Below are 288358 nucleotides of genomic sequence, written 5' to 3' on the forward strand. Positions count from 1 at the left end.
AATTATGAGATGCGAACTTAAAGGTGTGTTCTTCTATATTACGTTTTAACACACAATCTAAACTATACCACGTAATACATAATATACTTAACGTATGTATATTTTTTAAATAAAACAGACTTCATAATCCAACGGAATGAGATTGCAGTATGACTGTGCAGAGAGTTGATCGTAAAAAACAATGAGATCTGCCACCTTTATTGGTAGTTTTACTATGTGTAATGTTATGCTTAGCGTGTAATGTTTGCAGTATAAAAACTTACATATCTACACATACTCATACTATTTTTTATGTAGAAACTAGAGTTAGGAAATAATATAAACTAGTTACCACACTCAGAGTCATTTAATGGTTACTTAACCCAGTCCTTAGTAATTGTTTTCGATTCCAAATTGTTACTAAGGAAAGTTTAAGTAATCATTAAAGGTCTCTGAGTGTGGCAGTAAGTGTGGGAGAGCCATGCTACGGCACGAATGGGCCAGCTCAACCGGAGTGATACCACGGCCTCACAGAAAACAGACGTGAAATAACACTTGCGTTGTATTTCGTTGTGAGTTAGGTTACCGGAGGCCCAATTATCCTCCCTCCCCAATCTTTTCAATCCCCGATTCTCCAACAACTCTTAAATTCCTAACCCCCAAAAGGCCGGCAACGCACTTGAAACGCTTCAGGTGTTTCAGGTGTCAATGTGCGGCGGCGATTGTCTACCATCAGATGACCCGTATAATCGTTTACCAGTTTATACTATAAAAATACACAATGGAACTTACTTACCCGGAGTAAGTTGAATTATGTGATAATTATTGCAAGGAGATTATTTTTATTTTCCCATTAAAATTAAATGAAACATTTGCTATTTAAAATCCTTAGTTTTAACCGTTGCAAAAACAAATTACCTTTCCATATTTCACTGCATTATATCAAGTTTTATACCAGAAAAGAAGAGAAAATAATATCTGCACAACTGCGCACTGAAAAACGGAGTTCCCTTTGTGAATTTAATAAAAAATTTAATACCGGCGAAGGTACTTAAAATCGTCTTTTAGAAAACTACAATTTTATTAGTGTGCATACTTTGTATTTTGCGTTTTAATATTACACCAACTTGACAATGCGTAAAATTCTCAAGACCAAACCATAAATATCAAAAATTAATTTTGTTGGTAACTACCATCGATATTTAGAATTTAATATCATAAGTTTTAATTAAATATATATATGGACAATTATGATCTTCAATTATGCCGGTTGTTGTATACTTATGTCATGTTTTTTTGGGTATAAGTCGATAAACGAGCAGACAAATCTAAGAGGTATGTCAGAATAGTAGTAGCAATTGGCTTTTCATAGTCTCTGCCTACCCCTATAGAAGACAGGGGGTATGTTATGTATGTAAAACATTTTAACCAATTCAAAAATTTTCTTTTCTTCACCCATATCTGTACCTATATCTACGTAGTACTATATCTGTGCATGATAATGCGAAACGATTAGCACTAATGATAACCGTTGAGCTAAACTTTTCCATTCAAACTAGCGAAGCTGCAATCTGGTGTAATTGCACCGAGATTGTACGTACTAGGTAGGTTAGTACCGACCTACGTACCTACCTACATAATGTTAATATATTCTGTATAATTTTAATAGAAAATACAAGTAGAGTAAAGTAAAGCTAACGGTATTTTTTAACCGCTTTAAAAAAGGCTTTGTTTGACTTGTATTTATTTTGGCTGCACCGATTTTAATGTGGTTTTCAGGATAGTATTTTTTAGAATTAGGAGATTTTACGGATGTCACCAGGCTTAAGAAAATGCAGGCGGTAAAGAAAAATGTGTTTTTTAATGTTATTAATTTAGTAAAAGGGTAGACAATTTAGTGTGTCAATTTGGAAACGAGCGTAATGTTTTTTTTTTTCATATTTTTAACGATATCTGCAGAGTGTAGATATAGATTTTGAAAAGTTCAACCCAAACAAAAATTTTGGTAACTTTGGTATACGTTTTTTTTTTAATTAAGTTATTGGTGGCGCAAACTATTCAATACTAAAACTAGATAGAATACATCTAACTAGAATAAAACAACTTATTTACTAGTTAAGTCTATAAACCTCAAGAAGTGTGGACATAGAAGCCATTAAACGTAATTGAAACTTCAATGTCATAACATTTTAACATCAGCTTGTCACCGATGTTATTAGAAATAATAAGTTTTTAGTCCAAGCCTCGCCCTTCTGCGATCGACTGAGGGTGTTATCTATTGTAGGTGTAACAAGAATCTACGTCTTTAAAACTGCTAGACTATCAGAGAAATAATCAGTATATAGGTTTATAATAGACTTTACAAAAACATATAGCTACATAAAGTTAAAGAATTTTGTACGTTTGTCCCCAATTATCTCGCGATTGGGGGAACCGATTTTGATGCGGTTTTTAGAAAAATGTTTTTTTTACACCGAGGATCAGGTTTGAGTATGTTAATCGACATGAAAAAAGGAAGTTAAAACCGGTTTTTTTTAATTTAATATATTGAAAATAACTAATCATTAAATTAGCGTTTTGTAATTCTGTTGTTAAAGAATTTAAAATGTTGAAAAGCACAGTGGCTTCATTTGTAGTTAATTATACAACTCGTTGTACCTACCTAGTAGAGATAATGAAAGAAAAAACGCTACTCGTAAAATGTTGTGAAAATTAAGAAATACACTTGAATACTATTGACTTTATTGAGTACTATTAGTATCCTATGTATTATTCCAGACAATAATCTACCCTTGTTCCAAATTTCATCGCCATTCCTTTAGCAAACATATGTACATACATACAAACACATAAACATATACTAGTAAGATTGTTCATCAGTATTACATCGCACTTGAATATAATCATCAGGTATATCAGATATCTTGTCAATATATCTAACGCCATCCTCACAAGTTTTTGCATTCCACCATTTTGTAAATTTTTCATACATACTTGTTTTTTTTACTAAGTGATCATCATTTAGAGCTTTACATAGGACGCAATAAGGGTCAGTTTCGGGTGATTCAACCGGATGATGGTAGGAGTAGTGATTGGTCCATTTAAAGTAGTCGTGGTAGATATTCGGATCATGAATTGCTGCTACTATTTTTTTTACCAGAGTATTGATTCCAAGGGTTCTAACGTTCAAGTATGCACCGTCTGGTACGAATCTGAAAATGAAGGAAATTGAAGTTTTATGAAATAATTTCATTTAGTTAACCAAAATCTATGAGAACATTAGTACGTGACAGTTCATTCCTGGATCATTCATTTCCGCAGCTGCGGACTACCGAGCGGGTTTACCGGGGCTCCGGCTCGAAAAGCAGGAGTAGGAACGGGGTGGTTTTTAGTCAGTCAGTCTTTATGTCCTAACCCCAAAATAATGTTTCGGGTGTCCATGGGCGGCGGCGATTGCTTACCATCAGGATCACCTGATACTGCATATGGATCACCATATGCTTGTTTACCGGCTCATACCATAAAAAATGGAGGAAGGTGGCACGGCTTCTTATCTTTGTTAACTTAATTCATTTTATGTTATCTTACCTCGTATAGTTAGCACCCCCATACACTATAGGAACAGTATGAAACCGCAGCGGATGCAATAACTTCTCCGTCACATAATCCTCACTAAGAGAGTTCTCGAAGGACAAGTAGAAGTAGTATTTGTTCCTCAATAAACGTAGACAGTGCAGTTCATCATCATACGAACAATTCATGCCACTCCCCCATATGCAAGGGCCATAGATGTGAAGATCCAAATTTTTTTTTTTTAGAGTTCCTTGCAATAGCAAAGCAATATCGCTCCTTTTGTTTCGCGCGTCACAATTCGACACGAACCATGCAACTGCATACTTTTTCTTTTTTAAAACATTTATAAGTCGTTTATCTATAGGCTCCATTTCTTCTGGTTTTAACCAATGCATGATGTCTTTCGGCCCAATTATTTCACCTTCTTTGTTTTTAATTATCATGTACCCGTTATATAAATCGGAGTTTAGTTTCGGTGTCATAGTCCAGTTGAATACTCCGTTATATCGTTCGGAATATAAAGGGTAGGATACAGGTGATTCTAAAGTATAGAAAATATACTTTTGATGTCGTGATCTGGTTCTCGGTTTTTGAAACTTTACGAATATTTCTTTACCTTCAAATAGGATCGCATCGAAGTATGAAATGCTTGGGAGTAATGATTCTACGACTGTTATGTAGCAATTGTTTACTGGACAATCATTTTCCAAAAATATTGTTTTACCATTGTCTGTATTACGCCAGTAATTCCCATATAAGAGAATATATTTCGTTTTGCTCCGTCTCTCAAACAACAACAGCAACTGAAGTATAATGAAATACAATGTTAAGCACACTAATGCACACATGAGGTACTTTGTTTTTATGAACATTTTAGATACGTTTGCGATTGAATAAATACCATTGCTATTAAAAGAATATAGTAGGTACTATTAATAAGAAACAATAATCGTAAATCGCAATAATTAAATTACTAAGTAATTGTTAACATTAAATAAAATAAGGTACTGTTTACGATAGACGAACTGTAATTGAAGTGTTTTCTTATGTATATTATAAGGATTGAATCAGTGGCGTAGTATTCCACTAGCGTTTAATAAAAACTAATTTTAAACCGTAAAAAACAATCAAATGTGGGAGCCATGTTTCGACACAAATGGGCCGGCTCAACCAGAGTGATACCACGACCTCACAGAAAACCGACGTGAAACAACGCTTGATTTGTGTTTCGTTGTGTGACTGAAGGAGGTCCGATTATCCCCTTACCAATCTTCCAATCCCCGATTCCCCAATAACCCTTAAATTCCTAACCCTCAAAAAGTCGGCAACGCACTTGTAACGCCACTGGTTTTTCGGGTGGCGGCTATTGCTTACCATCAAGTGATCCCTCTGCTCATTTACCGATTTATACCATAAAAAAAAACATTCTGGGACAATCAAAGTCTATATTGGCTCTGTAACTCTTAATGTACTAATCAATATTGTTGTATGCATAGCTACTGCTTGTGGTATGTCAGTTTGTCTATCAAAGCAAGCACTTCGACACATGTTTAGTTAAACAGATTTGCATACAAAGCGACGTCACACAATCTACTCGAGCTGTGCCACTAAATTGGTGGTTTTAGTGTATGTTTTGCTATTACGGAGAAGTTGAAATAGTCAAGAAGACTATGACCTGTAGTTATAGTAAGAATTTTTTTTAGTTTGGAGTTGTCCGCAGCTTTTTTTGTTACATCGTCAGGCCATTTATCCATGCAGGGGTAGGCAGTAGTGCACCTGCACATTACTCTCCTCCTTCTGCGAAGCAGTCATGCTAGCTCAGGAGGAGGCGGGGCGCGTGAGAGAACGAACCTCCTCACGCCCCAGCCGTCGCGAGAGACACTCCGGGCGTCGGGGATCGCGCGACGATCTCCGGCCACCGTAAGTGCGGGCCTGCGGACGGCGAGCAAGGGTAGTTCGCCGCCCGACCAGAACCAGACCCGTGCGTGCGGCGCGTCGCGTTCCGCGCGCGCCTCAAAGAGCCATCAGACCACCACAGATGGGGCCCAGTAGGGCTGATGCCTAATCCGGAGCTGCGGACAACCTAGCGGGTTTACCGGGGCTCCGGCTCGAAAGGCAGGAGAAGGAACGGGGTGGTTTTTAGTCAGTAAGAGTCTGACACTCCCTCTCGCCTCGCCCAAGGCGAGAAAAGTCATTGGATGATTTTCCCCCCTGAAAAAAAAAAAAAAAAAAAAAAAAACCTGCACATTACGCCACGTAATGCTATTGTACAATGTACACCCACTTTTAACCATTTGTGTTAAGTCCTACGTAGTAGGAGTTGAACCTATTGCCAACTTACTTCCAGACCTCGTGATACTTCTGAGAAATTTTTGTTAAGCCGACAAAAGCCCAGTAATACTTTGCCCAACCCGAGAATCGAACCCCCAACGACCACTCGACCAACCACGCAGCAGTAATGTAATAAATTAGAAACTAAAATGTTCCATATTTATCTTTTCAACTTTCGAATACACAATTCAATTACCAAGGCAAAAAGACTATGTAAGATTGAAATATTTATTCAAAATTAAATCTACAAGCCTAGTTTAAATCCGGAACTATTCAGAATCCAGAACATGGCAGAGCTAAAGTTTGTAGTTTCAGAGGTTAGCTGGACAAGAGCCAGCGTTTGGTCCAGATTGAACGCGGACATCGATACATAGCCGGCGAAATGTGAAACTTTGTTTATTGTATTGGGTTTAAATAAATTGGAATATATTTGTTTAAGAAACCAGATTGCTTCGCTAAGTAAGTAACTATGACTAATGCTTTTATTATAACTTTCGTGAGACACTACTAAATTAATTATTATGATCGGCTTACTCACGTAAATGTTTAGTAGCAGCGCGACAATCGCCGCGTCATGTGTCGCGGAATGCTGCTCATGAATATGAGCCTCTAGCATGGCTTGAAACTAGTCGAGTTCCTCGTCAAACATTTACGTGAGTAAGTCGATCATAATAATTAATTTATGACTAATGCAGAAACACAATTAATCGTTCTTTAAAAAATAATATGTAATGTATCAGAGAGTGTTGCTGTCTAGAAGACGTAATTACAGCCTCCTTATATTTGCCTGTCAAGCTCTACGGGGTAATTCCGACTGCCCGGAAATAGTGGCGCGGGTGGTAAGACTGTCTGTCCCTGATGTGCCTAGGTACCAACTAAGGCCCCGCAATCACTGCTTACTGGCCGTACCCAGCGCCCGCACGGTATCTCATGCGCATTCGCCACTTGTTCGTGCTCTCACTCTGCTAAATGATCTTCTGGCATCATCACCTGAGTGTGATATATTTGCATCAAACTGGAAGACTGTTTGTAAACAATGCATGCAGTTGTGTGAGAGTATCTAGTAACTTCATTTATTTTGAATTATGTTTTTAAATTTTTTATTGTATAGTTTGGCCTTAACTGGTATATTTTAGTTTTTAAGTTATCTTTTTTTTTCCTTTACTGTTTGTTCTTTTTGTATTATTTTTATCTGTACTATTTGTCTTTTATGGTTTTATTATTATTATTTTTTTTGCCGAATTTAATTTGTTACAATAATATGAAATGTATAACGCTTTGGTGTAATAACTGTAATGTTATACTATTTTACTTTAAATAAATAAATAAATAAATAAATAAATAGACTCGTGTTACTATTGAAATATTTGAAAAGCCGAAAATAGCCGAGCCATACTTTTCTCGACCTGGTAATCGCACCCGTGACTTAATACAAAGAGCGTTTTCTTACAGTCAACCATTGGGTGGTGCAGTAAAGTAAAAAACAGGAGTTAATTACAACAGATAATTACATAAATATCATTTTATTATATTAATATGTGACAATAGTACACCTCTATCTCTTTAGGGAACAAAACATATAACGTAATGTTTAGTTAGCGACTATAATCTAAACTCAGGTACAGGTACGCAATCCAATCGATACAAATGCGTGCTTTATACGTGGTTGAGACACTAAACAATGTTTTATTACGACTACGTTTTATGTCCCGATTGTAGTGGTTTATCCAAGTATTACTTGTATACTCGAACGTGTGTGGTTTTATAGTGCCATTAGTTATTGCTCGCGGTCTGCGTCCGATACTTTAATCAAAATCTATTCGAGTACAATTTACAACAATCATTTTAATCGATTGTTGTTGAAAATGTTTGAGTATGATTATTTTTTTTATTGTGTAGTACCTTATCAATATCTTTTCGTAAGGTACTATGATTTTCTCCTGTGTCGTGGGTGCGTTACAAACATACAAGTTCACATACACATGACACCCAGACCTGAAACAACAAAGAGTTTCTTTCCGTTTTTCATTACCATTCTGTGTTTAGAAGCAAAAATATATTTTTTTAAATATCAGTTTGTTTCAGTATGCACTCTGTGAACGAAATGAAGTCACAAAACAAAATTACAAGCAAAAGTAACAATTCTCTAAAAAAAATCTCTAAAATTAAATAACAATACATTTAATACTCTAAAAACCACTTTGATCTTACATTTTTACAGTTTTCAAACGAAGATTTGCTCACACAGGCACATTCTTATATACGAAATGGGCTTTAACCCTAAGAATTCAGCCACAAATTTGTATTCATCATGTGTGGGCCGACCAGCGGGTCTGGCAGCAGATTGGGTCTATTATGCCCCACACAATATCCATCGTTCTTCAGTGAAATTCAATGTTAGGAAGGTTAAAGAAGGATTTTATGAAAGGTATACCAGACATTTTGGTTGGAATGTAGGTCTTGGGGACGTGTGTGATGTTTGTGTGCTAGTTTTAAGCATTTTATCGATTAAGCACTCGATTTTTTACTTTGATAACTTTTGATAGGTTATAGTGTGGTCACTTTTCACTACTGTTATAGGGAATCATATGATAAGGGTTATTATTATCAACAGAATATAAGTGGCCACTGCTAACCAAAGACCTCTTCTCACATGGAAAAGGTTTGAGCGTCACCACGCTGACATTTGAAACCTACCAACGGCAAGTACCAATTTGACAATAATTTCCGAGTTAAATGCACTTTCTTAAGATATAAGATACCACTGAAAAACGGTGAAGGAAAACATCATGAGGAAACCTGGACTTATAATTATATGTTTGAAATTGCCAATCTTCATTCGACAAGCCATTGTGATTAATATACTCAAATCTTCTATGTGTGAGAAGATGCCTTTGGTCAGCAGTGGCCACTCATAGGCTGTTGATGATGATGATATGATGATGGATAACTTTATTAGCCACATTTGCAATCACTCGACTCGCAAAATACAGTCAAGTATTCACATCCAAATTAGTATTAATTATTTACTTATCAACTATAGTACAAACTTCGGATCAGTTTCAAAGCCCAGAAGGATACTCTTCCAATTAACACCAAAACTTAATAGTGTTGTTGGAACTTTGAACACTGCACTACAAAACTAGGCTATGGCAGTTGCAGGAACAATGCTGTGCATACTCCGTGCTTACAAACTAAGTTCTTTAACTTATACTTGTATTGTTTCGTATCATTTTGTTGTGTGGTGCTTGTAGTGTTTGTTATTACGTAGTTTTGATACTTGAAGATGTAGTTAGATATATAAATGTGTACGAATGTCAATGTAGTTGATTCGTTCGCTTGTTTAGTTTTGAGTCTCAAATAATAGGGAATCCAGAGCTGTGGATAACGTAAAAGGTTGCCATGGCTCCGGCTCAAAGCAGGATAAGAAACGGTGTAGTTTTTGTTCAGTAAGAGTCTAACACTTCCTTTTGGGAGCAAATAGGGAATAGAAAAATTTCCTCGTGCGGGCCCTTCGATTGTGAAATGAACTCCCTGCTGAGGTTTTCTCAATAGGCTGTGGCCGGAATTGGGCCATGACCTTGGGAGTCATATGCATGTGAACTTGTATGTTTGTAAATGCACACATGACACAGGAGTAAATCCTGGTGTGGGGGAATGTTAAAAAAAAACATCTAACACAAAGCACTTTCTTTCACATTTGAGCTTAGCAGAAACACAAACACTTTCCCAAATTCTTTTCATTTTCTGACCCATCGTTAAAGATAATTTTGAGTGTGACCCACACAAGGGTACCCGTTGCCAAGGGTCCAAATGGGCAGTCCAATGTGAATCTCTTGTGTCAAAAATGCTAAGAATGCGTCCTTAATTTATCAAGCTTCCACCTTATTTCAAGACGTATGATATTTTCATTTAATTTTAATTTTATGTTTTTTAATTACAATTTCGTGGCAAAATTGTCATTGTGTAATTGTCGTAAAATGTGTATGGACGAAAGAGAAACTGAGTTATGTAGTTTGTTTGGTGAAATGTGACAGTGAAACTGCTAAACAGAATACGATGAACGTTGTAGTGAGAGTATTCAGTTTTTGTGGGAAAAAAAATAATAATAACACTAAAGCGGTGGTATTAAACACCTGCCGAATCGTCAGGAAGGTTTTATCCATAGCGCATCTTCCTTGCACAGCCACATAGCTTAGTATCTGTGGAAACGGTCACATAGTTTCAGATAGATAGCACAACTCTGGTGGAAAAGCACTCATAATCGTAAAAATAAGAAAAAAATAACTGACAGAAAATTCTGACCGTATTCTCTCTCAGCGATTCGCAAAAATCGTCCAGAAATTTAATCTTTCCGTACGAGATGTACGAAATGATTTATTACAATAGCTTAGTCGTCATTTTTATTCGAAATTTAGTCGTTCTCGTTCTATTTTCTAAAAACCATTGTTTTTGCCAAGTTCTGTGTAGTGGGGAAATTGATGAATGTTGTAAATTATTATTATAACGGGGATTATATTGCTGTTGTTTGGCGTATAAATTAGAATTAGATTGTTAGTTGATGGGTATTTTATTTTGGGTTGAAATATAATAAATTAAATTCTTTAAACTGAAATTATTACAATTGAGATAAGTCGGTAAACGAGCAGACCGATTACCTGATGGTAAGCAATTGCTGCCGCCCATGGACAACCCAAACACCAGTGGCGTTACAAGTGCGTTGCCGGCCTTTTGGGGTTTAGGAATTTAAGGGTTGTCGGGGAATCGGGGTTTGGGATGACTGGAAAGGAGGGTATTTAAGCATCCGGTAACCGCACTTACACAACGAAACACAGCGCAAGCGTTGTTTCACGTCGGTTTTCAGTGAGGCCTATTATTACTCCTGTCGACCGTCTGACCATTCATGCCGAACCATGGCTCTCTCATACTTCATGTACTGTTACTTCAGTGCCTGGTAATTCAAGTACTATACTTTGGGCTCAAATTCAAGACATGTTATCCATTCAGTCTTTGTTTACTCTGTTATTTCATTTCCCATTCATATCCATATAATGAAATATATATGTACTAGGTATCCTTTGTTAAATTGGCTTAACCCTTTACCAAAACCTAAAACAAAAAACTGGAACACAATACATAAATATCCAAAGGCAATTTCAATATTGAACAACAAATAGGCAAGATTCTTTTATTTGTCCAAAAAAGAACTATTATCGAATGAAAAAATAAATGTTAGCAAATGAAAAAGAAAGGTTTTATATAAACTAATAACCCTTCCTAGTCTGTAGGTAAATTGAAACGATCTTTTAAAGCAGGGGTTCCCAACCTTTTGTTGGTCAAGGACTAGTTTTATATCATTCTAATTAGGTAGACACTACGAAGAGTCGTATAATTTGTTCACATAAAAAGTGACCTGACTAATGAAATTAGTTGTTTCTTTTAACATAGTTGTTTAGTTTTAACTGTAGTATTTATTGCGCAGAAGTGTTCTCCTGTGTATTTTAACTAATTTTTTACTTAAGTTGCAATTTATGCGCTTATGTGTGTGTAGTCAAAACTTGCAACAAAATTTTGAAGCAGATATCTACTATCTACCTATTGAGCTGTAATTTTGTATACAACTATACACGTTTAATTAGCATGACGATATATGTTAGGCTATATAAAAGCGTTTTAATAATATAAATTTATTTTTAATTTTGGGAACCATATTTCGTCTTCTGCGGCCCACCGGTTGGCAACCACTGTTTTAAAGCAACAAGCAACAAATCCATTCGGCAGTTATTAAAAATTCCAAAAGAGAAAAGGATTGCGTAGAAATTCAACACTCGGCCTCGTTATGAAAACTCCTTTGTTTTTGTAAATTTTATATCCGAAATAAGTTTTTGTGAGGTCGACATTGAAATAATATACCCTTTAGAAGTTTGTAAGGTTGGTACAGACGGGCGACTTGTTGGAGCTATTGTGAAGCATAGGATTTTTGTGCAACGTTTGCGCTGATATTTGGTGCACGAGCGGGGTTGCCGAAGACCCAATTCTTAATTATTATGATCGGCTTACTCACGTAAATGTTTGATGAGGAACTCGACTAGTTTCAAGCCATGCACAAATTCATATTCAAGAGCAGCATTCCACGACAATCGCCGCGTCATCATTTACGTGAGTAAGCCGATCATAGTAATTAATTTAGTATGTCTCACAAAAGTTACAATAAGACCCAATTCTTCTCGAAGACGATCGGTAATGCACTTGTACATAACTCCTTTGGTGTAGTTAAAGTCCATGGGTAGGTCCAAGCTATTGGTGCATTGATAAACACATCTACATCACACCCAGAAGTCTAACAACGTGGATAACAAAAAAGTCTCTAGTTAGACTTGTGACTAATAAATTGAAAATATGGTTATAATATATGTAACATTTAGTGAATAACGTAATTAATATCACATAATATGAAGCACTAAAATCATTCTGTACTATCTGGCAATTATACATTTGACATACTCATACGAAAATACTTTCCCAACTTATAATTGATTTCAGAGAACATTTTCAGCGATTCAGGTAACATTATCAGCCGTTTTGAAAGTTGTTAGAAATTATTTCAGTCCATATAGACTTTGCTGAAGGCTGAAGCTGAAATTTTGTATAATTAGTATGTACTTCATATGTGTATAAAATATCAAGGTTTTAATGTTTGTAGACTATCTAAAAGTAATATCTTCAGTATGGTAAGTTTTGATTCTGATATAATTGTATCAATATAAAACTAGCACTAGCGGAAAAGTAACTTATATCACTCATTAGCCTCCCAACGCGACTCAAACCAGTATCTCAAGTGTGGAAGAGCCATGCTTCGGCACAAATGGCCCGGTTCGACCAGAGTGATACCATGACCTCATAGACAACCGACGTGAAATAACGCTTGCGTTGTGTTTTTTATTCCCAATCTTCCCAATCCCCAACAGCCGAAAAAACCGGTAACGCAATTTCCTCTGGTGTTTGCCACAACGCCTCTGGTGTTTCGATTACCCATAGGCGGCTGCGGTTGCTTACCATCAGGTGATCTGTTTATCGCCTTATAGGTACCACTACAAAAAACGAAAAACACGTAAAATCTTATATCTGCTGTCAAAGTAAACTGGTATATAAACATAGCTATGTCTACATAATATGACGAAGTTAGTTTCATCCAAAAATCTAACTTAGCCTCACTTTCATTGAGAAATGGGTTACTGGTTTCTTTGTGTGATTAATAAATCAATTCACGTATATGTATATATGTACATAGTTATATCAGAAAAGGGTCACCATTTGATTTAGTTCACTTCTCAATACTTTCGGCTATACAACTGAAAGTAATTTGTTAATGCCATTAATTCTTTTACCGCCATTGTATTGAGTGTGGAGGGCTTTGGGTCCATGTTTGAAGTACTTATTGGTATAGAGATTGTTGGGTGAGGTCGTTAGCTTGATTGGTGAAACGGGCAAAGTGTTATTGTGTTATTTGGTTTTGCTAGTCGATATTACAGACTTTTAAAAAAATCTCCCAATATCATGTGGTCCGGAATTGAGTTCAGTGTTTGGTATTATCTTTACTCCTGTTAAAAGGGACATACAACATAGCTATCATAAAGTGGGTGCACAATTATACATTTAATAATTTGTTGTGCAGCTCTGCCTAACTTTTCAGGAAATAAAAGGCGTTATATTAGTTTTTAATAACAAACTCTGTATTAAGCCTAAATCGTAAACATTTAATAAAAAATCATCAACTCAAAAATAACATAAAGTTTTGTTTCATTTCTCAAAATATTCGCATAAACTACCTCTGTTTTAATTCCACAATCGTACAACCCTAACCGACAAAACGAATGATTTAAACAGGCTATTAATAATCGATACTAACTTATTTTCCCTACCAATAATTCTCCCAGTATTTCATCACTTCATCGTAAAACGAGAATAAATAACTCGATACATTATTATCAATACATCCGTTGAATCTTGAATTCAAGTTTACCCGATGTTTCAACCCAATGTGATGGAAAACAAACTTAATTTTCCAATCCTATCATTGGAATATAACTCTTTTATTTAAGTACATAAGAGTGTTATGAAATGTAAGGTTATGTTGGTGAAGGAATAGACTCGAGAACGTGTGACCTTTATGTGTAAGTGCGTGGAAAATCGCCATCTTAGCTTCTTATATATTTTGGCATGTATGTCGAGTGAATTTGCAAAAAAAACACTATCTTCCCAAGGCTTAATATCTTGTTTCTATATACTAGATGCCAGAGGTCACTGACCTGAATAACTTTAGTTCAAATGTGGTAGCGTTTCTTAATAATTTTCTGTCTTCGATTTTGTAGTTTATCCATGTATTGGTTGTACTAGACAAATTATTTGCCAAGCATGGAATTTAAAAAAATATGATAACAATTGTATTATGTACTATACCTATTACCTACCTGTACATATAATGAATAAATGAATTTGAATAAGTTATTTGTACCTAACATAAGGTTTATTTTTCCTTACAGAAGAACCCTTATACTTTAAAATGCGATAATATGGTCTTTGATATTTCTTACTGAAATATGTCTACAAGAAAGCAAGATAATATAAAAAAATATAACAGAAATAAGTTCTTAAAAAGATTTGTAAACACACACTCAAATTCAGAAATGTAAAAACGCCACAACACTTTATGTCTTTAAAATTCACAAAATGGCGGCTTCCCAAACGTGTACAGATAAAGACGTGCTCGACTCTTTTGAATTTAGTCGAGGCAAGGCCAGGCGAGGCGAGACTATAAACTTTTACCAAAGAAAATTATAAGTACTAATGTTTTGTTCACACTTTTTTTAAGGGGGGGAAATCATCCATTGATCCCGCTTTGGGCGAGGCGAGAGGGAGTGTCAGACTCTTACTGACTAAAAACCATCTCGTTCCTACTATTATTCTTCCTGCTATTAGAGCCGGAGCCCCGGCAAACCAGCCAAGTAGTCCGCAGCTCTAGAACAGGCATCAGCTCTACTGGGCCCCACAATTTCGTTCATATTACCCTACTAATTCAGTCGAGTAGCGAATATCTAGTAGCTCTTACTCATTTCAATTTTCAGACAAAAGCGAGAGAGATCTACTAAATACTCGCCACTCATCTAAATTACTAGCGTAGTCTGAACAAAGCACAAGCGTGGGCGTTGTCGTGGGCACAGTTACTCTTCGTAATATTCGAAACATCTCTTAAATATTTTATCCAAAATAAAAATGCTAACTAAGGACACCTGAGCCTATGTTTAGCTTATTAAAGGTATGAAAAGTGCTGTAGGAGTTACAATTTAACCTTCACTCCTTTTAGAGACGAAAGATTAATGCATGTTCTTTTTGAATTTGTGGGATCTGATTATGATCCTAGATAGGTGGTGTCTAGCAGCGGATGCCAAATATGGCTCTTTCTATCAATGATGTATGGGTATAAAACTGAACTGTTCGATATTTGACTAATAGAAGGTTCGATTGTCAAGTTGGTATTTGGTTTTGATTAGTCTGCGGACAACGTACCAGGTTACCAGGGATCCGGCTCCAAAGCAGGAGTGGTTTTTAGTCAGTAAAAGTCTGACACTCCCTCTCACTTCACCCAAAGCGGGAGAAATTAGAAGTGATTAATTAATAATGGATATATAATATTGCATGGCTTAAGAACCAACTGTTATCTAATTTAAATAATGTATTATGTATTTGAAATAGAAAATTCATTTTGAAATTAAAGACATCACATCGCTTTGTAATCGAGCTTGGAAATAGTACTAGATAAGTTTCCAATACTATACGTATATCAATTAGTCTCTCAGGTAGAATGACATGACCAAGTTCCACAATACAAAAAGTAGCAAGCATACAAAGTTCTACACAATATCAGCCATTGGCGTACTTCCAGAGATAACAGAGTGCCGGACAATGCTCATACATAAATTACAGTTTCTGCGAATGCATGCCGGGAACGCTGCCATATCACATACTAGGACAAAAATAATGGTGAGTTTTCATAGATTTTTCTCGTTTTAATTTCTATTATGTAGTATTTTTGGATGGATTTATTGTCGTTTAGCTTTGGCTGGTAAAAGTTTCAAAGTAATTTATTTGAAAGTAAATACTTTAAATCGATGTTGGTGTTTTAATATTTCACTCTGTATTTAGCCAAGTAATGTTTGTTGTGTGATTCTTTGTTAAGCAACGTCACGCCTTATATCCCCGGAGGGGTAGGCAGAGGTGCTCCGGCACATTACGGCACTGCTGTGCAATGTACACACACTTTTCACAGGGGTTTTTAATAGGGGGTAAACCTATTGCCATATACTGAGCACAATTCCAGACTCCTCGCTACTACTGTAAAATAGTTGTAACACCAAAGCAATACTGTGCTCGACTCGAGAATCGATCTACCTATCAAATTAACCTCAACACTGTTCAAAGTCATTCACATGAAAACGTTATTTAAAAAGGTTCATTCCTTTTGCGCCCCGTTGACAATCTCCACACTAAAATATGAATGCTCATTGGTATTCTGAAGCCCCTCCACCCGCCACTTTAACGCAGTTTATCTGACTACTATAATATTTCCGTTACCCTCGATTCGCTTCCACTAAAAAGTTGTAAAAGGAAAAAATATCTGCACTTTATTACTCGTAATTTTCAACCTTACGGACCGTTGATAAGGTTCTAAACGGTTTTGAATACGATTTACTTTGGGGATGGTATCCATTTCCTTTAGAAAATCTCTTTGTGTTTATTTGTGAATGGAAGTGTGTAATCAAAGTTTATTTGGTGTACTTCTAGGTATCTTAATGTTGTAATTTCTGGGTTTTTTAGATTTTTTCCTCTTTTATCTTTGACTACTTTTCGGTATCACTAACTTTTATGATTGTTTATTTCATTTTGGTTTTCTAAGCCATGTAAGGTTTAAAATAAAACTGTTACGGTATAAAATTGTTATATTATACTCTCCTTTATTTTTACCCTTTAATAAACGTAATTTTTAGTTAATTGGTTGCTTTAGAGTATAGAATTCTATGTCAAAGAACATAGTACAAATCATACTTAAATAATTTTTCAAACTCGATCGCACAAAAGAAATAATATTCTTAAAAGGCAACATTATACTATTGTATCCTGAACTACACACACCATCTCCGCTGATCCTGTAAGTAACAGAACAAAAATATACAAACTCACACTGACATAACACTAACTTTAGTAGATAAGCACTTATGATGAAAAATTTCAACCATGTTTACAAGTTCCGCGATTGCTTTCAGCTCACAAGGGGACTAAAGTAGGAGGAAAAGGGGTGGGGAGAAACTTAGCCTGTTTATATTAACTGCATATTGTACGACAAATCAAGTAGACATAACATTTTATATGGCATACTTATAGAATCCAACTTTCGTAGTAATTTCGTAGCAATCCGTAGCAATTTCGTAGCATCGTAGAGGGCTCGTAGCCGGCGTTAGTTGTTGAAAAATTGTAAAAGTTAGTTGGAAATGAACGATCGTTGTTATATTTTAAAAGTTGAGCCGTAATGCTACTTTTGTTTGGCTTTTTTATTTACTTTGTACGAGTTTCAACGAGCTCATGTGTTATTGTTGTGATTTCATCTCGAATATTTTGGTCATGCATTTTATAGTATGTACATACCACTACACCAGTGTGTATTATTTGCCGTGGAGGGAATGGAAAAATATGACTTTATATATAACAATAAATACATTAAATGAATTAGAAATATTTCATCATGATTCAGTATTATTTTATACAGTTTTGGACGAGAAAGTAAATTCCAAAATTTGTTTTTTAAATTCTTAACATAAATTTCTAAAATGACCCTTTATGTACCTATATATCTAGTGTCAAGAGCAAAATTTAATCAAAGTCCACATAACTGACCCAAGTGGAGAGCAGTTAGTTCATAATCCGACTGGAGACAACTTGGTGACGTCACGGGAACTTAATCTGACGTTAGATGGTCCATCTTAAGTTAGAAGGCTCTAAGGAGTATCTTAAAATAACACTGTGAAGGATTTTAGCGGTTATAAATAAATATATATTTTTATTAAAATTGTGATATTTTTAGTTAGTTTGGTATTTTGTACTAGCTTTTGCCAGCAGCTTCGCCCACTTTTCCGTAGGACAAAAGGTATCTTATCATCTAAGTCAGCTCATATCTTGTCTGTATACCAAATTTCATCTAAATCCGTACAGTATGCATCCATATAATATGTCCATGATTGATGGACAAACAAAAACCCTATAATTAATGCAATGCATTTATTTCTAAAAATAAATATCTATAAATTGTTGACTTTCATCAAATCTGACCATAAAAAGAAGTAATGTACACTTCTGCCTACCCCTACAGGGATAAAAAGGAGCATAAACGTATATTGTCTTATCTTACAATTTATATTTCCTTCAATTACCTTTACGTTACGTTATAATCTTCCCTACAACGATAACAAATGACAGGCTTGACCAACTTCCATACAAACTCCAACTAGGTCAAGAACGAGGCCTTATAATTGTAAGCCATTATGAACTGAAAATATTAAAATGAGGCGAAGTATTCCTTTAAAATACCCCTGCATTAAGCCTTCAAGTTCCTTGGTGCTGTCATGGTTCTCAACCTGTGGTTCATACACCATCAGCAGTAGTCCACAGAAACAAGATATGATCCGCAAAACGAAAGCAAAAATAATATACTAGACACCCTTCTGTCGAATTAAACTTATATAGAAAGAGATAACGGAGAGGAGCAATGAAATTAAATAATCCATGTCACTATTCTATTGAAAACGAACCCCATGAAATCTTAGTGTGACGATATGAAAAAAATACAGAGAAATATAGCAAGAATCGCATACCTCATATTATCGTAGTACCAGCGAACCCGAACTAACACATCTGCAAGATAATCATAATATGTCACAGTTTTTTTTTTATATTGGGCGGGTAAAATAGCTTTAAATTACCCGAAAATATTTGAAAACAAAAACATTATCTACACATTTAAAATATTGAATCTTCTTTTTCAATGCAACATACATAGTCTCCATAATAATAGTGGCCTCTAATTCAACAAGAATAATATAAAAGTAGGTATTGACTAAGAAAAGGTTGGGAACATTATGCTTTGAAAATTTTTTTGAAAAAGATTGGGAACTCGTGTCGTAAGGAAATGAGAAAAATCACAAATACTTATAAGGCTTACGGTGTCGACGCTCATTCACGTTGGTAATCTGGTACTCGTCAAATACTCGACTCGAATTGAGGATAAAGACGCTTACATTTGAACGAGATGTAAAAATGAATGAGTGATGCTAAGGATTAATTTAGGTGATTTTTTCTTATATTATTTGGATATTGATTTGGTGATATCTTAATGTTTTAAGAAGTGTTGTTGGTTTGTTTGTAATAATTTTGTTGTAAAATGGTTTCATATTGATTGGGGAGATACTATTATTTTGACTGCACGGTTGGCGCAGTAGCTGGGCAACTTGCTCTCATGCAACGTGTAGCGGGATCGATGCTGCTGCCAAACAACTCAAATTTGAAGAATTATTAACAGTTTGTAATATTTTTATTAAAATTGTTGTTAAAATGTGGTTTCATAAAAAAATATATAAGATAGATAAAATCACTTTGCTATTGCTTTACCTGATAATATGGAATTGTATGCACAATTTGATTATTTCAGCTAATCACACTAATAATATAAATGTGAAAGTTTGTTTGTTTGGATGTTTGTACGCCAATCATGCTGAAACTACGGAACGGATTTTGACGAAATTCAGTATACAGACAGGGAATGAGCTGACTTGGATGATATGATACTTTTTATCTTACAGAAACGCAGGCAAAACCCCTAACAGAAGCTAGTAATAAATAAAGAACACTAATTTCACCTGCATTTTCATAAATAAATAAATTTTACCTTCAAAGCAAAGTAACACCTATGTCTTAAATAAAAAGTTTTATAATATCAACGATAATAAGAAGTGTTTCACAAAACTTAGTCGCAAGTGTATAAGCATGAGTTCGTGGCAAGTTCGCGAACGTATTACGCAACTAGTTGCAAGTTGCATGTTGCGACTTGTGATTGGAGAGTTTGCAACTTTGATAAATTAGAGAGAACTTATGTACCATCATATTTGAGGCGTCGTAATTTGTTGAAAACTATTGCTTTGAGATATTCAGTGGATGGTATATTACTCGACTTGTAATTTACTTGATCAATTTGACCTTAACACATAAATAAATTGTATCTCCGAAGGGGTTGGCAGAGATGCAAATTATGGCATGTTATACTACTGAATAATGTAGGTACACCCACTTTTTACAATTTATGTTATAAGTCCCATGTAATAGAGGGTGAGTCTATTGCGATATACCAGACACATTTCTAGACTCTGTGCTACTACTGAGAAATATTCGAAACACCAAAAAGGTTCGGCAATACTTTGCTCAACTCGAGAATTGAACCAGAGATCCCTTCCGGCTGACAATCAGGTAGACAATCTTTGATCTGAGCAGATTGACTAAATTACTTTACAAAGTGCCCACGACAGGCAACGTTTTTAAAAAAGAGAAAATAAATATTCTGTACTCAAATGACTCACTACGACCTAATATACATATATACGTAATCAACATATGTATACACACATATTGATTACGTACACACACATACACAGAAACAAACGTAACTCGCCTATCTGAGACAAGCAGGTGTGGCTTATAATATCATTGAACAAGACAATTCATAACTATATGTAAATACATTCGAACAGTTTCTTGTACAAATCTATGAATAGTTTAGAATAGGTTATGAACACATGTGTTGGTATAAACGGAATAAAATGTTCTTCTCGATTTAGTGGACGAGTGATGGGATATGTTGGGAGAATTTTAAGTAGATACCGTTCGGGATGTATTTTGTAGTAGGATAAGGGGTAGTTGGATAAGGACTGTCTTGTTGGTCGAGCAGTTGGAAGAGGTCCGAGTGTCAAGTTATGTGTTCCTAGCTCTTTTTGGCCGCGACCACGTCTGTGTAGAATAATGACTTTTGACTGAATTTGGGATTTTGATCTTTTTTCGTCGCGTCGTTTCACGTATCATTCTATATAAACAACATAATTATCTAAGTTAAACTTGTTTCCACTAGTGCTAAGCTAGGTGAACCAATAAATATGATTGGTGGAAGTCAAACGCATTAACAGGAACATAGCATAGCACATCTCTGGGGGCAAAGCACACTAATATCAAAATGAAAACGCAGTAGATCAACATAATGTTAGTCAAGTTCACAAGAAGATATAAGCGACAATTTACAAATAATCGCCTAAAATGACATATTAATTTGACCATCATTCAACATTTCCTTACTGAAACGAGGTCACGGTTTAATAAACAAAACTTAATATTTAAACAGATCTAACTAAACACGGTTTTTTTTCGCGTAAAAATAAGAGCGAAACTTTTCTAATTTTGTGCCCCAAAACCTCCGCCCATTGGCTGATTAAATAAACAAAAAGTTGCCTTTTTATGTACCTTTAATCTTTGCATTGGAAGTCTTTGGAACTATGTCGGCATTTTGGTATTTTGACCTGCGTTATATGGACAAAGGATTGAGTAACTAAGTCACAAAAATGTGTTTTTGTTGTCATTTTGACAATATTTATTAGTCACTAGCTTCTGGTAGCGGCTTCGCCCGCGTTCTCATGGGATAAAAAGTATCCTATCACCCAAGCTAGCTCATACCCATCAAAATCCGTATCGCCGCTGCCCATGGACACCCGAAACACCAGAGGTGTTACAAGTGCATTGCTGACATTTTGGGGGTTAAAAATTTAAGATTTGTTGAGGAATCAGAGATTGGGAATAGGGAAACACGATGTAAGCGTTATTACACGTTTTCTGTGAAGCCATGGTATCACTCCGGTCGAGCCGGCCTATTAGTGGCGTAGCTCTCCCACACTTAACTCAAAATTTCAAACCATTTTGCAATAGTAATGAAATGAAATATAATATTTCTGAGTCAACCACAATAATATGAAATTACGCAGTCTAATAATATTATCCTATTTTATACGCTACAAAGGAACTACAACTTTAGCAATTGAGTAGCAAGATATCAAATCAAATGAGCATGTATGTAGATTTCCCTTGACACTGAAGTTCCTTCAACTCAGAAAACACTAGTATATACCTTTCGTTCCTCTCAATTTGATGCTCATATGTTGTAAAAGTTCATTGACTTCTGCTATGTTAAAATTGTTTGTATAGGTCGACTAACTTTTATCCGCGGCTTTAATCGCCCTTTTAATCTACAGCGAAAGACAAGTTATTATATTTTCAAGACAAAAAGCCTGTCTTTTGTGGTACTCTGAAACATATGCGTACAAAATTTACACTTATACATAGTTTGAACTATAATCCATGTTATAGTTTAAAATATTGTATAAGTATTGTCATTAATACAGAATTTTTTATATTTGGTGCGTCGATGTTTGGCCCATACGCCTGGTTATAAGCGATGATACGGCCTAGGATGGAGTACTTCTGCCCATATTCACTCGGGCTTTGAACTAAAGACTCCCAGTCTCAGACCTTTCAGAAAACACAGACTCTGGCAAATAATTTAATTCAAGAGGCAATCGATTTATTCGTATTATCGAAGTAAATTCGTATAACATTTACAAAGTGAATTTTGCCATATATAAATTAATACAAAATTAACCTTTTATTCTGGACTTGCTTTCAGATCCGCCCACGTGGGGTAAAAGTCAAAATTCATTACATTGCATTAATTAATGTTTACACAGGTGTAGTATCTTTGATTTAAAAATAGCACCTATTTCACTTTTAAAATAAAGAGAAAAGACGTATATTTATCTAAAACACTTTTATTTTAGGTATCTGTTACAATCTATTTAAAAACGTCTACAGTTTCTCAAAAAACACTTTATAAATAACCTATTGTTAGACATTTTCCTTAGTGTTGAGTAAATACCACTATTTCGAGCTGCTTTCCACACGACTCCGTGGCGCAACGGTAGCGCGTCTGACTCCAGATCAGAAGGTTGCGTGTTCAAATCACGTCGGGGTCAGAAATGTCTTTTTGTTCATTTCACAACTGTAATACTTTTTTATTTTTTGTAATTATTTTTATCAATTTATTTTCAGGAAAATATTAAGAATACAAATTATTTTACAGGTTTTTATTATTTCGCATTACATTTTTATTTGACGAATATAACTGTAACTGAAACTTTCAGCCGTGCCCAACAGCAATTAAAACTGAAAATAAAATAAATACTACATCGAAATATTTTCTACAAGTAAATATCTCACACTAATATCACTTTTATAATAAACTAGCAACCCGCCCTAGCTTCACATGGGTGCAATGGTGATTTATTATGCATGTACATATTACACATACATATAAACCATTCTCTTGAATCACTCTATCTATTAAAAAAACCCGCATAAAAATTCGTTGCGTAGTTTTAAAGATTTAAGCATACAAAGGGACATAGGGACAGAGAAAGCGACTTTGTTTTATACTATGTATCTCTTTCTACTCTTTATACTATAATGTATGTTTCTATGTACCTCTTTCTTTTAATAAAACCTATATGATTGCAATTTTCATACATATCAGTGACCATTGAGTGTTAGTCAAAGTCATAGAAAGTCCTATACAAAACGTTAATATCCCCTTAAACAGAGTTTGTGGAGTGTTAAGCAAATATATCGAGAGCAATGTTATTTAGTTGTGGTGTATCGGTGTGTGAGAGGACACACATCTTCGGACATAATTATATGGGTAAAGGGGAGGCCATCTTGATAATGAAATTGATTTCAGTATGTATGTGTACTAAGATTGCAAATAGTGCGTCGTATTTATTGTGTGTATGACTTAAAATAATTGTTGTTTATTGACTGATTTATACGAATAGGTATACACATTAAGTATTATATTTAAAAGCTTTTTAACCGACTTAAAAAAAAGTAGGTTCGTAGTTTGACCTGTACGTATGTATGGATGTCTGTCTATCATTATCTCGGTACATAAAACATCCATCACTCGGATTTTCTACTGTATCGTGGGTGCGTTTACAAACATACCAGTTACATACTCATGACACTCAAATCCGAAACAACTATTTGTGGATCACCCAAAGAGTTGCTCCGTGTGGGAATCGAACCCGCTACACGTTACACGGCAGCCGGTTGCCTAGCCACCGCGCTTACCGTGCAGTCAAACTACAGGTACAATGTAATTTTTTAATAAATCAGAATTTTCTACGTCTATTATTAGGTATATCGCGGGTACAAATCCAGTCTCCATACAACAGAAGTTTTCACTAAAGAACTGCGAAGCTCAAGTATTATAAGTATACTTACATGGAAGTTGTAAAGAGTGTTTTGGGAGCCATATACTTAACACAACTCTAACACTTTCAAACCGCAATCACTTGTGACAAGGAAAACTTTGTATGGTACCTAATCATAGGCATATTTCACCAACAGTTGGCTTAAGACGTTTTCACCTTTTTTATTTATTTCTTAAGGCATATAGGTAAACGATTGTCGCCACTCATTGACATCGGTAAACATTATAGGAGTTAAAAGTGCGTTTCAAGCGTTTTAAAAATAGAACAAGCTGTTGTTTATTTTATTGAAAAGGAGCACTGTCATTCTGAAATTATCATGAAAGTAGTTTGATGATCTTTAGCATACCTTAAAGCACTACTATGGTAGGGTATACTATGGTGATTATGATGGTATAAATAAAAATGTAGGGAAAAAAATAGTAGTACTAGTACAAGCAGTACAAGTTAACTTTTTGGCTTTATTTGTTACGCTTTCACGCCTAAGCAGAGAGATAGATCGAGACTAGAGACAGTTTGCGCCAACAATCCACATAATTTAGCCACAATATCTAGTCACCAATAACTCAGTACATGACTTCAATATAGCATCTACCATCTTTCTAAAGACTGACAAGCCAATACTAACATGAATAAACAATGTAGCACATCAGAACAGCGACTGGCACAAATGCCGACATAATATCCTAAGTACGCATAACCAATCTTGTGGGCCGAGTGAGGAACACGCGGCGCGCAATACGAATACAAATAGGATGGACAGGGGCCCTGGAACGGTGGAGTTATGGTCAATGGATGAGGTAAAATTGGTTACAGATTGTGATGTTCCTATAGGTATAAATATGTGGTAAAATTTCTTAACGACAATGCCATAATCCATATGAAATAAATTGATGGAATGTTTAGAAATTAAATGGATGAAAATTGGTCAAGACTGAAAGAGATGGCAGAAACTGAAGGAGGTCTACACCCTTTCTTTTAAGGGGGGAAAATCCATCCTATCTTTCTCTCGCCTTAGGCAAGGAAAGAGGGAGTGTCAAACTCTTACTGACTAAAAATGACTCCAGTTCCTACTCCTGCTTTTCAAGCCGGAGCCCGCATTTCATTTGGTGGGCCTACATCCTAACAGTAGAAAAAGGCTAAAGAAGAATGCCATTATAAGCGTTTCATAATAATTACATTGTTCGGTAGGTTTTGTTCAGATTAAGAAAATCTAAAAGGTGCAGCCATGTTGTGGATGTTTGATTTCTGTCTGTTTGTGATAAACTCAAAAACTTCTGAACATTATTTTATTTATTTAGCACACTTCTTAAAGAAGATTTGAATTATTTTGAATATCGTAAACGAAACTCTGGTCAAAAAGCTAGTCCACAGTAAATTGAAAATGTTATACAAAAACTAGTACATTTGTCATCCTATACTCAAACTACCCAAGCAACAATATCATGAATCAAAAACTAACACTGAACATGAATAGAAAAATGTACAGAATACGCCATTAATAAATCAGAAGAGAAAAACACTGTACAAAAAGGCACATCCATTGAAAATTACAAGAGCATCCGTGTCATCGATTCATGACTTATGTCCGCTTCCATAGTCCACTCAATTATTCATGAGCTCTATTCTAACGGCGATAGAACATCTTTTTTATATCACTATTATATATTTTTACATATTCCCTTAAGGAAAGTGTAATTCTATAAGAGGATAATCCCACTGTTTTGTGTTGTGCTTAGATTTTTTCCCCGGTTTTCGGTATGATGGGTGACCTTTCTGCGCTTTTGATTTTCATTTTATGCGAGGGTTGCGATTTTGGATCTCGGTTTTCGGCTTAAAGGAACAGTATTTTATTATTATTATACTGCTTTGTTGGTGTAGTGGTCTATGAGTGTAATATGAGCCAAATGTTCTTGAAGCTTATTGACAACCGATTGACGAAACATCACTATTAACATTTTTGGTGTGAAACAACGCTTGCGTTGTGTTTTGTTGTGTGAGTGAGGTTACCGGAGGCCCAATCCCCGATTCCGCAACAACCCTCAAATTCCTAACCCCCAAAAGGCCGGCAACGCACTTGTAACGCTTATGATGTTTCAGGTGTTCATGGGCGGCGGCGATTGCGTACAATCAGGTGATCCGTCTGCTCGCTTACCAGCCTATACCATAAAAAAATATAAGGCATTGAATGTACAATAACAGTTCAGAAAATAAAAAAGAGGTTAGTAATGTTTTATTTTTAGTTGGTTGTTTTAATGTAAAGCGAACAAAAGGCAAGTTTTTTTTTGTGTTAGAGGCCTGTTAGGTTAGGTTAGCCTTACATCTTTAATACGAGTTTGCTTTACGTTTAATGTAATCGAAACGACAGCGCGTTCAGTGTTCTGATTGGCTGGCTCGAATAAACCAACTAATCAGAACGCCGAATGCGCTCTCGTTTTCGAGTTCTCGTTTATTTTTTCTGGTCGATGACTTTAAATGTATAGCAAACTCACACTAATGGTACTGTTATGCTTTATTACAACGTGACAGTTGAACCTAAACTAAAGTGTATCTACTGAGAATTTTGAAACACAAAATTTCGCAGAACTTGTCCTACATTCATACAAAAACAGTTGAACGAAAAGCTTTTAGTTTGTTCACGTCGATAACATCTTTCGATTTCAATATTAGGGTTTTTCATTAAAATAAGTACCCTTTGATTTTCCCCAAATGGCATGGTAAACGGTAAATTTTGCTAAGTGCTCAATTATTGGACAAAAAATATTATTATATGGGAATATTTCCCATGAGTAATGTGTTGAGTGGTACGTTTAGTTATTAAGCGAAGCACTATGTTTTTTGGAAACGTTTTACAATTATTGATGGGGTAAATTAAATAACAATGCTATTTTGAGTCATGTATGTGTTAAATGTATTATGAAAGTTTAGTAGCCATTTTCAAAATCAGTGAACAGTAATTACTGGTTAAATATATCATTGGCGTGAATCAGATCTCGGGTTCGTTAGATTGACTGGAAAGATCATAATTCTAAGCTTATAATAGAAAGAAGATAACACATGTTGTATAAATAAAATAAAAAAAGCAGTAAAAACACAATGAGGCTATAATAAGTAATTAGGTATTATAAATTATTGTAACAAAATGATAAAACCATCTTAATGATGAAAACCAATAATAACAACGAGATAAATAGCATAACATAATAATGGTCCTAAGAACAATTAAAACAAATTGCATTATTGTTTAAAAAAATCCATTAAAAATCATACAAAGCAGTGAACGCAGCATTAAAAGCACAAACACAAACAAACAGATTACACAATAAGGAGATTATTCCATAAAACTACATAATTATTTCATTTCAAACAGGATTTGCAAGAGAATTCTTTAAGCTGATTAACATATTGCAATTTTAATTGCATACCGTCATTTCAGCCTGAAAAAAATAATTCCATCGTATTTTCAGGAGCAAGTCTTGTGGGATATGTTTTAATAACACTTCAGAGCTAAGAGCTTTCCATATAATTGCTGAAAAGTTTTTCAGCGTATACTATTATATCTGTGTAGTATTTTTTTTTTTAATTTGATTTTTCAGAAGAACTTGACTGAAAGTGGGGTAAAGGGTGGTAGGATTATTATGACTGTTTTTGGGAATTGTTGGTTTAATTTGATTTTAATGTAATTATGATTTCGTTTGAAAAGTGTATTGTATGTTCAAAAGTAATGGTTATCTTTTAAATTAATTATACAAAATATTATTAGCATTATAATTTGACAGTTTGGTTGGTGCGGTAGCTGGGTAATCCCCGATTCCCACTCAGAGATATTCTTTGTCTGATCCAAAAATTGTTGTTTTGGGTCTGGGTGTTACGTGTATGTGAACTTATATGTTTGTAAATGCATCCACGACACAGGAGAAAATCTTACTGCAGAGAAAGGTTTTGTAAAAATACATTGTATCAAATATAGTCTTTGATTAAATAAATTCTTGAGCAGGTCTGGTACATTTTTAGGTTAAAATCATTTGCTCATTGGAATAGGTTGCTTGTACATAAAAAAAAAACGTGATCCATAGTTGCTTGCCAGCTACAATCAAAACAGAAGAGATAAAAAAACAAACAAACAAAATCAGTACCGCACATAAATAGTGGAACAAAATTACTACACTTCCTTCCTGGATCAAATACCATCAATATTTTTCTACAACATTCTAAATTCTGGTGGAAAATATTTCACGTTCATTCCACTTGGCGCATGTGCCATTAAGTCCTTACTGCCTGTCATACGAACCAAGGCCGGTAGTTAGCCTAAAAACGTTGACAGACTATAAATTATAGGGACAGTAGATTTTGTTCATGACCTCCTCTTACTATTGAGTGGATAGTTGAACTAGTAATTGGTAAAATAATTGCTTTTGTAATTGTTATTAAAAGGTCGTGAAGTAGAAAAGGTAAGAATTAGTATTTACTTTTAAATTTTTCAAATCGTCTCTATTGTGCTTCATTAACTATCACGGTTTACTCACGTAAATTAATGGAGAAAAGCTCTACCAGTTTCGAGTCACAGAGGGACTCTTCATCATGAGCAGCGTACGCAGACGTGGCGATGTTGTGCAGTCGGTGCAGTCTACTTATTATATACTCAATACACCAGACAAATCTTAACTTATCATGTAAAACTGGTTTGACTTAATGGTACGAGAGCTAGCAACGTCGAAAAAACAAGCATTTCAAGAAAGCCAAATAAGATAAAATAAATAAAAAATAAATAGATAAGTTAAAATTATTAGCAAAACAAAAGAAAAGGTTAAAATTGTAATAAGCATTGATGAAGGAAAAAAACTTAGAATTCATTAGTTTTGATCTTGTAATAACGCAGTAGATTGCTGATCATAAATCAGTAAAACAAAATCAAGCAAAACGCATTGAAATCTATTTTCACTTTAAACTCTCTCAATACATCATCATATAAAACACACTACAATCAGTGCAACTAGTCGAAACGACGAACAAAACAGAAAATTAATTCGTGTTAATTTTCCTGTAACTACAAAGTGTTTGGATTGCAACGCGAAAGTTAAATTAGAAATACGTACTGTGTTACATAGATAGTAGAGTGCAAATTTAAATGGTAACGATCTGGTTTGAGCGCTTTACAAGTTGATTACAAGATATTATTCATTTGGGTCGTTTTTTTAAGGGTGAAGAATCATCGAATGACTTCTCTTGTTTTGGACGCGGTACCCGCTAGGTAGTCCACAACTTCGGGTCATTTGGGAATTAACTTGTAGGTGCACTGTTTAAGTTAAACGTGTTGAGGATCGATCAAATTATGTGTCAGATATAATATTAGCAGAGTTGTATTTTGGGTACATACACTATTGGAACAAAACTTTGACTTTTTGACTTTTGAAGTTGATTTGACTTTGACTTTAGAAGTGACATATGTATTGTAATCTTCCCTCATCACACTGAATCACACAGTTTACCATTCTGGTAACAACTGAAAAGCCTTATTCAATAAAAAACACTTATAAACAACAATTCCATTACCAAAACAGCCCTAACAAATGATACCAAAAAGATTACTACAAACCTTATACAAAATCAACGAAATAATTTTAAATTCTATTAAAATGAGATCGCCTCTTAAATTACAAAACCTGTCTTTATGACGTATAAAATTTGAGATTACACCTAATGAAATAACGTTGCTACCACCGAATTATATTTGATACGGACAAGCTACTTTTTTTTTTTTTTTTTTTTTTAGGGGGAAAATCATCCAATGACTTCTCTCGCCAGGGCAAAGCGAGAGGGAGTGTCAGACTCTTACTGACTAAAAACCACCCCGTTCCTACTCCTGCTTGTCGAGCCGGAGCCCCGGTAAACCCGCTAGGTTGTCCGCAGCTCCGGATTAAGCATCAGCCCTACTGGGCCCCATCTGTGGTGGTCTGATGGCTCTTTGAGGCGCGCGCGGAACGCAACGCGCCGCACGCACGGGTCTGGTTCTGGTCGGGCGGCGAGCTACCCTTGCTCGCCGTCCGCAGACCCGCACTTACGGTGGCCGGAGATCGTCACGCGATCCCCGACGCCCGGAGTGTCTTTCGCGTCGGCTGGGGCGTGAGGAAGTTCGTTCCCTCACGCGTCCCGCCTCCTCCTTAACTAGCATAACTGCTTCGCAGAAGGAGGAGACGGCATCCCAGTCCCCCTCGCTCCGCACCATGGCCTGAACCAAAGCCGGACGCGAGAGGTCGCCGTCGCCGATCACTTCCCTGAGGGCACGGCGGTGTTCAGCCCACGCAGGGCAGACCGCAACCGTGTGTTCCACCGTGTCCTCCGGGCGGTCTTCGCAGTGATGAAACCCGGGCGTTTCCTCCCGCCCAATCAAAAACAGGAACCTACCGAAACTCCCATGTCCGGTAAGCACCTGCGTTAGGCGGTAGGTGAGGACGCCATGGCGCCTCTCTAGCCACTCCTCAAAGAGGGGACTTACCGCTGCAATGACAGCGAGCCCAGCCCTCGGTTGCGACAGTCGTTGCTGCCAATCCGCCATGAGATCGCGCCGGAGCTCGTCCCGCCACGCACTAATCTGGCGCGGCAGCGGAGTTTCGCCCCGGCGACGCGCGTCGGCGCGCAGACTATAGACGCGCGCGAGCACTTTCGCCTCCAAATCCCACGGCGGTAATCCGGCAAGGAGGTTCGCCGCCTCCCCGGAGATCGTGCGATATCCACGGATCACCCGGATGGCCATGACCCTCTGGGACGTGAGCAGCGTCCGAGTTGGCCGCCGCATCAAGTTCGGCGCCCACACTGGGGCGCCGTAGAGGGCCATGGACCGCACGATCCCCGCATACAACCTCCGGCAGGAGGCATTTGGCCCTCCGAGGTTGGGCAGGAGCCGCTTAAGCGCAGCCCCCGTCCGTTCCAACTTAGGAGCCAAACGTCGGAAGTGTTCCACGAAGTTCCATCGACTGTCGAGGACGAGTCCCAGGTACTTCATTGTCGTCTCGACGCCGATGGTAACCCCTCCTGCCGTTATTTGGGACCCACCTGGAGGTGGCGCGTTCCCGCGGCCATGAAAGCACATGGCCTCGGACTTGTGGAGCGCCACCTCGAGTCCCAATTGCCGGATCCTTGCAACGACTATCGCAACCGCTCTACGGACAAGCTACTTGGAACAACAATTTTGCTTTAAAGAATTTGAATAATTACTATAGATATGGTAAATAGGGTTTTTTTGTGAATCTAAGAATGGGATTTTTGTTATTTTTATGAGTTAATGCTTTTATGCTGTTGGAAATTATTTTTAAGGTGGTTTTTTATTTAATAGGTACACGACGGTATGTTATCTGAAGTAATAAAAAGGAAAAAAAGTAAAATTAAATGAAGACATAGGTATCGCTCAACGGTCTCAAAAATATTTGTCACCACAAATATTATTATTAATGTGAAAGTTTGTTTGTTTGGTTATTTATCCGTCAATCACGCTCAAATTTCTGAACTGATTTTGATGAAATTTTGTACATGGACGAGGTATGAGTTGACTTGGGGAATATAATACTTTATGTCACACGAGAACGTGGGCAAAGCTGCTGGTATAAGATAGTTTTTTATAAAAGACAGATAAACGATATTCAAAAACAACTTTAAATTGAGTGTCATTTCAATATTTGGGCGTAATATATTGACTTTAGTTTGAGCCATATTAACAAACCAACTTTAGAATTCGCATCTCTACTTAAGAAGGTTCCCTTAGAACAGGTTCATTACGATGTTACAGGAGTATTACAGGTTCATTTAAATGATTTTGTTCCACTTTCCACTAAGTATGTTAATGAGACACATACAAAAGGGAAGATGTATATTTTCATTGGTGATATACATCACCAATTTCCAGACTCTATTCTAGTACTTAGGTATTTGAATAAAGGTAATCTGTCTCCAGACTAAAAGGCTAATTAAATTATATAAAAAGGTATAAATGTAGCCCGTCTACTTTATATTTATGTATCAAAGGAAAGGCACACTTAATTTATGCTATCATAAACAATTTATTCATGAGTATCTTTAGTCTTGTCTCTGCCTTCTTTGGATAATGCCGTAATAAAAATATTATTACATTAGTTCACTCAGGGTTGACGAAAAATGTTTTTTCTTTATCTGCATTATTTTTGCCATTTTTAAGTGATTATTTGGGCTCATAATTTTAGTATTTTGTACCTCATCGCCATGAATTTCTTAAGCGAAATGAAATGAAAAAGCATTTATTCATAAGAATCAATTTCCATACATATATTTTTCTGTGGATACTTACAGTATGGAATAACTGAAGAAAAGAAGAGAGATCTGAGCATGCTACTTATGATGGAGAGTCTCTCTGTGACTTGAAACTAGTAGAGCTATTCTCCATTAATAATACGTGAGTAATTTTTAGTTAATAACCGAAGAAGTAGAGAGTACAGACTAATAAGTTTGATTCGAATTAGTCTAGGGCTATGAACAATCTATTTAGGAAATTAATCAAAAAACTAACAACATCATTTTAAGTGATAGTAGAATTAATGTAGTGCATACTTGTCATGAGGATTCATATTAGAATCATTGGGGCTACATTAGGTATTGTTCTGTAAAATATTTCATATCCTATCGGCTCTTAGCCTAGACACATATGAACAAAGTTACTGCATGTGTCAAAACCATCTCGCAGCCCTAGTGCAAGCTCTTAGATAGTTAAGCTATCAAAGGATGATAGGTAAGCTAAAGTGCTACGGGACTGAATCCAGCCTCTTTGGGATGTCAGGCTATAAAACCGTTGACTTTATAACTCGTATGAATATCTGTAATAGTTTATGTACCATTGTATAAGTGCTTAGATTGTCTCGTAGATGCAAAATTTTCAGTCATAATAGAATTGAGTCTCTATAGGCTCTTTCTTGTTGCCGTATTTAGAGTCATTTTATGGTTATTTAACTCAAAACTTGTTATCTGAACATTTTTTTACAAATGTTGTCTGTCTGTTTGTTCTTGCTAATCACTGAAATGGCTGGGACGATTTTGATGTGTTTATTATTTGCAGGTAGGTGATGTATTATGGCATTATTTAGGCTACTTTTATTTTAGAAAGAAATTAAGTCATTAAACTTATATTGTATGCTGATGAATTTGTTTTGGAATTTTTTTTTATCACTAAATTCGTAATCCACGCGATTGTAGCTGCAGGCATTTGCTAGTTCGTCATAGAAAAATCTACAGATAGTATATTATTGGTAGAATTCCAACTAACCATATCACTCTATAAAGAAACTGCTATAATTATAAAGAATGGATTCCAAAAACCATTTACTAGAAAAAAAAAAACAATAAATACAGAAATGTCTCCGCACCACACAACCCTAGTCAGTGTTCACATCCATCGTTATTATCAAAAACAATGTGGTCATGTATCTTTGAAGTATTTCCAAAGTTGTATCGCTGTTTTCATTAATGTAATGGCCAGCTCTTATAATACTCCTTTCTGTTATTTTTGTCAATGAAGTTTGAATCTTATTCTAAAACGATAAAGTTGAGAATCGAATAAAAATATTTGAAGGGAAGGGGTACGTTGATATGCTGTCGTGTCTACATCATACGTGCCGCTTAGTGGTAATTGCTCTGCCCGTCGCCTTTTGCCAAGTTGCAGTACACGCGATTTTCAACCTTATGCTAAGAGAATAGCTCAAGATGAGTTTTAAAATTCATTACCATGGAAATGGGCTGAAATTAGTAGTGCAATCAAAAACTTTTGCACTACCCATTACTCGTCGTTATTTTTAATGAAATTTGAAAATTTTATATTTTTGCTGTCTTGACGATATTACTTGTACATTGAGAATTCAGAATGAGATATTGTTTTGTTTTGTTTTCTTTGACAAGATAATTATAATTTTACATTTGCAGCTGGTAACTTTACAGCTGAATTAAATTAAGTCATGCATTTAATTTTCAGTCTTGTTAAATTGTCTCATAGAGAAGGTTGCTTACTTTTAAAACCAATCTCAACGTCAATGCAATTTCAATCTAATAATATCTCAATATTTATTTAGTGACAAAACTATACAATCACAATCGTAGCTGTTAAAATAGCATTCAGAGTATAGAATATAAAGTCAAACTCAATACTATTTAGTTCATTTAATATCCACACAATACGGATGCAATGGGCGCTAGTGTTGCAACTCAAGAGTACAAGATTACACAAAATCTATGTCAATCAATCGGAATTGTGTTCAAAAGTAAGCCCCCAGATCTTTCTAGGCATAAGACAAGCAGGAGTAGGAACTGGGTGGTTTTTAGTTAGTAACACCCCTCTCGCCTCACCCAAGGCGGGAAAAGTCATGAAGCACGATTTTCTCCCCTAAAAGAGGCATAATAAATGTTGTACAAAAATCTTCATTTGTCTAACCTTATCTCATGTTACTTAGGGTCGGCACAATTTGTCTTGCCCTTCCATTCTCCTTATCAGACCTCATCACATCATGTACTCTCGTTTTCTCATAATTTTATCACAGAATCCATCCATATTTTTTTCGAAGTTGTCTTAAATTTGCAAGTTAAATATAAATTTAAAAAATTGGTAATGTCATTGTTACTTAATTATTTTTAAAGGACCGTTTGGGAACCGGGTATATCAATACGTGCCATTGAAAGACGGGCAGTAGAATTTAATAAAATTTTCGAACTAGAATGCGATTCCTAGTCCGCCTACCATGCTTGGCGATTATGGTGAGCCCCTGATAAAATGGCGACCTTCTGCAGTAGCTGACGATGAAATTATTTTATGTTTTAACAAGTATTTTAGCTTAGTATCTTAGCTTCATAAACCACACATTTTAAAAAGTACTTAACAGCTACAAACTCAATGTTAAACAACATAACTGAACGATGTATTCAAGAGCTACGTATCTCGTAAATTGCTTTAATAAATCTGAAATATTATGCTAAACAGGCGAAGATCTATGATATTATTACGTGAAATTGGTGTAGGTTGCGAGGCTGAATGCTAGACCAACATTACGGAAGCTACATACGATTACCTAGAAGGAGAGGCGGTATATTTGAGGTGGTTTGTTCTATTTTGATACCTAATATTAATGTATTCAAGGATCATATTAATGTTATATTTATGAATCGATATAGATTTAAAAATATATAAAATAAGGTCGTATAATGGACTTCTGTGCAACTAACTTGCTTAATTTAACTAAAAAAACACGTTTTACTCACGTAGATACAAGGAGAAAAGTTCTACTAGTTTCGAGTAACAGAGGGACTCTTTATTATAAACAGTGTGCGTAAACGCGGTGAGTTTGCGCAGCATAGTTAATTTAGTATGTCTCAAAAATATAACTAACTTGCTGGTTGAGTGATACACGTAAATATGCATATGTGCACTACACCTGTTTTTCACTAATTATATTATGAACTAGCTTTTGCCCGCGACTTCGTTCGCGTGGAATAGTGACTTCCGGCAAATTTTTGGTTTTAACCACATAGTTCCCGATCTCGCGGGATCTCTTCAAAAATGAGATGTGGAAGATATTCCAGGGAACTCTTCAAAAATCAACATAATGAGCTCTGCGTTTGAATTTAATAGATGTATACTCACTTAGGGCATTGAAAAAATTGTTTAAAAACTAACTTAAACTAACTTAAAACTAAAGAAAGCTACGAATTACGAATTTATAACAATTAAAAAAGAAACTATATTACAACCTATCCTCTATGCTATAATAACCAAGCTTAAACTAAATAATTTAAAAGAAACGACTTAAATCTAATCTAATTAATTTATAAATTAGACTTACAATTTTATTAAAAAAACTAACTACAGTAACTACTAATAATCGATATCAAACTAAACCTACGTTAAATAGTTTAACCAGAAAACCAGGAAAACCCAACAAATTAACTTATTAATTGACAAATACAACGAAACCAATTTAGAATATACGAAACAGCAGGACAAATAATCATACGACTGATAATACACTTTTTCTACGATAGTACCGAAGCGCTCGGCCGATACCCAACCAAATGAATGTAACGAAACCATAGCGCGATCTATTTCGATCCCAACGCCATCTATCGAGGATAAAGACAACTTGGATTATTTATTTATACTCCGTTCGGGCATTTTCTTTGTACTAAAATTTTAATTATATTGATATTATTATTTTTTTCTTACCTTTTTACTATTTATTTACTTCTTTTCGATGAATTAAAACAATAACATGAACCGAAGTCGTGTAACGATCGACATAGAATTATCTATACTCCGTTAGAGCATTTTCTTTGTACTAAATGTTTTATTATATTGATATTATTTTTTTTATACCTTTTTACTATTTATTTACTTTTTTTCGATGAATTAAAACAATAACATGAACCGAAGTCGTGTAACGATCGACATAGAATTATTTATAAATAATTTATTTCTTATTTTTATTTTTTGATTTTTGAAATAAAAATATATCTATGTCCTTTCTAAGGTTCTAAACTATATCTGTACCAAATTTCAACCAAATCCGTCAAATAGTTGCGGAGATTAATGGTATAAGCATAGAATGTTCGACGTGATTCTTTAATTTGACATAACTTTTTTATTTATGAACCGATTGACATGAAACAAACACTAAATGTAAATTTAAGCATCCCACAATATATTCGTGAAAACCGCATCCAACTCGGATCAGCCGTTTCTGAGATTAGCGCGCACAGACGAACAGACAAACAGACAAGCAGACAAAAAAAAAGTTAATTACATTTTTGGGTTCGACATCGACATAACAATAACCCCTGCTATTTTTTTTATTTTTATTTTCAATGTACAGACAGCACTTTTCTACGATTTTATTATATGTATAGATATAGATATTTCTCTCATAGTAATAGAGATGTCCTATACTTTTCTAAACAGTCGGTAACATTAACAATATAATACCAACGTTTTAACCCAATAATTTCCCCGCGATACCTCCTCTACTGAATCTACATACATGCATCACCAACAAAGGCTCGCAGCCAAGGCAACTGACGTCACAACTGCTATTACTGCACGGTACCCACAATATGCCTTTAATAAATAACTGCCCGCCGGAACGACCCACACCCAGCTGTTTATGGATCTTACATAATTAAGCCTATTAGGAACAAACTGGACGACCTACGGTCTAGATTTAATTGGGTCTGGATTAAGTTTGCCTGTGTTTATTGCTGAAAGTGGACATTAAAAAAGGTGCGGTCGTTTGGATATAGACTTACGGTACGTACTTTGTCGATTTGTAGAGATTAACGGAATTGTTCATTTGTTTCTTGCTTCTAATTATCCAACTGTTTAACAGTCTCTAATCACGATCATTGTAAAATTAAAACCCTGTTATATGCAAATGTATGTTGTTATATTGTTCGTTACATATATATTTTAATATAATAGCGGCTCGGACGTGGTTTAACGTGGTGTTTTATACGTAAGTGGACTAACCAACACAAAAATATTTTTTTAAATCAAACTAATAGTTCCAGAAATAAGCACGTTGAAACAAACAAACTCTTCTGCTTTGATATTACAGCTTTGAAAATTTTTAATTAATAATAGTTGAGGCTAACATACTAGAAACTTCAGATTTTATACTATGCACTTACAATTAATTTCGCAATAAAAAATCTATTGAGATTTCGTCCTGACTACCGAATCCAAAACTTCATCATCCTTGTTCATCAGCACCACTCACAATCTTATACTAACCAAACTTAGCTTCTAAAACTATTTACACAAAATCTACATTTCATTGAAATTATCAGGTACCTATCTAGGTCTCAGTCGTTAATTAGGAACACTAGCTAAACAGTCTTAGCAATGGTCTAATTTAGCTTTAGAGGTGTCTGTAATTGGACCTGGGTATTGAATTTAACTGTTACAGTTTACAATTGAACTCGTAAAAGAGAAATAGTCTTTGGGGAAAGTCTATTTGGTTTAAATGTTAGGTTTATTGAAGTGTTAGTTCAGTATGTCGTTTTTACTATGTGAACAAGATTTTGGATTCGATTGTCGAGTCAGGGTTTTGCTTAACGTAGCCTCACACTAGAAATGTCGCCTTTGTCATGGGTGTGTATACGAAAATAAACCTTATACTCAGTCCTGAATCAACAATTTTGTCTGACTACATCTATGACGCAATCGCAACTTGTCAAAAAGACGTGTTATAAAATAAAAATTAGTACATAGTCATCTTTTAACCTATCACACCTTCAATTTTCTTTTCGACCTCCATTATTTTAAGTTAGGTGGGTCCCTAATACCTTCTTCTAAGTCTGAATAATCATCATCATCATCTTCAGCCGAGAGACGTCCACTGCTGAACAAAGGCCTTCCCCTTGGACCTCCACGTAGAACGACAAGCCACCATCTGCATCCACTGGCTCCCCGCCACTATGACGATATCGTCGGTCCACCTAGTGGGAGGTCTGCCCACGCTGCGTCTTCCGGTCCGCGGTCGCCACTCAGTCACAGGCTGATTTCTGGGATTTATTTATTTATTTATTCCTTTTCCATACAGATTACATTTTAATATACTATATCCTCAGTGTAGTGCCGCGTCAGTTTAGCTCTTGAGTCCCGAGCTGTACCGACGATGGGTTGCCGTGTTGAGGTGTATAACTGTCCGTAAAACCTCTCGAGCTCTCCGAGGATCTCGAACTTCGACGAGATGACGCTGCCATCCTCGGTCTTCAGCCTCGTCATTTGGCTTTGCCCAACAGACGAATTCTTTGCGAACACTTTTGAGCCCTTGTTTCGGTCAATTAAGTCTCTGACTCTTGCGGCGTTATACGCCCGCAGGTCACGTCACATGTATTTTGAGATTCGTCTATTGAGCTTGCCGTATTCAGACATATCGACTGAAGACTGCAGCCTCATCTCGCTACGATCCTTAAGAAGTTTTAAGGTTTCGTCGGAGAGCTTTTGGGGCCTGTTTCGGCGGGGGGTCTTGAAGAACCCTACTGCTCGGACAGTTTCCACCAACCCATTATTTATCTCGTCCACGTTTCCACAATCGGCTTTTTTTTTACATTTAATGGGTCGACGTTTGACCGCTATCTCACCTGATGGTAAGTGATGATGCGGCCTACGGTGGAGCACGTCTGCCCATAAGCAACCTATTCACTCGGGCCTTGAAGACACTCAGGTTATACCCATCAGGAAACACAGACTCCGGCAAGGAGTTCCACTCCCTAGCAGTTCGCACAAGGAAGCTTGAAGCGAAGCGCTTCGTGCGAGTGGGTGGGATATCTACCATGAAGCGGTGACGCCTCGCCGATTGTCTTGTGGTTCGATGATGAAAAAGGACTAGGGGGAATCAAGTTGTGCAATTCCCCCGCACACTCTCCGAAATGTATCCAGTAAAAAACGGAAAGGCTTGCGACCTTCCGCCTGTGTTCAAGGCTTTGAAGCCGGGCCTCCACAAGCGCATCATCATTGATGAGCTTCTTGGCGCGCCTTTCAATGTGTTCGAGCGCATCTAGCTGGCATTTAGCCGAGCCGTCCCAAAGGTGAGAACAGTACTCCATACATGCGGCTAGACACTGGAAGCGCTTTTGCAGTTGGAGTTGGAATTGCTCGGGGTTTTGGATCTGGGCACGTCCAGGGCGGAGCGTGGACTTCACCAGGCGTGACCGCTCTAGTTTTACAATACGGTGATTGCTACCGGTTTTCACCTTCGCTATCACTACACGTCTTTCGGTCGCCATGATGAAGTTGATATCATTTTTGGTAAAACCATCAGGGCTTATCCATGTCCACTTCTTGGCCGGCCGCTTCTGGAAGAAGGAGTTCATGAAATAGAGTCTCTCCCTCTCCATAAAGTCGACCAGCCGCTGGCCCCGATGGTTTCGCTGCCCATACCCAAATGGCCCTATTCTCAACTCATCGCTATTCCGTGTGCCCACCTTTGCGTTAAAATCCCCCATCACAACGGTGAAGTGTGTTTCGGAGGAGTGTATGGCTTTTGTACCGTCGTACAGAGCCTCTACTTCGTCGTCACAATGTGTCGAGGTGGGCGCATATACCTGTATGACCTTCAGCGAATACCGGTTAGATATTCTGAGTATAAGGTACGCTACCCTGTTCGACACACGTTGTTGACGAGAGACTTGCGGACGAGAAATTCGACACCACCCTAGGATTTACGGTCTCCTTCCCGAAAGAAGAGCAAGTTGCCGGAATCTAGGATTATCGTATCCTGACCCTCTCTTCGGATTTCAGATAGTCCCAAGATATCCCACCGCATTTTGCTCAATTCTTCCTCCAGGGCGACAATCTTCTCATCAGTCCGCAGTGAGCGGATGTTGTGCGTTGACAGGGCCAAAGTTCGTCGGAGGTGGTAGCGCTTTCTCTGCTGCTCTGAGGATTCTTAGCACCCCCCTGCTCCGCCGTTACCTGATCCGCTACCTAGATCAGAAATAGTGGAGCTGCCGAGGACTGGGGGCCGTGAAATTTAAATTAAATTAAATTAAAAAAAATAAAAATTCTTTATTTGAAACAAGAAAAACATACAAAAACAAACAAGTTGAAACGATGATAACAGCAATAGTATTAAACTGTGTCGCAGTTATCAGCGCCCCTTTCCAGGTAAGAAAATAAATTGTACCAGTAACAAAAACCAAAGATGCGGAATTTTTTTTTAGTCTAATTAACAATTTAAAAAGAATCTAATGTAAGTATATTAAGTCTTTGTGTGATTAGATGAGTGGTTGTGTGTATGTGTACTTGTATAATTTGTGTATGTAACACATTCATCTGAATGTGTGTCTGTGTGTATTATGTGTATGTTAGTGTATATGTAAGGATGTGTGTGAGTTACAATTCCACTAGTTCTTCTGTTTCGTTATAATTTAATTGTTTTAGCCACATATTTAATTTGATTTTGAGTTTATTTCTAGTTAATGAATAGATATTTATTTCCTTATTTATTCTATTATATATTTTGCAGCTAATGTGTTTAAAGTGTCGGCGTGCCGCTTCAGTTCTGCGAACTGCTATGCCACATACCCTATCAGACCGGCGTTTTGTACTGAAGATACTAGGATCATAGGCAAGCTGGCAATGTTTACGAAGTATGGCTTGAAGTACAAATAATTGTCTTACAGTGAGAACCTGACATAGAGAATACAGAGCCTTTGTTGGGTATCGTATCGGTTTCTTCGCCAGAACCTTAAGTATAGCACGCTGTCCGCGTTCAACTCGTAGCATGGTCGTTTTATGAGTTCCTCCCCATACAACAAGGCAATAACCTAACACCGACTGAGCCAGCGAGAAGTATATTTTAATTAAGCTGTCAAAATCATCTACGGATCTAAGTTTCTTAAAAATATAAATAAGCTTCCTCAGTCGTGTAACTGTGGCATCAATTTGCTGTTTCCATTTAAGATGACTATCCACTAAAATACCCAAGTATTTAACAGTCTGAGTACTATCAAGTTTAGGATAGTCACAGCTTGTGTTTGACGTAGAGGTAGAACAAGTGTGGGCGCGGATCACAAAAGGAGTTGCTGGCTGACTAGAGCTATTTGGAGAAAATACAATGAATTTCGTTTTACTAGTATTTGGGTTAAGAGATTTTTGGTTAACCATTTCGTTACAGAATTTAGGGCCAGTTCTGAGTTTGTTTGAACCCCACTCCAATCAACACCGTGAATTATTAGAGCTGTGTCATCTGCATAAGTAATAATTTTGCAGTTCGGTATGTTTAACTGACACAGCTCATTCACATATATGAGGAATAGGGTTGGGCCCAGTACACTGCCCTGTGGTACTCCAAAAGTAAGAGATTCTTCGCCACTTATGAAGTTTCCTATCTTAAGGGACTGTTTGCGGCCCGTCAGGTAGCTACAAAACAAATCATATGCAGTACCGCGAATGCCTATGTTATTTAGCTTTGAAAGAAGCATGGGGACAGAGACAGTGTCAAAAGCCTTAGAGAGATCTAAAAATATACCAATAGTTTTATGTTTCTTTTCGAAATTGTCTACAATTGTGTCGGTAAGTTCCAAGACAGCATCATCTGTAGATTTACCACGTCTAAAGCCGAACTGATTTGGTGCTAAGATCTGAAATTTGTCGAGGTATTTAGTAAGTCTAATATTAACTACTTTTTCAAAAATTTTTGAAAGTGTGGAGAGTATTGAGATTGGTCTATAGTTTGAGACACTGTCTCTGTCTCCAGCTTTGTAGATAGGATGAACAACCGCAGTTTTAAAAACAATAGGAAAGGTGCCTGTAGACAGGCATAAGTTAAAAATATGGACAAGGATTGGTATAATTGTATGTCTCGTAGCTTTCACAATAGCAGAAGTAATACCATCAAGACCAGCAGAACTTTTCTCTTTGAGACCCAGAATAATGTTTTCTAGCTCAGTATTGTCAACTTCCAGCAACGTCATTGAATGCAGAGGTGGAGAGTGGGAAGAAATGGGATGCTTATTTGAGGCAAGGTTCTTGTAGAAGTCTGTTTGTTGAATTTTATCCGCTAATAGTCTGCCTATATTGGAAAAATAGTTATTCGCGCTATCCACCGATTTAGAGGGATTTTCACAGCAATTTAATAGTTCCGAAGCCGTTGTGCTGCTCTGATTAAGGTTTGCGATTTGTTTTATAAGCCGCCACGTGTCTTTAGGATCACTCCTAACCCTCTGAAACTCAGCGCGTTCATATTCCCGTCTAACTTTTTTAAAAGGTTGTTACAAAAGTTGCGATAACGGTGGAAAACCAACTTATATGATTCGTTATCCGGGTTTTTTTTAAACGCACGATACAATTTGTCACGGTGTCGTATACATCTCAGAAGGCCAGGAGTAATCCACGGCTTAATAATACGTTTTTTACTAGGTATGATTGAGACATGGGAGTGAGATTTTATGACAGAGGACATAGTTGACACGAAGTATTTCGCAGCTGAGTCCGGATCTTGAGATTCTAAAATTGACGCAAAATTTGTTTTTTAATACATTCGACAACCGCGGGGAAATCTATCTTATTAATAGTCTGTTTATGAGCATTCGTTTTAATATTTAGGTTACAGTAAATAACAATTGGTTAATGGTCCGTAATGAGTGAGTCAAGCACAAGAGTGGTGGCAGTGGTATGGGAGCGAAGGATCACATGATCCAGGCAGTTTGAAAGTCTCGTTGGAAAGATATGAGCAGGGAGCATTGCATGAGAAGCCAAAAGTGTCAGGTATTCATCAGCATAGGAATCAGTGCAATTGGGTATAATATTTATATTAAGATCGCCAATTACGGCTACTGTTTTGTATTGTGACAGGCTTGATAACAAAAGATCGAGCCCATTTAAAAACTGTGTCAAATCTCTTTTAGACGGGGACCGATATACGGCGACAAAGGCCGAGTGACCATTTAGCTTGAGTACTAAACAGTTAGCATCGTTAAGTATGGGTTGGTCAACAATAACATTTAAACAGTCGCTTATGTAGACAACCACACCATCATTTTGACTTTTAAATGATGAAGAGTAAGAGGTGAAGCCTTTTATAGAGGGAATTATTTGACATTTACTTAACCAGCATTCACTTAAAACTAGAATATCAGGCAAGTGTGTTAGTCTACTCAAGTATACTAATAGGTTATTGAAATTACAATTTAGACTACGTATATTAGTATGAAAAACTTTAAAATCATGCAATGCACTATTAAAAAATCTTCCACTTATTTCCGGTGAGCACATGTAGCAGTTAGATACAGAAACATTTTCGACTTCGCTTGTTATAGAAGTTAAGTCATCCATTCCACAGAATATTAAAAAACAACAGGGGAAAGAAAAATGGGACATAAGTTACATTATTTACGAAAGCAATAAACGGCTTTCTAGTGTCTTTTATGAAATATCGCTTATAAAGTGTGTTAGAATACGCGAACAACTTAACTGACTGAGTATTTGTAACATAAAGGTAGTGGATTGTATGAGTAGGATAAAGTGGATGATGTGTGAAATGGCTGTAGAGTGTGAAGTGTGTATTTTGAGTGGCAACAAAGAATAATTTGAATGAATTTTTACAATGAATAAAAAATCTAGGGTAATCATGCAAGAAATATAGAAAAAATGATATAAGAGCTAGATATTCAGCGACGTCTTTTGCTATCATAATGACTAGTCACGCTGTTTTCGTAATCCTTGCTAAGTCTGACTCGTTCTTCACCTGTAAGTGGGGACTACCAGGTCTTTCGCGAACAAAAATCCTCCCATGTGAGACCCAGCAGAATTCAAACTGGTTGGTTTTAGCTGCATCCCTAGCTAGGAAGAAGAGTCTTTTATTCTTGGCTGACAAATTTTCTGATATATAGATACGATTTGCAGGGCCACTTATTTTAAGGTGTTCAGTTGTCAGTTTGAAGTTATTTTTAATATGGTTACAAAATTTTTGCAGAAAATCTTCCTTAAGCAACACTGAGGTAAAATCTACTATAATTGGCTTGACTGCTGGGTCCTTTGATTTTATCCGAAATACATCTTTGACGTCTCTCGGCTGAATTGTAAGGTTCAGTAATTTACCAGTTTCTATGATAGTATTCAACAGTAAGGACTTCGTTTCAGATTTACAACATGGAATATTACGTATCTCAACACAAGTAGATCGTGCGCTTTGCTCCATACTGTCAAGCTTTCTTTCAAGTTCATTTATATATTTCAAATTTCCTTCACGTTCCGTTTCTAGAACCTTTACTTCTAATTTCAGATCCTCATGTTGTTTAGATAGGAATTCCAAGGAATCACGTATGTCATTTACAACGGAAAACAATTTATCATATTTCTCGTCCTGTTGTAGCTTAAATTCGTGAAACATTTTCCGCATCTCAGACATAAAATGGGTTAAGTTGGTATTTCTAAAAGTAATATTTGGCAAGGATTCTGGTGAATGAGTATCACTGCTTAAGTTAGGTTCAGATGAACTAAGTGGTGTAGCTAGCGCCTGCTCGTTTGAGACAGGCAATGTTGCAGCAGACGTCTTAGACGTTGTCGACTGAGGCGGCGGAGAACGGTTGATCGGCATATTCGAAAAAAGTACTAGGCTGCCAGTAGATTGAAGAGGCAAAGTGCAACTTAATGCGGCAGGGGTCAGCTTATTCTGGTGGCAATCGACAGAATTGAACAAAACTGCTTTCCGTCTGATATAAGTTGACCTCCGGTAAAAAAATATAAGGGGATCCTTCACTCACAACTTGCTTGTGTTTTATCCCTTGCAGCACACAAACGAAGCCGAATCGTGTCACACGTAGTCAGTTAAGTAAGCTTCTGGTAAATATGCGCTCCTAATATTTGCACTGAATTTAAGTGAATGAATTTATGTTTTTACAAATAAAAATAAGGTGTAAATTACTAAAAATGCGTCTGAACTGCTCAGAGGTCCGGAGGGAAGGGGAATTATGTTGTCGCTCATAGTGGTGACATTGACATTTACTTTGACATTGACTTTGACATTTACTTTGACTTTGACTTTGACATTGACATTTACTTTGACATTGACAATGACTTTGACATTTACTTTGACTTTGACATTAACATTTACTTTGACATTGACATTGACATTTACTTTGACTTTGACATTGACATTTACTTTGGCTTTGACATGGACATTTGCTTTGACATTGACATTTACTTTGACTTTGACATTTACTTTGGCTTTGACATTGACATTTACTTTGGCTTTGACATTGACATTTGCTTTGACATTGACATTGACATTTACTTTGACATTGACATTTGCTTTGACTTTGACATTTGTTTTCACTTTGACATTTTCTTTGACATTGACAATGACTTTGACATTTACTTTGACTTTGACATTGACATTTACTTTGACATTGACAATGACTTTGACATTTACTTTGACTTTGACATTAACATTTACTTTGACATTGACATTGACATTTACTTTGACTTTGACATTGACTTTTCCTTTGGCTTTGACATGGACATTTGCTTTGACATTGACATTTACTTTGACTTTGACATTGACATTTAGACATTGACATTTACTTTGGCTTTGACATTGACATTTGCTTTGACATTGACATTGACATTTACTTTGACATTGACATTTGCTTTGACTTTGACATTTGTTTTCACTTTGACATTTTCTTTGACATTGACAATGACTTTGACATTTACTTTGACTTTGACTTTGACATTTACTTTGACATTTACTTTGACATTTACTTTGACTTTGACATTGACATTTACTTTGGCTTTGACATTGACATTTGCTTTGACTTTGACATTGACATTGACATTTACTTTGACTTTGACATTGACATTTACTTTGGCTTTGACATTGACATTTGCTTTGACTTTGACATTTTCTTTGACATTGACATTGACATTTGCTTTGACTTTGACATTGACATTTGTTTTGAATTTGACATTGACATTTACTTTGACTTTGACATTTGCTTTGACATTGACATTGACATTTGCTTTGACATTGACATTGACATTTACTTTGACTTTGACATTGACATTTACTTTGGCTTTGACATTGACATTTGCTATGACTTTGACATTGACATTGACATTTACTTTGACTTTGACATTGACATTTACTTTGACATTGACATTTGCTTTGACTTTGACATTTTCTTTGACATTGACATTGACATTTGATTTGACTTTGACATTGACATTTGCTTTGAATTTGACATTGACATTTACTTTGACATTTGATTTGACATTGACATTTGCTTTGACTTTGACATTGACATTTGCTTTGACTTTGACATTGACATTGACATTGACATTTGCTTTGACATTGACATTGACATTTACTTTGGCTTTGACATTGACATTTGCTTTGACTTTGACATTGACATTGACATTTGCTTTGACTTTGACATGGACTTTTACTTTGACTTTGACGTTGACATTGACATTTGCTTTGACTTTGACATTGACATATACTTTGACTTTGACATTTTCTTTGACTTTGACATTGACTTTGACATTGACATTAACTTTGACATTGACATTTACTTTGACATTGACTTTGACATTTATTTTGTCATTGACAGTAGGAGTAAAAACCCGTGCCATAATCCCCACGCTTGGCAGGCGGCTTGGGGATCGCAGTTAGGTCACCGATAAATTTTGAAAATGCTGCTGCCCATTCCTCGGTGGCTGGTCGCAGTTTTAGGACGTACCCGGGTCCAATAATACTATGTTGAAAACCGCATCAAAATCGGTTCAACCAAACGCGAGATAATCGCGCACAAACACACATACATACAGATCAAACTGAGAACCTCTTTTTTCTCTGAAGTTGGTTAAAACTTTATAGATTACTAAGACGAAGCAGGAATAACGTAGCAATTTTCTCAAGAAAATTTTGTGCACGGAAAATGTAACCCAATCATGTAGAGGTAGCAACATTCTTCTACTACGTGCTAACATCTCCAGGGTGTGTTAAAGTGCATCGAAACAGGGTGTAGTCACTTATGTTGATGGCACGGTTTATATTGGATTACGCTATAAATGTTGCAGTTTAATGGTGTGATGTGGAATTTTTTATATTTGTGTTTGTTTGTGTGTAATGATTTGTTTGAACTTTAAAATAAAAGGTTTCAACTGGAAATAAAAAAATGACTTACTCGTGGTTCGAGTGGGTTTAATTCTCGGATCGGGCAAAGTATTACTGGTATTTTTTTTCGGTTTTTCTAAAATAACTCAGTAGTAGCACGGAGTCTGGAATTGTGTCCGGTATATGGCAATAGGCTTACCCCCTATTACATGGGACTTATAACATAAATGATGAAAAGTGGTTATACATTGTATAGCGGCATATATTGTGCCGTAATGTGCGCCTCTGGCTACCCCTTCGGGGATAAAAGGCGTAACGATATCGACACGTCCTAAGTATAAGTAAGTAACTGAAAAAGTTAAATTTTACAGGAGAGCGAATTTAAGTTTGCAAAAATTATAAATTGTCATATCTTTGTCATTTTAAGGACCTATGGTTTGAAATTTGGTAACTGAGTTTAAAATTAAGTACAGTTTATGTTTACAAGGAAATTTTGTTTGTAAAGGTTTATGGTTTTGTTTTATAACACATAGATAATTTTACTCCGGTCTTAGAATGTATCAAAATACTCTAACTGCCACATCCACACTTTTTCAATGGAATATTTATCGAATATTTTACGCGATATCCATGGAATAAGTAGTTAAGTGCCTAGATACATTTTACAATTAAAATTGAATCCAGTGTATAAATGTGTAACTACGTAGATACACACTTATGCACCGGGAATGGCTAAAATTCCATAATAATTATCATTAGGACTTACCCTGTCTAGGTGACGAATAAATCTCATTTGGTGGTGACATGGTGAGATTCTGTCGCCTTTTAATTTCATTTTGCTTTAACGATACTAAGAATTTATAGCGTTCACTATATTAATAAAATATAACGCACCGCTCGCGCGTGCCGCTCGCTGTTACCGCGAAGAACTGAGCGAGCGGCAGATGCCCGCACCCCGCGTCTCGATGCCCCCGCGTACTACTATTTAACTGGAAGTTACATATTTGTACGTTGTATTTATTTCCTAGCTAATTCAGATAAATACTTATGCGTCTGAAAAAAAACCATGTTCGGCTGTTACAATTTTTTTGATATTTTTTTATTGGATAGATACAGGTACGTTGAAGCTAAAAATGCAATAAAAACCATTTCGTGTATCTGGCAGATACATACTTATACTTAGCGGGTGTCGATATACATATAGGTAATGAGTTTATTACTCTTGAGAATACGAAACCATACAATTGTAGTTTGTTTGCCCCATAGTTAAAATAAATAGCATCTTGCATAATGCATACTATTACATACTTGCATACTATGATTGCATGGTTGGCACAGTAGCTGGGCAACTGGCTGCCATGCAACGTGTAGCGCATTCAATTCTCGTACGAAGCAACTCGTTGTTTGATCCACAAATTGTTGTTTCGGGTCTGGGTTTCATTTGCATGTAAAAGTATACGTATTACGTATGTAGTCCGGGGCAACGTTAAAAAAAATCTTTTCTCTACACAATAGTCGATTTTCAAAAACTATGAAAGCAAACAAACCGGTGACAAAGTATAAAATATAATATCGTTCCCGTATTCAAGGGATCAATGTGACTTTATATTAAATTTTGAAATATCGCTGACGTCGCACCAGTGCTGACATTACGTAATCCGGCTAGAAACAGGTGTTTTAATATTGTCACATGGAGAGCTGACGGGGCGTCTCATATACATAGATATACTAGCGATAGCTTTTATTTAGGACTTTCCTTAGGGATAAGTTTCTACATTACCTACATGATATATTATTTTTAAGTACTTAAACTGTTGTCACATGTTTTTTCATAGATAGGTGGTTTACCATCAGAATATCTGATCTCTGATATATATAACCGCAACACCAGAGGCGTTAACGATGCAGTAATGAGCCTTTTTTTTTAAGGAGGCAAAATCATCCAACCACTTCTCCCGCCTTGGATTAAAACCACCCCGTTCCTACTCCTGCTTTTCGAACCGGAGCCCCGGTTTTATTTAGGACTTAGGGATAAGTTTCCACATTACCTACGTGACACATTATAAGTACCTAATTTCCGACACAGGATTCAGATATTTTTTCATCAGACAAATTGCCTGACTTCTAATCTATATAAATAAATATTTGCAACACCAAAGGCGTTAAGAATGTGGTGATGAGCCTTTTGGGGGGGGGGGACACAATCATCAAATGACTTCTCCCGCTTTGGGTGAGGCGAGAGGAGTGTCCAACTGTTACTAACTAAAAACCACCCCGTTCCTAGGCCTATTTTTCGAGCCAGAGCCTTGGTAAACCCGTTAGGTAGTCCGCAGCTCCAAATCAGGCATCAGCTCTACTGAGCCCCATCTGTGGTGGTCTGATGGTTCATTGAGGCGCGTGCGGAATGCGACGCACCGTAGCCTATTGACGTATTTTTTGAGTTCAGAACTGTATTGTATTTTTTAAAGTATAAATGCCTAAATTCACATGCCAGTTACAGCCATCATTGAGAGGCGTAACTCAAATAAACAAAAAGAAAATTAAAGTAATAAACAAATTTTCTTTTACATTTATCACGTTACTTGCTATGTTATTTAATATTGTACTCTTGTCTACAGTCTAAACAGTAATGGGATATTTTTTTTTAATTTAATGTGCCTATTTTACAGTCTAGTCTAGGTCAACAGTGAAACTTGAGCTGACTAATTACTTAGAAACTCGTCTCGACTTTTAAATACGGTGTTATGAAATAAGAAAATTGAGGACAGGCTTTTATTAGGCACTATCTTTGTGGTTCAGTAGTTACAAGGGTAATACTTTTATTTTTTTTACTTAGCCCTTCAATAGAGTTTTGTCCTGTGTCTTGGATGCGTTTACAAGCATACAAGTTCACATGCACATGACACTCAAACCGTGAAACTCACACGAAACAACAATTTGTGGATCACACAAAAATATGGTCCGTGCGGAAATCAAACCCGCTACACGTTGCACGGCAGCTAGTTGCCCGGCTACAGCGCCAACCGTGCGTGCTTAAACACGCACGAGTTTAGGTGTCGGGGTTGATTATATTATTGAGTTAGTTTTTGTTTAACGAGATTGACTTGCAATGTATCAAAAAGTTAGTTTATTAGGCACATCTAGATCAATAATTATGGGGCATTTTGAAAAAGATTACATTCAGAGTATTGAGCTGCAGAAGGACATGGTGGGACGAACTTGACACCTTTGATAAGGATTGGCCGCGGAAAGCTTTGCACAGAGAGACGTGGAAGGAGTTTTTGATGGAGTGAAAATTTAATAAAAAAAAATCTGAGTATTGTAGTATGGAAAATACGCTCCGTGATTTCTGTCTACCCCTTTTGGGCCAAAGCCATTTATTCACGTGTATCTATCTATTTTGGGTATCCAGCCCCGCAAAAACCCCAGGTGCAATATTTTACTATCACAAAATTACCAGATAACTTGCCTTCCTTATCTTTACCTGCAGTTTTTCCACTACTTACAATTTACGACAATGTAACTCGTAAGTTTGACGAGTCATAAATCCTAAATCGTAACTCTATATGTACAAAATACAAAAGTAATAGAATGTTATCGGTTTCGATCTGCAACATCAACAAACATCCGCCACAGGGTCTATGTTTCATTTTACGTCAGCCATCAAAATTGTGACGTTATCGCGTAACTGTATTTCGTGGTGGTTGTTTTACTATTTTATCTTCTGTGGTATTGCCAGGATCCAAGGGCTGTATCGCAAACTGATTGCTTAGCAACAAGTAATCTGAGTCATTGAATTTCCATAAAAAATAATGTTACATAACATAATGAACGATTATTATATTATTTGCTGTTAAATCTAATTTTCTGTCCTGGAGTGACGATGTAGCCTATGCAAACGTGGTGCCAACTAAGTTCGCAAACTAAAAGTTTTACACTTAGTCATAGTTGCAGTTATTAGCCCATATGACAAGGACAGTAGACGTAAAAAGTGGAAAAACAGTTCTAATATTTGAAAACCTTCAAGAAAAGAGCGTATTCCTTCTTAAAAGGCCTGCAATTGCAACGCACCTGTGACTCTTCTGGTGTTACAGGTCTCCTTGGGTCCTCCTGCGCTTATCGCTTACCATCAGGTGACCCGTCTGCTCGTTCGCCCCCTATTCCATAAAAAAAACAATGATGGATTTGTTCGTTATAATACAACTGGCACACAACCGATGTCAACAAGTTTACAAAGCAATCGTTATTCAACGGTTGTACGTTTTGTTTACATGGTACATCAAGGTATTCGAAGGAACGAGTGAGGCGACCGCTCACAAACACTGGTGCTGCTGTGAGCTGGCTTTTTTACGGCGTGACGGAAATAAAGCCACGAAACACTTCCGCGGCTGATGGTGCGAGTTGTGAGAGACAGAGACTTTATATTGCGTTAATAAATAAATAAATGTTGTTTTTGTTTGAATATAATTATGCAATAGGTTGCAGGGAACTGCTGGATGCAGGTCGCTTCCAACCGGTCTCTCTGGATGTAATTGGAGGCCTATGTTCAGTAGAGGACGTCTTGTGGCTGATATGATGATGATGACACTTATGTATATTATACACTTGTGTTCGGCTTCTGAGGAGAAGTTCTAAATAATTCTATTAGCTATAGAAGATATTTCACACACTAATGAATTTTCGTATTTTTGGTAAACTGACGCATAAATGAGAAAACTGATTGATTTGCGGCTTTGACAGCTAACGTAGTTACGTTAGCTGTCAAAGCCGCAAATGAAGAAGAAGTAGCCGTGTAGTTACACGGCTACATCTTCTGCTGCGGCACCTTGCCGCAGGGCTGATGCCTGATCTAGAGTTGCGGACTACCTAATGGGTTTGCCGGGGCCCCGCCTCGAAAAGCAGGAGTAAAAACGGGGTGGTTTTTAGTTAGTATGACTCTGACTAATAAATGTGTTCATCATCACACGCACCGCAAATATCAGGTGTAAAATCAAATTACATTTATGTCACAAAGCTTCTAACTTACACCAAACATATCTCCGCATCACCATTGTCGCTGGAATCACGAGAGATTTCCGCAGCCCCGTATTAGGAGATTGCCGGCGCGACCCAGTTATCTAGACCCGAAAATTATTACTAAACCTAGGTCAAAGTACGCGTTTGACACTTCAAGGTCATTGAGAGGCCCTTTGTTAAATCTTTTTTGACCTCTCAAAGATCAGGTTTTTTGTAGTCTTTGTTTTACAAAGGAATTAGGAGGAGCGGATGTCTGGGAGTTGTGTAAAAGGGAGTGTTTTTGATGGTTTGTTTCGTATTGCCGTGAAAATTTTAAAGGTAGATAGATAGAAGTACATATTAGCTATGATAATCAAATTCTATAGTAGGTAATGGCTATGATAAGCAAATTTTAAAATCAGACAATGATGGTATTTCTAAGACTTATCTGACAGAAGGGTTGTTTGTTGGTCAACAGCAACTTCGTCCACGAAGCTAATGAAAATTTTTAACTCTTTTCACGTTACAAATAAGGTTTGCAATGTAATAGCGAGTACCAATACGATCCAAATAAAGGGCATACAGTGTGTTTGTTTGTTGTTGTGTGTTGTTAAGTGTTAACAAGCACAGATCCGGCACGGCGTTGTTTAGAAATGTGGCTACCGCTAGCTGCCAGCGTGCTTACGGCGCGTCGCCCGCGAGGTGCAAGCACGCGATGTGACGTTGTTTTGCTTGCTCCTGCACGCCTCCTCCAGTGTACGGATAGTACGCTTAAAGCGCATTTCAATAAAAAACGAAAAGAAATAAAAATCTATCCACCCCTCCTCACTGAACTACAATAAATAAAAATATGAAGTAGTAACAGAACAAAGAGAGAAATTAATAAATATTACATTCATTAATATCACTGATAAATTACTTTAGCTTTTTAGTTTCATAACATCGTAAAAGAAATGACCGTCTCAAACGATATGAAAGACAATGAATTATTTAGTTTTCTCATTTAATTATTACTTACTACTATAAAACTAACTAGCAAGACAAAGTCTAAGGCAGTTGTCCCACCAACGGCGAGTGAACGACTAACTATCGGCTATTTTCTCGCTCAAGAAACGTACAATAGATATACTTTCCGTGTAAACAAAAGAGATGCATATACAAATAGTTGATCGCTGACTGTTCACACTGCCGGCGAGTGCTCGCTTCACTAGTTTGTCGCTGAGCGACAAGAGCTATGAAAGATAACACTCGCTCGGCGACACTCGCCAAGCGATTAAAACTCACGCCGAGCGAGCAACCAGTGGTCATTTCTCTACAGTGCGTATCTTAGTGCGAGTAATCGCCCGTCTCACTCGCACACTCGCTTATTAATAGCCGAGCTATACACAAATATCAGAACTACACACTCGCTCGCCACGTCTCGCTTAACTCGTTTCTAGTTCTAGCTCTACTCGTTACTCGTTCATCGTTGCCGGTGGGACAACTGCCTTATAAATAAAAACGTCATCAACCTTCAAAAAACTACCTTATCATGACCTCGCTTTGTACGATATTTTCATACATTCAACGGCCAGTTTATATTGGTTATGTATAGCTTGAAGTGTAACTGTGTATACTAATGCGTAATGAAGTCTTTTCAAAGAAATAATGTTCCTAGATTTTTTTTTAATTAATACAGTGCTTTGATACTGATCGAGGAATTGGTAACAAAAGAAAAAAATATATAAGAAACAAAAAATGTATTGAAAGAAGGTTTTTAATTAGTGATTTGTTTTGTATTAGGTACTGAGTCTAGATTTTATTTCCATAAAAGTCTTTTTTTTTGTTGGGTAAAGTAGTGTTGAGGTTTATATTAGAACTTTCGTGAGACATACTAGACATATTATGTTTTATAATATTAATTATTTGATGTGGAACTCGACGAGTTTCAAGCCATGCCAGAGGTTCATGAGCAACATTCCGCGTCAAATAATTATATGTGGGTAAGCCGAAAAACATAATAAATTAGTATTGAGGTTTTTGATATCAAATAAACTTAGCCAGTCCTCTCCCCTAAAAGATCGAGTAGTAAAAATAGTCTGGAATTATAGCCAATTGCTGGGTAATCGACTACTTCCCACAACACAGGAGACACTCCTAGTGTGAACCACGATTAAAAAAAAACCTATTCGGATTATAATCATCGTGACACACATTGCCATTACATACCCGATCTATAAAATAAAACGTGTTAAGGAAATAAAATACAAAAGTTTTGATGCAAAACCCATTCGGACCCTTTTTCCCATCCCTTTTACGATACACGTGTTATATTGTTTCGGACCTTCTAGAACTCAGGAGTGGACATTTCCTTGTCTGTCCGTCTGTCCGTCTGTCATTGAAGGGAGATTACTTAGGTACGGAACATTGGAATCTACTCTTGTGGTACATGTTTGGTTTGATGGGAACATGTTGGCAAATGTTGATGATCTGAATGGTTCCCTTTCGAGAGGATCATGACCTAAATGTATTGTCCTTTGAAGGGTATGAATCTGAATATATGTATGTTATGAGTTACTTGTAATGAGGAATAAACCTATTGTCATACCAGATACAATCATAGACTTTTACACACTAGAGCTGCTTTTTTTAACCGCACTTCTTTTAATTGCGAAGGCATAGGCAGAGATGTACATTACGGCACGTAATGCCACTATAACATTTTTCATATTTTGTGTTATAAGTCCCATGTACAAGGGAGCTTATTACCAGCGTATGTCACGTGAGTCTATTGTCGTATACCGGGAACAATTCTAGGCTCTGTGTTACTACTGAGAATTTTGCGTATAACGGAAAAATGCCCAGTAATTCTTTACCCGAGACCACTTGCCTGGCAGTCGCATTTGCGACCACTCGAACTGTTAGTCGTTGTTTTTCTGTCTTTTTTTTCAGGGGGGAAAATCATCCAATGACTTCTCTCACCAGGGCAAGGCGAGAGGGAGTGTCAGACTCTTACTGACTAAAAACCACCCCGTTCCTAATCCTTCTTGTGTCTAAGGTAATTATTTCATACGGTACCAATATTTTTTAAATGTTTTATTACTTTTCATTAATGGCCGATGTACAGTAACGAAGATCATTCATATATAATTTATGACACATTATTACCATCTTTGTAAACGATTCACGCGTGAGATGAAATTGAAGAATATTAGGAACGACAGCTGACTGTTGTACAGAAATGAAGAAAGTATGAAGTAATTTTACTGGCATGGCATACATATATACCTATATATGCTTTACCAACATATAATACGAGAAATTAATATTGTGCGTCAGGCTGTCTTCAGTGAGTGTCATATTATTATTATATACATATTATATGTATACACAGTTATGGATAATATGGATATAAGTATAAAATGAGTTGAATTACTTGGTAATCATTTAGAAGAAAATTAGTAGTCATTGTTATGATAATAATGTATGGTTTTTAAAGAAGTCCAACTATCTATGTATTATAATATAAAGTTTGTTTTTTTAGCTTAATAGGAAACTCACTGTGTCTGTACTGAATCTATCTTGTTTTTTACCCAGGTAGGTATCTAGTAACTGCATTGTTGATGCGGTGGCTGGACAACCGGCTGCGGGCCTACGTGTTGCGGGTTCGATTCCCGCACTTGTATGTGAACTTGTATGTTTGTAAATGCACCCACGATACAGGAAAAATTCCTAGAGTGAGGCAACGTTTAAAACTAATTATAAAACGACCAAGAAACCTTTTTGTTATTGATAAAACAAGATACAATAAATTGCTCTTTGTTTTCCATAACTTAATTATAAAACCCTTGTATTACAGAGTTAACTCATTTCTATACAGCAATCCACATAATAGCAGAATCTATACTTTTGGGAAATACCCGTAGAAAATTGAAAAGTTCTGGAATATTTTCCTGGAAATCCAACTCTCTTGTCGTCTTTAATAAGGCAATAATTCATATTTAACTAATAAATACAGGCTGTAAACGGAACGCTCACCAAACCGCAAACAGGAGACGTTTATTAAAAAAAATAAGAATTTTTCTGTTTATTTTATATTATTATTAAGGCTGATGTTGCATGAATAACACGAAAACAAAAACGATTAAAATTATAAAATCAATATTGTACCTTTAGTGCGAGATTGCTTTATAGGTTTAAAGTAATCGAAACGAAAGCACGTTCAGCGCTCTGATTAGTTGGTTTATTCGGGACGACCAATCAGAGCGCCGAACGCGCTCTCGTTTCGATAACTTTAAACGAAAAGCAAACTCGTACTAAGGGTACTGTTTACACCCTGTGTAGCTAAAAAGATAAAATAATGAGAAATATAAATAAATCCCTAAAGTATCATCTGTTTTTGATTAGCTACAATTAATTGGCTCATTTATTTTAGTTACTTTCATTACTTCAGGTGACGCACAGACAAACAAAGAATTATTAAGCCGAAGGCACTATTAGACATTGTAATTAAAACACTTTCATTTTCGCTATGTCATTTATTATTTTCTTTTGGAATTATTTGTTACTTTGTTAGTTCTGTGAAAGTACATGTGACTGCAGGACTAGACTATTCCATTCAAACTACAGGTTGGGTTAACATATTTTTTAAGTTCAAATTCAAATCAATTATTGAATTCATGATTAGATACATAGATGTTGCATTAGCAAATTAGTGTGGGAGAGTCATGCTTCGGCACGAATGGGCCGGCTCGACCGGAGTGGTGAGAGATACCACGATCTCACAGAAAACCGACGTGGAACAACGCTTGCGTTGTGTTTCGTTGTGTGATATTACCGGAGGCTCAATTACTCCCTTTCCCAATCTTCCCAATCCCCGATTCCCCAACAACCCTTAAATTCCTAAACCCAAAAAGACCGGCAACGCACTTGTAATTCCTCTGGTGTTTCAGGTGTCTATTGGCGGCGGTGATTGCTTACCATCAGGTGATCCGTCTGCTTGTTTCGTTCTTCTGTGTTTTGGTATGGTTTTGTATCTCAAAATATTTTTAAATGTCTTCTAGTTTTCTTTTTCCTTTCACCACGCTGGCAAACAAGTCAGTAACAATATAAATGCTACATAAAATATCAAGAGAGTGTATACTCGAGTAAAAAAAATTGGGACATTTATTGTTTAAGTGAAAATGTGATATATCTCGATCTTTCATAAGTGTCCTTATGACAGTTGTGACAGACTACCAGAGATAGTACTTACATATAATTCAGGCTAAGTAGCTTCTATTTATACTTACATATTGGTAAATAAAGTTACTCACTCGTTTTACATACGAATCTACATTTTTGAACGAGTTTTTGAATTTACTGACAAATTACTGACCATTTTGAAGTTTTAAAAGTGTTTACATGTGAATCAACGGGCTCATCATCATCATCATATCAGCCGTAAAACGTCCTCTGCTGAACATAGGCCTCCCCCAATGACTTCCAGATTATGGGATAATGTTCAATTATATAATCATACATTTATCAATTATGCATTGCACAAATTTAAGTAGTTGTATAGTATCTATGATTAGTTTTAGTCATAAATAGTTTTATTTAAGTAGGTATTTTTAATTCCTCTTTTATTGATTCTTTTTTATTTAATTTTGATAAAAGATAAAAGGAAAATGAAATAGGTTTTGGAACATAAACTAGGCTTTTATCCCAGAATTCCCGCGGAATCGAGATTTACGCTTACTATAGCTACACTTATTAAGTCGCGGGCAAAGGTAGTAGGTACTTGTAATAAATAAATAAATAAAAATAAATGCAAGTGTTTGTATCTCACTGTTAATACTGTAGATATAACTAGATATAACAAATCAATGTTAAAAAAGGGTTTCCCACTTAGTCTGAAGTAGTTATGCTAAAAGCTGTCATAAATTTTGGCAAGATTTTTAGTGTTGTACAATCAGATACAAAAGTTTTGACGCAATATTTTATTAAACTTTTTTGGCAACTTCATTGTTTATGTGTGGGTTTAAAGATTTATGAGAAGTTTTGATATTATGATTTCAAAACGATAAATAAATGAAGATTTTGTGAATATAGGTTTTATAAAGCAGTTTGTTTTTCTTAACATCAGGTTAAAAATAAATCAGCGATAGAATAAAGGGCATATTACTCTTTAACGTCACCGCTCCAACCTTGCAATAAACTTGTCATTTAATTTTGAACATTAAATTTTATGCCTTATGATATATTTCGTAACATCAATACAAAAAGGTTGGAAGCTCGTGGGCCACACACTGACAGTGCGCTTGCAGCATTTTCATATTGTTTCCAAATCAAAAAATGCTGCATAGCCGTGGCGAGTCCGTGCCAATTATGTGCGATGACGAGTTCAATTCAATCCCCTTAAGAATTTTGAAATGGTAAAGTTTATTCTATATTTTGAGAACCCAACATTACATAACATAATAATCTGTTATCCTACTTCTAACCTTTTATAAACTGATGTAGTATATCTAATTTCTTTTTGTTCTAAAAACGTAACGTTTCTGTACTCGACTGTACCTAATGGTGTAATGTTAAGAGGAACTTAAAGCAGGGTAACAATATAATTTATGTTTTATTAAACGGTGCCCCACACCTGTACCATTAAATAAACATTCGTTACGGTTACCCTACATAGATATACATACGTTTGTACATAATAGTATTATATGTTTACTATTATAGAGTTGAATGGGGAAAACTACGCCTTGTCTTGTTCAGGAACATCATGGAAGTGATACACTGTAACACACACGTATTTTCACATACATACTAGTATACACATTACACATACTTAAGTGAGGGAGTGCCATGCTTCGGAACGTATGAGCCGGCCGGAGTGATACCACGCCCTCACAGAAAATTGAAGTGAAAAAACGCTTGCGTTGTATTTCGTTGTGTGAGTGAGGTTACCGGAGGCCCAATTGCGAGCTTCCCAATCTTCCCATTCTCCGATTAAATTCCTAACCCCTAAAAGGTCGGCAACGCACTTGTAACGCCTCTGGTGGTTTGGGTGTCCATGGGTGATAGCGACAATCCTAAGCAATTGTTTTCAGAACAATATAGTTACTAAGGAATAGTGTAAGTAATCATTAAATGACTCTGAGTACGGCAGTAACATAATTTTATATCATGCAAAAACAAAAGATATAAAACATACAAAAATGTAAAGCAGAAAATAAACTTACACCTTTAAAACACGACAAGAAATTCCCGTTCTTGCCAAACTTGCGAGCGAAGTGTTAAAATTTTAATATGTTGACAACATTTTAGGTAAACTTTAAAAACTTATAGTTAAGTATGTGTAAATTTAACTAGCAGGTACTTAAGTTTCTTCGTAAAGGTGAAGTTTCAAGTAAATTAACTTTTTTGTTTAGTTTGTTTTTAATATATGAGTGTAAATAGAAACGTTCCATATAGTTTACTACTTTAGGTTGTTTTGTTTTAAATTAAAACTTGGTTTTGTCTTACAATAGGGTACCCAAGTCATTAGATAAATCCCTAATCGTCATTAGAAAGGGAGGGGGGGGGTCAAAAAAGGGTCTCCAATACGATATTTCTTTAACAATTATGTGCGATTTTATTATATGTACAGATTAATTAACGTTACATTTTTTTGTATTTCCAATTTTTTTACGACTGCTGACAAGAAATTCCCAACAGCAAAGTTTTAGTAATAACATGATAATTACCCTTAATTCAAATGAGACTCAATAACACAATAAATAAAATCAGTTACTATAAATCCACCTCTAACTACCGGTCTGTAGAATAATAGCCAATAACTTATTACGTAACAATTAGACAAATAGAACCGGTGGCTAGAACAATGTCCATTGGCTAGCTAAGGCCTGGCTATTGAATGCTCTGGCTATTCAGAGACTGTCTCTAACATTTATACTCCATTGGTCGCTTTATACTCTGTGTTTGAATGATATTGCTGAAATAGGACTAGCGATGCATGTCCAGGAGATATTTATGAAAGAATTAGGTTGAAAATCACTATTATTCATGTGACTACGCCTTAGAACGATCACCTAACTTCACTGGCAGACAGACTGACTGACTATTATAATTTTATTTCTTTATTTGTTGACATTTAAATTATTTGGAATAAATGCTTTGATTTTGACTTTGACTTTGTCAAATATGAGATATCAGGTGTTGGATGATCGTTCAATCTTTAACTTTAGACTCTTTTAGACTTAAAAAGAATATCTGGAAGAAAGTTCAGAACATGAACGTGTTCAGCACAGCTGGTAAAATCTAATCTTATTCTACAAATATACTTAATCCTACAAAAAAAAAATATGTTTTACACTCCCATTATTGGGAGAATCCTCTTAAACGAAAAGATTTTGCGATTTCAACAAAAACGTCTTCATTATAATTTTATCCCTGACTATCAACGGGGTCAGTAGAAAGTAGAATTTTAATAAATCCAGGCATTGTTCCAACTGGAGTTTCAATAAAACAAACAACTTAGTATTCGGTTTGCCAAGAAAATTCTGTTATTTCTTATCTCTGTTGGCCTTCGCTCGATTGCAATTTTCTGAGTACAAGATGAATTTTTCAAGTAAAATAATAATTGATAGGAGAAAACCACAATTTGTTCTTAGCTTTGTTACTGGATTTGCTTGAGAAAATGTAGCTATTTTAATATCATTTTCTTGTTGAGTTGATTCAATGTCATTATGATTATTTAAGCGACTTAAAAATAAGGACGTTCTTAGTTTGACCTGTATGTATTTTCGTACGGGATTATCCGATTTTCATGCGTTTTTTAGTTTAATATTTTTCAGTCTTAGGAAAATGATTTAGGTATATGTATAAACAAACTTTAAGGCACGCCCGCACTTTTACTTTTGAAAGGCGTTTTTTTAAAAACATTATTTTTTATAGCTTGTACTATTTGTATCTTTTGTGTCTACTAAGAACGCTTCCCGCTTCTCATGTCTGACGGTACGAGTTCGAAACCTACCAATGTGATATGCAAATATCAATGTGTCTTTTCTACTGACAACAGGTTAAGGAAAACAGAGCAAGAAGACCTAGGCAGCTGTGGCCACTTTAAGGGCTGTTTGTGTAATGTGTGTCTACAAAATGCATATAACACGGAATATTTTTATTAAATTACACCATGCTGAATAGTATCATGTTCAAGGCAAAATGCATTAAATAGAAACAGTTTTTGCGGAAAAAACATAATGGGTGGTGCTCTGGATAATAAATTTCCACGAAGGCGGGTCTCATATGTCGATACTTTCTAATTCATTATTATCTGAAAGGCTGTAACTGCATAAGCAAGATGTATGCTGTGTCATTGTGATTTATGCTCTAACCTAGTTATAATATGTGTTACAATGGAAAGTCACTGCCTCGTTAGTTTGTTATGACGGACTAGTCTCGAGATTTGCGTTTTTTTTTTTACTTTTGATGGGTCGACGGTTGACCGCTATCTCACCTGATGGTAAGTGATGATGCGGTCTACGATGGAGCACATCTGCCCATAAGCAACCTATTCACTCGAGCTTTGAAGACACCCAGGTTATACCCATCAGGAAACAGACTCCGGCAAGGAGTTCCACCCCCTAGCACTTCCCACAAGGAAGCTTAAAACGAAGCGCTTCGTGCGATTGGGTGGGATATCTACCATGAAACGGTGACGCCTCGCCGATTGTCTTGTGGTTCGATAATGGAAAGGACTCGGGGGAATCAAGTTGTGCAATTCCCCCACACACTCTCCGAAATGTATCCGGTAAAAAACGGAAAGGCTTGCAACCTTGCGCCTGTATTCAAGGTTGAGCAAAACATTCTACGATTCATGTTTAAGATTAAAAATCTAGCAATCCTTCATTATTACACCGCGAACACAAAGTTACATACAATTTGGAAATAAAATCTGTCTGAGTGATTTATCATTTACTTCTGTACTGTGTATCCAACATGCTATATCATGATCAGTCTCACTGTCTTACATTTTATTTATAAAAGTTGGTGACATAACATAAGATCAAGGCTGCTTTTCCTAGAAAGAAGATAGGGTTAAATAATGAGAGGTGTATTGTAGAACACACCTCATATAAGATGTTCTAAAATTATCTACCACGGCTTTAATGGAAGGTAAGGTTAAATCGAACATGTTGTGTGTATGTTTGTTAATCAATCACGTTAAAATGGCTAAAGGGATTGGAATGAAATTTAGGACACTTTAGGACACACATAGGACAATTTTTATCCTAAGTAACTTCGGACGAAGAGGCGCTGGCAGAGGGTATAAATAACATAATAATGAATTGACACGTTTATTATTAGTACTATGACATCATTATGACACATTTAATACACAATAAAAAAACAACGTCATGGTTTTTATCCCTAAAGGATGGGGTAGGCAGAGGTACCATTACGGCACGTAATCCCACTATGCCATGTACACCCATTTTTTACCATTTGTGTTATAATTCCCATGTAATAGGAGCCTATTGCCATATACTGGACACAATTCCAGACTCCGTGCTACTACTGAGAAAATTTCGAAAAACCGAAAAAAACCCAGTAATACTTTGCCCAACACGGGAATCGAACCCGAGACCTCCGGTCCGGCGGTCGCACTTGCAACGAGGCAGTCATTAATATACAATACTAACACTAAAATCTAGTTTATCACATAACAGCTAAAGTGTCATGAAATTAATATCTGAATCTAAAACATAACAGGCCAAACATTATCTGACAATAATAACAGCATTCGGGAAACAACACCCATTGACCTCGTCATTAAATTGTATATCCAGCAACATATATCATACAGTAGATAATACAAAAGGGAGATGTACAGAATACATAGTAATATTACAAATGTGAGAGTGTTTGTGTCTGTTTATTTGTCCGTCTTTGACGGCAAAACGGAACGATGAAATGACGTGATTTTTTTAAGTGAAGATAGTTGAAGATAAGGAGAGTGACATAGGATACTTTTGTCTCTTTCTGACCTCTCCACTTTACTATAAGGGGAAATGAAAGTTTGTATGGAAAATTCTGTATTTTTTAAGGTAGATAGCTAAAAAACGCTAATATTGCTATTTGAGAGTAACAAAAAATCGCGTATATTTTGTTTGTAAATTTGTCGTGAACTCTTTTAAAAAAAGGGGGCGTGAAGCCGCGTGTAAAGCTAGTAGTGTCATATATCAAGCGTGTAGCCTCGCAAACTAATAAAATTAGGCATCTTTCCAACTTAACTTTCAATAAAGCAAGCTACAGCTTACAATTTTGTTTGCCAAAAATTTTCTATTTTGTATCTCTTTCTCAATCTTTTGTTCGTGTCTACTGATGACTAATTGAGTTAGTGTTACATGGGTAAATTAAAATGTTTTGTGTTCTGTAGATTTCATTGTTAGATTTAAGTATTTTTAAAATAAATGGGGTCATGATTCTGAAGTTAAAAATGAGTTTTTATAGCCGCCACAGACCTGCGACTGCTGGACAAGGGATTTCGGGTTCGATTTCGGGGTCGGGCAAAGTAAATTTCTCAGCAGCAGCACGGAGTCTGGAATTGAGCCCAGTATATGGCAATAGACTCACCCCCTATTACATAGGGACTTATAACGCAAATGGAGAAAAGGACATGCCGTAATACGCACCTCTGCCTACCAATTCGAGGGACAAGGCATGACGTTGCAAAAAAAATGTAAAAAGAAAAATAATTCAAAGGAATCATCTCAAGAATTCAGAGAATAAAAGGTGTAATGATTGACGAAGTTATAAATTAAAATAAGAATCGTTAAATTTCCCTTCCATAACACAATAATATTTTAACAATGGCACAGAACCGCTTTAAACAAACAAAGGCTGCTCCCGTCGGGTACTACAAAAAGAAAATAAACAAAAACCATACAGCAACGTTTTCATATATTCTGTTGATCCATTCAGTTACCAATCACAAGTCACAATTCACTTTAAAATACTCCAGTTTCAATCCTGTTTGATGGACTGGTACAGTCAGGTGCAAAAATGGCTTAACGTTAAAAAAAAACCAAATGAATATTAGATTTTGTCGACGTAAGTGTGAATGGGAACTATAACATTTAAGTGTGGGAGAGCCAAGAAAGGACAGGTTGGGTAAACATATTTTTTTAAGTTCGAATTCAAATTCTAATAATTTATTGCATTCATGATTAGGTACATGAATGTTGCATAAGTAGATTAGTGTGAAGGAGTCATGCTTCGGCACTGCTGGGCCGGCTCGACCGGAGGGAAACCACAGCCTCACAGAAAACCGACGTGAAACAACGCTTGCGTTGTGTGAGTGAGGTTACTGGAGGCCCAATTAAATCTTTCAAATTTTCGATTCCCCACAACCTTTAAATTTCTAACCCTAAAAAGAAGGCCGGTAACACACTTGTAATGCCTCTAGTGTTTCCAATTGTATGTTTGGAAACGCACCCACGACAATGGAAAAATTCGTAGCTCATACAAAGATTTGCTCCTATGTCGTGAGTGCGTTGTATTTTTTTATTAACTACCATAGCAAAGTCGTCGACTGTACAAGTAAGTAATCCATCAAGAATTCTGTTCGTTTGTTTTAGTTTCGGATACATTCAATTTGTTTCGCTTGAAAAATAAACATTGATTTTAATGAATCCATATGTTATTTTACACATCCCGTTCAGAGTTGGCTTTCATAACAAATCGTGTGTTGTAAAAAAATATACAGTGAAGTTAATATTTCTGATTGGCTTGTTGAAATAATGATTTTTAAATTGAGACCGGGGAAAGTAAAAACCAATTAAATAGATGTGTTGATCTCAATTTGCTAATAATTTTGTTTACTCAAACATCTCCAAAAATATTTTAATTCATACATTATGTAAAAATTAGATTGGAAATCAAATAATGGTATACAATAAATCCTAGTTTATGCGATACTTTTTTTTTAATCGTAAAAGTGCTGTTTGGAGCTGCACTTAGGAACAAGCATCTAGCTTTACAAAAAGACTGACAGACTTCAATTTCGACGTTTCAAAAGTACCTAATAAAGGATTACTTACTTGAAATAAATGCTATGACTTTGACCTTAATCGTTTGCTACATTTCAGAAAACCAAACGACATACCGGGGCCTGGTTCGGAGCAATATGTAGAATGGGATGATTTTTAGTCAGGGAGAGTTTGACACTCCCTCTTGTCTCGCAGGGCGGGAGGAGTCCATTCAATGATTTTTGCTCTAAAAAAGCAAATTGTCAAATTCAGTACGTTATCCCACGGTAACAAATGCGACGATTCTTGGTATAAAAATGTTTCTCAGTAGGATCCGTATTTTGAGCATCAAACGGACTGCTCCAAATGTTGACACAAACATAAGTATTATAATACCTCCTTGCTTAAAATACTCATCCTACCCAAACATGTTATTTTTAGGTTATACCTACATTTTTTGCCTATGTAAATAATACTGATTTTTCGGGTTCTACACCTCAAAAACAGGAGAAAGAATTCAAATTTTGTACATCTGTCTGTTGGTTTGTACATAATGATTAATAAGTGCAATGCGCAGTAAATTAATGATTTGAAAGAATGGTAAAATTCTGTTAGTTTGTTTTTTTTTAAGTTGTTAAGAAGATTGATAAACCTATCAATAACGTTAATATCTAGAAAGACGTATTCGTTATATATTTTGACATGAAATATTTTTGTTGGTATTTATAATTTATTTTTAAGGGAGGATATCATCCAATGCAATCTCCCGCTTTCGGTCAGGCGATAGGGAATGTCAGACTCTTACTGACTAAAAACACCCCGTTCCTAATTGTGCTTTTCGAGCCGGAGCCCAGCTAAATCCGCTAGGTAGTCTGTAGCTTTGAAGTTGTAATTAAGTACAAAAGTAATATAATATATTTATGTAAAATAAATCTTTAATACAAAATATTTATTTAAATAAAAAAACATCGTGCTTATTCCATCTTTGCACGGAGTCCAGGATACTCAAATCCGGCTCGTACTTAACCGGTTTTTTATACCTTATAATAGAGCGGGCAGCAAAAATGTACGAGATTTTGCCGGATTAATTCACCGGGTCATATTTATGTTACACAGTTACGACAATCTGTAAATGTGGTAGATGGAAAATTCAAATTATGCGGATATTGTACTTTATGACTAAGAAGGTAAGTCTTATAGTCGTTTGAAATGTAACTATTATTGATTAAAAACAAATCCAGTTTTAAAATTATTCTTTCACATAGTATTTCAAGGAGTAAAGCGCCTACAAATATAATTAAAAATTAATATTATATTATTGATACCTCTACAACTCTACACACAAAATTTAATATTTAGCCTTGATCGTCCCACTGCAGGGCAAAGGCCTCCTACCCTCTCTCTACTCCTCTTTATGCAGAGCTTTCTGCAGCCAATCCTTACCAAAGTTGTCAAGTTCGTCCGGCCATCTCCTTCTGGGCCTGCCGCGACTTCTATTATCACACAATGTTAATCAACAAAAACAAAAATCACTTTAATCAGCCCCCAACGCAAAAAGCCATGCTTGTCGTAGCAGGCCATAGTAACAAATGTATTACAATCACAACGTACGCCTAGACGTATATGGGAACATTGATCCCATGTTGAAAAACAACGAGAAAACTGCTTACATCACAATCCTTTACAGGTTCGTCGTATGACCTTGAACTAGCGACCCAGTGCTTCCAAACTATTGGTTACATAATTGATGGGAGAAAAGAGAAACGATCAAATATAAAAAAAAACTATTATGTGTAAATTGTAGAAGTTTGTGTGAGTAGTTTTTTTATGAAATAGGTTAGCAAATGAGGAAACGGATCACCTGATAGAAAGCAAAAGGTGCCGTCCTTAGATCCGCAAATCGGAGGAGTTACAAGTGCTTTTTGTCAGTCTTTTTGGGATTGGGGATTGGGAGAAAACACAAAGAAACAGAGTACCTCATAACCTTTCGCAAGTTCAGCTTTTAGTTTGTTAAGCGACCTTGAACCACCGATCAACGACAAAAAGGAATCTATACTTACTACTTAATTATATTGTGATGGTCTGTCAGGTACCCCTAAAATATAGACAAAGGCATCCCAATACTTTGAAGTGTCAACTTTCCAATGAGCCACATGTCAGGCCATTCATCTTATATTTTATGAGAACCAGACTATGGATAACTAATGGGCAATTGAGTTGTAACTTGTTAAATGATCTTAAGGGTGAAGTGGAACCATTGGGCGCACAACACAATACTAAGCGCCACATCTGGTTGCAATAATGCTGACCTACGAAAGGTCCCTAGAAACAATTAGGATATTGCACAAAAAGTGTCATAAAACAAGGGTTGCATTGGCCTGGGAAAGGGGCTTTGGCGAGGAGATGTAACAAATGTGATGAAAACGATAGGGCACTTACTCTTGGACTGCGGAGACGGACGGTTGTCTAGGATAGACTAGAATTGGTTCCTTAGAACCCAGTTGTACTAAGTAAATTCAGTGTGTTGTGTGGAAGTTTGGTGAGTAGCAGTGTGAAAGCAGCGAACTGGTATGTGAATGTGGATTCATTATAGGCTAGGGCCTTATCCCATCTTCCTATTTGTATCCCCGGAACAGTGCCCTGCACTGTACTTGTTGTACGCGCATCTCCAGGGAGCGGGGTAGGCTTCACCAAGTATCTCGGAGTCTCTCCATACATTGGTTAGCTATGCTCGAAAGGAGTACTAGGTTCAAAACACATGTGTGTCTCGTCAACATCCACACCCGCCATAGGAGGCATATCTATACTAAAAAAATTCTACGGTTGACGAAACATGCACTGTCGAGACGGGGTTCTGTTAAGGAGGTGTAATGATGTGTAGATCTGAATGGCCACTTCGGCGTACACAAGTGCATCTGTAACGGTATTCTTCCACGTAGCATAATCCCTTCTCTTTGCTGACCTCTTATTTCATGATTAAATGTAAATAAATTAAAATACATCCCTTTAGTATATCGTTTCCTCATGAATTCCCATATTATCCTTTGTACTTGCTTTTGATTGATCATATACATAAATAGCATGATGAACAAGTTAATACAATAAGTCATGTTATTTAATACTTGCTTTTGATGAAATATATATAAATAACATGATGAACAATTTAATAAAATAAGTTATGTTATTTATTGGGAATTCATTAAATATCCCGTGAACTATCGGAAACGGTGGGAGAGTGACCAGTATCTGGACGAGCTCTACAGAACAGAGCGGATGGCGGGGCTCTGTTCCTTGCCCATTTCCCACGAAAGGGTAAGCCGAATAACATCCCTCCTTGATTTAGGAAAAACGGAAAATTTATCTACCCTAGGGTAGGCTAGAAACAGTCACATGTGGTGCCGTGACCAGGATCCTCGTCATTAAATGTACTGATTCATTTCAGTGCAACGAGGAAGAATTATTTATGGGTTACTACGATAAAACACAACGTAATTACGACTAGACGGCTTTATTAAAACCCGTGGGTTCAATTCCCACTTACATATTATTTTATCATGAGTAATGTTTATTGTGTAGTTTGTCTCCGCAGATTATGGGTTCAATTCCCAATCCTTTTTAGTTAAAAATGAGAGTAAGTCAAGGGTTCGATTCCCGCATGAATTCATTACTGTATGTACGATTTATGTACAAGTGTAGGTTGTGGGTTCAATCCCCACGTGTGTATATTTTGTATCCAGTAGCTTTTGCTAATTAATACGTACAGCGTGTGTTAAGAAGAAAAACAGTACGTTAGGATTCAAAGGTGTTTAGATCTGTCTCCGCAGATTGTGTTGGGTTCAATTCCCAAGTCATACGGACACAAATGGATTATCTCTGAAAATAGTGGGTTCAATTCCCGCATGGATATTTTGATGATAAGTTTAAATTTTATTTCTACATTTGTCGACTAATATGTAGCGGATTTATTATAACATAGATGGTGAATTTTATATTAGTTGGACCGGTCTAATTCCTATTCTACGGCCATATTAAAGAAAGAAGTTAATTAATTTTTTACAAGTGCCTGATTGCAGGAAAAGTTGTGAGTGTGGATTGTAAACGAGTGAAGGATGTTTGAGATGTGGGCATTTTGGAACAAACTGTTCAAATTGATGTATAGATTGTACAATATATTTTTATTTGAGTGAACTTAACTTGTTACAGTTCATTTGTCACTATGGTTATCTTCTTGCATCAGATACTCGTGTGTTCTTGTTTAAAATTCCAGGATATTAAACTAATATATCTTGTGACTCCTTGGCATTCGGCTGAGGAAGGCGACAGCAGTCGTGGCGATAGTATCCTGAACGAAGCTAAGTGTTCTTTTATTAATCAAGATTATAAAGACTGGCCCATTATATTAATGTGATGTTGCCAGCTTCTAAAATTTATAATAATTTTGAATATTTAACACGTTTCTAGCTTGGTTCTAATAGTTACTATTGACGAACACATGTCTCCATATGAATTGACATTGTGTGAAGTTTACGATGGATTCTATGCTGCCAGAGTCTGAGGGGGGCATTCATATTTGAGACTAACCCCTGACAAAATATTTAATAACAGGGGCTATTGTCTAATTATATATTTATACTGACAAAATTTGGTAGAGGTGTGAAATTCAATGTAATGCCTGATAAATTACAGTTTAGAAAGGTGGCTTGAAGTTAATCAAACCTAAACTGAAATATTCTGAATTTGCTCTAACCTCTTATACTCGGAGGGGGGCTCATGTATTGGGATGTAAACTTATATGTTTGTGTGCGGACTATTTCAGCTAATACTCTTCGTGCCGATCGTGCTTCGATGCCGGAGGCAGTAAACGCAGTAGGAGGCTTCTGTCCAGCGGTAACGAGTACGGTGGCGTATTAGAGAGAGCTCAGGTAGCGTGACTAGCGTCACCTAAAGAAAAGTCCTGGTATGTACAAATTATTTTATAAGCATGCACAGGATTGCTGTACTCGACCAATGGACAGAGACAGTCAAAGCAGAAGCGTTCAGTTTAATTCGGATATTAGGTACAATTATGAAATGTATCTATACGCAATCGGAGATCTGTTAGGCTTTGGACTATACCTTACCCTTTCACAAGTTAATGGATATTAGCGGAAGCTATTGGCTTCTGTTAGTAAAACAAATATGACGTGGCACTGTTACTTTTTAACATAGTGTCAGAATTATGATGATGGTGGGCTATTGCGAAACATTCCATAGGGATAGTAATCATTAGGTTAGATTGGTTGACGTGGCTTTCATCTACTAGATTGTAGGGATGTTATAGAGATAACAGAAAATGAAAAGTTTTATGGAAGAAACCATAATTATAACATAGACTTTTCAAATGAAACAAATCAATATCTGATTCCTTAAATAATAGGCAAATATCACTATTACTTATATACATATGAGCTTAATGAGGGGCACGGTGTTTGTCTGGCTGCTTTGAGAAGAAATACAAAAACAAACTCAGAGGCCACGGCATATTTTGACATCTAGATAAAGTAAATTCTAGTGTCAATCATGCAATAATTGTCAAAGGCAAATAAGTGAAGGTAGGATTGCACGTATCGTATGTGCATGGAAGAAGTGTGAAGGGAGATTATTTTACACGGGTTCGATTCCCGATAGTGGCAGGTATTATAAGTGAGACCTACGAGTTGTTGTGTGAGGTTGTGAGTTTGAGAACGCACCTATTGCATAGGAAGTAGCCCTAGTGGTGGCAAGCTTTAGATGATTCGCATAGGTAATGAAAACTCTAACAAGCATTACCAAACTTGACAATAAGTTACCGATATGCAAGTTCAAGTGGAATAAAGCACAAACATAATTAAACTCCAGTGCTTCAAATAGTACTCAGTTGTGACCTGATCGAAAATAGCACAAACATAAATAAACTCCAGTGCTTCAAATAGCACTTAGTTGTCAAATAGCACATCTAAAGATGAGAATGTCATAGGTTGTACTGTTACCTGAATAAACAATAGGAAGGGTTAGGGCGCGGATGAAACAACGGAAGGAGCTATTAGAAGCGAATAATTAGCCTTATTTGTCAAATGCAGATCATTACCAGTCCTGTCTTAGTAATACGCTTTATATCCTTGGCGAGAGTGGAGTCATTTGACAGTTATGTTATGAAAGGAGCCTGTCGATATTCGAAAGTTGCAGTCCTAGCATATAGTGCTGGTTGTTGAGAGTTTCGAAAGTCGAAATTAAAGTAATTAAATCCTTCATGCTCTACGACGAGACCCAAGCGAGCGATATGCGATAACTAAACTGTTGTGTGACAGGAAAAGACACAATTAGGTTTCGTCTGTTCAAGTCAAATATACTTATGTGCAACTTTAGGGACGTTACGTTATTATGCGGCTTCACTTAAGAGAAATGACCAAGTATGGCTTATTCCAGCAGTCATTCACTAAGTTATAGTTGAAAACACAAATTGCCATATGCACGAGACTTAAACTTATATTAGTGCAACTTGTACTTTATGGTATAGACGCGTAACTGCAAGGACTCCTAAACGTATAAGCGAGTGCATATCATACTTGGTCACAACCGCGTGTTTTAACATGGCGAAACGCCTTCAGATCCACAAGGAGATTGGGCTAGATTGCCAGTTTTGTTATTATACCCTGGGACAGGTAGATTGCAATCACGCGGCGGATGAATTGTTAAATTTATCCAATATTCTCCAAGAAATAACTAGCCCACAAATCAGGTATTTGTTGCTGTCTGCTCCTAATGATGCAGGAGGTGCTGTTTTGCGCTTTGAACTACAAGTTCATAGCTTAGTAATTCGGAAGCTTATAAATTGGAACATGACTGGTTCCGTAATGACGATAAGTAATCTACGTGCAATAAACATGAATAAAATATGCACACACTTTAATTCAATAAGAGGTGCTGTTTTGCACTCTGAACTACAAGTTCATAGCTTAGTAATTCGGAAGCTTATAAATTGGAACATGACTGGTTCCGTAATGACAATAAGTAATCTGCGTGCAATAAACATGAATAAAATATGCACACACTTTAATTCAATAACAGAAGCAGGGGAACGTGCTTAGGCACAATACCTAAGTCGATACTTATTGGACTCAAATACCGATTGGATTGTAGGGCACATGGTCTTGTGAACCACTACGAATATTTGATGTTGCCCTTTATTATGAAAACTCATATGCGTAGATACGTAATTTCAAGCACCTATACCTAAACTAGTGAATGTCGTGTTTGGTTACAACCGAGAGTTTTAACGTATCGAGTCGCTTTATCATTCACTGGAGGCCAGGCTAGTTAGCCAGTTGTGCTACTGCACCCCGGAACACGTAGGCTGCCTATGCAGTGGACATACTACTAGGTTTACTCATCATTGACCAAAGGATACACTAGCTTACAAACTAGATGTTTGTATAATCAAGCGGTAGAACGCTGTTTTGGACTTCCAACTCTGTTACATACAGCTACAACAAATTGTTTGAAAATTTTCAAGATTTATGTATTGGAATATGACTAGTTTCGTGATAAATTAATCGGCGTGCGATGAATCTGAATACCTATATATTCACATAATTTAACTCAATCGCTGAAGCAGGAAAGAGGATGCTTGTACACTGTGCCTAGGTTAAATCTTGATAGATTCTTATTGGACACAGATACCTATATGAATGTACATGGAGGAGGACATGGTTTTGTAAACCACTATGATTATTTGCTATTGCCCTATTATGAAAGCTCATACGCTGAACTGCGTCACGCGTCTGATTTTCAGAGGGGGGAATGTGATGGTCTGTCAGGTACCCCTAAAATATAGACAAAGGCATCCCAATACTTTGAAGTGTCAACTTTCCAATGAGCCACATGTCAGGCCATTCATCTTATATTTTATGAGAACCAGACTATGGATAACTAATGGGCAATTGAGTTGTAACTTGTTAAATGATCTTAAGGGTGAAGTGGAACCATTGGGCGCACAACACAATACTAAGCGCCACATCTGGTTGCAATAATGCTGACCTACGAAAGGTCCCTAGAAACAATTAGGATATTGCACAAAAAGTGTCATAAAACAAGGGTTGCATTGGCCTGGGAAAGGGGCTTTGGCGAGGAGATGTAACAAATGTGATGAAAACGATAGGGCACTTACTCTTGGACTGCGGAGACGGACGGTTGTCTAGGATAGACTAGAATTGGTTCCTTAGAACCCAGTTGTACTAAGTAAATTCAGTGTGTTGTGTGGAAGTTTGGTGAGTAGCAGTGTGAAAGCAGCGAACTGGTATGTGAATGTGGATTCATTATAGGCTAGGGCCTTATCCCATCTTCCTATTTGTATCCCCGGAACAGTGCCCTGCACTGTACTTGTTGTACGCGCATCTCCAGGGAGCGGGGGTAGGCTTCACCAAGTATCTCGGAGTCTCTCCATACATTGGTTAGCTATGCTCGAAAGGAGTACTAGGTTCAAAACACATGTGTGTCTCGTCAACATCCACACCCGCCATAGGAGGCATATCTATACTAAAAAATTCTACGGTTGACGAAACATGCACTGTCGAGACGGGGTTCTGTTAAGGAGGTGTAATGATGTGTAGATCTGAATGGCCACTTCGGCGTACACAAGTGCATCTGTAACGGTATTCTTCCACGTAGCATAATCCCTTCTCTTTGCTGACCTCTTATTTCATGATTAAATGTAAATAAATTAAAATACATCCCTTTAGTATATCGTTTCCTCATGAATTCCCATATTATCCTTTGTACTTGCTTTTGATTGATCATATACATAAATAGCATGATGAACAAGTTAATACAATAAGTCATGTTATTTAATACTTGCTTTTGATGAAATATATATAAATAACATGATGAACAATTTAATAAAATAAGTTATGTTATTTATTGGGAATTCATTAAATATCCCGTGAACTATCGGAAACGGTGGGAGAGTGACCAGTATCTGGACGAGCTCTACAGAACAGAGCGGATGGCGGGGCTCTGTTCCTTGCCCATTTCCCACGAAAGGGTAAGCCGAATAACATCCCTCCTTGATTTAGGAAAAACGGAAAATTTATCTACCCTAGGGTAGGCTAGAAACAGTCACAATATACTTAGTTACATATATAAAGCTGAAGGGTTGTTTGAACGCGCTAAACTCTCGAATTCCTAGTTCGATTTGAATTTGTTTTTTTTTTTGTTGGATAGAGCATTAATTATCGAAGGAGGTAGGGAAGCTATAAAATATCACACTACGACCAATTTTTACACATTTCTGATAATACGTGAATTGTGAAACTTCATGTGAATAGTTCTAATGATCTTATTCAAGTGAGAAAGATTCGTAGATTTTATCACTGCACTGCGTTATTTATGTGGGCTTAAATCGATGTTTGGAGTTTTAAATGTTCTTTTAAATTTCTTTTGAAGTTGTGTGTTGCGGGTTTTCGATTAGTGGGCAGGATAAGGGATGGGTTTCTTTCTCCAGAATTGGCCGTTGAACTGACTTCAGTTCCACTTGGTAGTAAAATAATTGCCATTTTTATAACCAACTTCAAGAAAGAGAAGGTTCTCAATTCGACCTGTATGTATGTATGTTTGTCCGCGATTATCTAGTGTCTAGCTGAACCGATTTGGATGCGGTTTTCCGCATATTATTTTTTAAGACTTATTTGAAGATTTTAGGAATATTACTCAAATAAAAAAAATCGAAGTTCGCACTTTAAACTTGGAAGGCATTTCCCTTTTTTTAAAAGTGTATAAACAGGGAAGAACTGTTTTACTTAGGTCTCAAACCAGAGATTCTTTTTAATTTACAGTTGAAAAAGACAAATAGCAATCTTACTGCATTTACTGTTATTTTATTGCATCTAAAAACTGTAAAAGGTTGAAAGATGAAATATGAATATTCCATCTAGCACACTTTTCCATTAACTACGATCGCGACAAGAGGGAGAGTTTTAATTCATTTAAATATAGAGGTTTTAAATTTTTCAACTAAATAGAACTTTGTACTACCACCATACTACTATAATCTGACCTCAAGCCATGTAATCTTTCCATGCCATTAGAGGCCAATTTATATTAGATGTAATGAACCATATGTAAAAGTATTAGTTGGCCTATCAACACGTAAGATTTCCTTTCACTGACGGATCAACTGAAACTGGTTTTAAAGTCTGTACTTTATCTGAGCATGGGAGCCTGTGATAATATTTTAACGCCATTTAAAATTTTAAACTTTTGGGTTATTCTTTTTTAAACTATGAATAATGGTATTTTTAAACCATTTAGCTTTTTAGATTTATTTTTAAGGGAGTTTTTTTTTTGTTTATGGGACCTTTTAAACTATGTTAACCCAGTTTGTTTTTGACAAAAGGTTAAAAAAGTGTTGAATAAAAATAGAAGCTTTGATGGTATATGTTTTTGATTGGTTTTAGAGAAAGCTTTTTACTTTTTAGAGATTTGATGTTAGAGCTTTATATAGTTTTTAGTATAACATTGGTTAGTAGTTTGGTGAGTTGTCAGAATCGATACTCTGGGTTTAATAGGTAGTAATTAGTCTAGGATATTAAAGTGCACGATTGACGCAGTGGCTGGCTGGCGTGCAAGGTGTAGCGGGTTCGATTCCCACACGGAGCAAGCAGATCCACGACCCAGGAGAATTACCTAGTCTGGGGCAACGTTTAAAAAACTGTCTTGTTCAAAATAGATTTCTGCGGTTTTATTATTGCATGACGTTAGATAAGAACTTTCACACAGAGCCTAAATATTACTTACTGAAAACTATGAATACTTAAACCTAAGCGTCAATCAAAACCTCTCATTCCTGCAATTTTTTACAGTATGGTAGTAAATAGCTAAAACGTTTAAAATACCTACATTCTTAAAAGCCTAACACATAAATATAAAACGCGAAATATTATGAAATTTATGAATAAAAATAACTGAAACCATACTTACGTACGTGCTCAGCATTCGGAATTATAAACTCTCGCTAACATGATTCCTGAAACAGTTTCAATGGGACTTCCATTTAATTTTATTCATTACAATTTATTATACAAAACAGTCGAGTATTGTACGCAGCAGGGCTTCTATGTATGGACTAAACGGGTAGCATAACAGGGATCCCTTGTTAGCTTAGGATCTCTTCGTCCGTAACGAAGACAAACATCATAAGATGCCGCGTCAAAATTCATCATTTTACCCCTTAAAATGACACAAATTTACACTAAAATTTTCAACCAAATGTAAGTACATATCGAAAAAACACATCCGAAATAACTTTTTATTCCTATAACGAATATTAACTTTCTGTAAACTCAGCCTAACTTCGGACTTGCGCCGTTTGTAGCACCGCGTAGCCGTAGCACCAGTCGAGCTACGCCGGCCGCCCCGAACGCTACGCCGTAGCGGACCATGCCGCGCGCTACGATCTAATCATTGACGTGGTCAAACTTTTCCTAGGATATTAAACTAGTTTGGTGAATACTGTGTACATTATAGGAATATGTAGAGTGTATCTTAGTGTTAAAGTGTGTATTACAAGTGTTAGTGTACACTTGGGTATAATTATTATGATCGTTGGCCGCCGCTGTCCAATTTGCAGAAACAACAAACAATGACCTTTCCATTTTGCAGGTTAGTTGTGTTTTTAATTAATATGAGATGAGAGGGCACTTTCCATTCCCAGTTTAAAATTTTTTTTCGGTATATAAAAACTTATTACCTTTCGGCATCATTATGGTTTTTCGTGAAGTTTTATAGGGCCATAAAATTTTTTGGAATACATTAATCGGAATTGGTCGACTGTGAGCGTAATAAAGTTGATTTTTTTATATTTTTATGTGTTATAAATCTAGAGATTGATCCGAATATCTCGGATTGTTGAAGAAAATTTATGACTGTGACGATTTATAATTTTGGTGGTTTAAAAGCAGAATACTCATTTGTCTTGCAGCTGTTTCATTTTATGCAAATTATTCTAATTCAATTTAGGGTTTAACGAGTTTCGTCCACATTTTTTTCATTAAAACCTGTGGGCGGCCGTCTAGCCCTAGACATTACTAGAAATTATGTTAATTTAGTATTACAAAGTAGATTTTAATGTCGCAATGAATTTTTTTAATTAAAATGAAACCTGGATTTTTGGCAGCAGATTGGGAAGATTTTAATGTGAAAAATATTTGCTTAAATTAATTGGGAATTTTTAAGTAAATTTGTCTTTTTCAGTACTGTACGTCAATATACGAATTTATAAATAAATATGCGGAAAAGCGTTGCGTAAATATTGTAATTTAAATTGGAACACATTTTAACAGGCAACCGTATGAGTGTCTTTTTAATATAATTTAAATACACTCTTCAATATGTTTTCTTTATGAATTGCTGAAATACGTGGAAGCATTTTCAATATTGATTCTGAAATTTATTTTTCTTTCATAAAAACTCTGTATAAATGTTTTTTTAATAAACGAGAAATAAAGTCAAATATTTCGATTGAATACGTTGTCATTGTAAAATACTGTTAAAAAGGAACATCTTTAAGAAGAAATAAAGACCATAGTTTACCTTTACATAAAAACCATTTCACACAAAATTATGAAAGACAATTATTTACTACAGATTCCATTATATATAACGTATTATTTTTTTGTTTTACAATTGTATGCCTAAAAATAATGTCTCAATCTAAAAAAGGTACAGTTTTCTCCACACACTATAATTACGTACTATTACACAATTTGATCTACATTTCTCAATGACGAACCGAAAACGTAATTAACATCGAGAGTAGACCTCCGTCCTCCGTGCCCTCTTTTCAAAACCAGACACATTTAAGTGATGTGTCCGTATGAAGGGAACGTGAGGTATTTTGGTACATAATAGTCTTTTGACGAGAGAATCATACAAAGATTTGGGAACTCAGGGCCATTATTTAAGAAAACCTTGAATACATACTTCAGTTGTAAGTACTGAAAATATATAGGTAATTATCGTGAAATGTTTGTCGTTTACAAAACATGAAACCTTTGAAGTATTGTTGAAAAAAGCCTCATTAGAGTTTTATGATTCCTTTTTTATAACTAGATTTTTATGTGAGACAATAAATTTTTGTGTCTGGATCGAAACTTTATACATACCTTAATAAACGTCATCTATTAAACATCACCCCTATTAGCAAATATGTGCCTTATATGACTAAAAATAGGGTTTAGACTTTATCACACATCTTAACGGAATCCTTCCCCACGGCAACGCAGGGTTGTTATCACAATAAGTCCCTAAGGTATATGACGAGATGAATGTCATGTCATCAGTATACGGCCAGGTCACTTCGCTTGATAAGCAGATATCCCCCCCCCACTGTATGATAAGTGACGTCATCGCTTGAACTTATTTCGTCGCTCACGATGCAAAGCGTTTCACATATTTTTTAAGATTTTTTTTTCATTATGTGATGGCTTTTGCTGTTTAAAAAGCTGTGAAGGTGTTGGAATAGTTTATGATTGCGCGTAGACTAGGATTTAGATATAAGTCATTTGTACAAACATATTATGATATACAGAGTTCAAAAAATATAGGCTTTAAAAAAAAACTACGAGTATTTTAATTCCGCACTACAATTTTGTTGTTTTAACCTCAATCTTAAGTTCAAATATCCCTTGCTCGCCTGTCATAATTTGTTTGTCAATCAATCTATACCAATATTAAATATGGGAAAGGTTGTTTGTTTGTTTGTCCTTCTTCACGTCGCAAAGGAGCAAGTTTATGACATGATATTTAGTGGGCTGGAGAGTGACACAGGCTACCTTTTGTCTCTTTCTAACCCACTGGTTTCTTAAAATGTCGATGGAAGATTGTATGGAACAATCCGCAATTTTCAGAATAGAAAAATTGGTATGTGAACTATTGGTGACCAACAAAAAAGTCTTGTATCATAATATTTTTTTTGGGAATCTGCCACCCACACATTAATAAAGCGCGTGGGAAACCGAAGGCGGAAAGCTTAGTAAATTATATTTTTCTCTGGTCTAGTCTCTAAAGTATGAGTCAAATATAACATGAAATATCGATTACCTATGTAGCTTGTAACTTTATTGGCATTTGACAGTACATTGAATGTGAACACCTGTCAGCTACCTATGTTGAGGTACTTGGAACAACCAATTTATAAAATGTCGTAATTCAATTTCTATTTCAACGAGGGTCGAAGGAAAAATAAAATACTTAGTAGGTATTAAATAAGACTGAGTTGTTGGTCGAGTGATGGGTTCTTGGGGTTTACCTGGTTTGTTCACGGTTATAGTAAGTTGAGATTTATATTCATAAAGATTTACTAAGTCCCAATAAGGGGCACGCGGAAGTATATTTTTTCTAACGTTGCCGCACTTTTGGACTTTTTCATGTGTCGTGGATGCGTTTACAAACATACAAGTACATATTCACATGATACCGAGATACAAAACAACAAATTGTGCATCACACAAAGAGTTGTTCCGTGCGGGACTCACTGCAAGTTGCGTGGCAGCTAAATGCTCAACCATCGCGTCAACCGTGCATTTAATAATATTAATTTAATAAATGTAGCATCCTCTTATAAACAATAATATATTACTTGTAGTTTCTTTTATCATAGCTCTTTTTATTATATATTTTATACTGTAACTAAACTGTAAGATTACCTCTACCTATCTCTAAAGCAGGGATTCCCAACCTTCTCTTGGTCAAGGACCACTTTTATCATTCTTGTCAGGTAGGGTCCACTATTAATATTCCTTTTTATGCGGTCCCACATTAAGATTTTCTCCAGAGTCATATAGGTCTTACAAAATACCTATAGTGATTTTTAGGTTATTAAAATCAGTTATCAGCTTAGACATAAGTTAAGCTTTAATCGTGGTTAATCAAATTGAATAGGTGTTGTTTTGTCTATATTTTGTATTATGCATTACTCAAACGATATTAATTCTTTTGCGGACCACAAGTTGAGAACCACTGCTGTAAAGGGAATAAAAAGTAGCGTGTTTTATATGTGTAGTAAACGAGCAAAATTCTCAGCAAAACGAGTCGTCACTTCCCTCATTCCCCGAGGAGGTGAAGCGACATGCCCCTACATAAAATACATAACACAACGTACACTTCGATGTTTGTCGATCTTCTTAAAGAGCATCTGTTTTATCAGCAAAACTTTGGTACAGTCGCTGTACACAAGTGGTTTCGGTGTATTAAATTGTTTGTTATTCGAGATTTGTAGGACTGTAGAGAGTATGTAGTTGTTTTACACTTTGAAACGAGTACCTAGGTTCACTGACAGACAGACTGACTGATAATTCTCGCACCTATATGAAGGTGGTGAAACAGGCGCTTAGTATTGTAACTGTGTATGACAGTCAATTTACAAAGATGTGACAACAAAAACTACTTCAACCTTTTTTTTGTTCAAATCATCAAAACTGGAACACGTATTTTATTAACACTAAACATTCTCACTACCTGCGACATGACATACATATGTCAACATCAGCCCGAAGAACATTTTATTTCTTTTTTCTTTGATTTGAAATTATACAGCGTTTATGTCCGACTGTACTTGTCTACTCGTACACAGTTCTCGAGATATGAAATTTCCTAAATATCTTAGTATTCCTTTGGCGTTCACTCAAGGACAAGAGCGTAATAGTGTATAATATCAAGTGTAGCTTGTAAAAGGTTATGTCTTTCCTCTGTTCTATTTATTTTGAAGAGTGACAGATAAACTTGTAGAGACACCACCATTTTTGTAATACAGCGTAGATTTGACAGCGGCTCGAGCTTGAAATAGAGAGATTTATTACTTCTTGTAGTTTGTAAGATGACATATTATTGTGAGAGGCCGGAATGCGACTGTTTTATTAATTGTAACAAAATGTTTCCTGAGCGGGACATATTGTGACTTAATAATAATAAGTAGATAATAACAAATAAAGACTTGAAAACAACATTGTTTAAGTTTGTTTTCCGAAAACTGTACCTGGGTGTCTTCAAGCCTTTAGTGAATAGGTTGCTTATGTGCAAGCATACTCCATGGTAAGCCGCATCATCGCTTATCACCAAGTGAGATAGAAGTCAAATTCCGGTCGTTTACATATGGAAACTGCAGAGTCTTTAATATTAAAGTTTCTCGCTCTTTTACGCAACATGATTGAATGACTATTTTCATCGCCATAAGGTTGAAAATCCCATGTCTATTTGAAGGCCTTGAATATAAGAATTAACATCCAAAATATTCTTTAGATCATCTGAACCACAATTCATAGCTTCAATAAAACTTCTAATATATGTATGTGTCACGGTCAGTGCGAGGACATAGTGAATTAGAATTCACGACCATTCCGATTCGTTCGTTCAATTCATAGACAGTAAAGTGCTCTGCCAATCATTCATTCATTCGTTCAGCTGTCCACCATCCATCACTTAGCAATCCGATTCGAATTTTGAAAACTGTGATATAATCTTTTTTTGGTTTTCAAATTGAAGCTAGATAGCGCGCAGGCGTGAAATTTTATTCGACAAACTACACTAATGAAAACAAATTTTTGTTGTACTGTTTGGGTACTTACTGCTACTTATAATTATAGGGACGATGAGAGGATTTAGACCAACAGTTAGATGGTTAAAAAATATTAGACACGTATTATTTTATCGTTTAAGAAAACAATACGTAACTAACTACATAAAACGAACTCGAACGAACTTGCTTGAATTAAAATGTAGCATTTTTGTTTTTGTTATGAAAGATTGTTATTTCTGGGAAGATTTAATCGATTGGTATTCTAATAAAGTCTGTTTGTAATGTCCTCCGAAAGGTCGTGCTAACCAAAGTCATTTGAGCTAAATTACTAATTTTAATTACTTTTGGCTCAAAGATAGATAGTGAACCTCAAGAGACTAGGTTTTAAGCTAGAATCTGAAGAGGCAAAAGAGGGAATATTGGCATAAAATTTCTCAGTTGCGGGCTAGAATTTATAATGGCGCTGAGCATTACAATGATATTTTGAACATACATTAATAAAGACAAAAAATGCACACTTTTCTTTTAAGTCTTTGACTGTCTGACAATAGAAAACTGTTGAAGGCAAATCCTCTGCTAACGTCGGTCGCTCGTGACCACCACGGCGTTCAATGTGTTAAGGAATAATGCTAATGTTTTTAGCTAAACAATAGTTTAACATATTTATTATATTAAGGTATATCAGCAATAGAAACACAAACATTGAAAGTAACAAATTGTCAGAGACATGTTTAGATCAATTGATAATAGGATGATTTAGTTATTATGATATAATATTTAAATTACATACAATCAAGTCTTTGACTGCCAATAGAAAACTGTTCTTTAACAGTTCGCAAATCCTCCGCTAACGTCGGTCATCAGTGACCACCACGGCGTTCAACGTATTAAACGAAATATATATACCTCACAAAATTATCAATTATTATCATAAAGGTAATTTTGTGAGGTACCTACATATTAATTGCTATGCACCAAGCACCGGCTCTACACTAAACTTCCTAACATAAAGAAAACCAAAAAAATGCCACAACACACGAAACAAACTTGCCATGAAGTTTGACTTCTCACGACCAAAAAGGTCACAAATGAGGAGTGAAGAAAATAGATTTTTTGGGAATCTCGGATGCCATCGATCCTGGCGTAACAGTCCCTTTGTCGTGGCTTACAGCCCTCAAGGGAAGTGATCCCTTGATCCTATTCGTAACAAGGATCTTTTGCCACGAAAAACGAAAAATAACTACAATATATACCCTTTTTTTATTTCTTCTTGTAATATAACTTCTAGTTTGGTTTTGCTGTTGTAAGTTCGTCTTATGGAGTTAAACATTATTTGTAAAATTTAGCGACTGTTTTATCATCTTCCATATAAGTTTCATCACTTTTCAACCTTCATACAAGCGCCCGATAAACTTATGTGACACATAGTGCATACAAATTACATTCTTAATTCCAAGTTATCTGATACATAGCGGCTATCCAGGCATCGTGAAACAAGTCCTAAGAATTAGAAATTTAAGATTAATTAAGATGAATAATTGTAGTTTTTTTTATTGGGGAATATCATCCAATGACTTCTCCCGCCTTGGGCAACGCAAGAGGGAGTGTCAGACTCTTACTGACTAAATACCACCCCGTCCCAAATCCTGCTCTTCCAATCTTTAAACAAGGTAGAAGTATAACTATTGAACTAACCAATCACTGAGTTACTGTATTAACTGCTATTCAGATTTCTTCAAACCGCTTATCAATTTCAAGACCCCTTTAACTCACACACAATAAGGTGGGAGAAGTCATAGGATAATTTTCCCCTCTTAAAAAAGCTTCACATAAAATACCATACAGCCTAAAGTCTAATTACACGCAAATATGTTACAAATAATTATTAATTACCTCGGAAAACAATGCTCAGTCAACCAAAACATGGCAGGTACGGTACAAAATTAAATTTTCCCTTCCCTTTACACAGCTTTCCTCCTATTAAACATCACTAATTGTATAAGGCATCGTATTGCACGTCAATTAATATTGATTAACAAATATTGCATACCTGTATTGGTTACATAATTTTGGAATATACGAGTATTTTTGGAAGTAAGAAGAGGGGTTTTAAATTAATTTGCTTTATGCGGATGTCATTTTAATTCTAGTTTATGATATGTGGTGGATTTGATACAATGACATAGAATATTAAACATATTTTTGGTATTTAATAGCGGTCAACTTTGACTTTTCCCATCATACTCAGAGTCATTATATGGTTACTTAAGCCAGTCCTTAGCAATTCTTTTCGATACGAAATCGTAACTAAGGAACTAGTTCCACTACACAAACTAACTAACTAACTAACAAAATAATTCGCTATATTCATGCCAAAGCAGGCATTGAATATTTTAAAACAATCATTGTTTATTTTGTAAGAAATTCTGCTAAGGATCAGCGGGATAGCTCCTAAAAGTAAATACTTTGCTTAGAAGGAATCCCCCAAACACGATTACCCAATATTTTAACAAAAGGCAACAATAAAGAATATTTCCATTTTCATTTTTCATCGTTTTTATTCCCAGCAATCAAATTCTATAACTACCCAAACCCGATACAAGTTCAATTCACACTAGCTAATAGGCACACACTGATTTGATCTGACTATTATCTGACTACCTCCCATCAGCTCCATATTTGATTTGATAGCCTACGTTATGATGATTGCTTTGATTACTCGGCCGATGGGTAATTTCGGAGGTTTACGCTTCAACTGTGCGTGAGAATCGGTGTATAGATAATAACAGTTGTGATGTGTGTTGGTTTAAAGTTATGTTGGGTTGTTAGGTAAGTGGTTGTAAGTCTGGTTATAGAATTATATATGGCCGCTTCAAAGTCAAGGTCAAAGTCAAATCATTTATTTCAATTATACCATAAATATGAACTTTTGAAATGGTTCAGGAGAAATCTGAGAACTTTTAGATATAAAAAACTCTGTATTTTTAATTACGATTTTAATCTTAGCATTGAGTCTAAAATAAATGTTAATACTTAATAATAGTCTTTGAGGGGCAACAAGGCTTCCAATGACTTCCAGATTACAAACCGCATAAAATGTCAATGCGACAAAATGTATGTACACATATACCACGAATCATGACTGTCCTAATTTCACTGTTTTAAGCAAAACAAGCTATAAAATAACAAGGTTAAGCCTGAAGGATAACATCGTCAGGAAAAATGAGCCTATAATTTTGACATCACCAACTCGCATTGAACAAGCGTGGTGAGTAGAGGCCCTTGGTCAGCAGTGGCTACTAATAGGCTGTTGTTGGTGATGATGATGAAGTGTAGGTACTTAGATAGTAGCAGGAGAAGGTCGAGGCAAGCGTGAAGAAGCTGAAGAAGACAACCTCCTCCGGAAATAACTTAGATTAACATAACGAACACACATAATAAAAGCACTACACGTAATGAATAAAACAAACCACGCGTCCTAATCACGGTACTACTAACAGAAACAATAAGGAAACTATCCACAACAGAATATTATGTAACAAACACAACGTATGCACTACTTAACTATTCAACAAGTTATTCGGTGCACGAATTAAATAAATAATTCATTAGGACATGTCCGTTCTGGTCTCGTCATGTCTTAGCCCGATCGATATACGTATAAGACCTGTACAGTTAGCGGCAAAAGTTAATGGAACTAATGCGTCTACCACACGTGCATGCTTGACCGCAGTTTTACTTGCGCATGCTTGTCGCATGTAAAGACTGAACACGGATGTGTCTACCACACGGCACAGTTAAGTACGCGCAAGCCACATTCTTGTCGACATCGTCGGCGTGGAAACAATGTTTTCCAATGAAGAACTATTTCTTCTGCTATTCTTTTCAAGTGTTTGCTTGTGAAAAAAAAAGAAAATACAAAAGTCAAAGTGTAAACGATCAAAGTGGACAAAAAAATGGCCGTTGAATAGAAAAATTAATTCACATATACATCTACTCAAGGACTTAAGAGATGAGCCAAGCGATTGGCGGAATTAATTATTCTTATTATTCATTTTTAACGACCGTGCGCGTACAGTTACTCCACTCGACTAAACTGAGAGCGGCTTGAACACTGAACTACCAACCACACGCGCAGACAAATTTGTACAAGTATAGCTTGCGCATGCCAGAATTTCAAGCAAGTTTAAAAACCATCAAGCCAAGCATTGGAGTTTGCGCATGCTACCGTTTTACCAACTACACGCACAGTGTTCAGTGTACAAGCTGGCATGCGCAAGTAAAACTGCGGTCAAGCATGCACGTGTGGTAGGCGCATTAAGCAAATATGTAGACGTAAAAAGTCAATATTGATTAAACGTTTTATTTTACTAAATTGTTTTATATTTGTTGACACCTTAAATGGATATTATAAAGCCGCTAACAGAAGCTAGTAGATAATATTATAAACTTAATACGAAATGTTCAGAGAATAAATTTTTGGTATAAAGCTCTTGTATATAAGTCTCTCCTATGTACAGCACTGGACTCCAATAATGTTTTTTTTTTTTTGTAAAGGTTGAAAGACCTTACACACCATAGGCTGGCCACGATCGTGAGTCGGACTCAGCTCAGGTGCCGTTACCAACTAAAACCCACCTTTCGTTTTACTCCTATAAGAGGTGGTAACATTACTATGTTCACAGACAATTTTGACGCTGACTGTACAACATTCTATAGGTACTCATGTACTATATGTGTGAGCTCTTTGTTGTCCCACTTTGTTGACGTCTTAACGTTGAATAAATAGGGGCGACCATTGTAACTTTACCTATAGATTATTATGGTCTTCGGTGACTTGGTGATAGATCTGAGTTTATGCGATGTGTAGATGGCGCTGCGTACGATATTGGGTGGTTGTTAAATTGTGCTGTGTTTTTAATATGTATGGCTTGTGGTATGAAAGTGAGATGACTTATAGTTATGGAAGGAAATATATCTCTATTTGTATCATATATATGATATAATAATGTTTATGATGTGTATTTGTGTTTTAAAGTAAATATCAAAATCTAAATTAAAGCTTTCATAACACGTTTTCAAAGAAAAGCGTACACTTTTGAACCAAGACCAAAATAAATCGGTTAAATCGAATCATGAAATCGAAAAATGGTATCGATTTATCACGGGACCTGAAAATAAAATGTTTCAGTAAATCAGAACAGTTTGTAGATGGCTACCAAACATGAAACGAAGGGTGAAGGTTTTCGAACAAATATGATATTGTATATTAGATTAAAGTAGCAACAGTCACGTTTTGATAAAACTATATTACTATGAAGGTAGTGCATTATATGCGAATATAACACGCTTTGTTATACTGTTTATTTTTTTTTTAAGGAGGGAAATATCATCCAATATCTTCTCCCGCCTTGGGCGAGGACAGAGAGAATGTCGGACTCTTACTGATTAAAGACCACCCCGTTCCTACTCTTGCTTTTCCAGTAACACGCAAGACAGTCTGCAGACTGCCTAGCGAGATACCGGGTTCCAGGTGAGCATCAGCTCTATTGGGCCCCTTTTATGTTGGTCTGACAGCTCTTCCACGAATTTTCTTTTAAACTTTATTTACATTAGTCGACCCTTTTTTGAAGTCGGGGGTAACCTTCAAAAGGCGCCTAGTTTTTTGGGGAGTGTTTGATTTTTACCTAACTAAAACCATCCCGGTGGCTACCCTCAGAACTGATAGGGGGTACTGAGTCCTTTATAGATCTGCTCCAAAGCCCCAATGGACTTTGGTCTACCCTGGAACTGAATCAAGCTTTGTGGTGATTTAAAGGGGAGTAGAGTAGAATATAAATAAGAACAAGCAACTACGCACATGACAAACACCAGGCAACAACAACGCCTTTCGATAACATTGAACCTTTCAAATTGCGAACTGAAACCCTTGTTTGATTTATAGTAACTCAAGCAACGAAGTACTTCGATAAAATTACTTACAAGTTTTATGCCGTTCTTTCATAATATTATTTAGGTTCATAGCTGATGTTTGTGTGCTTGAATACTGAGCGGTTTCGCTCGTTCATCTCATAACACCTGGCTTATTCAGAAGTAAATACACAAGTATTCTTACAAAGTAAAGTTTCTAAAACAAAGAAATATCTCACTCGTACAAATGTACCTAGAGAAGGTCTCAAGTAAAATATTAAACCTGTGTGAGTGTTCTTAAGACAGCGACGAATGGTGCCATTTTTCAGGACATACCTAATTAGTTCAGAACATTACGCTCATGTACTAGGAGGGACTTAAATATTGTTCCAGGGAGATCGGAATTAATTCTTGGAGATGATATTAGTGTTGTATGGGGAGGGAATGTTTTGTTTCTTTTGTTTGTTATAGATCAAGAAAAATACATATAATATTCTAATGATAAGCTTGCAAAAGGAAAGGTTTAGCACATCGCCGTTTTCAATAAAGTATTGTATTACTTATGGGCTCATCTATAATTAACTACAGACTGGTCTTTTAATACATAAAAAAATATAAAGTTATTATTTAAGGATGCTTACATGCTGCGGACTATCTAGCGGATTACCAGGGCTCCGACTCGAAAAGCAGACATTGGAACGGGTTGGTTTTTAGTTAGTAAGAGTTTGATGATTTCTCTTGCCTTGCCCAAGGCAAGAGAAATCATTTCGGGGACCGAGTCACCCACGTCCGTAGGAAGATACCCACAGTTAGGCCCTACACGTGGTCCCCGGGTGGTGCTAATCAGGTGACACTAACTGGTGGTAGGTTTCGACCGACGGCTTGTGACCACCCACTGGGTAAAGACGTACCGCCAAGCGGCCTTGCGTGTTCCGGTACGATACCCAGTGTAGCCGATTTAGAGGGGATGGGTCAAAGTGGCGGTCCCAATGTCTGCAGACCGGCCAGACTCGCGTTGCTCATGACGCATCGGGAGACTAGTCGCGGAGGGTAGCGGGATCCGAGGCACGGTGCACCGCTGGCCGACCGCAGTTAGTTGGGGGCCCAAGTAATGTGTTAGCCACATGTGAAAGGCTGCCCCGCCAACTGGCGAAAAATCCCGGAATGCGCCATCGTGCTGGTTGGCGACCAGGCGAGAGGGCCCGATGGACATTTCCGGGGGCTCGGGCGTCCCCGCAGTCTCCAGACTAGTACCCCAATGATGACGGCTTGCCAATGCGTGACTGTGGTAGCGGTATAGGATTCCATTTTACTTCCTTCCCCTTCCCTAACTCACTCAACAACATGCCAAGGTCAAAAAAGAAAAGAACAAAACAGCGGCTGCACTCCCTCTCACTTAAAGTGCACCTTAGTAACATACGAGGTCTGCACACAAATCTCGCAGCAGTCCACTTTCATCTTGAGACTGAAAAACCTTCTCTCTTTTTTATCTCAGAGACGCAAATTAAAAGTCCGTCAGACGTATCGTACCTATCATACCCAGGGTTTACCCTGGAGCACAATTTTAAACCGCACGCAGGTGTGTGTTTTTACGCTCGGGACGATATATGCTATCGGCGTCTCCGCGACCTTGAGGATTCCAGATTCTCAACGCTTTGGGCTCTAGTGGACACAGGCATGGATAAAATTATCTATGCATGTGTTTACCGTTCGCACAGTGGGGATCAGGAGACGACCAGGCTCACACAGTACCTCAGTGAGGCGGCAGATGCGGCTCAGCAGAGGTACCCTTCCGCTCAATTGGTGTTACTGGGGGATTTTAATGCCCACCATCAGGAGTGGCTCTTCCCATACCACTTCACAGACCACGCTGGCCGAGAGATGCGAAAGCTTTCGCTTACGCTAAATCTTACCCAGCTGGTCCAGGGAGCTACGAGGGTGCCGGATGTTGAATCGCACACAGCCAATTGCTTGGACCTTCTGCTGACAACAGATCCAGATCGCTACTCAGTGTCGATATCATCACCGTTAGGTAGTTCCGACCACTGTCTGGTGAAATCAGTATCAGTCTACTCTCCGCCCGATCCCTGCCCTAGAGGCACCAGGCGGGTATGGCGATATAGGTCAGCAGACTGGGACGGCATGCGATCGTTCTTCGCTTGTTATCCTTGGCAGCCTACTTGCTTTTCTTCAAATGATCCATCGTCGTGCGCAGGTGCTGTGACGGATGTGCTGCGGCGGGGGATGGAGTACTATATCCCATTCTCTGACGTAGCAGTGTCTGACCAAGCTCGCCCTTGGTTTGGTCCGGAATGTGTTCGCGCTAACACGCTTATGCAAGCGGCATACCGGGCATGGGCCGATGCTCGTATGCACAAGGCGGGCGACGTGAGTCAAAAGAAGAGGGCTTTCAATAGTGCTGCCAAGTCCTGCAAAAAGGTGATGAGGAGGTCTCGGTTCGACCACATTAGCCACATCGGGAACAAACTAGCCTCATACCCTGCCGGTAGTAAGGCGTTTTGGACCCTGGCTAAGTCGGTTGAATCGAACTTCTGCCGTCCCTCACTACCGCCGCTGATTAAACCCGATGGGTCGCTGGCACATACTGCCGAAGAGAAGGCAAATTTGTTTGCTTCCCTCTTTGCAGAATCTTCGCGTCTAGATCCTGGTGACGCGCGACCCCCAGCCTGTCCTGATGGATGTGGGTCGAGTATGTTGGATATTCGCATCCATCAGAAGGACGTCCGTAGGGTGTTGCGTAACCTAGACGTGAACAAGGCGAGCGGTCCGGATGGGATACCAGCGATTGTTTTGCGGACATGTGCGCCTGAACTGTCTCCGATCCTGACACGCCTGTTTAGGCTATCTCTTGAGGCTGGTAAGGTGCCGAAGGTATGGAAGCTGGCTAACGTACAGCCCGTTCCCAAAAAGGGTAGTCGTGCTGACCCAGCCAACTATAGACCAATTTCAGTAACGTCCATTCTATGTAAGACAATGGAACGTGTACTGAATACTAAACTCCTGGCATACCTAGAAACTAACGACATCTTAAGTGACCGACAATACGGCTTTCGCCGAAACCGGTCAACTGGAGATCTTCTAGCGTATGCCACCTACATCTAGAGTGAGGCCATTGAGAGGCACGGGGAGGCGCTTGCCGTTTCCCTCGACATCTCGAAGGCTTTTGATAGGGTCTGGCATCATAGCCTTGTTGGTAAGCTTCCCTCCTTCGGCCTGCCTGCTGGTCTGTGTGCTTGGATAGCAGACTTCCTGAGCGACCGATCCATCCAAGTGGTCATCAATGGCTCCTCGTCCGATGAAATGGCTATCAATGCCGGAGTTCCTCAGGGGTCAGTGCTCTCGGCTACATTGTTCTTGTTGCACATAAATGATCTGCTTAAGCCCGGTACCTTTGGGTATGCAGACGACAGTACTGTTGCTGAGAGATACACGTCCAGCGCACGAGCTAGTGGGTCACAAATCCAGTCTCTTCGAGAGGCTATGGTGGGACGCTTGAACTCTTCCTTGGAGGCGGTATCCGCATGGGGCAATGCCAATTTGGTTGAGTTCAATGCTGCTAAGACCCAGGCGTGTCTATTTTCCGCTAAAAGGAGCCAATTCAGCCCTGCTCCTACTTTCCGAGGTGCAGCCGTGCCAATAACCGACTGTCTGGATATTCTTGGTGTTACGCTAACGTCTACCCTCAACTTTGGGCCATTCATTGAAGCAAAAGCCCATCTTGCTGCAAAAAAACTGGGAATCCTCGCAAAGGTCAGACAATACTTCACGCAGGAACAGCTGCTCAAACTTTATCAGGCGCAAGTTCGATCATGCATGGAGTATTGCTCTCATCTTTGGGACGGATCAGCCCGATACCAGCTTGATGCACTCGAGGCAATCGAGAGACGAGCCAAGAGGATCATTGGCAATGACGCACTTGTCGAGTCGAAACTCCAAAGTCTAGAGCACCGACGCCGAGTGGCTAGCCTGTCGGTTTTCTATCGGCTGCATTTCGGGGAGTGTGCGTCGGAATTGCACAATTTAATTCCGCCTAGCCCGTTCCATCATCGGACAACCAGACGTACGGCAACGCGTCATCGTTACATGGTGGATATCCCATCTATACGCACAAAACGTTTTGGGAGTACATTCATTATACGTACAGCTAAGGAATGGAATTCCCTGCCGGAGTCTGTGTTTCCCGAGAGCTACAACCCTGGAATATTTAAATCAAGAGTGAATAGGTTCCTTCTAGGTAAGCGCGCTGCATCGTCGACCGCATCGTCGCTTCCCATCAGGTGAGATAGTGGTCAAGCGTGAACCTATAGTTAATAAAAAAAAAAAAAAAAAAAAGGCGGAAGAAAACATTGGGTGATTCTCCCCCTCAAAAAAGGAGGTTTACATACAGAATCAGGTTGGTACCGCTCGATTGTCTTCCCGTATATACTTTTTTTTATGTAAACTCCTTTACACGGGGTATATTGTAGACATAATTTTGTCAGATTTTCAACATTAATGAAACTAATGGTTCTTTACACTCTTCTCTGTTCTGTGGTTCTTTACTTGACTCCAAAATCGATCCCAAGACTACTTATTTATTAATTAAATGAAGCAGGTTTAATAACCGTGGCTTCTAAAACAGTATGTGAATTGGTGGAATACTACAAAATCCATTAGTCACGTTATATTTAGGCGCTGAGTATATTAAAATAGCTCCCGAATGGTGAGACTCAAATATACAGTCCATTCCGGCTAGTGCTGACTTAAATTTTAATACTCCTTTTGCTATTTTTGTGTACTTTGTAGACAAGAAGATGCTTGAATATAGAATATTCAATAACGTCATGCCTTTTATCCCCGAAGGGGTAGGCAGAGATGCACATTACGACAATTCCCGTTATATTATGTACACCCTTTTTTCACCATTTGTGCTATAGATCCCATGCAATAGGAGGGGGTGATCCTATTGCCATATACTGGGTACAATTCCAGACTCCGTGCTACTTCTCCGACCCGGGAATCGAACCCGAGACCCCTTGTCCTTCAGTCGCACTTGCGACAACTTGACTAACGAGACATTCAATATTCAGTCATTCTAAAAATATAATGTAGTTGTATGTATAGAGTTTTTTCTTGTTTTTGTTAAAAATGTAATTGTAATTTATAAAAGTAAAAATTACAAAATATGTTTCTCCATGTTAACAATATAATAAAACACAACAATACAACAAAATACACAGTAAAGCGATGCAATTACGAATTCAACAAGCGTACTTAGGACTTACTTTATTACCCATCGGTTCGGAGCAATAAAATTGTAATCGAAATCTTGGTTACCTAGATTTTCGAAACTACTTTGGTTATAATGTAGAGGAATTGTAGAAGGGTTATTAAAATATATTACGTTTATAAGTCTTCAAGAAATTGTACAGTACCCTTAGTATGAGTTTGCTTTACGTTTAAAGTAATCGAAACGAGAGCATGTTCGGCGCGAATGAATCGGCCAATGAGAGCGCCGAACGCCCTCTCTTTTCGTTTTCATAGTTTACTCGGCTTGTAATTTTATCTCGATATATTTAAGAAGGGCCGAATTGAAAGTACCCCTAACCGTCGAGCTTGCATGAATGACTTATAACTGTTAAATGAAGCGAAAGAGGTATGAACGATTCGTAGCAATTGGTGTTCTATTGTCTCTGCCCACCCCCGTGGAAGATATGGCGTGAGGTTATGTATTAATGTTTTTTCTAGATCTCTCGTAATTTACATTAGAACGTACAAACGCTTGATTAATGTGACTACAGAATTAATGTGACTGTTTTTTTCTAATCATTCATCTACCTTAAGTAGTCACGGTGATTAATGCTTTTATCACAGAAAGTCTTCAAGTTAGTACCTAACTTTTATTTTTGAGGTCATCCAATGACTTCTCCAGCCATGGACTAGGTAGGAGAGAGTGTCAGATTCTTAGTGACTAAAAACCACCCTGTTCCTACTCCTGCTTTTCGAGCCGGAGACCCAGTAACCCGCTAAGCAGACCACAGTTACAAAACTACAATTTAATCAACTTTTTTGCTGCGTTCTCTAGACACTCAAAATTGGACGTATTACAGTTACATACATACATATTAAAATACAATTGTTTAAAAAAGAAGGGACCATCATCTCAAAAACGTATCTAAAACGACATTTAAATACATTATAAATCTTCCAAAATAGAAGCGAGCTTGAGAAAGATTGGAAACACCATTACTTGCCCATTACAAGACATGTAACAAAAAGGAGGATACCGAGGACTTAGGTACAAGATATTTACAAAAACGATGATAAATCCGAAACTATGGCGGCTCAGACATATAACGAAAATTGAGTAGCTAAAAAATAATGTGAGAAACTTACTATGTTTGTTATGTCTACGAGATCTTTTACTAGGAATGTTATAATCAGAAGTACTAATTCAATGAAGATGTTCACACCCAGTATAGCATATAAGTAGAGTAATAAACTATACTAGTATACTAAGCTAAGCTGCTTGAACTTTCCACTTTAAAAAAACTTCAGACAAGATATATCAAGTCAGAGGGCCTAGTATGAGTTAGTTTTACATTTAATGACATCAAAATGTTACCGCTTTTAACACTCTGATTGGTTGATTCATTGAAGCAAGCCAATTTAGCACGTATGTAGTGTCATCACACATACATAGGTTCTGACTTTGACTAGACATTCATCTTATACATACTTAAAACAAAAACAGACAATAAATCTTCCATCTTTTTTCCACATACATTAATTTCTTTCTTGCTCGAAGAATAAATCGAACCGAACTTTCCGCGGTTTTCTTGTGAAGTGGTCGGAGGCTATAAAACTGTAGTTACGGTATCAATCGCATGAAGGTAGCATGGATCGTTAGGTAACTTGAGTAATGGCCAAGTTATTACCGCTACGGTAATCGTTCTGAAGAAATATTCAGGTTATTTGAATATAAAGATATAAATAAAATGTTCTAAGAAAGTTGTTCTTTTGTGTGAATTAGATTAGTGGAATTGTCTTTGTTGTTTCTTAGTTTTGTTAATAATAGATTATAAATTATGTTTTTAACAGTTGTTAAATATATTGTGAGATTATAGGTACTTTTGTATGGTTAAATATTGAGTTAATTTGCTATTAAAGTACTTAATGATTAATTGACTACGTTGCTATAATGGTAATATGTCAGAACTGTGCGTAAGGCTGCTTTTCCAATAGATATGTGCTATGCTACATTGCTGTGGATGCGCAATTGGCTTATACCAAACGCTACAGCACACAGCTACTTTGCGGCGGCGCATCTTCATAGCACAGATACATAGCTTGGTATCAGTGGAAACGGTCACATAGTTCCACAGCTTAGCTATTACATCTTCGTAGCATACCTACATATTATATTTTTGGTGTAAAAGCAGCCTAATATCGATAATAAATTCTCTAACTAGTCAGAATAGTATCTAGACACAAGGCTTAAAACTACAATAAATAGATTATGTCACTGATTTATTAGAAGTGGTATTACTTCAGACTTTCAGTTATTAAACAGCTCAAATCTGTAATTCAGACTTTCAGTTATTAAACAGCTCAAATCTGTAATTCCATCAACACTATACAGTTAACATACGAACTACTGCAACATATGAAAACATTAATAAATAATTGAAACGTAAATTTAACGAGATTGAAGCGTCATGAGCTAATTGGTCTGCAATGCGATACGTAACAGATTGGGACCGTATTACCGATCATATTAACCTCTCTCGCGGCCCAATGAGCAGTGGTAATCATACTTAATTTCCACTGATAGGCTTTAAATTTCACTAAGAAGTTGATTAATCAGATATAGAAGGAATATCAAATATTTGAAGTCAAAGTCAAAGTTATTTTTTTTATGGAATAAACAGGTAAATGAGCAGACGGATCACCCGATGGTAAGCATTGGCCGCCGCCTATGGACACTCGAAACACCAGAGGCGTTACAAGTGCGTTGCTAGCCTTTTGGGGGTCGGGGCGAAACTCCGCTGCCGCGCCAGATTAGTGCGTGGCGGGACGAGCTCCGGCGCGATCTCATGGCGGAATGGCGGCAACGACTGTCGCAACCGAGGGCTGGGCTCGCTGTCATTGCAGCGATAAGTCCCCTCTTTGAGGAGTGGCTTGAGAGACGCCACGGCGTCCTCACCTACCGCCTGACGCAGGTGCTTACCGGACATGGAAGTTTCGGTAGGTTCCTGTTTCTGATTGGGCGGGAGGAAACGCCCGGGTGTCATCACTGCGAGGACCGTCCTGAGGACACAGTGGAACATACGGTGGCGCTGTGCCCTGCATGGGCTGAGCACCGCCGTGTCCTCAGGGATGTAGTCGGCGACGGCGACCTCTCGCGTCCGGCATTGGTACAAGCCATGGTGCGGAGCGAGGGGGACTGGGATGCCGTCTCCTCCTTCTGCGAAGCAGTCATGCTAGCTAAGGAGGAGGCGGGGCGCGTGAGAGAACGAACCTCCTCACGCCCCAGCCGTCGCGAGAGACACTCCGGGCGTCGGGGATCGCGCGACGATCTCCGGCCACCGTAAGTGCGGGCCTGCGGACGGCGAGCAAGGGTAGTTCGCCGCCCGACCAGAACCAGACCCGTGCGTGCGGCGCGTCGCGTTCCGCGCGCGCCTCAAAGAGCCATCAGACCACCACAGATGGGGCCCAGTAGGGCTGATGTCTAATCCGGAGCTGCGGACAACCTAGCGGGTTTACCGGGGCACCGGCTCGAAAGGCAGGAGAAGGAACGGGGTGGTTTTTAGTCAGTAAGAGTCTGACACTCCCTCTCGCCTCGCCCGAGGCGAGAAAAGTCATTGGATGATTTTCCCCCCTCAAAAAAAAAAAAAAAAAAAAAAAAAAAAAAAAAAAAAAAACTTTTGGGGGTTAGGAATTTGGGGGCTGTTGGCGAATCGAGGATTGGAAAGATTGGGAAGGGGGAATTTGCGCCTCAGGTAACCACACTTAACAACGAAACACAACGCAAGCATTGTTTCACGTCGGTTTTCTGTGAAGCCGTGGTATCACTCCAGTCGAGCCAGCCCATTTAGCCGAAGCATGGCTCACCCACACTTAAAATATAATATTTACAACAATTCTATTAAAAGCATGCTCACACAAAATTGTCACACGTATTCGTACTCGCACAGATGCAAGCGTGCAAAAGTACCTCGTTTGTGAATATTAACGTTGTTGTAATGCATTTCTGACGAGTAAGCTATTTTGTGCAAATGTCCATACAGAGCCGTGTGTCGGTCCAAAATAGCTGCGAGAAACATTTTGCTTAAAAATCGTATGTGAAGGAGATTATTTTTTGGAGAATGTTTTGTGAGTAAAGGAGGAAATGCGATGTGGATTGCTGTAAGATTTGGCTGTGGTGTTGGTTGAGTGGTTGATATTATTGCAGAGAAGCTTGAAATCTAAGATTGTGGCTTAATTCTATGACAATGGGATACGATCATGTGTAAAAGTGCAATATTATAACATACTCTACATTAATATATCTCTGCACTTTCATTAGAAACGCATTCGTCTGTATTATAATAAGTCGTTATAAATAGACTGACTTACATGGGATTGGGGATTGGTGTTAAAAATCATGTTTTTTTAAGTAGTTAGTATGTTGTATGTATACCTCCACAACAGAATACCATTTAGACAATGAAAAACCATTATAACTTGACCTCTCATTTTAAAACTAATCTTCTCAATAAAATGCCAAGTTACATTGGTATAGTATACCTTGATATGCTGCAGTCTTATACTCAAAATAACTAAAAGACGTGTAGAGAAAAATATAAAATTACAAAGCTAACTTAACTGAAAGTAAGCAAGTCACGTGTATAAAGATAAGGGGATCACTTAGCGAAATTCAAACGAGAATTTCTTTTTAAACGTACATATGAAAAGGTATTGAAATATTGTGTTTCTATTGTATTTCCTGTTTTTGTAATGTATTCGTGTGACGTTATAATCGAGGCTGGGGTTCTTTAAAAGGATAAGCAGAGTACGTGATCTTAACAACAATAAAAAAGAAATCAGAACTCGTTTTCCTTGACAAAAAATAATCAGTCAAATCTGCATGATTGTTACGCAGTGTGACTGCGAATTAGATTTCCACAAGGAACAATTCTTTGTGTAATATATTAATTATGGTTCAACTTTTGGGTCTATAAGGTATGTTTGTAAACGTGGCCACGCCTAAAACCTAGTCTTGGGTCATGGTTAAAAAAACAAGATTGGATTTTTAAGGTACACGTCCACAGGTCCATATCGTACGTATCGCACGCAACGGATTTTAGTTTGTCTTGTATAGGAACTCATACAACTGCGTCCACTGATCCGCATCGTACGCACCGCATCATTAGCAACGCCTACATGTGATGCGTACTGATGACGTCATACGGAATGCGTACGATGCGGGCCTATAGCAGCCAATCTTGCAACAAAATTAAAACACGAAAAACAAAAATACAACTTACAAACAGTTATTGCACTAATCACAACCGTATAAAGCACATAATCCAACCTCCATTAATATTTCTTTACAAGTTTACACTGCAAAACACGTTTTTTACGACAGCCAAGTTCCTTCCAAGCAGTAACAAACATTTTATTTTAATTCACAAGAGAATTTAAACTGCTTATAAAACTCCTACATTTCAATGAGTTCTTTTAAAAATATATATTTTATACTACCACGTCGCCCTAGGAACTGTTAAAACTTATAAAAAGATAACTTGGCGGTAGCCATTTTCTTTTGTCTTTGTAAAAGAAAGAAAGAAAAGTGGGTAAACTGTGCTTATAACGGTTTAGCTACAGGCTTTTGTACTGTATAACATCTCTGTATATTTCTATAGAGTGGATCCTGTTTTTAAATAGCTAGTTCTTGTGTGTTTATTTCTGTTAAGAAATATGAGGAGATTTTATTTGTCTTACCGTATTAGGTTGTGTCTTAAGGTTTATGGCCAATTTCAATAACCTATTTATCTGTATATAGATATAATTTGTGTCATTTCCATACAAAATGTGTCAAAATTGTATCTCTAGTAAGCAAATCTGCAGATAGATAGGTTATTAAAATTGACCGTTAATGTGATATAAGGCAATCAGTTGTATAAAGCGCTTCAAGCGTGCAGTCGGCTCCCTGGAAACCGTGGGTCGCGTGTTTACTGACAGTAAGCCGGGCAGCCAAACTGTCTGTCAGACGTAAACAAAAACACCGTTGCATCACGCGCTTCCACCTCGCGGGCGACGCGCCGTAAGCACGCTGACAACGGTAGCCACAATTCAAAACTGCCGAGCCGGATCCGTGCTTGTTAAGTCTGACCCTTAACATAATCAGTTAAATCCTAAAAACAAATAACAAAAACAAATTATACACCAAAAACAACCACCAATTCACTTCGACTTAAAATAATCGAGTAAACCCATCCAACATCACGGTTATTAAACAAAGTAAACCGAGATAATACGTCCGTACATTGTTGAGAGATTCTTCAAAATTCGACACATTTCACGTACAAGTACCTAGAAACCAGTATCGTTATAAAGTAACTTAGTCGTTTGGGGAAACGGCTTCCATTAAAAGTTTTACAAGAAACAAGTATAAAATGTTTTATGAAACACTTTTTGATGCAATATTCCTTTAACGTTATTCCAAAGAATGTTTCGACTAGGTGCTGTAAATGAATCTTGTTATTGAATTTTAAAACGAGGTCTTGTCGGAATTTCATGTTAAGTTTGGGATGTAGCTAAATTATTGATTGGGTTACCTTTTTACTAGGTAGCTAAGTACCTATGCATATTACTTACTTCTACGTATTTGACTACGCCCTGTAGTGACTGTAGTGATAGTGTCATGGTGGCCCGAAGGTTTAAGACCGCTTCTCCTACATGGTGCAGATTTGTAACCTACCAACAGCAAGTACCTATGTGACTTTTTCCAAATTGTCTTAAACGTCCGGGCGTCTAAGAGCCATCACGACTATTTTGACAGAACGACATATGATTTGCAGCGCTTTTTGTCGAATTGATAAAAGTGCGGTAGCTCCAATTTATCTGCTTACTTTAGGGACTTATACAAGTTTTTCTTACATATAGAAGTATACATAGTCCAGCAGTGGACTCCCACAGGCTACTTAATGTTAATGTTGTTGATTCAGCTATAATAAGAGAACTTGAACTTGAATTACATTCACCCTGCCTGTTACACAATAGAACTAAACACACAAATAGTGAGTGTAGTAGCGTTAGTTCATATTTAACCACTCCTTTGAGGAACAACAAGCCTATTATTATACAAAACATTATTATACTATGAGTGCCTCGTTGGTCGAGTGGTCGCAATTGCGACTGCCGGGCAAAGGGTCTCGGATTCGATTCCCGTGTCGGGAAAAATATTACTGGGTTTTTTTTTTCGGTTTTTCGAAATTTCTCAGTAGTAGCACGGAATGAAATGAACGGTCTGGAATTGTGTCCCGTATAAGGCAATAGGCTCACCTCCTATTACATGGGACTTATAAACAAATGGTGAAAAGTGGGTGTACATTGTATAGCGGCATTACATGCCGTAATATGCACCTCTGACTATCCCTTCGGGGATAAAAGGCGTGACGTTGTTTAGTTTAGTTTTATTATTATACTACGTTCCTTCAAAAATCAACATAACTGAAACAAAGCTGAGAAACTAATTCGGACCCAGATCAAATACGCACCTGAGTAGCTAGTAAAAAGTTGTAAAGTAACTTAACTAGAACAACGTGAGAAGTTGGCAAAGACTTGCAAAAGTTACGTACAACGGCGAGTGAAATATTCACACAAAATAAATATTTAAAGCTTCATTTGTACCGCGACTCGGTACTAAATTAATTATTCAAAAACATCTTTTTTTTTCGCTACAATTTCGTGTTGTTCGTTCATTAATTAGAAAGGGTTTGAGGTGCCCATTGCAAAGAAAACCGGTTAATAATTTAACGTGTACCGAACAGTCTTTAATTGAATGTTTTGTTAATTAAAATAGCGATATTATCCAAAGGTTTTCGCTGAAACCCATTTAAAGTGAAATTCATGTGAAATTGAACAATCTCGTTTGGTAACTTTACCCTTTTTCTATGTAATAAAGTCGTAGGTGGTAAATGGTAAATTAAAACGACTTATATATGGTAAATCTTTTCTTACTATATGAGATAGGTTCTGTGATTTATATTTAACTTTTTAAACGAATACCAGTTAAGGCAAATTCATAATTCAGAAGAATTTTTATTTATTTATTTATCTTATTAAAATCTACAGTAGTGTGGCTTTAAATCTGAACACGCCTAACTGTTACGTTTGATGGCAAGATATTTATTACATTAAAAAAACAATTAGGTGCAATATAATCCAAATTATGCTTATCATACTTAAACCCAAAGCATAATGAAACGGATAACTTGAATATCAAAAACTCTAACCAAATAAAATGCCTGTCATTGTATAAATATCAATGTTCATTTCGAGATAATCAAGAAAGAATTTGAGTCAAACATTTGGCAATCGATTTCGCTCAAATCTATAGCTTACATAGCTTGACCAATTATGTAATGACTCGTATACTTACCGTTCATTACCCATGACATAATAACTAAATACTGACTTATAAAAACACAATAATATCCACTAGTAGTCCAGTACCACTGGGCTTTTTTCGGTTTTTTGAAAAATTCTCAGTATTACGAACACACGCACGGAGGCTGGAATTGTGCCCAGTATATTGCAATAGGCTCAGCCCCTATTACATGGGACTTATAAAACGGTGAAAATTGGGTATACATTGTATAGCGGCAATGTGCAACCTCTGCCTACCCTTGAGGATAAAGGCGTGACGTTGCAAAAATAATGTCCGCAAATGCCCTAAGTAAAAATGTATATCTTTTATAAGTTGCAAAGGACAGATGTCGGTCACACTAAGTATGAGACATGACATTCAGCCGTATCTAGTCAAGATTCGGAGCTGACCTCAGTTTAGGCGAAAAAAGGGCCAGGTCATAATCACCCTATTAAACCCTCACATTTGTAGATTAAGGTTTTATTAATAGTGTTAAGGATTGGATATTTTACATTAGATTATACCTGGTTTTTCTGAAAGGGCTGGAGGTATAGTACATCTAATTCTTGCTATTTGAATACTAATAGATATATTAAAGAAAGGCCATATTAAAAGTACCCTTAACCGACGAGCATGCATGAAAAGACTGATGACTGTGGATGAAGCAAAAGAGGTACGAGTATGTAAGATTCGTAGCAATTGCGTTCCATTTTTCTCTACTTACCTCCATGGGAGATAGGCGTGAGGCTATGTATATATTGTCAGTCTATTCTGTGTATGTCTAGTCGCCATTTGACAATGTCCCAAATATTATGAGACTGTTGAAAATGATGTCAAAAATTATGCTTCTGCCATCAAACTCCTTGCTCGTAAGTTACATTTGAGAGTATCGATCTACAACGCCGATGTTATTTATAACTTGCTTCTTTATAATATTTCTTTTATACAATTTACATAATAGACGTAAGGAGTCACTATTTTAATCCCCTTTCAATTGAAACTGCTTTCATCGAGATAGCACCTGCGCTCGGCTGTCTTCTTTCAAAAAAGAAATTCTAAATAAGATATGTATTTCGGGTCGTCTCGTGTTGTAACTTTTTTGGTATCATTGTAGGAGTGACATTAGATTGTGAACATTATTTTTATGTGAGAAGAGTGCAAATTCGAACTTATGTTTGTGGAACGTGATACTGTATTAGCAAATGTGGTTTATATTTAGTGGCACTATCATATCTACAACTATTTCACCCCCTATTACATGAAACTTATAACACAAATGGTCAAAAGTGTGCGTACATTGTATAGCGGCATACATACGTGCCGTGATGTGCACCTCTGCCTACCCCTTCGGTGATAAAATGCGTGACGTTACATAGCTACTAGTATGTCCAATTACGATATACTATGTCATTACTAAAAGGATCAAACCATAATGCAATCATACCACATTATGGTGTAACCACAAACCGACAATCGTAATTACAACTATTCGATTAACGTACGCATATTAATTAATTTCATTAAATAAAGGAAATAACATATAGGTACGTTACTATGCAGAGCCTCTAGCCTAATACCACTAGCGCTTATTTACAGAGAGAGTAGAAAACTCAATTTATGGAGAACCATGCTTTGGCACGAATGGGCCTGTTCGACCGGAGTGACACCATGGCCTCACAGAAAAACGAAGTGAAACAACGCTTGCGTTGTGTTTCGTTGTGTAAGTGAGGTTACCAGAGGCCCAATTACTCCCCGATTCCCCAACAACTCCTAACCCCCAAAAGCCCGGCAACGCAATTGTAACGCCTCTGGTGTTTCAAGTGTCCTAGGCGCCGGCGATTGCGTACCATCAGGTGATCCATTTGCTCGTTTACCGGCTTATTTCATAAAAAAATTATGTCAATCCCATATAATTTCGTTTTCTACTCTATTTATAGACAAGTAACGAATAGATTTCAAGATGACAAACACTAAATGCCTTTTGGCTAGAGGCTGAGGAACGACTTTTGTCTATCTTACTATCTTTACCCAATGGGTCGACTATGACGTCCTTTTATATCATAAAACTTAACATCGATATCCACATGTCGAGTTTCAAACACGAACCATTGGCTCGTAAATATCGTGAACGCTCGATTGGTAAGAGTCGCGACCAAAAAGTTTCGGGGAAATCCTATGTCATGTCAGATGAGGTATGTCCTATACTCGCTTTGAGAGTATTTGTAATGACAGGTTAGAAAAGTTGGCTGTCTGTCTGTTGTCGGTTGAGTAGCTCGTGTTCTTTCTAATGTCTTCTTCTCTTTGATTCCTGAGTTAGACTAAAGGTTGATAGACCTATTTTTGGATTGTTGATTGATCTATTATGTTTGGAGGCAAAGGAAGAAGACTGCCTTGTTGGCCGAGTGGTCGCAAGTGCGATCCCTGGTTGGACAAATGATTGCGGGATTTGTTTTGCAGTTTTTTTTGAAACATTTCTTCTAATTTGATGATATTTTCACGATGCGCACTTACATGTGGCGCGGTTGCTGGACAACCGGCTGCCACGCAACGTGCAGCGTGTTCGATTGCCGCACGAAGCAACTCCTTCTGTTATCCACAAATAGTTTGTGGATTGTTGTTTTTGGTCTGCATGTCATGTGTATATGGACTTGTATGTTTGTACGCACCCGCTCCACAGAATAAAATCGTAGTGTGGGGCAAAGTTATTTAAAAAACATGTGTGTGTAATTCGATATTTTAGTCTTGAACCCTAAATGTAGTCTAGACTAGTATCCATTAAGTTTGTAGTGTCAAAGTTTCAGTGAGTACTCTGTCCTCATGTTATTTGAGTTAATTTCAGCACATTATTGTACCTATGTTTATTTACATATTACTTAATTTCTAGACAAGTAGCTGTCTTTTTAGTCTAGTTGAGTGGTGTCGATTTCTTACTTCTGCTTTTTTAATATTGAAGCCGTGGGCCTTTATTTGTGCACTTTTATTTCGGGAAATGGGGCAGTTAATACTCGTTGGATTATAAGGATACTTCCATCTTAACATACTCATCTTGATAAACAATCGCCGCCGCTTATGGACAACCGAAACACCAGACGCATGAAAAGTGCGTTACTGGCCTTCTGGAGGTTAGGAATTTAAGGTTTGTTGGGTAATCTGTGATTGGGAAGATTAGGCCTCCGGTAGCCTCACTCACACAACACAAGGATTGTTTCACGACGTTTTCTGTGAGGCCGGGGTATCACACATATTATATTATCTATCTCCAGTACGTACAAATTTACATATATCATAGAGTGGCCTAAGTGGCGCGTTATTTTAAGACGTTATTAGAAACACCCACTTTACCATCTAGAATTATCGGTATACTATAAATATATAACACATAACATTAAGTTTGCTTAACACATATATTATCATAACTATACAAGGCAATACACTCCTCTATTATAAGGAGTGTTGATTTTATAAGTTTGCCTAATGAAGAAACCTTGTTGCTACTAAATTGTGAGCTCTATAATATATGTTTGTGTTTATGTTTCTAGTATGTTGTTGAAGAGTTTCTTTGGAAACTTTATATAGCTGTTTATTAGTTTTACTATTAAAAATAAAGATTCTGCCAACAACTTTGCCCGTGTTCCCGTAGAATAGAAAGTCAGCTAGGGGCTGACTTTCCACTACCTCCTCCTCAAACCCTATTATCAAGTCAACTTATACCCTGTCTGTATACCAAATTTCATTAAAATTCGTTCAGTAACTTCAACATGATTGACGTATAAACATCCAAACATTCAAACAAACAAACTTTTACATTTATAATATTAGTGTGATGATCAGACAGAAATATCCTTATCGATAGCCACAAGCTCTTTTTTATGGTGTAAGTCGGTAAACGAGCAGACGGATAATCCGATACATACATAAATACACGTAAAACTAAATAGTTTTTAAACTAATTGGTTAAATAGATTTTTTTAGGAATACAAAAAAGTAATACAGTTTTAAAGAAACATGCAATGTCTTGGTAGCCAGAAGGTACCATTATGGTGCGCACTTTGAAGCTAATGTTAATATCAGGCGGCTCTTAGCTCTATGAAAGGGATAGACCCTTGATGCTATAGCTACATAGCTACGGATATAGGAGGCTCCTAAATCGTGGTCCCTTCGAATGATGAACGGCCTGGAATATTGATGCTTGGTTTTGGATTCGATTTATAGGTGAGTTAGGCGTTCGTTGCTAGGTTTTAGTCAACTAATGCTAGAAACAGAAGGTCTGGTATTACAATTTAAATTACTTTTCAATAGTAATTAGTATTCACACGTCACATCAACAGCCTATTAGTGGCCATTACCGACCAAAGACCTCTTCTCACACGGAGAAGGTAAGTAAGTAGGGCAATAATGACCACTCTTGCTCAATGCGTGTTGACGATTTCAATCTTAAAATTAGAAATTATTAGCCCAGTTTTCCTCACGATGTTTTCCTTTACACAGTCAAATGGTGTCTAAATAATCTTTAGAAATTAAATATAACTTGGATAAAGCCACATCGGTATTTGCCGTTGGTCGGTTTCGAACCCGCACCCTCATGCATGAAAAGCGGACATCTTAAACCTACAGACCACCACGACGTAATTATTATTGTACGACTTAGTATTACAACTCATATTTTAAAAAACCAATTAAGCACAATTTTCTGCTCCAGAAATATCCACAATTCAAATAAATTCAAGGGATCGGAAAACATACTGTGTACCCGATTATTATCCTAAAGAAGGTTGAAGTCAAAAGCGAATATTTTACGGGGCTTATCTGAAATGTATGCAGTGGATTAGCTTCTGTGAAATTTCATCCCTGTCCTATCCCGAATCGTTGGATATTCGGTAAATATGGCAAGGAAGATTAGTTTGAAATTCGCCTTTGGCCTTTTCGTATCGTCAAATACTCATTGACTTTCAAGACATCAAGTGCTGACTGCCGTACTCAGAGTCATTTAATGATTACTTGAACTTTTCCATAATACCGATTATGTTCCGAAAACAATTGCTAAGGACTGGGTTAAGTAACCATTAAATGACTCTGAGTACTGCAGTAAGCCAGCTTTAACTAACGTGTGTGAATTTTATTACATCATATCTTTACAACTCCTCTTATTCCTTGAAAACGGTACTTAGACAAAGGCGCAATAAAAGTTAAGTCTCATTGAAGGAACTACTTTAGAAAAAATAAATAAAAGAACATTTTTGAACAGCAAACTCAAAACACTTAGTTCAAAGCGTAGAAAACAAAAAGAAACCCTACTTTCTATAGTTGCACCGTTGTCTACCACAGAACTTAAGAGAGAACTGAGACAAATTATCCCCCAACATTTACTTTAACTACTATAGTTCAAATAAACTGTCCGCTAGTTCTTACCGCAACCGAAGAGCACAGAGTCTTTCCTAACAAAACTTAAATTGACTTACACGAAAATTTACAAGAAAAAGCAACGAGCTTCCCTAAGAGACAAAATTAGATAACGTACAATGAGTTCAAGATGTGGTTTCAGAACTTGTTGCTTGACTAAGGTAAACTATTTTGTCATGAATTAAGGTCCAGTCCCCTCAGTAGTTGTTCAAGTTCTAAATTGACGCTAGCAGCTAAGTTTCTACTTTGCATAGTGACTAACAAAAGTTGTTTAAGACTAGACAATGTTTAACTAAGATTTGAGACTAGATACAAAGCTTTTTAGAAAATGTTATAAGTTAAACTAACTTTAAATTGATTTAATATATCACGTACACATGGTTATGTTTTTTTGAGGGGGACAAAATCATCCAATGACTTCTGTCGTCTTGGGCAAAGCAAGAAAGAGTATCAGACTCCTACTGAGTAAATGCTATCTCGTTCCTACTCCTGCTTTTCGAGTCGGAGCCCCGATAAACTCGCTAGGTATTCCGCAGTTACGAATCAGGCATTAGCCCTAATGGGTCCATCTGTGGTGGTCTGATGGCTCAGTGAGACGCGCGCAGATTATACACACGTAAGATGAAATCAATCAAGAAATGAACGATATTTTTTTAGAAACATACATTTTTCTATGTCCAAAACACACTAAGCAACAATTTGACGGTTCCCCGAATAATTTCGCCACAATTTTCTGTTTCTTTATATATTTTTTAAACGTCCAGAACATTCCATCAGTCCGTTTTATTACAGGGCACGTTGAGTGACTCACAAAGCTACGGACTTTTCCTAGTTCTTGAATGTCTGCATATCAACGTCAGGCCGTAATATTAGTTAGACATATTTCCTTTGGACTAGACATTCTAGGCAAAGAATGACGGGATTGATGTTGAATTGTTTGTATAGCAGAAGTTATTTAGCTTTTTTGTGGTATAAGCCGGTAACCGAGCTGACGGATCACCTGATGGTAAGCAATCGCCACTGCTCATGGACACGTGAAATACCAGAGTCGTTGCAAGTGCGCTGCCAGCCCTTTGAGTGTGGTTAGGAATTTAAGGATTGTTGGGGAATCGGGGATTGGGAAGGGGGTAATTGGGCCTCTGGTTACACAATGAAACACAACACTACCGTTGTTTACTGTCGGTATCGTCTTTTTTCAGAAACATGGCTCTTCCACACTCAGCTTAGCTGTTTAGAAAGAGCAAAATTAAAGAAATCATTTTATGTAATCAGAGCACTAATTGTTAACGTCGTCGACAACTTGAGTATGAGCTTATACGCAAGAGGGTTTAGTTATATCTACACTTAAAATGTTCAGGTTTATCAGAGAGCGCAGGTGCTCAATTATAATGGATTTTTTTTTTGTGTGTGTGTTATTATTTCAATGACTTCACATGTAATATCTAAAGTAGCTAATATTTTATTTAACGACTTTTTTGACTAAATTTAAAGTGTCTGAAAACGTTTTAGCCGCGTCATGTTTTATAGTTCAATATTCTATGTATAAATTAATAAACAAGCATTTAAGTTAGAAACTTTAGCTGTATTTCAAAACTTTGAATATTTAATCATTTGAAAGAAGCTGACGTAAATGCCAACATATATATTTGTGTGTACAAAACTATATATTAGGTGTTATAATATTGTAATTTCAAATTTGAAACAGTTTACAATTGTTTTTTTTTTGGAAGGGTAAAATCGTTCAATGACTTCTCCCGCCTTGGGCGAGGCGAGTGGGAGCGTCAGTCTCTTACTGACTAAAAACGACCCCGTTCCTACTCCTGCTTTTCGAGGCGGAGCCCTGGTAAACCCACTAAGTAGTCCGCAGCTTCGGAAGATTTCAATAGTTAACACCTTATTTTTAATTACAAATTACAGTTAAAACAAAACTCTAATTCGGACACAGTAAGATTAAAATACAACAGCATTTAAAACTCACAATCGACACCCTTCCTCATTAAATCGAATATATTTTAGAAGCTCACTCAAAACGGTTCTCAAATCTTGATGGCTCTAAGGACCAGGAATAACAATATCTTTTATGATTTTGGATACGCGCCGATGTTATGATTATATTAGTGGTAGTTTCGCGGATCATCGCCCTTGAGTATACATTCGTTACACCCTATTGACGAGAATCAACTACGTAGAAAGTTTTCAAAATAATTCTTGCTATTTTTGGGATTGGTTCAAGGTCATCGTCTTCTAGTGGTGTGTAGTTATTTAATGTTTTATTTTTATACTATGTACCTATAGTTTTTTTATAGTATATACACCCAAACAATATAGGACAAAGAGCTGCTCCGTGCGGGAGCCGGTTGCCCAGCTACCGCGACAATCTAACTTACTGACTAAAGACCACGTTCTTTCTCCTGCTTTGCCCCGGTAACCCGCTAAGCAGTTCGCAGCTCCTGGTTATTTTCTAGGCTAAGCTGCTAATAAAATAGTTTATTAAGCTAGTTGTCTGCGACAAATACAATTTATCTCTTGAAGAAAATAATAGTCACCACGAAAACAACTCTTATTACTTCACAAAAAAGTCCATAATATCTAAATTACAATGAATATGTATCATCTTGTTCAACCAGCTCTACTAACTAGCCTTGTATTTCACCAGCAATTCTATTTACAAATTGGAATCTTAATTTAAATATTAAACCTTACAAAGCATTTGTAAATGAACCTTTATTGTACTTGGACCTAGAACCGCATAAATAAATACCCATTGTACTAAGAGCTTGGAACCCCAAAATCGAACTTTCGAAAAAGACAAATAGGTTTCCAAAGTTAATCTTGAACCATTCAATCTATCTAGATTTGCATGAAATTAATCAATGAGACCCCAATAACTAGACAGACAAACAGATTTAAGATCTTTGTTTACGCAGAGTCTGAAATCGCCTACATTGATCACAAATAACCCGATCCAATTTTGATTTCAATGCAAATTAGAATGTTTGCCAAATTGAGTTATAAGGAAAGCAAGAATTAATTCTATACTACAACTTCAACGTATAAGTATTTAACTGAAAACGTTACGTAAATGTATTTAAATGTAAGAGAGAGTCATACTTCGGCAGAAAGGGCCGACACGACCGGAGCCTCATAGAAAACCGACGTGAACAAACGCGTTGTGTTGACTGAGGTTACCTGAAGCCCAAAGCCTAACCTAACCTAACCTCCAAAAGCCGGCAACGCATTTGTAATACCTTTGGTGTTTAGAGAGTCCATGGGCAGCGCCGATTGCCTACAGGACGATCAGGTGATCCGTCTGCTCGTTTACCGGCTTATACAATAAAAAAAACAAGTTTAAACTATTAATTATTTCCCGATTATATTATAAAAGGTTTAAATGCTATCATAATGATCTGAACAATCGGTTTGGTAAAGCAGTAAAGTAAACGATTATGAGCGAAACTTAGGACATTTAAAAAAGTCGGTCTTTTGAGTCGGTTTGAATAATATTAGGTAGAAAGGTTTTGGTTTAGCTTCCATAATCAAACGAGTGAATGAAGATTTACAATTCAGTTGTCAGCCACTCAAATATTAATTAATATTAACGAAGCTTAGTTATCAAAATCACACAATATATTAAACTAAATTATACATCCATACACTTTAACACAAAACATTAGCATGACACACATGATTATAACAAAACAATTGAGTCAGACACTTCTACAATATAATTATATTATCCAAAACACGCAGTAAATTAAATTCCGCTCCAATGAATTTACAAACCACAATTCAAATTACGACATCAACGAACAAATTCACAGTCCAATAAAAACATTCACATTTACACCGTAAAATGTCCTTAAAAACATAAAACTGCGGAAACACATCAATCACTTTTCCTCCCCCCTCTATATTTACATTCAACGAGGTTACAACACTATTAATCCAATTGACAGTCACTAAAAGCCCGAAGGCGGTCACGATAGCCCTCCTGATGGCTGTAACGATTTCCGTTATCGTTAACACCCGTCAAAAACACGCTAACGTTAACGATCTCCGTTAAATTCCGTTATTGCTTGAGGGTGTTAGGAATCTTTTGTTGAGTTCTGCAGAACACGGTTGTATTATACAGGTTGTTGTAATTGTCGCCGCAATAAAAGCATTATTCTGATGGAGATTCTGATTGTGATAGAGATATTAAAAGTAATTATAGTCTATATTGTACAGGTTGTTCCATTTTTAGTGTCCTTTGTGGTTGGTGTTAGAGAATTTGCATGAATCGTTGGTACATGGATACAATGGTATTAGTTAAAGACTTGTTACGATAAGAGTGAGTTAACACGACAATAAAATACATTAGCTACTTTAATTTTTTAGGGAGCCCTTACGATGTCATGTTATGTAAGATAATTTATTATAGTATATAGTTCCCAGATTTATCGACAAACATACATACTTACCCAATCGCGAACGCTGCAACTCCTGTAAGCCACAATCTACAGTAGATACAACCTTGAAAACACCCTGAATTCCGGTGCGTCCTAGGGAAATGAATATCTGTCTCCGAGACCCCTTGTCCGGCAGTCGCACTTGCGACTACTCGACCAACGAGGGAGTCTAGAATTGTGCCCAGTGTATGGCAATAGGCTCACCACCTATTACATGGGACTAATAACACAAATGGTGAAAAGTGTGTGTACATTGTATAGCTGCATTAAATGCCGTAATGTGTGCACCTCTGCCTACTCCTTCGGGGATAAAAAGCGTGACGTTGCATATTATCATACAACCTGTATATTTCACTAATAAATGTAACACAGCGATTGTGTCGCCCTCTACATGTTTGAGTACAGTGTCACCCCTGTTGTTGATTCTATTTCATTGTACCAATAAAGATTTTTGTTTACGTCCCACTAGTCGTAAACTGTTGCAAAATTATCTTCGTAATATTAATATTAGTTATTTATTGGTATTTTGTCTCGCTTTCCCATAACTGTTATATTGGAAGCGTTCAGCAGTTCGGTTAGTGAACAAAAATTTTAAATACGTAGATACTGCGCGTTTATTTTTAGTAATGACAGTTTTTTTTGTCTAAATGTATTTTTTTCAGTTCTGGACCAACATAATTATTTTTATTTTCATTAAATCAAAAAATAAAAACTTAGGTCAATAAGTTATAAATAAATATGTACAATTTACAATAATTTTAATGTAAAACAAATAAAAAAATATCTAACACATTGAACGCCGTGGTGGTGATCACCGGTGACCGATGTTTACGGACGATTTGCCTTCAACAGTTTTCTATTGGCAGTCAAAGACTTAAAATCCTCCATTAGACGTCAAGGGATTCGTCCGCATCACTGTCACCGGGAAACGTTCCCAGAACTCTGGCCACATAGCCACGTTGAATGGCAATGCTTATCCTCTGACCGAAGACATACCCAGCCTTCTGGTCACGTATAGACTCCATAATAACTTCCTCAAATTCTCAAACACTCACCATTTAAATAAACTCTCACTAATTACTAACCAAAAAGGTTTAAGCAAGTAAACGGACACTTTAACGAAACACATCACCACGATTTACCTAACACAAACAAAACGGTGGTTGGCTGTGTTCCCCATTATTTTGACGTTAACGCCACCCTTGAGACGTGGGTTAGGAAATTAACTGTACGTTAATCCGCTAGTTAGTTAACCGATATAATTGGAATTTGACCGCATTTTGATAGTTATTATACCTAAGTTGGTTTAAATTGGTGGTTTGTTTAACCTTGTATAAGTTTTGCGGTAGTGTTGGTCTTAGCGATTTGAAAGTCAAATAAAATTATGTTTTTAATTTGGATGTATGTATGTATCGTCACGTCTTTTATCCCTGCCTTTTAAGCCGAGGTGTACATTAAGACATGTAATGTTACTGTACAATGTACACCCAATTTTCATAATTTGTGTTATAAGTCTCATGTAATAGGGGGTGAGCCTATTGCCATAATTATACTGGGCACAACCCCAGACTCCGTGCTAGTTCAGACCACCAAATGACCACTTATATACTGTTGATAATGATAATGATGTTTGTTTCTTTGTATGTACTCTTTGACTGCCAATAGAAAACTGTTGAAGGCAAATCCTCCGCTAACGTCGGTCACCGGTGACCACCACGGCGTTCAATGTGTTAATATCTATAAAAGTTTATTCAAGCCTAACTTTTGACCTTGAAGACAACATGGTATAGTGATAGTCATGACATCATTTAATTCATTGGTAAGTACTTACTATGCAAAGTACGCTCGCTTATTCATAATTTTTCCTCAAGAGACCTATATTCCAAATTAAATTCGTGATTCACATCAAAACGTGATGTTCTGGTTTTCATTAAAAGCCCCGTTACCCATATTTTAATTGGTTCCTTTTAAATTATTATAAAGTAAAAATTAATACTAATGCATGTTGAGTGATCATTTTGACTACCGTTTCGAAAAATAATATTATTATATTTATTTGAAGATATATCAACGTTAAATGTACGTTAAGTAATTATATTACATCTTCGCCATACATATAATAGGTACTTGTCAAAGATATAACGAGAAACACATTATTAGGTTATGTTATGGAATATTCAAAAACCGTAAAAGCTTCCTGATCCAATATGACCGATTTTAAGGGTCTATTTTTCGCTCGCAGTGGAAAATGAAAATTTTACAATTTAAGTTTTAGAATACTGCTGCTTAGGTTTTTGTGTGATATGTACTGTAAATATCTTTTTTATCTTTTTTGCGTAAAAAAATATAAAAATACACATTATTTAGAGTAAACTACGGTTTACGTTTTTTTTTTTGAGAATAAAAAGCATAATACGGTACAATTAAATATAATAAAATATATTAAGCATTTCCGTAACGTAAGCTAAATATGTTCCCATACTTAATTGCGTCACAAATTACGCACGTATGTCATTATGTCCTTTGAGTACGAATCATTTGAGTCTGTTTCTCCATAAAGCTGGTTTCGGGTTATGCCACGGATAATCAACTGATTAACTTAACGTGTATGGTTACGTTCGCTTCAAAACGTTGTCGACATACATTAAATTTATGTAAAGCACTTGTTTCGGAAATGTTTTTGTTAAGGAAATTGTTGATATTATACGTATGAAGGTGAAGCCTTCCATTATAACTGGCATTTATGTTATCAGACCTGTGTAATAAGGGAGTTTATTACATACTGGGTATAATTTAATGCTTCATGATATCACTGGAAACAGACTCAAAATCTTACTAAGGTAGGCGTAAAGGATCTTGGTTCTATATATTTTTGGTGGTTTTCTAAAAGTGCCAACGACAAAAAATGCTCTATATCGTTAGAAATAGACATTTGGAACAATACTAATATGGCACGTAAAATTATAGAATCCAAGATTATTCTTAATTTTACATTTTTCATGCAATTTTTGCCTTCTAATGATAGGAAATATACAAAATAACTATTGATAGTGCAAGTATTTAGTATTTGAGGCTATGGTGATCTTAACTCGAAAAGATTTCTCCGTAGTTCTTTTTTTGGTAGAGAATCTTCGTCCTGGGTGAAGGAGGAAGGAGTGCCAGACTCTTACTAATAATTAATAGACACACATAAGAGAGTTACTACTACGTTGCTGATAATCGACGCGCTTGTTACACGAGTAAGAGATTGATGTTTAAAAATGATCTCAGTTTAAAAAAGAGCGTTTCTGCCCGGTCCCTGACAAACACGTAGTCCCTTTATTAGTCTCAAGGGAATTCAATATAAAAAAAAAAACTTGTGTAACAAGCACGAACTGTACATAGCAGTAATAGTCAAGAGACAAAAAAAAACTAAGCTGTAAAGAATCCAAAGAACATTCGAGCAGGTTTGCCAAAAAAATTGTAAACCCAATTCAAGAACTTAGTTCGATATTGGCACATGTCCAAAGGCATTCGATTTAATATTTCTCAGAGTTCAGGTATATTCGTATCACCTGAGACCTTTATGTATTCAAGTCAGGAAAACTTTGAAACTTATCTAAACATTACACGTTTGTTCCCTAAGGGTGTAAGCACAGAACGTTGGTGTTGCAAATAAAATGTATGATTCGGAAATAAAAGTATAAAATATTAGTATGTTTCTGATCCAGTGTTCCGTCTCCTGGGATGTAGGTACGAGTATAGAAAGCTAAGCTATTTTTACACAATATGAACTCTTTGATGAAGAATTGTATTTTTAGGTATATTTGACTGGCTCCTTGCTTGAATGACAGTAATGAGCGAACGTCGAAAATTATTGTTGTTTTCTATTGTTTTTTTTTAAACTTTCGGATTTTCCTCAGTAATAGGTACCTCAGAGTCTGAAATTGTGACCATTATATGGTAATAGACTCACGTTCTTTTACTTGGCACTTATATGTAACTAGGAAAAAGTGAATGCTATGTTAAATTTATACGAAATTCTATTTATCACTTTGAAAAAATGATCGTTAAATGTTTTTATAATTAGACTTATTGTAATAGATAGATAGCATTTTAATATCGAATTGTTCTAGAATTTCTTAATTAGAAACTTGATACTACATTTCTCAATTATTTATACGAATTTGAACCTTGTGTTCAACATTTAATTATACGCTTTGACTAACGAAGCAAATAAGATAAAAGTAGTTTCTTTTTTGTATAAGAAGTCAATAAAGATAATCTATTTCTTTTTATCTTACATCAATTAATCAATTTAAGTAGGGAAGTGAAAAGAAAAGAAAAACAGAAGTAAATACTGGCTTAAGTGATTGTAATATTTTTCTTATGTTACGATATGAGGATGTCGGCGTAAGTGACACGGTTCAAATTACAATAATTTGAACCGTGTCACTTACGCTTTAAAATGTAATTTCGAAGGAACATTATGTTTCCTCTCTCTGTTAAGTGTAATACACTTGGGTTTTATAAAAGGTTTAAGCAATATTCTAACAGTTATATTATTATCTTAAATTTATCTTATACGGTAAATACGACGTGTGTGTGATGACGATCAAAGTGTGTTTAACTTTTAACTAATTTATTTGCGACTAGCTTTTACCAGCGGCTTTATCCGCATTCATTCCGTGGGATAAAATGACTACAAGTTATTGCAGATTATAAGTAATCTACCTATGTTTCAAATTGCATCCCGATCCCATCAGCCGTTTTGCTGTGATTGAGTAATAAACATACACAACACATAATATGTGAGTTTATGAGTTTATATTATAAACTCATAAACTTTCACATTTACAACATTCATAAATCTATCTATTTAATCTGGTAGTAATTTAGTGATATGAAAACTCATACAAATGACACTGAAGATTAGAATGAAATACTCACATTTAACTTACAACACCGATTAAAAAGAAATACGATGTTGCGTATTTCTTTACCAAGTTATTTTTAGATAAATGTATTCGCGAAAGAACTCCGTCCAACACCTATATCAAACCAAATGAAGTTAAACACGTCTAACGCGACAAAATCTCGCTCCTTACAAAACTACCCGTTGTCTACCCACGCAGCATATATACAGGAGGGTCTTAAAATTCAATTTTCCACCGGCATTTTTCCAACGCACTAGGGCAGGCGCGATAACTTTTCCTAAATAAAATATTAAGTGAAACCGGCCTGCTAGGTATATCGATCCGTGCTTGTATGTAAGTTAGACAGCAGATCAAATTACACCAATCTTTTTATTTTTGTTCATTGGATTTTCGACTTTAGGTTAAAGTAATAAGGTTGAGAATCTAATGAATGTGTTTGTCTGATATGTGTAGGTTGATATGCTGTTTCGTTGCATGTAATATGTATGGGTTTATCTTAGAATTCCTGTAACTTCGTTCTGATGATTTCGTGTTGAATGGTGGTAGATTGCGGGGAGGATAGATTGATCGTATTGTGTGTCCATGGGAGTTCTCTTTTATTATGGTCTTCATGTTGCTTGGGTTTTTTTATATAGGTATGTTTATTTCTTTTTTTTTGTGACAGAGAAAAAAAATGGGTCGGGTAAAGTATTACTGGAGTATATTCGGTTTTTCGAAAAATTTTCAATTGTAGCACGGAGTCTGGAACTACCCTCTATTATATGGGACATACAACCCAAATGGTAAAGAAGTGGGTGTACATTGTATGGTGTCATTACGTGCCGTAATGTGCATTTCTGCCTATCCCTTCTAGGAAAAAAGGCCTGTCGTTGTGTATAAAAAATGATAGTAACGCCATTTCAAAATGATGTATTTTTTAGTCTACATACTATAACCTGTATAATTATGTAAGTATATCAGAATAATAGTTAAAACATTAAACCCAAATGTGTCGTCAAATAAATTAATATATCATGTCATCGTTTACCTACATTAATTTTGATCTCATTTCCGAAATGTGAGTCAGTGAGTCACTTTGATGGAGAGCACAAGTGTACCATGACTTTATACCTCCATTTTCGATAATCCATTAGCCAGAAAATGAAATAATACATATATAAGTAGACATATTACATTGTACACAGAGAGCGTGAACAAAAACATAGCAGCCGGCCACTCCATTCATCTCAATAATCTTCACACGAGATTAGAAAGAGCCATACCTTAATCAATACGATCAATTAACAAAATGAAAGGAAGACGTCTTCCAAACGTTTTTACCGAAAATAATCTGCCGGGACACGGCAATTTGGACCTTGTTGACATCGCCAACTTATAGGGGTTACTGAGAAAAAAATAAATGAAAATAAGGCGCATGAAAATGAGGTAGTCCTGTGTTTTTGTGTTTGGTTAGGGAATTACTTGGCTTCGGTCTTTTTCAATTATGGCGGGACAAATTCGAGGGCAAGGGTAAGTGGGTTTGTGATTATATATATACACGTGGCTGGAGTGGGTGCAAATGCGGCTTTTGAACTTGAGCTTCCTTGTTTAAGTAGATGATGATCGTGTAACTTGTTACATCACTATTTAGTAAGTTGGATGTGCCCTAATACTAATTTGTGATGTCATTGGCCCTGACATTCTTGGTGCGGGTGGAGTGACGACTGCACTCCAGTCCAGTCTCCATATTTTTAAATATTAAAATAATATATCAGTCTCAAGAAAATAAGTTGTTTTATTAAATAGAACAATAATACATACATGCGAGAATTGATATGAAAGATGACAATTGATGTTCCAATGGCAGTATACCTTACTTTAGGAAGGAATAGCTGAAAGTATATTTCCGTAGCAATCTCCACATTGGATTGCAGATATATATATCTCACATAGGTTTCCGATAAAAAAACCCCGATGCTCTTGATCAGCAGCTCTCATTTGTGATATTTATATATATTTAACTAATAAATCAAACTAATCGTCGTACTCAGAGTTACTCACAATGATTACTTAACTCAGTCCTTAGCATTTTTTCCGTATATATTCGTTACAAAGAAATGGTTTAAGTAATCATTAAATATCGTCGCAGAATACAGCAGTAAAAATTCATAACAAGAGAAATAATTTCAAATATAAGAACAGACTTCTTGTACTAAAATTCCTAGAGGCAGTTTTTAATAAAATCAAGTTTGCTCCTCATAGAAAATGTAAATAAAAACAGGCATATCGGATGCTTACTTCGGCGTAAAAATTGTCGAAGCAAGTCACCCCCGTGGCGAGAAAAATGTGGAAAAAATAAAAAAATAAAAGTATGCCGCGCTTGTCAATGGTGGCTCAAGTGTTCTATTTTTTTTTTTTCATTCTATGTTGAAGCTACAAATACCTCTATGTGTTGTTTGATATTTTTTTCTCTGGCAGATGAAGTGATAAAGACAGATTCTATGTATATACACGTGGTAATATTACGACTGGTAATACTATGCACGCCCCTATAAAATTTGTTGCTACCACGAATAGAAGAATAAAAAAAAAAACAAACTCTATGTTTCTAGTAACTAAATTAAAAAAGCTTAAATAATACTTTACTCAATCATTGAATCGAGAACAAACCAGGACACCGTTTTATACAGAAAATAAAAACAAAATAAAATTCATTTACTAAAAATTTAATTATTGGTAAAAGGTATAAATATGAAACTACTGGAATACTGATGTATGGCAAAGTTTCTTGGAACATGTAAATGAATGCTAGAAAGATTTTTCCCACATTCTAACAGGATCAAAATACGATGTTTTATTCGGCTTACAAATTCTTAGTACACTTAAACGACGAGCACGCATGAAAAGAGTGATGACAGTTGATGAAACGAAAGAGGTACTGGAATATGTTAGATTCGTAGCAATTGGCGTTCCATCATCTCTGCTTACCCCATGGGAGAAGGGCGTGAGGTTACATACAGGGAGTAAACGGAACGCTCCCGAAAACCGCTACAAACGTTTTTTATAATTTTAATCGTATATAATTTTCGTGTTAACATAAACTAAAAGCAGTTGATTATAACTATTATTACATCAAATAAACATTGAATTCCTTATTTTTTCGAAAATAAGACTCGTTTTTTACCATTACCTGTTTGCGGCATTTGGGAGCGTTCTGTTTACACCCTGTATGTATGTAGAAACTTACATAGAAGCTACTATGTATTATCTTAAATTCATCATAACTTAAATATCTCTATTTCCAATTTAAAGTTTTAGTATATCGTCAGTCATACCATCCGCATTCTCTAATGAGACTAACTTAGGAACTTTTCAACAAAGCCTACTCTGTTTCACTTTTCCAAGTTCTGTATCTTCTGTGTCTGTCTGTCAAAGGGAAGTAGTGGAGTGATGTCATTTGAAATGAGGCAGGAATTGTCTGATATTTGAATCGGAGGGTTGGGAAAAATTTATTAATTAATAATGTCTGGTATTTGAATCGGACGGTTGGGAAAATTGGTGTATTAAATATATAATTATCATATTATTCTATCGTTGTGTTAGCATTTAACTGATTGTTGTGACATCGGCAAATGTATATTGTAGACTGATTTGTAAAATATAATGAGTAAACAGTCGTTGGCTGACCTTCAACTTCAATAAATAAATCATTGTTTCAACTTCATCTTTTAAAAGACTCAATCTCTCTGATAGGATAGACAAAGCTAGATAATATACAGAGTTATAGGTTAAGTCAACCTAAGTCCTTGAAGAGATTATAGTTGTCATCATTCCTGACCGATATGACTAGGGAACCCTATATCCCAAACTTAACCGTTCTCAAGCTATCGGTCTTTGAATTACTTGTATATAACCCTCTTGGCCACCAAGACTACGTATATCAGACATTAATGCTGAGACTCTTAAAGGAACTTTATTTTTAAGTGTGGAAGAGCCATACTTCGACCAGGCTCGACCGGAGTGAAACCACGGCCTCACCGAAAACCGACGTGAAACAACGCTTGCGTTGTGTTTTGTTGTGTGAGTGAGGTTACAGGAAGCCCAATTCGCCCCTTCCCAATCTTCCCAAACCCCGATTCCCCAACAACCCTTTAATTCCTAACCCGCAAAAGGCCGGCAATGCATTCGTAACGCCTCTGGTGTTTCAAGTGCCCATGGGTGGCGGCGATTGCTTTTCATCAGGTGATACGTCTGCTCTCCCATAAAAAAAAGATCTAAGCTACTATTTCAGGCACAACGATTTTGTTCTTTTTCTCTGATTCGTTTATTTGCTCCAAACAAAAGCTAAGTAAAGTGCTCTTGGTTATAATACGTTGCTCGTCTCAAGATCAGGTATTTTAGGTCATAGTTTTTTAGGTGCGTAGGTTGTGTGGGTGAATTCTTTTGGACAAACACCTTTGATCCACTAGTTTTTACTATTCACACGATTCTACGAAAGGATTCCCTTTCAATTTATACTTGTTTCTGCAAACAAACGACTATTTTTGTGTTATCGGTTTATTTGTAATAGTTTTCAAACCTAATATTATTACTGAGAATTTTTGTATGGGAATTGTAACACATTAAATAACAGACAGTTCTACGTATATAATAAAGCTACTTACCCTCTTTATAGAATATAGAATACCTCTCCAAGGGACTAATAAGAATAAATTTGAAACACGTTAAACAAACGAAATGAATCATAAGAACCATCCACGCAAATAATACCCAGCTGATAATCAAACAAAAAGATATCACACGCTTAACGTAATAAAGTCGACAATAAATAATACAATTTCAACGCGTCTTTTACATTTCACTCCGATATCAACTCCCTAAATTCCCTAAGTTAATAAACAAAAAACGAAGTTTCCCGACGAAATCTCATAAGGGAATTCGTATCAATTTTAAACAAAATAAAAGCGTTCCCATGTTTCCACAATTTGTCCCGAAATCTCTTAAGAATGATAATACAAGAACAGAGAAAAATACTGTTTAAAAGCAAACTGGTGCGAAAAAGATTTTAGGGACACTAATAAGTGTTGAAATATGTATATGAGATTTTATAATTATGTTTTCACATTCACACTTCCTTTTTTCTGGGTTTGGTAGATATGGCTACAGTAACCTTAATATAATTTTATAATATTTTCATTGACTGTTAGATTTGGTTACGAATACAGATCCTTGCGAATTTTGGCATTAGTTAATTTAAAAAAGGCAACCGTCCATGTTGCGTCATTTGACGAACGCATGCATCCTTTATAAACAATAGGTGGGTGACCTACAAATGTTAAATGCTTGCTTCTGGAACATTGAAAAATAATCACGAAGCGGCAATGTTAAATCCGCCCATAGTCTTGAACGCTTCCGCAGTTCTGGGTAAATATACGTCTAAGGTGATATAACTGATCAGAGTCTTGAAGCGAAATTTTGTATTGCAAAAGGATTTTTGTATACACGGCAGTCAGTGGAGCCAATTATGAATAATTGAATTTTTCTCTGAGAAAAATTCACAGTTCGAAATAGGATCGATGTAATTGGTTACGACGGAGTAACAGGGAGTTTTCTTTACAAGGGGTTTAATACTTAAACCAGATTTCCGTTATTGATTCCCTTTGTTAAAACTTTTCGAGTTTCAATTTCTGATTCATAACAGTGACATTGACTGACTTAAGTGCAATACTTTATTATTGAATTGTTTTATTTAGTTTCACCTGTTTTTTTGGGTCAACTGGATTTTTTTCCTTAATAAAAATAAAAATATGTATTACTTGTTATATTCAATCACCAAGTTGGTTAAAGTATAATGGCATTTTTACAATTTTTAAAATGAAATCTAGTTTGTAGCACAGAATTTTATTTTAGTCAAAATTTATCCATGTGACAAAAAGAGGTATTCCTCGAAGCGCAACTGTTTTGAAGCGCACCTCTCCAAGCGCACCTATTTTATTCCTCGAAGCGCACCCGTTAGTTGCGCTTCAAGGAACTATTAAAAATATTAATTTTTATTTCCTCGAAGCGCACCTATGTTTTATTTTCGACTAGAGAGGGGATGCTAACTGAAACTATCGATAATAAGATATCGATAATCTGATATACGTAGCGCTATCTATGAGCAAATAAGGTTAAACCTTTAAAAATAGTTTCTTGTCGATGTATGACATCGCAAAATGAAATTTTCCGCTTGAAACCGCTAATCAACGACTTTTATTAGTTATTGTATACAATATTCAATTTAAAAATATTGAAACTGGACTGTATAATAAACGGAATAAAAGTCTTGGACTTCAACGTTTGTTTGGGAAATGTCCAACATATGTTCAAGTAAGTAATAATAATTATACGTATTATACTAATACTTTCGGTTGAGGTCTTTGTTCACTCATTAGGATCATTACTAAATGAAAAAATTAAAAAAACCCGACTGCGTTTCTTTATAATATAAAAATGAAAAACCCTAAAACAAGAAAGTCATTGTAAAACTGAAGCAGTCGGGACCCATTCTATATCTGAAAACTTAGTGAGGGCACATACTGCTGGCTTTTTAGAATGCTTTCATTTTCATATTATAAAGAAACGCAGTCAGGTTTTTTAGTTTTTTAAATTACCTTTTTTATTTTATTTTCTCTTAGTTTTATTATTTTTATATTTTGATATATCTAGTGTCACTCTCACAGTAATACAAATCAAACGACTCCTATCAAGCTGAAATACATCGAGTCGTTCAGGCTATAAAGTGAACAATATTCGAATTTGGCGCCAAATATCCGCTACTTTGTATTTTTTTTATATTTGGATATATCTAGTGCCACTCTCACAGTAAATACGAATCAAACGACTCCTATCAAGCTGAAATCCATTGAGTCGTTCAGGCTAGAGAGTGAGCAATATTCGAATTTGGCGCCAAAAATCCACCATTTTGTTTTTTTTTATTATTTTGATATATCCAGTGTCACTCTCACAGTAAATACGAATCTAACGAGACCTCTTAAGCCAAAATCCATCAAGCCGTTTAGGCTGCTGAGCGTGCCAAACAATTATACATACATACATATGTACATACATACTCTCGAAAAACATAACCCTCCTTCTGGCGCTGTCGGGTAAAAAAATTACAATCTATGGTCGACGAGTACAGAGTTCTTGAATATTGTATACAATAATTAATAAAAGTCGTTGATTAGCGGTTTCAAGCGGAAAATTTCATTTTGCGATGTCATACATCGACAAGAAACTATTTTTAAAGGTTTAACCTTATTTGCTCATAGATAGCGCTACGTATATCAGATTATCGATATCTTATTATCGATAGTTTCAGTTAGCATCCCCTCTCTAGTCGAAAATAAAACATAGGTGCGCTTCGAGGAAATAAAAATTAATATTTTTAATAGTTCCTTGAAGCGCAACTAACGGGTGCGCTTCGAGGAATAAAATAGGTGCGCTTGGAGAGGTGCGCTTCAAAACAGTTGCGCTTCGAGGAATACCTCGACAAAAAGTATCTTAATCTACTATTTCAAATAGATATTCAAAATATCCAGTACATTCTAATTACCTAAATTGGTCCAAAATTGGCCCAACCATTGACCAACTAAACCAGCTAAGTTAAGTTGGTCAGTGGTTCCTTTTTCGTCCAACATTTGGCAGTTGAAGTTATTTTTGTTTCAGTTTTAAAATACCCACTAAGCTTGGATTGAGGTCGATGCAATACGTTAACATTGGCAGCCAATTGCTGGCCAATAAATCTGTCATTCTTGAGTGACTTGGGACGTACAAGATAAATGGGTCTTTGTGAAAAATTTTAGCACATGTGGTTTTATTGATAATATTAAACATTTGTGGATGGACTTGGGAGATAGATGATGGGAGGCCGCACGTAGTAGTATTGAAGATCGGTTCGGATATGTGGATTGTATAAGAGGGTGCGGTGTTCGGATAGGCAGAGAGCTTGTCCTACCTTCTGCTGTAGGTAGAACCTATCATTATAATGGTTCATTTTAGATGTATTGATTTAACTGCCGTACTCAGAGACATTTAATTATCACTTAAACTATTTCTGTAGACTGATGGTACTGAGATTTTCAATTTAGGAAATTGATGTTAATAATTAGAAAACTTCGTGGAACTATGAACCCAAAAATCTTATCAACAACTTATCAATTTTGGAATTTCAGATTCATTAATTACAAAACCTCGGAACTATTAACCCAAGAAACTTATTTTTACCTAAAAACGATAACGAACCAGACAATTCACTCACAGCAGTCACTGTTTCTACCTCTAATCAAACAGACAAGTCAGATACAATTATCTACCTACTTTCAAAAATAAATGAAACATGTTCCGACCTGCTCCACTTAAGAAATAAGCGTTTTGTTACACTCCAAGGTACAATTACGTAGAAAATGTAATTAAACAGTATCTTTAATTACTTCCTTGAGCTTTCTTTGTAAGATGAGCAGTTTTCTATGAAAAAGACGTAAAATTATTTTGATGTTCGTGTATAGAATTACTTATTGTTTAATCAGGAAATGGATTTTTTTGGTAATTTTTGCTAAGGTATTTTTTTTAAGGGGGAAAATCGTCCAATGTTTTCTCCCGCCTTGGACGAGGCGAGAGGAAGACTCTTGCTTTTCAAGCCTGAGCCCGCTAGGCAGTCCGCAGGTCCGGGTCGGAGATTAGAAGTGTATTTGGTTAGCTCGGTTTTTTTAAAAGTGTGATAGGCATGTGGTGGTGTATGTTAAGTACTTTATTAGAAAAGTGGTATGTGACAATTGTTTTTATAAACTGCAGATCTATTGTTACAGTTTTTATCACCTTGACTTTGAGGATAGACTTCATATACTCGTAGAACAATTTTGTAAAAAAGTGAGTTGAATCTAATTTCATGTCAAACTCATTTAATGTCAAACCTGGTGATTGGAAAAGTCTTGATGTATCGTAATAAATTGTGCCAAAAATAATTAAAACTTTTCACTTAATAAAACAGTTAAAGTATTTAATGCAATTATTATAGGTTATTCAAAAACTTTTCTACACTTTATTTAAATTTTCCTTTATTAACTTCTTCACCCCGATCTTTAACACTATTAATCTTTTTAATAAGATTATTAATTTTAAAACTTAAGTCCTTAAGCTTAAGTTTCAAACTAACTTCATGCGCCAACACCCCCATCATTGTTGAACTTGGCTCATCAATACTAAAATCCGACATGCTAAGGAAAACAAAGTCCTATAACATAAAAAACAAAACAAAACTCCAGGCAAAACACCTCGGGCTCACTAGTAACGAGGATACTCCCGTATTCATATCAGAACAGCTGACTGCCAAGGGAGCCCGGTTGTTCTTCTTGGCGAGAGACTTAGCAAAAACAAATAAATATAAATTTTGCTGGACTGCATTTGGCCGGGTCTTCGTAAAAAAAGATGAAAACTCCCGAGCTATCATTATCAAAAGTGAGGCACAGGTACATCAATTGTTGCAAAACCTGTGACTAAGTTTTGTCAAAATCTTTATCCCATTTCTTTTGTTCATTATTTATGCATGTACTTGTACTAGTAACCTAAGTTTCTATATTGATACTTCAGAGAAAGAACCAAAGTTGTTCGGCTCTAAATTAATTTTGTTAAAAACTAAATTTGTGTGGCTCAAATACAATGTAACAAAATTCACTATTTACACAACCAATATACAATATTATAAAACACTTCCAGAAACTCTTTCTCCCACTTACACTTCACACACACCATCATACCTCCTCATACACACATACTTACTTTCCATACCCTACAATACACTCAATCTTTATCGTACACTTATATTGAAATATCGACACAAAATTGTTAATCAGCTGTTATACACGATCGTAAACGACATGAAGCACCATGCGCCTCACATATACGAATATGGATAGCAATCTTAATACCTTACGGGAATTAGACAGTACAGAAATCGCGTACTCAGCTATTATTAACATTGAGCAGATACAAAACTACTTGCAACGAAATAAGCACAATTTGACAGTGGTAACACAAAACATCAGGAGTATTTACGGTAACTTTGATGACTTACAGTTGAACTTGTCGTTAATAAAATGTGACGTGGATGTTTTGATATTAACCGAGTGCAGGCTTAATTACAACAGACAAATACCATTACTTAATAACTACACTTCTTACTTCACGATAAATCAACTTAACCAAAATGACGGCGTGGTAGCGTATGTCAGAAATGACCACCTAGCTCAGGTACTAGAAATTAAACTGACACATGCCTCTGCTATTCAGGTATCTATTTCTGACTTTACCATCCTAGGCATTTACCGGTCCCCATCTAATTCATGTGCTGATAACTTTATAAACTCTTTGAACCTTCACCTAGAGACTATCAAGACACAAAAGAATATTCTAATAGTGGGAGACATAAACATTAACCTAATTGTTAAAACAACAGAAATAGCTCAGCAACGCAATAATAGGTTAACATATCTTAACATGTTAGCGGTGCACGGACTACTCCCAGGACATTGTCTACCCACGAGAGAGCAAAACTGCCTAGACCATACTTTTCTCAAAATAGACAAAAACAATAACTCGGCCTTTGTGGCTGTTTTGAACACATCTATTACAGATCACGCTATGGTATTAACAAACATAGCCCCTACAATAAAGACTAAAACTCAGGTTAAATATAAAACCATCATAGACTTCGATAATTCCTACAAGAGCCTAATAAGCACTGATTTTACATTTCTTGATTTGTCAAAAGATCCGGATTTTATAGCAGATAAACTGATACATGCGATCAAAATGTCACTGCTTCCCAATACTACGACTAGGTTAATTTCTGGTTGTAAGCGTACACTAAAGCCTTGGATATCAGTAGGGGCATTGCGCTGTATAAAACTTCGTAATAAAATGCAAATACGATCAAGGAAAGAACCGCATAATATAATCCTAAAAATCACATTTAGACGTTTTCGCAATTTTTGTGTGAACTTAATTAAAAGATTAAAAAGAAAATATCAAAGAGATCAATTATCAGTATCAATGAAAAACCCTAAACAACTTTGGCAAAAAATCAATGAATTTACACAATGTACATCCCCCAAATCCTCTAATGCTTATCTTTTAAATATTACACCGCACCCTCTAGATTCAATAAATCGTGTTAATCAGTTCTTTGTAAAAATAGGTAAAATCTTAGCTGAAGATATAATTAACAAATTTGGTCCCCCTAACAGAACATTAAACTCACACTCCCAGGCTGCCTCATTTGTACTACTTGACACCGACCCACAAGAAGTGGATGGCATACTGATGGGTCTTGATTCTGGGAGCTCACCTGGCTGGGACGGTATTCCGACCAAGTTCTTGAAAATCTCTAGGGACTTTATTGTACCATTAATATGCCAATTAGCTAATTTATGTTTTGCAACCGGAAAATTTCCAAGCTCTTTTAAGCGATCACTGATTACTCCTGTGCACAAGGGGGGGGATATGAGCGATGTCAATAACTACCGACCGATATCCGTACTAACAAGTTTCTCTAAAATAATAGAAAAATTATTAAATAACAGACTTATCAGTTACCTAAACAAACACGATATCTTATCCAACTCTCAATACGGATTTAGGCGGGGGCGATCTACACAAGATGCTGTTAAGGCCTTGACTAATGAAATCATTACCAATGTGGATAAAGGAAACAAATGCCTAACAGTCTTTTTAGATCTTAAAAAAGCGTTTGACACCGTTTCTGTCCCTATCCTTCTGCACAGGCTTGAAACCATCGGCATCAGAGGAGTGGCTCTGTCACTTTTCAAAAGCTATCTGTGTGATCGAATACAACAAGTTAAAATTGGTAACCTGATAAGTGACGAAGAAAACATAACCTACGGAGTCCCGCAGGGAAGTGTGCTCGGCCCGACACTGTTCTTGATTTATATTAACGAGTTATGTAATATTCGGAGCAGTGGCGGGCGGATCTTCTCCTATGCTGACGACACTGCGGTGGTTTTTACTGGTACATCATGGAATACTTTGAAAGTTACTGCTGAACTTGGTCTAAAGGAAATAGCTAGTTGGCTAAATGCAAATCTTTTAACCCTCAATATAAATAAAACTAACTTTATCTGCTTCACACCTAATCAAAGGACACAGCCAGGTGCTGACTTTGGGATCGTGATTCATGGGTGTGCCAACCTACTACAGATATCTAATTGTAATTGTCAAAACATCCAGCAAGTGAGTTCCACTAGATATCTGGGTATAACAGTTGACCAAAGATTGTCCTGGCACCCTCACATTGAAATTATTATGACCAGGGTTAGAAAGCTTATCTGGATTTTTAAAGCGCTGCGTCACATAATGCCAGCACAGATACTCAATAAAATATATGTTGCCCTGGCCCAGTCAGTGATAACATATTGTATTCCGATCTGGGGAGGTGCCACAAAAATCAAATTTTTAGATGTAGAAAGAGCACAGAGGTCTCTCATCAAGGTCATGTATTTTAAACCTTACAAGTACTCTACAGATAATCTTTATAGGATTAGCGGTCTGCTGACTGTTAGAAAATTGTATCTTCTGAACATAATTTTAGACCTGCATAAAACACTGTTTTTTAACCCAGCAAATCTTGATAGGAGACGGAAAGATATTGTGGCCCACTCCCCAACGGTTCGTACTGTCTTTGCTAGACGACAGTATAACACACAATCGACATATATATATAATAAACTCAACCTTAAATTGAATATGTATCCTATGTTACTATATGACTGCAAAAAGACGGTAACGGACTGGCTAAAAACACAAAGTTATGAGGAAATAGAATTAATCTTAACCCGAATCTGTTAAACACCAAAACGTAACATACAGAATTACTCAAACCACATCCACTGATGCAAATTCACACCCTTACACACACCTATCCTATTCATACACATTCACGCATACTGCATAACTGCACGCACACTCACACTGCATAACAGCACGCACACGCACACACATACATACACGCACACTAACCGAGCTGCCGAATTCTCTGTTCTAAAATCATTCACCTTATTTCTTTATTATACTGGACTCTACTCAACATTGTAAAATTAGTAAGTAAGAGAGGGAAGTTGCGAGGCGACCCCATCACAAGTATTTTTATAACTTACTGGGGACGTCTCAATCACGTGTATGCATGACAATGTTTGAGAAACAATAAAATCATTTTTATTTTTTATTTTTTTTATAACTTGAAAGTTACAAAGGACTTTAGCTATTGTTAGTTTAAGTTATACATTAAGCGATTAAATTACTTATTCATCTGTTAGACTAGTTTTGATTTCTTTGTGGAATTAAACTTATTTTAAATGCATTACTTACGTTTTTGTAGGTCAAATACTAACAAAAGGACTAATTTTGTTTTGCCTTCTAATTTCAGTATATTTCCACTGGAATTTCACGAAAAATCCATATAAAACCACGAGAATAATTCCCTAACACTCAAAGCTTAAAGGCTCGCATACCTTAAACAAAATTAATCACCCGAAAAATTCCTTATCACACGAAAATTAAATGACTGAACTGAGCTCACCCACACAAACACATTAACAAAATTACAATAATGATAATATAATTTACGACGTCTATTGCCGCTAGGGGGCGATACGGAGTAATGTATAGACAGTCTTAGAGCTCTTACACACGAGCGGGATGTTGTCAACGGTAAGGGCAACTTCTGCCGTGGACAAAGTGTAGGGGGCAGCCATCGACGTGTTGATGACGTCATCAGCACAGAATAGTCACTCTCAGTCGACGACTGCCTCAGGTATGTGTCGACAGTAGTAGTTGTCTCCGCCACTGGCAACATTCTGCTCGTGTGTTTAGGAGGGGTAGGCAGAGTTGCACATTATGGCACTTATTGCCACTGTCCAATGTACGTGACCCACTTTTCACAATGCATATAATAAGTCCCATGTAATAAGGTGGTGGTATAGTGAGCCTATTGCCATATACCGGGCACCTTTCCAGTGCTCCGTGCGCGTAACAAGTTTTCGGAAAACCGAAAAAAAGCCCAGTAATACTTCGCCCAACCCGGGAATCGAACCCGAGACCCCTTGCCCGGCAGTCGTACTTGCAACCACTCGGCCAAAGAGGCAGTCGTGTGTATACCTCTTAATAATATGAACACAAAATTTTATATTCATGGTGACGCACAGGTAATGTCAGTCTCAACGATGACGTATGAAGGTTGTAACTGTATACAGGAGCATTCGCCAACTCATAGCAGATAAGCGAATGGGAACGTTTAGTTGGCCCAAGTGAAGAGTGAATGCGGATCAAAGGTTTTGAAGTCGTAATGTAATGGGTGGTCCTTTCTGTTTGTTAAACTTTGTGTTGTGTTTGTTAGGTTGTTAAATGGATGTGTAGGTTTTTGTTATTATTATTCGTATTAAATCTGGTTTTATAGATGTGTTATTATTTTTGTTAGTAGCTTATTTTTTTTGTAACTGTATGGACACTAGATTAAAATGTTTTATGACGACACGTTTGATTTTTATTTTTTATTCTAAGGTACATTATTTCAGAATATTAGAAGTTTTTGATATTTAACATGGTAAATATCCATGGTACATATCCTTATTTTATAACATATTTTATGGTAAATATCCTATCTCAAGTTTTAATGTTACTGTTAGTGACCATGTCAAATTAATAACTTATATTATTTTAAAATCATAATTTCAGATAACCTTTCAGCCACATTTTATAATACCCGTTTTTAAAATCTTACAAAACGCCACTTGTTCATAGACTTAAACGCGAGAACTTGTACACAGCAGCTCTGAGCAAACCGCAGAGATAGGGAGTCGAGCAATTAGGACCAAGATCGTTAACAGCGATGCGCATTTGCCAAACCCGCAGCCCACTCACGACTTGTTCGCTAACGTAACATTACGAAATAAAAGCGAGAATCGTGAATGCAAACGACTATAGAAAGCATGTAATTGCGTCCGCCATTGTATGATCAGCATTTTTTTCCCTGCGACGAGTCCCAATGCAAGATAACGTATATTTATCGACATTTCAATGAGTTTCAGATCACAATGGCAGGAGTTGAGGCAACTTTTTTTTCACGATAGCTCTGCGGTATACTGATGAGAAAAAATGGCGTCAGTTCGAGTTCGGAATTCGAAACTTTTTTAGGGAACTTTTTACTTTATTATAATCTCTGCTATCCGTATATTTTGTAAGCCGCTTTAAAAGTCAGAGCGATTTCGTAATACGGTGTAATTTGACTTGAAATTTACGGTAAAACTTACAAAATTACAGTAGTTATGTGAATGGTTACTCGGTTGTCTCCGATAAAAGAGGTTGGGGTAAATTTTACGTCAATACGAAGATAGAAAAGACATGCTATTTTTCTAGAATCGATACTTGGGAATAAGGAAAGGGTAAAACCGAAATTGCCCATGTTGCTCATACATGCACGCACAATAGATGATTCGAAAACTGCCAGCCAAAATCTTGTTAATTGGTATTCCATTGTGTTTCTTCAAAATGATTATTCCTATTTCTGTTTAATACTAGGACATATACGAGGCAGATGAGACTAAAAAAATCAGATAGATGAGATAGATTCTTATAAAAGCATTTGCAACATATTTTATCAGAATTTCTAATCAACTATTAATCAGTCTACAAAGGCGACGAGCTTGTTCACACATGAGGCACATACTAAAGCTGTTTAAAAATCCATTTTGGCTTTATACTTGAACTTGATTACAAAATCGAAACTTGTCACTTGAGAATAAAGGACCATTAATTATAACCTCTGCCTACCCCGTTTGACATCGTCACGGAGTGATATGCCTCGCTAATTTTATCTTCATCAATTTGGGGCCCAAAATTAATTATGTTCGTGTTTCAAATTAATTTACGGGTTTTTCAATGTTACAAGCTTTAGAGGTAGCACGCATTTTAGAATTGTGTCTGGCGTTTGATAATGGCGTCACACGTTTTTGTATTGAAACATATAAATAACCTAATTTTTAAAATTATTTTATAAAAGATGCGATAGTATTTTGTTTGATGTGCTAATAACCAAGTAATGTAAACGCAAATTGAATGAAATAGATTTATAAGTTCAATGTAGTTGTAATTTAAAACGATGATAACATATTAACCTGACAAATTGTTCTAATAAGAAAGCTAAAAATAAGAAATATAATCCAGCACTCTAATTTAATGGCACCATTACCGAAAAATATCGCCCAACATACTCTATAATAACACGAATTGATTACGCCATCATCTTCAGCGAATAATTTATCAAAAGACCTTCGTGCGAGGGATAATCAGGGCTACCTCAGGGGTCTATTTTAGGACCAATACTATTAAGAAGCGTAATTTTGAACTTCAATCTTCTTAAATGATTCGTTCAGACAGGTATTATGTTAAACTGCACTAATCGTAATTAATCCGAGCATCGGTCACTTTATTCTTAACATAGTACGATTCCCACGTGCCTCGAAAACATGTTAAGCAGTCAGTCTAACCTTTGCGATAGGTTACTGTGGGTTGTAGGAGATCAGAAAGTCAGTGAAGTGATTTTATTTATGATTTAAGTTCAGTTTTTGTGTATCATTTCAGACACACATCAATAGCCTATTCGTAGCCACTGCTGGCCAAAGCCTCTTCTCACACGGAGATAGTTGGAGCATTATTCGCCACGCTTGCTCAACATGGGTTGGCGATTTCAAACTTGTAATTAGAAATTATAAACCCAGGTTTCCACATTATGTTTTTCTACACCATACATATAATTCGGACAAGTCACATTGGTACTGGCCGTCGGTAGGTTTCGGACCTGCACGGTCATACATGAAAAGCGCACCTCTTAAACCTTCGGCCCACCACGACATTTTGTTGTATATAAATCCTTTTCAGATAACTATGATGATAGCATAAAATAATATGCATCTTTATTGCAACCTTTTCTTAATAGCAGAGAAGGCAGTAGCAAGAAATATATTAAGTAAAAATAAATAGCCTCTATTTACCAGACTTATGTGCATCGTTAAATTAAATGGAGATACATTTAAAAAGGTACACTTCAGTCACTATTAATCCCAGGAAACGAATCTAATCAACCGGAGAGCTTTGGACGCGTGATTAGTCTTGATCTTCTCATCTCGTTCTTGCATGTGATTAAAGTCCAGTTTCCCTTGATTTTATTTGGATTGAATATAAGTATGTTGTTTTCTAATTTGAACCTTGTTGCTACGTAGCTTCTTCGTCACAAATGTATGTAATTGAAGACAACTTCATTGTTAAGTACTACATTCTCATTAAAACTTTGTACTAAAGATGAAAACGTAACATTTTGTTCTATGAAATCAAAAACCTAACAACGAAACTTTACAAAATACAGCAATTTGTACTAAATAATATTTTATTCCACTCGTGTGTTTTGTATATCCTAACTTGTGTATACGTACTAAAACAAACAAGCAAGCAAACAAACAAAACTAAACCATTGCTCCGTTATTATAAAGTTCAAAAATGTACAAAACAAAATGCTAAATAGGTATTTTGAACTTTGTTTTTGTTTAAACTCAGTTCGCAGTTGAAGTTGGCAAATAAACGTCATGTTATGAAAGTCGAGACCGAGTTCCTCAACTCATATACGAACTAAGTACCTTTCAACTCCAGTGTAGTTATAAAGAGCTACTGAATTGCTGAATTTGGTTAAAAGACCTATAGATAACTTTGTTCAATAAGAACTGTGTGAATGTTCATGGTGGCTCGAAGGTTTAAGACGACGTTGGAGGCTTCTCATGCATGAGGATGCGCGTTTGAAACCTACCAATGGCAAGCAAAAATGTGATTTTCTTTTTTTTGGTTATTTTAAGGTATTCTTTGTGGTGATATACCTATAACATAACAAGACACTCAATTAAAATCGTTTTATCTTAGTGCAGTTTTGTTGGGATTTTGTTAAGAATAAATATACATATATCACATACTTCTACCTACGCCCTTCAGAGATCAACCGGTCATTAACCTCTCTCCGCCCCATAAAAATTATACAGAGCGATCAACAAAGTACATAAAATATCGTTGAAAATATACATTGGCTGTAATGTATGTAAGGTACCGGTCCGGTCGTCAATCAAAAGGCTATCCCAGGCATCATTGAGCCAAAATTATGATGGCCCGGCTAAACGACCAGTCATTGACTAGCCACGGAACTCGACACGTTTAAATATAAAGTTTGGGACACACAAAGACTTATTATTAATACTAGCTTTTGCCCGCGACTTCGTTCGCGTGGAATAGTGACTTCCGGCAAATTTTTGGTTTTAACCACATAGTTCCCGATCTCGCGGGATCTCTTCAAAAATGAGATGTGGAAGATATTCCAGGGAACTCTTCAAAAATCAACATAATGAGCTCTGCGTTTGAATTTAATAGATGTATACTCACTTAGGGCATTGAAAAAATAGTTTAAAAACGGACTTAAACTAACTTAAAACTAAAGAAAGCTACGAATTACGAATTTATAACAATTAAAAAAGAAACTATATTACAACCTATCCTCTATGCTATAATAACCAAGCTTAAACTAAATAATTTAAAAGAAACGACTTAAATCTAACCTAATTAAAAAAAAATTAGACTTACAATTTTATTAAAAATACTAACTACAGTAACTACTAATAATCGATATCAAACTAAACGTACGTTAAATAGTTTAACCAAAAAACCAGGAAAACCCAACAAATAAACTTATTAATTGACAAATACAACGAAACCAATTTAGAATATACGAAACAGCAGGACCACTACAGACAAATAATCATACGACTGATAATACACTTTTTCTACGATAGTACCGAAACGCTCGGCCGATACCCAACCAAATGAATGTAACGAAACCATAGCGCGATCTATTTCGATCCCAACGCCATCTATTGAGGATAAAGACAACTTGGATTATTTATTTATACTCCGTTCGGGCATTTTCTTTGTACTAAAAGTTTAATTATATTGATATTATTTTTTTCATACCTTTTTACTATTTATTTACTTTTTTTCGATGAATTAAAACAATAACATGAACCGAAGTCGTGTAACGATCGACATAGAATTATCTATACTCCGTTAGAGCATTTTCTTTGTACTAAATGTTTTATTATATTGATATTATTTTTTTCATACCTTTTTACTATTTATTTACTTTTTTTCGATAAATTAAAACAATAACATGAACCGAAGTCGTGTAACGATCGACATAGAATTATTTATAAATAATTTATTTCTTATTTTTATTTTTTGATTTTTGAAATAAAAATATATCTATGTCCTTTCTAAGGTTCTAAACTATATCTGTACCAAATTTCAACCAAATCCGTCAAATAGTTGCGGAGATTAATGGTATAAGCATAGAATGTTCGACGTGATTCTTTAATTTGACATAACTTTTTTATTTATGAACCGATTGACATGAAACAAACACTAAATGTAAATTTAAGCATCCCACAATATATTCGTGAAAACCGCATCCAACTCGGATCAGCCGTTTCTGAGATTAGCGCGCACAGACGAACAGACAAACAGACAAACAGACAAACAGACAAACAGACAAAAAAAAGTTAATTACATTTTTGGGTTCGAAATCGACATAACAATAACCCCTGCTATTTTTTTTATTTTTATTTTCAATGTACAGACAGCACTTTTCTACGATTTTATTATATGTATAGATATATTGTCACGCCTTCTATCCCCGAAGGGGTAGGCAGAGATGCACTTTATGGACCATGTAATGGATCCATGGTCCATGGTCCATAAATGAGCCTAAATCCAGACTCCGTGCTCCGTGTTGCTGAGAAATTTTCGAAAAAAGCTCAGCAATACTTTGTCCGACCCGGGAATCGCACCCGAGACCCCTTGACCGGTAGTCGCACTTACGACCACTAGACCAACGAGGCAGACAAAGACTTGTAGGTCTTTAAAATGTGCTAAATACTTTTAGGTGGAAAAAGTTGGATTTTCGATCAAAAATAAATGGTTCGCTTAGAAATTCTACCTATTGGAGGACTTTTCGATGCTCTCATCAATAATGGTTTTAACTTTAGACGTAGTTTTATTATATTCCTAGAAGATATAAGAAAATTATATGTGGCAAAACTGATGACGTAACAATGCATAATCACGTACTAAAAGAGTAGCAAATTGCCGTGATTAAATACGGTGTTATGTAGTATATTAATTTCATAATCCATACTAATAAGAGCCATAATATTAATTCATTCGTATCTTCTTAAAAATAGCATTCCATTTTTCTTCATATCAGTAATATCAATAAATAATTTCTAGGAAGTGCTTTAAGGCTGGAGATTATTAAAATGGTAGACTCTTTTTCATTAATACATTATAAAAGAAGAAAATATTATAAATGAAAGATTTACGTTTTTAATTTAAAACAGATTTATATTTTTAATTTAACACAGAAAGGCTGTTTCTACCTATCAATTTTTATATCGACAGTTATTCTTTATTGCTTTGTTCATATTAAGTTAATATGAATATTGGTTCATAGAAAAATCTTTGAGGGTGTTTTTTCACTAGAGATGTGCTATGTTGCCATGCTGCGAGGAAATGTGGGACGGCACGATTGACATCGGCACGATTGGGCCGGCTCAACCGGAGTGGTACCACGGCCTCGCCGAAAACCAACGTGAAATAACGCTTGCGTTGTGTTTTGTTGTGTGAGTGAGTTTACCGGAGGCCCAGTCCCCGATTCCCTAACAACCCTTAAATTCCTAACCTCCAAAAGGCCGGCAACGCACTAGTATGGCCCCTGGTGTTTCAAGTGACCATGGGCGGCGGCGATTGTTTACCATCAGGTGATACGTCTGCTCGTTTACCGAGAATTGTGTTCCATAAAAAAAAGTTATGGCTAAGTTGTGAAACAATGTGACCGTTTCCACTAGGCCCGCTTTTCACTATACTTATCCATGTAGCCATGCGCGTAAAATGTGCTATGAAGATGTGCCGCGCAAAGTAGCTGCACGAGGAAGTTGCGCAGCTCAAGTATGCCAATCTCTTCTCTCTCCAAATATTTATGAATAAATGTATTTTACTTAAAAGTAAACCTTACCACTTAGAAATTAAAACAGAAATTAATTTACACAATTCTATTTAACCAAAAAACAGTACAGACCAATTTATGAACAAATAAACGTTTACAATAACAGCGTTTCTATCTCAGTGTACGCCGTACATTACGTAGTCCGTACGAAATGGAGCAAGCACTTTACGTAGATAGCGGCCATTAGAACCGGCAGCGGTTAGGATAGTGTAACACTCGCTTCGGTACTAATCAGAAAATTGCCTTCAATTATTCAGCTGCGTGCTTTGAATTGAGGGTCGGTTTATATTAATATAGAGACATCATTCCTCTAAAGCTTGGTGGTGGAATAAAAATGAGGAGCATGGAAGATTTATGCCACAGGTGTGTCATGGCAGGTCGTTTGGGTTTTTGAGAGACTTAGGCTGTTAGATCGATAATTTTTTAAGGCAAAATAAGAGCTTATTTTTATATTGTAACTGTCTGACTAGATGCTAGTATGCCTGTTATGATAGATATGACATGGAGTTATCATAGCATTAATTATTTAGGTTGTAAATGTATGTATAGGTATATTGGAATGTAATTTATTATTTACAAGACATTCAGGTAATAAATAAATAGGAAAATTGTGGTTATCAAGCAAACCAATCGATATCTAACACTTAAAATTTCTATTTGTTCATTATTTATCCTAGGTAAACATTTTTACATGCTTTCATTAGACGTGAGGCAGACCGGTCTGTTTGAGATGTCCGTCTGTTCTGAAACCACATTTCGGTCAGTCAGTAACTTCTTGAATGAAAGGGCTAAATCGCAGACTTTGATTAAGCTAGGAACAGAACACCTAGAGATTCACACCAACAAGAAACAACAAAATTAATATGCCAGTCAAGAATACCCAACCTACATTTATCATTCCACGTTATCACGAGAAAAAAAAATACATCAAGCCATTTTATTTCCCATTTTTCCCTCGGAACCCACGTAAAGGAAAATGGACGTAAAAATAAATAAGTCAAAGCACATACGAATAGATAGATTACTTGGCCATCACCTGCGTTCGTTGAAACGAGCCATTTCCACAGTGGCCCAGCTAAGACAAATAGAGGCTTCGTTTTGTTTTCTGTTTTCCTCAACAACGCACAAAAGAGCCAAGAGCTTTCTAAATACGTAAATGACTTTTTGATATCTCTTTTTTCACATTACTCTTGTAGGTACCTTTTTTTAAGGGGAGAAAACCATCCAATGAGTTCTCCAGCTTTGGGCGCGCTACTAACTAACTAACTAAAAACCACACCGTTCCTACTCCTGCCTTTGAAGCCGAAGCCTAAAATTTTCAATAGAATTTTATGCTTCTCTTAAAGCCGTTACAGACCACATCTTTAAAACGTTTATTTTGACTGCACGGTTAGCGCTGTGGCTGGACAATCGGTTGCCGTGTTACGTTTAGCGCCGATTCCCGCACGGAACAACTCTTTATGTGGTCCACAAATTGTTGTTTCGAATCTGGGTGGCATGTGTATGTGAACTTGTATGTTTGTAAATGCACCCACGACACAGGAGAAAATCCTAGTATGGGGCAACGTATTAAATAAAAAAAAACACTGTAAAAAAACTATATCATCATCATTAACAGCCAGAAGACGTCCACTGTGTCCGGACAAATGCCTGTCCTAAGTCCCATCGAACAACAGCTCTGTCAATCAGTCAGTATGTATGTATGTTGAATTGAACTGAAAACTCGAATACAAGCCGTTAATTACTTGAATATGTTAATGAATGATTAATGTGATCACTGAAGTTCAACGCGTTAAGTTGACTGATGTGAACTTACATATGTTTCGGTTGAAAGGACTTGTAATGTTAAATCCATTTAATGTGACACTGATTATTACAGTAATATTGTTCATTGATTAAATAAGCATTGAGTTAGGTTCAGGATTTTTGGTCTAAGTAAAGGAATTTATTATTGCTTATTGGAGTTTTATTATTTTTCTATTTTTTTAGTAAGGAATCGTGTAATCGTGATTGTTAAATCGTGCCGTGAAACACGGTAAGCTTAAGAGAATAATATTTTTTAACATTAACTTTTCGGTAGATATATATCCTAAGAAATCGCCCAAATAACACACCAACATCAATATTTATTATAGCTAGTAATATCATACAGCTTCTTAATACCACGAGCTTGACTCGTGCGGAACAAATTTCGCTCACCCCAAGTAATACGCACATATTTCTTCGCGAAATCCTAATCTGTTTTTACATACTCTAAAAGATTTACATTCAAGATCCTTCGCCAAAAACCCCTTAATCCTTTCGTAAACCATTACATGTTACTTTTACATGTTATTTTTCTGGTTTTTTCCTATTACATACAAAACAGGAATTCATTATTTCCGCCCGTCATACCGACGTCATTTTGAGTTTGGGCGCATTATTTTGATTTAAGTATTGGTTGTGTTAGAAAGGGATTTCAGGAAAAAATGTATTTTTCTCGTATTTTTAATCACGTTCTATGGTTAAAAATGTGTCGGGTGGACACTGTGAATCGCTGGAAAAGATTGAATGAGGCCATGAGCCTGGAACCTGGGCTGATATGATGAATCTTAAATCTCATCATTTAGGACTATAGTGTAGATGGCTAATTTCTATTTTAATGTCCCCCTATAATATCACTTTAAAATGTAAGACACATATTTTTTTTCTTACAGAATTTTAAGTACTTTCGACGTCATTTGAAATATCGTGTGACGTCACCTCTAGGTACATTTTAGGTAGAAATCACGTATTCAATAAAAAATATTTGTCTAATATTTTTTCATTACTCAACTGACGGACTGAATACATTTTTAATTTTCATACCCCGTCATCGTTTCTATTCACTTAAGCCCATGTTCATGCCAATGAACGTAAGCCTTGATTTTCACTCATGATACAAAAAGAAAAATATCTAGTTTCTATCAAATATAATTTTATGTATTTATACAGAACTCATAAAAGGCAAGCCTTTTTCACAGTCCGTGGATGTTTTTAATCGTTCTCAATATCATTCGCTCTCCACTCAATAGCAGAATTATTTTAATCAATGAGCGTTCCACTTAAAAATACCATTTCGTTTCGCCCGTTATTCTATTCCAAAATAAACTTCTACCAAATATTCAAACTCAATTGCGATATTCGATATTGGATATTATTAATATTTTTATTGTTAAAAACAATTTGGTCAAAAAATTGAAATTATTTTCCATCGCCATGTTCGTTCGTTTGCTTCGATTGGCTGATGTAATCTAAATGGGACCAACATTTATATCTTTAGTACAAATATTTTTCCATTAGCCATTTAATTTTATCTAGCCTTTATAATTTCGAGGTTCACCGTATCTGCTTGCGTCACCATTTCTAGAATTGTATCGACACGCCTTTTATTCCCAAAGCGATGGGCAGAGGTGCTCATTACGGCACGCAATGCCACTTTTCACCATTTGTATTATAAGTCCCACCAAGTAGTTAGTATGTATGGGGGTGAGCCTATTATCTACTCAATACTCAAATCTTTATTGCATTCCACAATGTAGGCTTAGGTGATAAACAATTGGTAACAATAGTGGACCCTGTCGAGCACAGCAAAAGAGAATACAAACACGTTTAACATATGTTTGTATTCTCTTTTGCAACAACATTACATTTAAATAAAAATAAGATAGATATCTACAAAGATAGTTAATTATATTTATTCATCAAAGCACTCTTTTCCTGCATTTTTCCTTTTAAACAACAATTTTACCTCTTCCTTTTCTCTAACACACGGCACTAGTCCAATTCATTAACCGAGTTTTACTATTCTCTAGGAAATACTATGAAATATATCCTTCACAACTAGACCAAACAGATATCCAAGTTTTACTACCACAAAAACACGAAAGATTGACACACTATCCGACCGTATCAAACTAAAAATAACTTAGGACAATAATTTTCAATACTTTTTGCCCCAAAATCGTTTATTGCCACGTATCCAAATCTTCAGATATCGTTAACCTTAGGTTTTTTCGTCAATAAACGCAGGAATAGTTGGGAACTATTATGATTTATGGCCATCATAAAGAAATTGTGGGACGTGGGACGTGCCAACCGGCGACGTTACCAGCGATATAGATTCATACAAACGATACGTTCATAGAAGTATCCGATTCCATTTGTGCACTTTATGATCGTCTGAAGAAGTTCAAGTTAGGAATTGAAAGATGAATTGTGGACGACTTGGAATTAACTCGGGTAGTAGTATACCTATTTGAGGCAGTGATGCTTCTTACACAATGACAGAACTGTATCTAACTTCAGTGAAACCTCTAGAAGATATTTTGCTCCTTGCCTTGATTGGATGCCTGAATTCCGTTCTTTTAATGATTCTAAAGGTTAATTTTGTGATATTGAAGTTAATTAGTAAGTTTATTTCGCTGATGTCGAAGCTTTATTTTTAAGGGTTCCTGCTCCTGCTCTTTGATCCAGAGCCCTGGTAATCCAGTAGGTAATCCACTGCTCTTCTTTAAACGAATAGTATAAAATTCATTTGAGATATTCTTGGGCCAAATGTTTATATGTCCAAATTTACAAAGGCATGCTTTAAAGATGGCAGAATTTAATAGAAACGGCAAGAATGTGCGCCAATGTCTTACCAATCTTCACTGCAGCAGTTGATATAACCTCAAAATATATGTTACCACGTGAGCTATAAAACGTAGTTTGTCTTGCTTACCTGGATTTACCTCGTAAATATCAGTTAGTCCTCGTTTGTGTGACAGCGTTATGATACTGTTCTAGCAATATTTGCAGTTGCGTAACCTTCCATTATTGACTTCGTATAGACTTACAGAGGTCAGTTTTAGATATATTGATTGGGCACGTGACTTGTGTTTCTCTTCCTTATATTATGCTGCTCGATTGTTACTTCAAATTTATTTGTAGGTATTATGAATTAGTAATAAGTAACCAATCCGTGTCTGTCATGAAATTTCTTATCACATCACACTAATAAGTGAAAGTTAGACTTATTTATGGCATGAGCCGGTAAACGGCAGTCTGCGACTGCCGGCGGCGATTGCTTACCATCAGGTGATCCGTCACTTGATGGTAATTAAGCAACCGCCGTCTATAGACGCCTGAAAAACTAGGCATTATAAGCGTATTGCTGGCCTTTTGGGGCTTAGGAATTTAAAGGTTGTTTGGGAATCGAGGATTGGGAAGATTTTAAAGGTAATTGGACCTCCGGTAAGCTTGCTCACACAATGAAACACCACGCAAGCATTGTTTCACGTCGATTTTCTGTGAGGCCGTGGTATCACTTCGGTTGAGCCGGCCCATTTGTGCCGAAGCATGGCTGTATCTATAAAAGTCTGGCATCTATAAAAGTAGGAAACGCCTATATGAGCTTTATAACGAGAGGATATTTATAAACACTATTGAATTTAATGAATATGTAAAGAAGTATTCTAAATTGTTTAAAAAAGTTTGCTCTATTGCTAAATCACTATATTTGAGCTCTAAAATAAAAAACAGTTCCAATGTAATTAAAGCGACCTGGAGTATTATTAATGGTGAAGCAGGAAGATCTAAAAGGAGAAGTAGTGAATATAATCTGGTAATTGATAATAATGTAATTAAATCAGATGCTGAAGTTGCAGCCGCATTTGAAAACTTCTTTTCGGACATTCCTGTTTCCACTACCAGGTCCTTGAATTCATCACCCACTGTCGCAGAATCTTTACTAAAAGAAAATGTTGTAGCTTGCCATTCAAGTTTCAATTTTGAACACATAGATTATACAGATATAATTAAAACGTTCCATACTTTGAATAAGAAAAAGACTGCTGACCTGTGGGGTAATTCTGTGTACATTACCAGCTCTGTAATAACTATTGTGGCACCTGTATTAGCTTTAATTTTTAATAACTGTATTGATCGTGGTGTGTTTCCTGATCTCATGAAGAATAGTAAAATAACTCCGTTATTTAAATCGGGTAGTACTTCTGACCCCACTAACTTTAGACCTATTTCAGTACTACCTACATTCAGTAAAATTTTTGAAAAAATTATTCTAAATCAGATGCAAAGATTTTTTAATAGAAATAAATTATTGCATGGTAACCAGTTTGGATTTACAAGGGGTCGTTCAACAACTGATGCCGGTGTTGAACTTCTTAATCAAGTATATGACGCGTGGGAGGACTCAGGGGACGCATTGGGTGTTTTTTGTGACTTATCCAAGGCGTTCGATTGTGTCCTTCATGAAACACTGATCAGGAAGCTATCCCATTATGGAGTGCGGGGCAGCTCTCTGGACCTACTTATCTCTTACTTGAGTAATAGAATTCAGAGAGTTGAGATTAACGGGAAAATTTCTGCCGGGTCTGTTGTTAGGATGGGTGTTCCGCAGGGGTCAATTCTCGGTCCGTTTTTATTTCTTATTTATATTAATGACTTACCTTACCTTGTAAAGGATAACCATGGGATAGTACTGTTTGCTGATGATACCTCTTTATTATTTAAACTCAAACGTGGACAATTAGTCAGTGATCATGTAAATAGTGCTCTCTCAAAAATAGTACGCTGGTTTAGTGCCAATAACTTGCTACTTAATGAAACAAAAACTAAATGCATTAAATTCACAACACCAAATGTTAGGCATGTCAAAACCAGCGTGCTAATCAAGGGCGGGGAGTTGGGCCCTGTAGATTCAGCTATCTTTTTAGGTATAACCCTAGACGCTAAGCTACAGTGGGCCCCACATATAGATAAGTTGTCGAAAAGGCTCAGCTCAGCAGCATATGCCGTTAAAAAAATTAGAAATTTAACTGATGTAAATACAGCGCGTCTAGTATACTTTAGTTATTTCCATAGTATCATGTCATATGGTATTCTCCTGTGGGGGAATGCTGCTGACATTCAGTCTGTCTTTGTGCTGCAGAAGCGAGCCATTCGATCAATTTATAATCTTAGTCCGAGGCATTCTCTCAGGGAACTATTTAAAGAAATTAATATAATGACTGTTGCCTCTCAATATATCTATGAAAATATAGTGTATGCTCATAAAAACATAAAGTTATTTAAAAAGTACAGTGATATACACAATATCAACACTAGAAATAAAAATAAATATGTTGTTCCTACTACTAGACTTAAGAAAATAAGCGGTTCGTTTAGATGTCAATGTATACGCTTTTACAATAAAGTTCCCAGCCATATTCAAAGTTTAAACCTAGGTAAATTTAAAAATGTTATTAAAGAAAAACTTTGTAGTAAAGCTTTTTATAAAATAAAAGACTACTTGGATGATAGTCAGGCTTGGGAATGAACTGCTATAATGTCCACACAGGTCTTGCTGACATGTTTGTAACATATAGTTACATTTTTTATACAATTTGACATTAACTTAATTTGACATTGTTTTATATATTTTTTTTCCTTTTATATTTCCTTTTAAAATTGTTAGTTTGAGGACCGTGTGAGACTTTTGCTAGTCATTTTATTTTTAGTAAATTATATTCTGACAGTTTGAGCATTTGTGTGGCCTACCCAAATGTTCTTTTGGTTGGTGTTGTTCGTCGGATCATTCAGCAACAGCCGTCAGCTGAGCTGATTGTAAACTGACACATGCGTGCTGCCATCTGAACAGGTCCGCTCAAACTGCTGTGGTTCTTTCCTCAAAAGACCACTACAGAATCAACTTGCACGGTTCTCCGACATCTTTAATTGATTTTGTCTGGACTTTAAAAGAGACTATGACCTCTGAGTTTGTTTCGGCATTTCTTCTCAGAGTAGTCGGATAGGAAATGCCGGCCTCATCTAGTTATTTAAGAGATTGACGTGTAAAAGTGTTATTTTATAACCTATTTGCAAAATAAATATCATTTATCATTTATCATTTATCATTATCTGTCTCGCGCTTAAAGATGTAGACTAAGCGTAACAATATCTTCTGTCTTTGTCTATGCTATCAATCTTTATTTCTTTACCTACATACCAAATAACTATGCAGACTTTACTTTATAACGTTGAGAAGTATATCAACGTGTTTAAATTATAACACACGACTTAACACATCAAGCCATCCAATACCAGTATAAGCTGACCCACAAATGTGCGGAAAGATCATATAAAGCGAGGCCATGATAAACTGGTTTTGTATACATTGATGTGAAGCCGTGTGTGAGCACGAACGTGTTGGAAGGTAAAGTTGAGGGTTTGTTCGTTTGAGATGGGTATAGCACTTAGAAAATTGCTTAGTGACTTCATTAATCTGTTCGTTACAATGTTTGTGATTATGTAACATGTAACATGTTACACTTGACTGCCTTTTTGGTTTAACTGTAAATATAACATGCAGATCAAAAGGTTTGAGGTTCTTCAGACGAGTCTGATTGGTTAAGCGATGTGCTAATCACTTTGATTTTTTGACTGGGTCGTTGGTCGCTAATGTGACTATTGGAAGCGAGGTCTCGGCTTCGATTCCGGGTCCGGCGAAGTATTACTAGGCAGTTTCTCAGTGGAGTCACGGAGTCTGGAATTGTGCCCAGTATAAGGCAATACGCTCACCTCCTTATTACATGGAACTTATAATACAATTGGTGAAAAGTGGGTGTACATTGAACAGTGGCATTACGTGCTATAACTTGCAACTCTGCCTACTCCTTAGGGGATGAAAGGCGTGATGATCATTATTACTCAATACCTATTAAACTTAAACGTACATTTAGTTTATGTATAGTAAAACAATACAAATATTTCCACAGTTTCTCCAGAATGTAATTTCACGAAACCAGGTCGGATGCAAAACAAAATAACTCTTAATAACTTGGCGCGTGTCACACAATTATTAAGTTTCATAAGTAGATCATAAAGTTTAAAATTGTGTATGTGCTGCCATTCGAAAGTTGACGAGTAACGTATTTAGATTAGGACTCGCACGTACGGCCGTCGGAAAGGTAAAGTTTTTGAAATGGGTATATCATTCCCGAAATTTTGTAGCGTTATTATTTTATAGAGCATACTTTATAATACATAGTATGTATGTATAACATCAAGCTTTTGGAGGATCGAATTAATTTTTGCAATTGGTTTAACAGTTTTATTATAAAGCAAGACTTTATTTTAACAAAACAAAGGACAACTCTTTGTTAGTAAATTGGGTTGGTAAAAGCAACATTTTCATATGAAGGCATATGAAGTATCAGAACCTTTTAAAAGTACCCTTAACCGACGAGCATGCATGAAAAGACTGATGACTGTTGATGAAGCGAAAGACATGTGTAAGATTCGTAGCAATTGGCGTTCCATTGTCTCTGCCTCCTATGGGAGACAGGCGTGACGTTATGTATGTGTTTGTGTGTATCAAAACCTTGTCGCAGCTACTTACACATCCCTGCAACCTTTTTAATAACAGACTGATGTCTCTAGTCTATCATATAATATTAAAATTAAACAGAAAAACAGCAAAAAATTACAGTAAATTTTGTTCCTATTCTCATGATTCAAATATTTTGTTTTCTCCTTGAAGAAATCTTATTTATTAAGATAAAAATAAATACAAACAACACTACAAGCGAAGCGATACCAGATAAATACATTTCCCCAAAGATGATTCCGTGGAATTAATGATTCGCGACCAGGGAAATCAATGTTAATGTTGTAGTGACATCGTAGCTCTGAGCTTTGGGAAATTGAAAGAATTTTTTAACAAAGAAATTTAATAAAAACATGCCTACTCCCTGAAGAGGTATGTAGTATAGAAGGTTTCGCTTTTGGAAATTATTTTTTTATACATTTGATAGGGTATCCTTTTCTTTATATCGCAATAGGTGAGAAAAAAATTGCGACTTTGGATTTGAAGGTTGAAACTATTTTTTTTTAAAGGAGAATTCAACCAGCTTGCTTTAGTTGACAGACTTGCATAGTCATATTTGCTGCAAGAGCAAGAGAAAAATCTTGGAACTTTCTGTTTAGAAAGTTTATAGATTTTAAAGGGTCGTTAACGCGTATGTGACTCAAAAAGGAACCTTAGACTGTTTCATCACCAGAAACAATCATTCAGCTGACGAAACTGTTCACCAATTTATAATTATATATTAGTTTGATCACAGCAGAGATACACTCACAGTACCTACAGCGTCCAGAAATAAGTAAAAATCAAGAATCTTCCAAAAGAACATTAATCATGAAAAACAGGAAATAGGTACTTGGAGAACCTTCGTTCTGATTGATTGCTCCCGACGCTCCCCAATGATTAATAAATCAGAAATTACCTTGATTTATTACTGAAAATATTGTCAATCTCACCCAACGGGTCCGAGCGTCTCAGAATTTCATATTGTTTAACCTAATGGATTTTGGCAATTAGTATGAATTTTAAAAAACTAACAATAGTTATTAAAGGACCATCTCAATTTAACAAGACCACTATTTTCCAATATTGTCGATAGTTTTTTGACTAACGGTGAAGGAAAACACCATTAGGTATCCTAGGCTTATAAGTACTGATTATTATAAGTTTGAAATCGCCAACCTGCGTTGAGCAAGCGTGGTGATTAATACTCATACCTTATCTATGCGAGAAGAGACCTTTGGTCAGGAGTGGCTAATTATAGGCTGTTGATGTTGATGTATTTATGAATACCGCTTACACAACAACTAATGGTTTACCAACAATAAGTAGAACCTGTATTTCAAAACTCACACAATCTTGTTTAACTCCAATTATACGCCTTACACAGCTAAAACGATTTCCCTACATCCCAATCAATTCACAACTCAGCACATTTTGATCCCCACCCGTTTACCCTATTTCTTGTGGGTCGAACCGAAATGAATACAAAACACTCGACGATGACGTCACATGATTGATCACTGTGCCAATGGAAATCTTGAACTTTGAAGTTTTAGTAGAGGACGGAAGAAAGGTAGGTATGTAATTGATGAATCAATTCAATTCATACATCAGTAAACTCCTTTGATCGCCTGCTGGACTATGGGCCTTCTACGTAAGGGGGCATAATCACCACGCTTGACAGGATTTAACAGAGAGCGCTATTGCCCGGTACCAGTTAAATTACTTGCCATACAGTGCGCGATGCTTGACAGGTTTTATCAGAGAATGCTAATGCCTGGTATATGAGACACAATAGAAAAATCTCGCGCAGGTCTGCACTTCAGCATACTACGAGTTAAAATACTTACCACATAGAACGTGAGAGCGGTATCTGAATTGAATTTATTTCCATCTAATAAATGGTCAAAGTAACAAAATATAAAAAAAAATATTGTCTACTCTTTCTGTGATCCAAAATTGTTGTTTCAAGTCTGCGTGTGATGTACCTATGTGTAAGTGAACTTGTATATTCGTAAACGCAGCGTTTTTCTTTCAAAGAAAAAATGTGGCAGCTTCGAGCTGTAGCTTTTACAGCAAGATGTGAATCAATGTGTAACTGCTCAAACAGTTTGTGTATGGCGTGTCAGTCTCCACTGACTCCTCCAACTCCAAATAAGGCCATACATATGTATGTAATCTCGTTTGAGAAGTTGGTTAAACAACTTCTACGTTATGAATTAATTTTCGCTTCCACTGTACTAAAATAAAGATGGTTGAGAGCCTGCCGGTTAATTTATTTATGAAACTACTTTGAAACTCAAGTATTTCAAATAATAAGTAACAAACACTTTGGTTCTAATGTATTTGAGTAAGTATTACGACTGTTATCAGCAAAGTAACGGTGAATACATTATGGGAACACGTTATTAATATTATTATCCTATAGTGTGGTAATGTTATAAACATTTGGTAGTGTTATAAACATTTGGTAATGGTTTCAACTTCTGCTAATTTATCACCAGGCGTTCGCATACCAGCAGGTGGTCTGAAGGCTCGTTGGCCCCTAAGGGATGGCTCATATCTGACGGAACAGGCGTCGTATATTGTCAGACACACTCGACGTAATTTACATCAGATATGAACCTTCTATAAAAAAAAATATCTTTATGCACTCTAACAAATTGAAAGACACTATTACAAATATGTTTAGATGCGAGTCTCACTTCCATTGTCAAGACTGATTTAAATTAGCGTGGTTTACCAATTTCGCAAGGAAACAGCCACGCTGTGTTGCTATGATGGATAGATATTAGAGTTACCAAGACTTACAAAATAAATGCTCGCGAATTTCCAGCTCCGGTAATACAATATTAAACAAGATCTTTTACCTTATTCAATAAGCGGTTCCTTGCTTAAAATGAAAAATTAAACTGTTTAGTCATAATACGAAAATGTTTTTATACTAGCGTTAGCGCGCAACTTTGTCCGTCTCTTTTTCAAAAACATTTATTTTCATTATATTTTCTGTAAGTTGTATAGAATTGAAATTTAAAAATGCCTTTAGTCCGCTTTTGAAACTTGGTTCAGCAGTGGAAGTCTTCCTATTTATGATGACGATAGAAGATTTTGTGGCTCATTGACAGTTAACCAATAGAAATACAACATAATTTGTTAAATCGCAATAGATGTATAAAAAAATATGCTTTGTTTGATACAAAGTTTGATTCTACGAACATTTAGACAAATGGCCTTCTAGCAATTATTTGAGCATAGAGCTGAGATTATAGGCTGTATTTTTGAACCACAATTACAACTATACCAACACTAGAAAATCAAGCTCGCTTGAAGCTGAACTGAACACATAAAATACAGGCTACTTGGTCATCGTCTACCTTCCTTCCAAACATCAAAAACATTACCTTGGTTAAAAGAAAAAGTCATTTACTGAAACTGAAATAAATCGGCCACGGCAGTTACGTAAAAACCTGCTTCAGTTACGGAGATGACAAGGCCAGCCTCCCAGAGATTTCCTCAAGTTTATCTCCACATCCGAGCAGTTTTTTTCCGAAGAAATTCAAGAAAATAAATAATACTGAATTGCTAGGTCGTTAAAAAGTACTTAGGTACCTACTTATGTGTTTTTTTTTCTTTTTCTTCAATTGGGCAGGCCTCCAAGGCACGTATGAACGTTTCTGGACTAAGTTGGTCATGAGTGCTGACTACAGGTCTTATTTTTTTATATAGGTCTCTTTAGGTTTACTTAAATATTTTGCTTTTGTTCCAAATCTGTGTTGTTAAAGATTTGCAGAGCTAAAAGTCTTGCAGGTCAACATCGAAGTTCTTTGAAATCCTTAGAAGTAACGCAAAGTGGTGTTCGGATATTATATGAAAATGCGTTCCAACCGAATCATTGTATCTGTCATCATATTAATTTATGGCTTTGCCCACATTCCCGTGGAATAAAAAGTATCCTATCACCAAAGTCAACTCATACTCTGTCAGTATGTTTACCAAATTTCAACAAAATCCGTTCAGTAGTTTCAGCGTTATTGACGAATAAACCTTCAAATAAACAAAGAAACCTTTACATGTATAATATTATTTTGGACGCAAAGATATACCAACAATACATCTAATACAGCTACCACCATATTAATATAAGTACTCGATATACTTACAATAATGACAGATAGATCAATACACGTTTACGTTTTATTTTCAAAATGTGGTACAAAGCGGTTATCTATAATAGTGATACAGAACCTTAATGTCTGTAGGTGCAAATAGAACCTCGACCGATAGAGGTCATTCAGGTAAGACTTTTACAAATATCCAATTCGCATTGAGATATTAACTGACACCGACAGTTACGAAGAAAAAATAGGTTTTTACCGCAAAAATGAGTTTTACATTTATCATGACTCCAGAAATATTCTAGCTGTCTTTTAAGACCTTTATTCTGCCAATTTTTCTACATCAAAATAGTAGTAATAATATTATTTTTAGGGATCATTCTTGATCGAACATTACTGGAATCTAATTGGTATGTGGGAGCTGCGGACTGTCATGTGGGTTACCAGGGCTCCGGCTCAAAAAGCAGGAGGAAGAATGGAGTGTTTTTAGTTAGTCAGTAAGAGTCTGACACTCCCTCTAGCCTCGCCTAAGGCGGAAAAAGATATAGGATGATTTCCTGCTCAAAAAATAGTGAAAAATTAAGTGTGTGTGACTAATTTTTCCAGCCCTAAAAAAACTAAGGTAGGTACTGAGTTTCTCAGCAAATAGAACCTAATGTTTTATGTACACACAGCAACATAATTATGTTCGATGGTTAACAAGACCATTACAAATTGTAACTGCTTTCTATCAGACGGACCGTAAGGTACTTTACTACAACAGTTGTGTAAAAAAAAATACTCGAAAAATACCACACAGACAAGACAAGTCACGTATCTTTCAACAGAAAAAAAAATAGCCGTTAAGACCGAACAGTTACATGACAACAGACATTTAGACTAACGTACATATACTAAAAAACGTACCTTATTGTCAGTATTGCTCAGTTAACAGTAGGTAACCCTAAACAGCGACGATTTAGACCCCCCAACCCTGCCGGTGACCTATAAAATTCGTGTTGTATCAGCCATCGCGGCAGTATTGTCCCGACCGTCAACTTTTTGGGGTACCGCGTGACAGATGAAAGGACCACGTTTCATTGTCAACGTTGAAATTAGACGTAGTGGAAATCTCGTCAACTTTTTATACAATTGCGACTTTGTTTGGTTTCAAAGAAAGGATGTTGATGTTGTGTTTGTTCAGTAATTTGATTAGATAGTGAAGATAGGTTTGTCAACGTCACGCTTTTTACCTCCGAAGGGGTAGGCAGAGGTGCATATTACGGCACGTAATGCCCCTCTGCAATGTACACCCGCTTTTTACGATTTGTGTTATAAGTCCCATGTAATAGGGGGTGAGACTATTGCCATATACTGGGCACTATTCCAGATATTCCAGAATCCGTGCTATAACTGAGAAATTTTCGAAAACCCGACAAAAAACCCAGTAATACTTTGCGCGACCCGGGAATCGAACCTGAGATCCCTTGTCGGTAGACTAATTAGGTTTGTTTGTTCTATTATTGTAATACTATCGTGAGACATTAATAGAATTAACTCGGTTTACTCTCGAAAGTGTCCGAAGAGATTACTTGACTTTCAAGTTGTGTGGCTTTAAACTGATTGAGTAACGGGGAATTGAAGTTATTGTATTTGTAGTGCATAGTTGTAGTATTTATTTAAAGGAGGAAAATCATCCAATGACTTCTTTCGTCTTGGACGAGGTTAGAGGGAGTGTTGGACTCTTACTGACTAAAACCCACCCTGTTCTTACTCCTGCTTTTCCAGCCGAAACCCCGGTAACCCCGCTAGGTTGTCCGCAGCTCCGGATCCTATGACAAGGTGGTCATGATCATGTAATAACGTCATTAGTGGCAGCCATTGCAATTTCTCTACACTTTTCCTATCTTACCGTGTCTGTATATTTCAAGTCATGGTCACTTTATAGCGAGTAACTAATATTTTATTTGCGACCAATAATATTTTTTCTTGAAATGTATTTCAAGACCAGAAGATGTTTTGCTAGATTTCCTACAGGAAGTGCTAGTCCGATCTACACTAGATCTAGTCTAGAATAGCACTTCCTGCAGGAAGTGCTACAGAAAAAGTCTAGTAAGATACAGATCTTTGGATACTATGGAGAAAACATCGTGAAAAAGGTAGACGTAGCTATTTCTTTATCCAACAAAACGATACACCGCACAAAACACCTATAAAGAAAAAAAAAACATTAATACAGCTTAAAATCACCGACAAAAACCTTGGCTATTGTGCAAACTCATCAGTGGCGTGAAATTCTAACTCAATCCATATCAATGTCAGAAAAATTGGGTACGGAACCCCATTTAGCGAAGTATGAGTCGGACATCGACCTTTTTAAGGTCATTTCAGGCGTAACAGTGCGTGAACGTTATACAAGATGCGGGTGTGTGGTGTTATAAGTACGATGCTGTAATTTTGAAAGGCTTTTTTTATCATTGGTGTTAAAGTGTGAAATAAATGTTTGTTACGTCATTGTTGCTGTGAATTTTTCTGGAAAGGGGTTGGGTAAAGATGTGTGGTTGACCGTGATGCTACCCAAGAACCTGATAGTGTATTTCCTGATTATATCTTCTTTATCGTACGTTGGTGGTGTCTAAGTATATGCAGGAAGTGCGTTGTTGGCATTTTGGGGGTTAGGAATTTAAGGGTTGTTGGGGAATCGGGGATTGTTGGGTAATGAGACCTCCGGTAACCCCACTCACACCGCAACACAACACAAGCGTTGTTTCACGTAGGTTTTCTGTGAGGCCGTGGTATCATTCCCATCAAGCCAGCCCATTCGTGCCGAAACATTTTTTCTTTTTCACTTATTATAAACACAGAAAGTATATAAGTAAGAAAAAGTCACATTAGCTCTTTCCAGAACTGCATTCTCAGGGTTGAGAAGCAGAAGCAGAAGTTAAGTCAACCTCTGGGTGGGTTATACAAGTGACTACTTTGTACACATTATTTGTACTAGTGACAAATACTTATAACTAATAGAGAAGTATATACATACAACTATTATTTAAAGAGACCAACGCCAAAACTAGAAAGTACTATAGACTTAATTAAATCATGATATAAAACACGACATTAAAATTCATCTCGTTCAAAAATGAATTCAGTTGCATGACATCAAAGTTGCAATTTCTAAATCTCAAAGCCTGTTACAATTTATTTAATTCTTCATAGCTTTCAGCACTTAAGTTATTAAAAAGACGTTATCTTAATTAGTGACATTGTAATTATCATTTTTGTTTGTCTTTCTTTTATTTTCTTGCCGTCCACTTAGCTAGATTATTTTTCTGAAACTCTCAAAGCTACGCGAGAAAAAGAATCTTTGCTGTTTGCTTTGAAACTTTATTTTGCCTTGCAATTACAGATTTGAATAACAAATAGTTTTTTCTGCAGTGAAGCATGTTTTTTTATGTTGTGATCCTATTTTTAGTTGTGTTCATTTGATGTTTTTCAATGAATAGAAAATTATAATAGAACTTTAACTATAGTAACGTCCTTTTAGTAATAACATGTAGCTAGACATACTTACAATCCAGATCAGAATTTTCCTATTCTATTATACTAAAGATAAAAAAACAGACTGCCTTGTTGGTCGAGTGGTCGCAATTGCGAATACGTGTCATAGAAGTCTCGGGTTCGATTCCCAGGTCGGTCAAAGTTTTACTGGGCTTTTCTTTGGTTTTTCGAAAATATCTCAGTAGTAGTCTGGAATTGTACCCAGTACATGGCAATAAGCTCACCCCCTATTACATGGGACTTATAAATGGTGAAAAGGTCATGTACCTACATTGTAGGTATAACGACATTACGTGCCATAATAATATGCACCTCTGCCTACCCCTTCGGTTATAAAAGGCAAAAAAAACATAATTACGGATTTATTCTAAAACAACACATACAATATCTCAACAACGAAAACCCCTATCCACTGGCTACTACAGTATGTATCAAGCCGTGTTATTATTTCCTGTGTCAAATACGGCCGCTCACGTCCCGGCAACGATAAGGGAATGAAACTGGGAATTTTATCGCACCGCTCTACCCCTCGGCGACACGACGGCCAACATTTCTGTGTGACCAGTTTCGCAGAATGTCGATAATATTAAAAAAAAGAACAATGCCTCCGGCTTGCCAGTTACAGTTATATCCTCGTGGAAAATGTTTCCATAGATTAAATAGGGTATTGTTCATTGGGTTTTTCTTATTTGTAAATGAATTTGTGTGATTTGTACGTGTATGAATGATGAGTTTGTGTCAGTGGTTACATAAACTTAAAAAAAAAAAACGGACATATAGCAACCAGATTGGTGATATATTAAAAAAGGGCCAAATTAAAAGTACCCTTAACCGACGAGCATGCATGAAAAGACTGATGACTATTGATGAAGCGAAAGAGGTGTGTAAGATTTGTAGCAATTGGTAGTCTATTGTCTCTGCCTACCCCTATGGACGACAGGCGTGAGGTTATGTACGTATGTTTTAATTTTCATTTCAACCGTTTCCTAAGCAATTTATATGCATTCTATACTCTTTAGATCAGAAGTAATATTTCTTCGTGAAAAATTATAAATTACGATAGGCACAGGTCTGAAGGTGTATAAATTTTATTATGAGTCACTTTTGATTGGTCTGGTAGTTTTATTAACTGTAAAATATTTTATTAGTGGATTCTTTTTAATGTACGAGATTAACTAATAATTGTTTCATTTTGTTTCAGGTAACTAATTCGATTTCATCAGCAATCAACCTTTGGCAGTATACATATCAGGTTGTTCTCCACAGTACTGAAATTCTTTGTCAATGTGAGGGGGCTTTTCCACCAGAGATATGCTATGCTACGTTGCTGTGATTGCGTTTCGCTTCCACAAATCATATTCATTGGTACACATAGCTTAGCACTGGTAGAAACGGACTCAGCTAAGCTATGTTTTTATATGGAAAGATACGTGCTATGGATGCCTTCCCTACTATCGATATCGATACTCGAGCTGCGAATTTACTTTTCACAGCTACATAGCTTAGTGTCAATGGAAACGGTCACATAGTTTCAAGCTTAGCCATTACATCTTCGTACAATAGCTACATAGCACATCTCTGACGCACTGGCCTATAGAAAATATTGATATAGATAGATAATAAACGAAAAATTGTTTCAAAGTAATGTGTCCAAATTCATAGCATCTCTCGACAGAAGTTAAAATACTGGCGCAGAGTATCATACAAGAATTTTTTGGAGACCATCCACAAAATAAATATCAAAAGCACACTCTGTTAAAAATAAACTTCATGAATAAATTCATCAAGACATTAGTCAAAGTCACAAAAACGAGAGTGGGTCGAGGGAATTTTAAAAATGCCATGCATTTATAAGATTTGTTAAAGAACTAGTGCATAATGAACTGCGTCGGCAGTTTGGCACGCCAACCGATGTGGCATGCCAACCAGGCCTTTCGAACATCTACGTGAGAATTTGCAATTCTTGTAATTCTCCCAGTCACTTACTTGGCTTGCTTCTACAAGGAATTAAAACTATGTTCTTTATGACGTGTGTTGATTTTTATGGGTTTATATTTCAATTGCATTTATCGAGGACTTAAAGAAGTCTTACGTCTTATTCGTTTTTTTTTTTATTTTTACATTTTGACGTGTTGACGTTTGGCTGCAATTTGCCTGATAGTATGTGATGATGCGTCCTACGATGGAGTACGTCTGCCCATAAGCAACTTATTCATTTGGGCTTTGAAGACACCCAGGTTATACCCATCAGGAAACACAGACTTCGGCAAATAAATCCACTACCTAGCAGTTGCTTGAAAGGTTGTAGCGAAATGCTAACTATGTATTTCTTTGATTTAACTCCACAAGGACTCTAAATAATATCTAAATTAAAGAATAATAAAATATGACAGTTCAACTAAAAACACGACTTTCAAGAATCTGCAGATCATTATATTCCATCACGTCATTTAACCTACCGCCCTGTACATTGTATAACGTTCCAAGACGTTTTTGTTCACGAATATTTTATCTGACATAATACACTCTTTGAAAAAGTTCATTCATCCCTGTGACGTCACAATAGCGGTGTCTTCCGCACGATCAGTCTATTTATATCCTCTCTCTCTCTAACGACACTTGGTCCTTACACCAGTACACATTAAATATAAAAAAAAATATTAGTATTTTACAACAGACGCATCACCTGATGATAAGCAGTTGCCGCCGCCCATGAACACCCAAAACACGAGAGACGTTAAAAATGTGTTGCCGGCCTTTTGAGAGTTAAAGGGTTGATGGGGAATTGGGGATTGGGAAGGGGGGTAATGACGCCTCCGGATTCTCATCCGGACCTTATTCAAATAACGAAACACAACGCAAACGTTGTTTCACGTCGATTCTCTGTGAGGCTGTGATATCACTCCAGTCGAGGCGGCCCATTCGTGCCGCAAGCATAGCTCTCCCACACGTATTACAATGCTAAACAATGCTTAAGCCATCTAAAACAAAATCAGGTCACAAACCTAAAATAAACTTCTCATATTTTTACATAACACGATCTCCTAAATCCGAAGAAAAACTACGTTCTACGGCATATCTTGAGTTTAGTCCGACACTTAAATAGAAGTTTTTATCGTACATTTAAAATCGGTCTTTGGCTTGTTGGATTTGTTATTCATAGAGGTAGCTCCGTAAGGCACGCTGTAATTTATTGGCTTAGATAACAAGAGAAAGGAATTAAGAATTTATAGAAAGAAGATAGTAAAGACTGCCTAGTTGTATGGTCGCAAGTACGACTGCTGGGCAAACGGTGTAGGAAAACATCGTGAGGAAAAATGTGCTTTTAATTTCTCTAATTCTAAGTTTGAAATCGTCAACCCGCAGTGAGCAAGCGTCAATAATGCTCAAACAGTGGTGGTGAATAATGTCAGTACAGCCAGTAACCACGTACAGGCTTTTGAAAATTATAAAAGAACTTACTTTATTACCTCAGTCACCTGAGTCACCATTTCTTTTATTCTTTTAATATTTGTACATATTTCACGTCAGTTCTATTGTAACTAACAGTGACTCTTAGTGGGAACTACAGACTCAAAATCAAACTGTGGTATAAGCATTTTTTATAATACCTAACAGAATCCAAAGGGTGAAAGTTTGAAAGGGTACATATCTAGGTCGTGGTTGCAAAGTTGGTGTGATTCTAACTTGCTATCAGATCGAATGGTAAACTTTTATTTTGTTAGGTAACGTTAGCTTTGACATTGACCCAGAGTTTTATCAAGTAAGAATAGTTTTGTGGAAGTTATAATGTTGTTTGACTGCCACGGGCTTTCTAGCTCAAACCTCGGGGCGCACAAAGTATTTACCACCACGAACTACATCACACTAATATTATAAATGTGAAAGGTACTTAAAATGTTCGTTTGTCAATCACCCTGAAACTAATGAACGGATTTTGATAAAATTTGGTATTAAGACAGTGTATTTTATAGTACGAGAACGCGGCCGAGCTCGCTGGCAGAAGCTGGTATTCTATACTCGTTCAAATGGATATTCTTATTTACTATGTATCGAAAATTGATTGAATTATATATAATATTTTAGGACACATATACTAGTAGGACACACCTTTAATGTTGATAACATTGGACTGCCTGTGTAGTAAACACAAATGGTAGAAACTTATTTTTTATGAGCACAGCAATGATTAAAGACCACCATTATCATTATTAAGATGTTATTGTCTTCAGACCGATGCTTTATCTCGTCTAAACAACTTCCTAAAACAAAAACAAAAAACACTTCAATTCGAATAAACATATCGATTTACATAATTAAAATCGAGTTGAACCCTACAAATAAGGGTTTTCGAGCCCACAAAATGTTTGATTCAATTGAAATACGATCGCTTTGCATTCGTCATATCAGCCGGAAAACACCCACGGTTGGGCATGATTCGTTCTATCGAATGAATCGGAAAGCAATAGGGTAACATCGGCAAATAAGTAACACTCGATTACGTCATCGCCTTACGTTACGAGTCGAGGGGGGATCGGAATTTGATTTAATGTTGAATTATGCGATTCTTGTAATTTTATTGGTTGGTAATAAGCTGTAGTGAAGATAGGGATTTGGGTTCGATTTTTCAGTATTAGGTTTTTTTTTGTTTTTTAAACGTTGCCCTATATTAGGATTTCTGTGAAGTGGATTACATACATACAAGTTCACATGCACATGACACCCAGACCCGAAACAACTATTTGTGGATCACACAAAGAGTTGCGCAGCAAGCGGGAATGGAATCCGCTACACGTTGCATGGCAGCTAGTTGCACAGCCACCGCGTCAACCGTGCAGTCAAAAAAATATGTGTCAAGTATTATATTTAGGTAAGTACCTTTCATGTTTGGTGATAAAGAGTGGTAAGAAAATAAAAATAGTTATATGTTAACGGGATTCGTGCAACTCGAAAAATGTGTTTTCAAAAGTAATAGAAATATACGAGTATTTTAGAATAAAAAGTTATACGAATATAATTTCACATTTTCACTAGGAATAATTACGAGAACGTCGATGCCGTTTTAATTATTTTAAAATTCGAACTTTTAATTATACACAAAAAAAGTTCGATCCCACGCAATGTAAACGTAGGATTGTTTAAAATTTTAAAAACGTTCTCAAATAAAAGGGTGTACAATAAAGTGTCGTGATTCGTGAAATTGTTTGAAAAACAAACTCGTTTTGAGTTTCAAGCGGTTGGAATCACTCTGTATAGTCAATAGGGTGACTATGCTGTGGACATTTTCTTCTTGACATTATGTCTTTTGTTAAGCCTAGGCGAATGTCAAGTGTAAGGCGTGTCAAGGTTTTTTAGGTCATCGATTTCATTTATGTTAGTACTTGAACTGCCATTGAATAATGGGTGAACTATCCCCATTCGCTGATCCATATCTTTGAACATTTTATTATAGATAGTGTCTTTTCCACGATGCTATAAATATTCAATCTTGAGATTATTAAAGGTGAAATGATCAGTTCATATATTTTAACCAATGACATAAACTGACTCTGACTCTCATCTTCATATTATATTTTGGCTACCAATATGAAACGGCCATAAGTATCTAAGTAAGCTATAATAATCAAGAAAAAATCGTTTTGACTATGCACTCTATCTACTGCAAAAATATGCAGAAATAGTAAAAGTTGGTTCACATCTATTCATATTTATAGTTTTTTTAATGGTAGGCAGAGATGCACATTACGGCACGTAATGCTGTTACACAATATATCACTACACATTTACAGTATGCTTAATAATTAAGTCTCTTTCTCAACATCCAAATTCATGGTCTTTCTACACGGAGTACGGACAGTTTATACAGCGTGTCATCCGTAGAATAATGACGTCACAGTTTCAGTGACGCGCCGCTGTCGTAATAAAGTTTCGTATTCACTGCGATACGCTAAACGTGTCGAAAGCGTTTAAGTTTTGAGCGGTGAACGAAATTATTGTGTCGGAATTTTCCAGAGTGTTCTAGAAAAACATTAGGTTTTGTGTTTCAAGTTGTTTTGTGTGCTAAGCTATTTAGTTTATGTTTACGGTACATTAAAAGGGAAAATGTTGATAAACGTAGACTTTGTCTTTATTTCATAAACACACGGTTTAAGTGTGGGAGAGCACAAATGGGCCGGCTCGACCGGAGTTATACCACGGCCTCACAGAAAACCGACGTGAAACAACGCTTGCGTTGTGTTTCGTTGTGTGAGTGAGGTTACCGGAGGCCCAATTCCCCGCTTCCCAATCTTCCCAATCCCCGATTCCCTAACAACAACCCTTAAATTCCTAACTCCCAAAAAACCGGCAACGCACTTGTAACGCCTCTGGTGTTTCAAGTGTCCATGGGCGGCGGCGATTGCTTACCATCAGGTAATACGTTTGCTCGATTACCGGCGCGTTTCATAAAAAAAACACGGGATACTTCAACAACACCGAAGGGGTAGGCAGCCGTAGACAGACAGACGTGCATATTATATTAACACCTACATGTTACCAGGTTACCAGCCCAAAATCGATTTTATGGTAATGCAAATACATCATAATTTTCTTTACAGATTAATCACAAGATTTTACATAATGCAGAGAAGCATTACATAGACACTTTAAAAAATGGTCCCCCAAAAAAATAAGGGACATATTTCCAAAATGACTAGTAAATGAAAAACGGGCCCCAAAATGATCCTTCTTGATGACCATGTGGCTAAAATGTTGATGAAGGCTTTTGTCAAAACATTTTTTACTAGCAAAGTGGATCGTTCTTGCTTATAATGTGTACAAAAAATCCCCAATTTGTGTAGAATGACGGAGTTTTTTTTTCCGATTTTAGAGACCCCGGGATGAAGTTTGGAGGTAATAGGATACATTACGGGGGAACGAGGAAAATTACGTCAGCGTTTCTATTCTTAGTTATTTATTCACGATTGTGGGCGAGATTAATATTTATTCGTCTTGATTTCGTTTTCTGTATCGGACGTAAGTAGCTGAATTGTTTTATTTCCAAATACTCTGGATTGAGGCAGTTTGTATGTACATATTTATGTGTGTGTACTAATACACATGGAGTCAGAAGTAAGTTCACATGTCAATACATAACATTACTGTATTACCTAGGACCTTAAAGTCCTCAAAAAAAGCATTGCATGCATTTTCTCTTTGAACTAATTTGAACACTCTACAAATACAGCATTGCAAGAGCCACGCCACATGTCCGTAACATTCCTAAACAATCTACAACATTACAGCTCTTCTGTGGTCAAGGAACATGGGACTGCCTATACAATATTTAATTTTATTTTTTTTTTTTTTTATGGAATAGGAAGCAAACGAGCAGACGAGTCACCTGATGGTAAGCGATCAGCGCCGCCCATGGACACCCGCAACACCAGAGGAGTCACAGGTGCGTTGCCGGCCTTTGTTTTTTAAAAAGGAGTATGCTCTTTTCTTGAAGGTTTGAAGGTCGTATCGGTTCGGAAATACCGCCGACGACAGCTCATTCCACAGTTTTGCTGTGCGAGGCAGAAAGTTGCGCGAGAAGCGCACAGTTGTGGCCTGCCAACCATCTATATGATGGGGATGGAAATGCTTGATTCATTTATGTAATTATTTATTCTGTATAATAAATTTAAAAAAAATATAATTTCGTTTTTCGTGAAATATTTAATTGTATTATGCTTCTGTGGACTAGTAATACTTGTAATTTCATTTTTGTCTCATGAGTGATCTCCATACTGTATATTATATAACGTGGGCCGTAATACAATTTTTATTACCTACCTCCAAGTTACTACTAACATCGTCATCAAAACAAACTATTTTGTAAAACGTGTCAGGTTACACGAGCCCTAAATTCAGTCTAGGTCACTAACCCCAATTCCGTAAAGAAAAAAAAAACTCTAAAACCTCAAAACAATTGAACAAAGCTTTATTCTCAAAAAAATAAAACATAAAAGAACGAAACTCCAAAAGCCAGTTCTATAAATACACGAAGCAACAAAATATTTTGCATTATTCCCTATATCAAAGTTTCATGAAGCGGCCGAGGATGGTAAGTAACAGTCACAAGTGCTGGTGCTTAAGTTAAAAGCTTTCTAGGGTTGTACGCAACACCTGTGCTCGTCGCTGCTACTTACCTTCACTGTGTCATACGTGATGTATTGTGTCCCTTTCATTCATTAATGTTTTCCTCGTTGTCAAGGGCCTGTTGTTTGGTGTCATCTTCAGTTTTGTTAAAAAGTTGTTTTTGTTTTAGGTTAAGGTTTTGAATACTGATAAAATATTGTTAAAGACAAATCCTATTGCTAAGTTCGTTTCCGGTGACCACTTTGGCGTTTGACGTGTTAAAATACTAGTGTTACTTTTACATTACAAATAGTCATACCACTTATGATATTACATGTCTGTATCAAATATGTGTTCCGGTGTATTTGAAGATATATTGATTTTGACGTCACTTCTAGGTACGTTTTATACGTAGAAATGCCGCACTCTTAAAGTTTAATTCGTTTTAAGTATTGTATCTTATATTATGACAAAATAAAAAAATACGCGTCTAATATTTTTTCATTACTTACGTCAGTAAGTAAATTAAAAATCTTTTTAGACCGTCAGGTCTAAAAAGATTTTTAATTTTCAAATCCCATCATCATCCATATTAATAATTCAAACTAAACTTTAAAATGAATCGAAACCACTTTCAGTTTAGCAAGCACTCGATCAAGGCAGCTCTAGTAACGAGATTATACTCCCGACACCAATGTTCATAAGTTCGAGTCCCTGTCCAGTACTTCGTTGGTCTCCGGTCACTTTCCAGCATATTTATCGAGTGAAAATCTATTTTAACTTGCACGGAGGTCGAAGTTATGTGCAGTTAGGTCTGCTCTCAAGAATTCTGGTCAGGTAAAGTTTTCTATTTTGAAATTTTTCCCTCTGAACTTCTACTTTTGAGAGTCGAATCTTGTTTGTTGTGTTGTGGAATCGTACTAGGCTATGGCGGGTAGAATTTGAGGTTAGTACTATCGAAGAATTTTGGAATAGGTTAGAATTTCTATTAATTATTATGTTATCGAGATTTTAGTACGATGAACAAGAATATGAGCCGCTGGCATAGCTTGTAAACAGTCTTAGTTGCAATAAATGGATAAATGTCTCACGAAAATTATAATAGATGAAAAATTTTTTTAATTAATTGACCTACACAGCTTATGTTCAACAATTTTATAGTTATAGCTATGTAAAAAGTGTCCTAGATATTAACGAAGTATATATTAATTATTCATTAAACAACAGTCTTAGAACAGGAGTGTTTTAGGCATTATAACGTTACTTCGAGTACTTCAAATTCGGTTAATGAATTAATTACAGAGAAATTGATACGAAAAACTCGGGAAAACTAGGTGTTATATGAATCTTTCAGACAAGAAAACTTCTAGTACTAACCTGGAATAAACATATAATGGAATCCTGGAATGGAATAACTCTGGTAACATAAGAATACTCTACATAATAAACATAAGAGGATTTAAGATTTATTTCCAAACCCAGTGACTTTAAATTCCATATGTAGTAGGGAGACTAGCGTGAAATTAATACTGGCAGATACACAAGACGTTGTCGCAATATATTTACTGGGAATGCTACTTTATATTTTGGTAGATAAGATAGATTTTAGATTGAGCAAGTTGATGTGAACTAGAAGTGGCTAGAGTATTTTAAATGTAAATCATATTAATTACTTTAGTAAGCAATTTTTACTTTGCTTTTTGGTGCGGGACTTAAAGTACATATGTGCGGATAAATTATTACGTATTTATTATAAAATTACTTGAAAAAGTCTGCCAATTTGTTGGCAGCCCAATAATTACATTCATGTTTAGTTAAAAATCAAATCAAATTATATCACTTTCATGCATCCATAGTGTACAGTGTGGTCTACAATTTTACAGTAATATGTTCTAACTATGGGCCCTATTGAGCACCGCAAAAGTACTTAATCTACTTACATAGTAATTGGTAACATTGTTTCAAATAATATCAAAATCACCATAATTACAACATTTATAGGTAACATTTCCATTAAAATACCGACTCCGTCCACGCGGATGTCGGTCTTCGCGTAGATGTTTTATTTCTCCATTTTGAGTAACTCTGACAAGGACATCTTATAAATATCTATTGGACGCAAATACGACTAGGCCCATAATAATTAAGGAGATCCCTCTGTTGAGCGTCTAGCTTCACGGACGGACAGACTGGCGGACAATTCAATTTGACGTTTCAAAAGTGCCTAATTTAGGATTATTTGAAATAAATGCTTTGACTTTGACTTTGACCTACTGCTGTTGAGCTCGCGGTCTGTAGTATAAAACTGAAAAATTAAGAAAAAAAAAATAATTAGTTAAATTCGACGTATTTTTCCAAGATAAATCCTATTCCAAGATAATATCCTATTTCATTCCCAGGACAATAAGCTATAACTATACCAAGTTTCGTCGAAATCGAACCGTTAGACGGACATACAGACAAAAAAATATCACCTATTTGAGTTTGGTATCGATCCAGTAACACCTCTTTATTTTAAAAAAAATTTCAATGTAGGTACAGAATTGACCCTTCTACAGATTTATTTTATGTATATATATTTTATATCGACTAAAATTTCACAATACAATATTACATTTTCTGATTATATTATTTTTATAGTACAGAAATAAAACCGACAAACTTTCCACTGCAACAGACGTATTTTAGTCAGCATGTGTTTTATTATTGTGAGTTTATTTATCGCCACTCTTGTTCTGCACGCCAGTAGCCGCAACCCTGCATTGAGGATCATTGGCGGCAGCGATGTCGCTGAAGACGAGCTCCCCTATGTTGGAAGGTTACGATTACATCATGTTGTTAAGAACCAAGGAATTGCTATCTTTACAAAACGTAAGCATATCTGCACCTGTTCTATGTTCACACCAAACTGGGCGTTGACAGCCGGTCATTGTATTACACCGTTTCTAATAACAAGTTCCATCGAAAAAGACGGAGTTATGATGAAGGACGAATATTATATAGCCTACGGTCCTCTTGAGAAAAATCATACGAGCCAAATTTTACAATGGTATAGACACCCTGGCTATTTGGGTAAAAATTTCCCATTTCGTTTGGTCAATGATATAGGTTTAATAAAAACTGAAGAAACTGTTCTGAGCCAATATGGGCATATTAGTGCATTGGATTCCACAAGCTTGCTTGGATTGGAAGCGACTGTGACTGGTTACGGGCTAATGAAGATAGCGGAAGTGATCGCTGCCGCGGATTTTTTCGAGAAACCTTTACAAAAGCTAGATGTTGTTGTCACTAAATGCAGTCCAAGTTTTCAAGGTGTACGTCCAAGAATGTGTGTGTCGCGGCGTTGTGGCCAGTTGGAAGCATTGTGTCCGGGAGACTCAGGCGGACCACTCCTGCATGCCTCAGGCATTGTTGGTGTTAATAGCGCTGCACCAGGCTTTGCATGTTTCGTTGACATACAGTTTCTGGAACTCGGCGACATAACACCCACCAGTCCTTTTATTGATTGGATAAGTGATGTAATAAATAGAGAAACCAGTGCTTAGGTTACTTACAAGAACCATTTTCAAAAAAGTATATGTCTAACTTTTCGAAAATTTAAGTCAGTCCAGCTTTTTACCGTCATCATAAATAATTTTAATTTGATAGTTTATATACTACTAGCTTCCGCCCGCGAATCCGTACGCGCGGATGTCGGTCTTCGTGTGGAAGTTTTATTTCTCCATTTTGAGTAACTCTGACAATGACATCTTATAAATATCTATTGGACTTGGGTCCAATAGTACGATGTGATGCCTATAATAATCTCCTTAATTATTATAGGCCTCGCCGTATTTGGATACGGCGAGGCCTATAATAATTAAGGAGATCCCTTTATTGAGCTACTGCTGTTGAGCTCCCGTTCTGTAGAATAAAACTGTTGCACGTATTTTTCCAGGGTAAAAAGTATTATATTTTATGCACAGGATAATAACTTATAATTATACCAAGTTTCATCGAAATCGAATCGTTATCGTTTTCACGTGATGCCTGAACATACAGATAGACAGACAGACAGACAAAAAAAAATTAATCACATATTTGGGTTTGGTATCGATCCAGTAACACTCCCTGCTATTTATTCTTTCAATATTTTCGATGTACAGAATTGACCCTTCTACAGATTTATTATAATACTAGCTTTTGCCCGCGACTTCGTTCGCGTGGAATAGTGACTTCCGGCAAATTTTTGGTTTTAACCACATAGTTCCCGATCTCGCGGGATCTCTTCAAAAATGAGATGTGGAAGATATTCCAGGGAACTCTTCAAAAATCAACATAATGAGCTCTGCGTTTGAATTTAATAGATGTATACTCACTTAGGGCATTGAAAAAATAGTTTAAAAACGGACTTAAACTAACTTAAAACTAAAGAAAGCTACGAATTACGAATTTATAACAATTAAAAAAGAAACTATATTACAACCTATCCTCTATGCTATAATAACCAAGCTTAAACTAAATAATTTAAAAGAAACGACTTAAATCTAATCTAATTAAAAAAAAAATAGACTTACAATTTTATTAAAAAAACTAACTACAGTAACTACTAATAATCGATATCAAACTAAACCTACGTTAAATAGTTTAACCAAAAAACCAGGAAAACCCAACAAATAAACTTATTAATTGACAAATACAACGAAACTATTAAACAAATACAATTGGTTTAAAGTGTATCGTATTATACGATACACTTTTTCTACGATAGTACCGAAGCGCTCGGCCAACCAAATGAATGTAACGAAACCATAGCGCGATCTATTTCGATCCCAACGCCATCTATCGAGGATAAAGACAACTTGGATTATTTATTTATACTCCGTTCGGGCATTTTCTTTGTACTAAAAGTTTAATTATATTGATATTATTTTTTTCATACCTTTTTACTATTTATTTACTTTTTTTGATGAATTAAAACAATAACATGAACCGAAGTCGTGTAACGATCGACATAGAATTATCTATACTCCGTTAGAGCATTTTCTTTGTACTAAATGTTTTATTATATTGATATTATTTTTTTCATACCTTTTTACTATTTATTTACTTTTTTTCGATAAATTAAAACAATAACATGAACCGAAGTCGTGTAACGATCGACATAGAATTATTTATAAATAATTTATTTCTTATTTTTATTTTTTGATTTTTGAAATAAAAATATATCTATGTCCTTTCTAAGGTTCTAAACTATATCTGTACCAAATTTCAACCAAATCCGTCAAATAGTTGCGGAGATTAATGGTATAAGCATAGAATGTTCGACGTGATTCTTTAATATGACATAACTTTTTTATTTATGAACCGATTGACATGAAACAAACACTAAATGTAAATTTAAGCATCCCACAATATATTCGTGAAAACCGCATCCAACTCGGATCAGCCGTTTCTGAGATTAGCGCGCACAGACGAACAGACAAACAGACAAAAAAAAGTTAATTACATTTTTGGGTTCGACATCGACATAACAATAACCCCTGCTATTTTTTTTATTTTTATTTTCAATGTACAGACAGCACTTTTCTACGATTTTATTATATGTATAGATATGAATTAATGAATGAGAGTGTTATAAACGTAAGAGTAGACAAATATAATCAGAAAGCTCCGAGCTGCGAAGCTATCGAGAGTTATACGTGTTATTGTGAGTCAACCATAAAAGATAGACATTTACTGTCGTGGAATATTTTTTAAACAATTTTAAGGAGAACATTTCCCTCATTCATGTTTTCTGTGTAGCTTTAACCATTAAGGCTGCACACGCGACGGAAGCCTAAAAAATGAAGTAAGTTCTCCTGTTTTCCAAACATTTCCCTTCACTGCTCTGCTCCTATTGATCGTAGCGTGATGAAAAGTATACTATAATCTGCCCAGGAGTATGAAGAACAATTGTACCAAGTTTCGTTGAAATCTGTCGAGTGGTTTTTGTTTCTATAACGAACATACAGACAGACAGACAAAAAAATTTCTGATTGCATTTTTGGCGTCAGTATCGATCACTAATCACTCGCTGGTAGTTATTTTGGAAATATATTTCTTGTACAGAAATAAAATTTATAGGTTTGTAACATCAATCAAGACTATCAAATTCAAATTTTAGGCATTAATCATTAAAAAGACAATAGTTTAATAATAATATTTTAGCAGTTTTAACTATTTACTTAATACAAGATGCTAAATATAGGAAAAGATATCTAAGTGCTGTACCCAGAGATGTTTAATGATTACTGAAATTATTCCTTAGTAACGATTTTGTTCCGAAAATAATTGCTGAGGACTGGGTTAAGTTATCATTAAATAACTCTGAGTATGGCGGTAAGTACTAATTTTTATAATACTGAACCCTTCTTTACTAAATATCTTCATTACTCATAGAGAAAAATAAATCCAAGCATCAAAACAAATCAATCCTAAAATTATGACATACAAATTTAATCTTAAATACCAAAACCATACGTTCTTAATTAGTTTCATTGAATGCGCCCTTCAGATTCAGAAGTGACCTACTAAGGAAAGGAACTAACAAGAAAGAATTGTTTTATACGAACCTAATGGTAGAGGTGGGGCGAGTACGTGAGGCAGATACTAAGTAAGGGTTCGGTCTATCGAGGAATAGACCCCTATTTTCTAATAATAAATTGCTGGTATCAGTACTAGATCAGGGCTTAAGTGACTATAATGTAGATGCTATAGCTACGAATGAGGCGGTATACATTTTTTAGTAAATCGGTTTGTTTTTAGTGAAAGATTGTTGGTCGTAATGGACGAGAGTGGTGTTTATTGTGATTGTTTCTTAAAAGGTTTGGATAATAATATGGCCTTTTTTAATGGGGGAAGTCATGGCTTCTCCCACCTGGAGCGAGGCGAGAGGGAGTGTCAGACTTTTACTGACTAAAAACCACCTTTTTCCTACTCCTGCATTCCGTGCCGGAGCCCCGGTAAACTTGCTAGTTAGTCTGCAGCTCCGAGTCAGGTGTTAGCTCTACTGAGTCTATTTCATTTAGTTCGTAATAAGTTCCACACAAAAGGAGCGGATTCAATCAAAAAAGAACGACTTTAACACGAATATTCTTACATAACAAAGCATAATTATTAATTTGCTAGATGTTAGCAGAACATAGTAATCACCATTAGACATACTTATTGTTTGGTATACAATATATATTACTAATCAGCGCACATAATTTTAATACAAAATTTGCATAATGTTTGCCAAACAATGACGCTTTTGTTTAGTCTTATATACTGATGTTATATGGACCGATTAATTAGTTCACATTCAGTGTATCCAATGAAATAAATAACATATAATTTTGACATTAAAATGTAGATACACAATTAGTTTCCCCATTTGATTATTATTATGTTAAATTGTATGGATGTGCAAATAGTGTTTGATTAAAATTTAAGTAATTTTAGTAGCTGCATTAGTCAAATCCCATATTATTGTATAAAACTGAACAGCTTTTTTTGCTTGAATATACTAATATCTGGAATGACTGATCCGATTTGAATAACTCTATTTGTGTTGGATAGTCTATTTATCGAAGAAGGATATAGCTTATATAACATTACGTTGTGGTCAAAAAATAGTCGAGTAAAGCGAGTGAAATCGCATGGAATCAGCTAGCATATTATGTTAAGAGTGTACTACCATCACTCAATCTGAATAACCCAAAGTTTAATTTCATGCATAATTTTACCTCAGACTATTTTATTTTTATATAATCTCACTAATTATGTATAACCATTTAAATACAAATAAATATTAAGGAGGAAATTGGAAAAAAACACATAATGTTCTTCAGTGGAAAAAAGTGCGTACTATATGGACAAATAATAATGATAATAATGATTCCATCACAAACAGTTTCATATATACACACATCCATAGGTACAAGGCTCATATTCATAATTCGGTAATGAATTTAGGCGTCATTTAACTGTAAATTAGTCAACGCCATCTACAGGCTAATTAAGTGGCCCACTGAAACAATGTGGACCTAAGATAACTCCCTGCGGCATTCCATGGGAATGACAGTTAATTGCTGGATAGTTAGTTATATCGATTATATTAAATAACTTTATGAATGGTACAATGGGTTAGTAATGAAGTGGTATGATGAAGAGTTGCAGGTATAAAGATTTCAGAAAAACTTTTTTGTGTGGGAGGGCCAAATCCCGCCACGAATGAACTAGCTCTACCGGAGTGATACACGGCCTCACAAAAAATTACGTGAAAACGGTTACGTTATATTTTGTCGTGCGAGTGAGGTTACTGGGGGCTCGATTTTACACACCCCTCCCGCTTTCCAATTTTCCCAATACTCAAATCCCCATTAACTCTTAAATTTTTGACCACCAAAAAGCCAGCAACGCACTTGTGACGCCTCTGATGTTTTGGGTATCCATGGGTGGCGGCGATTGCTTACCAAGTAAACATCGCGTTTACCGGCCCATCCACTAAAAATACTTATACTTAACTAATGGTAGCAAGTAAGCCAAAAAAAAAATTGCAATCGAACATTTTATTCCATCTCATTTGGCTATCGATGGTATGCCTCATTTGCTGATTATAATTATTGTGGCTGAATTGTAAAATATAAATGGAAGTATAATACATAATATGGTTTGTATTATTAAATTTAATTTTAATTTGTAGTATAGATTTAGTGTTTAGTATTGTACCACATTTTATAATATACATACTTCACACCTGTCTCCCATGGGGTATGCAGAGAAAATGGGCCGCAAATAATGTTACATACATCCTAATATAATTATGTGGAACTAAGTTGATATTAATAAAGTAGTTGTCAATTGACGAGAGACATACCAGACATTCCTACTTAAAATAGAAGCCGTAATCATTACAAAAATCTTATTACACACATTTAGGACGTAAAAGGAAAAGCTTCTAATTAAGGATAACAATTCAAAAACACATACTCTTCTTCGGTTGTATTCATAACTAACCAACTAACTCTCTTTTTAATAGACTCACTCAACAGCTAAAGTCTACCAATTACTGAATGTTATTTTTCCATCAAGCGAAGCAATTTCTGTAGGTACGCTTCAAAATTCTTTTCTTTTCCGTCAGGAAATTCCAGTCCAAATATTTTTACACCTGTACAAATACCGCTAGTTCGACTCTTGTCTTTACTGATGTTGGAGTCAATTCTGAGTTACACGTTTGCGTTGAACGTTTGTATTTCATGTCTATGTCAGTCCTAGTTTTGGATGTCAATAGTTTTACCAATCAGTTTTATTTTTCCTTTTGAAGGTAAACAGTGAATGTTCCTTTAAAACGTCTCAGTAGATGTAAGTGTGGGAGAGCCATACGTCGGCACGAATGGCCTTACAGAAAACCGACGTGAAACAACGCTTGCATTGTGTTTTGTTGTGTGAGTAAGGTTACCGGAGACCCAATTACCCCCCCAAAAAGAATCCCCGATTCCCTATCAACCCTTAAATGCCTAACCCCCAAAAAGTCGGCAACGCACCGGTAAAGCCTCTGGTATTTCAAGTTTGACTGCACGGTTGGTGCGGTGGCTGGGCAACTGGCTGCCGCGCAATGGGTAGCGGGTTCGATTCCCGCACGGAGCAACTCTTTGTGTAATCCACATATGTTTGTAAACGCACCCACGACACAGGAGAAAATCCTAATGTGGGGCAACGTTAAAAAAAAAAACAAAAAAAAAACCATGGGTGGCGGCAATTGCTTACCATCAAAAGATCCGTCTTCTCGTTTACCGGCTTATTCCATAAAAAAAATATATAGATTTGTGTCGAAATTCTGATTCTTCAAAAAGCTAATCCTACAATATCTATCGAGTTCCTACAACCAATATCTTAAGCATTGCATTTAAGACTTAATAAATCCAAATCTCCCCTTAGATCTATCACACGATCCCATAAACCATGAGTCCAACGAGCTCATAAAAGAATCGACCACTTCAATAAAATGTTGATAGACTACCTTTTTGATTAAAGGTTCACGCACGCTAGATATTACCGGTATAAACTGGTATTTACCAGTTCAGGTTGGTATTTTCCAGGTGATTGGAAGCGATTCCCTTTTCATATCGAGTATGAGGGAGACAGACAATGGCATAGCGAAGAGGCACTCGACCGATAAGTGTCGTATTAATTGCGGGCGATATGAAATTACTGGTATTCTGAAAGGGTCGACTCTGTTATTTATTTACGGGTCTCATTTTAGGGTTGGTGACAAAGTACCGCCATATATTAATACGGTGCAAAATATATCTGTATCTTTATTTATTGCTATTGTTTCGTATGAATGTAAATCCATCATTTGTTTCGGCTGACATAACAGGTGATACTAGCTTATTTATACCCTTGACTAATGGCATCATAATTTCTCTCATGAATATTCCACCTATTACAGTTCGCTCGTATATAAGAATATAATATATTGTGTCCGGGAACGGGCGCTGGTATTATCTTGAGCAAAGTAAACTCCGTAATATTCCCAAGGGATTAATTTGCAGCGGTCTAGGAAAATACACCAAGTTTATAAAAGACTTTATTCTTTTTAATTACAACGATAAAACCATTCTTTCACAATTTAAGTTTATTTCTTGGCAGATTTCAATAAATTTGAAGTTTATGACTTTAGGAGCGAAGTTTCTTTGAGATTTTACGTAAAAATCAAAGTGAATTCAATTTGTGGGTGAGTGAACAACTTCGTTGAATCCATTTTGCCGAAACTCGGTGTGACGGTGAACTGTTGCGCTCGAGATTGTTTCACTCCAATAACATTTGAATTCAAAGTTTGCCAACTCCATGCTCCATGCCCGTTCTCAATGAAATATTAATTTTGTTTTTGTGTTATTCGAAATGGCATAGAATCTTCGTTAAATTGTTTATAAGTGATATTTTGTAATTTGTCAGTGAGATTTTCCATTAAAATGTAATTGTATCAGTTTCGCTTGCTGATCATTTCGCCCTAGATCTATGTTTTGTTTACGTTTTTCATTAGGATTTATATTTAAGATCTTATTAAGACTGATTGACAATTTTCTATCAACTCAAGACTGATTGATTGACACATTGAGTTACAGTAACTAAATACAGCAAAGTTTTATTAAGACTTAAATTACTTTTGTGTTTTAAAATGGAGTGTAAGTATTTCGATTAAAATTATGGAACATTATAAAAATAATAAACGATGTAATTACAAGATTTTTTTGTTTCGCTAAACAGTTGACATAGCTATGGAACTATAAATTTACCTTCTACAAAAAGGAAAAGCCAAATTTATTCTGAACGAGCTGTTGCCCGCGACTTGTTCCACATAGAATAATACTTCTGACAGAATTTGGGCTTTTTATGTTTTACCAAATAAGAATCTAAATTGAAAGTAGCCTAAAATAGTCAAAATTAGCTGGAACAAACAGACAAACAGATAATCTAAAATTGAAAAAAAAAATTATTTCAACACAACATTACAAACAGACACTCCAATTTTATTTATTAATCTAGACTATGAGCAAACGGACAATTAATATTTAACCTTTCAAATCCTAAAATCTCATTAAAACGTGATCCTATTACTTAATCATTTCACCAGACTATCAGAGTAAACACGACGTAAAATTTCAAAATCAAAGCAAAATATTCCAAAGTTTTCAAACAAAATAGAATTTCCCTTCCCTATACGAGTATGATACAAACGCGAATTGAGTTAAAAAGTTGTCATTATTAAGAGTAATGGATGGAGTTTAGAGAGGAAATTACAGTGTATGTCATGAACAAGGATCGATCTCAATTATATCAGTGAAAGATCGATGAATCCACTCACGGGGAATAAATAAGAAAAATATGAGAGGTATAAGTAATATGGGCTCGTATTGTACATATATAGTGAAGAGTTTGTGTGAATGATGCATTGAGAAAGGTTTTGAATGGAAAAAAATAACTTGATATTTTTATATCTGACTGTGTTTAGAATGTTATTAGGTTTGATAATAGAATGATTGATAAACTGTCAACTGAATTCAAGGATTAATTGTTTTTATACTTAACTACTACGTCGCGGTTTCACTCGCTCTACTCGGCTCCTATTGAGATCCTCAAGATATTTTCTTACCTATAACCATCCTCAATAAATCTACTATCCAAACTTCCAATCAAATCCATTTGGACTATCCAACACAAAAATAATTATTCAAATCGGATCAGTAGTTCCAGAGATTAGCTGCTCAAACAAAGAAACTCTTCAGCTTTATACAATCAATTATGTAAGATATATTTTAACATACGGCATGGAGAAGTAAATCAACAAGAAATGTTATAAAAAAACTGTAAGTTAACGAAAACTACAATATATAAACTGTAAGTTAACGAAAACTACAATATATAAACTGTAAGTTAACGAAAACTACAATATATAAACTAATTACATATTATTATATTATCGGCTGCTACTTACGTAGCATTTTGATTTGATTGGAAATTTGAATAGTAGTTTTATTGAGGATGGTTATAGGTAAGAAAAGCATGCTAGAGGCTCATACTCGTATACTCGTATTCATAATACAACACATAAACTACCAAATAATGAACATTACAGTTTCATCAATGGCACTTCACTAGTTGTTCTACTAAACAACATCTGTCAGCTAAACCAGATTAAATAAAAGTCAACCGCTAAGCTCAACGAGAATTTTACCTTTAAAAATATTTCTGCATTCAACTGTGAGAGATTTTCCAGTTATTTAATATCGGATCTGACTTTTCATACCAAATTTTTGTGAGTTATGTTTTATTGCCACTGCCAGTCACAAAACTATAGCTCGGATTGGTCATAAAATCTCTATACAAATGCACAATGGTATTTTATTGGGTATTTTAATTCACTACCCGTTTCCACCATGAACACATTTTTACATATATTTAATGGAATTGTAAATATCAAGCCTATATACGTAACAGAGGCTGGAGAAATAATAATATCTATGTAGATATTTGTAATACTATTTAAATTGTTCCTGTCCAATCATACAATAGATTTTTAGTTTTCATTCCGCTGGTAGATGTATTTTAGCATGCAGTGTGCAACAGCGCCCTCATGCAGAAGAGGTGTTATATAAAAACACACACACGACATGCAATATACCACTCACTTACAATATACCACAATTGTATTATTAGTGTAGCATGGATTTCCGTAAAGTAACGCCTGAGCTAATACGAAGCAGAATAGAAATTCTATATGTATATTGCTCCTGTCTGTTTATTTACGAAATTAAAATCAAATTGGCATTGATACATTTTGGTAGCAACTACACAGACATGTTAACAAAATGAACTGCATTTATATTGTATAAATACCTTCCCTAAGGCAAAGAATGTCCACGTAAACAGAGTCGAGGGTAAAACTTAGTAACTAATAACAACATCGACCTTGAAACCTTGAAACAAAAGCTAGTTGGGTACACCAACAAATATTAGTTTTGAACTGGCTGGAAATATTTGGAACTATAAATTTAAGAGTAGTTAGAAACAGTTTGGTTGATTTTTAAATGTTCGAGTATTTTTTGGCGTTCTTCGGTTCGAAACTGTTCGAAATACTCGCTAGTGTCAACGTTGTGACGCGATGGTTTTGAAAGTGAAATACTAACCGAAAATATTGACGTAATATTTTTTGGTGCAATTTTTCAAATAACTCTCGATGGGTGAGTGTTGCAATAAAATCTGTGTTTCTAAATATTGATGTGGTTGTGTTTGTTTAATATTGACATTAACTAAAAATCACGGTTTACTCATGTACATTAATGAAGAAAAAAATCTACTAGTTTCGATTCACAGAGTAGCGTGCGCAAACGTGGCGACATCGCGCAGTCTACTCAGCCTATCGTATACCGCGTCCTGAAAAGCGAAAAGATAAAACACTATATTTCAATATTACTCAGCCATTACTTAACAATAATATTTTGTTGAACACATCCAAGGAATTAAAACTATAAACTACATACAGTTGGTTCTATTTTTCAATCTTCTCCATTTTTTTACAATCGATTAAAACACCAACATATTAAACCATATTATTCCATACCGTAATGTATTGATATTAAACCAAAAAACTAAAGAAACTATATTCAAAGCAAACATCAAACCTGACTTATTTCTTAAGAACTACTTTCTCCCCCCCTTGTAAGTGTGTTCTAGGAAAAGCTCAAAGTCAGCTGGTAATTCCCAGTGTCGTGTTAGTTTCAAGTGAGCCAAAGGAACTAGGTTACTGTCGTGTTTGCCTGTGAACTGACATCGTCTAATGGTTTAAGTGAAGTCATTCAACCGATGACTTTAGTAGTGTCGTGTTTTATACTCTGTAATGGGATGAAGATGTGTGGTGATTGTGGATTTGAGGATTCAATAAAGTCTTGATAGTAATAGTGTAAGAAATAGAATTAATTTGATGTTGATTCCCTCGTTGATCAGTGGTCGCAATTTCCGGATCGGACAAAGTCTTACTGGTTTTTTTTCACTTGAATTATGAATAATCAGTTCCATTATAGTAACAAAATTAATATCGGGTCACTAATCCACCCGAATAACAGATAAACATTCCGTAGCCACAAACAAACAACTTAAGGGCTATCTACATAAAGCATTAGTCATTGTATAACCAATAGCTGATTTTCTAAACTGCCAACGTAAGGATCACTAGTTCATTAATCATTATGCTAAACTAGTGGGTTCAGTTCCTCAAATTCTGCACCATCATTATTTACATCAACACTAACAAGAATATTATCTCCAAACTCACCTTGCTTAGAATCTACAATTTTAATCCCACCATCTTGATTAATTAATTTTAATCACTTAAGGGATCGGTGCTTACGTCACCCAAGGGATTTGGACAATCTACGCCATGGGAGGAGCTACTTGTTTTAGCTGTGAAACTTTGGGTTTTGTGTTTTGAGGTGGTTCATTTTTGTATTAATTGAAATTGTCTTATGCTGTCTTAAAGAGGTTAGACTTAATGAAAGTGTGTTCAATTAAAAAAGGATTGAAATTTTTGATCACACATCTTAGATGAATGGAAATGTACGAATAGCAAGCAAGATTTTAATTTATATAAGAAATTCTCAACAACAATAGTACATGTATCTATATATTGCTCAAAAATTATACCCTACCCAGGAAAATGAAGTCGTTCTTCCTATAAAAGAAATGGCAAAGCAAACAACAACGTTCATTTCAATTACGACTACAAACCATTGCTTAATTTTATAAATCGCAAACGGAATACACTATAAAGAGTTTTATTTACTTTAAACAACTTTAAACACGACATACTAAGAGCTTCTTTGCTTTTAAATTTATTATTAAGACGAAACTCCGTCAAGTTTCGGAGTGCATATGACATTATAAACATTTGACTTGACATGCACTCTCGTGGAATGATGTACGGTAACAACTTGGGGCTATAAAGTTGGCTTATATTGTATATGGGGAAGCTAAATCTTGTAATGATGTTATTATGGTTGGTTTTCTGTTGTTTGGGTCTTAGTTTTAAATCAAATTAATTTATTTGCTGAACAAAGGTATAGTATATGACCAGGGTGTTAGGTACATATTGTTTAAGTTCTATAGATTTCTTTGTTCTACCGAACCTTTATTGTTTTATTTGAGACCGGATTGGGAATAATGCTTTTGAATCTTTATCAAAATTCTACATTTTAAATTGGGTTAAAGGTGAGGTTAATTAAGTATTATGAAAAGACCTATGATATTTTTTCTTTTAAAAGGAACAGACGTGTTGTGGTTTAGAGTTTAACATTAAATAGTTTTTCAGAGCATTTTTTAAAACTGCGGCAAAGCTTAACCGTTCAGGGACCGTAACGCGGATTCACACGAGACACAATGTGATTCCTATTGTTGTTTTATATGTACGAGATGTTGACATTGGATCAGGTTATTCGATTTGTACTGTGCTTACAATCTATACATATAATAAAATCGTAGAAAAGTGCTGTCTGTACATTGAAAACAAAAATAAAAAAAATAGCAGGAGTTATTGTTATGTCGATGTCGAACCCAAAAATGTAATTAACTTTTTTTTTGTCTGTTTGTCTGTTTGTCTGTTTGTCTGTTTGTCTGTTCGTCTGTGCGCGCTAATCTCAGAAACGGCTGATCCGAGTTGGATGCGGTTTTCACGAATATATTGTGGGATGCTTAAATTTACATTTAGTGTTTGTTTCATGTCAATCGGTTCATAAATAAAAAAGTTATGTCAAATTAAAGAATCACGTCGAACATTCTATGCTTATACCATTAATCTCCGCAACTATTTGACGGATTTGGTTGAAATTTGGTACAGATATAGTTTAGAACCTTAGAAAGGACATAGATATATTTTTATTTCAAAAATCAAAAAATAAAAATAAGAAATAAATTATTTATAAATAATTCTATGTCGATCGTTACACGACTTCGGTTCATGTTATTGTTTTAATTCGTCGAAAAAAGTAAATAAATAGTAGAAAGGTATGAAAAAAATAATATCAATATAATAAAACATTTAGTACAAAGAAAATGCTCTAACGGAGTATAGATAATTCTATGTCGATCGTTACACGACTTCGGTTCATGTTATTGTTTTAATTCATCGAAAAAAGTAAATAAATAGTAAAAAGGTATGAAAAAAATAATATCAATATAATTAAACTTTTAGTACAAAGAAAATGACCGAACGGAGTATAAATAAATAATCCAAGTTGTCTTTATCCTCGATAGATGGCGTTGGGATCGAAATAGATCGCGCTATGGTTTCGTTACATTCATTTGGTTGGGTATCGGCCGAGCGCTTCGGTACTATCGTAGAAAAAGTGTATTATCAGTCGTATGATTATTTGTCTGTAGTGGTCCTGCTGTTTCGTATATTCTAAATTGGTTTCGTTGTATTTGTCAATTAATAAGTTTATTTGTTAGGTTTTCCTGGTTTTTTGGTTAAACTATTTAACGTAGGTTTAGTTTGATATCGATTATTAGTAGTTACTGTAGTTAGTTTTTTTAATAAAATTGTAAGTCTAATTTATAAATTAATTAGATTAGATTTAAGTCGTTTCTTTTAAATTATTTAGTTTAAGCTTGGTTATTATAGCATAGAGGATAGGTTGTAATATAGTTTCTTTTTTAATTGTTACTAGCTTTTGCCCGCGACTTCGTCCGCGTGGTTGTGTTAGTGGTCAAAATTAAAACGCCTTCTACCCTTTTTATTTGCTATATATAAATATATATATAAAAAGTAGCCTATGTTCTTTCGTTCCCCATTAAGTGTCTAAATGCAAAGTTTCGCTGTTACGTCTTTAAAACTGTCGAATTTCCATATGACCATTCATCCCCTATTTTTACCCACTCTCCCCTTTGTTACAGCTTTAAAAATGGCGAATTTCCATAAGACCATTCATCTCTTATTTTTACCCAGTCTCCCCTATTTTTTTGCAATAAAAAATAGGTCTATGTTGTTCTTCAGGGTCTATTCTATCTCTGTACCAAATTTCATCAAAATGTTCGGTTTACTGGTTTAGGCGTAACGGCATAAGCGTAACAGACAGACAGACAGAGTTACTTTCGCATTTATAATATTAAATATGAGCCGCGCCCTAGGTACCCCTTACTCATAGATCTAAACACCCCTCTCCCGCACGCGCACCCCTGGTCTTGGCGACCGCAACGGGCCGTGCAGCAGAAATCGTAATATTTTAATTTCACCACAACTTCAAAACCAAACGTCCAATTTTAATCATTCAAAGACCAAATATTATCAACATAAACTGTACTTATTGATGAAATAATTTATCTTGATAAGGATTAATAGCATGAGTAAAATAAACGCGTTTAAATGTAGTCCAAAAAAAATCAAGATTTTTAAATAAAAATGTGGTTGTTGTGCCTCACTCGACATAGATAGGTATAGTGTGTCGCGGACTTTTTTGTAGATATTTATAATATCTACAATTAATTATAACATTTTATGGTTCTATCTTTTGTAGTTTAGGCAGCGTACGCAAAATAAGTAACTTCTTTGGTTGATTTTTTTCAGTTTGTGTCCGAAAAATCAAAATATCTTACGGAACCCTATTTTTTTCCAAAATAAAATATAGCCTATGTTACTCGTGGATAATGTAGCTTTCGAATGGTGAAAGAATTTTTAAAATCGGTCCAGTAGTTTTTGAGCCTATTCATTACAACCAAACAAACAAACAAAGTTTTCCTCTTTATAATATTAGTGTAGATAAATTCGTAATTCGTAGCTTTCTTTAGTTTTAAGTTAGTTTAAGTCCGTTTTTAAACTATTTTTTCAATGCCCTAAGTGAGTATACATCTATTAAATTCAAACGCAGAGCTCATTATGTTGATTTTTGAAGAGTTCCCTGGAATATCTTCCACATCTCATTTTTGAAGAGATCCCGCTCGATCGGGAACTATGTGGTTAAAACCAAAAATTTGCCGGAAGTCACTATTCCACGCGAACGAAGTCGCGGGCAAAAGCTAGTACATAATATTATACAAGTGCATACATGATATTATGTACATATTAAAAAAGGGTTTATCTCTAGATGCTGTTTTTAAAAACGTTGAACAGTGGATGAGTAAAATGAAATGACTTTTCAATAACATAATCTATGTATTCAATTTATTGAATTTCATTATCAAAAAGTCGGAATCTTTGTTTCTGCCATCCCATATACTCGTAGAAAACATCAACAAGAACATAAAATTAAAAGTGTTTTGTCACTGAGATAATGGTAATGAATCTTAAAGTATTCAGCACTTTACTCGACATAAACATTTTATATAAAGTGCACTCACTCGCACTCACTTTTAACTGACAACGACTCGTGAGCTACGAACTACATTCGTTACTGAAAACTTAAGTCAGTTTATAAAGTTCTCTCAGCGACACTTCTTGTAGTGTTTAAAGGTTTTATACTTAATGGAATAAGACTTCTTCATCACCATGTGCGTTTCTCGCGAAACTTTCTGCCTCGCACAGCAAAACTGTGGAATGAGCTGTCGTCGGCGGTATTTCCGAACCGATACGACCTTCAAACCTTCAAGAAAAGAGCATACTCCTTTTTAAAAGGCCGGCAACGCACCTGTAACTCCTCTGGTGTTGCGGGTGTCCATGAGAGGCGCTGATGATTTACCATCAGGTGACTTCTTTGCTTGTTTGCTATTGCCACATATATAAAAAAAAAACATCATCATCTATGCGCTAGGTCCTGCTTTATACCTTAATTGTGGGGATTTTCTATTCGCGATAGAAGTTAATGATCGACACTGTTGTGTGACCTCTTTCCGTGCCTTTTTTCATGCTTAGAACTAACCTAAATTAACAAGTATACTTAAATTTTACACTTTAAGTATGCTTGTTTTTTTTTTGTGGTGGCTTAGAGATTTTTACGGTCGCTTCTCATGCACGAGATAACATCGTAAGGGAACCTGGGCTTATAAGTTAGAAATCACCATCCTGCGTTGATGGTGAAGAGGCCTTCGGTCAGTAGTGGCTAACTTATAAACTGTGACTCTGAAAATGAATGTGAATTAAATTTTAATGAGCGATTTTAATTAATGACATTTGTCCCTATCGGTATTAGGATATCCTAATCATACCATTACTACCAAAAACCCAATTCTAAAGAACGAAAAGATCGAACTTTCAATACAAACGTCAAATAACATTCTACTCACCGGCTCACCGTCAATAAAAGTCGAAATAAATTAATCCGGAGTAATGTAAACCACAATCGAAGGTAACCAGAGGTAGCCAAGCCGTCTCGATTGGTTTCGGGACAGTAATTGATGGCATTTGTTTGTGGGACCCTTAAAATGTCTATTCAATTTCGTAACGCACCGATTACCGCCATTGTATCGGTTGGAAAAGAAAAATGGCGGCCGAACCCTCAACGGTGGCAAGTCCGTCTCCACCTTAATAGCCGAGGAAAAGTAAACTTGTATATTTATCGTTGTGGTTCGAAAAAGGCGTGATTTAAATAGTTTTAGAGGATCACTTTCTTTGATCCTTTTTTTGGTGGCCTAAATTTTATCACTTGTCGAAAAAAGTGTTGGTTAAAAATCTAATGTTGAAGTGTTAATTGAATCTTCTTTTTCTTTCTTTGTTATTTAAATCAATAAAAATAATGCAATCAGGATTTTCCTTGCTTAGTTTTATGATTGACATTAACCAACTAGAAGCAGGTGTATTATTATTATTTAGGTATATACGTAAAAATATGAATCCGTTATAGACCTTTTTTGTCACTTCTTTATTTTTTAAATAGATTTATTCACTGAAAATGCTCAAAATCTATTTCAAATATTACAGTAACAGAATTCTCATAACGTAAAACGACCAGTACCTACATATATATTAAAAAACTCGTAAAACATGGTATTTCTTGATCAGATTGCTAAAACTTTCAAGATTGGATGCAAAGCTTCGAACTAAGTGAATTGAAACTGCGTGCTGGAACCGTAAGACTAGTCCCTCCACTTATTTCAAATGTCTTCGAATAAAATCCACTCCGTTTCTTAAAGTGAATCGGGAAAATCTTGAACGTAACACTTAAAACAATTTATTGGAATGCCGTTGTTCGGTTCCGGACTTAGGTCTTAATAAAACCATTTCGGTTAATAAATTACTTAGTTTGTCACTTAAGATAATCTTGGGAGACCTTGATGACAGTATTGTAGTAAAAGTTAAAGCAGTTAATTTTGTTGAAGGCAATTTATTGGTACTTCTGGAAGTCAATATCTTAGGTCATTGGTGGCAGTCTCTTATTTAAAGTTTGTTGCCAGTTCCATGAGTCTTCAGGTAAAAATGGCACCTCTTTTCAATTACAAACTAATTATAAAAGAGTTCCTTTATGGGGCCCACTTACCCTATTTCCACAACAATGCTTATGTTTAAGTTGTATTAAGTTCCTAACCCCCAAAAGGCCAACAACGCATTTGTAACGCCTCTGGTGTTTCGGGTATCCATGGGCGGCGGCAATTGCTTACCATCAGGTGATCCGTCTGAAATGCTAATTGGTTTACTTGACATACTGAAAAAAACATTTTTGAACAATCAAACTTCTACACGTGATTTACTTTTACAATAAACCTTGTATCTTCTTTGGGAAATTATCAATATGGTATTATAATAATATTATAATTAATGAAGATTATATTAATTACTACTTACTAGTATATTTTATATTCCTTATTTATTTAACTTTGTTCTTAAATTAAAACATCTGATGGCTTTCACATCGTTACAAACACAATTACGTCCAATTAGCCTCGTGGCTCTTAATTAGTCCAATTCTTTTTGTTTATATCTCTTTTGTTCAACTTCTTTTAGATGTTTATTTTCTTAACTTAAAACCTCAAGCGTAATTGTTTACAATGAAACCTGAGATTGTGTCTGTTTCCTCGTATATTATCCCTAAGCTGAGATAAAAATTATTTTGTTTAATTCCGTCTATGTTACATGATATAACCTTTTCTTTTAATTATGTTGTTTCCATGTCTTTATTTTCTTAAAAGGAATTTGTATTAGTATTTACGGTAGACTTCAGAGCTTGAAATCTACGGTCTTCTTGTGTTGCTTAAATAAATCTCCAATATTTATTATTTTCTAGGACTTTATTGTAAGTGGCTTGACTGGTATTTTCTGTTTTAGGTATGAAACAACTAGTAATATTACTGTGACTACTGACTACGCTTTTTTTTAAAGAATGTTGCTTCACACTAAGATTTTTCCTGTGTCGTGGGTACATATACAAACATACAATTCCACATACACATGATACCCAGACCTGAAACAACAGTCTGTGAATCACACAAAAAGTTCTTCTGTGCGGAAATCGAAACCCGAGATACACGGCAGCCAACTGCCCAGTCACCACGCCAACCGTGCAGTCTATTCATTTCATAAACCTATTAAAGATTAAGCCCACGCCATCTAAAAGAACAATAAAATAAATGTTCCCTGTTCTTCCAGTATCAATGGAACCACAACCGTATATAATGTGTTTGAACAATATTTCTTTGCTTTTGCCGATGACGTTGTACTATTTCCCCTGAGTGTAACAGCTAACAGTAATTGAAGTAGCGGAACAAACTGGTAAAATGGTTCTTGTATCTAGTATTATTTATACTAGCTTCTTCCAGCGGCTTCGCTCGTATTCCTGAGGGTATAACCTATGTGTTGTTCCAGACCATAATTTACCCCTGTTCCAAATTTTATCCCGATCCTTTCAGCAGTTTTAAATTGATTGAGTGAAAAATGTACACACAAACTCATAAACTTTCGCATGATTCAAGCTAATTTCAACTTTCCGCGTACCTAACATTTGACAAACATATGATTTGCGTTTGGTATAGTAATTGTGTCTAGAGATCAATTAAATTTGTTTTTAGTGTTTGTGTACATAGTTTTTCGGGATAAAAAGTATTGCGCCAAGGATATTAAAGTATAATTATACCAAGTTTCATCGTAATCGCATTGGTAGTTTTTGCGTGACGCTTGAATAATACAGACAGACAAACAAAAAAAAATTATTTGATTTAATCTAACACTTTAACCAGCACGTCTGTCATTGGTGGTGACCTTTCAGCAGCTAATGCTTTGAATTCTCTACAAATAAAATAAATATTTTTTTCCTTTAAAATCAAAATCTTTTCCTTCCTCCTCAGTGAAACTAGCATTGTCTGTAGCTTTAGAATCGCAGACAATTCTAAAGCAAAGTGCAGAGTCCCACTCTATCAAACTTAAATCTCTCTCACAAAACCGTTTTAAAAGCAAAGTCTATTGTACGGTACAGTGATAAAACATCGCATTAACCGAAGCTTTCACTAGGTACCGTAAAAATCTTTATTTTTACTGGTTTCCCATACAGTTAAAATAACCGACGTTTTTACATCGATGCTGTTTGGTGCGGTTGGTTTATTTTTAACCTTTTTTACATATGCGATCGTTTGCAGACTGGATACTATATTGTGGAATTCTTGGGCGTTTTTTTGGCATGTGATATTTTATTCCATAATTTCCATGTTTGTTTGCTACTTAAGGTTTTAATTTCTAAAATAATTATTATCATACTGTCATATCCTTTAACTGTCTAGGTTATTTCCAAATTTACAAAACGATTTCAATCTAAAAACTTTAAATTAAGGTCGATTTTTTCATTAGTTCTATAGTTGCTGTCAAAAATCGGAATCAATCCAAAGATTTTGGATTAAGATCTGTTATCGAAAACGACAGTAAAACATAACAAATATATATTAACAGTTGTTATTAAAAATTGAAATTTAAGCCAATAGAAATAAAGTCGCTTGTCTGCAAAGGTCTTAAACATCCATAAAGTCAGTTTCCCTTTACTGTAACCCCCTTACGTTCGATTTACGAAGTCATTTGAATTGAACCGACATTTTTAAGTGAGGCTTTTAAAAGTCGCGTGCCAATGTTGATCTTGCAGTAACTCGAGTACTCGTTAAAAAGAAAATGGCGTCCGTTTACGTTTTGTTTCTTGAGTCATTTACATTAAAGCCTCGTATTCATGGTAAACATTTTGCTTAGCAATAGTTGATCAACGTTGTTGAAGAATAGCGGGAATGCTGCTAGAAACTTTGTTTAAATTAATATAAACTGATGTTTTCGCTCGCCGGGCGTCAACTCTGCAGCATGACGCGATCAACTCCGCAACACAATGTTGTCCGCAATATGTTTATGCAACCATGTTGCTAAACAAAATGTTTACCATGAATACAAGGCTTAATATTACCCTTTTTGTTGTGGAGATAGTTTTGAAAGTGAAATTTTAGTTGTCTACTCAATTATATGTCATTGTGTAATTATAAAATATCGTGGGATTAAAGTGTGGGATATGGGAGTCATGCTTCGGCACAAATGGGCCGGCTCAAACCACATGTGTTTCAGGTGTCCATGGGCAGTGGCGATTGCTTACTATCAAGTGATCCGTCTGCTCGTTAACAGTTTATATAAAAAAAATAATAATAACCAAACCGAACAACAAGAAGGTATAAGAGACATTTTTTTTTCAAGAAAAAAATTCGCGGTTTATACGAAGAGGGCTATACGAAAAATAATCCTTCGTATTGTAAATATATACTCTCATATGAATATAAAGCTGAAGTATTCAAACAACAAAGCCATATTCCGAGAATACATGAAAACCGTCCTTTTCAGCGCCCTAGTGGAACCATTACATTTAAATTGATGAACCCATTTCCACCCATATATTAGTATCCGGATTCAACGCGAAAATTTTCCGAAATACCTCCCTCCCTTTTAAAATGTTAATGCATTAGTAGCTTGGCGCGCAAAATGCTAATGATCCGTACAAAGAACACCAAAGTTTCCACATTCTAAAGTAAAGGTAAAAATCAGCAGAATTTTCATAAAAGTTTCACTTTGGAATTTTCAAAGAATAACTTTCGTTTTTTTTTCGCGTTTTTTTTTTTTTTGTTTAGAATATTTGGAAGTGGAAAGTTTTTGTTTGGTTGGTAACAATAATTTGTTAATATATAGCTCTGCTATGAATAAAGAAGTTATGCAGCTAATTTTAGCATAAAATATTTATTTACTTCTACGGAAATTTACTACCCGTCCAAAAATAGCTATTGAGTAGACTTGGAAAACTGTCACACACGATATTAAAATACAAACATGTAATCAAAACTTGAGACGGAATATTTACCATGTTTATGTCTATGAGTCTCCCGAATCTTATGAAATATCCCGTCTCAAGTTCTAATGATAGTGTTAGCTGCGGACTACCTAGCGGGTTTACCGAGGTTTCGGTACGAAAGCAGGACTAGGAACGGGGTAGTAATTAGTCAGTAAGAGTCTGACACTCCCTCTTGCCTCGCCCGAGGCGAGAGAAGTCACTGTATGATTTACCCCAAAAAAAAAACAAGACCATGCTAGTTTAAAAACTTGTGTTTTTTGTCCTGATTCCATATTGGCCCTATGAACGACAGAAATAGAAGTAAAAATCATCATTTTTAATATCTACAATATTTTCTGTAGCTGTAAAATGTAATAATAACATCTTTCACAACCGAAGTCAAAACACGGCCCACATAATAAAGGCCGTCCAATAAAAATACATCATCCAGTATTAGTGCATGTCAGTCGCTGCCCTATAAACATGTACCCAGTAAATAAGGACCTCTAAATAAATAAGAGTTATGTGCAATATCTTTCATCGTTTTATGTGCATACCAGCCTATAAGGAAATGAATATAATTTATTTTTATGAATGATAAATATGGGGAGATTTAGGAAAAAATCCATTGTATTTATGGTGTTCTGTCTCGTTTTCCTTGAGGAAAATCTTTGGTTTCGAGTGCCCTGATTTTATGATTCTGTTTTTGTTTTAATAATTGTTCTTTTTTTCGTGTAATGTATGTAGTATACCCGGAAGCACGGAAGACATTAGTATTTTTGCTGTGTATTTCGCTGATATTATTACTAGACTAAAGGATAAGTATTTGTTTAGCCGGAAGGCTATTCAGTATGATCGTAATCAGACAATCGTAGAAGATCTCGATAAAGAAAATAAGTCCACCTATCTATTTATTTTTCTAAGACACAAATGCTTTATTTGCTGGAATAAGATGATTTATCAATATATAACATCGGCCTATTTCAAACTACGCAACGTCAAGCCTTTTATCCTCGAAGAAGTAGGCAGAAGGTGCACATTACGGCACTTAATGCTGCTATATAATATTCCATATATAATGCTGCTATATAACACCCACTTCTCACTATTTGTGTTATAAGTCCCGAGTAATAGGGGGTAAGCCAATTGTCATATACTGGGTACAATTCCATAATCCGTGTTACTACTGAAAAGTTTTCATAAACCAAAATAAGCTCAGTAATACTTTGCCTGACTCGGGGATAGAAACGGAGACCCCTTGGCCGGCAATCCCACTTGCGAGCACTCGACCAATGAAGCAGTATTTGAAATCTTTCCAAATATTCTCGTGGTCTACCATTATCGTTCTACTTCATCATATCCTGATCATGACTTATCATTATACCGTTCTACAATTGCCTCACACAATATTACATAGCATATAGTATGACTTATATAAACCAAATCATTGCCAAACACTTCTGGAGAAACGTAAATAATATTTGTGCTTGTGACTACTTAACCGGATAAATAAATTAACTAAATGAATATAATTTAAATTAAACCCAACAATTTCAGTACCAAAATCTAACATCTAACTGTACGGTTAGTGCGGTGTCTGGGCACCCATTTGCCGTGCAACGTGTAAGCGGGTGTGATCTCTACACGGAGTAACTCTGTGTATTCCACAAATTGTTATTGTCTGGGTGTCATGTTTATGTGAACTTGTATGTTTGTAAACGCACCCATAACATAGGAGACAATTCTAGTGTGGGGCAACGTTCATAAAAAATACATTATTGAATAAAAACCAACATCTTTTTTATGAAGGGTTTGCCATAATTCTAAGGAATGACAGGCAGGTTATTCATAATAGAGATTTTAGTGATAGCTTAGAAGATGTCATAGTACTGGTAGCTGTCTCAAGTATGAAAATTCTTAGTAACTACATATATAGATATAAATATTCGTGGAATTGTATCCAGTATTTGGAAATAAGTGCCTAATTATAGAATTCCTAATACAACTACTACTTTCTATTAATATGTAAGCTTAACTACAGATTAATATGTTTAATATATAAATTGCTATCTAAAATAAGACATTACTACCTATTTCTATCCTATTGATTGATATAAGGCTCCCAAATAGTAAACAACCTTGCCCCATTGAATGCCAGTGCTTAACCCCTGACCGACGTAATAATGGGAGCCCTTGACCACTTGATTGACTTTAGGTCAGTTTGAGTCTCAGATGATGTAAGAGGATAGTCATTTTAAGTGATGAGTCATTACTAGGATTGATTATTCCTTCTAAAATCCAAGAAAATTTCAAACTATGTTTTAGTTCCTGTAATGTTATTTGTATCTTTATAACCGGCTTCAAAAAAGGAGGTTCTTATATTATCTCACTGTTTGACTGAACCTTTGATGCAGTTTTCAGACTTAGGAGAAAGTTTTAGCTATATTACTCGACATAAAAATTGGAGATAACTTTGAGCAATTTTTTAATTTTAAATAGTTTTGCTGACCGTAATTGTCTACGGGTGAGGAATACCGATAGTTGCTATATTTTTATTTGCATATCGAGCTTCATTATATTGATACTTTATTGGTTATTCGATAGTGTTTTTGTCTTATGCTCCTCTAAGACAAAATGTACAGTATCTTGTAGGAATAAACATTCCTACAAGGACCATTTCTGGACCATTTTACCATTGCGATAAAAAAGTAATTTTAAATTAAAGATTTGCTTCCACCTCCATCCACGTCCTTAGATGAGACATTGCGTCCCTAAGCACCGTTTACGTAACACTAAATAATTCTAAGTCTATTGTCTAACCGAAACGGACCTCCGTAGCCATTGATTTTATAACATAAGACGCTCTTTTGAAGGCTTATACGGGGACATGGGCCCATCAGACCCTTTTAAGATCCTAAGTAGCTTCTTTGTGTAGAAACTTTAATAGAATAAATCGTAACATCAAACAAAATCTGCCTTGCTACTGATTTAATATTTGATACGGAACGGATTTAGGGCATATTTTCTTTGAGTTTTTTTCTTGCATGGTAATTTTGTATCCGCGATGAAAAGTGGCCTTTTGACTTCGGTGAGAGTGTTTTTGACAATGGATGATGCGGTGACCTTATTTATAAGACCGGATTAGTATACAAGGGGTTTAGTCAAAGTGTATACCTTTCTAGGTTTTAAAAATTTCGTGGTGTAGCACATTATGATGCAGACCTCATACTAGTGCCAACATTGGAGTTCAATGCTAAAGTACAAATTATTGGGTTTTATTAGTTACAAAGTACAGAATTATTTTGATGAATATAGAGAATAAGTTTGAAAATATACAAAAGATTAATATCTTTTTTTAGGAGGGGAAATCGTCGAATGTCTTATCCCGCATTGGGCGAAGCGAAAGGAAGTTTTTGACTCTTACTGAATAAAAACCATTCCGTTCCTAGTCCTGTTTTTCAAGCTGGAGACCCGGTAACCCATTAGGCAGTCCATTATATGGAATAGCATTCTATATTACAGTGACAACTAAACACAAGTGTAACAATTTCTCATCTCCAATAAGAAAATATACCTAGCACAAGAAAAACCCAAAAAAATTACACAATCCGTGTCCTAGTTACCGTAAGAGATAGCAAAAACCATAATTTATTTCCATCCAAATATTCTATGGGACGGCGGACTATTAATTGCATACTTTGCCCGCAGCTGTGTCTAAGAGCACAGTTTTCCTTTACTGACACCATAACGACCATCTGACACTTACGGGGATTAATAGTTCAGATAGTACCAAGGGTTGGATCAGTGGTAGAGTAAAGGACTTATTGTCTTTGTTATTAATGTAAATGACTAGCTAATTTTGCGTGGCTTCACCCGCTCGGCTATTGGTCGTAGCGTGATGTTATAAAGTTTAAAACGTTCCTCAACAAATGGACTATCTAACACAAAAATAAATATTATAATTGGTACAGTGGTTTAGGCGTAAATAAGAGACAGAGAGTTACTTTCGTTGTTATATAATTTTCAACCCACTGCTCGGCTCTTATTGATCATAGCGTGATGTTGCCTATTATATATATAGGTATAGCCTTCCGATAAATACACTACCCAACACAAAAATAATTATTCGAGTTAGAACTGGATTCTGGAGATTTCAGCCTTTTATTTATAAATCGATGACACGTTTTAGTCGATTATATTTATTGTGACATTTTATTTACTAAACTGACAACACTTATTTTAAAAATATGTAGTCATTTTGACGTTACGAACGGACCCGAGAGTAAAGTCGGCTTATCTGCTTAGGGTCAGCATCGATTACGGACGTGTCTACGTGTTGTATATTAAGGAAGATATACATATACACCTACTTTCAAGCTATTTCATGTATTGTGAGTTTTTTATACAATTTCCTACATTCATTACAAACATATGTAGTACTTAATACAATTTGTATTCTCAGTCATGCTTGCGTAATTTTTCAATAAAGAAAAGATGAGATACATTGTCTTCAAAGATCTTCCCTTTCCTCAAAACACAACTTTCTAAATAGTAATTTCAATTTATTAGATTAAACGTTTAAACCCAAATCGATTACTGACTTTACGATAACTTTGTCTTGACCCAAAACTATCTTATGATAGTCTTCCTAAAACAACGAACTTTGATAGCTTATCTGAATTAAGTTTATCAAAATGTTGGACCGAATCAGCTTTATGACACTTTGGTAAACAGTTATTTATCTATACTAATCTTTACTATATACTATAATATATATCATAATATTATAAAACTGAAGAGTTTGTTTGTTTGTTTGAACGCGCTAATCTCCGGAACTTCTGGTCAGAAATATTTTTTTGTGTTGGGTAGTGCATTTATCGAGGAAGGCTATAAATCATCAGGCTATGATGAATAGATGCCGAGCAGAGCGGGTGAAACCGCGCGAAAGTTGCTAGTTTATTATAAAAGGATTGTGAATCTATTATTACTATAAATTGATTTACAAATTACATTGAATTGAACAATCAAGTTTAATTTAATATTTAACGTTTTTCTTGGTAGTTCCTTGATTTAATATTGATTCTGTTAAAACAATATTGTTTGTAAACGCGATTAATATTTTGTTTTGTTTGATACGTAATATAATATTCTTGTTATTCTTGTTTTATCTGAGAAGATAACATAATTGAACTCGTTGTACCTACTCTATTTTATAATTATTATATTAAAATGTACAATAAAATGAGTTATGCTAGACACTGAACAGAATTCTATTGAGCTATTTCATTCCATTTTGAGCGCTTTGAAATGTAAATACTTGAGATGTCATGCCCGTTAATTATACTTACAATCGACTCTGCAGTCATTCTATTTTATCGAAAAATATTTGACTATTTATTTATTTAAAGCTTTATTGCACGTGCACAGTATAATTTGAGGAATTAATGCCGTAAGCATTCTCTGAAAGTCAACCATTGGGTGGTGTAGAACGATGAAGTGTACGTGCAAAGTTACAAAAGAGAAAGCAACGTTATCTGTCACCGCACCGCCAAACTTAACAACAAAAGTAATTCAAGGAATGCAGACTCCACTAACCCTAAAACAAAGGTTCACAATTTCCATCTACCTAGGCATTCTAGGCCATAAGCATTAAGGTTAGAACTGCTGATTTAGACTAAAAATGAGTGCTTACTAGCAAAAAGCTAGCTTCAGTCTTACTGCTAACATTCGTACGTACACTGCGCTTGAATTATTCAAACAGCCTCGGCATTTTGCACGGCGCAGGTTAAAATTAAGGTACCAAGGATTTTCATTTATTAAAGGAGTAATTTTAGTATAATTGGGCAACGTGATAGCGGGAGCGAACCGCTCTAGTTACATTTTCATACTTAATTCGTCGTGTTAAGGTTTAGTCAGCGTTCTGATTTATTGGTTGTGTTTACCGTGTTTGTACGTGAGTTTGTGTGATTATTATGAAGCATGACTTACTTGACTTAACCTCTCGTATATAAGACAACAATAGAAAACACATTGTATATCGCGTGGATCCGCGTTGGGAACATATGCTTAAGAAGCTATTATTATTTTAAATTGATTTATAAATTATATTAAATTGAACAATCAAGTTGACGGGGAATATTTACCCCTTTTTTTGGTAATTCCTTGATTAAATATTGATTCTGTTAATGTCCTATGTCCCGTAGTTGGGGCAGAGGGTGTCCATAGAAGTCCTACATTGCGACATGTCTTGAGCTTCCCATTTCATCTCTCTCCACATCATTTCGATGCCCACTCCTTTTCTAGCAAAAGTACTGTGCGACGCCCAGGTTTGACTGAGTCCTCCACGACTACCTTTGCCCCTGGGGGTTCCAATCCAAGCCTTGCTTGGGTATGTGGTCAGGACCCTTTTGGAATGTGTGGCCAATTGTGTGTTGTTTTATGCATATTATCAATTTAAACACCACAGGCATCACCGGTGACCGACGTTAGCGGAGGATTTGCCTTCAACAGTTTTCTATTGGCAGTCAAAGACTTAATTTTATTCTGTTATAATTTGTAGCAGAGGAAACATCATGCTATTTGAAAAGTTACTCATTTCTTATGTGTGCTATACTTTTCTTCAGATAGTTTTATTTGTCCCATAACAGATACACAAACAGGCTTGAATAATGGTCGCAAGTGCGACTGCCGGACAAAAGGTCTCGGATTCGATTCCCGAGTCAGGCAAAGTATTACTGGGATTTTTTCGGTTCTTCGTAAATTTGTCAGTGGTAGCACGGAGCCTGGAAATGGTATATGGCAATAGGCTCACCCTCTATTACATGGGACTTTTAATACAAATGGTGAAATGTGGGTGTACATTGTATAGCGATATCATTTGCCATGATGTGCACCTCTGCCTACCTTGGGGATAAAAGGCATAACGTTGTGTAAACTTATAGAACTTTAACCAAACAAAACTTAGACTTACCGCGTCTAATCAGCGCCTAAGCAACTTAAATGAGGCTAACTTACACTTGAGTACGATTAGCCAAAGTTCTGATTATTCGACAAATCCCAATTGGTGGACTCAAACCATGTTAAACCTTTAACTAAATGAAATTGAATAACTAGTATTAGTATATTGCCTTAGGGATTAACACGTAATTATGTCAGTAAGCTAATAGACCTATAATAGTTAATCCTTGGCTTTAACTTAGTATTAATTAGGTCAAGTTTAGTAAACTGTAAAGTCTAGAATTTGTTAGGTAAATGTAAGATTTCGGCGTAACCTTGATTGCTTGGTATGAGGTTTTCGGTTTGACCGGACTAGGCCAAGACTTTTGAAAGGATGGAAATATAGTTTTAATTTTATTTTAAGGATTTTTATACCGCACATCGTATGTCAGTCTCATGTATGTAATAAGTGTAAACGCACCCACGACACAGGAGAAAAATAAAGTGTGGGGCAACGTTTTATTAAAAAAAAAAGTACTATTTCATTAGTATAGTGTCCTCATTCTTTTTGCCACTAATGGTTTTATCAAATGTGTTATTATCACAAAACGTACCTAAGGACCAAATTCAAGTGACTTTGACTGCACGGTTTATGCGACACGTGCAAAGAATAGCGGGTTCGATTCCTGTTCGGAACAAATCTCTGTGTGATTGACAAATTGGGCTTCAACAACACCATTGTTGTTGTTGAAGGTTTTCATCAACCAATTTTTTTATAAATATATTATATTGAGATAAACGAAACAATGTGTAAATTTTAGCAATTTACTATCTTAACAATGGATATACGTTTCTCATACATACATACATACATACATACCTGTTACAAACTAACATAAAAACTAAAAATTCTAGTTGTTTCAACTTTGAAAACCCGAACGACCTGTTTCTGACATTTACAAGAACTAAACCGTTCTGTTAAAGTTAAATGTTTGTGAACTTCATCAGTGTTGGGCAGTTCTTATTTATGTAGGTAACGTGAACTTTTCCAATAAACTACCAACATGACCTGTATTTGTCTCAACTAATAGAATTTCAATTTGAAGAAACTTCGCGTTTTGTATAACAATTATTCTAGTGAATGTGTGATAAGACTAGTAAATAACATTGCATTTACTGTTTTATTTTTTTAACTATGAAACCAAGTACTACGTGGCAAGTGTAGTGTGTGTGACACCTCGCCCTTATCAAAGGCTTAAGTTAATTGTATAAGAGACTTAATTAGAGGTAATCATAAGAACAACACGTCTCTCTAAGCAATAGTTATTTTTTGTCATCTGCAGACCTCTAGTGGTCCATGGACCAGCGGTTATAGAATCACTGCACTAGATTATGTCAACTGCCTACAGTTATGTCACTAGATTATGTCAACTGCCTACAGTTGACATAATCTAGTGCTTGATCCTAATCAAGCCACATAAAAGTAATTAAGTATGTATTAGTCCAAGTAGCTATAGCTATTAGCAATTGCAAATTCGTAAAGACCATCACCATGCAGCCCTATAAAGGTTGAATAAAACGATGAAAAATCCAATTTTGAGATTTTGATTGATGTATTGCATAGTAAAAGCGGTTCTAAATTATCTACTACTTGATGAAGAACATCAGTCTTAACATTAATTATTATATTATCGGCTTATTCACGTAACTGTTGACGAGGAACTCGACTAGTTTCAAACCAGGCTCATATTCATGAGCAGCATATCGCGACACACGACGCGGCGATTGTCGCGCTGTAACTCTAGTATTAGCAATATCAGCGCGACAATCGCCGCACTAATTTAGCATGTCTCACGAAGGTTATAATTAAAGTCTTAACATTAATTTCTTCTAGAGAAAAGTACGTTACCATGTAAAAAGGATGTCACCGACACGCTGGACCGCACACACTTAGCTTAAAAAAGAATGCAAAACAGCTACCCTTGAAACCGAGTACCCTTAAAAATGTCCGTCTGATTTACATAATTGTATTTTTTTCCAAAAAAACAGTAATTTAGATTCATTTTCCTTGTTTTCTGTACAGAAAGTTTTAATTAGCCGAAAAGAAAAGAAGAAAAATAATATTAACGTGGTTAAGTAAACGTAGGATAACATTGTATTAGCCTGTTTCCCCGAAGGACTAGGTATTAAAATCTAACACAAATTTTTGCCAGTTATTTAAGTATAATTCCACGTAGGAAAAGCTGTATTATATTTTCTTTGATCACGCAAATAAACAACGTGTTCCAGGTAAAATTAATTAACACACTCACAATTAAATTCTGATACACTTGATATATAGCTGGCCTATTCCCATGTCCTTTCTGTCCTAATAATAGGCGTGAAGTTGTGTGTGTGTGTGTGTATTACTCGAATTTCATGTCCAGAAATTACCAAATAAAATAGTAAAACGAAAATTATTTAAGAAAGTTTTGTAAATAAATTACAAAACTTTCTTAAATAATTCTTATACCGAACCTTAGAATATGTGGTCCTTTGTACAATACAAAGGACCACAGAATTACAATGCGAGACACATTTACAAAATAAAACCTATAAACTCTTTAAATCTTAAAATATTTTATTTTTAAGGCACAGCCTGTACTCCCCGATGTACCAAAACCATTATATAATACCGCTACCAGCTCGTATTGTAGAGTTTCCTAGGAAATTCCAACAGTCTTGAACACGGCCCCTGAAACTTTCAAAAGATTTACGAGTTATCTTTTCTATGGGGGCATGTGCTAAAACTTCGACGCCTTTTGAAAGAACCCGTGGGAATATTAATTATGGCTGGCCTTTTGTTTTATTGAGTGGTAGTCTGTTAAAATTATGAATATGAAAAAAGGAAACAATGGTCACAGGAAAACTGGTCTTATTGTTAATGATTATGGTTTACAATTATATACAGATGTCGTAAAATGTTTGACTGAGGGGTTAAAGGAGCTGTAGGATCACCTGGTAATAATCATCAACGCCCATGAATGTCTTGGCAATACCCACGAAATTAGTAAAGATAAAACTTCATATACTCAATTTGCTAGTCCAGTGTCCTTATATTCTCGGAGCTGCGGACTACCTAGCGGGTTTACCGGGGCTCCGGCTCGAAAAGCAGGAGAAGGAACGGGGTGGCTTTTTTGTCAGTAAGAGTGTGACACTCCCTCTTGCGTCGCCCAAGGCGGGAGAAGTCATTCGACGATTTTTCCCTCCTCAAAAAAAAAAAGTGTACTTATATCCTGCAAATAAAATATATACCTTTTCATGTAGGTTTAACGAGATGACTAGGAAAGAGCTATATTTAAAATAAAATAAATTCCTAAAACAAGAGTAACGTGCCCATTATAACGAACATACTTTTACAACATTCGACATAAAACGCCAATGCCTCAGGCAGAAGGGACTAAAACGTATTTTCACAAAATGACCAGTAAAGCGTAAAATTTCCTTTTCATCTCAATAAAGGGAAATCCTTTTGATTTTTAAAATAATACCTATATAAAATTATCAACCGTTATAAAAATTCGAATAGAAAAAACAATGAATTTCGTGAATTAATAAAATGTCACGGAACAAAGACCCATTAGAGGACCGCAAAAAACCTCAAAATGGCTGCTAGCAAAAAATAGAAAAAACAAGAAAAGGACCCCCTTGTTTTTCTGTTTGTAGAATTTCACATTCAGATTTGGTCCGCGGGCGTTCGCTCAAACATTTGTGGAATTAAACTTTCGGCTTCCAGAAGAAATTAAATGCTAACATAATTAGCAATCTGTCACAAGTTTAGGGAGATTTACGACAAAAAACAAAAGAAACGGATTTATTAGGTTTGAAGTTTAACTCTGCCATATTTTTCTCTTTGAGTGTCTAATTAGAAGTAGGATGATAACTTTTTGGAATTAATCTAAAGTCTCACATTTAAACGTATACACAAAATTCAATCTAACTAAAATTACGTTCACTCACACAAGTTAACGTATTGACAATCTCAAACTCCTACATCAAACTGAACAAGACACGATCAATTGACGCTGTTTTTTTTATTTGCACCAAAAATCTGCGGGTTGTAAAGAGGTTAGAACAAAGGGCCACTGAAGGCTAACGGCCGCAGAGAGCAAAAATTACGAATGAAATGAAACCTTGCACGGTTGTGTTACTGTTACACTCTCTTAGGTCAGAACCCTTCCAGGAAACTTACGAGTAATATTTTGTAGGGCAGATTGTGAGCCTCCTAAGCTATTTTCTGAACGACCAGCTTTCATTAAAGTTAGGCAGGCACTGGCCTTAGTTTGCAAATTTCATAATGTATCATCCTACGTTTTAGTTCGCCTATTAAAATTGTATTTTCAGATTAGTTTTGTGAACTAGCATGTCTGTTTTTGTTGTTTCACATTAATTACCTATAACTGATGGCCACTGCTGATCAAAGATTTCTTCTCACACGGAAAAGGTTTGAGCATTAATCACCACGTTTTAGTTGCATAATTAAATAATATTAAAAGATCAATGTTATTATTCCCAATGTTAATCTTATATACTAGACTTCTTTTTTTTCACCATGTAATTAATAATTTAAGAATATATCTTATACGTGTGTGATCTGAGATCATAAAATGCTTCGACCCTCAAGCCGAACAAACTTTGTTTTTTCTAAGTACGCACACGGCTGCTGGCAATCCATTAGTTCTAGAACCTTACACCTTTATTTTTTTGACAAAACATCTTGTTTTGACGAATATTCTTAGGTACTTACTACATACTTATCTTATCCACATTGTATGAAAAATTTGGCTCAAAGCTTATGTAATCCCGGGGCTGCAGACTGTCTTAGCTGTTTACCGGGGGCTCGAAAAGCAGAAGTAGGAACGGTGTGGTTTTTAGTCAGTAAGAGTCTGACACTCCCTCCCGTCTCGCCTAAGGCGGGAGAAGTCATTGGATGATTTTACCCCTCAAAAAAGGCTCACGTAATGTTCTAGGAATTATAATTATGTGTAATTCTTCTAGCAAGATAGGCTTCTTTTCTCTCAATCTCTTAGAACAACCATAAAGGGATTAAAATTGAATTTTGGTCCTTTGATACAATTTTTTTTTATTTATAAATTTAAATTTGTCTTCTGTGTCAATTCTATCATTTCAAATCTCAATGGAATAAAATAGCAATTGTATATTTACCGAACTAGTCACAAAGGATTCTAATAAACTTTTCGACGAATACTTAAAAGCCTTAAGACTTAACCTGAGTGCCTCAACTTATTTAAATACAAATTCCCAACTCAATACTAAGTAAAATATCTAAATTAAACCACGAATATCAAGCTAAATTAAAACAACCCCAAGTCTTTAAATTAATATATTTCCGTCGATAAATCTTAAAGTTGAGAGTTTGTCGCTAAGTTACTTATTTTAAAGTTATTTCTTATTGCGGCTTATTTGATTAAATTTTAAAGATTATATTATTATATTAAAAATTGCAATAATTCTTTAATTTCCATGGGGACATGGATTTTAGTAAAATAATCTGACTTTATTTTTAACCGGCTTAAAAAAAGAAGGAGGTTTTCTATTTGACGTATTTTTGTGCGCTATTATCTCATGATGGCCAAACCGATTTTGATACCGTTTTCGGAAAAGTGTTGTTACGATTAAGAGCAGGTTTTAGTATATTAAGCGACTTCGAAAAGATGAGGTCTAAGTCGGTTTTTTTAAACGTGGTTTTCTGAGCAATCGGTAATAATAATATCACTAGTGATGGAACCCTGTCTTGAAATCTAGTTAGGTTGTGGAATAAGAATATTTATATGTAAAATTTTTCAAACAAATTTGATGCCTAAAATTTTGAAACCCATTTCAGACATTGCTTCTGGAAAAAAGGACCAGAAAAAAAGTTTCCAGCAATATTTATTTTCAATTACATCTTATTTACAACGAAGGTCAGAGGTAAATTTTTAACCACATTTCCGACAGGGTTGGTCACAAAAAAAGAAAAGGGATAAAAAAATAACATGAAAAAAAACCGACACGAAAAACTGAGCGACTACTTTTTCAAACTTTTAATTGCTTAAGCCAAAGACAGTAAAAAGTTACGTTGACGAAAAGAAATATCCACTCGTTATTTTTACGGTCAACTCTATTCCTTTAAAAAGAGAAATGATTGACGGTCCACCGTACTAACTTAGTTACTTTAACGCTTTTTTTTTTGTAATTAAGTTACAGTAAGACAGTTTCGTGAAAAAATATTGTTGTAATTTTGATGGCTTTGGCCTTGATAAATGTTTTAGTTTTGTTAAAAGCAATGTGAACGATGACAAAGATTAGTTTGCTCACGTTTAGAACTATTTGTATTAGACTTTTTTAACGTTGATAAGTCTGCGTTTGGCCTCCAACCTTCTTACTGCCAGGACGGCGAAGCGAAGATGCGGCCGAAGATGGAGCATACAGACTTAGAAAGTAACTATTCACTCGGACCTTTAAGACAACGGAATGTGTGCATTTCACATTATTATTATGACAAGTGTTATGGATCAAATAAAATAATTTGAATTTGATGTTTCGTTGCGTTGTCTAAATGTTTTATACTTTTAAACAATTTAGAAATTTCAATTAAAAATGATGAATTCTGTATAAGCTTTGGAGCATGTTTTTTTTACTAGCCATAGTCAAATCAAATCACTTTAATACATTACAGCCTTTTTTTTTATTTTAAAGGGGGAAAATCATCCAATGACTTTTCTCGCCTTGGGCGAGGCGAGAGGGAGTGTCAGACTCTTACTGACTAAAAACCACCCCGTTCCTTCTCCTGCTTTTCGAGCCGGAGCCCCGGTAAACCCGCTAGGTAGTCCGCAGCTCCGGATCAGGCATCAGCCCTGCTGGGCCCCATCTGTGGTGGTCTGATGGCTCTTTGAGGCGCGCGCGGAACGCGACGCGCCGCACGCACGGGTCTGGTTCTGTTCGGGCGGTGAGCTACCCTTGCTCGCCGTCCGCAGGCCCGCATTACGGTGGCCGGAGATCGTCTCGCGATCCCCGACGCCCGGATTGTCCCTCGCGACGGCTGGGGCGTGAGGAGGTTTGTTCTCTCACGCGCCCCGCCTCCTCCTTAGCTAGCATGACTGCTTCGCAGAAGGAGGACACGTTAATCTTAAAGTAAAATACGGTATCCCAGTCCCTCTCGCTCCGCACCATGGCCTGAACCAGTGCCGGGCGCGAGAGGTCGCCGTCGCCGACCACATCCCTGAGGACTTGGCGGTGCTCAGCCCACGCAGGGCACACCGCCACCGTATGTTCTACCGTGTCCTCCGGGCGGACATTACAGCCTTATGCATATACAAAGCTTTAGTTGTTTTGTTAACAAATCACAATTATATTATAAGGTAACCGACCTACCAAACAATTATTTTCATAACACAAAATGATCCTTATTATAATATCATTACACGAACACGAAACAAACCCGTGGGTTTTATGTACAGTACAATGTACATAATATCTAAGATATTCTTCCAAGAAAAATGTTTTGCGAACATTTTAAGGGAAAGTTAAGAACAGATAAGGTAATTAGGCTAATTGGCAATGTTTTGTTTCAGGGGTACACCTTTAACGTTAATCTTAAAGTAAAATACGAGAACAAAAGGTTTTGCTAACTTATCATGGCTTGTAAGCCTTTAACTTGATTTGAGGCCCTTTTTATATTTAGACGAGTGTAGTGGCGAAAGGGGTTGAGAGGAATTTTAATGTGCTAGCGGTTTAAGTATCGTCGATATTGAGTTACTCGTTTTAAACAAAAGGTAGAAAGAAACTGCGTATTTGACAGTATATACGAAAATATATCAATGAATGCCACTCACTTAATACAAGGTTAACACATTGAACGTCGTGGTGGTCATCGGTGACCGACGTTAGCGGAGAATTTACCTTCAACAGTTTTCTTTAGGCAGTCAGAGACTTAAGGAATAAGTCCTTAATAATATGTTATTAGGTGTCATACAATGACTGGATTGCCTGCACTGTTGGTATAGTAGCTGGGCAATCGGCTGCCGCACAACATATAGCGGTTTCGACTCGCAAAAAATATTGAATATAACTTTAGAATCTTATATTTAGTAGCTAAAAATGTTCAAGAACCAGAATTCCGATAGCGCTTTGTTTGTCACGATAGTTGAAACCCTTTGCTTAACAGTTACATTGGTGAACCCTTTACTGTATCAGTGTTATAAACTAGATCATTATTTTAATTCTTATTTGTTTTGTTACAGATTATGAAGCCCTGCGGGGGGCTGAGCCTCGGCCAGGCGCTATGTGGAGTGCGAGCGTGTTCTTCCTTACACAGATTGTCGTGTGTCAATTTACTACAGGTTAGTATAAATTAATTTTCACCGATTGTGTTCTAAGTCGGATGTAATAATGGATGAGCCTATTGCGATAACTAAACTGGGCACAATTCCAGACTCCGTGTTACTACTGAGAAATTTTCGAAATACCGAAAATAGCCCAGTTATACTTTGCCCGACCCAAGAATCAAACCCAAGACCCGTTGCCCGGCAGTCATACTTGCGACCACTCGGTCAATGAAGCAGGCATTAAAAAGTGATATACATCAAAATATAGTAAGCAGAACATATGCGTTTGGCATTGGTTGACTTCAGTCATGTTTTTAGCAAAAAGTAATTTAAAATATATATATATTTATTCTCAGAAGCTGTTCGAGTAGACTTAATTAATAAAATTAACTCCACAATAATAATTATAATGTATTACTATATTATTTCGACGTACAGCTATATTAATTACGTTTAAAGAAACCATAATAATAAACACGTTTCATTTTACATTAAAACGAAAATGGAACTTCAAAAAAGTACTTTTCGTATTTTGCCTAAAGGTCTTCAGTTCTACGAAGTCACAACTTCCATGTTCCATTAATGTAATCTTTCATTAAAACAATGATGAAAATGTTAAGTCAAATAAGTAACTTTTATTTCAGTATAATTAAACATATTTTCGACCTGCCTCTTTAAATAATGAATACGAACTGCGACTGAAAAGAACATTTTTTTTTTTAATAATTCGCACACGTTATTAATATGGTATCAATAACCCCCATTCAATAATGTCGTGTCGTGTGTAATATCAATTAACACATTGAACGCCGTGGTGGTCACCGGTGACTGACGTTAGCGGAGGATTTGCCTTCAACAGTTTTCTATTGGCAGTCAAAGACTTAATAATTGAATCAAAAATTTTATTGTGGTAATGTAATAATCTATATAAGAAGGCAACTGGTTGCCGTGCAATTTGTCGTGAGTTCACAAATTATTGTTCCTGGTCTGGGTATCATGTGTATATGAATTTGTATATTTGTAAACGCACGCACGACACAGGAGAAAATCTAAATGTAGATCAACGTTTATAAAAAAGAAGTTCAAACAACTCTTCTAACTTCTAACACACTAATAACCACAATTACTCCCCAGAAAACCCAACAACACCTACAACAGAAGAATCACCGACGGTGACGTCATTCTACGCGCTCAGCACCGGCATTGTACCAGCTCCTGTCATGCTAAGGCTTGGGAACTCCACCATAGACAGCACAAAGGCTTTCAAAGTCCCACAGCCTTCCCAGGATCCTTCTACAGAGAAGCCGATGAAGTTAGACATGGTTCCACATGTGGTGCTGAAGAACACCTACTTTGACCATGATAGGAAATATGGGCCCAGTTTTGAAGATGCTCCTGATGGGAATATCACTAAAATTACGGTTCAGTTAGGAGAGGATGCGCATTTGAATTGCAGGATTAGTTTGCTGCAGGATAAAACGGTGAGTTGGATTTAGTTTTTTTTTTAATGATTTTAAGCTGATATTGGAGTAAATGTTACCTACAGGGTTTGAAATTTTCGGAACTGCGGACTTCCTAGCGGGTTTATCGGAGCGCCGGGAAACGATAAACCCACCATGTAATTTACTGTTTCAGTTTGTTTTATTTTAAACTAAAACTTGGTTTGGTCTTGCAATTAAGAACGTCTGTAATTAATTATCTATTAGATCAGAAGTTGAAAGTTTAGGATCTTTCATCGACCCGGAGTTGCGGACTGCCTATCCCTAGGTCACCGGGGCTCCGTCTAGAAAAGCAGGAGTAGGAACGGGGTGGTTTTTAATCAGTAAGAGTCTGACGCTCATCGTAAGAGTCTCACGTCGCCTAGGGCGAGAGAAGTTATTACATGATTTTCCCCTCTCAAAACTAAGGGTTTGAATTGGTGACTTAAATGCCACTGACATACTTTTGAATTTAACTATTAATTTAGTTTTAAAGAGCATTCTTGGAGAGTGGTTCTGTTGGACGTTACTTTACCATCTTGTCATTTTCTTTTTAAATACCGTATTGAAATTATTACAATTCGTCATAGTTTTGATTACCTTTGATAGTCTTACGTCTACGTGCAAGCTATCTAAATATAGCGCATTTTTTAACAAGTCTTCCAAATGAAGTATCATCTACTTTAAAGAATACGTTACAATAATCGCATATAACCACTAACCACTTCTAGTTTTAAACCTTTTAAAGCCAAAACGAGCATATTGCGTGGGAACACTGTTTTGGGCTAACCGTTCGTGTAACATGAACTGCTTACAGCAATATATCCAATATAAGTTGACCCTGCATTGTATGCAGTTGGTGCATGTAGTGAGGTCAGCTTATATTGGTTTAGTATATTTTAATGTGCTGCTGTCTTCAGTGGCTAGCGTGTTTGCACCCTCGATAAGGCTCCTTCTTACAAACGGACACCATTTAGATTGTAGTTGCCCATAATTTTGTACAGGTAATCTATTCAGGTTTTTGGTAGCGTGGTACTAACTGGTTTGTTGAATAAAGTGGGCATTATTCTGTTTCGCTTAAACAATTTCATTCAGTTAGCTTTTTTTTTTTTTTTTTTTTACATTTAATGGGTCGACGTTTGACCGCTATCTCACCTGATGGTAAGTGATGATGCGGCCTACGGTGGAGCACGTCTGCCCATAAGCAACCTATTCACTCGGGCCTTGAAGACACCCAGGTTATACCCATCAGGAAACACAGACTCCGGCAAGGAGTTCCACTCCCTAGCAGTTCGCACAAGGAAGCTTGAAGCGAAGCGCTTCGTGCGAGTTGGTGGGATATCTACCATGAAGCGGTGACGCCTCGCCGATTGTCTTGTGGTTCGATGATGAAAAGGACTAGGGGGAATCAAGTTGTGCAATTCCCCCGCACACTCTCCGAAATGTATCCGGTAAAAAACGGAAAGGCTTGCGACCTTGCGCCTGTGTTCAAGGCTTTGAAGCCGGGCCTCCACAAGCGCATCATCGTTGATGAGCTTCTTGGCACGCCTTTCAATGTGTTCGAGCGCATCTAGCTGGCATCTAGCCGAGCCGTCCCAAAGGTGAGAACAGTACTCCATACATGACCGAACCTGCGCTTGGTACAGGCTCAGCAGTTGTTTCGGTGTGAAGTACCGTCTCACCTTCGAGAGGATACCCAACTTCCTACCAGCCAGATGCGCCTTCGACTCTATATAAGAGCCGAAGTTTAGCGTTGGCGATAGAGTTACGCCAAGAAGCTCTAGATGATCCGATATTGGAACGGATACATTTCGGAAAGTAGGAGCCAGCGGAAATTGACTCCGTTTGGCAGAGAATAGACACGCCTGGGTTTTGGTAGCGTTGAACTTGACCAAGTTGGCGTCACCCCAATCGGAGACCGCCTTCAAGGACGAGTTCAACCGTTCGACCATGGATTCTCTTAGAGACTGGATCTGTGTTCCGCTAGTCCGCGCATCGGACACATACCTTTCAACAACTGTGCTGTCATCTGCATACCCAAAGATACCGGGCTTAAGCAGGTCGTTGATGTGCAGCAAAAAGAGCGTTGCTGAAAGTACTGACCCCTGAGGGACTCCGGCGTTGATACCAAATTGGTCAGTAGAAATTAATTACTACTCGTGGTTGTACCGTGTTTTAGTTTAGATTTTAGATGGGCTAGATTAAAAGGTTCTGTTTTGGGAATTGTGGATTAACTTGAGTCATTTTTTATTTTATTCTCAATGGAATTTGCTAATTTTGGTTTTGAAAATTAGGATTTCATTTTTCGATATTATTTCCTAACAAATTGCTTTTTTTCATCAATATAATTCCTTTACAAAGTACTTATTAATGACATAACACATTTAAACACCGCTCGAATCCAGCAATTAACTTGTAATTTTTTTAACATAAAATCTTATGTCGTATGATATAATATTGTATAATGTCAATACAAAAGAGCTGTAAGCTCACGGTCCGTACGCTGGCAGCGTGCTTACAACCTTTTTATATTGTTTCCAAAGCAAAAATTACCGTGTTGAAGCCGTGTTGTTTATACATACGTGTAATGATCTTTAGTCTTTATATTTTATAGTGTTTTTCCGGCTAGATTGGAGCCCTAAGTTAAGCAATTTTTCTCTACGTGATCCAATAGGCTTTTTCCCTACTTACACGTATTCAAATAAAATTACATACTCTTACTTTGAGCACACGTGGAAAAATAATGGTTTTATCGCATTCATATAAGGAAATAAGGATATATAAATAGGGTTATGAATTTTTATCGCAACATAAACTTTAATATTATATTCTTCTTTATATTCCAAGGTGAAAAAAGGCAATCTCACATATAGACCTACATCAAATTAAACTGGTATAGCATAATATAAGCATGGTTAGTTATAATATTTAATTTAATGTTTGTTTATGTCATCATTGTTGACAAGTCCTGCTCATATTATTTTCTTTTTGCTTCTCCTCTAATAATATCTTCTGATTTATTTCGTTGCGGGATCTAGTACAGTCATTCATGTCCCTGAGACGCGCTAGGCTTCAGTGTTCTGGTGTATTCATGTTTGTATCTACTGTAGATCTTGTCATAATATAAAAAGTCCTGCTCATGATGCGTAATGCTTTTGTGTTACCTCTGTTGTTGTAATCGAATAAACTGCTGTAATCAACAAATACCAACAAATAATAAAACAAAATAGTGCAAAACGAAATTTGTCAGGAAAAAGAATGGTATAAATTGTGGATCACTTTACTAATCCTTACCTTGTTAAACAAACATTATTTAAATCCATGCATCGTTACCAACACAGCGCTTACACTTAGTATAAAAGCTAGCTAGTTTTATTTAAATCGGAAAACACGGGATTATCGGGCGCCATATTCTTTTTTCGTTTACTCCCAAATCAGCTCGAACGAAACGTAATTAATAATGTAGCAGAAAAGGTCATTATTTATTTAGCAAGCAGCTTTTATACGGAGTGCCGGAGAGACCCGAAGAGATACGGACTTAGCCGAACGCGCCAGACTATTACTTTTACACACTTCGTTAGTCGCGTCCATTAAACAACATGACGTTTTACAAAATCTCATTCCAGGGCTTCACGTTTACTACACTTCTTAACTTGGGAAGTGAGTAGTAGTAAGAATTTTCACTATAAATTCAAATTGCTACTTAATTTTCGTCAAGATGTTGGCTGTTTTGTGGCTACACTTAAGCCAAAAATAGTATAGGGTTCAATCACCTCCGTAAGTTGATGCCTTTTTATTCCCGGGACTAGGCAGAGGTGCACACGTAATGGTACTGTACAATGTACACCCCTTTTTTAACCATTTATGTTTTAAGTCCCATGAAACAGGGCAATGCTATATACTGGGCACATTCCCAGACTCCGTGCTACTAAGTACTGAGATTCTTTTCGAAAATCCGAAAAAAGCTCAGCAATAATAGGGAATGGCAGTTCGCTCACTCGACCAACCAATGTGATTTTTTAACTAAATTTTCCAAAAATAGTAAGCAGAATATTCCATTCTTTTACAATACATATAAGATTAATTAAATTGCTACAGTCAAATACTTGTTGATCACAAAATCCCATACAAAACAAAACAGAACCTACAACACCACAAACTATCACCTAGAAGTATCTATTCATGTATACTTAATGGAACAATCAGCTGAAGAGCGCCTTAAAATCCATTGTGGTAGCGACAGAAACCATTGTTAGCACAGTGGCGCCACCTAGTTCCATTATTGGAATTGTAACAGCCATTGTACTGAAAGTGTTCGTCCAGGGAGCTATTAGAAAGGATTATTAATCGAATGCTAAAATTTATAGGAGAAAATTATCCACACTTTAAATATTGGCTGGATTAAGTCCCGAAGGGTTGTGCTTTATTAATATTTTGTAACTAATCTGTGAGGGATAGGATAAAATAGTGTTTTGGGAGTTAATGGGAAGGGTTTGAAACAATCTCTGGGATAACGTTTTGCTAATCCTAAAGTGAAATTTAAACGTAGCACTGCATCGTATAAATAATAGGATGAGAGTGAATATCAAGATTAACAATTAATTTTAGAATTAATTATCTCATAATTATGTATAGACACCGATAGTAAACGAAATGATAAGTCTAGTCCTCTAGACAAATCAACACTCAAATTTAAATAAAAAAAATGTGTAAAACAAAAATAACTAAAAAAGTATTCGTCATTTTTATCTAAACAAGTTTTGCATTGCATTGTAGTCGGTCTATTTTAATACAAACTCACCTCTACATTTTAACCTCAAGTACCTCTTAAATTTACTTTACTGCATACAAATTCCTAGCAAAATACGTGACCAAGATAATAATATGGTATTCACAGAAGATTTAAGTAGCTATTATTCTGTTTTGTGCACGTAATAATTGTTCAGAGATCCACGTGTATACCAGTGTTTCAAAATTAAGTGCATAGACATATTTAGTCCTGAGCTGCGGACTGTCTACTGTCTAGTGGGTTACTGGGACCGGGGCTCCGGTTTGAAAAGCAGGAGTAAGAACAAGGCGGTTTTTAGTCAGTAAGATTCTGAAACTCCGCTCAAGGCGGGAGAAGTCATTGAATGATTTTAGGCCCTCAAAAAATTTAATATAATAGAGATTGAAATAGCATTGAAACTGTTTTGAATAGTTTTAATAAATCATCCACTTCTTATCTTATCGATTTAAAACATTAGACACATATTTTTCATTTTAGTATGGGTACAAATACTTTTGAAAATACATCGATTTGAAATATCGCGTGTCGTCACTTTTAGGTATACTTTGTAAGTAGAAATGACGTTTTTACTCCCACTCCTCTAAGCATTGATTCGTTTTATCAAAATATCGTTATCTTATTATGACAAAATAAATAAATACGAGTATAATATTTTTTTCATTACCTATCTAACGAACTAAATAGATTTCTAATTTTCATACCCCGTCATCATCCCTATCGAGCTATAAAATAGAAAAAATCTACCTCTATTTCCAATAACAAGGCTCATAAAAGAGCTAAGAGAAAAATATCGCAAGATATTATTGCTTTTGACAGCTATTTAAATGCGTCATTATAGTTTTCTATCGAACAAAACGTTATCGATAGGTACCACGAGAAGCTGCCATCTGCATGGCGTCGGAATGACAAATGACGTCAAATAACAGGATCCTAGATAAAGCCAGTATAAATTGAATTATGGTAGAATAGGTCTAATGTGTAGTGAGAGATCAGTTTATGCTGGGAACTACAATTTTGATGATGGGTTTAATATGAAGATGTATTCAAAAATGGTACCGTACTTAATCGCGTTATTGTAAGCTGCAGTAAAGAAAACATGTTAAGTTTAAAAATATTATATTCAAGACATTTATTTTCATTTGTATTTTTAAGTCTATGAGCATTGAAAATCTTTTAACTAAAGTAAACAAAACACAAATTAAAAATAATAGCATTAAAAAAACTAAAACAGAACGCAATTCGATTTTCAAATTTAAATTCAGATTACTTTTAAACGATGTATTTTTTTATTGCAATGCGAACCCCACGCTATTACATTTACAAAAAAATAAACGATTTTGCGATGACAGTATAGGGAGCACAGATTAAAACATGTCAATATTGGATATAAATTGTTGCCGCGTATTAGTCGATTACTTAAATCGATTCAAAGGATTTGCGATTTTTAGTAAAATGTGGTTGATTATGACATCATAAGCATTTGTTTCATTGTCGATATGAGCCTATTGCCACACACCGGATACCGAAAAATCGAAAAATGGTCAATAACACTCTGCCTAACCTTATTTATGGGGTAAAATCATCCAATGACTTTTCCCGCTTTGAGTGGAATGAAAGAATTTTAAATCACAATGTTTTATTTTACACTGTGAATCTTATTATACTTTACTAAGGACCGGTTTTCAATCAAAAAACTATAGCGAAACAGTATTTGTTTGGAAAGAAAACCTATAATGACGTGTTGAACTTAACTAGTTTAATTTATCGTCACATCTTTGACGTTTCTCTCTTGACAGAATAATTATGTCATTATTCACGTCATGATTTACAGCTAACTAAATATTAAGAACTACATTTAACCTGTGGAGCATCTACAATAAACTTATAGCATTCTTCTCAGCCCACAACAATTATGAAAATTATTTTTTAATAGTAACCCTCTTGCTCAATTCCCAACGACTAACCAAATGTTTTTAACAGCTCAATTTAGTCGATTTAGTAGCAAATTCAAACTATTTTACTGAACAGCTGATGAAGACTTAAATGTAGGCTAATCACTTAACTTTTCCCGAAGAATTCCCTTAGAGAGAGATTTTGAAGTGTCATGGTAGACCATTAGAAGTAGATTTAACGAGCAACCAACAATTGGAGACTCGTTCCGTTGATGGGTTAATCACCTGAGAATTAATAGTACCAAAAACGTGATTTTTATTTTGATGGTGATGTTTATCGTGACGTGCAGTTTTAGATCTTATGGTGTCGGGTATTGGATTGATAATCGCCTGGTTATATCGCTAATCAAGCTCTTTGACTGCCAATAAGATTTTACGTCTGAAAATTATTTGCTATAAAAATTAGTTATTGGTCTGATAAGTTGTACAATTTCTATTCTAGCCTGAATATAATTAAAATCTTGTCCCATTATGAATATTTGTTTTTTTAAGGAAAAGTATTCTTAGAGTAAAAAAAGCTATTCTTTATTAGTTCTACCAATTAGTAACAAAACTACCACAATTTTTTTTTAATGTTAAATATCTACTTCCAGCTTTAATTAACAAATATCTCACGCTCTCCTTTTTTCCTAGGTATCCTGGGTACGTCGCAGAGGCAAGGATGAAATGCCAGAACTGCTGACAGTAGGAGCAGTGACGTACGCTGCTGACAATCGAGTGACAGTTGCCAGAAGGTACCCTGGCAATTGGAGACTGCTCATCAGGGAGGTGAAGCCTGATGATGAAGGAGTATACGAGTGCCAGATATCAACTCATCCGCCTAGAGTTAGCAGGACTTATTTGCATATTAATAGTAAGTGGTTTCTTTTTGCTGTTTGTTTTGAGTTATTTAAGATCTGTACTTCATCCTTATTTATTTATTTACTATTTATGTACATGCATACAACATAAAGGACAATACACATACATATACCATAGAGATACATACTCTCCACATTCTTATTGGAATTAGTTCATGTGGATCTGTGGTAGGAAAAGTAAAATTTAACATGAGACACAGTATAAGTCCATACTGTGTCTCATGTTAGATTTTACTAAAACTAAATATCACAAACATAGAAAATATATATAATATTTATAAATATAATACAATGACTATATAGTTGACGCGGTGGCTGGGCAACTGGCTGCCGGCAACGTGTAGCTGGTTCGATTCCCGCACGGAGCAACTCTTTGTGTGATCTACAAATTGTTGTTTCGGGTCTGAGTGTCATGTGCATGTGAAATTGTATGTCTGTAAAACGCATCCACGACACAGACACACACGACACTTTTTGTTTTTTTTTTAATATACATTATTCATACAATAAATACACATAACTAAAGTCTGTGCGTCAAGAGGAAAGGTAGTTCTCTTACCTGACCTTTAAAGACAGAGATTGATTTAGCATCCCGAATGCTAGGCGGGAGCGAATTCCACAGTCTCACTGCATAAACATTAATTGGATACGAAGATCAAATATTTATAAGGTACTTAGGAACAAAATAGTCGGAATTTATGTCTATCGTTTGAAGATGAATTTACCTTCAATTTCACTCATCACTATGCCTCAAAAAAAAGCTGAAAACACAGTGCATTGTGGCGACACATGACAAGTGACAGATGACAGAAATCGCAGCTTAGATAATCGACGAAAAAATCAATTGAGGACATCATAAATCATACATCGCACATGCAAAGTTGACATGCAAAGAAAAACCCAAAGAATTATTGGGCAGAAAGACCAACTGTCGTCCTTTGGCATTTTCTTTACGTTCTAACCAGTTCGAACGATCTATTACTTACTACGGCAGATAACTTCCAAGAACCTTGAAGTCAAAAATTTCTTCGCTCACTTCAAAGATCATTCTCAGTACCTCTTGCTTACCAGTCACGTTTAACTATTGCTTATTCCAGACCTTGTACTTATAATAAAACCCTTCTTAGCCTAAATGAAACTAACAAAATGTATAAGAAAACGTCTAGAGCTCAAGTATTATACCTATTTCGCTGCTATCCTTAACTAAAACAGAATGTAACATTTGTTTGCCTTTCCAAGTAAAGCCGATTAACTAGGAGAAGTTAGTATTATGGTTATAGCTAACAGAGAGTGTAACATACATATTAATGGAGTACGATTATTGTTATTTAAACTACGCTACGCTCTATTCACGAATTCGAACACGTGGGATTCATTATCTGTTAAAACATAAGTTTCTGCTTTTGAAGTTGATGCTCATTAATTCATTAAATAATATGCCATCTGAATGAAATTTTGACACAGTCCGGTCTTTTTTTTAAGTGGGGAAAATCATCCAACGTCTTATCTCGCCTTGGGGAGGCGAGAGAGAGTGTCAGACTCTTACTGACTAAAAACCTCCCTGCTTTTCGAGCCGTATAATCCGGTAAACCCGCTAGGTAGTCCGCAGCTCCAGATCAGGCGGTCTGGTCTTTCAATCTTAATATGAATATATGATTACATACGGATCACCTGCTACTTTGACATGGCTAATAGATTAATACACCCATGACGGCTTTCAAAAGTCCCTGTAAACAATTTGAATGAAATAAATACTTTGACCTCTTTTCCAAAATATAGGTCAGACACTTTTCATTGGCTGTTGGGATAAGCCTCCATAAGGTCCACTCCCCAGAGAAAAAACTAAATGTGTTTAAATTACACCTTTCTGTGGTCGGTATAAAGTAGAAAATCCTAAACTGTAATAAATTATAGAGACAATCCTAGAAAGACTGTAAACGAAAATGAATAGGAAGAACGTACCTTTTCAGTACTACTAAGGTGACTTGATAAGCGATATGCGACCTTAATGTCACTATTTTCCTCTGAGTACTTACTAGATTTGATAAATAACTTTCAGACACCCTTTAGCTATCCTTTCAGTGACTTGTAACTAAAGACGTGATATATCATAATAACTTCGCATATACGAAGTCTACTTATGTATCGAACATTAACGAGGTCTATATTTTTTTAAACTCTTTAACAAACAACCAGTCATGCTGAACTAAATTCCTTAATAACCCTATCTAAAATTGTCTAATCGACTTGAAAAATACTTAAGGAAAGTTTAAAATAACTTTGAACCCATTTTTAGTGGACAAAGTTGCTTTTATGATCCATTTTGGCAATCTGATGGCACAGCTGACGCTGAAGCTGAGCGATTGGTATTACGTGTTAGAGAATATAGCCAGCGATTTATTTGTATTAAGCCCCAAAACTTGGGGCACCATTTAGCAAAAAAGCCTTCACGATCAGACTACCTATTTAAAATTCCAGTCAGCTTTAATCTCAAGAGCTGAACATAAATATAACATAGAATGGCAATTATAAAGCCTATCACGTGCTTTCCCGCCTCCATCATTTATATGACATACTCATAAATAATGCACGTTGTAAGGCCCCCAGACAGTCTTTTTACCGGAATTGGGCCGTATCCGACCTAAAGGTCAACTATGACCCTTTTTAAGGGCCATTTGGGAAATGCAAAATCTCATGGATGCTGCAAGATTGTTTGGCTTGATCGGACAGTTTAGATAGACCCGTTTTCGGGATACGTACCTAGTGATCGTTTTCAATGGATTTTTCTCGTTAGTTTGTTAAATTGTAGTGACAATCGTACGGTTGGGATCTATCCCGTGATACTGTTGCTCTCTGTATTGTTAGTGATTTTTATAAAATAAGGGACAAGTGAAAAGTTTTTTTATGATTTACGTAGCATTAACGGATCCTTTATATGATCATCATCAACATTCTAGAAGCCGTCAGTACTGACAAAAAGCCTTTTCTCGAACGGAGAAGATTTGTGTATGAGTCACCGCACTTGCTCAATATGAATAGGCTATTTCAAACTAACAATAAGAAATTATAAGCTCAAGTTTTTTCATAGTGTAATCTTCACCGTTTGTCAGTGGTGTCTAAATAATCTTAAAAAGTACATGTAACTCGCATTGGTTCTTTGGTTCTTTCCGGTTTGGTAAGTTTCGAATCCACCATGCATGAGAAGTGGGCGTCTTAAACCTCCGGGCCACCATGAACTAAGGCCTGACTGATCCTAATCAATATTTTATTTGTTCTCAACAAAATTACAACTAAATTCTAATCGTTCTAATCATACCAACACACTAACATACAATGTTCCAAGCCAATTTCAATGGGATGTAATATCCGCACGTTCAGTTAGAGCTACCATTACATCGCCTCAAGCATTAACTTTGATGTTTCTCAGAAACAGGATCACGCATTAACAAGAGTACCCTCAAACGAATTAGCTTCTATGCTTTTACTGAATGTAAACCTGTAATGTTGTTCCTGATAATGTTATCTTTTGGGCCCAAACACATCCGCTGTAATAAGTAAGTCCTTAGATCTAAGCCTTTTGATATTTTGGTATCGTTACACATACAATATAGATTGTAAATTAATTCTTATGTTTTTCAGCTTACTCAAGTAAGTATTTGATGAGGAACTCGACTAGTTTCAAGCTATGCTAGAGGCTCGTATTCATGAGCAGCATTCCTACGCTACGGCGACTGTCGCACTGCTGCTGACAGCGTAGCGCGCGTACCAATTAGTAGCAGCGCGTAGTAGCGATGGAGTAACAGCCTCAAGCAAAGCCTAAAACTAGTCAAGTCCCTAGTCAAATAGTTTACATTGTATAAACGAAATCTTTGTGAAGTAATTTACTTATTTAATTAATGCTCCGTATTGGCATTTTCAAAACGCAATTCAGTACAATTTCGTGTAATGCATTCTTGGGACTACTTGATCCAAAAATCCAACCGCTATTCGTGGTGTCCTAAGTTTATTTATCATACTTTACTGGTTTACAATACTAGCAATAGCGCAATAAACTTCCTAATGTACGAAACTAATAAAAAACCGCATAAATACTTACAAGTGTGTATTACACACACACTTATTACTTCAAGAAAAACAAGTTTCATGTTATTATGTATCGATTTAGGCCTCTCTTTTTTCTATTTTCATAAAAATCTAGGCATTTGTAGTCGGTTCAGGTGAAACGGGACAAACTGTAGATTTCTATGCGGGGTCTAGAAGAGCCGATAGGTTTTATAGCTGTGTTATTGGATGGAAAACAAACAAGTGGTGTAATCTTAGGGTGAGTATGCTGTTCGAATGGTCTCAATGTAATTATGCTACTCGTGGTATGGTAAAGAGATATAAGAATACAGATGATAAGGTGAATTAGTAAGAGCTTTTTAATGGGATTATATTGTTCATTACACTGTCATTGGTAAACAAATTTTTGTACAGATATATATCACACTATAATATTATAAACTAGCTTCCGCCCGCGACTCCGTCCGCGCGGATGTCGGTCTTCGCGTGGAAGTTTTATTTCTTCATTTTGAGTAACTCTGACAATGACATCTTATAAATATCTATTGATTGGACCCAAATACGGCGAGGCCCATAATAATTAAGGAGATCCCTCTATTGAGCTACTGCTGTTGAGCTCGCGTTCTGTAAAATAAAACTGATTTTTTTTTCTACGTATTTTTCCAGGGTAAAAAGTGTCCTATTTTATGCCAAGGATAATAAGGTATAATTATACCAAGTTTCATCGAAATCGAACCGTTAGTTTTCACGTGATGCCTGAACATACAGACAAAAAAAAATTTAATCACATATTTGGGCACTTTCTTTTTTTTCTGTTTCATTCAATTTTTTCAATGTACAGAATTGTAACCTTCGCTTCGCTCGCGTTAAGAAGTATTATTATTAATTAGGTATGGTTTTTGCGGCTTTACTTTTGTTAAGCGTGTGTAAAAAATTAGGGCCTACAAAACTTCTTTGTACACAATATTCTTTACTAATCTGTCATTAGGCGCTACGCCATAGTAGCTTTATGCATGCAAAGTCTCAGTCCGATTGGTTTAAAATTGACAAAGTTTCATACAAAGTTTCATCCCCTATTTTATCCCCTTGGGATAGAATTGATCAAAATCCTTTCTTAGCGGATGACTACGACATAACATCTACCTGCATGCCAAATTTCAGCCCGATCCGTCCAGTGGTTTCAGCTGTGCGTTGATAGATCACTATGTCAGTCAGTCAGTCACCTTTGAGTTTTATATATTTAGATTTTTGAAATAAAAACTATACTATGTCCTTTCTAAGGTTCTAAACTATATCTGTACCAAATTTCAACCAAATCCGTCAAATAGTGGCGAAGATTAATGGTATAAGCATAGAATAGTGTTCGACGTGATTCTTTAATTTGACATAACTTTTTTATTTATGAACCGATTGACATGAAACAAACACTAAATGTAAATTTAAGCATACCACAATATATTCGTGAAAACCGCATCCAACTCGGATCAGCCGTTTCTGAGATTAGCTCGCACAGACACACAGACACACAGACAAACAGACAAACAGACAAACAGACAAAAAAAAAGTTAATTACATTTTTGGTTTCGACATCGACATAACAATAACCCCTGCTATTTTTTTTATTTTTATTTTCAATGTACAGACAGCACTTTTCTACGATTTTATTATATGTATAGATCATTATCTTGCTTAGGGCTTGGACGTTATAAAATGTATAGGGAAAGAAATTGATTACATTATAATTCTACTCATATTATAAATGCGAAAGTTTGTATGTTTATTTGTTTGATACGGCTTAACGCAAATACTACTGAAGGGATCAAGATTAAATTTGGAACAGGAGTATATTATACTCTGGAATAAAATATAGGCTACTTTTAATCGCACGTGAATGCGGGCGAAGCCATTGCCAGAAGCTAGTTTTTAATAAACTTCTATGTGCCCATTATAACATTAATATTTACATTTTATCTGAACTTAAACAAAGGCACGAGTTATTTTTCAAAAGGATAAAGGTCAAGCAATAATAAATACGGAATATAATTAAAACTTTGATCTTTAATACCTCTCCAACTACATTAAATGTATTCAAATACTCGATTAATATGATTAGTGAAATCGTAAATCATTTTTACGAGATCTGTCTCGGAAAGGATTCGGTCCAGTGGTGAACTTATTAGCATAAAGAAGTATTAAAATTTTCATTTCAAATATATTTTTTCGACGGTTATTAATGGTTCGGTTGATGTAAGTGAACTTGAATTAATGGTTTTTCGAAATGTAGTTTTTCTTTAAGTTTTTTGTCTATTTTTATTGGTTGCTATATGTTTTGCTCTTTGATAAATGTTCTTATGTTGAAAGATGTTTTCTTATTCTTAAGGTCGTTGCTATTTTTAAGCGAAGATAACTCTTTATGAATTAGTTTTTCACTTTGATAAATATGATATTAAACTCAATGTACGTAGCTGCGTCGATAACCTCATACATTTTCTCTTTGCTTAAAAAATATTTTATCTGAACGAAAAATACACTCACACACGTGTATCTACTGAAAAACCCAAATGCGTTGAACGTTTCCCAATTTTTCTTCAAAAAACAAAGATAAAGAGTTACTACCGAAACCCAACTCTTATCGATACTCAACAGCCAAAAAAAAAAGAAGACAAAAGATAATAGTACATTTTTTGGTTTGGCACGAAAAAATGGTTTAGAGATATAGGTAGGTACGATTGATCGTTTCTATCTATTTCTTTGGACCTAAAAACCTAGGGACCCTTTTCTAAAACGTCCTTCTCCGTTTAGCTCAACATCTAAGATATTATCTCAACCTTGGGCTAAACGAAGGTTTCCGAAAGATCTTCGCTTTTATCAATATTTCGGCATTATTAATGTCTACGCCTATTTCGGATGGATATTTCGTGAATGTTCCTGTCAGCAGTTGAATACGTAATTGGGAATTTAAAATTAGTGTTGTGTTGATATTATGATAGGCTTTATTTGTTTTACTATTAATATCCAGCGCTACACCTTTTATCCCTAAAGGGGTAGGCAGAGGTGCACATTACGGCACGTAAAGCCGCTATACAATAAAATGTACACCCACTTTTCACCATTTGTGTTATAAGTCCCATGTAATAGGGAGTAAGCCTATTGCCATATACTGGGTACGATTTCAGACACCATGCTACTACTAAATTTTTTTCGATAAATCGTATTAAACCCAGTAATACTTTGTCCGTTTCGGGACTCCAATCCGGGACCTTTCTTCTGGCAATCGACTTGCAACCACTCGACCAACGAGGCAGTTCCAGAATTAATATCCCTTCTGACTTTAATGTTCCACCTATTAAGATGTTACAAGACTTAATACAATCATATTATTTACAAAACCATCAACCATTGATTTAAAGACATAACCACCAAACCAACCACCCAACATTAACGTAGCGAGCTCTAACCATTCCCTAATTACACAGAATCTGTTTCAATCACGTTCTCGGTATCATTATTAATCTAAATCCTTTGATAAGGCGTAAGTAATTTATAAGTACGTTTAGCCGCATATCAAGTTACAACTACCAGTATAATCTGGCCTCTCGTAGCATATAAAGTCTTCACTATGCAAGACCAAGTTATGTTGGTTGTATATAGCTTGAGAAGCAGTTGTCTGTGAGTAATATAACAGGGAAGAGAATACTTAGTTTCTATCAATGGCTACATAAAGTTATAATGAGTTCTCTAAGTTATGTAGTTGTTAGTCGCGTGCGTATTAAGGCAGTTAGAGGTGTTATGAATAAGATATGGATGGTATTATTTCTTGTTCTCTACTTATACATATATTTATGGTTATTAGATTAGTGATACTTTTTTTTTTTTTTTTCAGGGTGGAAAATCATCCAATGACTTCTCACGCCTTGGGCGAGGCGAGAGGGAGTGTCAGACTCTTACTGACTAAAAACCACCCCGTTCCTACTCCTGCCCGTCGAGCCGGAGCCCCGGTAAACCCGCTAGGTAGTCCGCAGCTCCGGATTAGGCATCAGCCCTATTGGGCCCCATTGTGATGGCTCTTTGAGGCGCGCGCAGAACGCGACGCGCCGCACGCACGGGTCTGGTTCTGGTCGGGCGGCGAGCTACCCTTGCTCGCCGTCCGCAGACCCGCACTTACGGTGGCCGGAGATCGTCGCGCGATCCCCGACGCCCGGAGTGTCTCTCGCGACGGCTGGGGCGTGAAGAGGTTCGTTCTCTCACGCGCCCCGCCTCCTCCTTAGCTAGCATGACTGCTTCGCAGAAGGAGGAGACGGCATCCCAGTCCCCCTCGCTACGCACCATGGCTTGTATCAGTGCCGGACACGAGAGGGCGCCGTCGCCGACCACATCCCTGAGGACACGGCGGTGCTCAGCCCATGCAGGGCAGACCGCAAGCGTATGTTCCACCGTGTCCTCCGGGCGGAGATTAGTGATACTTGGGATTATAAAAACCCTTTCATGTTGTTAAGAGTTTATTAATAGCTTGCCCTACTTTGTGATAATATTTCATAAGTGTTATAGTAAATTAGTAATTGTGTCCTGTTTATAGTTCCCCTATGACATGGAAGTCATGACAATAGCGCACGGGTTTACGGTCCACTTGATGAAAAACACATGATTTTTATATTGTTTGCAGAAGGCTAAGTATTAGCTCGTTGTGTTGAAGTCAAAGCAAAAATCATTTATTTACCTGAACAAGGTATACAGTGGTATTTATATTTTTATAGCCTCTCTTATTCTGCCCACAATATTCGGACGTACAAAAACTTTTTGTATATTATGATGATGATTATCACCAGTCTATTTCCAGCAACTGCTGTTGTAAATTGAATCTTCTGATAGCACACAATTGAGTTCAATTTTCATCCTTCTATTTATATTTTTTCTTGTTTATTTTCCACCTATAAGTATTAATTTTTGTTCCCAGCACCACAAGTGTGGGTAGTGGACGAGGCTGGAGCCCCGCTACTGGAGAAATACTACGAGGCTGAATCAACCCTGGCGTTGCTGTGCAGAGCTAGACACGTGGAGACACCAGCCTTGCTGACGTGGCTGCACGAGGGCAGGGCTCTGAATGCTGATACCACTCGAGGAGGCATCAGGTAAGGAGTTGCAAATGCTTTTATATTTAGAGATACAGTATCTAGGAGGTTTGATCGGTTAAATATAAAAAGAAGATAATATATGACCTTGAATGGCATACAATAAATGCAGAAAGAAGAAATTAGGAGATGCGCAGACGTGTACAAATTAAGATATATTGAGCTAAAGAGCAGAGAAGTGTTATATGGTGGTCTTCTATATCACTTAAGGTATAGAAGGCAGTTGAGTGCTATAGTAACTTTTAGGCATATGCAATCTGCTCGTGCCATTTATAAAAACACATACACTTCTGTGGCATTGAGTATAGTCAGACTTTTAATTTTATATATCACAGTAATAAATAGCATAAAACAAAGACATGTATAGTATTCATCTTCTATATAAACTCTAAAGTTCCACACCAACTTCCTATTAACTGCAAAACTTTACTTCAAAGCAAGATTCAGCTGAGCATCAAAACATGTTCTAGATTATCTAGTCTCCAATATCCACCAAAATACTTCAAATTCCCACCACAAGCGAGAAACTATCTACTACACATCTTCATCAAATAGTTTCCACTTGCAACTCGAGTTTTCTAATCGTGTTCGTCAAAGCATACTTTTGTCAGCGAATTTTCGAGATCTTTAGCCCGCATACAGACTAATGAGATTTCGACCATTGCAGAAATTTCAGTAATGTATTTAAGTGAAGAAAATTCAGTTAGTATATGTGCAGATTAATAATTCTGCTACGTGGTTCTTCTCCAAGTTGAATTCACGTTCGAATTAAATTATAGTGAAATAGTTTTAGAATTCTATCGCCCTTCGCATTAGGTTTGTTTTTAGATGAATTTGCATCTTTCGATTTGCAAATAGAGAATTTTAGATTTCTTTTTAAATATTTACATTCAAAAGTCAATATGAAAAGCGTGTATTGATAAAAAACCTGTTTGATGTTTTTTTTTTTGTATATTTTGATGTAAAATGCAGCTGGATAACTTACATACAACTATTATAACAAAATAGTGGTCCTTAAAACCAAGCTTGGATTTCAATTTATTTTTTGAACGACATAATACCTCATATTGAAAGGGGTTTGCTTGTCATTCTACGCCTTTGTTCAGCAGTGGACGTCTCTCGGCTGATGATGATGATGATAATACCTACACCTTAAGTGTAAATACGATTTTCATTTTGGCCAAAACCATAAGTAAACGATTCAGCAGCCAGCAGTATTTTAAAATTCTCCTTTCTTCTTAATATCTGTATATCTCTGATATAACCAACTTATTTGACTAAAAACTTTATTTTAATGCATGCATTATAAGCACGTTATATACCTAATTACGAGTGAAATATACTCGTCAAGAGACACATTAAAACATGTAATTTAAAACATACCATAGAAAAATAAAAATGTCCTTCCATTTACAAAATATTCAGAAATATAATCTTCTCACAAATTTCAGGCAACTATAATGTAATTTTCAGTCGGTATAGTTTATATTTCAGCGACAGATAAGGGGTCAAATAAACAAAAGCAATTTTCAAACTAAGTGCCGACCAACAAGAGGCACTGAACTTCAGTGGAACACGACACCAAATTACAGGAATTTGTATAACTGAAAGGCCTTGTTTCACATTATTATTTACTGTTATTTCAGCTGTCACCACGATTTTCGTTTGAGAATTTTTCGTTGTTGCTTTTTGTGAAATCGAAATATGCTTGGAGCAAGTACAAAGAGGAAATGGCATAATGAGATTGTGCACTGTGACGTAATGGGCCCTGCTGAATGATATTATAAGTAAAAAGGTAGATAGGTTATATACGCTCAGAAAGTGGCACATTAAATGTGGTTAAAACAAATTAAACGTGTTTGTAATATGGGACTGCATGTTGGAAAATAGATAGGGGCGTGGATTATAAATATCTATTTATTTATTTAAACTTTAATAGTGTTCCCCCATTATAAGTTTAAATAAACAAAAGAACCCCAAAACAAAACTATTTTAATTATTAATCACGTCAACCTTACTTGAAGGTTTATTTACATAAAATATTCAGAGGACCTAGTGCAAGTTTATTTTACTTTAATGTTACTGAAAAATTACCACGTTTGACCCTCTGATTGGATGGTTAGGTACCTAATCTAAGAGCTAAATGCAGTAACATAAAAATTTAAAAAAAATCTCGCACTAGGCCTTCAGATCTATACTGGGGTTAATAATGGTTAAGTAATTTTAGTTTATATTTACGACAACATTATCGAAAAATTAGCCGCGTTTAGCCCTCTGATTTGTTGATTAACTTGAAGCAGCCAATCAGAAAGCTAAACGCAGGAACGTTCCAATCGCGATAACTTAAAAAAAAAACTCCCAGTAGGCCTTCAGATCTATACACGGGTTAATAATGGTTTATTTTATATTCTATCGTTACGATGTAGTGGCGAGAAAAAGGGGTACGAGGCAGGATTGCTTATAAATATACAATGCTAACGGGTACACGGGAAACTTGTAGCCCAGACATTTATGAAATTTTAAATAGATTTTCGCTGAAACCACGTCACTTGACAACAGCCTAATAGGAGGGGGGAGGGATACGAAAGGGTTTGAATATTGTTATGATATTACTTTCTTTCGAAAGGTGGGTTTTTTGTATCGTACCGTTTTAATTTAGAATGTCATGTTTTATTCTTTATTGTAATTTAAGTTTTGAATTCTGTGTTAACTAAGAAGTTTGAATTTTCTACAGCTTCAAATATGTTTATTGGAATATTTATTTAAATTTTAACGCAACCTATTCCTGCTCAGCAAATAGACAGATAACTATACTGTACTACAAGGTTTCGATTTCTTCATTTAGGAACGACTACTTTTGGATGGGGTAGAAGACTACTCTTTATTTTAATGTCCGCCTGGTAGATTTTTTAAAACATTAGACACGTATTTCAAATACATCCGACGATATATTGAATTGAAATATTGTCACTTCTAGGAACGTTTTACGTATTTTGCTTCTACTCTTTGCATTGTTCTATCTAAGTATTGTTTTCTTATACGACAAAATAAAAAAATATGTGTCTAATATTTTTACATTCCCTAATTGACGAACTAATACAATTTTTAATTTTTCATAACCCGTCATCATCCCTATAGTCGCCAATATATCGATAAGTAAGTTATTTCACAACACTAATATCCACACTTCTCCACAGTGTGAAGACAGAACAAGTGCCTGGCGGTGCTGACAGCCAGCTTCGACTAGCCCGTGTGAACAGTAGCGACGCTGGGAACTACACGTGCGCGGTGCGAGGCGCGCGCTCACACACCGTCTCCGTACATGTTCTTAATGGTACGTATCGACGAAGAGGCATGACATTAATCTCCTTCGTCCTTCAATGTCATTGAGGAGGTGGTTATCTAACCACGAGAGGTGTTACACATCATGTACATTGGTTTTCAATATTGTTATGTGACTATATAAGAGGAATGATTTAATTGAATGGTGATTCAATAGATCACTTATACCGTGATGTCATTGAGTGATCTGAGCATGCTCTCCAAAAACCTAAGTTACTATTAAAAAGTATTAACACATTGAACGCCATGGTGGTTACCGGTGACCGACGTTAGCAGAGGATTTGTCTTCAACAGTATTCTATTGGCAGCCAAAGACTTAATTGCAGCAGAGCAATAATTTACTGTTTTTTCAGTTGCCAAATTTTCAATAACTTTAGAATTAAGTTACGTAAGTAAATCAATAGATGGGCATCTCGAGACTAAGATAAATTGATGATGAACTTACTCTTTGTGTGACTCAAATTGTTGTTTCTAGTCTTGATGCAATATCATGTGAAGGTGAACTTGTAGGTATGTTTGTAAAAGCACACACGACCCAGGAGAAATCCTAGAACGTTTTTTTTTTAAAACAAGAAGTAGGAATCGGGGTCACCACACTGGAACATAACACCTTCTAAATAAAACTGGATTTGTGTTAACCAAAATCAGAAGTATCATTAGGTACACATGCGGTTTCCATTGTTGTCGGTCCCATAATGATTAAAACATGACACATGCATAGCGGTTAGCTCTCATACATTTATGTATGGGATTCAATTATTCGATGGTTTCCCTGTTTTTCCTAAATATGTTGAGATCGATTCGTAAATGGTTTGAATAAACAGAAGTACATACCTCATGTTTGTTGTAGATGTGATGTGCCATATGAGTAGTTTCAAAATTACGTATTTTTTAACAGAACGCAGACATTTTGTAAGCTAGACAGATACCAGATATTTGTGGTATTACAATACTGGATAAAAATTATTACACTCTACAGATCTCAGTAGGGAGTAAAAAGTTTTGTTTAAAGAAAACCAAATTCGAAAACGAATTTAAAAAACATACCTAAAGTAATAATAACTTTAGTTGAACTAGCAGGTGCACATAAAACCAATATAAAGTTTCTTAGACCCTAAATCAAGGGCATAAGATTCAAGGTCATTTGTAATTGTGCCCTATTCAGCGGAGTACGCAATTCAGTAAAAAACTTTTCGGGTCTCTTGAGAATGGATAGGGGAGTAACTTATGAGTGGGAGTAATGAAATTGTATATTTCTAAGACTAATCCTATTTAGAAGTTAAAATTGTCGTAAGTAATTTATTCGTTGGAGTTAATTTGGCTAGGCACGTAGAACTTATACTTACATTTGTTTATTAAAATTTTCAATTGTGATTATTACCTTTGTGCCTCGGGGATAAATTGGTTTTCATTTCATTTTGTCTTAACTGTTTTACTCTTGAGTAACTTGTAATAAACTCGGTACCCAATCTTGAATATGAGAGTCAAAGACTTCGTGCTTAATAGTCTTGTTCGCCTCACTCAACAAATCAGACAAATATTTTTTTTTTTTTGAAAGGAGAAAATCATGCATTGTCCTTTTTTTTTATTCGATAAAAACTAATGCTTGACTACAATCCCACCTGATGGTAAGTAGTGATATAGTAAGTAGTATCTGTCGTCTTAAGCAAGGCAAGAGGGAGTGTCAGACTGCTTTTCGAGCCGAAAGTTCGGTAATCTGCTAGGCAGTCCCCAGCTCACGCGCCGAACGCGACGCGCCGCACGCACTGGGGACAAAAATAGTCTAACATCAAAGCAACCACATTCCAAAAGGCCATCGAACTGCACTGCCAATTTCTAAAAATAAAAGTGCACAGACCTTTCGAATACAACAATAAATGATCATCAATCAAATTCAATCACAAAATCATGCAAAACAAGCTCAAAATATATCAAATATCAATAGAAGATATCAGGGATTCTGGCAAAGAAAATCTTCCCAAACTTTGGTCTGAACTTGCAAACGATATGATTATGCAAATACAACATCGAACTTCTTGAGTATCGGCGAAACTGATTTAACTAGTAAAAGGACGACTTCAGAAAAAATAAAGGTATCAAGATATAAACAAGATGGAAAATAAAAATAGATGTAATGAAAACTGGATTTTATTAGAATGTGTTTAAGACTGTTAATGCTATAAAAGGCCTGATTAATTCTAGTTTATACGTTTATACTTGTTTTTGTGTTTCTGTTAATGTGAGAAAGTAAACTAACTGCGCCTCTTGACGTAGGATAGAGGTTAGTTGGTCAACAAAAACAATTGTAGTTTAGTTTTTCAATCAGTCTGGCATGCTTATTTTCGATTTGAGCTATTAGATAGAATAGATGGTTTTTCAAACATTAACTAAGTCTTTTTAAACAGAATGTTATTTGATTTCGAAAATAGGATATTTCTTGTACTTATTAAAATCACGTGACATTATCGGTTACTCAAATATTTTTTTTTGTGAATCATACAAACACTGCTGGACAAATGGTGTCGGATTCGCTTCCCGGGTCAGGCAAAGTATTACTGGATATTTTTCCGTTTTTTGAAAATTTCTCGGCAGTAACATAAAGTCTGGAATGTACCCAGTATATGGTAATGCACCCTGTTACATAAGACTAATAACACAAATGGTGAAAAGTGTGTGTACATTGTATAGCGGCATTACGTACCGTAATATATACCTCTGCCTACCGTATAAAAGGCGTGACGTAACAAAGAGTTGCTCCGTCCGGGAATCAAACCCTCTAAACTTAACGCAGAAGCCGTACAACCAACCAAAACTAACCCATACCCCTTTGTTCCAGAAGAAAGTCTAGCAGAACTGCACGCCGGCTCGAACCCGCTGCATCCACCGTCAGTGACAACTGTTATTTTACTTCTCACAATACTCTACCTAGCTGAAGAAACAGTGTTACTAGTACCTGTGGTCTTCACCGCAACCCTAGCTCATATGGTACAGGCCCAAGGCCAAACGAACGAACCTTATATACTGTTACCGACGTGATAAGAAACGTTTTTATTATTATGTAAATACACGTTTGATTATGAAGATAAATTATGAATAGTTATTGGGAAATAAAATTTCATTGTATAGTTTTGTTGTTTTATTTTTCTTTTTCTGGATTTCTGTATTATTTTTATGGTATATAACGATGAGATGGATCACCTGATGGTAAGCTTTTGCTGCCCATGGACACCCGAAACATCAAAGGCGTTACAAGTGCGTTGCCGGTCCAAAATTTAGCACTGTATTTCACAAAACTCTCCCTTTTATTATGGAAAAGTAAGTAAATATACTAAAATACTTCCATTTTCACCACGGAGAATAACAGGTGCAACAAGTACGGCAATTGAAGATTATTCAAATGAAGAGCTTTGTGGAACTCAAATTAGGTAAGTAAGTATCGCAAAATAAGTTACAATGTCGACGGTATTACAAGTCATTCCAAGTTATAAAGACGATTTACAAAAGAAGGGAGATTTTAATGGTATGTATTATGAGATACTTACATAGGTATTTGGTACTTAGTTCGCTATGCGTTCGTTATAGAATTGAACTTGACTGATCTGACACAGTCGGCGCAGTGGTTGGGTGACTAACAGCTGTTCAACGTGATACGGGTTCGATTCCCGCGCTGTCGAAAAAGTTATAATGGCATTTCCTGAGTAAAATTACTATTATTAGACAGGATTCAGAGAGTTCAGTGGTGTTTCACCTCCGTGGCTTGGAAAGCACGTAAAGCTGTTGGTTCTCCGCCTGATCCGGTCTCTGGTCGTTCTCCGATCGTGTCGGTCTGCCGTCCCTTCGGGTTATGAGAGTGAGGGAACAGAGAGTGCACCTGTGTTTGTGCACTATAATATCTTCTGCTTAGTAGGCTAGTCTAGGAAGACAGACTGGCCACCGTGATCGGAATGGATCGGGAGATATTATAAATTCGGAATTTTCTATCAATTAGTATCAATTAGAAAATACACAATTTCAATCGTAGAATTATTATTATTAGAAAATACACGATTAGGCTGACTAGTTTATTAACTGATAGTAAGCAGTCCACAGATTGCCACGTAGCTCAAAAATGTGTATGAAATTTCTACCATACCATATTCCGGAGTCAAAATAACTTGTTTAACGACCTCCAGCTGATAAGAAAGTTTTATAAAAAGGCTACGGATTTCTGGGAAGGTGTTTCCAAATTTTTACGACTTCAAAATTTAGAATGAGCCTCGACCTGAATTTGGTATCTACAAAACCTTTTAAAACTTTCGCAATAAACTTGGAGTGACGGCAGGACTGGTTTGGAAATACATTTTTGAAACTTCATTTATGGGTAATGTGTATTTTTTAAGGTAGATTAAAAATTGACATGATTGATTGAACATTGTTGGCAGACTTTTTTTATTGATAGGGGAAAATCATGATCATCATCCAATGGCTTCTCCCACCTAGGGTGGGGCGAGAGGGAGTGTCAGATTCTTACTAACTAAAAACCATCCCGTTCCTTTCTTCCTTTAAGCCGGAGCCCCGCAAACTCGCTAGGTAGTCCGCAGCTCCGGGTCGAGCATCAGCCCTGCAGTATTGTTATGATTTTAATGAATAAATTATTTTATTATAGTATAGACGATCCTTAAAGTTGATACTGTAACAATTTTCATACACTAACAAGCAACTGGCTTCACAACTAAATAACTAACTGAAAATCCAGGTTTGTTAATTTTATACTCTGAATTTTCTGTAGGTATATTCCTCCCCGTCATTTGGGCACATGCTCGGTTACTGGAAGTCATCATTAACCTATCATTAGAACTTTAGACGGGATATTTACTATGTTTATTTATGTCTATGAATGTAAGATATTTTGGCACTGTTGCAAGAGCCATGATCATTGATCACGGATGATCTAGAGTATGTTTATGAACTAGAAAGACTCATAATACTCCGTTCTAATGATAGTGTCAGTGACCATGTCAGTTTCAAAACTTATTTGGCTGTTAAATTTCATAACATTAATTAAAAAAAAAATCGACACACCCCTAATTCTATCATCACAGAATTACAAAATTGTCCTTGCATCTGATTGGCTTGTATTAACAAAAAAACAAAAGCCAGCGCAAAATCTTTTTAACGAATACCTTTGGCTTCAATAAGTAAAAAAGAAAAGATAACAAAAACCCGAAGAGGCATTTGTCTAGATTATATAAAAAATATTTACAAAATGCCTTTTCGAAGATAGGCATAATTTTTACTAACTTCAAAGGATCGGCGGCGATATTTTTTCGTTTTTATATTGAATATATTTTTGTACGTAATCTTGGTTTATTTTGAAGTTCTTCGACCTTTGTTGCTACCAAAATAGTTGTGCAGTATAATAGATGCTTTTGTAGCGATCAAAAGCTTGCATGAAAAGACTAATTTCCGAACCGATACGACCTTCAAGCCTTTCAGAAAAGCGTACTCGCTACTTTTTAAAAGGCCGGCAACGCACCTGTGACTCATCTGGTGTTGCGGGTGTGTATAGGTGGCGCTCATTGCTTACCATCGGGTAACCCGCCCGCTTGTTTGCCGCCATTATTCTACAAAAAAAGAACTAATGACTGTTGATCAAGTGAGAGGTATGTAAGATTCGTAGCAATTGAAGACTCCCATGGGAGACAGGCGTGAGGTTATGTATGAATGTAAGAGTCAACTACTATCACGATGGGCTTATTATTAATAAAATGTTATCTGATTGAAACTAGTCACTAATCATCATTAACATTTTACTACATAAAAAAGTCTAAAATATTTATTTATTTCAAGCGCTGTATGAACACTTCATTTCTACCTATAAACTAGCTAGATACATAAAGGGTAAACGTAGTCTTGTATAGAAAGTGACGCGCTATAGCTTTTGTCTATCAATATAAAGGCGTTTACATTTTTTTATACAAGTAATGTACGCCATATCACGTTGAATGAATGAGAAAATTGAGAAAAAATGTCTAAGCTAAAACATCTTTTTTTTTGAGGGGGAAAATCATCCAATGGCATTTCTCGCCTTGGGCGAGGCGAGAGGGAATGTCAGACTCTTACTGACTAAAAATCACCCATTCCTACTCCTGCTTTTCGAACCGGAGCCCCGGTAAACCCGCTAGGTAGTCCGCAGCTCCAGTAGCTGAAACATCTAGACTAAGCATTTTTTCAGCATCATTATATTATCATTTCAGTAATACATCCAAGTAAACGTTGTACATAATTGAATTTCGTGCGTTATCTTATATATATGGTGGCCATTCATATTCAAAGCGTGACGTCACACGCCCGTTCACGTACATACGTAGAATTTTACGATTATCATGGATAAGTGTATTTTTTTAGGATCCTTCTGTATTTATGGGATAAAAGCTTAAGTGTTTTAGAAGGGGACATGACAAATTATAAGTATACATGATGTGGTTGGTGCAATTTAGTTGAAACGACTTTGTAGTTCTCTTTTACGGTGTTAAGGCTATGGAGATTAAACAATATATTTATGCTGTTACGCAATCAGCCATGTAAGAGAAGGTGATCCAAGGTTGATAAACTTTTAAGACAATGAAATTTAAGACTCCTCTTTGCCTCCATGAGAAGCGACCACGACTACAATTCAGTACATAATTGACTAATATTACAAACACGAAAGTTTGTGAAGATGGAAATTTGTTACTCTTTCACGCAAAGGATCGGAATGAAATTTGGAATATGGATAGATTTTGGTCTGGATTAACAGGGTTAACATTAACGGGAACGAGAGAAAAGGTAGTAGCAGAAGCTAGTATTCAATAAATCTAACGTGGCATGTCATATTTTTGTAGTACCTACGCACCTACTACAAAAACAGTGATACAGTACTCTATCTATTCTTTTAGTAATTTCTGTAGGTAGAGATACTCGGAACTAAATACATATTGTGGAAGTTAAACGATATCAGAAAATAATATCGCAAAATGTATAAAAACTTCGCCGCGAATATGAAAGTAAAAACATTTTATATTTTCAGGCTTATATTTTTTTAAACTGGCTTCGTAAAATACAGCCTGTTACTAGGAGATCAGAAATTCAAAAGAGTTTATGGCACCTAGTGCGGTTGTTAAGTTGATATTACGAAGTAACTTATCCTCGTCTAGTGGTTTGGAAGCTTGTAACACTTTTCTTGAACGTTTCGTGAGATCTTGTTATGTCATGTTTGCCTAGTACTTTTTAAGCGAGCGCGCAGTTTATACTCACTTACATTTTCGCACGTTTTTAGTGAACGAAGTTTTATGAATATTTGAAAGTGTTCCGTTACTGGGTAACTGTGGAGTAAAGATAACACATGGGAAAAATATGAATTAAAATTGTACATGTGGGATTTACTTGGAAATGTCCTTATCAAAGAAACGTTTTTTGTTACGAAAATGAAAAATTCATTTTTTTCTGAGAACACACAGTCATATGCAAACGCAGAAGCTTTAAAAAACTGTTTGGTTTAAATAACAAAGGTTTTCTTCTATTCCATTTACGATGAATTCGTTGATGTGTTTAAACTAACAATATAAATGTACTTTTTCCAAATGATGTTCCATACACTCCCAAAATGAGTGTATGGAACATAATTTTAAACATTATAGAGTAGTTTAATTTCCTATAAAAAAAACCATTGTGTTGTGATGGTAAATCATTATACTCTTTCAATATCACTTCGACGTCACTTCTCGGTACATTTTGTACCCAAAAATGACTTACATAGCTATAGTAGGGCCGTCACTAACTTGCGAAACGTCACATCAAAGGAATGTGACAATGTCTCACAATTCGCATGAGAGTGAGCAAGATAGTTACGACAGTGTGCACGTTGGTAATGGCCCAACTATAGTTCCCACTCCTATACTTTGATTCTTATTACCTACATATTGTTTTATTATAGTCGATTAAATATAAAAAAAAATCGGGGCGTACAACTGCCAACATACAGCTATGCAAATCAACAGAAGTTTTATGTAAAAATTGTGTACAGTGTGTTATGAATACACATTTTTTTTCATCACCTAGTGGGCTAAAGAGATTTTTAATGTTTACACCTCGTCATCACCCCTATTCAAGACTATTGAGTAAAGTAAGCATCAAAGAAAGAGATAACATCTGATGATTACGTCTTAATTCACCATTAATTCCATCACTATCTTTTAATAATAGCGTCATTCGTGTTAACACCATTTTGTCCCTTTCACGTAATCTCGTTTGTACAGAGCCGCATTCGACCAGGCGCGACGGCGCCAGGTTATAGAGAGGCGCCCCAAGACGCACGTGTCCACTGTCCAACTGCCCACAGAGCAATGGCGATACGGCGCCAAAAAAATTACGGGCCTAGACTATAAGAACGTGGTGACCCGGAGGCTTAAGATGCTACCTTTTGATGAATGAGGGTGCGGTTTCGAAATCTACTATTGGCAAGGACCAACGTTTTTTTTCCAAGTTAGGTATATGTACTTTCTAAGATTATTAAGACACCACTGAGAAATGCTGAAGGGAAAAGGAAAATCGGGGGAAAACCTGGGCTTATACATTCTAAAATATAATTTCACAATTACCAACCTGAATTAAGCTAGCGTAGTGATTAATACTCAAATCTTTTCCATGTGAGAATAGGCCTTTTGGTCAGCAGTGCTTATTTAAAGACTGTTGATGTGATGAGATGCTGGCCTTGGGCGCTCTGTAGTTGAAATCCGTCTCTGCGTTAGTAAGGTAATTAACCCAATGATCTTACTCTATCCTTAATTATGGTGTTCTAAGAACTGATAAGCTGCCACCGACGTCGTCTGGCCCACAAATGTTTATGTCATTCACGAAGATTAATTAATATACGGCTAATGCGTGAACTAAATTAGGAATTTGTAACATGTGACCCTTTTTGTCTAGTATGTCTTGTGTGTCTTGTAGTTATAAGTGCGACTGTCGAATGCGAGGATACATTTTAAGGGAGGTTGAACATTGGAAATTGTATCGACTGTACGTAGTGCTACCATGTCTTAAAATGTGCAACTCAATTTTTGAACTGATATAAATAAATAAGAGTGATTCGAGAATTCATGCTTAAATTACTAAATACAAATAGAACTATTATGTACTTTGTCAATGTAGGTATCTTACTATGGATGGTAGATGATATCATTACTTGATAAATAAAGTGGACAATAAGCATGTAAGTACGTAGATTCAATATTGTATTGTGATCAAGATGAACAACAATTGGTGACGTATGTGTAGTTTTGTTTCAAACTTTAAAGTAACTTGACATTACAACCTAAACTAATAATTTATAACACAGAAAACATAAAACGACCAAGTGTACACCATCATTCAACACCCACGCAACTGCGCACAAAATCGTAAGAAGCAGTAAATGCAACATAGAGTTATAAGACGCAATATACGTCAACTGTAGCAATTTATAACACAAGATAAAACTATTAGTTCACACCAGCGCCATCTTCATTTTGCTACCCGAACTGTTCCACCGTACCACCATGTTTAATATCCACTAAATTTGAGGCTTACCACAGATTCAGGAACAGGACAGGCCGTGGCTTGTGAAATGAATTGCGAAATTACTGCCTCTTCTATCATTTTGTAAATTATTTCATAAGTTGTGCCACTGTGTCTGGTTTTGGTTCTGTGTGCAGTTATGGTGAATTAAGTGGAATTCTGAATTCTGTTGGAGGAACTAGAAACAATTTTCTGTGATTTCGTTTTAGTGGCTTGTTGGGTGGTTGTTGAAATTGCAGTGCATAGGATATTTGATTTAACGTTCAAATAAATAAATTCTCAATAGTTTAAGTACATTTTGTTGAGTAAACAAAGGAAAGTTTTTTTTGCGTTTTTAAGTCTGCGTCTGGACGCACCAACCCGCTTACTGCCAGGACGGCGAAGCTAATATGTGGCCGAAGATGGAGCAGACAGACTTAGAAAGTCAGACTCTTACTGACTAAGACCCACCTCGGTGTCCCGTCTCACACATGTGTACGAGGGTGCGAGAAACGAAATTCTTCCGCAGTCCCTGAACTCATGGCTCCACTTCAAAAAACCTAGCCTAACCTGGCTTAAAACCTATATTTTCTCAATAAATTGAGAAAAACTATGAAGTGTATTTTTTTCTGTTCTCGATAAAGCCTCCTCAGTATTCACCATTACTCTAACCTTGACCCTGAACCCATAGTTAATATTTAGTATACTTCACTCCCCTAATAAAATGGGACAAATAACTTAACCAGCCCGAAAGCCAAAGCTATGTAGCTCCATAAATTTAAGCCTTAAATTACTTTGGGAAAGACCAGAATCTATTTGGTTATATTTTGTCATTAATATACTTAATCCTAGTCTTCTAAGCCTTGACATCTCTTAACGCAGAACATAAGGCTACATATCAAACTGATCATCCAGTATAAGTTGACCGTTGAATAAAGGAAAGGATGATATAAAGCAAGGCCATGATACACTGGTTTTGTAAAGCATGATGTGTAACCAACATTATACCATTGCGTTCGGTAAAAATATGGCCCATTGGACGAGTTCAATCACCCATGGAACATTTAATGTACTGTTTTATGTATGTTTCAATCCGAATGTACGATTAGACCTTGAAATATCGTATAGTAAACGAATGTCACTTTTTTATGCTTTTTATATGGTAATCTATTATTTTGTATCAGCATTTTATTTGGTAAGCATACGGGTGGTATTGGAACGTATAAAGTAATTTTAAGTTCATATAAAGTTGTGGTTTCGAAAAAATCTTTTATGTGTTTTTACGTCTATACAATAAGTACGTGGATGTCCTGTTATGGATCTTACATACTTTGAATCAGAAACCTTACGAACCTTTGCTAGAGAGTTTTGGCCGATGTTAACAATCACTTCTATCATGTAAAAAATATCGTTAAGTGTCAGTTATCATAGCTTTAGGGATGCCTTAAAATTTAGGAGAGGTTTCTTTAAAAGGGCATTACACTCGCATTCATAGTTACATACCCAGATCGCCTTTGAAAACATATGTGTATTTAGTCTCCTTTTTCAAAATGGAACACATTCCACGTCCGCTCTATTTTTAGCCTTCTAATTCCAGACACAATTTGCATAATTATGTGTCTTTACATACATTATCCTTTAATTTACATCCAAAACAATGAATATCTCTTTGGTTCAACTGTAACGACTTTTATTTTCATGCCCAGTCTTGTTATAATTTCCTCTTCCTAATCCTCTTCAGGATCAACATCGACCCATTAAATGTAAAAAAAAAAACACTATGTCTCTGAACCAAATTTTTTTTTCAGCCATGGTCGTCCCACTGCATGACAAAGGCTTACCTACCCTCCTTCCACTCGTCTCTTCGAGGAGCTTTCTGTGGCTAATCCTTTTTACAGACATTGAGTTCATTGTACCGAACTAAAATTTGTATAATAATTAATATTTGAAAGCATTTATACAAACAAACATTTCTTTTATAATACCGTACTATAAAGAATTTTCAAGCCACAACAATAAGCTATAAAGATTATACCAGACCAAACTAAAAGTAAATCCAGGGCTTTGCCTTGCAAACCTCATAACAGCGGACGATAATACATCCAGTGAATCAATGTTTGTAGCTTAAGAGGCTTAGTAGAAGGTAGAAACATTTTTTTATAGAATAAACCGATAAACGAGCAGACGAATCGCCTGATGGTAAGTAATCACCGCTGCCCATGGACACTTAAAACACCAGAGGCGTTACAAGTGCATTGGCTTTTTGGGAGTTAGCAATTTAAGGGTTGTTGGGGCATCGGGGATTGGGAAGATTAGGAACGGGAGAAATTGGGCCTCCGGTAACCTCACTCACATAACGGTAGCGTTGTTTCACGTCGGTTTTTTGTAAGGCTGTGGTATCACTCCGGTCGAGCCGGCCCATTTGTGCCGAAACATGGCCCTCCCACACTTATTACGTCACGCTTCGGTTAATACTTCATAATAGCAGACGATAATACATCCACTAAATCAATGTTTGGAGCTTTAAAGGCTTAGAAGGTAAGCACTAGGGTGTCCCAGCTAACAAGGGCGAAAAATTTTTTTTCGATTTTAAGTACGCATACCCTCTATATTTTTTCTATTTGACCATAATAACTAAAATAAAAAATATCATTGGTATCGGATAACGGGAACCCGTGCCGACTTGATGTCAAAGTTTCAAGAAAAAAATTGTTGGAGATTTAAGGAAAATCACTTAAAGTTCTTTTTGTTATAATTAATATTCTTTTAGTATTATAAATACTTATTTATTATTAAAATAATATTATATATAAAATTTCCTCTTTAATGCATTCTTCTGAACAGTCAGGGTATTTCAGTCTGTGTTCCTGTGCGCAATGTAGTAACAACTGTTTTTGTTCCTTTTCAAGTGTGATTTTTTTCGTTGAAATATTGCATTAATTTCACTGCCCCCTCATTGTTTGTATCATTAACGGCTTTCAATATTAACATTTATGTCTTTACTTGTAGAAAAATAGCATTCTTTGACCATGAATAGGACCTAGTGTAGTAACTGTCATCAATTTTAAAATGATCGAACAAGGCCTTGCTTTGGAGGAGCTACATATGGAATAATCGTCAATGTTGAGTCCAAGTGCCTCAATAGTGACCGCCTGAAGGACACGTTGGAACATATTGGTGTACAGGTAGCCGTATGCCCTGTATGGGCTGAGCACCGCCGAGTACTCACGGTTGTGCTCGGCGACGGCGACCTCTCGCGTTCGACTATAAAGGTTCAATTTTGGAAAGAGATCTCGTCCACAACAGTCATAAGAAGCAGAACGCGTAAGGAAACGAACTTCCTCAAGATCCACGTCGCGAGAGGACTCCGGGCGTCAGGGATCGCGCAACGATCTCTGGCCACCGTAAGTGCGGTTCTGCGGAAGCAAAAGGTAGCTCGTCGCTTAAGAACCAGACCCGTGCGGTACAAAGAGCCAATTAAACCACAATAGATGGGCCCCGTAGAGCTGACACCTGATCCGGAGCTGCAGCCTACCTAGCGGGTTTACCGTGGCTCCGGTTAGTGTCCACTCATTTTAATTGACCAGGCTTGCCAGATTCTTTCTGAGGCTGCAAGAAGTATATATCTAAATCTAGCTTTATTGAGCATCGAATCTGATATCACCGAATAAATTGTCCAAATTCGAAATAAACTTGACGACGCCGTTTAAATAAGTCTTGCGTTTTGTTCGCATTTTTTTTGTAGATCTCTCCAAACTTGGTATAAGGTTATTAGCTTTTTAACACAGTTCGGTAATGCTTTAGTTGATATACGGGCTTTTTTCCAATAAATAATGCACTCATGAATAGTTAGGATTGCATTTTCATTGATTATATTGGGTTAGGAATTTAAAAGTTGTTGGAGCATCGGGGATTGGGAAGATTGGGAAGGCGAGTATTTGTGCCTCTGGTAACCTCACTTATACAACGCAAGCGTTGTTTCACGTCGATTTTCTGTGAGACCGTGGTATCACTCCGGTCGAGCTGGCCCGTTCGTGCCGAAGCATGGTTCTCCCACATTTATTACCTCACGCTTAGCTTCATCATCATCATCATCATCATCAGCCGAGAGACGTCCACTGCTGAAGAAAGGCCTGCCCCTTAGCCCGCTTACGCTTAGCTTAATACTTGATAATAGCAGACGATAATACATCTAGTGAATCAATGTTTGAAGGTTCAAAGGCTTAGAAGGTAGGACCATATAATAAACTAGTAGCAAATATAATATTTAGTGTAATTTCGTGACATTGCTCACGCATACAGACCCTTCACAAAAGCGTACAAGTTTAGTATACTTTGCTGAATTCCTTTCACATGCATGTGTTGCGGAAATACGGGCGTATGTTTGGAGCTGGTGTCAGCTGTTTCACGCCGATTGTCTATAAGGCCGTGATATGATATCGATCGAGCACAACCATTCATGTCTATTTAACTACCGTTTTCTTTTTCTTCTCCTCTAATAATAGCTTCTGATTTATTTCGTTGCGGGATCCATGGCAGCCATTTATATCCCTTGGACGCCCCGGACTTTAGTGGTCCGGTGTTTTCATGGTTGTATCTATTGTACTCTGATGATCTGGCTTACAGTGGTACGGGCGGTAGTGGTGGGCTTTCTTATAAAAAAAAATATTCGTGTCAAAACGTAGCTCTCCCATGAAACTGTAGTAGGTATGTATTGAATTTAGCTATGTTATCGTGTAAACGAACACAACGAGCTCATAAGACTTTTACTACAGGATGTTTCAAAATGACTGTATCTTTGCCAACACTTTTACATAAAAAGGCCTAACACATTATGTATCTATGTACATATATGTAAGTATATAAAGAAATCCATGTCACACACGACGTAAAGTACACAGCTCCACAGTACTTTAGTATTACTCTTAGCAATAAAGAGTTTACTTATCTTAAGGCATCCGGCGTACTGCGTGCCAACACGCATTGTGGTTCCGTATGTTCTACCAACGTGAAGCGTTTAGCGTGCCTCACGCGAAATTCCCAAGTCTATTGAAGTGGCATAACGTTGTACTCGGATCGTTTACCCCTAATGTAACATACAACATACCAATGATCTAGCTATGTGCTTTTTCTTCGCCACAATCGATCTTCAATTTTATCGTACAGCTATAGAATTGAAAATTGATTGATTGTTGCAACTTTGAAGTGATGTTCGACTGTCTTATAATGTTTGTGTTGTTTTTTGTTTCGTGATTGATGGTTGAAAAATGTGTTGTAGGTTTATGTTCAGTTTTACAACGCATTAAGGTTGTTATTCCCAGATGAGGTAAATAAAGATCAACTTGAGATACTTACCGCCGTACTCAGAGTCATTTAATGGTTACTTTACCTAGTCCTTAGCAATTGTTTTTGGAACAAAATCGTTACTAAAGGTAAGCGTTCACAGGCCCGCATCACACGCAACGGATTTTAGTTTGTCTTGTATAGAAACGTATACAACTGCGTCATCGGCAATGCCTACATGGTATGCGTACTGATGACGTCATACGGAATGCATGCGATGCGTACGATACGGGTATGTGGACGGTTATCTTAAGGAATAGTTTAAGTAATCATTAAATGTCTCTGAATGCGGCAGCAATTTAACTTTTCACCACTTATTTCTAAAATGAGTTTTTTTGCTTTGCTATAAGAATTTTAAATGCAAGTCTCAATAACACTTTACTCGTCTCGAGTGGGATCGATTACAAGCTCTATACCACTAACGATGAAAGGGATTGGTCACTTAGATCGAGGGCCTCTTTAAAGTTCTTCAAGGAGGTAAAGAGTTTCAAACCTTGAGAACTGACCTCCTACATTGTACCTGTGATGACTGCAATATATATTTTACTAACTATACCGCTATGTACTGCATATATACTGCAATAATAAACTGTAATAATCTAATGAAATATGATTATGAATATAACTACCTCGTACGTCAAGTAGTCGTAAGTACGATTGCCGGATAGAGGGTTTCGGGCTCGATTCCTAGGTCAGGCAAAGTGTTGCTGGATTTTTATATACATTTCTCAGTAGAAGCAAGAAAACTGGAATTTTGCCCAGTATATGGCAATAGGCTCCACCCCTATTATACTCATACAATAGGGGGTAAGCCTTATAGCAAAAATGGTGAAAAGTGGGTGTACATTGTACAGTGGCATTAAGTGCCGTAATGTGCGCCTCTGCCTACCCATTCCGGGATAAAAGGCATGACGTTGTGTTGCTTTAAGTATGATTATACTATTAAAATTTAACAGCATTACATATTAAAAGTAACCCAATAAATTACAAAATTGTATAATTAAACCCAATTTATATTCACACACACAAGAAAATAACAAACATTTAAATTCTGTATAGCAAAAATAAAACGGTAGCTTTTCAATTAAAATGTCATTAAATTGCTCCACGTTTTAATCGCCACGCATTTCACGGGCAGGCGAAAAATCGTTCATGACGTTTGCCACAGGACAGATAAAATCAGTAGATCAATAGGGTATTGGGGGCATTTATTTATTGCAAACGTTTATCTCGTTCTAATGGCTCGAATGATGATTACGGGATTCTGGTTTTGTTTGTGATTTTATTGATGGGAATGATCGTGTATTTTGTGTAGCTACCAGGCCTTTTATTCGTTAAAGGATAAATAGATGGTTTGTAAATCACTTTTTTCATGTTTTGTGCTGTTTAGGTAAACGAGCAGATGGATCACCTGATAGTAAGGAATCGCCACACACAAAACGCCAGAAGCGTTACAAGTGCTTGCTGCGGGCTTTTTGGGGGTTAGGAATTTAAGGGTTCTTGGGGAATCGGGAATTGGGAAGAGGAGTAATTGCGCCTCCGATAACCTCAGCTATACAACGAAACACAACGCAACCATTGTTTTACGTCAGTATTCTGTGTGGCCGTGGTATCAATCCAGTCGAGCTGGCCCATTCTTGCTGAGGCATGGTTCTCCCACACTTAGAATTTAGACATTGGTCTAATTGTACTACCTAAACATGTGCACATCAACAAATAATGAATGAATATAAAAAAATAAATAATTGTAAATATTTTAAAACACAGACTACAAAAACATAACTAAACAAAACACAAATCTAGACTCAGTGCAGTTCCTACCATTTTTTATTTTTACAATTACATTAAAATTCTTTTACGTTTCAGAAATCACTCCATCAACAAAGCAGGCGTCGTATATCTCCTTTGAACTCTTATAGTAAGTCTTGTACCAGTCCTATAATGTCCAATAATAAGACAAGTAATAATCTATGCCACAAATACACACCCGCAATACCAAGAGAAGTGACAATGGTCCGATCATAGTAGTTGGGGAACGAATAATCGTGAGGAAAGACGTAGTATCTTTCTAGTCATCAAAACGAGATTAAGTTCCTAAATACCAAACCCCAGCATAAATTATTATCACATTTATAATCTAAAAGGCTTCTAACAACACTTCTGTTTTAGTTTTATTTTACGACTTGACGCAAACTGGTTCGCGAGCTGAATTCAATTGTAAGACAATTTGCCGACAATACCCGCGTTTCACACTCCGGTGGTAACGCCTCGGTATCAAACAGAACTGGCTTTTTATAAATACATCAAAAGATAATCTGCATATTACACCAAAAACGAAAATTGAATTTATATGTTAAAAGTAATAGGAATCTGATAAATATAATACATTGAAGGTGTTTTGTCGTGTATTAAAAGGAACTCTGCTTTTGTTCTTTACAAAGGGCTTTGTTATTGCTTTTCTACCAGAGATGTGCTATACTACGTTGCTGTTGATACGTTTGGCTTCCACTAATCATATTCATTGGTACACATAGCTTAGCATTGGTGGAAACGGACTCAGCTAAGCTATATTTTTTATATGGAAAGATGCGTGCTATGGATGTGTGCTCTGGATGTGTGCTATGTATACATGGATCGCTTCTCTTTTATCAATACAGCGCATACTCGATCTGCGCATCTTCCTCGCTTTGTATGCGCGTAAACAGTCACAAAGTTTCGCAGCTTAGCTATTACATCTTCGTAGCATTTTGTAAATCATCACCAAGATTTGTTAGTTGGTCAAAATGAAACAGTGACTTCGATTCAGGTTTCAGCTCCTATTCCAAAAGCAAGATAGTTAAATCGTTAAATTCAAAATAGAATATCCATCAGTGTCTATCCACCAGTAAAGATAAGTTCTTGTTCCAAAATGTAGATTAGTGTAGATGAGACAAACTGTTACATCATTCATCTAAACCCTTCGCAGCGCGAATTAGTCTAGACATGAGGGAAAGGTCTACTTTATTCAATACACGGCCTTACATCGATTTTGTATTTAGGCTCCTGCCTTAATATCCCACTATAATAGATAGGTTTTTATATAAAGCTAACACTAACTTTATTTATAACATGGTGTTACATCACTAGATTGTAAGTTGGATGTGTTCATGTGTGGACTCTGGACATGATGAGTGTAGACGGTCTCTCCTTTTGAAATAATTCAGTATAATGTAATAAAAATTACTAAAACTAAAAGTTGTTTAAATCTCACACACTCGCATAACTGTTTGACGAGGAACTAGTTTCAAGCCATGCTAGAGGCACATATTCATGAGCAGCATTCCGTGGCACACGATGCAGCGATTGTTGCGCTGCTACATTGTAGCATCAAAGGCTTGAAACTAGTTGAATTCCTCGTCAAACAGTTACCTAAGGAAGCTGATAACTTAATAATTAATTTATTTGTCTCACGAAAGTTATAATAAAATTATAACATAACACATTATGTATTAGTTTTTCTCCGTGTGGATTGTTCTCACAAAAAGCAAATACTGTGAATTTCACATACACACATAGACATAGACACACCAGCGTACCTCTTAACATAAAAATGAGACGTGATAATTAGGTAGCTGAGCATTGCAATGCCCTTTTGAGCATTGGATTTCTTTACCCCAAAATCCACAGTTCTATCAATATTACTATTAAAAAGTTCATTCACCTCACCCTCACGACATTCGATTATTACTGAAAGACAAACTTTGTGGAACTTATTAAACATTATAACTACATTTTATCATCAAAGTTAGCTGTGAAGTAATAAGAGGAGCTAATGCCATGTTTCCTGAAGTAAATTATGGTGCTATATAATCTACATTACATGTTAATAATATATATTATGATGCCTTTACATTTCCGAGGGACTAGATAGAATGCACATGTAACTACAATGTAACATGCACTTTTCACCATTATAACTCAATGTAATAGCGATGCCTGGTACATAAATGACATTAGGCATGAGCCTAATGTCGGCTCAATTACAGATTACAGAGTCTTCATATTACGAAGACACCATGGTAAGTCACTGGGAAACTATCGAATACCGAAAAATACGCAATAAAACTTTCTGAACCAGAGAATCTGCCTTTTTTGGTAGCCACACTAGTGACCACTCGATCAAGGAAGCAAGCCCTTGACCGTTCACAAGAAAAGGATGTTACTATACGACCTATAAAGATCTATGTCTTTCGTTCAGTGGAGCAATTAATGGGAGAAAAATGCTGATTCCCTATATAATATATGAAGTGTTTTCCCGTCAAGGTTGCCTGCAGCTGGCACCCAACAAATTACTTCCGTGTCGATATAAACCAGGCCATTTATCCTTTGTTCGTTTCCATTATTCCTGCTTACCCACCTGGAGACAAAGCGAGAACTTCTAATTGAGTAGTCGTGTTAGTTTATTTATGATATACCTACATACACTCTTTGATGTCACACATAAAACAGTCATTTAATTAGAGGGTAGATAGAGGTAAAAAAATGCATTTAAGTCATTACACTCATCTTTATTAGCCAGATAATAAATAGTTAAAGTAAATTATAAAATTTTTTTATTAAAAAATATGTACCTATATATACAACGTCACGTCTTTTATCCCCGAAGAGGTAGGCTTAGTTAGACATCATGCCTCTATACAATGTATACCCACTTTTCACCATTAGTGTTATAAGTCGCGTGTAATAGGGGGTGAGCCTATTTTACAACGCCTCTAGCGGTCACATGTGGAACTAAAATTTGCCATACAAAAAATGTACGTCGCCGCAAGCGTCTATCGACAAACACTAAATATTGCTTTAAATTCATGGTATAGGTACTGAACAAAGCAACAATACAATTATTTGTAGCTTTAAAATTGTACGAAACAAAGAAATACAAAAATACCGTTCCTTTCTCCCGTACACAGCTCACTGTGTTTTTAGTTACGAATTGGATGTGGCTGCCCTAAAAAAAAGTTAGCCAATAAAACTAAAACAGGTTAGTGATGGTCGAAGCCAACTAACGAAAAAAAGGAAAAATATCGAAATAAAAGTTCGATTTTGACTTTCAGTTACTTTTTCAACGCATGCAAAATTACTAACAAAACCTTTTAAAAGTTTATTTGAATGCTTTTAAAACAAATGCAATGAATAGAGACCCATTTTAACTTAAATAAAATATAACTGTGCACAGGCTCTTTTTGCGTCGTGTTGATTATTTATTTAATTTTTATTCAAATAATTATTTTCTTGTGTTCCCTGCAATATCTTACGTTTTTCTTTCATAACGGCTAGTTAAAATTTCTTTGATAATGTATGATTACATAAACCTTTATAAAGCGATAAAACTACAAAAGTTGATAAAAAAGTAATAAATATTTGAGCACTAAAGCTAGCTAGCTCTACATGAAGCTTAATAAGCATATTTAAATTGTAACATCGTAAAAATAATGCCTATTCACATATCAAGAAATCTAGGAAACAAACAAAATGGCACCCACACAAGCATTTTACTTAGGAATTTGCATATAAACATACATAGTCGTTGTCCTTGCGTCGCCATGATTTACGACGAAATAAAATAAATATATATTTGGTACCCATTACTAACATCTCCGCGTGAACTGTTATGGCCGCTGCCCATGAGACATATAAAACAATGTAAAGTGCGATGCTTCAAAAGATATGTGCTACATTATATGAGAGACCTAAACGATTTCTAGGTATATAAAATTTTAATGGCCCGCAAGCTTCTCATGCATGAAAGTCCGGGTTTGTAACCTATCTACGGCAAAGTACCTATGTGACATTTTCCGCGATATATTTACTTTTGAAAAATATTTAGACATCACTGACAAACGGCAAAGGAGAACATTGTGGGGAAATTTAGGCTTATAATTTCTGATTATAATTTTTAAATCGCTAGTCCGCATGGAACAAGCGTGGTGATTAATGTTCAAACCTTCTCCGTATGAGGAGAGGCCTTTGGTCATCAGTGGCTTCTTCTAGGCTGTTGATGTTGATTTTGAAATTAATATCTGAAATTAATATAAAACTAGTTTTATATGGTTATCATTTTCATTACATAGTATATTTTGATATTACAGTGATAAAACCTCATTTAAGTGATGTGAAATCATAACTAGTTTACTTGACTAACTAAACGAGCACCATAAACCGCAAACAATTCTTAAGAAATGACCACATATCGACCTCAATAAATTTATATAACTTCATCGAACTATACTTACTTAACACTATAAAAAAGAAGTAACATTATTATCAAAAACCTCATCTCTAGAGAATCCTATTGCCCTACTTAAAAATAACTTACTTTGTTACCGAACCACTCTATATTATACTCAATAATAATATTACCATACTCCTTAACAACTTCGCAAATAGTTTCACACTTCAGACCGGAGATTCCTGAACTAACTTCACGTTGTTCGAATGCTTCAATTTATTGGTCACTAAAAATTTATGTCGGCGATTCCTTTTCAGCTGACTTTGATGTGTAGACCCTAATATCTTGTGTAATGACGCCATAATCTATAAATACGTCGTTTTGAATTGTAGAAATACCACGATGATTATTGTGGTCTATTTTGGAATCTATTGCAGTAAAAATATGAGTGAAGATCAAACTAATAAATCTTGATCAAAGTTTTGTGAATCGAATGAATAAGGCAACTGTCAACTACACTCGGCGTCACAAAAATCGCACTCACTGCATCACCCAAAGGTCTGACCTTTGGGAGATAATGCCAGTAGCATTAAATCTTCCCAATGTACGACTGTGCATAAAGCTTTAAAATTAATAAAAAATACAACAAAATATTAAAAAAACACAGTGCATTTCCAGCAACGTAAAGAAACAAAGCACTAAAAAAATCCATTAGAAAAAAGCGTAGCTCACGCAATCGTAGCACTTTGCTACGCCGTAGCTCTGCGTAGCAAAATTTTTGTAGCAGTAATTTCCCATATATTTTTATACGTTTGGCTTAAATGTTATGGCGCTACGTACTTCATGTTTCCGAATAAGGGCTATAGGTTTGAATACCAATACATTTAAAAGGGTAGCTTCAGTTTATGCTGTTTCCCGTTATCTTCAGCTTTTATCTTTTACAGAATAAGCAAGTTTCATGGAAGCAATGTATGCGCATATGTATGTATGTTTATTTGTAAGTTTGTCTTAGTAATTTGTTTTGTCCTCTGTGTTTGGGTTTTGGATTCCTGATATTGTTGTTCTTAATGTCTGTTCTACATATTTTAGTTTTTGTAATTACACTCAAGTTACGAATATTAGTGCTAATCCTAATATAGAATTACTAAAAAATATTCTTGCCAATTTTACTAAATGCTGAATGAAAGCATATCCATGTTAATTATACCACAGTGTACTAACAGTTTAGGTTTGACAATATTACCAAATCAAAAAATAGGCACATAGACACACTATACAGTGAAAGTAGATGTACATTGTACAGTGGCATTACGTGCCGTAACGTAATATACACCTCTGCCTACATCTTCGGAGACAAAAAGCGTGGCGATACATACCACAAAGACTGTATATTCACTATATTATATACTGCCTAGTTCTTATGGAAACAACGACCAAGATTTATCTATTACTCTATACGTCACATAAGTCATCTCCTACATATTGTGTTTCGTAAAATTAGGGATGGCACGATATACTGCAATACTGCACTGCGTCGACTATGCATATTTTAGGAATAAAATTCCTATCTAGTGCCGTAGTTCTAGTATTTTGTTCGCAATTTAAGCAAGTGCTGACTGATTTGTTGGTTTCGTGATGTGAAGCACAACGTTTTAAGTTTAATTCTTGCGTTAGTAAAGAAATATAAAAAATATTCTGAAAATTAGAATAAAGTCCTCTACCACTTTGAACCCTGACACGGGGAGGCAAGCTAATGGAGCTAATCCTTGCAGCATAGCTACATAGTACATCTCTGGTGGAAAACCCTAACACGCGCGGTCAACTAATTTCGCGCGCACTATCATTAACCGAATGTAATACGAGATTTCTGCCTACACTGGCGCTGAACAAAAACTTAACAGAGACAAATCAAACATCTCTGTATATAAAATGATAGAAGTGATGTTATTATAGCATAATAATAATCGAACGAAATACTCATAACATCCCGTTTAAAAAAATACTCGCTATTTTCTTTGAATTAAAAGTATTTTTAAACAAGTTATTTTTCGTCCAAGGTCACGTTCTTCAGTTTTGAAGACTTAAAATAAATCAAAGCTGAAATAATTTAACTTATTTCAAATATTTCAGGCATTGTGAGATTTCTTAGAAGAGATGCCAATGAATGATCTTGAAATAACTGTATTCATGATAAATAATTAATTGTATAGTTTTTGGCATTAGATACCATTCTACTAGACGTTTGCAAATAAACTAATTGACAAAAAAAACCCTATATTAAGGGTAAGCAGTATACCATGAACTTTGGATTATGTTTTCGAAAAATAACCTGTCGCAAACATACGTATGTTAAAGGCCAGTCGTAAAGATAAAGGCTGAAGTGGTCCGTGTCGCTTTCACTCTGGCCGTTCCCTCATATAGGAGGATCGTAGTCAGCATCAGGGATGCATCTGGAGCGAATGATCTGCTTTCAGCGGTTTCTGTCCAGCGCGTCTCTTACAACCGTGTAAGATTTTGAGGACGACTCCTTTACCTGATTGGGGAACGTCCATCTCGTTCGGAAACGTCCGCACATAGAAACAAACACAAAACAACACAAACTATACAAAAATAGATCAATCAGCATTGTCACCTGCTCTCACAGAAACATTACGTCATCCCATCATCCCATGGGGGATGACAGAAACTATCACACACATCCATCAAAATCACTTCTTATTTTACTTACCCTCATTTCCTTGAACATTGAGTGACAACAAAGGTTATACGAATCCAAACTCCTGTATATAAAAAAACGTAAATATAAACAACAGCATATCAAACTATACCTCCAGTATAACTTGACCTAACTTTATATAAGCTTAGTACTCAATAAAAGATCAGGTTGTACTGGTTTGTGGAACATGATGTGCTGTTTGTTAACAAATAATGTTGACATGAGACCAGGTGTTCTTTCCGATGAAATATAGTAATTCGAGCTGAGTACCGACGCGTACAAAATTAATCGTATTTACATGAGCTACGGTCTATAAGTGTATTTTTCGTGAAGCGTGTATAAGTGAATGACTGAATGGTTTCTATTTTAAATATGGGTGGTTAAAGACCGCAGGTTGAAGGTTCATGTTAACTTGGAAGCGCTATACAAAATGTAGTCGTTTTTTGAGGCGGAATATTAAATGATATTTATTTTTGCAAATAAGTTGCAGTGTAACTTTTTTACACGTCAATATTTGAAATAGCTAGATAATGCTGGCCAGCAATGACTTCCCCCAGGTGACTTGGGTGGGACGAGAGAGAGTCTGCTGCTTTGAGCAAGAACCCCGATAACCTATTCAGTTGTACGCAGCTCCAGAGCTTCAGCCCTACTGGGCCATCTGTGGTGGTATAATGACTCTTTAAAGCGGACCTAGTATCTGTCCAATGTGAAGTCCCTTAGTCAGTTCTTACGATACCCACGGCAACAGTAGGGATGGTGACAAATGTCTTCTTCTCAACCCACACTTAAGGCAGATACATGAGTGTACAATATTATTGGAGTAAAAAATTAAGTTTGGCACACACTCTAAACTTTGGTAAACTCATTCCTTGAACGCAAAAACCGACACTATAATAATACAGTGTAAGAATATTCCCGACCCTCTCTAACTAGATGTGGTTTAATCTAAGTAACAGGACTAAAACGTTACCCAGTTCAACGACCTCCATTGAATGAGTTACATAAAATATTCTGCGTTTGTCTTAATCTCGGACTAACGGTAAAATTATTCCGAATATTCAGATTTTCATAGCTAGCTGTGTAGAATTTTGTATAAAATTCAAAACATCTTGGTATCTCTAAGATCAGCGTTGCTGAAACGTGCTAAATAAACTTAGATGAATATTTAAATTCTTAGAGAGTTATCGCTATTTATTATTCTGATTTGATTTCTGTCATTTTTTGACGGGAAATTTTAACGTCACGTCCTTCTTTATTAAAAAAAAGTACTTTAACAAAAACATATTATTTTCTATCTGTTGTAAATCAATTAGTAGTTCCTTGTGGATAACAAAATAAGTATTTTTTACAATTATTAATACTCGTCTTAGCAAGTTACTAGTCTTGGTAAGTTTTATGTTTACAAATATCATCAATCGGTTTAAAAAAGTAAGTTGAAAACGATGTTAAAACAGTGTCTAGTATATTGATTACTGCTTTGCCTAAGGAGAAGTTTTCTATAATTTAGGAGTACTGTGCAAATGATTGTGTGACTATTAAATAAATGTTTTGTGCATCACACTAGTCACAATATTATAAATGTGAAAGATTTTTTGTTGGGATGTTTGCCCATCAATCACACTGAAATAACTAAACGGATTTTGATGAAATTTGCTATCCCCATACCATTACCCAAATCAGTTCATACCAGACAGGGTATACGGAATATGGATTTTTATCCTACAGGAAAGTAACGCCGCTGGCAGAAGCTAGTTCTAACTATAATTAATATTGTTACTTATATTGCCAAATGCAATGTGCGTGTTATGTGTTAATTGGACTAATTAAAGAAGTCAACGTCGAGCCAGCTATATGGTAAATGGTATGATGGCAAAATCAGATATTGGATAACAAGGTAGGATTCCAATTCCATTATTTCTACAGTATAAATATTGTACAAAATATCTTTTGCATAAAAACAAATATCCGTTCAGAGATCACGCAATCACGCAAGCCCACGCGAACCAAAAAACATTGGCGTTTAAAATAAATGAATTTGTTCATGCATTTATAAATGAGAACCCATCGATATTGCCTACAGCTATCTGGAAAATCATTGAAATGTAAATCAAACACGATTTTACAAAAAAAAAAAATATCATAAAAGCACTTTATCTGCTATTTAAATAGCCTGTCATCCATCAATGGACGTCTCGGTCTTGCACTAACAAAAAAAAAGGTTTTCTACAAAATAATTTATTTCAAATAAATGTAAATTAATGTAAATTTTATGCACCGAAACATTACGTTTCTGTAAATTGCGTAGTTTTCTGAATTATTCATGCAGTTTTGTTCAATGCTGTTAAGTAGTTTTTTGAACCATGTAATGGTAGGAGTTAGATTAGAGGGTGTTTTAAATTCAGCTTGTATACAGGCGATTATACAAGCACTTATTGGTGTTGTCTTTTTACGTAAATGGTCTTGTTGCCAGACACATACATTTTAGTTCAGAACAAGTTATTTCATTTTAGTTTTTTAATTCGTGGAATTTTCTTTCTTCGTCCTTGTTGTCTCACTACCAGTTTGGCGCGAGGTTATTGAATACCTTTTTGCCAATTCTGGCTAGGTTATTCTGTATTTTTCGTAGAAACTTTTAAAACATATTTCGTAGAATGTTTGGTGTAAATAATGTTGTTAATACGTTTCCATTTTTCATGAAAACACGAAACTTATTTTAGTTTATTTTATTTTCTTAGTATTATTATGATAGTTTTATTGATAGTTCGTTACTAAGTCGTTTTCACCGTCTTTGTCTATATACCTAGATTTTTAAAATAACACAACAGATATTGATTTTTTTTTAATAGAAAGTGATTAATTAATAGCTCCGAATTTAACGTGTGCAAAGCCTCAAGCCAAAGCAAGTTAGTAATAAGACTTACAAAATATAACACCTCAGTCAACCCTTTTGACAAATAAAACGAAATTAAGCCTAAGTAATTGAAGTTCACATAAGTACAGCTGTCAAGTCGTACGAAAGTAGGTGACGTTCTATTTTCAGCGCCAATTACAGTATTAAAACAGTTAATATCTTCGTCTTTGTGTAAAACAGACTGACTTAATTTCCCTGAAGAAATTATATCCTACAAATTGAATGGGTTACATTTTATCACCTTGTCTCATTACACATGCGTGGAAATGTATGTGAATGCTTTTTTGTCTTCTATATTCTGAGTTGTGAGACGTCTGTTGTGTAGTGACGGGAAAAATAAATTTTAATCAACCCTGTTGAGAACTAACAACAGACTGGTTGAGTAATACAATAAAAATGAAAGAAATCATAAGTAAAATATTCCTCAGGAATCAGATTACATGCGTCTATTATTCTCCCGTTACAAAAACAATGTATTTTTTAAATATTTTTTTGTTGAAAATATCACGTCTCAACTCAACTCACTGGGGGATCACCTATATCTGTCAAAGATAAAATTCCCATCGTAATGTTGGCTATCATTTGTCATATTCGCCCCACCTCCGTGAATATCGGGGCCATAGAATACGCTAGTATCGTGGACGGTTTTCAATCAAAATATATCAGCGTTCGATAAAAAGTAGTTTCCTTCTATCTGTACTTATTCTTATATATGAGTCTTCTGTTACTGAGTGACAGACAACGCACAGTCAAAACTACTGAACATAGGAAGCTAAAACTTGGCATGTATGTTCCTTGAGAAGTGTAGGGGAGCACTAAGAGAGGATTTTCCTACATTCTCAAAGGAACGAGTAAAGCATGGATCATCAATTTGTGTAAATTAAATCGCTGGCAACGGCTAGTGTGTCATGTACTGTAAATACCCTATAAATATAAATAATAAATTTATTACATAATACATGTGATATTACGTTAATTTCTGGTTAAATACCGGTAAACTATGGCAACTTTACCGGGCCCTTGGCAACTTTACCATACTATAGGTATTCGGTATAAACTCATGTATCTAACAATCTACCCACTAGAATTCTGTTTTGTAATAGAAGTATTTTTTAGACATTAAAAGGAAATATTTACTATATTTTGCGTAGACGTAAGACTGCTATTATGCCAGTAATGGCCGTCGCAATGTATGCGTGAAAATGAGCTAAAAGTTAGTTGTTCCTAAATTGTGCTTACAGAGCCTTAACTATTTGTCACAGGTGAGTGAAATTTTGATCGTGTATGTATATTATAGTTGGGATTACTGTTGTAATGTCAGCAATTGCTTTTTCTTTAATTTATTGATAAATAATCGCTTCGGTAATGTTGACACAGGTTAGGTAAAGTTGCCACGGCCTGCTTTGTGGCAACTTTACCTACAGTAAGGGTTGGCAATAAATGTTTTTTTCTTGTTTGTGTGTATGTAACCATTTTCGAATACCTACATTTCACAGCATAATAGTGAATATCCTGGATGATAAGATATAATGTATTTAATAATACCTTTTGTTTTACAGCCAAAATGGCTCCCATGAAACAAAACCGCAGAAAACTCGGAGCTAGACACTATAAAAATTATACGGAAGTGATGTTATAATTAGCTATGGAGATAGTGAAGTCATAAAATTAAAAAGTCAAGGATTAAACATTATTTTGTAGCCTTTTTTACAATTTTAAACATAAATACTTAAACTTTTAGAACTTAATTTAGTTTAAAAGGGATTAATATTTATGTTAGAAATTTGTGCGTTTTTTTACTTTAGGTTTAAGGTTTATTAATTTTTTTTTAAATATACATGTCATAAAAAAGTTCCTCCTTTTTTGACAACCCCGAGCGTAACAAATTATTTGTATGTAAATTACGATGAAACCCGTGGCAACTTTCCCTAATGTCTGTGTAGCCGTTATCTTTATAGATTTCCTCATATTGTTTGCATTATAATACGAAGAGGTCCTAGATGAAGCCCTCTGTACCTCAACAACTCTTTAATATGCAATACACGATGAATACGGCGCGTAGGTAAAGTTGCCAAAAATTTGGTATCTTTACCCATGTTGTTTTTTCTTTACTACGGCTAAAATAAGTGTTTGTATTTAATGACGATTACGGTAAAGTGAGCCAGATAGACTACAATTCAAAATATATAGTTTTGGTTTCTATGCGTCTTATGGTTAAAAATATATTTCGTGTTTTGTTCTAAAATATGGTAAAGTTGCCATGTTTTACGGTACTAATTATTTCTATTGAAATAAAACCTTTTTAAACCTACTGATTAACAATTAATTAATTTGGAAAAATAAAGCGTTCAAATAATTTAAAACAACGAAACTATTTTAATCCTCGACCTATGACATTGGGATTCTTGGAATAATCTAATGGAATTAAAATCTAAAGCAATAAAATTTTAAAACACGACTTAGAGAAATAAAACAAAATATCTCTAAATAAAATATTTAAACTTTAAATTACAATTCTATCAAATAAAATCGCTGTTTTGAAAGCCCAACTACGAGAGATATGACGATGCTTTGTAGATCATATCAGGGCTCTCTGTTTCACGTTTCACGAGAAAAGAATTTATTAAGTGCCCCTGTGGGTGACAGATTGCCCTTTTAGATTGTACGTGGACGTGGGACAGTGGGACAATCATTGAAATTTATAAAAAAAAACCAGAGACTGAAGTTTGAAAACTGAAAGGCCCATTGAAAAACCTAAAACGTGTTTGTTTTTATAGTAGTTGGACAATCAGCTATTGAATGGCTAGACTTTAGGCTTTAGGCTAAATAAAATTTATGACTGCCTCGTTGGTCGAGTGGTCGCATGTGCGACTGCCGAACAAGGGCTCTCGGGTTTGATTCCCGGGTCGGGCAAAGTATTACTGGGCTTTTATTGAAAATTTCTCAGTAGTAGTACGGAATCTGGAATTATGTCCAGGATATGGCAATAGGCTCACCCCTTTATTACATGGGAATTTAACACAAAATGGTGAAAAGTGGGTGTACATTGTATAACGGCATTAAGTGCAATGTCCACCTCAGCCTACCCCTCAGGGGATAAAAGGCGTGAAGTTGAGTGCGTGTGTGTGTGTGTAAAATGTATGATTTACTACTAAATCTGACAAACGTTAACATTCCTACACTTATAACTAACAAGCGCGCGCTTATAAATGCTTGCTATGTGAACAAAGGCTTATTTTATAGTAAAGTTCTGTCACAGAATACACACATGATGTAACTATATTATTTTTCTACTTACGCTTTAATTACACTACAATAATCTAAAAGTTTTTCAGTTGCCCATAACTTCAACACATAAAAATACTAGTGAATAGGAGAGTATTATGTTATTTAGTGCGTTTCAAGTCAGTTTGATTCCAATATGGGAGTGAGGAACTGCGGCGAAATTGGCATCGGAGTTAGAGGTGTATGCCAGACTCTGTGTCAAGGTTTTGGCATCGCTTACACTGTTTAAACACGATTCTACATGACGTACGTATTGGAAATGTTACAAGAGCTTAACATACGACATGAATTTCCTTATGTCTACTAATTTATTACCGTACGTCTTTGATCTCTAAGTTAGGTTTACTCCAAAACGAATTATTGAATGCGACCGATTATTAACACATTGGTCAACGGTGACCGACGTTAGCAGAGGATTTGTCTTCAACGGTTTTCTATTGGCAGTCAAAGACTTAATAATATTACAAAACGAAATAACTGATTATTTATTAGTAGTATAACTGACATTGCTTATGAAGATAACTTACCCAAATTAAAAATAGTTACCTGACTAAAAATCGAGTGGTAAATATAATATTACGATTAACACCTTCAAAGCTACAAATCATAACCTGAAGTGAGTGTCTTCAAGGCCAATGATGACAATGTTTCTTATGGGCAAACGTGCTCCATCGTAGGCCGCATCATCATTTACCACCAGGCCAGATAGCAAACGAATGTCGACGCATCAAACATAAAAAAAAAAACAAAAATATAAATCAAAATAATCTTCCCCAAAGTCAAACTTCATTACATAGATTACACATTACACAAAGACAGAATCAAGTCACATTATTTCCACACTTATCAACAGATACCAACGGCCGATGTAATTAGTCGGCTGCCCTAGTCCTTATTCTTAGATCAGCCGCAAAATTAATTAGTCGATAAGGCCTCCACCAGAACCGTCCAAAAACTCCGAGAGATTTTTTCAAGTCCTCAATCAATCAGCTTTTGTCTAACTAATCCCTTTCTAGAGTCTAATCACTATAATTAGCTGCTAATCTTGGAAATGGTGACACATATTCTAAGTGGACTTTTATATTTCACTTCACTTTTACTTTTTAAAACTTTGCTCCATACTAGGATTTTCTCCTGTGTCGTAGGTGAGTTTGTAAACATATAAGTCCATATACACATCCAAACCCGAATCCACAATTTGTGAATCACACAAAGAGTTTTTCCGTGCGTAAATCGAACCTACTACATGTTGCACGACAGCTAGTTACCCAGCCAGCGCGTTTACCGTGTAGTCAAAGAAGAACTGTAGATAAGATAGAAAGTTGTGGTTCTTAAAAATATATTTGGAAACTGCTGACTGCCTCATTAGTCGAGATATCAGATGTATAACTGCTAATCAAGGACGTAAGTGTTTGATACCTGTGCCGAGTAAACAGGGCTATTTTAAATTTAAAAAAATATGAAAATGATTCCAGTTTTTGATTGTGAGGTCTATATCCAAGCTTAACAATTTAACCTAGACCTAACAAAAGTGTTGTGGTAAAAGTAGTGAGTAAGTTTGTATCTCCTATCAAAAGGTTACATTGGTTATCGGGCCACAACTAACACAACTTTTAATTTCATTGAATTTTCTATCAACTGTTACCGAGATAGGCGTTAAACGATATTGCTACCGTGGGCAGGACGGATAAGACGTCCCACAACTCGGAAACTGGCACAAAAAACCAGGTCGTTTTTCAATTTATCGAAATTACTTTTTCTATTTTTGACCAGCTTACTGTGGGCGGTTAAGCTAAGGGATTTAATTCAGGATCTGAATCGTGAGGCAATCTGTCATGACTTTTAAGTTATTGTCTTTAATAAAATATTTAGTTTGAAATAGAATTGATTTTATTTTGTAATTGTTCTACAGTTACTTTAGGTTTGTAACTATAAATTGTTATTCCAAAAATATGAACTTACTTATTAATACAAATAATAATAGTCAACGGAGCATTAAGGCTTACAAATTGATGATATTATCACTACAATTGTTCTTTTTAAACACATAAGGAAATTGTATTAATATGTTATCGGCTTACTCACATAACTGTTTGACGAGTAACTCGACTAGTTTTAAGCCATACTAGGCATTCTACGACAGTACACAGCAGCACTGTAGCTGTAGCTACTGTAGCAGCGCAACATTCGCTGCGTCGTGAGTCGTTTAGTATGTCTCTAGAAAGTTAAAATAAAATAAAGAAAACATTATGTCTTTTCATCATTTTCTTTATTTTGTTTTTGTTTCACATAATTCCTTTTCTTTACAAATGGATAGACAACAGACCGTTAGTAATAAGTATCCGATAGTACCCTCTACATAAATATTTGCAAACCTAGTCAGCCCGTTAGCTCTTTAGTTCACCTAGACTTAGTTCAAATTCTTCGAACCGGAATGCCTTTCATAGGCCAATCCATCGATTCTGAAGCTGATTGATTGAGACTATACTCGATAGGGGTTTAACAGCCTCGATAAAGCCTAACATTCACCGAATTTTGGCAGACTTGCTATAGGAAAGACGACCGTAACGTGTTAGTGTTTAAGATAGTTTTTCTATTTTAAGTTACTGACGTTATTGTCTAACACTGTGGATATTAAATAGTAATTAAGGCGAGATTGAGTTAAACTAACTACTAGCCGTCTAGTTCTGTGTTATAGGAGTATTAGCACATATTACAAAAGACAAAAAATATTTTGACCCAAGGGTTTTGACATAACTGGATTTCGATTTAATAAAATGCGTGACACTTTACGGTGAACGTGGAACATTACAAACCACACCCCTCTCTATTTTCCATCTAGCAGTCCAATACTACAAAACCCACTTGCCCACATTTTAATGTGCCACTTTCTAAGCGTTTATAACCTATCTAATATCATTGGGCAGGGCCGATTTGTTGTGTCACAGCACCTACATTATGGCATCTCCTCTTTGTACTTGCTTCATGGTTCAAACTTAATGCTACCAGAATCATATTATTTTTTAAAACATGTTACATATTTTGTTTACCGTTGATAAATTTGCGTTTGGCCACCAACCCGCTTACTGCTAGAACGGCGAAGCGAAGATGTAGCCGAAGATGAAGCACACAGACTTAGAAAGTACCTATTCACTCTGACCTTGAAAAGACCCAGGTTGTATTTCTCAGGATAAATAGTATTAGTACTTTTCACATATAATTTTAAAGAAAACAACAAGCCCATAGCATGACAGTTACACATAAAACCACAACATAAATAAACAAACTGATTAACGAATGTAAATTAACTTCCCACTTAATTAAAATTATAGCATTCATTCGCTGTTTTTCGAAATCGATTTTCTTATTTTTCTTTCAAGTTACCCCGCTGCCAATCCGAAACGTGTATTGAATTTTAATCAGAATCAATTGAAGATGCATTGGAAAATAGATTGAGAGGTAATCAAATAAATTGATGCTGTACAAGTAACTTGGATGGACAAAAAGTATACTGTGATTAAATCAAGATAAATTAGGTTATTTGCAATAGCTTTTTTAAGAGGGGAATGTTATACTTTTTTTAAGGATCCCCATCCTTAAATGAATTCTCCCGCCTTGGATGAGGCAAGAGGGAGGGCCAGACTCTTACTGACTAAAAACCATCTCGATCCAACTCTTGCTTTTCGATCTGGAGGCCTGGAAAACCCGCTGGGTAGTCCGCAACTCCGGATCAGGCATCAGCCTTCCAGGCATTATCTGTAATGATCTGATGGCTCTTTGAGAAGCGCACGGAACGCGACGCGCCGCACGGATTGGTTCTGGTCGGGCGGAGAGCTACTCTTGCTCGCCATTCGCAAATCCGCACCGCAATAGCTACTGATACCATTCTTTGTTAATTAGACAATTTTGTATGAATATATTTTGTAAATTTATATGTTACGCTAATTTTTATTATTTTGATGATCACACAACACAAATCCACATATTGTATGCAATGTATTGTTTAGGTACTATCGACTATAGAAAATAAATTCAATTCAATAAAAGCGAATGAAAAACCACAGACAAAGCATTGCTTCCTTTTTGTTAAAAAAAATCGTAGCCATACAAGTTCACACATACGTATGTCTGTGTTGACACACAAGCACCCAGACTCGAAACAATAATTTGTGGATCACATAAAGAGTTGCTGCTTGCCGGAATCAAACCCGCTACACGTTGCGCGGCAGTAGCGGGCTTACCGGGGCTCCGACTCTAAAAGTAGGAGTAGGAACGGGGTGGTTTTTATTCTTTTAGGTGGTAAGAGTCTGACAAAAAGTCTCGCCTTGCTCAAGGCGGGTGAAGACGTTGAATGATTTTCCGCCCTTAAAAAAAAACCAGCCCCCGCACCACACCAACCGTGCAGTCGACACAAATGAAACAGAAAATCACTAGAGTACCATACATAATTTACAACAAATTAATGACGTAGATACACACACACACACACAAATTTAAAACAAAACAAAACACAATCGGATTAACCGGGTCACGTAGACAAATTTTTAACATCAAACCATCAAAATCGTACCTGGATTACAACCAGAAAACCCGGTTACAGATTGTACGGTACATCCGTAAAATCTCACATTTATATCCGGGTCGTCCACACACGGATAAACAGGTTTACAACACTTTGTTGAGGTTTTAGACATCAATAGGATTAGATGGTGAGGTAAAAAGGATAACCCGGATATGACTGGTTGTATGACCGGGTATTAGTTCTTGAGACTGCTTAGTGTTATTATTTTATTTATGTCTTAACCTTTTCGTTGATTAAGTAGTTTCGGATGTGGAGTCAGGTATTGGGTTCAAACAGGTTTTTGGAAAATAAATTATTTATTTTGACCTCGTTGGTTGAGTGGTTGATGCCGTGGTTTTATCTCCTCATTGCGGAACATTTTTTTTTTTTATTTTAATAACATGAAAATCCGGTTGTTAAACCGCGTGAACAAATTGCAATGTGGAGACTTGGGGGCTTTCTGCCCAAATCTTGTTCGACTTTCTATCCATGTTTTAAACTTCAAATGTGCGATGAAGGATTTATGACATTATCCGTTGATTTGATCGTCGATCGTCTATGTGCTTCTCTGTTATCTCTCGCGTGTCGCCACACCTTTAATTAAGTCTCTTATAAAACTAAGTTACCCTACTTATAATGGCCACACGTGATGAAAAGTGCTTGATTTGCGTAACAAATAAATCATTTTCAACTCAAAATCAAATATAAGGTCCACATATCAAGTATACATAAATATAGTGGTATATACTTTCAATATCTCAAGCCAAGCCATCAAATACCTATAAACCTACACACACATACCAGAATACCGACCCAAAATATCAACCGCATCGCGGTCAACGGGAAACGTGCCTGAAAGGCCGCATTGCCACGTTGGATGACAATGCTAATTTTCTTCTATCTAAAAAAAAATAGGCCAGTACTCAACTCACGTCAACACCACTATTTGATGCTAGCTTTATCCACGGTGTTTCACAGCTTTGGTTCGACGAGAATAATATATGTATTTTCAAAATTGTTTTTAGAGTCATCTCTATGTACATATGTACCTCAAAACTAATTGTAATCGGTTAAATTACTGTATGATGAATAAACAAGCAAACTCATTTTCCAATAAATAATTGCCTATGATTTTAGATACGCATGAGAGTGCGGATTCAAAACCTGTCAACGGCAAGTAGTGATGACTTTTTCCGAGTTATATGTTGTATATTCTAAAATTATTTGGACACCACTGACAAACGATGAAGGAAAACACTGTGAGGAAACCTAGGCTTCATAACTTCTAATTATAAGTTTGAACCTACATTGAGCAAACACGGCGATTAATGCTCAAAACCTTGTCTGTGTTAGAAGAGGCCTTTGGTCAGCAGTGGCCACAAATAGGCTGTTGATGTGAATTTTTACTCGATAGCTACAAGATATTAAATAATTTTTGTGACGTACCAGATTAGTTTATCTACCAGAACCATTAATATGTTGTTCTATAATACGAGTATCTAAAGAAGATCTTACACAGTTGGTTCAAAATATCAAAGATAGATATTACACACGCTTCCTCAATACTTCCAAGTATTAGTTCCAAATATACATGTTTCCAAAATAAACAAACTCTTCCTTCCTTCGTTTTAGTAAACATTACATGAGTCTGTTAATTTTAAACAGCAATGTTAATGAACTATGTACCCTTGTATGTATTTATATGTTTGTAGGCATGTATGTGTGGGCCACGACCCCGATTTTTTTTAAAAGGTTGAGGCTAACACGCACTAGTGATAACTTAAAACCAAAATTTAAACTTTAATATTTCAATTTCTAGTACGCAATACTTTAGAAAACTAGGTCTCTTTAGATTAGTTTGCGAAAGTGGCGACGCGGGGGCCTCCCAGCTGTTTCATTGGCATGCGGTCGGCAGCCGAACCGAACAGTGGTGCGGCTGATTTGGTGGGGAGGGGGGATGAGACTGTACTTCGTAATTTGCGTGCAGAAGTAAAGTTTAGACCGAAGGGAAACGTTGCAGTGGTCTAAACTTGTTAGCAAATGTTTTAATTCATTAACTGACCTAAAAAAAGTAGGAGTTCTGAAAAGAGTCTTAGTTTTATTTTTTATGCTATACGTAAACGTAAAATCAACTGATGGTAAGCAATCGCCGCCGCCCATGGACACCCGAAACACCAGAGCGCAGAGGTGTTACAAGTTCGTTGCCCACTTTTTGTGGGTTCGAAATTTAAGGGTTGTTGCGGCATCAGAGTTTGGTAATATTGAGAAGGAGCCTTCAGTAACCGTCACTTATACAACGAAACGTTGTTTCATGACGATTTTCTGTGAGGCCCTGGTATCACTCCGTTCGAGCGCCGGCTTTTGAGCCGAAGCATGGCTCTCCCACACTTCGTTTGAACTGTATGTATGTAGATAATTATTTATATTTGTCCACGATTATGTCGCGAAAAGTGTTTATTACAGTTAGAAGATTTTAGTGTAAATATTAAACGACTTCAAAAATATTTTTGAGAAAATTATTTCCATCATTTTTGTTTAAACATCGCTTTGTTTAAAATAAAGCGAGCGAACTAAAGCATGAATATGAATGGAATTGTTCATTTTGAAATGCGATTTATTGAATTGAAATGTAATATGAGAGTTTTTGCAATGAATGAAATTGATAGAGATATATTGAATAGTTTTCAATAATTGTGATATATGCATGTTTGCAGAATAGGCATACAAGGGTGCATTTCTGCCAGAAATGGGCCATGCTACGTTGCTTAGCACTGTTGGAAACGGGTTAAACTAAAATATGTTTTCTATATGTTATGGATGCGTGCTAAAGATGGTTTCCCTACTATCGATACATCGCATACTCGAGCTGCGCATCTTCCTCGTGCAGTTACTTTGCGGCGGCATATCTTTATAGCGCATCTTATACGCATCGCTACATAGCTTAGTATCGGTGGAATCTGTCACATAGTTTCACAGCTTAGCTATTACATCTTCGTAGCATAGCTATATAGCACATCTCTGGTAGAAAAGCACCCTTATGTATATTTCAATACCATCCAATTACTGAGAATTTTGAAATTGAAATATTTTATATTTCATCTCCGTTTCTGGGAAATGAAACCAAATACTTAGAAGTTTATACTTGTGTGCTTGTATCAACAAACCACTCAAATCACATTTATGTTAAATTCTATTCATATTTTTTGATATTTTCTTATCACAAATTCTAAAATAACTTTACAATATTTCAAGAAAACAAATAAGTACTATTGCAGAATTTTACGCAATTTTTTTTTTTAAATGCAACTGTCTAAAATTTCCTTACCGCCTTCATTTTTCAAGTCAGGTAATATAGTAATACCTAAAACCTTTTCCCAAGTTAGAAAAATACTACGCTGTAAATCGCGTCAAAATCGCTTCAGCAAAATGCGAGATAATCGCGCACAAGCACACATACATACATACTTACATACATACAGGTCAAACTGAGAACCTCCTGTTTTTTAAAAGTCGACTAAAAATAAAAATCATCTACACCAAAATAAGTTTTTAAAACAATAACCACTCGCCCCACTAAACTCCAAGCCAGCCACCAATTAAACCAATTGCGATGGCTGACCTTTACAACAGTCGAAATACTCGACTAAACAAATAGATCAAAGTGGTAATAGAGTGGCTCGATACCCGCGGGAGTCCGGGGGTTAATTGGCCTCACTCTCACAGCACTAATTGAACGTCTTTCTTAACGCCAAGCGCCACGCGGTCTATGTCAGCCGTAATTCAGTATCGTTTCTGTAATTATTATTATCTGCGGTCTAGTATACCCCGATTGGCTGCTGTGGGGTTGGTAATTTTAATTGCTGTCGTTTCGTTGTTTTGGTTGGTGTAGTGGTTGTTATTGGATAATGTATGTATTAATGTTAGCGGAATATCGGTTTTGTGTACTTTTAGTAAGTGTGAAACAATTTTTAGATGTTTTCCAACATGTACAAAATGTTTTTAAACAACTTAAGTTTTAGCCATTGTACGCCCAGAGCTGCGGACTGCCTAGCGGGCTACCAGGGCTCCGGCTCGAAAAGCAGGAATCGTAACGGGGTGGTTCAAGGCGGGAGAAGTAATTGGATGATTTTCTCTTCACAAAAAAAAAAGCAATGTACATATTTTATTTTGATTCAATAAAGTGCAAAAATAAATAAATAAAATCTCACACAACACAGAATACACTATTTTCAAAATATCTGTATGAGAATACAAATAATGTGACCACTTCACTTCAAGGTACAGAATAGCACCGTATGTGATTGTTCATATCGAAATTACGACTCCACGTCATGTGACTAATAACAACATTACTGATTAAATGACTATCTCCGAGGCATTAAAGCCATTGTTCTATACATAGTATATCGTTACCTAATGTCCTCCCCAATGTCCACCCAGTGACATTGCGTCTGGATGACAAATTACGTTAAGTAGTAGACTGTGACCTCAGACCACTACATACATTAATTGGACCTCTTCTTATCCTTAACGACCCTGCGGTGGGGCAGGAACAGTTTCCAGTAATTACTTTAGAATTTCAACCCGTCAATTCTTGGTACAAGTCCTGGCTCTAATTAGGCGTGTAAATGTTAGGAAAGGTCTTGAGTAATCCGAAGAGTCTGCCTGGAAACATTAAGGATTTTTTTCCTTGAAGAAAAGGCTAAGTTTCTTCAAGCTAGTTTCTTTGCGATTGAAACTAAATGGAATTAAATGAGTTGGCAAAATGGTAGACTGAAAGCTTTTGTGGAAGTCACCGATTAATTTGTAGGTAAGTTAGTTAGTTTAATGAATGGAGTATGTTAAACGTTAAACATTTTCTTTTGCTTTCGTTTTAGGCTTTTACATTTCACTTTTTAAGTGAGGCTTCGGCACAAATGAGCCGGCTCGGCCGGAGTGATACCACGGCCTCACAGAAAACTGACGTGAAACAACGCTTTCGTTGTGTGATTGGTTAGTGATTTTACCATTAAAAAATCAGACATCAGCTTGCAAGCCGCAGCTATAAATAATAACTTTATGTTATTGGACAGGGATAACCCTGTCAAGTAACATAACTAATACTTACTTTTGAAGTGTAATAATGTACTTGCTATCTTCCCCACAAAGTGAATGATGTGAAAGTATCACAGACGCCTAGATCCTAAAAATAACTTTGTTAATCAAGCCCTAACACAGACCGCTACATTCTGCGGTCGGGAGGACTTTTTCCAATTCGTAGACTGAATAGATTCGATGGAAAATGTTCGACGGAAAGGAATTTCGGTATCAGCTCAGTGATGTTACCCGATTTTTTCCATTTACGGTACAACCAAAGTCAATACGAATTTCCAAATAATTTTGTTCGCAATCAATGAAGTTTATATGTATTGTATGTGTGAGTATGAATATTTGCATTTTCTATTATTTTTTCCATTTACTGTGTACATGGTATTATGTTCGTGGGCCATTTCGAATTCAATCTGTTTCATTACCATTTCAGTATTGAGTTGGGTCAGAATCAATTCGAATTTTTGTCTGTTTACCAATTGTATTAGAATGTGGTATTTAATTTAGGTTTTTCATTGATATTATCTCGTTTGTGTAGGTTTGTTTTCTAATAATCTAGTTCGCTTCGACTGCCGAGTGCGAGTGACATTTATATTTCTGGAGTTTTGTGAAACTGGAGTAAATAATAGACATATTATTATATCCTGGTCTGTTCTATGATTAAATATGACGTGTAGGAGTGGCAGTTTTATCAAAGGATATAACTGTTCTTTTGAAGGCCAAGCACAGCTCCGGTCCGGCGTAGTTTCGAATTGTAGTTACTGCTAGCTGCCAGGGACGATGTTCACTTGTGCACTCACCGTCGCCCTTTTTGTATTGTTTATGAAATATATTATACGATTTTAAGTTTAAATTTTAATGACAAGTTAATTGCTGGGTTGGAGTGATCCTCGCTATGTCCTTTAAACTGCTATCATGAATGCAATTTATGATTTGAGTTTGAGTATCTCCAACTTGATTGCCAAACGTGGAGATTACGGCCAACTTCCTCATTTAAAGATAGCAGCAGACCGTTGCGGTGATTATGTAAATCTCAAACAGTAGTCACGTTTTATTTTTCTCCTCTTTTCTGTAACAAAACTTTATCCATAATAATATTCAAATTGGAAATTATGAAAGTATTTTCCTTTGAACTCGATGTAACTATTTATCAAAAAGGAAATTGATTTTTCGCCTATTAATCTGAAAATAGATTGATAGAAAATTTTAATTTAAAAAAAGTAATTTTCCAGTTGAATTGAATTTTATGACCTTACGCCGTAATAGAGGTCGAGTTGTTGAGTTTTTTTCAAAGAACGAATAAGACTGTAATAGCAGTTGATTTTTTACGTAATTACGCTAATATTATAAATATGAAAGTTTGTTTGTTTGTATATTTGGATGTTTTATCCTTAAAACTACTGAACGGATTTTAAGGAAATTTGGTATACAGATAGATCATTACTTCTAAATAAAAAAATGCCACATTGTGTGTCGTGGAATGCTGCTTAAGAATATGAGCCTGTAGCATGACTTGAAACTAGTCGAGTTCCTCGTAAAATAGTTACGTGATTAAGCCGAAAAACATAATAATTAATTCATTTAGTATGTGTCACGAAAGTTAAAAAACGAACATAATATATCCCCTTCACTTAACCCACCAAACTCTTAACACAAACATCGATTTGAAACCATAACAAAAGAAGATCGTCGTTCACATTAGCTGCATTGTAAACTGACACCTTTGAGCCGTCATTTGGTAAATGACGTTGAAACACATGGAGTCTATTGTCATCATATAAAAGCTGATGGGAAAAAGACATGAAGATGACGATGTTTGTCTTTAAATGGGATAAATAAAGAGGTCGAATGGGATTCTGTTTAAAGGAACCATGATATGTTAATCTTGATTAGATTTTCTAGTATTGGAAATATTATTTCGTATCTCGAGATTTGCGTTTAGCAACACATTCTGCGAATCATTGTACTGGGCAATACTTGGACATTGGCAATAAAAGTCTCGTCAAAATTGGTACGGCTGTTTCAGAGATTAGCCAGAACAAACGACAGACAGGCAAACAGATGTCTAACTGTCTCATTAACATATCTATAAACAATATTCCATAGTCCATGACTGTCTTTTTCTTTATGAAGAAGCTCAACAAAGCACAACAAAATAGAAAAAGAACAAATAAAAATCAATAGAAGTCTTTGACTTTTTAAGTATTTAGAGAGAAATGAAAAATGAAAGCATTTGTTCAAATTCACAGTCGAAATGTATTTTATTAAAAAACTAGTTACTCGATGGATTGATTGCATTTTTGAGGGCGTTAACCTACAAATTTGTAAAGAATCTTGTTTCATGACAGAAGAATTAGAAGAAAATAGTATATAGTAAAAATATTATATAATGATAATTATTTTTCTTCTTCTCTAATAATATCTTCTGATTTGTTTCGTTGCGGGATCCAAGACAGTCATTCATGTCTCTGGGACGCGCCGGACTTCAGTGATCCGGTGTTTTCATGATTGTAGCTACTGTAGATTCTGGCTTATAGTAGTTTTATTAGCAGGTATTTGATATACTAAAGAGTGATTTAGACTACTTTTATTAGACACAGAATCCGTAATTCACGCGACCAAAGCCGTGGGCATCAGCCAGTTTAACTATACGCTTAGTAAAGTTCTGTAAGTATGGTAACTAAAACATTTTTAAAATACAACAGATCACATACTTTTTTTTACTTAAAACTGTGCAAACTTGTTGCTAAGCAAAGCATAATATAAAGTGCTTATAAAAGTATGATTTTATTAAACTATCCACGCTAGTTCCTTTTATATCGCATAAATATTAAAAGATTATGTCATAAGCTAAGTGAAGACTTAAGCTGATGGGTTCCTTTATACTAAACCATGAATATTTTATTGGTTTATTTTATGTTGTAAACGTAAACAGGGAACGTAACCGGTAAATGGAAAACTTGGGGTTTATCTAAACAAGATTTTATTGTTTTAACTTTGATCCTTTGTGTCTAGGTAAGATTTAAGTTGAATCTTCTTGGTTGGGGCTGGGTTTTGGATTACATATTTTGTGTGTCTTATTATAAAAAGGATTTTTGTTTTGTTTATTGCCGGTGTTTTTAGTTATTTGTTGAATTCTTGGTTCAGTTCTCTTTACAGTATACAATTTAATTACATAAAGCATGCTTGGCTTATAATTAATTTTACTAAGTGACTTCAAACAAATAGTTTGATCTGTGTATAAAAGTGTGTATGTTTGTGTGCGATTATCTCGCGTTTGGCTGAACCGATTTCGATGCGGGTTTCAACATAGTATTTTTCAGACTTGGGAGAAGGTTTTAGTAATATCAAATGACTTAAAAATAAAAGAAAGAAAATTAAAGAAAAAAATATTTTTATTTTATGGACCCGAGCTCTGCTATAAAGTCCAGAATCAATAAATCTTGATCCAACTTAAGAATGAAACCAAAGACACTATCTATTCAGTTATTTGCCAAACAAAATCTGCTGAAAAATTCACAAGTTCAGCCACAAACAGAGCCGGTCGTAATTTATTCCGAAGAACGGCAGCAAAGATGAGAAAACATAAACTAGAGATGGGCCGTCGCTTCGGATATTTGCTTAACAATATGTGTTCCCAATATGCAGTATACAGCGTACGGCTTGGCGGTGCCGTAAAACGGAATATAGCTGGATATATCCGCTGTACCTTGAATATCCGAAGGGGTTTATCCGCGCGGCGGTTAAATCCGCGCCCTGCTTATGTTAGACAATGTGGCGACGATTGTGGTCACGTGCACATTGCATAAGCGATAGCGTTTTGTGGTAGCGGTTTTGTTGATGTGAATTATTTAGGTGTGTCGTTGACAAGTTCTGTTTGTGTTTTAGTACTGGTGCTGTGGTTTTGTTGTGGGTTATTGTGCAATGCTTTGCTAAATAGATTTTTGCCTTTCTTTTAGAACTTAAAGGTAATTGTGAATTTATATATTTATTTATATAATGGCGTGCCATTGGAAAGGCCTATGTCCAGCAGTGCACTAATACAGTCTGATGATGATGATGATATGTTTTTCAAAGAAACATTTTTTCTATCGATTTAAAAGCAAACATTTTTGCTCGATTTTCCAGAAAGTACAGATAAATCAAGTTATTTTAGCTAATAAATATTTGTCACAAATAAAATTAAAAGCTGTTCTGACCAAAGCGTCAATTAACAAACAAAATTCAAGGTCACTACTAAATGTCAACTCGGTGTTCTATCCCTAATAAATCCTAACCCTTACAATCCTTGCTACACAATATAATATCAAGAAGCAATGCATATAGTTCGGGTCTCGATTCCGCCGTGTCTCAACCAACTCTAGATCAAAAGTTCCCACACCGCTGCGGCGAAACGCATCAGCAATCCCAATGAATAAATATTTCCTAAAATTGTTTCTCCCATCATGAATTTTTATTGATCTCAATAAGTATGGACATATATTTTAGTTTGGAATGTTGGTGTGTGTGACTGGATAGTGCATAGGAGTGATGATGAATGTAGACTTGAGGATTCGTTCATTTATGGTGGCATTAGCTTCTGCCAGCGGCTTCATCCGCGTTCCCCTGGTATGAAAAGTAACAAACTACAAACTTTCTTATGTATAATATTAGCTGCTTTTGCCAGCGACTTCGCCTACGTCCTCGGGGATGAAAAGTATCCCATCACATAAGTCAGCTCATACCTTACTTTATGATCAAATTTCATCGAAATTCGTTCAGTAGTTTCAGCGTGACTGACGGACAAATATTCAGATATCCAAACATAAAAACTTAAAGTATTTATAATATTGGTAGGATGCTTCGTGTACCATACTTCTTATTTAGGAAACTAGCCTTCTTTAATTACGCCGAGGTAAGTATAAAATAGACCTACAACTTCAAACTAATAATAACAACAAGTCTATATTTGACCTTGGTTTATACCTAAGGTCATTCTTCACCTCCTCAGTTTTCCCAACATATTGTCCCTAACTGAAAAAATACTATTCTTATTAAAAAATCTTCTCCCCAACACTTAAATAAAATTAAACAACCAAACACAAGGCACAAAACCAAACCCAGACGAACTACTCTTTGACAATCCTCATGCGATATCCAGTAAACTATAACCCCACGCCACGGACCAATCTCTCAGATTATAAAGATAATGTCAGATATTGACAATACATAGACAGATTGGATCGAATATTCGATACTACGAGCCCTCTATTATCAGAAAGAAAAGCTGAATTATTCGTACAGAATTTATTGACTGCTGACGAACAAAATATACAATGCTGTTATGTATTCATGGAAGATAGACGAAATATTTAGTATCGAGAATTTTCGTTGAATCGTTGTAGTAGAATGTTGAGGGGTCAAGGAGCTTCGTATATTGTGGGGGAGGGGGGGATTTATTTATGGCATACACGTATGGTATCTATAGGGTGGAATATGTCATGAAATTCTTACTCACCCTATGGTAACAGTAGGATAAAAGCGTGTTAATGACAAGTTGCCCATGGACACTCGAAACAATAGACGCGTTATAAGTGATCAGATTAACAATTTTTCGTTTAAATAGTTTCACCAAATGACTACACAGCAGCACAACTTATTGAATAAATACATCACCTGGTCCAATGATACCTCTCTATTTGACATCCAATATCACAACACCAAACATTTGTAACTACAAATAACAGTAACCGAATACAACATCAATCGATATACCTGTATTATTGACACAAAGTTCGCAAATCGATTCATCGATTCGAATTTCGAAAGCCCCAATATTCATAGCCGTCTCGACGTCGAATGAAGTCGGCTGCCCACGATTGGTTGATTCGTTTTATCCGGACATTTTGAGAGTTGTGAAAATTTTACATATTCAAATCTGTGGAAAATGTTCGAGCCGTTTGGGTCGAAATTTTGTTTGGCATAATGGAAAATATTCTATTTGAAAGGCTTGTTGACTTTTAATAAGCATAAAGGTTTTTAAGTCTATGATGCGAGGTTCTGGATTCGGATTTATAGCTCAAGCAGTGTTAAGAGGAGTTTTGACCTTGAAACGTTTTAATTACTCTACAGAGTACAGATTCACACTGAAGTATGGATGAAAAGCTTTTATGAACGTCTAGATTGACGTTCGACGCGTGGACGACTAAATTAAAAACGAGTTTTAAACGACTATGCACAAAGAGATTGATGGATGTGGAAAAAGCGAATCCAGTGTGACAGAATCAGGGCAAATGCGTTCTATTTTCAGTCTGCCTAACTGAAATACTGGTGTGTGTACACACATGACTTACGCATGATGCTAGTATTAGAGAGTTAGATGAAGCACAAACGATGATATTACCTACGTATATAGATGCATAGAGTGCAGAAGTACGAAGAATTTCCATTTTAGTTAAAACGACAAAATCTCAACTATGACCTAAACCAAAATGAAATACTAGCGAGAAAACACGTGGAAACACCCAAAGATACCCAGCCGTGTGAAGGTCAGTAAACAAGCAAAACCAGAGGACAATCTCTTAACAAAAGTCACCTGATTGCGGACGTACACTGAATGGAAGTATTTCCTAAGCTCGGGGTAGTTTCTGGCTAAAAATATCCCAACCCTTACCCTCCTAGGTACTGAATACTTTAGCGATTGGAAAGCAATGACGCATACAGGCTAATGCCCACACGGTGTAGGTAACCGATATTTTATTATGAGGGTTTATAGTTTGTAGAAATATGCCTTGTTATGTTATTATGTAGATTTTTCAAAAAAGGGCAAAGAAAGGGTTACCTAAACTATAGGTGTTTCAAAGGGTTTGAGTTTTAATAGTTTATATGTTTTAGGTTACTTTTTTCTTTATTTGAATTGAATGGTTAATGTAGGTACTATTAATTTCTTACGCAACTGTTTCTCGATCAGTTTCAAGTCATGTTAGGGGCTCACAATCATGAATAGAATTACGTGACTCTTACAGTATACGTAACCTACTCAAGTTACTAGTGGCTGTCTGTTTATTATTTCAAATAACAAATTGATTGGAAACTTTTTGGAAACCACTACTAAATATATTTTAATTGGAAAGTTTAAAAGGCTCATCTTAATACCACCTCGAGCGAATTAGGTCCTTTATTAGAAAATTTCAAGTAACTGCTAGTACCGAAAGGTTTGGACGTGCATCGAACAGCTCAATATTGATAGTAAAAAAATGTGTTTCTCATAAATCTTCTTTCGCCTTGTATTTGACCATCTTCATTGGATCTCTATTTGTTTCAAATTAATTTAAGTATTTACCATAAAACACCAAACTTAGTCTTGTCAGACTCAGTATATGCACGAGTATGACTGATGAATAGGATTTCAAAGAAAGTAAAACTGTCAGTTGATATCATAATTCTTTTATCCGACAATATTTAAACACGATTTTAAAATCGGAACATACGATTATTGCATCACAGAACCATTCACTATTTTACACAACAGCGCATCACACATAAATCATCAAATATTACATCTGACCGACTATAAAACATGGACAAAATATCTCTCTATATTCCATACCGGATTGCGCACTACGTAGCATTTGTGGGACACGGGTTTCTACCCGATCTACCGGCTACACAACACATCAACCTACAACAAACCACTTTATCATGGACTCCCGTAGCATTATCCTTCCACTTACTCAAAGGTCAGCTTATACTGGTTGTCATAACTTGATGCGGTGTATCTCATGAATATGAATGTTCTACGTACAGACCATTGAGACAGTCTACACGGTAGGATACTAGACAAATAGGGCTTTAAATACCAATTGTAAGCTTAGAACATGTAAAGGGGAAATCAGTACATAGGCTTTTACATAGCATAAATGTTGGGACGTAGGTAACTGTTTGGTTTGGGAATAATACTAGGGTATTGTTAGTACCTGTGATTACTGGAGTCGTAATCTTAATTGTATCATAGCTGTGGTTCTGTGATTTCTTGGAAGGGTAAACCACATTTCGTCGGTTATATTAATTCAAATCTAACTGCCGCAATCACTGTCAGTTAATGATTACTTAAAATATTATTCCTTAGTAATGATTTTGTATCGAAAACAATTGCTGGGTTAAGTAACCATGAGCTGCGGACTACCTAGCGGGTTTACCGGGGCTCCAGCTCGAAAAACAGGGGTAGTGGTGGTTTTCAGTCAGTAAGAGTCTGATACTCCCTCTCGCCTCGCCCAAGGCGAAGTCAGTGAATGATTTTCCCCTGTCAAAAAAAAGTAGTGAGTACAGCGTTAAAAGTTCATACATTAATTTCCATGATGATCTTTTTCCATGTTTACTTACTTTTAAGACTGCATGCTTGGTACGATAGCTGGGCAACTGGCTGCCGGCTGCAGAAATTCTTTATGTGACCCATAAATTGTTGTTACGACAAAAAAATAATTAGCGAAATCAGTTCAGCTGTTCTTGAGATTTGCGCTAAACAACACATTTGAAAAAAGAAAGAAGGATTACCGATTTCCTTACCTTATGCATTTTCCAATAAGGTAAAGGTTTCGTTCCAATAAAATTTAATAAAAAGTTTCCTTCAAAAATAATAAATTAAATTAATCAAGAAACTAAATTAATTTTCATTGGACCAACCTACGAAATTGCATTAAACCTTTTTCCTGTTTAAGTAACTTTTAAGAATTAATTTGGTAATTTAAATTCATTTGATGTTATTCGAGAAGCCATCTGTTTTTTCTAAAAATAATTTTATGATAAGGTCGAATTTTAAATTAATGTCAATTTTATTAAAGCCCCGTTTTACTTGAGTTGAAAATAAACATGAAAATAAACACAGCGAATATATTTTTCTTACTTTGTTTCTTCTTTAAAGGTTGGAATATTTTATGTGTTTATTTTTTTTATTTTATTCCTTATTGCACACATACATAATACACATTAAATACAGTGTAATAGTAATTTGAGTACAATCGGCGGTTTTATCATACACGGCTATTTCTTCCAGACAACCTGTGTTTAGTTCTTTTGTCAAACACTAAGCAACACTATTATAGACTCCATACAAAACTTTTCTTTATTTTTAGTATAAAACACCTAATAAGGTGTATAGATTGACCGTTTGTGATTTTGTGGATCTATATTATCACGGCACGGTTGGCGCAGTGGTTGGTGGGTGACCGGCTGCTGTACAATGTGTTGCAGGTTCGATTTCCGCGCCGATAAAAAATGTGATAATTATGATAATGTGATTTCAGAATAAAATTACCATCATTAACCTGGAGTTAAGAAGTTCGAGTACTTGTGCACTTATCATCATATTATAAGTTGTTGGATTTATCTTCTGCGTAGTGGGCTAGTCTAGTTAGAAAGACTGATTACCGTGATCGAAATTATGTATAGACCCACATAGTCTGAAATCTTAGCTAATAGCAGGCAAAAAATATACGCCTTTTAATCGTTACAGAATATTTTATCAATATTACTTACAATAAGGAAATCAGTAAACAATTTCCTGGACAGGTGATGAGATGATGAGGAGTTGAGCTTATTAACATTATATTAAATACTAGCTTTTGCCCGCGACTTCGTTCGCGTGGAATAGTGACTTCCGGCAAATTTTTGGTTTTAACCACATAGTTCCCGATCTCGCGGGATCTCTTCAAAAATGAGATGTGGAAGATATTCCAGGGAACTCTTCAAAAATCAACATAATGAGCTCTGCGTTTGAATTTAATAGATGTATACTCACTTCGGGCATTGAAAAAATAGTTTAAAAACGGACTTAAACTAACTTAAAACTAAAGAAAGCTACGAATTACGAATTTATAACAATTAAAAAAGAAACTATATTACAACCTATCCTCTATGCTATAATAACCAAGCTTAAACTAAATAATTTAAAAGAAACGACTTAAATCTAATCTAAAAAAAAAAAAATTAGACTTACAATTTTATTAAAAAAACTAACTACAGTAACTACTAATAATCGATATCAAACTAAACCTACGTTAAATAGTTTAACCAAAAAACCAGGAAAACCCAACAAATAAACTTATAATTGACAAATACAACGAAACCAATTTATACGAAACAGCAGGACCACTACAGACAAATAATCATACGACTGATAATACACTTTTTCTACGATAGTACCGAAGCGCTCGGCCGATACCCAACCAAATGAATGTAACGAAACCATAGCGCGATCTATTTCGACCCCAACGCCATCTATCGAGGATAAAGACAACTTGGATTTATTTATTTATACTCCGTTCGGGCATTTTCTTTTTACTAAAAGTTTAATTATATTGATATTATTTTTTTCATACCTTTTTACTATTTATTTACTTTTTTCGATGAATTAAAACAATAACATGAACCGAAGTCGTGTTACGATCGACATAGAATTATCTATACTCCGTTAGAGCATTTTCTTTGTACTAAATGTTTTATTATATTGATATTATTTTTTTCATACCTTTTTACTATTTATTTACTTTTTTTCGATAAATTAAAACAATAACATGAACCGAAGTCGTGTAACGATCGACATAGAATTATTTATAAATAATTTATTTCTTATTTTTATTTTTTGATTTTTGAAATAAAAATATATCTATGTCCTTTCTAAGGTTCTAAACTATATCTGTACCAAATTTCAACCAAATCCGTCAAATAGTTGCGGAGATTAATGGTATAAGCATAGAATGTTCGACGTGATTCTTTAATTTGACATAACTTTTTTATTTATGAACCGATTGACATGAAACAAACACTAAATGTAAATTTAAGCATCCCACAATATATTCGTGAAAACCGCATCCAACTCGGATCAGCCGTTTCTGAGATTAGCGCGCACAGACGAACAGACAAACAGACAAACAGACAAACAGACAAAAAAAAAGTTAATTACATTTTTGGGTTCGACATCGACATAACAATAACCCCTGCTATTTTTTTTATTTTTATTTTCAAAGTACAGACAGCACTTTTCTACGATTTTATTATATGTATAGATTTTCATAATTATTTCAGGGAAGCTCTGAACAGAGAGGAGTGGAAGGAGGGAAGGAAAAAGGGAGGCTTTTGCCTTGCAGTAGGACGATCACGGCTAAAAATAAATAATTTATAAATAAATAATAATTACAGGGAATCATTATATACCAGTTTTGACGGTACAATTTAGTTTAAGATGTAGAAATTGTGTGAGTTCATAAGTCTCTATTTTGCATGAGCTACATGAAATTTTAAGCCCTAAGTGGACTTATATTATTATTTACTAGTAAATAGGATATATACTATAAATATAAACCTTTATATAAAAGCATTATCTTATGTTACATCCAATATAATCAATAAATAGGCCAATATTCCGGTTGACAATGATGACACATGACAACACATCAAGTTATACATAACCAATATAAACTGACCGTTGAATGTGTGGAAAGATCACACAAAGCGAGACTGATAAAATGGTTTCGTTTAGCTCGATGAGTAACCGTATCTACTATCAGATCAGTGACCAATTTTAGACTTTAAAACTGACCACAAAAGAACAAAATTTGGAAAACAACGTTCACACATCTAGACTGAATCGATAATGAAGACAATCCTATTGGCTTCGGTATAACAAATCTGATTCCGGATACTGAGAATTTCCTGGTAATTGAAAACCCCGATCACATTCATTATTCCTTGCTCAACCTGCAGCTTAGTAATTAAAATGTTGATGTGGTCATTCTATTCTGTTCGTTAGGCTGATAGATTTTAAGTGCAAAATGATGTCAGTGAGTACATGATTGGCGTCGCGGCTAGGCTTGCACTGTACGGTTGGTAAGGTGGCTGGGCAATCGGCTGCCGCACAAAGTGTCGCGTGTTTAATTCCAGCACGGATAAATCTTTGGGTGATCCACAGATTGTTGTTCCAGGTCTGGAGGGACAACGTAAAAGGTTACCGGGGCTCCGGCTCAAAGCAGGAGAAGGAACGGGGTGGTTTTTAGTCAGTAAGAGTCTGACACTCCCTCCCGCCTCACCCAAGGCGGGAGAAGTCATTGGATGATTATCCCCCTCAAAAAAAAAAAAAAAAAAAAGGTCTGGAGGTCACGTGAGTAAACTTCTATGTATACAGTTACTAAAACTAAATAAGAATTTTCGAAAAATTCAAGAGGAGAATGTTCATTATGGCAACACTGATGTGGATTATAAGGTTGTGTTGAAACGTTTCCATAACACAGGAAAAAATACTAAAGTCAGGAAAGGTTATCTTTTAAGAATAAAAAAGAAAAAGAGAAGGAATTTAATGGTGTATCGGTACTTTAGTGATACTTACACTATAATAACACGTCTTTTAATCTTCTTAATTTTAACTTACACTTCAGCTAACTGTAACTATATACATAGCATATAATAAAATGGAGAGAATGCATCAACGATATACGAGTATACACCTGAACTTACCACACTGAATAATACATGGATGATGTTACGTATTATGTAAATTGTGAGTATTTGAAATTCATTGTGCTTTACTACTTCATGAAAGCTCTGAAATTCAGGACAGAGACGCTGTCCATTCTATGCATTCGTTGCATGGCTTAGATATTAGATAGACTTCGTCCTATTATACTAACTGAATATTAATATAGACTCCTTGTTTTAGATTGTAAGTGCTAAGTAGGAGGTTTATCTTCCTAGAACAGCTACTTTGCGGTGGCGTATCTTCATAACTCATCTTACTCGCACCGTTTTTACGCAGTAAGAATCTCCCTTGCCCACACTCCCTCTCACCTTGCTCAAGGCAGGAGAAGATATTGGATGATTTTCCACCCTTAAAAATATCTTAAGTCTAACTCCCAATAGAAAACTGTTGAAGGCAAATCCTTCACTATTGTCGGTCAGCATTAACCGCATTGGCAGTGAATGTGTTAATAAAGCTAAAATTCATAACACACCTACAAATATAAAAAAAGTACCTATAAAACGACAAATAATATGCAACTTCTAGTATAAAATATTTGATTCCCTTTACTTTAAAATCAATCTCGAGGCGCTGTAAAACACACGTTCACACAGTACTTTTACTTTGACACTAGAGAAACACGGCAGCCAGCTCCTTAGAGACTAAACAAACAATAAAACAGCATCCAATCCTATACCGTTTCTCACTTCAAAGCGTCTAGTTCAAACAAGATGGTAGAAACACTGATAAAGGTGTGCTGGATACCGCAAATAAGATCCTATTTATTTTAAACCAGCCTATCCACCCGCTGTTTCGCTTCTATTCGGACCAGTACTGGAAACACAGCACGATCAACATTTACAATTTTATTATTAGGTATTATTTAAAGGTGACATGGCACTCGATAGATGAGATGGTGTTGATATCGATATAGATTTTGTTACCTCAATTTAGTTAGGTTCAACGTCAATTTGACGTTGATGAGAGTTCAAGCAACGCCCAAGTGTCTAGTGGTGTTTTTGTATCTCTAAATCCTTCTGAAGCTAAGCCTCTGAGTTTTGTTCAGCTTCTTTAGAACTTCTAATCGCCATACAATAGTCAAAGTCAAAGTCAAAGCATTTATTTCAATTAATCCTAAATAAGGCACTTTTGAAACGTCAAATTGAATTGTCCGTCAGTCTGTCTGTCAGTGAAGCTAGGCGCTCGTTCCAAAGTGTAGCTTCGAATGGAGAAGAACGAGCAAGAAACTCCATCGTTACTCTTTTAAAAAAGAAGTTTTTTACAATTTCTCTGATACACTATTTATCTATTGTATATACAGTATGTGTATCGCTCTTATACAATAATTTATACTATAAAGTAGAACTATTACATAGAAGTACAATCCAACAAAAATGTAAACAAAAACCTTAAATTAAAAAAGTGAAATTTTCAAACAAAACAAATAATAAAATAAATTCAAAGAAGTGTAACACTCCGTGTATCAACGTACCTTGACCCCAGAAGAGCGGCAACGTGGCGTCTGCGTTCGGGCGACACACACACACACACGATGACATGCCGGCTCATTCACTCTGCTTATTGAGTTGTTGTGATGAATGATCATGGATTATCTTTGGAGGCTACCCTTGCGAATGCGATTTCTCGCCACTTTCTTTGCACACACCACAATTAAGCAATGGCCCAGTTAAATTTTTAAATGTTCAATGTGTCCACCACGGTTTTGGACACATAAGCTATATCGCCGTACGATATTGTGTCGAACCCTGCGCAATAAATTTCGGTCAGGATCCAAGGCCATTGTTTTTAATTTATCGAAAGCGTCGACAATCCGTGTTCGGAGCTCAGCTTCGCTTTCTGATACCCTCGCGTATACTTCATTTTTAATGAATCCCCATAAAAAAAAGTCCAGGGGTGTTAGGTCGGGTGATCGTGCCGGCCATCTTTGGGGACCAAAGCGCCCAATCCATTGGTCACCAAACATTATGTTCAGCCGCTCTCTTGCAAGGAGTACGGAGTGTGGAGGAGCTCCGTCCAACTGGAACCATACCCTTGAGTTTGCTGCCACAGACAATCCATCTAAATACTCAGAAATTGGACCGTCACAGAGTTCTAAGAACTTCTGAGCATTCAGATTTCCGTCAATGAAGAACGGACCCACTATGTTTTCTCCGTGAATGCCGGCCCAAACATTTACGGAAAACCGGTACTGATGCGCTGATTCCCTTATTAAGTGGGGATTGGTATGGCTCCAGTGTCGCATGGTCTGTCGGTTCCACATGCCGTTTCGAGTAAATGTGCTTTCGTCTGTCCAAAACACATTTCTCACGAAATGTTGGTCTTGAGCAATCCGGTCTAACACCCAGCGACAATACATTTCTCTCACGGGCTTGTCACGTGGCAGCAGCGCCTGCACCTTACAATACTTGTACGGACGTACTTTGTCCTTTTTGAGGATTCGGTGTATCGTCCGATGGTGCACGTGAAACGTACGCCCTGCTTGCCTAAGACTGCAGGTTGGGTTATTACGAAAATGGGTTAAAACCCTTTGTTCCAAGTTCGATGAAGTTTGCTGTCCAGCAACTCCATCATGGGTATTAGGCATCAGCGGCTGATTGTCTCTAAGTCTTTGTACAGCACTAATAATTGTACGAACATCAGTCGGGCAGTGACGAGATGCTCCGTATCTCTCTCGATAAGTCCGCAGAGTCAACGCTGCATTCTGATGACATTCACCGTACATCAAAATCATGTCCGTGTACTCTGCAGCACTGTAATAATGTCGCGGCATTTCGGCACAACACACACACACACACACACTAAAAAGTAAAATAAACGAAAATTTCCTAAATTACACAATTAACTAAAATACTAATGTTAGTGTCTATTTCACAGTAAAAAAACTAAATAATAATAAAACTAAGAACTAAACGAAAAACTAATAACAACAGTTGAACACAACGCGCGCGTAATCCACCGAAGGTTGCGAAAAGCACACACACTATCCCGGAAGGCTAGCAGTGAACTGATGAATCGGCGCGTGCCAAAAGATCACGGCGCCGGCGTGGCGGCTTTACTCAAAACAAACGCGGCGTACCGAAAGGGTACATACCCCTTTCACGATGCCGCCGCGCGCGCCGCTTGTCTTCCGCGAAAAGCCGTCAAAAGAAACCGACCGCACAGCGCTTCTACTAATCCTTTTCTCTGTTACATTTTCAACTTTATTGTATTGACATAAAGTCGAAAATCCATTTGACATATTGGAGTAGGTTGATCTGCTGGCCAATGTATCTACTACCTATCAGTTTTGTTTCTCTGATGTTAATACTTCTATTTATTTACGTAAAATTATTACTAATTTATTAAAGATCTTTGAAAAATAAATATTCGCAATTTTTTATGGGATAGGTCGGAAAACGAACGTTCGTTTCATCAATTGGCGCCGGCGCGGCGGCGTCGCCAAGGAACAACCGCCGCAACTAGGGTTGCCTACCATACTTTCTAATAACGTAACGTATCTTACTTTGTTTTTGGTAATTATACTTTATGCGTTTACATTTAAATAAAGTTTGCAAAAATACTTTATTTTCAACCTTTACTGTGATGCATAAACAAAATACACATTATGTTTACTTAAAGTTTTTTTTTCTTCTTTAGCATTAATAGTTTATAATCATTAAACGAAATATTAGAATGACTGAGAATGATATTAGACTGTGACATTTATACAAATATCACTCAATTCACTTGCTATAAATGAAATAAAACAAAACCCACGTCATTTCATTTCTGTACAATTTTGTCGATAGCGAGTGAATAGTCAGCTTTCACTAAAAAAGTTGTGCAGACATAATTCTAAAGTAGGCAGCAGGTAGACAAAAGTTTAATTAAAAACGATTTGTTTATTTTTTTCAATTTAAATGTTGATTATCAAACAAGTTTTATTTATTTATTAACATCAAAATGAAAGTTTACAGCGGGAGCCAAAACACTTACATTCTAGGATACAAAAAAAAAATAAACGTAAACCTATCACAATTCATTTACTGTGATAAAGATAACAAAAAATTGTTAACACACAAAAAAGTTTTTAAGCACTAAAAACATCAAATTTGAAAAATCCCTTTTTTTCTCATACATTTTTTTCCTAAGTTAAGAAGTTGGCAACCCTAGCCTCAACGCCGAATGAGTTACAAGTAGGTAGACATGGGTGTTATTTGCCGTTGTGGCTACTCTTGATAACTATTATCTACCCGATATTTGGTTGCAATAATATTTTGAATTACCGATGATGAATAAGGGTATTAAAACTGACTACTTCGCTTCATTATTTACTGACAACGAGTGCGAGTCAACTAGACGATATTCGCACTATCGCTATCTTCTCTTTCTTACATGTGTCATATTCAGCTTAGTTAGAAACGTAAATAAATACGTACTTTGACTCATTAATTCGATACGAATGTCAAACATCATACAGAAATTCATAATTTAGTTAATTTTGATTAATAATTTGGAGAATTGATAAAAGTGCCATCTATGGAAAAAATGCCAAACTAGTAAGTACATCATCGATATTCGTGTGCTGCCGTGAGGTTGGTGTAAGAACTACTTCGTAGTTTGTTTGAAAACAAAACAGTTTATACTATAAAAGCTTAGTTAGAAACGTAAATAAATACGTACTTTGACTCATTAATTCGATACGAATGTCAAACATCATACAGAAATTCATAATTTAGTTAATTTTGATTAATAATTTGGAGAATTGATAAAAGTGCCATCTATGGAAAAAATGCCAAACTAGTAAGTACATCATCGATATTCGTGGGCTGCCGTGAGGTTGGTGTAGGAACTACTTCGTAGTTTGTTTGAAAACAAAACAGTTTATACTATAAAAGCTTAGTTAGAAACGTAAATAAATACGTACTTTGACTCATTAATTCGTTACGAATGTCAAACATACAGAAATTCATAATTTAGTTAATTTTGATTAATAATTTGGAGAATTGGTAAAAGTGCCATCTATGGAAAAATGCCGAACTAGTAAGTACATCATCGATATTCGTGTGCTGCCGTGTGGTTGGTGTAGGAACTACTTCGTAGTTTGTTTGAAAACAAAACAGTTTAAACTTGAGCTTTACGCGGAATTTTGTTATGATTTGTTTTCTGAGTGCAAGTAAATACTTAAATTGTGATTGTAACTGTAAATTAATTATTATTATGAAAATTTGTGGCAGTAAACTCTGTGCTTGTGGTATTTAATGAATTAAATACGTGAGAAATCCACGTTGTCGTTTAAAGAAAACATTTTAAAGACGGATGTGTGTGTGTGTGTTTGCCCGGATTAGGCGTAACCCAAAAAGGTAATTTTATTCGTTCTTGTCATAATAAAAGTATTGTAACTAGTTGTAGTTGCAGGTTGTGTGCACACAGGTTATGAAATGCGTTTTCTTATTTTCAAATTAAATGGAGTAAAGAACTTAATTTGGTACCTACAATGTTAATTAAAGATTTATTGCGATTATTTCGTATAAAATACGGATTGGTGGACGATGATGCACGTATAATCTTATTTTGGGTCTAGTTAGAATAAGAATTGGTATAATAGCTACCAATTCTTTTCCCATTTTGCGAACCAAAACAGAAGAGCGGCAACGTCGCGTCGTAGTGCAGTCATTGACCCGTGTCGTGTTTACAAAGAGTGGTTACATTTGCTCAAAAAGAAAAATGCAATTTTTGGCTTAACTACTGGGCCATTTTGGCTCATTTTTTTGCACATTGTCAGTATAGACGATAATAAATATGGTAGAAAAAAAATTGTATAAGAGTCTTATCCATACGGTATATGTAGGAACAATGTAACTACAATACGTCAAAACTAACGGGACAATAAAACCAATTTGTAAAGAAAATAAAATAGCGGGTTATTTCAAACATAGTGCCCACATATGTACACTTACAATTTTGAAATAATGCTTCTATACAAATAATAATAATATATAATTTAATCTTTCACATAAAAAAAATATCTGCTTGATGCCACAGGATCCCTAGACTGCATTGGAATAAATTAATACTTTAAGTTAACGTGTAACTAGTGATCGTATTTGAGCATTGTCTAGTGTGAGCGAGTGTCCAGTGGAGCCGGACCAACATGCTGCCACGCATTTTTATCCTCAATATAATCTGACAGTTTATAATATGCCTGTTTACACAGTTCACGCTTTATATTAAATTTTTTCTCGTTCAGATTCAGTATGGTAGTTGGTAGTTTATTATAACATTTAACACAAAAACCCATGAAGGATTTCTGCACCTTGGACAATCGGAATTGCGGTATAGCCAACTTATTTTTACCTCTCGTATTAAAATTGTGTCTGTCGCTTCTTTTTTCAAACAATTGTTGATTTTTTCTTACGTACATAATATTTTCGTAAATGAATTGAGAAGGCACTGTAAGAATATTTATAGTTTTAAAAAGTTCTCTCAAAGATTCACGACGGGGCAAGTTATATATTGCTCGAATAGCTCGCTTTTGCAAAATAAAAATTGATTCTACATCCGCGGCCCGACCCCACAGCAAAATGCCGTAAGACATTATGCTGTGGAAATAGCTAAAATAAACAAGCCTTGCTGTATTTACATCCGTTAGCTAGTTAATAGTTTAGTAATAGTTTAGTCTAAACATTTATATCCTTGTAAGTGCGTAACTGTTGTTGTTAAATGATTGCAATATAAATGGGACGTTTCCAGATAACTCTATATCGGTGCATAGTCCGATCACACCATGCATCGGCATCGCTCGGGAGGATTAGCCGAACATTCCCGATCTCGCAGAAAACTTCGGAATTTGAATTTCAATAAAAATATGTGTTCCATTTTTCCTACTTCCCGAGGCAATTTTTAACCGACTTTACAGAATTGAAAATTTCATTGATTTATTTTAAATTTAAACGCATAAATCAAATTGTTAATCCGTGTTTGGTTATAATATTGTGCCCAATTTCCATGAAAACTCATTAGTCATCCTATTATCTATTATATCCATTAATATTTACTTCAAACCTCAAAATACTAAATTCAATAGCTCGATCGCCAACTGTTTATTTATGTATAAACGCCCACAAATAAACATGTCTGTTCACAGACCTACCGTTGTCATGACAAATCAACAATACAATCGAAGTAACCCAATATAATAATAATTTTAGAATACCGAAATGATTTTGAATTATTTAAACGGTTAAATATCAAAGAAACCGACGGACGTCACAAACCTCAAAACGTTGGCAGTCTACGGCATTTCCTTTGCCCAAAAAGCCATTTTGACATCTGTCAAAATGGCGTGTCAAATTGTTAAGAAAACAATTATGGCGGACGGAACGGAGCTCGCTAACAATACACTGATTGAAAGTGTTCATTTGATTTAATATTGTCAGTTGTTTGAATTTGTTGTTTGTCGTGTTAATTTTAGATGGATTTAAATTGTAATTGTTGTTATATTTTCTGTTTATTATTTGGTTTAGTACGAATGCTTGCTGAGTTCGTGGTTATGGTTTCCGTTTTTGATGATCTTTGCATTTTTGTTTGAGTTTCTTGATTGGTACGAAGCACTTTCAACCGGCAAGAAATCAGTAGAAATCAATTTAAAAGATAAAATATTCATCATTTACTTTTAAAATGGTATTTCACCTCCGTTTATTTTATCATTACCATACAGTAGAAGGAACTAACACATAATGTATAATTCAAATAGAACAACAACATTTCTGACCTTATTTACCCGACGCAGACCTTCTAGAAACACCCACAAAGACGGAATCTAAGCACCAAACTAGTAAAATACTTTAAAGAGAACTTCCCTCCCAAGTTATGCATAGTGGTAAGCTTAGAGACTACATTGTATATGCATTGCATCGCTTAGAAGTCTGCTAACTTACAGAATAAGTTATAATTGGACCATAGGGATACTGAGAGGTTTTGTCTTAAGTTTGTACTAAGTTAGGGTGACCGTTGTTATGTAACAGTTTGTTCCAGAATTGTCTTAGAACTGTGTTAGAGAGATTTCTTTTCTCTGCGTTTTTGTTGACTCAGTGGTTTTCGTCTGTTGAATGTTTAATGAAATTCATTAAAATGTAAATATGCTGCTGTAAAAGTGAGAAATCTTTGAAGGGCATTTTTTTGGTAGGTCATAGACCTCTTGCGATATCTGGGACTGATGATTCGACAGTTTTTTCCTAAGTAACGAAGGCGACTAACGAAGCAGATGTTTTTCTGGTAGTGCGAAATTATTACATTTATTTTAATCAAACTAGTGTCAAGATTTTGTCGAACCCCCTTACGTAGAAGTGGCTTTAGGTCAGCAGTAGACTATCACAGATTGACAATGATGAAGAGACAATAACCTCTGAGTTCGTTTCGGCATTTCCTCTCACAGTAGTTCGTTAGGAAACGCCGACCTCATCTAGATTTTTTTTATAATATTTTTGACATGTAAAAGTGCTCTTTTGTAGACTATTCACAAAAATAAATTCATCATTTCGTTTCGTTTTAATGGTACTTTAATAATATGCATAATATTTTAAACAACAGTTGTAACTAGAGGAACAAATAAGTCAACTTTAGTATGAAAGTATTAAAATAATTCCTTTAGTATATTGCTTGTATATAATGTTCTGAATAAAAAATTATAGTGATTGGATAAAGGTTATCCGTAGGGGATATTCTTGTCTAGACATTTTGCAATTGTTTTTTTAAGCATTTGTTGCCTTTTGTTTGCAAAGACGTTTTATTTGTTTCGCTTATTTTTAGAAAGGTTTTGTTCAAGTATTTGCGATATAAATCTCTTTAGATTACTTGTTTTTTAAATTGCATTTTCGCTTATTAGTTCGATGGACTTTTAGGATTACTTTGAATGGATTAATTGTATAAGGATGAATTGATTTCATTATTTTACTTAGAAATTGCTTTCTTCTATCAATATGGCCTAAAATAATGTCTGTATTAGAAAAGATGTCCAATCGGTCCTTTGTAATAAAATAATTTATTTATTTGTATAGACTCAGCTAACTAGACTCAACGAAACTAAACAATCACGATTTACCCGGTTTACTTAAATATATGGAGTAGAGCTCTACAAGTTACGTAAGTAAAGTGTGATTTTTAGTTAATCTAATATTATGTCTTATGGTAGTTATTATAAAAAATATAACTGTAAACTTCATTTAAAATTAAAAACCAAATAACATTTCAACCTACACTGTGTGTTCTTTACACTGGAAAATTATCAGACATTTTCACCCACCATCAATTTTAATTTGCACCAAGTACGGCCAATAAGTACCATATTCTAGATTGATCGATTTCCTCATTTCACGCCGGAGTGACATAAAGGAATTTACTACATTATATCGACAAGCAAAAATGATAAAAATGCCAGTCTAATGTCATATATCATTATGACTAGTATTGAATACTCGTCTTGTAGTGAAAAAGTAAACTATTGAATAGGAATTTAGAGGACTTGAAAGGTTTCCTAGAATAATATTCTTGGCTCTACCTTTTTTAAAGACAGCTGTCTAAATAATGTCGATGGGGATATTGAAAAATGTATTTTAAAAAGATAATTATGTGATCATCAATATTTACATCAACTATCTGTAACTGTCCCTCTGCTAAGAAAGTACCTCTTCGCACATGGAAAACGATCACCATTATTTAATAAGTGTAGGCTCGCCATGCTTCGGCACAAATGGGCCGGCTCGACCGGAATGATACCACGGCCTTACAGAAAACCGACAGGTGTTCTGTGTGTTTGTTTACCGGCTTATACCATAAAAAGCCGTGATTACTTGCTTAAACCATGTATGCGATGTAAGTTATTAACAAACACATAGTCTAGTAACTGACCTGTACCCACAGGTCAGTTAATAGGAATTAAGTAAAATAATTCATATTCAGAGGGGGAAAAACCATCCCAATGACTTTTCCCGCCTAGGCCTTGGGTTCTTACTCCTGCTTTTCGAGCCGAAATCCCAGAAACCCGCTAGGTAGTCTGTAGAAAAAATCGAATCTTAATATATTATTATTAGACCATTTTTTTTTTTCATCAAATAAAAACAATCTTTCAGAAAGCAACAAAATCATTGCTATCGTAAACAAAAATGGGCGAACAGCGATTGACACTTAGCCCCAGAAGTTCACTAACCTCTAACAAGCACAATGAGTTAGTCTCAACCATTAGTTACGTCACCGCTCACCAGGTGTACACTTATATTGAGACAAACGACTACACCAAGTGCAACTTGACAGGGAAGCTTGGCTTTTGTCACCACGAAATAGTGAACGGTTTTGTTTAATTTATTTACATCATATGTTGTGTTCAGAGATTTAATGATAGTTAGTTTCATCGAGATTGCAGATTCAGATTTATTTCAAACAGCTTTATCAAAGTTATTTTTAATGTAGTGGCTCTTCCAGAGCCAATCTTAGCCACTAATGGGCAGGTCGACTGGAGTGCTACTACGGCCTCACAGAAAACCGACGTAAAACAACGCTTCCGTTGTGTTTCCTCGTGTGAATTGGGTTACCGGAGGTCCAATTACCCTTCACTCCAATCTCTAAACCGCCAACAATCCTTAAATTTCTAACTTCCAAAACCAAAAAAATCGTAAAGTTACTCTATGACCTTAGTAAAGCAGTTTTCTAATACATTACCCCTTGCTTAGGTAACACATACGTGGGAATAAATAAGTAACGCTACACTAACCTTCTTCTTCAGATAACACGAATGTAATGTCATAACGCGTATACTCCTTCACACTTATTATTCTTCGTACTTGTATACTCCTTAAAACACTCAACAAGATTTGATTTAACAAAAACCCTCCGCTCTATACATTCCAAAGCAAAAAGAAAACAGCAAAACTATATCATCAAGAAAACAAACATATTCAAAAGAAATTGAGAAAACAGAACCAACAAAACGACCCAGATTTCACCCATCACCAATGAAAACAACCTATAATTTCTGCAAAGCTTACAATTTGAGTACTATCTCCAATATTTTCTTACCCTCAGGATAAAATCTAGACTGTTATCTTAGTATCCAAGGCTCAAATAAATAGTAAGTATTCGGATATAGCCTGGCAAGTCTGCAAATATTGGAGGCAACCAAATACTTCCGAATTGAGGACAAATTTCGGGTAAAATTGCCTCTCTGATAGCGAAACTGAAGAGGGTTTGTGAAGAAATGTCTAGTTACAGAGACTATACGAGATGATTTTGTGTGAATAAGTATTATAAGTTGCTATGTATGTAGTTTTTATGTTGGTGTTTTATTTGCAAGGGTGATAGAAGTGGATTGCTATTGGCCGTGGTGGTTGTGCAAAGCTGAAG

At 35.9% G+C, this 288358-nt stretch overlaps 5 protein-coding genes and 1 non-coding gene across 7 annotated transcripts; 4 read left to right on the plus strand and 2 right to left on the minus strand.

The window, feature by feature from the left end:
- Positions 1-2659: 2659 nt before the first annotated feature.
- On the minus strand, positions 2660-4461 carry LOC118274153 (alpha-(1,3)-fucosyltransferase C-like). The gene is made up of 2 exons (XM_035591562.2): positions 3568-4461; positions 2660-3191 (listed from the first exon to the last, which is right to left on the minus strand). Exons 1-2 carry the CDS (start codon positions 4422-4424, stop codon positions 2840-2842), a joined length of 1209 nt encoding a protein of 402 aa, XP_035447455.1. The 5' UTR covers positions 4425-4461; the 3' UTR covers positions 2660-2839.
- Positions 4462-22979: 18518 nt separating this feature from the next.
- Trnaw-cca (transfer RNA tryptophan (anticodon CCA)) lies at positions 22980-23051 on the plus strand. Its single transcript has one exon. It is a non-coding gene; the product is annotated as a tRNA-Trp (tRNA).
- A 7390-nt stretch (positions 23052-30441) lies between these two features.
- On the minus strand, positions 30442-31497 carry LOC126912544 (uncharacterized; the record flags this gene model as incomplete). The annotated part of the gene is made up of 1 exon (XM_050705095.1): positions 30442-31497. A coding segment is annotated over exon 1 (990 nt), but the record flags the coding sequence as incomplete, so codon positions are not given.
- A 45873-nt stretch (positions 31498-77370) lies between these two features.
- On the plus strand, positions 77371-227938 carry LOC118274152 (hemicentin-2). 2 transcript variants are annotated; one of them, XM_050705063.1, is made up of 7 exons: positions 77371-77625; positions 203118-203216; positions 204336-204682; positions 212054-212273; positions 221297-221471; positions 224669-224805; positions 227653-227938. In XM_050705063.1, the coding sequence occupies exons 2-7, from the start codon at positions 203159-203161 to the stop codon at positions 227847-227849; spliced, it is 1134 nt and encodes a 377-aa protein (XP_050561020.1). In that variant the 5' UTR covers positions 77371-77625; positions 203118-203158; the 3' UTR covers positions 227850-227938. The 2 variants fall into 2 exon arrangements, with proteins under 2 accessions (XP_050561020.1, XP_035447452.2); XM_035591559.2 differs by lacking the exon at positions 77371-77625 and adding an exon at positions 192173-192290.
- LOC126912962 (uncharacterized) lies at positions 91769-97353 on the plus strand. The gene is made up of 2 exons (XM_050707580.1): positions 91769-92468; positions 96548-97353. Exons 1-2 carry the CDS (start codon positions 91769-91771, stop codon positions 97039-97041), a joined length of 1194 nt encoding a protein of 397 aa, XP_050563537.1. The 3' UTR covers positions 97042-97353.
- Positions 165631-168989, plus strand: LOC118274182 (trypsin-2-like). Its single transcript, XM_050705139.1, has one exon. It carries the CDS (start codon positions 165835-165837, stop codon positions 166684-166686), a length of 852 nt encoding a protein of 283 aa, XP_050561096.1. The 5' UTR covers positions 165631-165834; the 3' UTR covers positions 166687-168989.
- Positions 227939-288358: the final 60420 nt, after the last annotated feature.

This window comes from Spodoptera frugiperda, chromosome 3, assembly GCF_023101765.2.
Source record: "Spodoptera frugiperda isolate SF20-4 chromosome 3, AGI-APGP_CSIRO_Sfru_2.0, whole genome shotgun sequence".
NCBI classification, from domain to species: domain Eukaryota; kingdom Metazoa; phylum Arthropoda; class Insecta; order Lepidoptera; family Noctuidae; genus Spodoptera; species Spodoptera frugiperda.

Bases quoted from the DNA above. Each gene is read 5' to 3' on its own strand.
- LOC118274152 (XM_035591559.2), top strand. The intron at 204,683-212,053 runs GTGAGTTGGATT...CTTTTTTCCTAG, and splicing joins GTTTGCTGCAGGATAAAACG to GTATCCTGGGTACGTCGCAG. The intron at 212,274-221,296 runs GTAAGTGGTTTC...TTTTGTTCCCAG, and splicing joins GACTTATTTGCATATTAATA to CACCACAAGTGTGGGTAGTG.
- LOC118274182 (XM_050705139.1), top strand. From the start codon at position 165,835: ATGTGTTTTATTATTGTGAGTTTATTTATCGCCACTCTTGTTCTGCAC.
- LOC126912962 (XM_050707580.1), top strand. From the start codon at position 91,769: ATGGCTATCAATGCCGGAGTTCCTCAGGGGTCAGTGCTCTCGGCTACA. The intron at 92,469-96,547 runs GTGCGTCGGAAT...GCGATCTCATGG, and splicing joins TCGGCTGCATTTCGGGGAGT to CGGAATGGCGGCAACGACTG.
- LOC118274153 (XM_035591562.2), bottom strand. From the start codon at position 4,424: ATGTTCATAAAAACAAAGTACCTCATGTGTGCATTAGTGTGCTTAACA. The intron at 3,192-3,567 runs GTAAGATAACAT...CTTCATTTTCAG, and splicing joins GGGGGTGCTAACTATACGAG to ATTCGTACCAGACGGTGCAT.